This window comes from Erpetoichthys calabaricus, chromosome 1 (assembly GCF_900747795.2).
Source record: "Erpetoichthys calabaricus chromosome 1, fErpCal1.3, whole genome shotgun sequence".
NCBI classification, from domain to species: Eukaryota; Metazoa; Chordata; class Cladistia; order Polypteriformes; family Polypteridae; genus Erpetoichthys; species Erpetoichthys calabaricus.
Window position 1 is genome coordinate 105,006,038 of NC_041394.2, and position 288,358 is coordinate 105,294,395.

At 37.7% G+C, this 288,358-nt stretch overlaps 2 protein-coding genes and 3 long non-coding RNA genes across 11 annotated transcripts in view; 2 read left to right on the forward strand and 3 right to left on the reverse strand.

Moving 5' to 3' along the window:
• Positions 1–41,355: 41,355 nt before the first annotated feature.
• Positions 41,356–42,876, forward strand: LOC127528916 (uncharacterized). Its single transcript, XR_007935539.1, has 2 exons — positions 41,356–41,455; positions 42,264–42,876. It is a non-coding gene; the product is annotated as an uncharacterized LOC127528916 (long non-coding RNA).
• A 12,937-nt stretch (positions 42,877–55,813) lies between these two features.
• On the forward strand, positions 55,814–163,501 carry LOC114654252 (peroxisome proliferator-activated receptor alpha-like). 5 transcript variants are annotated; one of them, XM_051930541.1, is made up of 8 exons: positions 55,814–55,960; positions 72,446–72,573; positions 124,383–124,628; positions 127,922–128,064; positions 129,075–129,213; positions 144,570–144,769; positions 150,796–151,243; positions 157,703–163,501. In XM_051930541.1, exons 3-8 carry the CDS (start codon positions 124,391–124,393, stop codon positions 157,945–157,947), a joined length of 1,413 nt encoding a protein of 470 aa, XP_051786501.1. In that variant the 5' UTR covers positions 55,814–55,960; positions 72,446–72,573; positions 124,383–124,390; the 3' UTR covers positions 157,948–163,501. The 5 variants fall into 5 exon arrangements, with proteins under 5 accessions (XP_051786501.1, XP_051786497.1, XP_028660513.2 ...); XM_028804680.2 differs by having other exon boundaries at positions 55,837–55,960; positions 72,442–72,573; XM_051930540.1 differs by having other exon boundaries at positions 55,861–55,965; positions 72,442–72,573.
• A 5,442-nt stretch (positions 163,502–168,943) lies between these two features.
• On the reverse strand, positions 168,944–173,259 carry LOC127528914 (uncharacterized). Its single transcript, XR_007935535.1, has 3 exons — positions 173,123–173,259; positions 172,990–173,013; positions 168,944–169,419 (listed from the first exon to the last, which is right to left on the reverse strand). It is a non-coding gene; the product is annotated as an uncharacterized LOC127528914 (long non-coding RNA).
• Positions 173,260–236,458: 63,199 nt separating this feature from the next.
• Positions 236,459–240,941, reverse strand: LOC114645934 (uncharacterized). The gene is made up of 6 exons (XR_007935534.1): positions 240,927–240,941; positions 240,476–240,490; positions 239,896–239,919; positions 239,560–239,574; positions 239,418–239,445; positions 236,459–236,990 (listed from the first exon to the last, which is right to left on the reverse strand). It is a non-coding gene; the product is annotated as an uncharacterized LOC114645934 (long non-coding RNA).
• A 2,469-nt stretch (positions 240,942–243,410) lies between these two features.
• Positions 243,411–288,358, reverse strand: part of LOC114647671 (glutamic acid-rich protein-like) — a 792,149-nt gene continuing 747,201 nt past the window's right edge. Inside the window, exons 2-9 of one of the 3 annotated variants that reach the window (XM_051919342.1) lie at positions 254,677–254,743; positions 252,020–252,082; positions 249,477–249,527; positions 248,196–248,273; positions 246,288–246,344; positions 245,358–245,414; positions 244,805–244,819; positions 243,411–243,485 (exon numbers count right to left, since the gene is read on the reverse strand). In XM_051919342.1, the coding sequence (XP_051775302.1) occupies positions 243,445–243,485; positions 244,805–244,819; positions 245,358–245,414; positions 246,288–246,344; positions 248,196–248,273; positions 249,477–249,527; positions 252,020–252,082; positions 254,677–254,737 (423 nt within the window). In that variant the 5' untranslated portion in view covers positions 254,738–254,743 and the 3' untranslated portion in view covers positions 243,411–243,444. Of the gene's footprint in view, positions 243,486–244,804; positions 244,820–245,357; positions 245,415–246,287; positions 246,345–248,195; positions 248,274–249,476; positions 249,528–252,019; positions 252,083–254,676; positions 254,807–288,358 lie in introns of those variants that run through there. The other 2 variants (XM_051919337.1, XM_028796321.2) reach the window with 2 other exon arrangements.

Sequence of the window (288,358 nt, forward strand, 5' to 3'; positions counted from 1 at the left end):
CCTGTAACAATATAATAGTCCACAGAATGGTCAAACTATTCTAAATACAATTGCTGTTTTAGTGTTGTTACTCTCACTGCACCGTCTTCTTCTCAGCTGCTTCCGTTTGGGGTTGCCACAGTGGATCATCTTTTTCCATATTACTCTCACTGCACCACTCGGAGTATTTATATCACTGTATCTGAGTGTGGAATCACAGCTGTACAGCAGCTGATCAGAAAGAGAATTATTGGTATACAGCATCAAGCACACGCTGTCTCAGCCATGCTGTCTATTGAACTGCTCTCATACGGCAAGCGCTTCAGAGCCTTTCCTCGCAGTTCAGAAACAGTTTCATCTCAAGATCTATAAATGCACTCAATCAGTCCATCAAGTGCTCCTTGTAGAACTGTTTGTACTTATAAGTACGATTACCTCACTGTAAACTTGCAATACAGTTATAATATTGCACAACCTGAGCAACTTTATAAAGCACATATTTACATATGATGACTAAATCATTTTTAAGATGAAATGCAGCAAAATATGTTTATTATATTATACAGATAAAACTTTAACTTCATTTTAATAATCTATATTGTTAATAAATAAACATGTGAGGACACAGTGCCGCAGCGCTAGCAAGGAGCTGGCTCTTCGTTCATGGATTGTTCCTGCCTTGCGCTGTATTCTTACTGGGACTGGCATGACACTGGATGGATAGAATAATTTAACATGTACTACAAAGATATTTCAATGTTCCTTAAAAGTTTTGAAGAATCAGCGTTCTAAGCTTACAGATGACTTAACGTTTGTTACAGAGCTGATTGTGTGGTGATTAGGTGTTTGGAGAAAGAAAAGTAAGGACAGGAATTGGGGGTTAGTTCGTTTGAAAGAGACAGTACTGCTGCAATAAATTATTTCATTGAAGGTCACGCATGGCGCAGCAAGCATCACTGTGCCACCGTGTTCCCATGTTTAATAACATGCTTTAACTCCTATCATCATGAAAATGATATCAAGTATACATCTCAGTATTTTAATTATTCAGAGAGCTGTAATATCACAAATGTAATGGATTCTGTGTCCTGTCGGAGGAAGAGAAAGCCGGTTTAAGAAGCACGTAGTGATTCACACACATAGAGCACATAGAAGATCAAATACAAAACAAAGCATTTAGCGTGCTACTTTAGTTAAGATTGGATTTGAGAAACTATTAAATTAAATGATTTTAAGATGAAGTTTATGATGTTCTACTATAATGACAAAATAAACTACGTGATTAAAGTGGAAATTTAGAGATTAAAGTTGACATTTCGTGCTTTTTTCCCACTGTATGCCAATTTTTTTTTCTCTATACCCTAATAAACTTCATATGACACTCAGACGGGGGGCTACGACTCACCTTTTCACACCGACTTTGATATCTGACAAGTTATTTTTTAAATTCAGGCACTGTGTGACTTTGTGAGCTTGAGCTTTCGAGTTTCTCCGACACTCTATGTCACTCGATCAACTTCCGTTTGTTGTTTATACCACTGTTTAAACCAACAAATAGTATGTTTTTCTTTGACTCCACTTGGTATTTGCTGAAATTCTTCTGTTTCCCCCCCATGCCTTTGCCATTGCCTTTTCACAGAACGCTGAGCTTTAGGGCTATTTATATTGATTTGCATATTCAAAGAGACGTGATTCTGGGAGGAGTTGGGGTAGGACAGCAGGCGCGTGCACGTGCGTTACTTTTCACTCTGACCGGGATTTATGTAGCAGAAGAATATGGAAGTTAGCGTTCGCACAGATTTATGCATCTGGATTTTTTTGTGCGTATGAACATTTCCGCTTTTGTGCTTACGCCATGTTATAGTGTGAGTTCTACGCACAGCATTATACATCAGGCCCTTGGACCTTAAGAGTGCGCAGCTCTGCCATTATGGTGGTCAAGACAGTATTTAGGTCCTGCTCTTCTGTCATTCTTGAGCAAAAATCCTGCTGACTATGCCAATTGTCGTAGAATAAAAAGACTTCCATAACGGACAATTCCCGTATAATGGATAAAGTAAAGAAATAATTGAAAAAAGATTGATCAATGTACTCAAAACAGCAATTCACAAAAGGAAATACAGACATGGTGTTTTATAATGGAACAAAATGGCTGGCGGAAATGATGTGGCAGGAGATGACGTCATAACTGGAAGATGGATATGATGTCATCAAGAGGAGATCGGAATTGATGATTTTGCAGAAGTGATGTCATCTTCAGGAGACCGAATGTGCCATCATCAAGCTGGAGCCGGAAGTGACATCATCAGTGGGAGACAGGATGTGATGTCATCAGTGGGAGCTGGATGAGGCAGTGATGTTTGGTGGCCACCTTGTGAACCCGGAAGTGTGTGAGGTAATGAAACTGGATTACTTTTCTTTTGGTCTGATGAAAAAGAGAGAGAGGTGTTAGTACCATAAATCAACCCTTCATCTTGTGATGTTTCACTCACCTCAGGGCTTGTTGACTGCCTCCTATGCACACGTGTATGACAATGTTTATAGGGCTATTACTGTCTCACATGCAAAGTACAGTTAAATTCTTACTTGCATGTGCTAAACATATAACATGTCGCCACTCTGTGTTGTCATGATTTGTGAGTAGAACTACCTTAAGTCAAACATCACTCTATCTTATGTTAAATATCTAAAAACGTATTTGTAATTATTTGTACAAAGGAATTAAAATGATATTATACATTTTAGGATGTTCTCCTTCTGCAGTTTGCCTAAAGATGTACTACTACTACTACTAACAACAATTCTTTACATTATAAACATAGAGCTTTTTCTCACAACTCAAAGCATTTCAGTGATTTTGGAGCCACTTCAACCACCACTAATGTGTAGCATCCAAGTGGACATTGCGATGGCAGCCATTTTGTGCTAGCACACTCACCACACATTAGCTGTTAGGTGGTAAAGTGGTGAGAGATATAGTCAATTAGAAACAGGGGATGATTAGGGGGTCAGAATAACTTGGCCATGGTGGGCAATTTAGACTGGACATCGGGATACACCCTACTTTTTATGAAGGAGGCCCAGGGATCTTTTATAACCACACAGAGTCAAGACCTCAGTTTTACGTCTCATCTGAAGAACAGCGCCATTTTTACAGTACAGTGTCCCTGTCACTGCACTGGGGCATTTAGATCAACATTCAGACCACAGGGTAAGTACCCCCTACTTGCCTCACCAGCACCTCTTCCAGCAGCAACCCAAGCTTTTCTTAGATGATCTCTTATCCAGATACTGGCCAGGTCCAAACATGCTTAGGTTCAGGTGGGTGACCTCTTCTGAAGTGCATGTGATATGGCTGCTGAACAGAGGAAAATGCAAGCTACAAAAGAGAAACAACATCTTTCTTATGGTCTGGAGAACCATAGAATTCCTCAGGAGTAGTTAAGGCTGTTTCTGGGAAAAGAGAAGTCTAGTTAGACCGGCACAACCTGTTATCCCAGGAACCTTCACCAGAAGAGATCATAAAAGTGATTTTATTTTGTTGATAGATCACAGAACCTAACATTAGCTTCAGTACAGTTTTATCCAAAATAGTCCTCTTTTGTGCAGCTGAGGTTTAACTTGGGGTTAATAAATTTAAACAGTGTGTCCTAAAGCTTAGGTAATAATTCATATTGCAGGCAAGGATAGCATAAAGTTAAATGCAAACTCTAGTTCAAGTTTATTTTTAGATAGAAAAAAATCCAAGTTGGAAAAAAAAATGAAACCAATAAAACAGGCTATAAAAAAGTCAAGACCTCTGTAATTGTTACCAGCTGATCGACCATTACATGATTTCATATTTAGTGCTTTCCATGTGTCACAACAAATATTTTAAATAAAGGAATCAAAAAATTAAATTTCTCTGGCATCATGAAATATTAAAAAAAACATTTAATGACCCCCTTATCAAGATCGTACTATTGCAAACTAATAAACAAGAGTCATTACTTCCTAAATCCAGACATATCTGCCAAATTTAATTCAATTTATGTCTTTGTTAACTGCATGTGGTGTTTCTCATTGAAAAAAAACCCAATTCCCTAGCTTTTGGAAAAGGGGGTTGTGTGCTGCCCATATTCTCCGACTTCCAGATGTACCCACTTATCTGCTTTTGGGAGTGGAGCCCTGAGAGTTTATGAAATTAACAGGCATCCTTATTTTTAATTTATTGGTAAACTTCTGCATCAAAGAAATATAAAGATTTTTATGAATGTAATATGTTATTTTAGTTCATAGCATGACATACTGTATTTACAAAAGTACCTGCATTTCCTGTTTGTATATTCACAATAAACTGTGCAGATAAATAGTTAATGTGCTTTGCCGTGAAAAAAAAAAAAACAAAAAAACAAAATCAGTGTGTTTCTTTAGCACTATGCAGGCTCCAGGGAATCTTCACAAGCCAAATCTAGTCTTATTTTCAGCTTTGCAGGCAGTCCTAGATTCATAGATTTGGCTTCAACGACACTGTTGATATATTCACAACCGAGCCTGAGGTACAAAGTCAACACTCTTAAGTGTTGCAGCAGATGCCGGTCTGGAAGAGTGGTTTTTAGTGGAACTACACATATTTGAACAATAAAGCAGGAAATATCCTTAGGGAATCTTGTGACTTAGCCAGCATTGTATCCAGAATGCTTAATAAAAGGAAGAACAACAGGGCTGCTCCAAGAAGTTCATTAGTCATCATTATTACAGACTTATTCACAGTGCCTAATATGCAGGCAAGGGCTCCATCTAGAGCATCATATGTGTAGCACATCTGCATCTCAGAGATGTTCGATAGGACATACAGTATGATGCAGTTTCAACAGTCTTATAGGTAAGTGTATGCTGGAAATGAGCATTGGCTACTACATGTGTTGAAAAATGTTACCAATGCAACATAATACACTATAAATGACTGAAATATTTAATATATTTTATCAGTGTATATTTATAAGTGTATATTTATGTTGAATGAAAATGATCTGTGTATGCTAACAATATCAAAATAGAACATTAGAACAATATAGATGAGAACAGGCCATTCAACCCATCAAAGCTCACCAGTCCTATTCACTTAATTCTTCTTAAAAAACATTAAGTCTAGCTTTGAAAGTTCCTAAAGTCTTACTGTCTACCACACTACTTGGTAGCTTATTCCAAGTGACTAAGGTTCTCTGTGTAAAAAAAAAAACTTCTAATGTTTGTGTGAAATTTACCCTTAACAAGTTTGAACTCATTTTAAAGTAACAGTCTCAATCCACTGTATGAATTCCCTTCATAATTTTAAACACTCCAATCATGTCACCTCTTAATCTTCTTTTGCTTAAACTGTATAGGCTCAGCTCTTTTAATCTTTCTTCATAATTCATCCCCTGTAGCCCTGAAATGAGCCTAGTCTTTCTTCTCTGGACCTTTTCTAGCTCTGCTATGTCCCTTTTTTAGATGAGACCTCACCAGTGCATTATAAAGGTTGAGCATAACCTTCTTGGACTTGTACTCCACACATCGTGCTATATAATTCTGAACACTGTCGGGAAGTCGATAGCGTAGAGTCCATTATGACCCCTAAATCCTTCTCATAATGTGTACTTTCGATTTTCAGACATCCCATTGTGTATTCAAACCTGATATTTTTACATCCTATGTGTAATACTTTACACTTACTGACATTACATTTCATCTGTCACAAATCTGCCCAAGCCTGTATACTGTTCAAGTACTTCTATAATGATTTAACAGTTTCTAAATTATCTACCAATTCACCTAACTTGGAATCATCTGCAAACTTAACTAGCTTGTTACTTATATTCCTATCTAAATCATATATATATATATTGTAGCAGATAGAGGCTTTGTCCACCTCTTGAACCCTCAGGTACCACTCTGAACACCAGGTAAAAGTATAAATAGTATTTATTTTACTATTATATTGTGCACAAAGCACTCTCCACACCACACTCATAAACACAATAAAAATCTCTCTCACTAACCAATCCTCCTCGCCCAGACACTTTGCCACCCTACCTCCCAGCTCAGCTCCGTGTCTGGGCTTTGCCATAGTCCTTTTATATCCCCTGACCCGGAAGTGGTTCCTGGCCAAACCCACAAGTCCGTTTTCCTCCCGGGTCAGGGTAAACAGTCCTTTTATTCATCCCGGGAGCACGTTGCTCCTTCTGGTCACGTGATGCTGATGCACTCCCGGGTTATAGGGCACACAAGAGCCCACTAGCCCCCCTACAGCGACTCCCGGTGGCCCCCAAGGTATCCAGCAGGGCTGTGTATATAAACTACAAAGTCCATGAGGCCCTGCTGGAACTCGGGGCACCATCATGCTGTCCGGAGGGGCTCCTCCTAGCGGCCTGGGGGTGGCGACCGGAGTCTGTAGCCGGTCGTCCATCACAATATATATTATATATATATATATATATATATAATATATATATATATATATATATATATATATATATATATATTAAAAATAGCAGAGGCCCTAGCACTGACCCCTGTGGAACACCACTCTTAACATCGGCCAGTTCTGATGAGGTTCCTCGCACCATCACCCTCTGCTCCCTGTGTCTGAGCCAATTCTGCACCCATCTAAAAACATCACCCTGAACTCCCACTTCTTTTAGTTTGATGCCCAACCTCTCATGTGGCACCTTATCAAATGCTTTCTGAAAGTCCAGATAAATAATATCATATGCTCCACTTTGATCATATCCTTTTGTTACTTCCTCAAAGAATTCCAGTATGTTAGTAAAACACGACCTCCCTCTTCTGAAGCCATACTGAGTATTCAGAAAAACTCCTGTACTTGCCATGTGCTGCTCAATCTTATCTTTAATAATTCCTTCCATTAATTTTCCTGTGATGAACGTTAAGCGTACTGGCCTATAGCTGCCTTGATCTGTCCAGTAACAGTATAATATTTGTCATTTCCCAGTCCATCAGAATCTCCCCAGTGTGCAGTGACTTCCTAAAAATATGTGTCAAGGGTTTACATATGTACTCACTAGCCTCCTTAAGAACTTGAGGATAAATATTATCTGGTCCTGGTGATTTGTTTGATTTCAGCTTATTTAATCTGAGCAGCACTTCTCCCTCTACAATTTCCAAATCCTTCAGTACTTCCTTAGTAGTCCCATTTACTGCTGGGAGGTTATCCACTCCCTCACTGTTGAAGACTTCAGAAAAATGCAAGTTTAGAGTGTCTGCTATTTCGTTGTCTGTATCTTATTCTCCTTTACTATTTGTGATGCACTTGACCTCCTCCTTGACTGTTCCTCTCCAACTGTCTTTTAGCCTCCCTAATATCCTTCTTAATGGTTGCCTTCATTTTCTCATAAGCCCTACGAGTCACTTTGGAGTTATTAGTCTTATATGCCTTATAAAGCTATTTTTTTCCTTTGCAGCTTCTTCTTTAGCTCTTTATTAACCTACTGTGGAGTTTTTTTTTAATTTCCTATTAATTCCAAATTTAGCTATGTACCTGTCCTGCATTACATGTCAAACATTTTTAAACCTGTTCCACTGCTTCTTGACTGTCTATTCACTTAATAGCTTATCCCAGTCCAGCCTCCTTAGACTTTGCCGCATCTGCTGAAAATTTGCCCTATCAAAGTTAAATGTAACAATTTTAGTCTTTGCATCCGCACTCTTACAAACCACTGAGAACTATATAATATTATGATCACTTGACCATAATGATTCAATCACCTCCACACTCTCAATTCCATCTTGATTATTACAAAATATTAAATCCAGACAAGCTTCACCCCTCGTTGGTGCTTTAACACACTGAGTTAAAAAACATTCACTGATTACTTCTAAAAACTGCTGTTCTTGTGCTTGGGTATTTGCAAGGTTATTCCAGATAATATCTGGATAATTAAAGTCCCCCATAATTATAATATTCACCTGTAAATTTGCCTTTTTTAATATTACAAAAAAGATGTGCGTTATAATTACTGTCTGCATTGGGTGGTTTATAACAGAGGTCTCCAAGTCCAGTCCTGGAGGACCACCGTAGCTGCAGGTTTTCATTCTAACCCTTTTTTTTTAATGAGTGCCCTGATTGTGCTGCTAATTAACTTCTTGTGAATTCATTTTAATTGAATTGCTTTTTTAAGATTTGTTCCCCTGAATTTCTTCATCATTTCTCTGAATTGCTTCATTTCTTTCCTTAAACAGCACCCAAACAGAAATGAAACATGAAGTGACTGAGCCAACAGAAGACCAACTAACTCAGGGCCTCAAACTCCAACCAATTTTACTCCAACCAGTTGCTTAATCAGGTGCAGATTCTTGTCATTAATTAAACCCGTTCTTTAATTTCGTGGCTTGTTGCTGCTCTCATTATGCAATAGCAGACATTTCTGAAATTATAACACATTCCTAAAATAAGGCCTATTTCCCTAATGCTTTCCAGGCAAAGCCACATGTCCTCACTAAGATGGGGCTCATTGTCCAACTGAAGAGGACTTGTTTTTAAATTCTGCTTGACATAAACAGCAACCCCACCTTCTTTTCTGTCCTGTCTATCCTTCCTAAAAATGTGTCTCCCTCTGTATTATACTCCCCATATTTGTTATTCAGCCAGGTTTCAGTTATTGCTATAATATCATAAGTATGCTCTGCTACATACAACTCCAACTCACTTGCCTTATTTTTGAAACTTCTAGCATTAAGGCAAGCTATTTTTAATGTGTTACTCCTTCTACATTTATTATAAATATTAGTATAATACTATAATACTATTATATTAGCAAACCAATTTAATCCAATTCAGAGTTGCAAAGGGCTTGTGACTATTCTGTTAGCCTTAGTTTCAAGGAGAGGAACCAACCGTATTCGGAACACCAGTCAACCCCCAGGCACCATTCAAACATTTAGTCTATGGGGTTTAGGGACAGAAATGGAGTGCATGGAAAAAGGCCTCATAGACAGGGCTGGGAGCAGAGTGAACATGCTAATAATGACATCCTTCACTGACTTTTGTAGACAATCTAATCAACATTAGATTACTATGATCAATTAACGTTTATATTTTGTACTGAGACATTCCAGCAATGAAGGAAACAATCTCATAATTGGCTGCTTCTTTGAGATAATGTTACGTGTGTTGAAAAATAGTAACTATTATACATAAATATACTAGGGGGCAGAGCCCCCTGCTCACTTCGCTCGCCCACCCCCGTGTTTGGTTTACCAGTTATACAATTTAAAGAGATTGTTATTTTCATGGGAATTGTTACATATGCATTATTTTCACTTTTACTTTAAAAACCTTTGTAAAAACAATACTTGTCCTTTATTTCCGGCCCCATGCATGGTTACATCTCTTTCTCGCCAAACGTATAATGCTGCTCGCGTTGTTAAGGGGGGGCGGCTGAACACACGCTAAGGATATGCCATTGAATCATCTGCTGTCTTTTTGCTGCTTGCGAGCTGCCAGTTCTGCTTGTTGCATGTCGTTGTTTTAAGAGTTGGGAGCACATGATGCTTATCTGCCAAAAGCAATCTAAGAACTGCTAGGTTAGATGTCTGTGGACTTGTTTAAATGATGGCTTACTGCCTTGTCTCGCGTGCTGTTGTAAAAACAATAATTGTCCTTTATTTCTGGCCCCGGGCGTGGTTAAATCTCTTTCTTGCAGGACATATAATGCTGCTCGTATTGTGAAGGGGGGGGGGGGGGGGGGGGGGCTGCTGTCGCGCTGCCCTTTGATCATTTTAAAGCCTGTACAGCCGCTGTCCTTTTTGCCACTTCATGTCTCTGCTGCTCGCGTTGTGATCGCTTCTCCATGATCATAAATATACACCTGACTGAATTGTGTTTTCTTTGAAATTAAACTTGTCGTTGCTTTAACTGTTGCAGGACCACAGATTCTCATAGCGCAGGGGTGGGCAAAGTCATTCCTGGAGGGCCGCAGTGGCTGTGGGTTTTTGTTCCAACCCAGTTGCTTAATTAGAAAACAATCCTTCCAATAATTACATTTCATGGCTTGTTAGTGCTTTAACTCTGCTATGTCAAGTCATTCTCATATCCTAGATTTTTTTTCCATTCTAAGGATACTTTGAAGTGTAAAACGGATGGGTAATTTTCAGTCCTTCACTTTTTTCTCTTCTCTTTCCTTCCAAGTATTTAATTAAACCAAATAGTGCACGATAAATATACACAGGTGTGAAGGGTAACAAGCAAAATGGATAACTGCTGGTTTATTTTGTCATTTGCATCTTATTGCTAATAAGGAACAATTAAAAACCGAGAATGCAGCAGTTTAAGACTTAAAAAAGCAATAAGGGTTCAAAATCTTAATGAGGCAGATAACTAAAATGAAGCCGAAGTGTTTCTAGAACAATAAGTGCTTCTTATTAAGCAATTGGGTTGGAACAAAAACCTGCAGCCACTGCGGCCCTCCAGGAATGACTTTGCCCACCCCTGTCATAGCGTATGTTCCATTATTGTGTAAATCTACATTTTTTGCATTGGATGATGCAAATGCGAAAAGACTTTGTTTTCTGCTTTTTGCCTTTTATTTCTGACCTCACTTTGTCCTGCTATTTTTTCAATTACACCTGGTCCTGATGATTGATTTCCTTTTGTTTGCAATAATACAATCTTTTAGTCGTCGACATTTCATTAATAACATATTGTCTTTTATATGCACTGAGACCCCTGTATCTGTGTGTGCTGCATGCCTTTACACTACTGATTTTTTTTGCTGGCCTTGCTCTGATATTGCTTGTAAGTAGGGAGTGTCTTGCAAGAATCTCATGTTCTATATCCCCGTGAGATGCTCCGTGGCCATTCTCTTTCGTCTCGCGGGTCTTTTATTTGTCTTCCGTGATCTTAACGTGAAGATCACGTATCGTCTCCTAGTCATTCCCTCCCACAGGATTTTTTTTTTATAATAGAGAGATATGTGTGTATTCTGTATATAATACCTAACCTGCAAGTCTTTGCATAGTGGAAAGAGCACCCAGAGGAATAACATGGATAACATACAAGTTCCGCGCATGGAGCGCCCAGAATGCGAACCCTGGTCTGCTTAGTGTGAGGCACCAGCGCTAGCACTGCACCCACCTTATTAGTGACTGATACAAAGAATATTTCCAGATATGATGGCAATAGTTTAGCAGTTACTAAATAGAACTGAGACATGAGGTTAGTTTTTTTTATTTTAATAATCTATCTCATCTTTCTGTAAAAACAGCTGCAACTTAAGATGTAATAAATAAAGTTATTCATCCCACTTATTCAAAATATGAAAGGAAGCCTATCCTGGCACCTATGTTTAAGGAGGAACCCATTCTGGAAATGGTGCAATTCAACTATAATGTTCAGTTTCTCATGCAGATCACCAGAGCATGTTTGTGACTTCATAACAACATGTAAAAGTAAAAAAGATATTGGGTAACAGAGTGGCACATTTATCAACATTACTGATGCCTGTACCTGTGCCAAAGAAACTTGTTGTTTCCTACCTGAACAACTGGTCTGCCCACTTGCATTAACCTCTGTGGTGATGAAGTGTCTGGAGGAACTGGCCATGATCCATATTAACTTCATTGTTGCTGCTACCCTGGATGTACTAAAGTTTGCATACCAAAACAACAGGTCTGTGGGTGATGCCATCTCCTTAACCATGCACAATGTTCTGGGACATGTGGAATGGAAAAACACAATTGTGAGGAATCCATTCATTGTCTATAGCTCTACTTTTAACTCAGTTGCAGCTACCAGCCTGGTGCTGAAGCTCAGACACCTTGGTCTGAGCAGCTTCATCTGTTTCTGAGTGTTTGACTTCCAGACAAATAGGTCCCACTTAGTGAGGACTGGCAACAGGAACTTCTCCATCCTGTTCACTAACATTGGGGCTCTGCAAGGCTGCTGCTTCAGCCCACTGCTATACAGTCTATTCACTTATGACTGTGTTGCAAAGCAATGCCACCATCACATTTGCAGACTACATCACCACGATTGGCTTCATTAGCAACAATAATGAGGCTGCCTACAGGAGTGAGGTAAAAGACCCAAGTGTATGGTGCCATGACAGCAACCTCTTCCAGAAACTGAACAAAACAAAGGAGGTTATTGTTGACTTCAGCAAGAACACATGCTATCACACTCCACACTAGATCAATGACTTCCCCATCCAGAAAGTTAGCAGCTTCAGATTCCTGGATGTCCAGATCACCGACTACCTTTTTTTTGTGGTCTTTCAGCACCACCTGCATCCTTAAAAAGGCTAAGCAAAGGATTCTTTTCATGAAAAGGCTAAAGAGCTTTGGAGTGTTACTAATATTGATACTATTAAAAGTATATTGATCAGATGAAACATTGTGTGGCTTGGTAACCTGACTTGACAGGATTGCAAGCTCCTCCAAATGACTGTCTATACTGTTTCTAAAATCATTTGGGCTGACCTTCTACAGTTTCATGCTAAATACTACACCCAATGTCTCTGGACTTAACACCTCATCTCTGATGCCAGCCATCCAGCTCATTCTCTATTTTCTGCACTGGCTTCTGGTAAATGCTACCGGAGCCTCACCACACACTTTACTCACTTCTGGGGTAATTTCTTTCCCTATGCCAAAAGGTCACTGAAATTTCCGTAACCTGACTTTACCTGACCTGTACTGTACCCATCTGTTGGTTTATGTGTTATTTTGTTATGCTTTTTTTAACTACTGTTAAACTGTATGATGTACTGTGTATATCAGTACAGTTCTGGTTTGCACTATACACAATAGGTAATTCGTTTATCTTGACTATCTATCTCTGCTTTTAACCCCTTCCGAAATGCCACTCCTGTGCTTGGTCATGATAATTGTTTAATAAAATCTTCCATAAAAGTGCACAACATAAATACTGTAATAACCAATCTTAATGCACATAGAAAATCTAGGCAATACGGCATAAACACCAATAATTTAATTAAAGTTACTACTTTAGATGAACAATGTATTAAAACTATAAAAACATATCATAGATTAAACAAAAAATACACGCAGAGCGGCGCTAATAAAAATAACTTAATTCCTGTTCCATATATCAGTAACGCACATAGTATTCATCTCTGCTCCTCCGAAACATTGAATATGGCTCTATTAAATGTTAGAGCTTTAACTAACAAGACGTTTTTTATCAACGATCTTATTAGTGATAAAAAAATAGATTTTATTGCACTAAGTGAAACGTGGCTTAGCTCAGATGGCGCAGCTGTTTTAATCGAATCTGCGCCTCCGGATTACAGTTTTACTCGTGCTGATCGCCAAGGAAAGAGAGGTGGAGGGCTAGCAAACATTTACTCAAGCAGGTTAAAATGTAAAAATATCAGTTTTTGGTAAATTCAAGTCTTTTGAGTATCTCGCCATTATTATTCAGGGAGATTCTCACGTTCTAGTATTATCCGTGTATAGACCTCCAAAATTCAACGCGTCTTTCTTTGAGGAATTCTCTGACTTGATGTCAATCTTAATTACGAACTATGACACACTCTTAATAGTCGGCGACTTTAATTTTCATATAGATAATCAATGTGACCAGAAAGTAAAAGAATTTATGAACCTCCTGGACTCTTTTGATTTGAGACAGCTCGTTAATCAGCCTACACATAAAGCAGGTCATACGTTAGACTTAGTAATTACTAAAGGACTAAAAGTTGATATAAAGCAGGTCATTGATATTGGTCTATCAGACCATTTTCTTCTACTCTTTAATATAGAAATAATGATAGAAAACACTCATGAGAAGCATATTGTTAAAAAACGCTTCTTTGACTCATCAGCAGCTTTAAAACTTTCAAACATTCTAACCAATCAGTCCGTTTATAGTGCCAACTATAATAGCGAGGAGAATGTAAATAGTAAGGTGAAAAGATTTAATACTAAAGTGAGGGCTGCTGTTGACTTAGTTGCACCTGAAAAGACAGTTAAAAATCTTCTAGCATTGTTATACCATGGATGACCCAAAGAGTGTCTGATTTAAAGAGAACATGCCGTAGAGCTGAGCGTAAATGGAGGAAAACTAAACTAACTATTGACTATGAAATATTAAAAGTTAAAATAACAGAATACAATAACACAGTCCGTCTTGAGAGGCGCTGCTATTTCTCTAAGCTTATAAAAAACAATGCTAGTAATTCCCAGAGTCTTATTTTCGACAATTGATCATCTGTTAAACCCAGGTAACTCAAAGGAATGCCTCCTAAGTACTTCCAGTAAAACCTGTGAGGCTATCGCTGTATTTTTCAATCAAAAAAATTAATGATATTAGAAATAACATAGTATATCTCCTCAACACTAAGGATCCTCCTAAACCCCAGTACCCCATAATAAACAAATTAAAGTCTTTCACTAGGATAGATTTACCTGATTTACATAAAATAATTTCTCAAATGAAACCCTCCACCTGTGCCCTTGACCCAATACCAACAAATTTTTTCAAAGAAGTATCGGGCGTGCTTAGTGATAATGTTCTTGACATAGTAAATTCGTCATTAGATACGGGGGTCTTCCCAGACTGTCTTAAGACTGCGGTAGTTAAACCCCTACTTAAGAAAAATAATCTCGATCCTTCTGCTCTTGAAAATTATAGACCCATCTCTAACCTGCCTTTCTTAAGTAAAATTCTAGAGAAGGCAGTCATTATACAGTTAAATGAGCACCTCAATAAACATGCTATTCTTGATAAATTTCAGTCAGGTTTTTAGAACAAATCACAGCACAGAAACTGCACTCGTTAAAGTAGTAAATGACTTGCGGGTAAATGCAGACAGAGGCCATTTATCTGTTCTCATCCTCTTAGATCTGAGTGCCGCATTTGACACCATTGATCATAATATTCTTAAGAATCGCCTTAGTCAATGGGTGGGCCTCTCTGGCAGTGTCTTAAATTGGTTTGAATCCTACCTGGCAGGGAGAAAATTCTTTGTTAGTTGTGGTAATTATAACTCAAAGGACACATGATATTCTATATGGTGTTTCCACAAGGCTCTATCCTGGGTCCACTGCTCTTCTCAATCTACATGCTTCCATTAGGTCAGATTATCTCAGGCACAACGTGAGCTACCACAGCTATGCTGATGACACACAGCTGTATTTATCAATAGCACCTGATGACCCCAATTCTTTTGATTCGCTAACACAATGTCTAACTTGTATCTCAGAATGGATGAATAGTAACTTTCTCAAATTAAATAAAGAAAAAACCGAAATCTTAGTGATTGGCAATAATGGATACAATGAGGCTATTAGAAATAAACTGGATGCATTAGGATTAAAAGTCAAATCGGAGGTAAAAAGCTTAGGGGTAACCGTTGATTGTAATCTGAATTTTAAATCGCATATTAATCAGATCACTAGGACAGCATTTTTTCACCTAAGAAACATAGCAAAAGTTAGACCTCTTATATCATCGAAAGATGCAGAGAAATTAGTTCATGCGTTTGTTTTCAGTCGGCTAGATCAGGGGTAGGCAACGTCGGTCCTGGAGTGCCACAGTATGTGCAGGTTTTTGTTCCAACCCAGTTCCATAACGAGAACTCAATTATTGCTGATGAAGCACATAGTGCTTAAGTGACATTTTAATGCTTCATTTTAGTGGTCTCGCTTGTTAAGGTTCTCCAACCTTAATTGCTTATTTCAATCTTAAACTGCTGCATTCAGTGTTTTAATTGCTCCTTATTAGCAATAAGATGTAAGACAGGGGTAGGCAATGTCGGTCCTGGTGAGCCGCAGTGGCTACAGGTTTTCATTCAACCCAATTGCTTAATTAGAAACCAATCATTGCCAATCTCAGACCTTATTTAATTTTATGGCTTGTTAGTCTGTGCAATGTAAGGCTTTTATATCGTAGATTTTTTTCCTTTCCAAGGATATCATCCAAATGATTTGAAGCCTAAAACAGATCATTTTCAGTCTGTCACATTTTTCTATTAAGTGTTTTATTAAATCAAACCATGCATGATGAACATACACAGATGTAATTGGAAAAAAGCTAGCTGGAGAACTGCTGGCTGCTTTGTCTTTTACATCTTATTGCTAATAAGGAGCAATTAAACACTGAATGCAGCAGTTTAAGATTGAAATAAGCAATTAAGGTTGGAGAACCTTAACAAGCGAGACCACTAAAATGAAGCATTAAAATGTCACTTAAGCAATATGTGCTTCATCAGCAATAATTGAGTTCTCGTTAAGGAACTGGGTTGGAACAAAAACCTGCACATACTGTGGCACTCCAGGACCGACGTTGCCTACCCCTGGGCTAGATTACTGTAATGCACTCCTCTCAGGACTACCCAAAAAAGACATCAATCGTTTGCAACTAGTGCAGAATGCAGCTGCTAGAATCCTTACCAGGAAAAGAAAATCCGAACACATTTCTCCAGTTTTGATGTCACTACACTGGTTACCTGTGTCATTCAGAATTGACTTTAAAATTCTGCTTATGGTTTACAAAGCTTTAAATAATCTCGCCCTGGCTTATATATCGGAATGTCTGACACCTTATATTCCAAATCGTAACCTCAGATCCTCAACTGAGTGTCTCCTTAGAATTCCAAGAGCAAAACTTAAAAGAAGTGGTGAGGCGGCCTTCTGCTGTTATGCACCTAAAATCTGGAATAGCCTGCCAGTAGGAATTCACCAGGCTAATACAGTGGAGCACTTTAAAAAACTACTGCGAACACATTATTTTAACATGGCCTTCTCATAACTTCACTTTAATTTAATCCTGATACTCTGTATATCTAATTCATTATAATAACTATTCATTCAAAATCTGTACTAACCCCTACTCTGTCTTCTGTTTCCTTTTCCGGTGTCCTGTTGGTGGTGGCGTGCGCCACCACCATCTACCCAAAGCACCATGATGTTCCAACAATGATGGATGGATTAAAAGCCAGAAGTCTGTATGACCATCAGCATCAAGTGACTCCGTGAAAAGCCCGAACTACAAAGAGGACTATTTCATTTATGTTAGGTAGAATGCCCAAAGGGGACTGAGAGGTCTCGTGGCCTGGAACCCCTACAGATTTTATTTTTTTCTCCAGCCTTCTGGAGTTTTTTTTTGTTTTTTCTGTCCACCCTGGCCATCGGACCTTACTCCTTTCTATGTTAATTAATGTTGTCTTATTTTAATTTCTTATTTTGTCTTTTATTTTTCTTCTCTTCATTATGTAAAGCACTTTGAGCTACTTTTTGTATGAAAATGTGCTATATAAATAAATGTTGTTGTTGTTGTTGTTATTCTTCTGCTACTATTATTTATTGTACATATTTACTTTTACATCTTCTTATTGTCTTATTGACCCCAAATGCAACTGTGACACAACAATTTTATTATGCTCTTACAGTATATGTGACAATAGTGAGCTAACCTAATCTAATCTAATCTAATCTAATCTGATCTAATCTAATCACAGACCTTTGCCTGATTATGTTTGTGTCGATTTTGCTTGTTCTTTTAGTTTCTTTGTAGATTTTCTCAATGTTCTCTAGTTTGCTCTCACTTTTCAGGCATGTTTACTAGTTGGCAATCCTATATTTACCAATTTACCAAGCATACTGTATATATCAATGTGCTCTTGAATTAATTACTTGTCATTTTACTTTTACCCTGGGATAAGTTCTGGTGTCTGACACATGCGGGACACTGATGGAACAGCACTTTTTAAATCTTAATGTGTATTATTGTGACAGAATTTGCATATACAGTATGCTAGAGTATATTACTATGAACATGTGGATAATCTTAATGAAAATTACCCTTTTTTAAAAGCCATTCTTACAAACATACATTCTTAAACATGTTTATTGTAATTTCAGAGTCACAGCAGGCTACAAGAAAAGAATCATGGATCACAGGGTCTTCTTATTCAACACACACTAATAGCCCAGGTCACAAACTGAAATACCTTGCTGAAATCCCCTACCAACATAGGGAGAACAAGAACATTCCATACCAACAACATCCTACTGCAAGATTTAAACTCAGGATATTGGTCTTGGGAGACACAAGCACTATTCAGTGCACCAATTGTAGTCATCTTTAAAATGTAAATACTGTGGATGTATCTTGATTGTAACACACAGAAAACCATAGATTTACCAAATCAAAGCATAAGCATTGTTTCTTCCAGTGATATTTGAAATGTTGTTGAGTTTTGCCTGATTTAGTTATGAATTATTAGAACTGTCAAGAAGGAGGTATCTAGCTGAGGCTGATACACAAATCAATAGGCTGTTCAGCAGAGCTGAAGAGGCTCGACAAAATTTGAAGTAAAGACAAAACGAGGTCAATATCAGAATTTTTCTCACTAAAATGTATGATTTCTTCAGCACAAGCCACTTGCAAACTCTGTTATATTTTGTCTAGGACATACAAGTGCCAGATGGCAGAGAAGAAGAAAAATAAACAAGACCAGGAGGTGGATAATAATTCAAATGAGCAATCAGAAACATGAAAAAGGTCAGAGTACCAGGATGAGACTGTACAGACTCAGAATGAGACAGTGAACCTTTTATGAAGGGGATCAAGAGATCAGAACATAGTTGGGAGTTTGTGCTAGGGTTGATACCAAAGAATGCAAGGCAATCAACCGTCAAGTCCAAAATGCAAGGCAAAATCAAAGGTCTAAAGAAACAAAGCTATTCAAATACAGAGAAATCTTTTAACAGATTTGTAGATTTGTGCACCAGTACTGTTTTTATGTAAACCTCACATATGAAGGGATGAACGCATCACTTTTTTTATGGTCTTTCTGGTGACAACATGCTTCCATTCACTGGTGTTTCTGGGATATATTGTTGTGGCAGCAGCCAACTTGAATTCTCAAAAATCCTGAATTGGACACATACTAATTGAAAATCCATCAAAGAAAAGATATGAAGAATTAACAAACATTGCTAATCATAAAAGAGGCAAGTTTTACAAAACCAATACCACAATTAAAACAAAAAACAAAGCAAAATGCCTCACACTTAACTGCCCATAACTATTACCAAAAAGCATTGATTTATTTTAAAAGAAGTGAATCCAAAGAATTGCATGACATCTGTCGACATACTAAACAGGGTTTGTCCAATGATGTGGTATGTGTCAGTCATGCAACTTTACACAAAGGCTGTCATATAAACAATATGATGGTGTTCATAGCGTGACACTACAAAATGGCACTGTCCATGAAAAGAAAATGGCAATGTGAGAAATGTTGCAATAAATGTTATGTCATTTTCTAACTCGCCAAATCCAAACCAGGGGCCTCATGCATAACGCTGTACGTAGAATTCACACTTAAACATGGTGCACGGACAAAAATCGAAATGTGCGTATGCACAAAAAAATTCAGATGCAGAAAACCGTGTATAAGCCAACTTCCACGCACTGCCGCTACATAAATCCCGGTCAGTGTGAAATGTAACGCTCATGCACGCGCCTGCTACCCCGCCCAGACTCCTCCCAGAATTACACCTCTTTGAATATGCAAATCAATATAAATATTCTCTTAAATTCAGCGTTCTGTGAAAAGACAATGGCAAAAGCACAGGGAAAAAAGAAGAATATCAGCGAATGCCTAGTGGAGACAAGGAAAAAGTACTATTTGTTGGTTTAAGCAGTTGTATAAACAACAAAAGAAAGTTGATCGAAAGTTCAAGTGAAGAAAGTTGCACCGTGCCCAAAATAAAAAAGAAGTTGTCAGATATCAAAGTTGCCGTGAAAAGGCGAGTCATAGCCCACTGTCTGAATGTTATTTGGAGGCTTATTAGGGTGCAGAGAAAAGAAAAAAATACAGACACAGTGGAAAAGAAAAGCTCGAAATGTCAACTTTAATCTCAAAATTTCCACTTTAGTCACATAGTTTATTTTGTCATTAAAGTAGAACATCATAAACATCTTAAAATCTTTTATTTTACTAGTTTCTCAAATCCCATTGTAACTAAAGTAGCATGTTAAATGCTTTGTATTCTGTGTGTTCTATGTGCTCTATGTGTGTGAATCAATACTTGCTTCTTAAACAGGCTTTCTCTTATGCCGACAGGACATAGAATACATTACATTCATGATATTACAGCTCTCTGAACAATTTAAATACTAAGATGTATACTTGATATCATTCTCATCATGACATGAATTAAAACGTGTATTGAACACGGGGTCACAGTGCCGCAATGATAGCGATGAGCTGGCACCCTATCCAGAGATTGTTCCTGCCTTCTGCAAGATGTTTGCTGCATGTGCGCCATCCTCGATGAAATAATTTATTGCAGCAGTACTGTCTCTTTGAAACGTACTAATCTCCAATTCTGTCCTTCCTTTTCTTTCTCCAAGTGACCAATCGCCACACAATCAGCTCTGTAATAGATGTCTGTAAGCTTAGAGCACAGATTCTTCAAAACTTTTAAGGAACATTGAAATATATTCGTAGTACATGTTTAATTATTCCATCCATCTATCCATCCAGGGTCGTGCCAGTCTCAGCAAGCATACGCACGAGGCAGGAACAATCCCTGAATGGGGCACCAGCTCATCGCTACCGCTGTCCACCATATCCATACGTTTAATAACAGTATACATTATTTAAATTAATTTAAAAATTTATCTGTATAATGTTATATATACTTTACTGCATTTCATATGAAAAATGATATCAAGAGCTCCAAGAAGATAACTCTTGGAAATCTAAATCAACTTAGAAGTCAGTCGTCTTCATCTGTAAATACGCGCTCTTTTCTATTGAATTGAATTAAATTCCTTTATTGTTATTTAATGGTACAATGAGATTCAATATGTAAAGCCTCCATAAACTTATTTTCCTGTAAAATAACAACAAAAACAATACTACTACTACTAATAATAATACAATAAAAAATGAAAAATATACAATATGAAAGCATAAGTGGCTCTGGTTGTACAGTATTGCAACTATAATGCAAGTTTACAGTGAGGTAATTGTACTTATAAGTACAAACAGTTCTACTGGGAGCACTGATTGAGTGCATTTAGAACTCTTGGGATGAAGCTATTTCTGAACCACGAGGTCCCTACAGGAAACACTCTGAAGCGTTTTCCAAATGGGGGAAGTTCAGATAGACTGTGCGCATGGCTGAGACAGCGTGTGCTAGAAGCAGTACCCCGATAATTCTGCTGTTGACACAATCTGCGGTAGAGCTTTCCGATTAGCTTCTGTAGAGTTGCGATTCCACACCCAGATGCAGTGGGTTAAAAAACTCAGTGATGCACTGTGAGTAACAACGCTAAAGCAGTTATAGTATTTTGAATAGTTTGCCTATTACATGCACCATTGTATGGTTACAGGTTAATTACAATCAGATTCCTTAAACTAAAAAATGATATACGGTTAATGTCAGTGTATTTGATAAAGCCGCATCAGGGACGTGAATATAAAAAGTAAAGAGAAGCAACCCAGGAACAGTTAGCACTGCTTTGACGCTGAGTGCCGCCAGTTTGCAAAACTGCACAGAAAAGTTGCATACACCATGGTTTGAGCTGGCATGAAAATGTGCATGGCTTTACGCCAAGTTTAGTTTTTATATATCACGATGTGAGCGTGGAAACGGGGGTACGCAACATTTTTGTGCGTACACACTGTTTATACATGAGGCCCCAGGATTGTTGGGGAGGGGAACCTGGAACCTATCCCAGCTAGCATAAGGTGCAAGGTAGGAACGAACTCTGGACAGGACACCAGCCCATCACAGGGCAAACCCAAATGCACACTAGGGCCAATTTAGCATCGGCAATTTACCTAACCTGTGTGCCTTTTGGACAGTGGGAGGAAACCAGAGCACTTAGAGAAAACCCACACAGATACGGAGAGAACATGCAAATTACATGCCAATGCAATAAATATAAAACAATAATAGTCATATTTCAAAGATGTTCTTAAAGAAGTAAATAAAAACCAAAATAATATTAAATTCTTGCACACATGACAAACATGTTCCTTTAATTGCATATTGTTTTGTTAATAGTTAAATATGCAGTCCATCTTCTTTAACATGACTGTCATAACATCACACGTCTTGTAGCATGGTCATTTCATACTCCAAAATACAAAGCCACAGTGCACATGACAAACAATAAAAATATAAATTTTCACAAATAAAATTCATAGCACATACAGTACCAATCATTTGTGGATGTTCGAAAAGTTTTTATCCCTGATAATAACTCTAGAAACCAAGATACAGTATAGTAGTTCACATTAACACAGATATATTAGAAAAGTCTCTTTGGCCTGTCATCCACACTGAAATGACATTTCAACCAATGAAAAGAAATTGTATTGAAAACGCTCTCCAAACTGCATCATCTAAAAACACTGGATCTTGAATAGCAGTGTGGACTTTTTGAAATTGCTGACATGTGATTGTCATGAGATCAGACTTTCACTTCAGTGATCCCATCATCCATCATCTGTGCATCAACTGACAGGTACTATTCCTTGAAACATTTGGATACTTTGCTGAATGTATTTCGGCAGGACTCCTAGTCTTTATTATCCAAGGCTTTTTCCACCTTATACTTGTTTGTGACCTTTAAAAGCAATTGCACTTTACCTTCTGCCCACACAAAGAAGTCTGTTTCATTTATTCATTTCAGCCTTTTGATATACTTCTGGTTTGCTTCATAAAAACACAGCTCTCAAAGCTGATAAACCATTCATGCCGAATGTAAATGATTTATGGTTTTGGGCATTTCAGATAAACCTTTTTGAAAACAATCTGAAAACACTAGTGTGGATGGAAAACACTTAAAAAGAAGATTATGTTTTCAAATGTATCAATGTTACTGCACAATATGTAAGACTTAAAAGAGGAATAAAAATCCAAAAAAAAATTATTTTCCCAATTTATGATTTATTGTACACAGGGTGAGGGCAAAGTACGGCAAAACAGTACAAGTTGCCATATGTAAAAAATTCTAACAAACATACATTTGCACTGTAAAGAACACTGTCTACATGACATATAGTCTTATGCTCTGTTTGGATAACTGATAGGCCAAATGTAACATGCTAAAGTAATAAACAATCTCAACTGTAACAACACTCTATTTTTTATATCCCAGTCTCTTGCTTCAGTGAGGAAATTATGCAGTGACATTTACTTCTTGGTCACAGAACAACTTGAACATGCCTGCCATGAATTGTAATGAGAGAGAATAAATGGACTTTTTAAATATTTTATTGGACAAGAATGGTTTTAAAAGGAATAACATATTAACATTTGTAAATAGCTCATTTACTGCTCACATTAAATGAGAAAGCATCATTTTATAAAATAACTTCATCAAGAATGTATCTCAGTTCCAATTTCCAGCTCCAACCTGGTCTAGCTATAAGGCAGCTGTGCTAACCACTGTGTCACTGTCTTGCCCCAAATAATATTCTGAGAGCAATAAAAATAAATAGCTGTACATAATTTAATGGATATAACTCTTTAGCCATATACATCAATGTGTGATTGATAATTTCAGTAAAGTCACAGTTTTGTGCCAAAATCCAGAATTATCTTTATACAATCACTATACATCCTGTAAGTCATGTGGACAAAAAATAATGGCAACACTTTTTACCATGCTCCTGACTGGTTTGTGGAAGAATCTTGGCTGTGCAAACCTCTGTATACAAATGACTCATCTCTCTCATCAACAATTTGAAGAAAATACCGCTAAACTATTCACTTATTTATTCCACCCTGTTAACACAAACATACCTCTTGCTCCATAAATTCAGCAAATGTTAAACTGGGACACCAGGAGTCCTATTGAGCTTTCAGCTTATTTAACAAATGCTTCAAGGAACAATGTCTCCTGTTTCCCCTGTCTGACAGTCACAGTTCAGCACGTTAAAACATAGACACATGTTTGGTCAGTGAACATTTAGTGCAGAGATTCATATCTCCGTTGACTCTTTTATCAATGTATCTTATCTACTATTGTCTCTGACTGTGGACCAAATTGCTTATAAACAGTATTTAAGGAAGCAGCAGAGAAATGACTAAATAATAGACTTAAACAGATTAAATATTATATTAACAGCTGAAAAAAAGTATAATAAACCACTCAGAATACCGTGTAATATAGACATGTAATTCTCTAACCCTTCTTAAGCTAATTCAGGGCTACAGAAGGACAAAATCACAAAGTCTATCCTGACAATACCTGTACAATTCAGGAATGAGCCATGGGCAGGGCAACAACAACTCATGTCACACTCAGGCCAGCTTAGAGTCAGGGATTAATCTGACCTGCCTGTTTTAGGGGATGTAGGAGGGAATACCGCCAAACTGGAAGAAAATCCATGCAGGAATGGGGAGCACACGTATGCAAACTAAACATGTACACCATCTGAGTGTGGGATTCTAACCCAGGACGGTATACAGTATATGCAAGGCCACAGCACCACTCCGTTCACTTAGGCACTTCCCTGCACAATGTTCTGTTTCTCTAATGTGAGACACAAGTGACAGGTTAAGGACAATAATTTCACTTATCATATGTAACATGTAAAATCTAGCGATTAACTGAGTTTGTTCTCTCAGTGAGAGATTACAGAAGTTGATCAAAACTGCAATGCTTTTGATTTGATTTTATATACTCTACTTTATTAATCCTCAAGGGGAAACGGTCTTTTCGCATGACCTTTGGAAGTCAGAGTGCAGGGTCAGCCCCCCAAAGCAATTTTCAGGTTAAGGCCCTTGCTCAAGAGCCCAACGGAAAAGGTTGGAGGCGGCTTTGTTCTAGGGCCATGCAGTTTGAAGAAACACCAAACATTTTCATACATAAAATAAACAGTATTTTAGACTGCAATCTTTTCTTTTTTCTCACATTAGCCAAGTTTCCATCCAAGGAGTTTTTGCGAAAAAATATTTAGCGCTTCAAATTTTTTTACCGATATAGCTGATGGAAATGCTAATTATTGATAAAATGTTGTACACGTCGACATAATATTTTTCCGTTTAGCATAAATTCCATATCGATACTTCAGATGTCGCAAAAACTACATTGGAAACACTTATTGTCGGAAAAAAGGGCTTTAACGCAAATAAATGTGTCACATTTTCATCACGTGCAATCAAAACGAGAATGGCGGAGCGGTTCGCATGGTCTGATGAAGAGAGTTTTTTTTTTGATTAAACGTCGTTATTTTGTATTAATTCAAATTTCAGTTTTAATTAAAAACCTTAAGGGAAGCAGGTTACAGTACTAATTCAGTTGTTATCGCACTGAGAAGGGATGTTGAAAGGTAGGCTCACCTGTACAGATCCAATGCTGCAAACACAGCTGCATCATGGGCACTTCCAGGAGTGCCAAAGCAAATGTCTCGTATCATGCACCTGTCATCAACAAGGGCCTGGAGAACAATAGATGGCCACCCTTTGCGATTAATGTAATCGCGATAGCCTTCCGTCGGGGGAAGAATAGGCACATGCGTGCCATCCAGCGCACCGTAAATCTGTGGCACAATATGCACCAAGGAATTGCAGTATGCAATTTCATTGGCCTCCGCTACAGTCGGAAGTCTGATATAACGCCGCATTAATTTTTCTTTAATAGCGGTGCACACAGCATATACACATTGATGGACGGTAGTTTTACTAACCCCGAAAGTTTCTCCAACTACTCTATACTCGGCGCAGGTTGCCAGCTTGTAAAGGGCGATGGCAATCCGCTTTTGGGTTGGAACCGGTGGTCGGTGGCAACCTGTGATGGGCGCAACATCAGGACTGATGAATCCACACAACATCTCAAACGTCGGCCGTGTCATTCTAAAATGTTGCAGCCAGAGATTTTCTGTGAAGTGTCTCTCCACCACCTCCTCCCAGAAGGTCTTATTCCGTCGTCTCTCCCATACCCGTGGGTTTCGTCGCACTGGGGTACTTTCTTCGAGCTCTAGGGCTATCAGACAAGCAACTGCTTCATTCTGCTGTCATCTTCAGATATTATGTACAATTCCAATTATTTGTGAAACTGAAATAACAGTAAGCTGGCAAATTTCAAAAAACTGTCTGAATAATCTCTCCATTTCTTTGTTTCTTTGTTTAGTGGAGGGGGTGTAACGTGGAAAACAAAAGGTAGATAATTTGCGACATACACAAAATTATGTATGGAAACGGCTCAAGGGCAGATTTTTTTCGCGATACAACAAAACTTATGCGACAGTTCGTTTTGGGGGGGATGACGTCATCACGCACATCATTTTATCAATAAAAAGCCAGTTGGATGGAAACAGGCTGGAGACAGCAAATTTCGCACATTTTTTTTACGTATATTCTGTTTGTCGATAACAAAACGTTGCAAAAAACTGGATGGAAACTTAGCTAATGTTGCATTACTATATCCTTTCTTCATCTTAGAAATATAAAAATCTTACTACAAAATGTAAATCGAGTAGATCATTTACTTTAAAAAAGATATATTATAATAGAAAAGACACAAAAACACTTAAACATTTGAACATATGCGGGATGGAAAAAAATCTCGATCCCAAATTCTCATTCTTGATCCCCAGTTCAATTCAGTACTAGTATACAAAGGCTTTCCAACATGAATATAAGAAATGAATTTAACAAAGATGTCTAAGGAGCACATTGTGCAAGGGTTAGTCCTGCACTGCAATCACAGGTATGCTAACCATTCTAGGTATATAGATAGATAATTTTAGATATGAATATTGTAAAGAGGAAACAAAGCAACGTCAAAGAGTTCAGGCACCAACCTTGTTGCCCCAGTATAAATACAAAAGTTAAGCCCAAAAAAATATGCAACAAGTTGCAGATGCGTCTTTTAAGAGAGTTTAAAACAGAACTGTTTCAAAATAGCCAAGCTTCTGGTCACATGGGTTCCAGGCAGGAAGAGATGGGTGCAGGAGAGCAGACAATGGAAGTGATGTCAGTGGTGGAGCGGCCATCAATCTTCTATTCTCCAGAGGGAGGAAGAGAAAAGGCATTGGAACACAACGCCAACTCCTGGTTTAGTGGGTAATTACCATCACCAGGGCCCTTAAACTGCTTCCCATGCATACATGTGTGGCAGTATACAAGAAAATCTTTGGCATATAGCTGATGGCATTCAAATTTTAGGCAAGCACATGTTCTTAAAAAGTAAAGTAGGATGATCTAAACCAGGGGTAGGCAACGTCGGTCCTGGAGTGCCACAGTATGTGCAGGTTTTTGTTCCAACCCAGTTCCTTAACGAGAACTCAATTATTGCTGATGAAGCACATATTGCTTAAGTGACATTTTAATGCTTCATTTTAGTGGCCTCGCTTGTTAAGGTTCTCCAACCTTAATTGCTTATTTCAATCTTAAACTGCTGCATTCAGTGTTTTAATTGCTCCTTATTAGCAATAAGATGTAAAACAGGGGTAGGCAATGTCGGTCCTGGTGAGCCGCAGTGGCTACAGGTTTTCATTCAACCCAATTGCTTAATTAGAAACCAATCATTGCCAATCTCAGACCTTATTTAATTTTATGGCTTGTTAGTCTGTGCAATGTAAGCCTTTTATATCGTAGATTTTTTTCCTTTCCAAGGATATCATCCAAATGATTTGAAGCCTAAAACAGATCATTTTCAGTCTGTCACATTTTTCTATTAAGTGTTTTATTAAATCAAACCGTGCATGATGAACACACACAGATGTAATTGGAAAAAAGCTAGCTGGAGAACTGCTGGCTGCTTTGTCTTTTACATCTTATTGCTAATAAGGAGCAATTAAAACACTGAATGCAGCAGTTTAAGATTGAAATAAGCAATTAAGTTTGGAGAACCTTAACAAGCGAGGCCACTAAAATGAAGCATTAAAATGTCACTTAAGCAATATGTGCTTCATCAGCAATAATTGAGTTCTCGTTAAGGAACTGGGTTGGAACAAAAACCTGCACATACTGTGGCACTCCAGGACCGACGTTGCCTACCCCTGATCTAAACCTTAATAATGGGATATGGTCAAGGTGCTTAGACTCAAGGTCAGAGGCTACATTCCAGAGAAGCTCCAGCAAACTTTAAAGCAGTTACACAAAAGTCATTATAAAACGCCATTGTTAAATGGTAATCTTACAGCACTCTTTCAAGGATAAATTCAGGACAGCTGCATCCTTTAGAGCAACAATTGCTTATTTAAAATATTTTATAAGACCTTGAAAGGGCAACAGCGCTCTTCCAAATGGTTCATTTTCACAGTGCTGAAGGAAGAGGAGGAAACAGGTAAGTAGCTGCGCAATCTCCCCATCATGTACCGTTTAAGTCATCCCCCATAAGAGATATACAATGCTCCTGAGTGTAACAATGCACATATTTTTCTCTCTGACACTATGCCTTTTCAGTTACTGTATATCCTTAAATAATGTTCATGGAGATTTATTGTAGACATATACAAAAAAGACTAAACAGCAACTAAAACTAAACTTGTCTAATGTTGTTACAGTAGATATACTGTAGTTCTAACCAAGAGAGAGAGCGGTTGGAAGCATGTTCTGATAGAGCATTGCCACACCCACCACACAACGAACCACCTGGACTGGGACCTGAACAGTGTGAGGTTTTTTATGGTGGCTGAAGTGCCAGTCCTGCCACCAATCCCCAAGTTTTCCCTCTAAGTTGTACGTCCTGCTTGCAGGGCTGGATGCAGATTCACGTCATACTCAGGATGAAGCAATTGCAGGTTTAAGGGCCTTGCTCAAGGGCCCAACGATGTAGAGTCACTTCTGGCATTTACAGGATTCGAACCAGCAACCTTCTGATTGCCGTTGCAGATCCCTAGCCTCAGAGCTACCACTTCTAACCAAGAGGTAACATAATGTAAAGAGCATGTCTACAGTATAATTACAATAATTTAAGTCCTGTCAACTTCATACAATTTGTATTATGTCATAGCCATTTTCTCGCCATTTTCATCCAGTTTTACAGCCACAGGTTGCCTGTCTGTATTTACACAGCATTTGGCACAAAACAGGAAACACAGAGCACCAATCCATTGCAAAGCACACTCAGGCATGCTGCAAAACCAGATCAATTTAGAGTTGAGTTTCACATAATATGCACATCTTTGTGAGGCAAAAGAAAGCAAGAGTCTCCAGGGAAGAACTGCCACAGACAAAAAGGGAATGAGCGTGCTTCACCTAGAGAATAGTATTTGAACTCAGTCTTCTAAAACTGTGAGACCAGAAATACTAACGACTGTACACTAGCCAACAAATCAAATCTGGCATTTTAGGTATTAGGTATGGCTGCTAGCAGGGGAGCTGAAAAATTCGGTCCAAATTTCTACTTTATTATTATTATTTATTATTTCATCTTTCATCCAGCATATGCATCTATCATCTGAGCCCATTAGGCAGGTCAAGATCTTAGGGAGAAATGAATGTAAGGTTGAAAAAAGGCACTAGAAGGAATGCAAGACTATTGAAAATGCATGAATGTTACATCCAACCATCCATCAAATAGCAAACCTACTTAACACAGTTCGCGATCATATGGAAAATGCATGTAATAGAAAGTAAAATGTAAACAAGAGGATTCAAATACTTACACACATCTAACTGAGCTAGGCATTGAGAAAAATTACAACTATAAATGTGAAAAAAAGAATGTAAAACCTTGCCATTCAAAAAAATAAAAACATTAAAAACTAAAAAATGTCTTGAGAACAAACTCAACTATGCAGTATGAATAATATGTTATCAGCGTCTCTCATCCAATGCTTTGGTTAACTGACAGGCTTGAACTTGTTCACCTGCTATCTAACTCCGCTCATCACTGAATGCTATCTTAGGTATTTGCTGTTAAAGGAAAGGCAGTTTAAACGTCCTTTTGTATTTTTTTTGTTTCCCTGCAGTGGAATAGGACTTCATCCAGGATTACGTTCTACTACACAAAAAAGCTGCTATTATAGTCTCTGCTCCATACCATGTGAATTATGTTAAGAGGAACCAGGAAATGGATATTTTTACTTGTTTTTCTATCTGCTGTTAATTTAAAGCTTAAAACAAGGATAGCATGAGGGTTGGCAAATGACTATAGTGACTCTCAGCTTCTCCAACCATAAGGAGTATGCAAGTTCCCCCTGCATGTGTGTGAGCACTAGGTTAGATAGTTGTAATATTATACAAGCCGTATAAAATATTCACACAAAATATGAATTCGTTCAATTTGAATTTTTTAATAAAATGGACAACTCCATGTGCTGTTGATACCAATACGTAGACATGCAAAAAAATGTAAACTATACAGTGTAAATTTTATGAACTCGTTTTTATGTTACATTCTTAAATGCAGTTTTGTGGCATTTGGGTCCATTTAAACAACATACTTGTTAGCCGAATGTGGCCATTATACATGGCAGTGCCTATTATCATTTTGACATTTCCATAGGAATGAAGAATTCGAAAAGTGATCTTTTAAAAATCTTTTTGGTTACTCATAAAAAAACAATGAGATCAGAAAGATATAAAATGGAGATATTTATTTTGTCTCATGCTTCTCAGATTTTTCTCCTGAGAAAAAAAAAACCCTCACAATGTGTCCCCTCCTGAGTTTCAGCAAAGTCACACAATAGGCTCAGATTTTCCAAGTAGTGTCTTAACATTTTTTTTTTTTTGCAGTTTGAAAGTATTGGAATTTTGTGCTCAGTAATATATGATGAAATGTATGCACAGTTTTTTGTGGTAATAAAACACTTTATGATTACAAAGTGTAGTTCTTCCTTCTGAATAATATTATTAGTTGGTCGAATTTATTTTGCTGTGCTCCAATTAGATCATACTCAAGCTATAAGAAAAGCCAGACAGTGTGGCATAGTGGGTAAGACTTTAGACATCAGACCCTGAGGATATGTGGGTTCAAATCCTGCTACAAACACTGGGTGACCACGAGCAAGTCACGTCATCTACCTGTGCCCCAATTGGAAAGAACAAAAGAAATGTAACTAAAGGTGTCTCAAACACGGTAAGTCACCCAGGATAAAGGCATAAGCAAAAAAAAATATGAAGTCTGGAAAGATTAAAATAAGACCAGAAAGAGATCTCACAAAATATAACATGCTTTTCAAACCAAATTCTCAACTTTGACTCATTTCAACAATCCAGACAAGAACAGGCCATTCAGTCCAACAAAGCTCGTCAGTCCTGTCCACTTAATTTTTCTAAAATAATATCAAGTCTACTTTTGAAGGTCCCTAAACTCCTACTGTCTACCATGCTATTTGGTAGCTTATTCCAGGTGTATATGGTTCTCTGTGTAAAGAAAAACTTCCTAATGTTTGTGTGAAATTTACCCTTAACAAGTTTACAACTACAGTATGTCCCCATATTCTTGATGAACTCATTTTAAAATAACAGTCTTGATCCACTGTACTAATTCCCTTCATAATTTTAAACACTTCAATCATGTCACCTCTTTATCTTCCTTTGCTTAAACTGTAAAGGCTCAGCTCTTTTAATATTTCCTCATAATTCAACCCCTGTAGCCCTGGAATCAGCCTAGTCGCTCTTCTCTGGACCTTTTCTAGTGCTGCTATGTCCATTTTGTAGCCTGGAGACCAAAACTGCACACAGTACTCCAGATGAGGCCTCAACAGTGCATTATAAAGCTTGAGCATAATCTCCTTGGACTTGAACTCCACACATCATGCTATATAACCTAACATTCTGTTAGACTTCTTCATGGCTTCTAAACACTGTCTGGCAGTTGATAATGGGTTCTGAACACTGAACTTCTGATACAACTCCTTTTACCTCAGTTGTATCTCCTGTCTCCTTTCTGCCTAAAGCTAATTCCCTATGGATTTTTAGGAGAAACATCAGTGACAAAGTTAATCATTAAATGAAACATAATTGAGAATCTATTTTAAGTCTAATGAGCCACCAAAGGGTCAACCTCTGAGCAGTAACCATTTCTGATGGGTTAATATAAAAAGTGGCATTTTTGCTGCATACTCAAAAAGTTCAGATTTGAGAATAAAAGGTTAATATGAGTCAAAAATAATAATAATGATAAATGATTTTTACTTTTGGATATTTCTAAGCATTTATGCCTTGTTGCAAAGCAGTACCACTTGGTGGGTTTCTATCATCTGTACCAAGTAAGTATGAGTATTAGATGTTAGTGCATACTTCTTGAATTCCTGAATCTATCCCTCACAAAGACACTATTTTAATTGCATCTACATGCTGAAATCAGAAGATAAAAATTAAAATTTGTTTAAACATCTGTAAAATATATACCATATCTTGCAATATACATCAAGAAGCATATGATTGCAACTATAATTCCCAGACACAAATGAACATGTGGTACATACTTTTTAAAAAAGGAAGACATTTTTGCCTGCCCTGCCTTCTTTTAGTTCACTTTATATTTGAAATAAAGCTATGTTCCTCTTCAAGAAAGACTTATTTGCAGAACAGAAAACCTTTGAACCTTGCAGCTGAAGCACAAAGGACATAGCTGGAAAAATATTCTACAAATTTAGAAAAATCCAAAAACTGGTCATTTTCTTCCAATAGTGGTAGAGTTATTCCCCCCACCCACCCCCCCGGGGCATGCTACGCACCAGCCACTTCTCATCTCTGCCTCTCATGTTGTGAAGAGGGGGGCTGAATGCACGCTAAGAAGATGCAGTCGCTCTATGGAAACCCCCTCTTAAACGGTGATACAATGGGAAACAAATACATTTTTTTTACCTCCTCTATGCTCAATCAGTTGGCTTGCTGCTGTTGCTTGTGCTGTGCTGCATGATCTGCATGTCGCAATACGCGTCAATCATTTAAAAGCCTGTACAGCAGCTGTCCTTTTGTCTCACTTCCTTGTCTTGCGGAAGTGTCTCGGAGAAAATCACGTCTCAACCCAAGATTTTTTTATTATAATAGAGAGATATAATTATGCTGTGAAAACCAGAACCAGTGTAGTGTACAAGTGATAGGTGGGGATGGTTTCTGTGCAGAGCAAGAACGTATTCGGATTGATAACGAAACAAAATTATAGATTGTAAATTAATAATAATAATAATAATACTTTGCATTTATATAGCGCTTTTCTCACTACTCAAAGCACTCAGCAGTTGCAGGTTAAGGGCCTTGCTTAAGGGCCCAACAGAGCAGAGTCCCTTTGGGCATTTATGGGATTCAAACCTTCCGATTGCCAGTGCAGATCCCTAGCCTCAGAGCCACCACTCCGCCTATTTATTTATCTTCCTAGAAATTATTATTGCTGTAATGTTTATGTTTATTTTTGTTATTGCCTCAAAAATTTCAACTACTATGTCTGATGCGGTCACAGGAGGACAGTCTGGAAATTATTTTTGAAGCATTTATGGATTAAAATCAGAGAATTTTACTTTTTTCATTCATGAGTGATATTTTTCCAAACCCTGCTGCTTACACACGAATTATACTGAACCTTTTGGCCAATAATGCCACCCGTAGCTATGCCAATGCCTCCAGGAGACCAAGATCAGACTGTGTGGAGTCCTTGTCTGTTTGTTCTCAGCTTGTCTCCAAAGGATTTTCTTACAGGAATCCTTTTCCTCCCAAATCCCAAAAATACTAATATTAGGATAATGGGTGACTCTGAACTGGTCCTACAGATATGAGATTCATGATGAATTACCACCATAATATAGGACTGGATTTTGTCTTACTACCTTGCATCCTTGAATTGGATTATATGGGTTTGACAATAAATGGATGCATGAGTCTAGTGCACCTGTTACAGTGGCCAATGTAAAGCGGACACCTTGGGACAATCTGATTGTAACACCACTTCTTATCCGTTTTCCTGCTCTATCCTCAGACAGAAATACCATAAGGAACAGCAGTGACCTTACGGGAGCTCTGTCTCTTACCCTACCTCTTCAGCTCCCTACTCTTTAAGGCCTCACTGGCTCCTTGAAATGAAATCAGTCACAAGTGACAATTGAAGAAGGCATACCATGTTGCCCAACTCATTATTTTAAAGAATTTTAATCTTTATTTTTACAACTCTATGACTGGAATAAAATGGGGTTTACACCAAGAATGCCAGCCCTTCTCCTTTGTATTTTTGTATTTTATTTTACACAGTAGATATGACGTTATGCATTTTTGGTTTACTTATCTGCTCTGTCAAACTCAGTATAGCCCTATGTGTTGTGCTTTTCTTATTTCAATATGCTAATGTGCAGATGTTTTCTCACATATTCTACCTATGCTGCCATTTCACCCAAGTTTAAAAAATTTTGCTAGTAACATATTGCATGTGTTCATGCAGGTTTCACATAATAAACACTTTATATGGATTCATATTCCTACTATGTACAGAATGTTTTTCCTCTCTCTGCTTAGAAACTTACGACCACTCCTGTTAATGTTGTATCTTCTTGTCTTCCTCCTTGTTTAGACTCTGGCACTGTTCCCATATGCTTCAGACATGCAGCAGTCCAACCTTTGGTCAAGAGCATTCATAAGGTTTTTAATAACTCTCGTCCCATTTCTAAATGATCATTTCTTTTAGAAATAATGGAAAAAGTTGTTCATGATCAACTATTACCATTTCTAGATGCTTCTGGAGTACATCAACCATTTCAGTCTGGATAAAGCTCATTGTAGCATTGAAACAGTTTTGCTAACAGTGACAAATACTTTGTTATTCTCTGTAGATTCTGGTGCCAGTGCAGGCCCTTAACTTGCAATTGCTTCATCTTGGGTATGACGTTAATCTGCATCCAGCCCTGCAAGCACGTCCTCCAACTTACAGGGAAAACATGGGAGTTTCTGGCAGGATTGGCATTCCAGCCACCATGAAAAACCTCACACTGTTCCAAAGTGGTGCTGAGGGGTCACCAATCCAGGTGGTTCGTCGTGTGGTGGGTGCAACAATGCGCTATCAGCTCATGCTCCCAATCTAAGTGAGTTTTGCTCCTCTTTTGCTGCCTCTACCCTGTGGGGTTCCTCAAGGGTCTGTTCTAGGGCCAGTTTTTTTTTTTGTTTGAACATTCTCATTCTTGGCAGCATCTTCAGGAAATATAATATTTCTTTTTACATTTTGGTAGATGACCTATATGTTTGTTTTTGTTTCAAATCTAATGAGTCTTTTCAGATTCTTTTTGATTGTTTATAGGGTATTACAGATTGAGTTGCTAGTAACTCGCTTCAGCTTAATGAAGATAGAAACAAGATTATTATTTATCTCTTCTGAGTCCAGTAAATATGCTTTTTGAAAATTTAGGCCATCTTGCTTGTTTGGCGACTCATGCCAAAAAATTGGACATGATTTTTGACTTCACAAAGTGGTTCAGTTCAGATTCACCCTTCAGTTGCTACAGAACAATAACTTTTGAAGAAAGGATTTGTACAAATTATCTTCAAGCTGAGAAAAATCATACTTGGATATCAGTTTACTTCTTATGCATTTCAAGAAATGCAATATCTGTTTTGCATGGGGTGGAAGATGGGACGTTAGCACAAAGATAAGTTTTATGTTATCCCTTTAACAAAGTGGACTTTGTCTGAAAGCTGTTGTAACAGATTTGAGGTTTGGTCTGGCCTGTTTGTCAGACATGGATGCTTGAGGCACCTGCTATTGTGACAATCCTGTTTTTCTTTCATTTTCTATGCTTTTTCTGTGACATTCTAAAATGTAATATCTGTGGTGATGATTCTTAGGATATACAAGACACTATGTCTTCAAAAAACATAAAGAAACAAACAATTAAAGCCAAAAAAGTAACTAGTTACAGCCTTTCACAAGCGGAGGTGGACATCAGGGGAGCAAATTGAGGTTCTGACATTCCCAAGCTTCTAGTTGTAAAGCAAATCTGACTTTCTGTGCCTTCAATTTAGAAAATGGCTGTTGAGTGTGCGTTACAAGCACCTGTCTTACTGCTTTTCCATTTTTGCAAGTGGCTACATCACACCAATGGAGCACTGAGGAGAATGCCTTGAAACTGGAAGATCTGAGGGACATAATCATAAGACTAGGAGGGAATGGAGCTTAAAAATGAACCTAGAATAGGCATTGTGGAATCTAAAATGAATAAGGTTGGAAGGAATTCAATGATGAGAAATGTTTCCTAACATTTTGTACTGAATAACTGGAACAAAACACCACCATCACAATTAATAAGTTGTAGCTCTAGAAACCAAAATGATAGCAAATTTAAGGCAGTCCTGGTGTACAGGATTATGCTTGGTGCCAGAATTTAGAGAATTTTGGGTGTCTAATAGCTGGACAGAACCTCAGTAAGTTAATGTAAGAGTTCTTCACTAGATCTCTGAGAAAGGCCTTTAGAGAAAACCCAGGGACTGAAAAGCTCGCCACTTACCTGGAAAACTTTATCCTATGGCCTCCTTCATTAGCTTTATAAAGTTTCAGGACAAAGAAAATGTAATGCACAGTACTGAAGAGAAGAGAGTTCTTTGTACAGTTCAAAAGAAAGTTGTGTACTACAGCATAAAGAAGTGGCTACATGTCAGGTTTTTGTCATTGTCTGATCTATTTAGCTATGACACACTTGAAGAGCCAGAGAAGTCTTTAGAAATGCTTATGGAAAATTTATCTCAAATCTGAATATTACAGATAAGGAGAAGTAGAAATAAAGAAAAGGAAAAAAGAAATGACATTAACAGACATGTAGAAGTAAGCAGGAGACAGTCTACTTTAGAATTGCATTGAGGAAAATGGAAAGAAAGAACAGAGAAAAACTAAAGTTAAAATTCGCTTAAAATACAGCAGAATACTACCACTGTGAATGTATGGTTTGCAAGGCCCTGCTTTGAGATTCTTGTTTTGCTTTTATCTTCCTTAATCTACATTTTTTACTGTAATCTACAAATTTTCCTTGTAATTTTTATTCAGTTTTATTTTTTATCAATTAATATTAATTTGTAATTGCTATTCCTTTGGGTATCATCATCATAATTTGTATAACCCTTGTCACACACGTGGGAGTAGGAGGACATTGTATGGACCAAGCAAAGATAATTCCATGCCAGGCCAGGGTGTGGCGGGGTGCACTAAACCTGCTCCTATTATCTCTACAGACCAGCCGCGGGAAAACCTGTCTGACTCAACATTGATGACATCACCTCCTGTTTTGGGGGAACGATGTGTGTGTGTGTGCCAGGACGACGTCACTTCCGTTTCCAGCAGCCATGATGACGTCACATCTGGTTCTGCTGCCTAGACTAGCATCAGAAGAAGGTCACTTCCAGTTCCCCTATGTCACTTCCGGTTTAATCACTTAAAACCTCCATCTTTTCAAAAGCAGACTTTACAGGAACAAGCTTAAGAGAAGGACTGCCGGTTAAGAGACTTTCACACACACGAGGATACAGAGGAAAGGTGCTGAATGTAAATGATGGGCAAAAGATGGCAAATATTTTTAAACTAGCTGTGTAAGCCCATGTTGTAAAAATCATGGGATCCTAGAAACTATTGAAATCGTCAGAAGAAAAATTGAAATGTAGAGATGTCAGGTAATTGAAAGGAACTACTTTGGGCATCTCTCTCCTAGTAGGTTTTGTGTTGCCGACATGCTTGAATCGTTTGTGCATTAGTGGCTAAGCGACTGTCTTTCTTTGGAGGTTTCCTTTTGCTGACGTGCTCGTCTTGCATGTGTATTAGCGTTGGGAGGAAAAAAAAAAAGGGATACCGTTTTGCCGATGTGCTTGCCTCACTTCTGTATTAGCCGCTAAGCAAGTGTCTCTTTCTTCAGAGGTTTCGCTTTGCCGACGTGCTGGCCTCACTTGTGTATCCTCGAAGGTGAAGACCTTAGCCTAACTCCACCTCTCACTTTTGGGCCGGACAGACACACACACTTTCACACGTAGATGTTTATATATAAGATTAGTTTATTACCAGTCTTTGACAGGTAATGTGGCTAATAAAAAATAAATACAAATTGCACATCATAATCTTTAAAAAATAAATTAAATAGTGCACATAATAGAAACTAAGAAAACAAATAAACAAAAAATGCCTCGTAAAGGTATTACTGAAACTTTCAAAACTGCTACTAGTGGGCATTATAGCAAATGCAGCCACTGTACCCTTGAGGTTGAAAGACCTTCAAACATTGTGCTCTATTGAAATTAGAACTAGGAATTATTAAGGATAAGATTGAGCAACATCTGGCAAGGACAGGAATTATTAGGAACAGTCAGCATGGGTTCAGAAGAGGGAGGTCATGTTTACTAACATGCTGGAATTCTATGAGGAGGCAACAAAAGGAGCTTATGATATTATTTATCCTGGCTTTCAGAAAGCATTTGATTAAGGTGCTGCCACATAAGAGGTTGGGCATCAATCTAAATGAAGTGGGAGTTCATGGTGATGTTTTTAGATGGGTGCAGAATTGGCTCAGACACAGGAAGCAAAGGGTGATGGTGTGAGGAACCTCTTCAAAATTGGCTGATGTTAAGATTGGTGTTCCACAGGGGTCAGTGCTAGGGCCGCTGCTATTTTTAATATATATGATTTACAGTAGATAAAAATATAAGTAACAAGCTGGTTAAGTTTGCAGATGATACCAAGATAGGTGGCTTAGCAGATAATTTGGAATCCGTTATATCATTACAGAAGGACTTGGATAGCAAACAGGCTTGGGCAGATTTGTGGCAGATGAAATTTAATTTCAGTAAATATAAAGTATTACACATAGGAAGTAAAAATGTTAAGTCTGAATACACAATGGGCGGTCGGAAAATCGAGAGTTCACCTTATGAGAAAGATTTAGGAGTCATAGTGGGCTCTAAGCTATCGACTTCCTGACAGTGTTCAGCAGCCATTAAGAAGGCAAACAGAATGTTAGGTTATATAGCATGATGTGTGGAGTACAAGTCCAAGGAGGTTATGCTCAAGCTTTATAATGCACTGGTTAGACCTCATCTGAAGTATTGTGTGCAGTTTTGCTCTACAGGCTACAAAAAGGACATAGCAGCGCTAGAAAATGTCCAGAGAAGAGCGACTAGGCTGATTCCAGGGCTACAGGGGTTGAATTATGAGGAAAAATTAAAAGAGCTGAGCCTTTACAGTTTAAGCAAAAGAAGAATAAGAGGTGACATGACTGAAGTGTTTAAAATTATGAAGGGAATTAGTACAGTGGATTGAGACTGTTATTTTAAAATGAGTTCATCAAGAACATGTGGACACAGTTGGAAACTTGTTAAGGGTAAATTTCGCACAAACATTAGGAAGTTTTTCTTTACACAAAGAACGATAGACACTTGGAATAAGCTACCAAGTAGTGCGGTAGACAATAAGCCTTTAGGGACTTTCAAAACTCAACGATGTTTTTTAAGAAGAAATAAGTGGATAGGACTGGCGAGCTTTGTTGGGCTGAATGGCCTGTTCTCGTCTAGATTGTTCTAATGTTCTAAAGGACTGAAAGCCTCTTCAGGAACATGGTAGATCTCAAGTAAGATTTACTCATCTTTAACGATGAATATCTCTCAGCAGAGGCAACAGTGATAGGATGAGTAAGGACTGCCAATTGACTTAATTTTGATTTTTTAGACCTTGTCTCACTGTTTCTTGCTCACTCTGTGGTTGAATTGTTTGCTGCTGAATATTGGCTGCACACTCACTACAGTGGGGGCTGGAGAGACAAAGCTGAAATGACTGAATTGTCTAGACAAGCAAAGTCAATCCAATCTTTGCTTCCAGACATTTAATTCCTCTTCACGATGTATGAAAATAACTTTGATTAGATTTAATGCTGCTAAATAACTAACACTCATTACAAACACTCTCGCAACAGAGATAGTGGGGACTTCTGATTGTTTCATTGTAGCGTATCATTATTATGCTTTCTGTTTCCCACAGATCTGTTGTTGCAATGAGTACCTATGTAAATAGATGCCCTCAGGGACCCACTCCCAGTTTGGGTCCCCAAGCAATTGTCTGCCTTGCCTGTCTTGTCATCATGCCTCCGGCTGGTATGCTTGCTTTAAACATGTCTGAACTTTGTAGAACTCTAAAGAAAAGTCATAGAGGTGGCCCTACAGACAGTAGATTTGTTGTCACACCGCTGAGCAATTTGGTTCTTATTTGTCTTTGGCTCCTTCTTTCTTGTGTATAAGCAAGGTAATGGTTAACATAACTTAGTAGTATTTTGCTTATGAAAATTCAGGTTTTGGTTTGTGACTACAAATTTTTTGCAGTCCCTTTACATCAGTCAGTCATTTTCTAACCTGCTTAGACCTGAACAGGGTCACTTGAGTGGTGTGAGGCCGGAGCCTATCCCAGCTAGCACATGGCACAAGGCAGAATCAAATCCTGGACAGGGTGCTGGTCTGTGGCATTTATGTGTTGATTGCGATATTGTAATTACTATGTTTGAGCTTAGCCACATCTTACATTCCATCACTAAGAACCCTAAAATCTTTGACACTGTATAAAGCAATATGGTCCACAATATGGTACCATTTTCACTAGGGCAAACTATAGCAGAACAACATAAATAGTACAGTGAACAGCAGCGAAGGTGTATGACTTAAAATTCAGGCTTTAGTTAAGTAAAAGATCAATTAGATCACAGGTGGTGATAGAATGAATGATCTCAATCCAGTACTCATTGATAAGTAGTTAAGTTCTTTAAGGAAGAAGAAGAAGAACTTCAAGAAGTTAGTATTTAGATAAAGTTCAATCATTGATAATACTATCACAAAATTCCAGAGTTTTCAGTTCACATCTGTCATGAATTGGGGAGATTTGTATCCTTAGCCCTTTCTTTTGCCTGCTGTTCATTATGCAACCCTAATCTTATATCAGTTACAAGGTGGGAGGAGTAGAGGACATAAAAAGTGGCAGCTCAGATGACGACACATACATTATGTACCTTTGTGCTTCTGCAAAATCTACTATTTTTGAGCTTCCCTCTTGCTTTATGTTCTAGTATTTTGATAGGATTCTTGTGAATTTAGTGGTTTTAATTGCTTCTATCTCTAGTTTGTGACTTTAGTCCTGCAGTTTGGATATTTTTGCCTGAACTTGTCTGACTCCTGAATTACTATTTATAAATTACAGATTTCATATAAAAAATATCTTTCCACCTCTGTATCATAGCTCTTAAAACTTCAGCCTGTACACGTATGGATCTCAACTTTGGTTGCCTCAACCTGCCATGTTTTAAAGAGGAGTATGATGTGCTTTAGAGTTTGTTCTGAGTTTTTCTCCTGAAAAGTTGTTATCAACTGGCTGCACTTCAGATTCTCCATATTCATTGGATGCATTTGTTTGGCACATGACTGCCAAAATCTTTGTCAAAACAATTATGTGGAAGTTGTACCATTTCCCCCTGCATTGGACTGGCATCCTGTGCCCAAAGCTAGTTGGAAGACTGACCTTCTTCCCAATTCTGCAATGGATTCCTCCTTTTTACCTGATGTTCTCATAACATCCCAAGGATATGCATGTTTGGTTAAATACAGTGGAACCTTGGTTCACGACCATAATTCGTTCCAAAACACTGGTTGTAAACCGTTTTGGTCGTGAACGGAAGCCATAGGATTGTATGTAAATACAATTAATCCGTTCCAGACAGTACAAACTGTATGTAAATATATATATTTTTAAGCACAAATATAGTTAATTATACCACTAGAATGCATAAACTAAATGTAAAAACATTGAATAACACTGAGAAAACCTTGAACAACAGAGAAAACTAACACTGCAGTAGTTTGCGCTATAGTGCTAGGAACCGCTCGCTAAAAACACTTTTTTTTTTAAATGAGTTTTAAGCACAGGGGAAAAATGAACATTTGAAAAATCCATAATTTAATAAACCACCAAGAAAAGTAACATTGCAACAATGCAGGCTACGAACCCATCACTGTAAACAGAACTGAAAACAAAAACAAGCCTTCTCTACCTTATGCGTCCCTCCCTCCCTCTCTCTCGCTCGCTCTCTCTCTTGTGCGTGCCGCCTGTGTGTGCGTGCGTGTATCTCTCTTTTGCAAGGCTGGAGTGCCTGTGTGTGTGTCTCTCTAGCGTGCTCCTGTGTGTGTGCGTACCTCTCTCTCGCGCTGCCTGTGTGTGTGTGTCGCGCTCTCTCTCGTTCACTGCACATGAAATGCACAGGGAGAGACTGAACATGTACAAACCGAAAGGGAAGCTGGCTTGTTCGTATACCGAGTGTGTGGTCGTGAACCGAGGCAAAAGTTTGGCGAACTTTTTGGTCGTAAACCGATTTGTACGTGTACCGAGACGTTCGTGAACCGAGGTTCCACTGTATAGTAAATCCAAGGTGCACCATAAAAGTGACTGTTCCCTCAAATGAAGGCAAGATTAATATTTTTTCTTTTGCATACCAAAAGTGGCTGCGATAGGCGGCAGCCCCAGTGACGCTGAAATGGAGGAATTGGATTCAATGATGGAAATTTACTGAGACAACAATGAATGATGAGCATTGAACAGAAATTTTCATGAAAAGCCAACACACTAGATGGGCAAAATTAATGTGTTAAACTGAACTTTTCTTTAACCTTTTACTTTTTGGTATTGTTTTACTGTGGTGGATAAACCGTGAAACCTATGCTTCTAACTGAATTTACTTTTACATTTTAATTGTCTATGCAGACCCTTTTAAATAAGTATTTAAACCAAGGCACAAGTGCAGTGTATGCATTGCCCTTTGCATATGCCAAATACCTTGTCTGAGAAGATAATAGTCTTTTTTAGACTATATATTTTATAACCATTGAAAATAAAACAAATGTATGTTATTGCAAGCATAATAGTCTCAAAAACAGTTGTGTTAGTTTATTTCAGTATTGGATATAAGCTTTATGGGATATTGCTTCATGGTAACATCTGTGTTTTAATATACAGTATTGCCTAATATACATTATTTAACTCAAGCCAATTTCTGAAATTAGAAAGCTTTTCTCAAAAGTTTATATATTGTGTAAGCTAGAACTTTCAGTGTTGCAATAACAGACCCTTTTTACCTTATGATGAAATTTTTCCACCACATGGAAAAAACAGACATAATATTTCAGGATGAGAGAGCCAACATTAGTTTTAGGCTAGACAACTCAATGTGAAAAGAGCTTGCATGATTCTTTGGTTACTTTTTTGTTCTCTTCATGTTTCAGTATTTTTTTTAATTCGTAGTTCAATTTTTTCAGAGTGAACACTTCCATGAACATTTGCCTCATTATCTGCATGTGCTTGTGTACTGTCCTGCAATTCATTAGCATACAATTGGTGTCAAGAAAGACAGCAGAAGTGTCACTTCTGTCAGTTTTAAATTTTCACACTGAGAGGCTGGCCTCTAAAATGGGGCCTTTGAAACAGCAGTTTATCTAGTTGGGCTAAAGTGAACTCTAACTGCTGAAGTGGGCTAGAGGGCTTGTGATGTTTACTACAACTGTAAGGCTACTATGAAGCAGCAGTAGGCTTTCTCTTGCTCTCTCAGCCTTGCTGTCCCCTGCTACATATGCAGTACTACTGAGGATATGACACTGCCTTACCTCTGGTATAGCTTCCTGCTCACTGTCACCCTTCATGGTAGGTCAAGTTAACACAGAACTGGAGGGCTGTACTGCTTTTATGAGTTCACTTGAATCTATGGGATGATATTATTATTGTTATTATGGTAGCTCAAAGGAAGCTTTTCAACTACAGTACCTCTTTATAAATGTCATACAGCACTAGATGGTTATATCTGACTAGGGGGCTTTGCCCCCTGCTCGCTTCGCTCGCCAACCCCCGTGTTCGGTTAATTGGATATACAATTTCACATGTCTTTTTTTGTAATTGTTTCAATTTCATTATTTTCACTTTTACTTTAAAGCTTCATTAAAAACAATATTTTTTGGAGACACATTGTGACAACGCAACGTATAAGTGCCCGTGAGTGAATATATTCTCATAGCATATGGTCCATTATTGTGTAAATCCACGTTTTGTCCATTGAATGATGCGAATGCGAAAAGACTTTGTTGTCTACTCTTTTTTTCAGACCTCAATTTGTCCCGGGATTTTTTCAATTACACCTGGTTCTGATGATTAATAACCTTTTGTTTGCGGTAATGCAATCGTTTCTATCTTTTCTTTGATACTGTAGTGACTGACATGATAAAGTGTCACAAAAGGTTTACCTGAAAAATTGCCGACTTCCTAACCCCAAACACAACTTTCTAGCACCCTCTCCAACGCCCCCCCCCTTACCGCATGAAATCAATACCCCGCTATCAGTCCTCCGTGCTGTACTCCGCCTTCCCTCAATCGGACCTAACAGTCACTTAAAACCAAAAAGCCCTCAACCTGGGTGGGACGCTACAATGCTGTCGAATTTTACTGCTTTCATATTCTGTATCTTTGTCTGCATGTGTATCGCGCCATCGTTTGCTTGAGCCTTTCAAATTCCACTGCTTTCATAATCTCTTATCTGCCTTTTTTTCTCTCCAATGCCTTTGGGTCTCTATTCTCCGTATTGTCCTTATACGCTTTCTATGCGCTGAGAGCACATGATTTGTGTGTACTATGTGCTTTTACACGATTGATTGTTTTTTGATCGGTGTGCTCTTATATATTCCGTACTATCTTTGTGGACCTTTGCGGACCCTGTAGTGTCTTGACTCTGTGGTGCAGTGCAGAATCCTCTTTTCTGTGTGACTGTGTCGTTAATCGTTAGCCATGGGCGCGTTGTTTATCCAGGCGGGCTCGTGTTTGTATATCCGTCAGTCGAGCTCGTTCGTTTTGAACCCGTGCCTGCTTTGCTTCCGCTGTTTCAGACGCATGTCATAGGCGCCTGCGTTCATTGATCTTATCCAGGTGGGCTCGTGTGTGTATCGTTGAGCTGTATTGTATTTGAATTTGGTGTAAAGCGTTCTGCGGTTTGTACAATCCCAAGCAGGACATTATTCCTAACTTCACTCCGCAGTAGTGCCACTCACAATATGGCGGTTGTTTTATTTGCTATTTCCGTTAGCTGAGCTGTACGCGCCTGCGCAGTACGTCTCATGGTCCCATCGCCATGTCCCTGCGTCCATGCCATCCGGTTTACCATTCTCGGTTAGTAATATGGATTATTTCTAACATTAAAATAACTGGCTCCATAACTATACCTTTCTACAATGCAATCAGCATTTTAGCTTAGTATAAATTTTCTTCAGTTATAGATTGTGTATCTAATACATAGAGTTCATGTGAATCACGTACTCGAGGACATTAGTGGAAATTAAGGGGAACTGAAGCCAGGAAGCACTTCTTTACACAACAAGTTGTGGGACTCTGAAACAAACTACAGAAACATGTAGTTGAAGCAGAAACCTGGACGACCTTTAAGAAAAATGTGGATGTGATACTGGGGCAGCTTATTAGTGAAACAAATGGGCTTGATCTCGCCGTGTTTGTCAAATTTCTTACGTTCTTTTGTTCTTATTAGATGAAACTAGCAAAAGAGTAATGGCCCGGTGCTAGCCCATGCTCACCACTTTCATTTGGCCCACATACCACCGTGGAATGACAGCGATGAACTAATCCATATCTGTCTTCTAGAACACAGCCACAAATCAATCATTACTTTACCATGTCTCAGTTATGCTACAGGCCGGAACTGGGCCACAGCACAGCCACAGTTGAGATTTGTTAAGCACAACTGGCCTAGAACACAGCTAGATATAGCTCAACCATAATAAAAACATAAATGAAGCAGGATTTGGGCCAGAGCATAACCACACCTCAACCTTCATGGAGTTGGAGTACAGGCAAAACAAAATGTCCTGAAGAAACTCTGGACCAAATTTTCAGAAAGAAGACTAGATGCAACCATCCGTTAAAAAATGGTGTTAATCTTAACATTCAGATCCTACACCATAGCAAAATATCACTGGTGCTCATCCTGTACCAGGAAAGTTCTGGGTACACATCCAGCAGACAGGTGTTTCTATAGTGTGCTTTCCAAGCTCTTCTGCAGAAGCACAGATGGGAAGTCAAGAAGCACAGTAGTCAGCCATGTAGTGTGGCAGATGATCAATACCGGCCTTTAAAATCAGAAGATGTCCAGTACCGCTACATACAATATATTACATGTTCTTGGTCGCCTATGGGTCGCATTTGGCCTAGTATGCAAATAGCATTAACATTCCTAAATGTAGCTGGTTGCAGGTGGATCATAATTGACTCATAACATTTGGCTTACAATCCATATACCATGAAAATCATTTATTGTGGCTTGTTACATGTGGGACACAGTACATTTGCCATTGCCAAAACCGAACTGTAAGTGTCTAAATTCAACTGCATTTGACCCAGAATAGTTTGCCATCTGGATTTAATCCTCTCCTCATGAAAAACGTGCTTCTTGCTCTGTAATTATGGAACACAGATCTTTTGAACAATTTAGGAAGGTGTTTCTTTGGTATGAACAAACCTATTTTATTGATTTTTCTCTTATGTGTTCAAAATATTCTTATTTATTTGTATATTCTGTACAAAATTGAGATGCATGCAGCTTATTCCTAGTTTTTCCACTACCACCAATTGTGATTCAGTGGGGGTATTTCCATGTAGGTAGCTCCAGAAACTTTGTGGGACAAGAATCTAATTTTAAAAACTGTTGTGTGATGCAGAAAAGTGAAATTGTTGTAGTAAGAGCAGACCACAATTTGTAAGACTCAAGGACTGAGTTTCTGATATGAATGAGAATTATACTGGCGCACTACAAGGAACAATTCTGCCCCCTTTTCTCTTCACTCTATACACCTCAGACTATAAATATAACAAAAGGTGATGTCACTTGATTCATCATGTCAGATGACAGTGGGTGTATTGATAAAAGGGGATGAGTCAGAGTAAAGGAGTCAGGTAAAGACGTTTTTTTCTTGATTGAAAGAGAAATGTCTGTAACTAAACATAAGCAAACCAAAGAACTGGTTAGTGACTTTCAGAGCCTTTATGTCCGGTCACTATTCAAGCAGTGGATGTAGGGGTGGTCTACTCCTACAAGTGCTTGGTGGTCCACATTAATGACAGGTTCTACTAGTCTCAGAACACAGAGGAATTTTATAAAAAAGGGCAGACCAGGCTGTTAATGTGGGAAGTGACATCATTCACATCTTCTGTAACTCTGTGATGGCCAGTGCAATTTTATTCTCTGTGGTGTGCTGGACTGATAACATCACATCAAGAGAGACCCACCGAACCAACAGGCTAATTGAAAGGGCAAGCTCAGTTATGGGATGTACTCTGGACCTCCTGGAGATAGCAGCAAAGGAGAGAATTAAAACAAAACTGAGCACAGTGTGTGTGAGTATATATAATTATTTATCTATTTATGTATTTATTCATTTAAAGGGCTTCTGTAAAAAGTAAAATTTTCCCATTGAGTCAAGTAAATTCTATCTATCTATTGGGGCCTTTACGGGGTGTTGCAGCACCCTAAACCCCATGACACAGCTTCACAACAGAGTCCTGGGTTAAATAAAAATCATTTATTTAATAGTGTGTTCAGAAGGTTTATGTTTTCCTTACTTTAATATATTCAACTAGCTGTGTAAGCCCATGCTGTAAAAAGCCCAGGCTCCAAGAAACCATGGATTCTGGCATTTCAATCAATCAATTGCATCAGTTGTGCATTAGTGGCTAAGCGAGGTTCTCTTTCCCCAGCAGTTTTCTTTTTGCTGACATGCTCGCCTCCATTGTCTATCAGCAGCTAAGGGGGTTTCTTTCTCCTCGGAGGTTTCGTTTTCCCGATGTGCTCACCTCGCTTGTGTATCATCGGCTAAGCAAGTCTCTTTTTTTATAGGCAGTTTCACTTTGGTGACAGAGTTGCTTTCTTTGACCATCATGCTGTAGCCATGCACTTCCAGGATGCCTCTCACTTCCGGGCTGGACAGACAGACACACACACTTTCACACATAGTTGTTTATATATAAGATAGGCATTAAGTTTCTTCTCTTTCATCTCTCATGAAGTCTCATTCACTTCCTCCCGATTCTGACCCCAAGCCAAGTGGAGGCCTTGGTTTTAACTCCAGACCTGGGAGTACTTCCGGTGCTCAATCTATTAACCCAGGAATCACATACAGGTCTGGAAGGACCCCAATGGTCCTTGTACCATCAGTATTCCACAGCTCCACCTGGCAGGCCCCACAGGACACAGTAGGACAGACCCTGGGGACCACAAATTCCATGCTGTCCTGCGGGTATCCATACTGGGGTCCCCAGAACAGGATGCTGCCACCCCGTGTAAAGGGGTACGTACTGCCCACAGTAGTCTGTTGCCCACTGTGCTGTCCTTCCCTGTTCCACAATCTATCCCAGGTGTTGCTAGAATGCCAACCCCAGAGTGGCTGCTGCTACAGTCTCTTCCTGAAGCCTTGTTTTAGCACAACAGGAGAATATCACTGATCCCCAGCTGTGCTTCATATCCCCTGACCTCTGGACTGGGTAAGGGAGCAGGGCACATCCTAGCAGGGACACCCGTTGGTCTTTGACACTATCTAAACCAAAGGAAAACAAAGAGATCACATGAGGAGTAATGAGCCCCTACAAAAAAAGACATAGCAGGTTTGCTTGAGAAGATATTTGTTTTATTACTAATATTTAGAATATCCAGTTTCAACAGACATTGAAAATGTAAAAATGTTAGCCAGTATGCCAGAGGAAGGAAGAAAGGTTTCAAATAAGTGAAAGGTATGAATTTTTTTTTTGATTTAGAGATATAGATAATTCCAGTGACCTTGATTGAATATATACAGTAATGTGAATGTGAAAAATGAAGAGGAAAAAGGATGTAAGGAGATCTTGAATTATGTTTCCTTGAATATCTTTTGTTCATGTTTTATGACTGTGACACTGTGGGGGATATCCACTTTACCACAATATTTTCAAATGATATCCTTCTAAACCTGGTGATCTGAGCTTTGATAATGTATTACTATTCATCAGATTAATAAACCAACAGGGATTCAACCTTGGGATGACCAGAGAGTGCTTGTTGTAGATCTCATTGCTTGTAACTTCATTATTTTGATTTCATAGCAAATGCCAACCCTTCTGACAAATGGGTTGATAGAATGTGATTTCCAACAAATGAATAGGGGATTACCAGAAATTAAATTAAGGCTTTGCATGAGGGACTAGTGCCAGGGCAAATAAATTTTCTCCAGTTTCTAAGTAAACACAGACATTTATCATTATATATTGTCGAAGTCAAACAGCTAAGCTGCACTGCTAGCCTTTCAAATCCAGCACAAGTTTTAAACGTAATGTGGAGCCTGGATCACTAAATGACATTCTGCTGAGACAAAACAACACGTTGAATTTTAAAATTGTCATTAAGGGTGCCTCATCAGTTAAACCCTGAATTATGTAATTATGTAATTATTCTGCTGTTCCATTCCACTTAGATTTCACCCCAGCTCACTGCCAAGTTACCCTGGTTAGGCAAAGGCATTTATGCAACATCTTGGAGTAAAAATCCAATAGCTAGCTTTTTATCAGTTCAGTGAAAACTAGTATGGCCAGATCATAGCGGGAGGAAAAGGAGATCAAATAAAGTGTTTGACTCTGCTTTTAAAGGACAAGTGGACAAGTCATCGCTCTAATTTAGCTAAGATTTAACTTAATAGTATAGTTAGGTAAAGTGGGGCAGATTTTTTGGAATGTATTTAATCCCTGTAATCCCTCCTTTGTGTACCCTGCTATTTAGTGCCAGTTAGATCAGCATTCTAGATTTGCACCTGCATAAATGGAAGCAAGAAAATACAGCATGAAGGATCATTCAGGAGAATGTGTATCACCATCTTAACTGTTTGTCTAGTTTTATCTTTATTCACAACATTTTCTCCAACTAATTGTACCAATGGATCAAACATAAATATAAATTTAGTAAAGATATTGATATAACTTCCATAATATTATGCAGCCTCTATCCTAAATTTCCTCTTCTCAAATTCTTTCTACAGATCTTTGGATCTGCCACAAGCTGTAGACATCATTCTGGCCAACTTGTTACTGCCACCTTTGCACTTCCCCACTAAAACTAAAATTAGAACTGGCCCAGAAATAACAAGAAAACCAATCGGAGTCCCCTTAGATTACTCCCTTCTCGCCCAGTCTCTCCAATTTACCCACTGTGATGGAACAGGTTTGTCCATGTACACAAATTTAAATTATACTGTGCTTAATCTTTTGTGTAATTGTATACTTGGCTGAATACAATACTGTTAATTTAAACAATCACATTATTCTTTATATACTACTTGAATGAACTTTAAATCCTTCCGCAGTCCAAACCAAATGATGGCAAATCAAGAAATCTTTTGGGAAACCATGAAACCAGCATGACCAGTTCTTACTCAAATGGTTTCACATCCTTTTCCGCTTATTTAATCTGACACTCCATTACACGTCTGACAAGCACAAGTGGAAGCCAGCTAGAAGTTGGATTAACTACCACTCCCTATCCGCCTTACCTTACCTTACAGTCACAACACCCCAGCTTCCTGACTATTTCTCTCCATTTCCCTTATTTCTATTACTTTTTTCCTTCCCATGGTGGCATATAGAAAAAAATACATTCAGCCCACTGTCAATACTGTCTGTTTCTCCAAACTCTGTGTGTACTTTGTCCTCTGGCTGAAGGTTTATTGCAACTTCCCAGATTGACTGTTACATTAAATGCTGCTGTAATGAAAAGGTTGAAATAAAAAAAGAAAAACACAAACAGGGTGACCTTTCCATTTATTGTACCATAGTGACCTCTTTTTAAAATTCTTTACCCTCTTCTAAGTGTGCATTTTTCAATATAAAAAGTCATCTGCCATTAATTTGCATGAATGACAGAACACCACCTCCAGTTTAACCTCTTTCAAACTGAATGTATATGCCAGCCAAACCTTCTGTCCTGTGACTTTGTTATCTTCTTAAGTAGAACTACAGTAAAGATATCAAAGACCATTAAAACACAAAGTGATATCTTTGATAATAATCTCTCCTTTACTGAAACAATGACTCGATCCTGCCGACTATTCCTCTATGAATCCATATATTCATTTTATGACAAACTTAATCAAAATGAGTGGAATATGCATGTGCACCTAAATACATTTTGACCCATCTATATAAACTTCATATAAGACTGTGATATCACACCACTTATGATCCACCATACCCTCCTTTTCCACACACTCTCTCACCGGAACTCTAGCTGCATTATCACCCTGCTAGTCGAGTTTTTTGATGGGGAATTCCCTAATAATACTGTACATGGTTGACTATCCCAGACAGCAATTTAACATCATGGGCATGCTGAGCAGCTGCCTGGGGGCCCCACAAGCATAGGGGCCCCATGCTAATCTATGTATGTTGTGACTTGCTGTCAATAAATAAATATTACTAAGCAACCCGTGGCGTAGCATACGCCGCATAATTATGTATTGATGGGTGAACACTTCCTGAAAGACACAGTTGTCCAAATGGGGTGGGTTTGAGGATACGACTGTAGGTGAATGAAAAGATGGAGCTCTGGAGAGGGCAACATACAATTGTCCGTGACTAACAATTGGAGGACCGCCGTCGCACGCTCATTCAGCGATTCACATCCGTGACAAACATGCTTCTTCTTAGATGGTCCTGCCGCGTCCACCCTCGTTCTCGAAGCATGCACACTGCCTGGTCATGTGCCTGCTCACAAGAGCAACTCACAGAGACCCGCCCACCAGCTCTAAGACCATGGGATACCCCTTGCAAACTGTTTTACACGCTACATACAGCGATTCACATCCGGGACAAACAAACTGTTTTACACGCTGTATACAGCAATTCACATCCGCGACAAACATGCCTCTTCTTAGATGGTCCTGCCGCGTCCACCCTCGTTCTCGAAGCATACACACCACCTGGTCATGTGCCCACTCACAACAGCAACTCACGGAGACCCGCCCACCAACTCTAAGACCATGGCGTGTAAAACAGTTTGCGATGATGGACGCGGTCGTGCATCGTAACTGAAAAGAATAATGAAAAGTCAACGTGGCTCAGAGGTGCATGTGGAGTGTAGCAGAGATGAATGCGAATGACGACCCGGTTTTGTGAGTTGCTGCATCCAAGTTGGTGGGCGTGGCTCTGCGAGTTGTCTTCGTATCCAATGACGCCGTGTTTTGTGAGTTGCTGCATCCGAGTTGGTGGGCATGGTTCTGCGAGTTGTCGTCGTATCCAATGACGCTGTGTTTTGTGACTTGCTGCATCTGAGTTGGTGGGCGAGGCTCTGCGAAATGTCGTCGTATCCAATGGTCTTAGAGTTGATGGGCGTGGCTCTGTCCTGCGTGCTCCATGGGTGTCTTGCTCGCTGGCGGCTTAGTGAATTATATATATAGATACTATACTAAACTATAAATACTTGTTATTGTGTTACAAGTGGACATTGGCATTTGCCTCTGATTTAGTATCACGGTCACCTCTGCAACCTCACTTGCATGTATGTGTACGGATCTCACACACTACATAATGTAAAAGTGAATATATTAACGTCACTTCAACTCAATTCTCTGCAAAGGAATTTTGGAAATGTTTTTGTTGAACGCTTGATTAATGATAAATAACTCAAAGTAATTTCATACTATGCCATCTCTGTCTGTATGGTTTACCAATTGAGTATCATTTATATGTTGAAATGTTTGTTTTTTTCAAGGCTCATGTTATATTGTTCAAACGTTTGTGTTGATTAATGCTCTACAGCATGTTTTGTAATGTTTAAACACTGATTTTGTTGTGAGTACCATTACAATAACTATATGTTTCATTTTATCGACCATTTACATTTTAATTCCTGTGAGTGGTTGTGTAGGTAGGGGCCCCAGTGCACTGCTTTGCTCTTAAGACGGTCCTGCATCCTGGGACTTGAAAAGTCCACCATAAGAGTTTGGGCACATCTTTTAAGGTGGTCTGGCAGGTCATATTCATTGTTGTGCTTCTGCCCTAGCCACGTATGTGTATTTTAACCCCTTAAATGTGGGCAACCTAACACAATGCATGAAACTACTGAATAAAATAACAATTACTATGTCTGTACTAGGAACATAAAGATTTACTTTAATGAAGCCATAATATAAGGGAATTGTAAAAAAAATATTGCTTAATTATTTAAATGATACAAAGCAAAGAAAATATGTTATTGCATCTACTTTCACTTCATGGGTTTTCCTGAGATATTCAGATATTCATCCACATCTCAAAGACATGCATGTTAGATTCCTCTGTCACATTAAAGTACCTTAGTGTAAGTGAGAGTTGGTGTGTTATCTCACTGTACCTTATTATGGACTAGTTATTCCTTTCTTGCAACCTTTACTTCAGGGGTATAGGAGCCAAATAACTATGATGCTGTATTGTAAAAAGTGAGTTTATAAAATGTATGATACATAAAAAGTCTCTGCATGTCTTACTGATATCTCAAACTGGATGAAGGACCACCATCTACAGCTCAACCTGGCAAAAACGTAGCTTCTTCTGATCCCAGCCAGCCAGTCTGTTCAACTCTTCATCTCTGTACATCTTGGCTCATTGTTGCTAACACCTGCCAAATCAGTACATCACCTTGGGGTGATGATTGATGATCAGCTATCTTTTTCTGGCCATATTTATACTGTTTCTTGTTTATGTAGGGTCACACTGCACAACATCCGCAAGCTCAGACCTTATCTGACAGAGTATGCAGCACGATTTCTGGACCAGGCTTTGGTCTTGTCACTTCTGGATTACAGCAACTCGATTTTGGCTGCTATCAAACCGCTGCGGTTGGTCCAGAATGCAGTGGCTGGTCTTGTATTTAACCAGCCAAGACAGGCATATGTCACTCCTCTCTTCAGGTCTCTACATTGGCTCCCTGTAGCAGCACACATTAAGTTCAAATTGATGATGCTTGTCTACAAAACAGTGCCTGGTGATGTTGCCTCTGTGTGGTATCAAGTCTCAATCCAAACTTTTTTCCTGTGTAGTTCCTAGTCAGTGGAATGAGCAGCCCACATTCATCTGAACTGCTGACTCCATCAATGTATTTAAGAAGCAATTGAAAACCCATCTGTTAATTGAATATCTGTCTAATTCAATGAAAAAAAAAACTTTGCTCTGTTATCTTTCATATTGTTGGTTGATTTATTGTTACATTAAGTTTAATTGCTTTATCAATTGTTAATCTGTGATTGTAAATGTATTAGTTATTACATCTTTTCACTTGTGGCAATCAACATTTTGGAACATTAGAACACTCTAGACGAGAACAGGCCATTCGGCCCAAGAAAGCTCGCCAGTCCACCTATCACACTACACTTGCTGAACAAACAGGCCCTAACCTAATGTTACTTGATTATGTCTACCTCTTTTGTAAGTTGCTTTGCAAAAAAGCATCTTCCAAGCAAATAAATGTAAATGCAAATGTAAGTGTAAATGTAAAAAAAACAACAACAAAAAAAAAACCAAACAAACAATTTTGTGCATTGGTTATGGTATAAGACCTGATACAGACATATATGACTTTGGCCTGTTTGAAATTTACATTATTCTGTTTCACTGTTTAAGTGACCTCTGGCATAACTCTGCTTTAGAAATGAACCTGGAATACACTGCAGTACTGATGCCGTGTACCAGTGGAAAGAAAGTGAGATGGCAATTATGTCCAGATCGGTATGCGTTAAAAAATAGAGCATCTCATCCTAGGGACTTTGTCATAAGTAACCAAAAGTCATTATTGACTTCTTGAAATCGTTAACCACACCGTCCACATTTCGCTCCTACCATCTTTCGCTTGCGTACAGAAAAGGGAGTGGTTTCATGCAAAACAATGGTTGTGTTTTATTATTATTATTGTTATTATTATTATATATTTTTCTTCTTTGCCATTACGAGCCGAGGAATTCACAGTCTTAAAACCATGTGAAATAACGCAGCAGCCTGCTAGTATTCATGCCTGTCTGTTAAGTCGCAGTTGCCTGATGTATTCGTTTTATTTAAATTTGCGCACGCAGGACTCAATTCAGGATAGTAATCTGTTCACATTCATATCGAATTTGAAATGTTTGAATCAATTTTTGAACAGTCAAACGCAGAATTAGCCCAAAAATCGGAAATAAGACAGTTTTACCTGTTTGTGAACGTAGCATACGAGTGTGCCCTGTGATGGTCTAGCATCCAAGGTTCCAGTTTGCTCGTGATGCTACTAGGATAAGGAAATTTCAGACTGCAAAGCGAATTCCGTTCCTTTTATAGTTCTTTACCAGCACCCAGCACTGCCAAGTTGGGGGCACTAACTACATTTTGAAACGAACTTCCCTATCCAAATGTGACATCTGTGCAAAATCTGACAGATATGTTCAGCCCTGTGGATTTACATACCAGACACACGCACACACAAATTCAGCTTTATATATTAGACAAAAATTCAACTCTATTAAAACAATTACATTAGTTTTTTTTTATTTGCTCGATACGTTCGAAATCCTGTAAGGCTACTATCTTCCTGAAATTGATTTAGTATCGTAAATAATTCAGAAAAAACAAATATCGGCACAGTGAGCCGTGCTCTGTAAAAGTATTTATTTTCATGTAACTTGAAACTTTTAAATACGAGGTGCTAACGAGCCCGATGCCCCATATTTTAAAAGAAACGAATTCACATTCTTCACACTTTTCCCCTCTCTCGGTAAGTGTTACGGGTCAGATTGAGTAGGAGAGGACGAAGTGGGCGTTTCTGCTGGGCACGGAGAACTGTCATTTGCTGAAGCCATAGGTGTGTCAGGAGGTGTGTGTAATCGCCTACCTGTCAGTCACAACGTCATTTCCGGAACTGCTATGGTGAGGGGCGGGGGGATCGAAAGTCGCGCTGTGTGTTTTCTGATTCTGATTACAGCTGTTCGGACTGGCAAGGACGTGCGGACTAAGTCGTATTGCCAGCTTTCAATAGCAGCGTAGTCGTTTGATACAAGAATAGCAGAGGTGAGGTAACTTGTCTCCTCTTTTTCCATGCGGTGTCATGCTCTCCTTTTCTCGGAGTTTGTCGCAACTTGTTTCTGTGTGTCACAAACGTCAAGTAATGTCTCGACCAATGTCACGTTGTGCTATATCGTCAACTTCTACTTGGTCCAGCACTTGTGTACTTAAGCTTGTTAATCGGTAGGAACACTTTGTTGCCCAGATATGCATTTGAGAGTCTACTATGTGAGATGTTCGTTTGTGTACTAGCTCAACTTTGTCCCATGACGTTTACTGATCCAGCGGTGGTATCTTTTGAGGTGTTCGCTAGAAACTGTTGCAGCTGACCTGGGGGCCTTTCTCCGTGGGCTGGTTTCTTTCGAGGCTCTGCATAAAAAAAAAAAAAAAAGAAAAAGTTTTTTCTTTTAGATCGTAATGTTTTTGTTTATTTATTATTGTTTGTTTTGTAAAGAGAAGATTTTGGCGCTTTCATTTTTTCATAACTTCATTTAGCCAAAGTCAGCAGTGTGCAGATTATTTTAGTTAACCGACTCGTTTTGTTTTGCGGATTAATTGGTTTGTAAGAGTGCATTTTTTTTCTATTATATAATCGTGGTATGCAAGTGCACGCATAAATAACATGCAGGATTTGGTTTTAGTTTGCTGCTTCCTTAAAGTCTTTCAACACGATTCGCCTAATTTACCTAAGTATTTTATCTTGCATTTAAGAAATCAGTAGGGAAGTAATTTTTGGATGAGAACGGCACAAGCAATTGTTTTATTGAAGTGTATGCATTTTGTCACGAATTTGTGATACTTAAATTTGCAGCTCCTTTGTCTTTATGACAAGACTATCAACAGAGCTTTTGCTGCACGCCAAGAGTAAATAAAATAGTATATCTTGGGGCTGTCAAAATCGGATTCTGGGGGTCAGGTGGCTTCAGGTTTTTGTTCCAACCGTTGTATTAATTTGTAACCAGTTACTGCTGATAATGGAACATATTTTTTTCTGCCTCAGTTTTAATTGATTTGTTTTTAAAGCTTTTTTTCCCCACTCAGCCAACATTTTACCAATAATGAGACACAAAAGCTCACAACCTGATCCCATTTGCACATTTGTGTTCATCGTACAAGTTAAGGGTCTGAGAAATACTGACACTTTGTACTTCACAGCATATTTTGATGAGGCTTTCGTGAAAGACAAAATCAGTCGTTTTATAATTGCCTGCTTTGACAGAAAGACAGCAGCAGAAATCCAGAGAATTAAGGGCAAGGCCTGGCTTCAAATTAACAGGATGGTTGGGGTGAAAATGGCGATCTTCCAGTTTTAGAGCTGGAGAACCTTGTGTTATCTGGGTAATTACTGGCTTTGCATCTCATATTTTGGCTGCTGATTACAAAAAAAAAAAAAGATTCTGAATCTTGAAGCAAGTCCATTCAAATTTAGACAAAGACGTATATGCCTTTAGCAGCAGGAAGTGGTTTCTGATTAAGAAAGTGGATAGAATGAAAACGTGCACCCATCATAATCCTCCAGGATGTGTTTGGCACCCCTAGTATGTCACATTTGAAGTCCATCAGGAATAAAGTGCTTCCCAGTCTCCAACAGTCATTCTTAGGGATCCCTACAGCTCCTGCAAAGCTTGCAGGTTTTTGATTTAGCATAGTTTTATATTTTTTTCCTAATTTATAATGTTTTTGAGTTGGTTAATTACCTTCATCTATTTTTGCATTATACAGTAGCATAAAAATTTAATGATTCAATAAAATTAGCTTTTGTAGAAAACATTTGTGCATCTTTGCATAATTTTGTGGCATGATTTGGATAATCTGACTCTTTGGCCTTTTCACTTTGTTGCTGATTACTGTAATGTGTTATAAATAATAGTGCAAATGTGCTTCAGAGAAAAATACACTGCTCTTCACAATCATATTGTTTTCACATCATAATTTATTTTAGAACAGAAATGAGTAGAAGTCTGGAACCCAAGACACACAACACATCTCTGATATGATTAAATTACTACAGAAATATACATTGTAATTAATATGCCGTAGGACTAAACTAAAACTGTCAGCTATTGTGAATGGAGAAACACCTCAACAGAAAGGTTAATTAGGAAAGCATTTTGTTTACAGGTATGGCTTAACAGTGGCGCAGTGGGTAGTGCTGCTGCCTCACAGTTAGGAGAACTGGGTTCGCTTCCCGTGCCCTCCCTGCGTGGAGTTTGCATGTTCTCCCCGTATCTGCGTGAGTTTCCTCTGGGTACAGTCCAATTGTAAATTCTAAATTGGCCCTAGTGTGTGCTTGGTGTGTGGGGGTGTGTGTGTACGTGCGTGCGTGCCCTGCAGTGGGCTGGCGCCCTGCCCGGGTATTTTTTCCTGCCTTGCACCCTGTGTTGGCTGGGATTGGCTCCAGCAGACCCCCGTGACCCTGTAGTTAGGATATAGCGAGTTGGATAATGGATGGATGGTATGGCTTAACCACAAATTATGAATTAGGAAAAATGAAAAGTAGCGGCCTTTTAGGTCTGAGCTTGTGCATTTTTGGTTTTAGTTTGGTTTTTGTTCTCATTCAGAAGCAGTGATGTATGTGATAAACTCTTGTTAAAAAAGAATTAGAATTTTGAAAACCATTTCCCAGCTTACTGACAGAGGTGACCAGCCGCACTTGACACATTTCACACACTTTATTAATTTTCCTTTCAATTTAAGAATGTATTTCCTTGTTCAATTTGTCCTTGAAATTACTTAAAATGTTACTTTTAAAACTGGGATACAGCAGGTAGAACTAATATATGACAAAACATCCTGAACAGGAGCTGGTCATTCAATTCTGCTGATGGGACTGCTCTTATCCTAAAGCAGCTAGTTTACCACCACTACTACTAGTATATATTTGGAAGAAAATGTTGGACCAAAATGTTAGGCTCAGAAAAAATACACAAATACAGTGTGTTTTGTTAGTTTTACAAGCACAAAGCTCTTGGGATGTGCCTGGATTAACCTATTATATGTACACACCAATATAGCAGGATGCATTACGGTGCAGTTGGAGTCCAGTTACAACCAGGACTTTGCCCCTGATTATCAAATTAGTTGTAGGAAAAAAATGGTAGGTGCTGCGTTATACCAGGATCAAGTTTGTAAAGACCTGTAATAATACTCAGTGTGCTATACTGAAAGATTTATTATTCAGTGAAAAACTGCATTGTTTAGATTTTTTGTAAAATTGTGCCTCGGCCATTTGGTTACCTCTCCTATTTCACATTTTTTTATTTTCATGCTGTGACCTTGTTCTTGAGTTGTTAGAATTGTGAAATACCATTTGTCTAAATAGCTTGGCTTCACCTGTCTGTTGGACTTTGTCTTTTTTACTACAGAAAGCACTTCAGGCAAAACATATTGCATGCAGAATAAATGGTCTCTCTTTCAAAAACATTAACTGGCATTATCTACTCTAAATCTGACTTTATGTATCAGGAGAAATCCTTTCTTGGACTGATAATAGAATGAATAATTTATAGTTTGATCTATATCTGCTAATTATTCCTTTTTTGGCACATGTTTTATAGTTCTACCTTGTATTTACATCAATATGTTCAGAATTTTCATTCATATATTGAAAGACATGGCTTGCTTGTAAAATATAGGAAAAAAGAGATCAAATGAAAGAAATGTTGCATGCATTTTTCATACCTACTAATATAACTTGTACAAAAAGCTGTCAGTTCTGACATTATGGCTTTCATGCAGTTCTCATTGCTTTGTGAAGCTAGTTTAATATCTAGTCATTACATTCACTAATTTTTAATAGAACCCTTTTGTCAAATGGTCTTTATTTTTAATAAACGTTTCTTGTAATGCTAGTTTTTGGGGTGTGATAAAATAGTTCAAATTAATCAAGAATTTGTGCTGCAGTGAAAATTGGATTCAGTTATTTACTTTCAGAGCCAAAGCTGGTAAGTCCCTCACTGTACAGAGGTAAATGATTTGAAGAAGGTGGAGTTGGAGAAGATTCTATGTTAGCAAGAAAATGACTCTAGGATTTCATGGAGATTAAAGGGAAAAATTCTTGAATGATACGTTTGATGTGGCTGAGATTAGCATAGGGTTAAAAAAAATTAGTTTCAGTTTATGGTGTAATAAGAGTGCCATTCATTATAATACTTTGCATATTTGCTAAGTGCTTCAAATGGGCGAAAAAACATTGTGCAACTGACAAGCAAGTGTAGAACCTGTTCATCAAGTTTTAAAGCAGTTTGACCTACAGTATGTCTAGTCTACTTTTAGATTAAATTGTTTTTTTGTTTTTTTTTTTGCTAACAATTTGAAGTTATGCATAGGTTAAATTCAAGTTAGGTTGGCATTGTAAAGCTATGCTTAGTCCTGCTGCATCACATCTCCAGTAGACTTGGTTGGAATCTCTGCCTAGCCACTCTCTGTGTGAACTTTACAACATCATCTCTGTGTCTTTTCTGTTTTCTCTGAGCATTGCAGCGTTCATTCCACATGCCAAAGCTTGGTTTGTTAGGTGAAGGGATGACTCTAAGTTTCCCAGTGTTAGTAGGTGTGCCCTGTGATAAGCTGGTGCCCCGTCCAGTGCTGGTTCTTACATTGCACTTGATGTATTTAGATTAGACTTTGGGTTCTCATCTTTAAACATGAATTTTGTGAGTTTGGTAAATAGTTGGACATATTAATAAAATTAAAGGTTTAGGTAATACTATGTGCTGTCCTTTTGGAACAAACTCAGCTTATTTCAAAGAAACTGAAAGAAAACAATCTTTTTTTTCTTTTCTTGGCACCCTGTATTAGGGTGGTTTGCTGCTGTTATTGCACTGTGTAAGAGTTGATTTACACTTGAGTTATATTTCTAGTGTTTGTCATTTTTTCCAAGTGTCTTCTGTTTTTGTTTGAGGTGTTTTTTAAGCATTTTTTAGCATTTTCAAAGAAGTGTTAGATGATGTGCTATATTTCCATTCCGTAGGTTGTGAGGTGTTGTCGTGTTGTGAGGTGATTGTTGTGCCTTCACAATGTCTGCTATGACTTTAGTGCTTTTAATCATGGCAATCACAGTACTGAAGTGGAGGTGTCGTCAGCGTCTTGATTGCACTTTTTGAGTTCACACTGTTCTGCAGCAAAGGGAGTTGAGAGGACAATTCTGGACACTATATGAAACAAGCAGTATCATGAAATATTCCAGGGTTACACACTAGAGTTGATAAGCATGTAAGTAGTCATTTGTTGGGAGAAACAAAATTTGCATTATTTCGAAACAAACTGGTTAACTGGTTGTCCAGTAACAGCTGGAGAGGAAGAGATTATCGTGCGCAGTGGTAATCAATTCAAAAGAATTGAAGATGCATTTAATTCATGCACATTTAACACTAGAATCCCTGAACCCTATGAAAAGAGTCATAATGCCAGGCCACCTTAAATTCCTTCGCACCTCATCATCACCGTTTTTGTTTCGCAAATGTGTCAAGCAGCAAGCAGCCTGCTATCCTGTCCCTCACTGATGCAGCCGAAGTTCTCCCTGCTCAAGTCTGTTTATCAAGGTGTGAGGTTTCTGGAATTGTATAAGGTAAATTCTGTTTGGAATACATGCATTATTGAATACAGTACACCCCCAAAATTCATGGGGGTTATGTTCCTAGAGCACCCGGGAATTGTGAAAAATCGCAAATTTTGGATGTGGTTAAAAAAAATGCCTATTTTTATAGTTTAAACCCTAAATATGCCCCCAAAACACTTTAATTTAATTTCAAACTCAGCTTAATACATTACCTAAAAAAAGAATGTAAAGTAAACCAGTATACTGTACTGCTATATCTCCCGCAGTGCTAGAATGTAAAACTATTGCTATATATACTGTAATTCATGCAAGCGTGTTTTCATTGCCAGAAGCCTTAGAAGGTGCAGGGTGTTTCGGCGGCATCTTGTGGCTTTAACCCTTAAACTGCCACATACTTGGGGGTTAATAGATCCCTGGACGCCAAATACTTTTTTGCTGCACTTTAAGTAAATGTCATAATTCACAAAGAAAAAGTGAAATTTTAATGGAACACATTTTTTTTTCATGCAAAGAGCATCACAATTACTGCAACACTGATCATTTTACACACTGCTAATGAACTATAAAAACTATTTAAAAAAAACTACTGGAATATGTACAAGGTGCAACTGACGGTTGTGGCAGTTTAAGAGTTAAGAGGAACAAAACGGAAAACACAAGAACACTCAGCTGGAGATGCATCACAGTCGATCAGCAGCAAGGAGAAATGAATAACGCTGTAGCGGTCCGGTGCTGCTAAGATTCATACCGTTGAGAAGACGAAGATTTATTTATTTTTATGGTGGAGATTCCAGTGACACACCCAACCTTGGCCCGACCCACACGCACTCACAAACAGAGACAAAAACAAAGCAAACCGATAATCAAACAGAAAATAAAGAATGTAATGAAAACAAATGAAATAAATGAAAACAATAATACCAACCCTGTTCCCTTTATGGCGATTACACATTAAATACAACAAAGCACAAACAAAACACACACAGTCATGAAAAATGGCAACGGATGAAATGTAATGATGAAAATAGTACAGAGATCCACACGTTGAATGGGAATGTAAAGATAGTCCTACCACTAGTTCCTGCAATGGTGAAGACGGGTGGACGGGTTCAGGAGCGCTCCTTTCTTTGCAGGATGGCCATGAATCCACTTACAGTCCTCATATACACAGGCAGACGGCAGACAATCCAGACGCCAACCACGAAATGATCCAGGAGAAAACGAATAAGTACAGGTAACCTAACAGTAGGCAGACAGACAGGAACTTGAAACACAAATTACAAAAACCTTTTTTTTGCTTTTGGTCACCAGCCCCCTTTTTAAAAGCCATGTTGACATCCTTTGACCCCAACAGCCCCAACACCCTCAGCAGAAGACCAATCAGAGCAACTGCAGGGACTGCTGGGAGTTGCTGTTTCAAATTCTATTGGCTACTTTCACCATCCCAAGCCGCGTTTTCCTCTACAGTTGCTTCTTGTTCTCTCTACAGTACAGTATTGCCATGAAAAAAAACATAAAATTGCGGAGGATATTTGCAGTTTCCTCTAACAATTATTAGATAGGTTCTAAGGAAAAATCCGCAAATGACTAAGGCCGCAAACTCTGAACCACAACTTCAAGGGGGTCTACTGTACTATTCAAAATAGGGAAAGCCTGGACTCGAACCTGCAACCTTTTGCTTACGAGGCAGCAGCTCTTACCTCTGCACCAGCAAGGAAGACATGTCAACTTTCTGTCAATTGATATTTGGGCTTGGGTTTTTACTCATTGACAGCAACATGTAAATTGAATGATTTCTTTTTCTTTGGTTGTATTCTTGAAGAAAAGCACACTTGTTTTGTTATACCTTTTTGTGAAAGTGTTTATTTGATATTTGGACATCAATCTTCACATATTCACATATTATACATTTCACGTCAGCATTTTGTCATTTATTACTATAAAATGAAAAAAGTTTCTGTTTTAGTTATGTGTTTATTGCCTCACATTTCCTGCCATCCTATAGTTACATAGATCATTGTAGACACGGAACACACATAAAATGTATATATTCCAAATAACAATATATTATTTACCCTGTACAATTTCAGACACCTCACACCCAAACGTACTTGAGCTGGGAGAACTTCAGCTGCGTTGGTGGGGGATGGGATAGCAGGCTGTCTGCTGCCAATGCTGATTGAAACAATGGCAAAACAAAGATGCTGATGATGAGGTGCGAAGGAATTTAAGGTGGCCCGGCACTATGACTTTTTTCATAGGCTTCAGGGATTCTAGTGTTAGTCCTGCATGTGCTGAATGGTAAATTCAATCAGCCTAGTTTAGGATCACTGAAGGCCAGCACTTGGGTGTAAGGTAAGAGGCACATGTGGTGCATGGTGTGCCAATCATTTTCAGGGCTCAGTTGGATAGCCAAGCAGAGACGATTGTACTATTTGCAATCCAGTCACAGTTACATATTAATAAAGTATCTGTTTAGTTTTAATCCTGTTATTTTCTAATGATATTTTGAAGATAATGTGATTTGGTGGCACAGCTGGTAATGTTCACCTGTGGGCTCAGATTGGGAATAGATGTTACTTACTTCATGAAGGACTAAACATATTTTTTTAATTAAGACATGTCACTAGCACATTTTAAGTATTTGGTGTTAAAACAGGTAATAATTCTCAGTTCAACATTCTCAATAATACTGATCAGTCCAGAAATGCGTGACAGGTACATGCAAATCCCATGAGGAAGAGCTCTGCACTACCACTCTGCCTGTTTGTAAAAACATTTGTACTAAAATGTAACCTGAATAAAACTAAATGTGTACCCTATAAGTTTTCTTAATTTCTTGTCGCTTGATCGCAAGTTGCGTACCTTGATCTGTGTCTCAATAGCTGTCACTAGAAGAATGATGCACGCTCGTGCGCAAAATTTTTCTTTTGTAGTTTCAATAAGCTGCTTCATCAAGGAAGAAGCATTGACTCCCTGAAGCAAAAAAAAAAGCTGTTTTGTTTTCTTATACCAGCGTTTTATGAGTGTTACCATTAATTTCAATGGAAGAAGCATTTGGCCAAAAATGATCCAACTGCTGCATGTTGAAGTTTTCTAAACCGTTGGCTTCTAAAATGCTTAGGTGTTTCATTGAATATGGTGGGAAGTAACATTTCAAGCGGAGTGTCAAGGAGCATTCCGGTGTAGTCCTAAAATGCTAAAAAAAAATGCTTAGGTATGAATGGGCCCCAAGAGTTGACTAATCTACTGCTTATGTTTAACGTGAGACTTATTTCTGTATTTTATAGCATTTAGAGATCATTCAGTATTGCTTCTGTATATTGTCTTGTGCTGAACGTGAACATTAAAAATCTGATGGTTGTAACAGAGCAAGATGCAGAAGGCAGGATGATATGGAAGAAAATGATCTGCTGTGGCAACCCCTAACAGGAGCAGCTGAAAAAAAAAGAAGAAGGTTTAGGACAAAACTAAATGAATGGGGACATTACAGATTCTCTGTTTTCTGCCATGGACTAGAGATAGGAAAAATACCCTATTTTGTTTATTTTTCAAATTAAATTCTGAGTAAAAATTAGACAAAATGCCTGCAATGAGCTGTAATGTCATGCATACTTAGTAGTGTTTTTGTACACGTTTTTTTTTTTTTGTTACTGTCTGTCTGATTTCTCATTGTAATACTACATAGACTGAATGGTTGCTTTAGAAACTTCCTGATATGCCAGAATATAAAAAACAAATTCATGCATTGCAGACTACTAAGGAGAAGGTTGTTTAAATTGGTCATGTGCTGATTCCAGTAGGACCTTGAAAAGTACACTGGAGGTCAAAATCTCACTGTTCGCCTGGCTTTACTTTATTGACTGTTCAGTTGAAAGTGCTGAAAGGGACTGCAATAATCTTGGGAAATAATTGAATATATATATTATTATTATTATTTTTTTTTTTTTAATTTGGAAGGAACTATAATGCAGGCTTTAATATTGTATGATATGGCCAGTTTTTAGTGTTTGTTGGAAAACAATGTACAACTTTAACCCTTTTAAACAATTGTTTGGACTGTTACCTGACCATGTACACATTAAAGAGACAATGCCAATAAAATTATTGGAAGTCCTGTTTAAGTTGTTAAAATTTCTAATATGCAGTGGTATTTGTGGATGATCTTTTGGGTTGTGTCTCTAACACTGTCTGTTCATTTGTCACGAAAGCAGTTGGTGCTTTATGCCTTCTATAGCAGCCTGAGTGCTTTTTTAATATTACTACTGCTTGTCAGAAACATTTTTGTCTTCGGTTCAAATAATTTCAGTGTGTATCTTGATTACTGTTTCTTAACTGTGGCAGTAGTTATATCAAAATCGTTTATAGTCCACAATGTCTGATTTAGGTGGCAACAAACACCTTCATTTGAACTGTTCAAAATAATGTTTAATAATGATATTAAAAAAATATGAAATTTTAATTTTTTTTTCTGAATTTCAGGATATAACCTCTCATTGCTCAAGGTTAAAACATACAATATACCTTTTTGTTTTGTGATTCTTTTAGGACCAAATAATATGGTATATTTCAATATGTCATTAAAATGTTTTAATGGTGCCATTGGTGCATTTTAATAAAATTAATAAGAATAGACAGACTGATATTTGCTTATTTTAGCCTTGTCATCTTCATAATATAATTACTGGATAGATTTCATTTAGTGTTCTTTGTTGTATATTAAGCCATAGTTAAGAGCACATCTCATTATATCCATGTATCTTTTGCTTTTGCAACACATTCTTGCATTACTTTCTGTAAATAAGTAACATGTACTCAGTTTGCATAGCATTCAGACATGTGGCCTGACTTTGTGATAACATTGCAAAACTTTGGCTCTTCTTTGATCCATTTATTTACAGTAAGGCAAATGAAAATATGCATGTGTGTTGTGTGAAGTAATCAGATGAGGGTCAAATCATTACTAAATTTAGTTTAAAACATATTAATCTATACATGAAATGCCTAATTCCTTAAAACATGCAAGTAATCTGAACATTCTGAAGTGTTACTATTCTCTTCATGGAGACATGATGGTGTCAGTTTCTTTTATTACTTTAGTCTAATCTAAGTTCACAAGGTTTTAGTGTGTAAAATGTTTTCTCCTCTTTCTTCTTGCAAGCCAAATTGCAAGTACAGTAGATAAATCAGTGTTATTGGCCACCTGTGTTTAAACACCCTTTGCTGATTAGGAAAACTGTTTAAACATTGGCCAGATATCAGTGCTCTATGCCAATTTTTTATCTTACATTTTAAGATAAAAAGTTGATGGTCTCTGTTATTGTATTACATGGGCATTGAGAGGAATAAATGCTTTAAATTGGGGACAGGCACAGGGAGTGAACAGAATGAAAAATACTTTTTTTTTTTCCATTTATCATTTTATTTAATGACAAGTGCAGATTTTATATTTTCATAACTGACTTTATAAAACCTTGCCTTGTAATAGGCTTTCATAATACTTTAATGATGTATCTCAAATGTATATATGAATATTTTATTATTTTTCTCTCTTTGAGGTGAATTGTAATCATAAGCCAGGGTTGGGCATGCATTGGTCAGGCCAACCTGTATGTTCTAATTATCAAAACATGTGGACCTTAATTTTGAGCAGTTACTTTGATCCAGAGGTTTAATCATTAACCAAAGACAGTGTCTTGTGTCATTTCATCATTAATTTTAACTCTTGCTCGTTTATGGTATCACAATTAAGAATGGTAGACTAGTAATAAAGATACCTATTTTTTGTGTATATGTACCCTTTAGAGTATTTCATACAGTTAAATCAGTGGCTTCTTGCTATAGGTACCATTGTAGTAAGAGAAGAATGACTGGGAAGAAGTAAGGCTGCAGTGTACAGTATGTTTTCTTGGTAGTAGTAATAGTATAGTCACATGTGCAGGGTACAATGAAATTCTTACATGTCCAACCATTCTACTTGTTCAGTGGATCCAGATGTTGCACCCTCCAGCCATAAATATTATAGACAGCCAAGTGCCAACTTGGCACACCAAAGCAAATATATTTATATATCCTCACTAGCGCTTAAAGATACTTAGTTCAGCATGAATGTTTATTGTTGGTCATCTGGTCAAACAAGTAAGTCACAGTGTATTATTTTGCTCTAGATAAAGTGTATTCATTTCAAAATATAAAACTAGAAGTGTCTGGTATTGACTTGGTGCATTTTAAAATTACATTTTAATCAGGGAAGTTATACACAAGTATATAAAAACGATGTAGTAAATTTTGTTAATAGTAACAAGTATTCTTGTCAATTTGTTGATTAAGCAGATTATGGAATGTTATAGATAGATAGAAAATTTTACTTATTTGAGTGAAGGTGCACAATAAGAGTATATCAAAAAGAAGACATGCAGCGTTGTTCCTAACAGTGCTCAGTTTAGTCTTCATTCTTTACCCTGCTTCAGCATTTCAGGAGTGTATCCCATATCTGAGCCTGCCTTCTTACATCAGCTTATTGATTCAGTAGGTCTATCTTGAAGTGATGAAACTGGCCCAGCACACCAAAATATATCACACTGGCCATCATAGAGTTATAGTTTTATTCATCATTCATTGTACACCCTTTAGAGATTGATTGTCACCTGATTTTAATGCTCTTGTTTCTTCTCATTCAGAAGACTTGACCTTTAGTAATCCATGGTGGTTTGGAAAACTACGCACTGTTTTTGTAGTCATAATAGTGTTGATGCAAAAGTTAGTATAGTCTCTGATGCAGTGACTGAGTCTCTCAGTATTGTTCCTATGTGACTTGCACATCATTTTCCAGTCTGTCTTTTGGAAGCAGTCATTAGGAACCAATTCAGTCTTCAGGTTCCACTTCCTTACTATCTTGGAGGCAACAGGCTGCCATCTTATAACAAGCTTGTATCTGAGAGTAAGATGAATTAGATTATGGTCAGATAAGCTTGGTGGTGCCAGAAGATTACATGTAAAGGCATCTTTAACATTTGGAAAGAGCAGGTCCAGCTTGTTTGTTCCCTCAGGTGGAACAACAAAACTACTGATTAAAGTTTGTGTTAGTTCCTTTAATACTCATATGGTCGAAGACCCTACATATTATAATTGTAGTATCAGAATGGTTTATCATTAGAGTGTTGGTAAGTGAGTGAAACATATCTATTGCTCAGTCCCTATTTGCAGAGGGAAGAATATAAACATTACTAAGAATGGTGTAATTTGTCTCCCTCAGTAGGTAATGGTGGATAATTCTAACAACCACTCTTTCTATGTCTTGATTACAAATTTTACAAATTTTAATTTTAACATATGCCTGCTTTTACATCATTCCTCATTCGCATAGATAACCAGAGCCACCATCCTGTCTTTTTTTCAGTACAGCACTGGGCCTCTTTCTGCAAAAACAAGATGAAATCTGTCTAGCATTAAAATAACGTCAGGTATATCTGGTTTCAGCCAGCTTTCCTAATACACAAAATGCCACAGTCATTGTATGTGTTGTAACCAGTTACAGTGCATCCGGAAAGTATTCACAGCGCATCACTTTTTGCACCTTTTGTTATGTTACAGCCTTATTCCAAAATGGATTAAATTCATTTTTTTCCTCAGAATTCTACACACAACACCCCATAATGACAACGTGAAAAACGTTTACTTGAGGTTTTTGCAAATTTATTAAAAATAAAAAAACTGAGAAATCACATGTACATAAGTATTCACAGCCTTTGCTCAATACTTTGTTGATGCACCTTTGGCAGCAATTACAGCCTCAAGTCTTTTTGAATATGATGCCACAAGCTTGGCACACCGATCCTTGGCCAGTTTCGCCCATTCCTCTTTGCAGCACCTCTCAAGCTCTATCAGATTGGATAGGAAGCGTCGGTGCACAGCCATTTTAAGATCTCTCCAGAGATGTTCAATCGGATTCAAGTCTGGGCTCTGGCTGGGCCACTCAAGAACATTCACAGAGTTGTCCTGAAGCCACTCCTTTGATATCTTGGCTGTGTGCTTAGGGTCGCTGTCCTGCTGAAAGATGAACTGTCGCCCCAGTCTGAGGTCAAGAGCGCTCTGGAGAAGGTTTTCATCCAGGATGTCTCTATACATTGCTGCAGTCATCTTTCCCTTTATCCCGACTAGTCTCCCAGTCCCTGCCGCTGAAAAACATCCCCACAGCATGATGCTTCCACCACCATACTTCACTGTAGGGATGGTGCCAGGTTTCCTCCAAACGTGATGCCTGGCATTCACACCAAAGAGTTCAATCTTTGTCTCATCAGACCAGAGAATTTTCTTTCTCATGGTCTGAGAGTCCTTCAGGTGCCTTTTGGCAAACTCCAGGCGGGCTGCCATGTGCCTTTTACTAAAGAGTGGCTTCCGTCTGGCCACTCTACCATACAGGCCTGATTGGTGGATTGCTGCAGAGATGGTTGTCCTTCTGGAAGGTTCTCCTCTCTCCACAGAGGACCTCTGGAGCTCTGACAGAGTGACCATCGGGTTCTTGGTCAGCTCCCTGACTAAGGCCCTTCTCCCCCGATCGCTCAGTTTAGATGGCTGGCCAGCTCTAGGAAGAGTCCTGGTGGTTTCAAACTTCTTCCACTTACGGATGATGGAGGCCACTGTGCTCATTGGGACCTTCAAAGCAGCAGAAATTTTTCTGTAACCTTCCCCAGATTTGTGCCTCGAGACAATCCTGTCTCTGAGGTCTACAGACAATTCCTTTGACTTCATGCTTGGTTTGTGCTCTGACATGAACTGTCAACTGTGGGACCTTATATAGACAGGTGTGTGCCTTTCCAAATCATGTCCAATCAACTGAATTTACCACAGGTGGACTCCAATTAAGCTGCAGAAACATCTCAAGGATCATCAGGGGAAACAGGATGCACCTGAGCTCAATTTTTAGCTTCATGGCAAAGGCTGTTAATACTTATGTACATGTGCTTTCTCAATTTTTTTATTTTTAATAAATTTGCAAAAATCTCAAGTAAACGTTTTTCACGTTGTCATTATGTGGTGTTGTGTGTAGAATTCTAAGGAAAAAAAATGAATTTAATCCATTTTGGAATAAGGCTGTAACATAACAAAATGTGGAAAAAGTGATGCGCTGTGAATACTTTCCGGATGCACTGTATAAGAGCAGAGAGTTCATCTATGAACATTGCTCATTATGATGCACATCTTCTAAAAGATGATTAGTAGCTTTTGGTAAAAATAATTAGTTTAGGTAGTGTTCAGATGTTGGTGGCTGTCCCAGTGACTTCTCCCAAATTCACAGTTTGTCCAAAAGGCAGCTGAGATAAGCCAGTACTCAGGGTTGCGATGACAGTGGCAGATCATTATTAAATTTAAAATCCATTTATCTAATCTCTAGTGGATACTATTAGTGACAAGGCAGATGCCATATCAAATCTAATCTTAGCATCAATCAAAACTAGTAACTAGTAAAAAAAGTTCGAACTACAGGGAAAAGTTAATTATTTATCACGTTAAACTGCAAAACTACAAAAAAATAATTTGTAAACATCACTGATGCTTTACAGCTATTGAAAACTTTGTTGAAACTCATGTTGTGTCACTAGCAAGTGTGTTGTTTGCATGTGTCCCAAATGTCTACATAGTTTTTCACCAGATAGTATAGTTTTCTGTTAAATACAGTATGTGTCTTCACATAAGGAGTATTGTTATAAGAATCTGCTAGTATTTTGCCCTTTGAAGGCATTAGTAAACAAATAGCATAATTTCTGGTTCTGATTATTATATGTGCTGATGACGACTGAAGCGACTGAACCAATTACAACCCTCATCATTTATAGTATGGAAGGTGCTGGAGATTCTACCCGCTGTATAAATTGAGAAATTCTTTATTCAAGGGGAGAATTTGGAGTAAACATTCAGTGGTGTGTTGTCATAGAGAGGGAAAAGCACATCAGAATTGAGAAAGACAATGTTAAGAATTTGAATGGTGGGAAAGTAAATGAGGAGTTCAGAACCAGCTTTGGTAAACCCACAGTGAGAGCACAATGCTTGTTTTCATTTTTTATTTATTTTGTCTTACTTTTGCTGATCTCTCTCGTGTGTTTTTTATTTTTTTGATGTTTTGTTCCTCTTTGACATCATTCTGGATGAATAGAACCCCATGATGGGGTCACTGTCCTCTTAAGAATAGAATCTTCTAGCAGATTTGTCAGCACTTTATTTTTTTTCTTCTTCAGTACTGGTGCCACCCTTATTAATGATAAAAGCACAATACTTTTAATTAACAGATATTTGGGTCATAATACGACATTTTGCACTGTTGCATTTTGTTTCTTAATATTTTGTAGTATACTGTATTAAATATTGTGACTTGATTCTGTGAGCTGTTTAAGTTCATTCCCTGTTTTGACTGAAAATCTTATACCTATCATCAAAAGTGTCAAACTGTTAATTTGAGAACCCTCAGCCAATTCCGTCACACTTTTTTTTCATAGTGAAAAGGGATTTCAAGTGTCTCGGCCTTCTCCATGTTAAGACTCATAACGTTTATTTATATTTCATAGTACATAAGACACATTAGTAAATAATAAGACGTTTGCGCTTGGTGAGTGTTTGCAGTAGAGATGTTAACCAATAAATGAGATCAAAATGGTTCTGATTTATTTAAAAAATTGTTTAAATATATGTAAAAGCAAGTTTAAAATTGTTTGGGTTACATTCATGAATGTTGCCATGAGTTACACATAGACATTCTTGCTGTTTTCTCCAAAAAAGTATTAAACTTTCAGATGCAAACAAATGGGACAGTATTTAGCTCTCAAAAATAATATTTTATTTAATTAATGAGGGGGGGGGGCGTGGTAAGTACTGTGATCCTTCACTTCCACTTATTTTAATGATATTATCCTCCTTTTCTTTTCCTGCTCAGACAGACGTGAAGTTTGGGCAGTCAGGGTGAGAGCATGCAAAAATCTGGAGGACTGAAAACCCAGGCAGATATGAAGAGCAGTTTCGGCTGATGCTTCATGGTTGTCAGCTTTCTCTTACACTGCATCAGTTGGTCAGTATTAAATTCATTATAAAGCAGCCTTTGAGCACTTCTGTCAGCTGAAGTTGAAGAAATAGACCTAGCTTACTGGATTACTTTATTTTTATCATGATGTTTCTTGCAATTGCATGTTTCATATTAAGCTCTTTTGTCAGTGTGAAAACCTTAATTGACCCAATAGACCCAATAGACTTAGCCATTAGGACAGCGTAAAAAAATATTGATTTTCTAATTAATTGTTATTTTTCGTTTAGTGATTCAAAATTGATTCTTAAAGTCTCAAGATCGATTTTGTGAATCTCTATCCTGCTGAAATACTACATATGTAGAGTTTTGCTTTTCTTCATTTTTATCCTCTGATCCAATAGATGATGATAATGTGCCTGTTAAGGCTTTCTATGGAATAAAGAACTTTACTGCCTCTCATAAAATGGTGTTTCCATTTTAACTGAAATTGGCGTCTCTCGACACTTAAATCAGATGAGTGGACAGCTGAACATACAGGGCAGCAGATTCCTATGTGACAGTCGCACATTAAAAACAACGGCGCACCTTTGGCGGATGTATTGCAGACGAACACAGTGCATGCCAGTCACACTGGGAGAAATCTCGTTACCTATAGACCGGGCTACTGAGATGATTTCCTGTTGTTCCAAAAACCTTTCTAGCATTTTCAATGTACTGTTCCATTGCATGACCACATAAATCCCAAGTTTGTGTATTGCCAAGTCCAATAAACATTGCTTCTCTTTAAGCATGTGGCTATTTGTACTGCTACTATGGAAAAAGCAAGCGGGCAATTGTTGTAATTTTCATTGCAGCATGCAATACAAAAGTGAGCATGTGTTCAAAGCAGCCAACTTGAAGTAGCTTTGTAATAGCTATGTTATCAGTTTTGATGGCTAGTTCTTCTTCTTTTATGTTCCGTTTATTCAATGCTGCTGTCAACAAGCATCAGCTCTAGATTCTCATTTTAAAATGCTTGCTATTTGTCAGAGGATTGTGAGGACACATTTTTGAGACTGTTTAACAAGACTGCTACAAGTGAGCAACTGAAGAATTGCAGACAGACATGAGTCTTCCAGCCTCTCTGTAATTTCGACTAATGCAAGTTTATTTTAAATGTCCAATATGGGAATAAATTTGGCAAAGAGTTTAGTTGAAGGGTGTCTACATGGAGATTCAGAACACACAAATGCATTATTTAACAACATTTATTATTTAAGCAATTATGAAAGATCAGACTCGACCCAGACAGACATGGAGTCCAAATGTCCAAAACACACACAGTTTGTTTTTCTAACAACACACACAGTGCACAAATTGCCACAGTACAGCTCTGTCCTTTCGTCCTCCTTCCTTCAGCCGCCTCCACTCCTCTCTTGCAAGCTCCATCTACTGCCACCCGTCTCTGGCTCCCCAAATAGAGTGAGGCGGCCCCTTTTATCCCGCTCCAGATGGGCTCCATTACTCTTCCGGCAGCACTTCCTAGTGTGGTGGAAGTGCTGTTGTCTTTGGACCTCCATAGGGCTGAGCTTTCCAGCTCCGTATCTGTGGTCCTGATGGAATCCAGGGGGGCTGCCCTCTTTTGTCCAGGGGAATATATTGCCCCTCTCCCGGACCTTCCCTGTTCCAGGCTTCCCGGTGGGCAAGGTCCCTGGTCGTCTGCCACACAATATGATTATTTTATAATAATATTATGCACAAGATGATATAGATGTTTTATAAAGTAGATGCCATTGCATTGTATTAAAACAAGGAGCCCCCTTATAATATGTGTGGATTCTGATGTGGTGATACACATGTTAGTTAAATTAAGGTGAATTTTGAAGGAGTGCGTGTTGTGATGTGAAATTTTGCATACAAGTTGATAAATATTTTGTACGTCTTTATTTGTAACTTAGACAAAGCAGTGCAATATTAGGGTTACATTATTGATAATAACAGCAATGGTTTGATGGTAAGAACCCCTTCCCCAATTTTAGGGTAATTTTACGACATAGTGCCTCAAACAAGTTTGGTAAGTGTTTCTCTGCTAAAGTCTCCATCATCCCCCACAGGAAAGCCAGACTGCCTAACTGCCAAGCTTTACCTTAACATATGGTTTTGTGGGCAGGTGTGAAGGTATTCTGTGCCCCATTGGTTTGAAGTATGGATGTTTGGAATTGGCTTGTATCAGAAGCCTTTAAGTACCACGACACCCTATTGGCTCTTGGGGTTGGACTGAAAATCTAAAAATTTGCTTGCTTTACCTCACCCTCTGTCTCTTACGAAACTGATGAAAGACCATCTCACACCATGAACTGAAAAGAACTACACAAAGAAGAGCACAGCTCGGCAGCCATATTGAGACTGAAGAAAGCTGACCACAAAATGATGCCTTAACTAGAGACATTTTAAGTAACTAACAAGTCTATGTGCTGCCTGAAACTAGACATCACCATTTATCATGTTTTATGTTTGCCAATATTCAAGTGTACTTTGCATATTGTTATTATTTATGAATATTATCAATAATACATTGTTTAAATTTTAACTTAACTCCTGCTTGTCTTTTACTATGCCTATTTGCCTGAGATTATACAGTAGATGTAGAAGGTGGGGAGAAGTTATATGGTACAATACCTTACCTTACAATACCTTATAAACAGTGGTAAGTCTGTGAGATTTGAGGCATTCTGACAAAGGCTACATATTAATAATACAAAAGGGGAAAGTAGAGTAAAATATTAGTCTACCAAGACAAAACAGTGCGGTGCTGTGAAAAAGTTTTATTTTTTTAAATATATTTATGGTATTTTGCTCCACTTCTTGTAAATATTAAGTATTTCTTCTTAAATGTCATTCCATGCTCCTGCATATGTTATGAAGTCACTATGTAGACACACTTCAAATGAAGTGCTATTGAAAATTGTCACATTATATTAATGTTCTCTATGCATGGTTAAGTAATTTCTAAAAAAAAAAAAAAAAAAAAAGCCACCTCTATGGCTAATTGTGAAAATTGGAACATTGTGAATCAGAATCAAATTGAATCAGGACATCAGTGCTGATACCCAGCCCTATTAGCCATAGACAAAGCATTTGGGTCCCAGCTGCATTTTAGTCCACACAATCTAGTGGATCATCTGTTCTGTAGTCAAAAATATGGAAAAAAAAAACTTAACAGATCTCAGTGTTCTTTTCAGGTTGTCGCTTTTGTGCTATGCGTCAGTCAAGTGAACGTTCTCAGATAGTAATCTTGGGCTCAAAATGTCTGATAGGCACTTATGAAACCTTTTACTATTTTTGTATGTGCTTATAATTCACTTTATTTATTGTTTCAAAATAAAACAAAAGGTCATTGATAGATATTGTGATACTTGTTTATATAGATATACTTTATTATGCTTTGTAAAGTGGTGTATATTAAAATTAGCATGTTAAAGTAAAATACAGGCGGCGATGCAAGTCAAGTGTAAATACCCATGTTTTGAAATAAAAGTATTTACTATTCTGATGTTTAATTGCTCTGTAGTTCTGTTTTTTTTCATTTGTGATTTGATTGTGTATGAATACCTTATTCATTTCATATTTTGGAAGCATTGGCTGAGTAATATTTTTGAAACCTTAATATTTTTAAAAAGTAAATGCACTGTATTTTGGATTCCTACATTTTCCTGTGTTTAATTGGCTTAAGTGGCTCTTCAGTTATTTATTGATTTTTTTTTTTGCCTAGAACTCTTCATAACCAGTCTTTGTATCTAAATCAGCATTGGATTATTGTATTGGGAATGTACTTTCAAAAGCTACCTCAATTTTAACCTTTTCTACACTGCTTCTGGGGGCTTCATTTTGTTCTTTATGTGGTCTGTCTCTCTTGGCATGTCAGAGGAAAAAGGGGCCTCATGAATAACGCCGTGCCTAGAACTCACACTATAACATGGCATAAGCAAAAAAGCGGAAATGTTCATACACACAAAAAAATCCAGATGCATAAATCTGTGTGAACGTCAACTTCCACATACTTTTCACCCTGACCAGGATTTATGTAGTGGAAGAAACGCATGTGCACGCGCCTGCTATTATGCCTCTTTGAATATGCAAATCAATATAAAAAGCCCTTAAGCTCAGCATTCTGTGAAAAGGCAATGGCAAAAGCATGGGGGGAAATAGAATAATTTCAGCGAATACCAAGTGGAGGCAATGAAAAACGTCCTATTTGTTGGTTTAAAAGGTGGTATAAACAACTAAAGGAAGATGATCGAGTCACATAGAGTGTCGGAGAAACTCGAAAGCTCAAGTTCACAAAGTCGCACAGTGCCTGAAATAAAAAAAGAAGCGGAGAGGATATCAAAGTCGCTGTGAAAAGGCGGTCATAGTCCACCGCCTGAGTTTCATATGAAAGCTTATTAGGGTACACAGAATAGGCACACAGTGGGGGAAAAAAGCACGAAATGTCAACTTTAATCTCGAAATTTCCACTTTAATCACAAAGTTTATTTTGTCATTAAAATAGAACATCATAAACTTCATCTTAAAATCGTTTAATTTACTAGTTTTTCAAATCCCATTGTAACTAAAGTAGCACGTTAAATGCTTTTTTTTGTATTTGATCTTCTGTGTGCTCTATGTGTGTGAATCACTACATGTTTCTTAAACCGGCTTTCTCTTTCTCCAACAGGACACAGAATCCATTACATTCGTGATATTACAGCTCTCTGAATAATTAAAATACTGAGATGTATACTTTATCATTTTCATGATGATAGGAGTTAAAGCATGTTATTAAACATGGGAACACGGTGGCACAGGGATTGTTCATGCCTCACACAGGATGCTTGCTGCGCCATGCGCGACCTTCGATGAAATAATTTATTGTAGCAGTACTGTCTCTTTCAAACGTACTAACCCCCTATTCCTGTCCTTATTTTTCTTTCTCCAAATACCCAATCGCCACACAATCAGCTCTGTAATAGATGTTAAGCCATCAATAAGCTTAGAACGCCAATTCTTCAAAACTTTTAAGAAACGTTGAAATATCTTCGTAGTACGTGTTTTAATTATTCTATCCATCTATCCTTCCAGTGTCGCGCCAGCACTAGAAAGAATACAGCGCGAGGCAGGAACAATCCGTAAATGGAGCGCTAGATCCTTGCTAGCGCAGTGACACCGTGTCCTCACATGTTTAATTATTAACAATATAGATTATTTAAATGAAGTTAAAGTTTTATCTATATAATATAATAAACATATTTTGCTGCATTTCATCTTAAAAATTATATTGTCATCATATGTAAATACGTGCTTTATAAAGTGGCTCAGGTTGTGCAATATTATAACTGTATCGCAAGTTTACATTGAGATAATTGTACTTATAAGTCCAAATAGCTCTACAGGGAGCACTTGATGGACTGATTGAGTGCATTTATAGTTCTTGGGATGAAACTGTTTCTGAACTGCGAGGTCCGTACAGGAAAGGCTTTGAAGCATTTGCCGTGTGAGAGCAGTTCAAATAGGTAGCATGGCTGAGGCAGCATGTGCTTGATGCTGTATACCGATAATTCTCTGCTGTAGATCTGTGACTCCCCACTCGGATATAGTGATATAAATACTCTGAGTGGTGCAGTGAGAGTAATATGGAAAAAGATGATCCGCTGTAGCAACCCCTAATGGGAGCAGCTGTAAGAAGAAAAAGAAGGTGCCGTGAAAGTAACAACGCTAAAGCAGCTGTGGTATTTGGAATACTTTGGCTATTCCCTGGAATATTATATTGTTACAGGTTAATTACAATCAGATGCATTAAACTAATTAACAATATGCAGTTAGTTTCGGTGTATATGATAAAACAGCGTCAGGAATGTGGATGTAAAAAAGAAAGTATAACCACACAGGAACAGTAGCACTGCTTTGACGCTGGGTGTCGCCAGTCTGCAAAACTGAGAGAAGAACTTGCGTACGCCAGGGTTGGAGCTACTGTGGAAATGTGCGTGGCTTTACGCCAAGTTTAGGTTTTATGCATCGCGATTTGAGCGTGGAAACGTTCGTATGTTACATTTTTGTGCATACGCACTGTTTATACATGAGGCCCCAGGACTTAACAAATCTTTTTTTTTTTTTTTTTTACACGAAATTAGATTCAATCATAACCTCATTTATTTATAATTCGAAACATCCAAACATCTAAAGGGCAATTCTTCAACAACCTAAAGCAGAAGGGGACATGGTTCTACCTAACTTTCAATTTTATTACTGGGTGGCAAATATACAGGCCATAAAGACTTCGACACAAATTGATGAAAATATACACGCCTGGTCTAAAATAGAATTAAAATCTTGCAGTACTTCTTTATATTACCTGCTGTGTACTCCAGTTAATGCAAACTATTATACATTATATATACATTAATAACCCAATTGCCTTTCATTTACTCAGAATATGTAACCAATGTAGGAAGCACTTTAACACTAGAATTACCAAAGCCTACAAAAAAACTTGTAAATCCGGCCCACCTTAAATCCCTTCACACCTCTCTGTCAGCGTCTTTTGTCTTGTAAATGTGCAGATCAAGACAAGCAGCAAGCAGTCTACTTTTCCATCTCCCCGCCGCCACAGAACGGGCACAAAGTTCTCCCAGTTCCAGCCTTGATTATATGGGAATGAAGTGCTGGAGTTTTAGAATGGAAATAGATCATTATTTGGAACACATGTATCTCATGTGTGTTCTGTTTCTACAGTAATCTGTGTAAACACATCATTAAAACAGAAACTTTTTTCATATTTTAGTAATAAATGACAATAAATGACATTAACACTAGAATTACCAGAGTCTACGAAAAAACTCGTAGATCCAGCCCACCTTAAAACTGTTCTCAGCTCTCTTTTGTCTTCTAAATGTTCCGATTAACACGAGCAGCAAGCAGCCGGCTATTCCATCCCCCACCGCCGCAGAACGTTCACTAACTTTTCCCAGCTCATGCCTTGTCTGATTATCTGGGAGTGACTGAAGTGCTGGAGTTTTAGAGTGGAAATAATAGATCGCTATTTGGAACACATGCAGTTCATGTGTGTTCCGTTTCTACAGTAATCTGTGACGATGCGGGTTCTGCTCCATGCTCCCATCGGCTGTTAGGGAGCCCTTGAACCCAACACTGTCGATAATGTCACCGATGAGCTAGACAGTGAGGCAATAACATTTGAGCAAGGGGATGGTTCAAAAGTGCAAAGTGCTTTTATTACAAATCCAAATAACAAAAGTGTTCAAATCAAGTGCAGTGCATTCAAAGTTCCAATAAATAAATAAATAATCCATAAAAAGAAACGTGGAGGTTAAAATACCATAGAAAAAGTGTTCAGATAAAGTGCAGCAGTGTAATGTTCAATAAATAATCCGTAAAAGAAACGTGTGGAGGTTAAAATCATTAAATAGAAAAATTCTCTAAAAACCACGAGGTAAAATGTCACAGGAAGCAATATGTTAAAACCAAAAAGCCCGGTGTCTTCTGTTACCATGGCGGCTCCCCTGCTACACCCATCTGGGCTGCTCTACAGGAGAGTCGCCTACCTGCAGGAACAGCTGCCCTTCAATCAGGTCCGGTAGCCCTCCGATCCTTGGCTTCGTCAGGCTCCCAACCGGACCAAGACTTTGGTCCATTCCCCAGCGGCCAAGGCGCTCACACTGAGGCTAAACCAGTCCAAAGCCTCATCGACTCCCACTGCCTTCTACGGTCAGTCGACTCCTCCACTGGTCACTCCAGCTCCTAAATCGCCCAGCTGGAGTGACTACTTTCTCAGCCCCACTGAGTGTCTGCCAAACACTCCCATCATGGGCTCTCCTCCCAGCTGCCTGTTTTCTCCAACTCGCTCATTCTCCTTCCTCACACCGGCTCTCTCCACCTGCTTCCTGTCTTCTCTCTACCTCCCGTTGTCTCTTTTTTACTTTTACTCCCCTCATGGCAGGTGTGATGAGCTGTGGACCTGGGGCCTCATGTATAATGCCGTGCGTAGAACTCACACTATAACATGGCGTAAGCACAAAAGTGGGAATGTGCTTACGCACAGAAAAATCCAGATGCAGGAATCTGTGCGCACGTAAACTTTCATGTTCTTCCGCTACATAAATCCCGATCAGCGTGAAAAGTAACGCATGTGCACGCGCTTGCTGCCCCACCCCAACTCCTCCCAGAATTACGTCTCTTTGAATATGCAAATCAATATAAATAGCCCCTTACCTTCAGTGCTTCAGGAAGACAATGACGAAAGCATGGGGGGAAAAAAAAAAAAAAAACTTCAGCGAATGCGAAATGGAGGTCCTGCTAAGTGAAGTAAAGGCCAGGAAAAATGTTTTATTTGGTAGCTTAGGAAGTGGAATTAGTAACAAAAGGAAATTGATGGAGTGGCATAGCGTGGTGGATGCACTTAAAAGTGCTGGAGCAGAAAGTCGCACTGTGACCAAAATAAAAAAGAAGTGGTCTGACATCAAAGTTGCCATGAAAAGGAGAGTTGCAGCTCATCGTCTGCATGTCAGCACGACTGGAGGAGGTAGTGAACTCCCGGAGCTCACACGATTTGAGCAGCGAGTTGCTGCAATTATTGGCGAAACACTCATTGCCGGCATTGTACCAGCTGGGGAGGGTGATTCTGACATCACCGCAGGTGATGGTGAGTTACCATTTCTTTTTTGATTACTATTATCCATACTCGTGTAAATAATTTGTATGTGAAATAAGACAATCAGGCTGCAGATGCTGCATTAATTACTACTAAATTAATTCCAGACAACAGTACAAAAGCTGACCCCAATGCTGAGGACGTGGCTCCAGGCAATGATGGTGCTGTGTCTGTGCTGACCACATCTTTGGGCGCTGGCTGCTCACACACCCCTGCCTCGGAAACCACTGTTCGATCATCTGGCCGTGTGCTGACTGATGCAGTTCTGGAATCTCAAAATGCATTGGTGGTTGCGGTGAGAGATGTAGTCAATGCACAACGGAATGTAGCCAATGAACTACGAAATATAAAGGCAGTATTGTGTGATATTAATCAAAAATTAAATGACTTTGTGAATAAATAAATGATGCATCTGCTTACCTGTTTTTACATTCTGTTAATTACATTCATTCGACACTGTAATGCTGTCCGGTGTGGCTGCTCATTTGGTGGACCAGGGTCCAGTTCATCATACCGCATCTCTTCAGGTACGGGCAAGCTATGAATGAGTGCCATATTATGTAGAATGCTACATACTTGCACGATGCGACACACTTTCTGTGGACTATAGAGCAGCACTCCACCAGTCTTATCCAGGCAGTGCCAACGGCCCTTAAGCTGCCCTATAGTACGTTCTACCACCGCCCGAGCTCGAGAGTGGAGGTCATTATAACGTCGCTCTTGTTCAGTCAGTGGGTTGGCGAGAGGGTGAGGAGCCACGTCTTTAGCGGGTACCCACTGTCACCTAAGTAATCGTGTTATATGGTTACATTGTACAGATAACGTACGACTGTGATTAAAAGGTAATAAAAGTCTTATCTTACCGAGGAGCCAGCCATCACGCACCGCACCATTTTCAAGTTTGTTCCCCACACTACTATTTCTCAGGATGAATGAAACATGAGTTGAGCCAGGCCATCTCGCAACAACATTAGTGAGGCGCATTTTCGCATCACTGATGATTTGCACATTAATAGAGTGAAAATGCTTTCTATTTACATAAACAAATTCATTCTGTGAAGGTGCCTTTATAGCAATGTGTGCAGTCGACCGCTCCGATGACATTTTGGAAAACCGGACATTTCTGGAAATTGCGCTTTGATGTTTGCCTGTTCAACCGGAGTGTATGGAAATCTGATATATCTGCTTGACAAGCGGATAATACCATCCCATACAGCTAGCATGGCACGACTCAGTGATGACTGAGAAATAGCGGATTGGTCAGCCAATTCATGCTGAAAAGCTCCTGTGGCTAAAAATCCGAGAGTGGACAGAACTTACAAAGGAGCAGGTAGAGCACAATTCCTGAAAGTCTGCCTTTGTAAAGCAGGTGCCACTTCAGCACACAGCTCCAAGAGGATCGCTCTTGGAAATCTAAACCAACTTAGTAGCCAGTCATCATCATGTGCCAAGAAATCCGTATGATCTCTGAATACGCGTTCTCTTCTAATCCTTCCATTTGCGATGTCCTCTAACAACGCTAAAGCAGCCATGGCAGTGGAATAGTTTGGCCATTCTGTGCACAATTATATTGTTACAAATTGATTACAATCAGGTGCCTTAAATTTATCAACGATATGCAGTTAGTTTCAGTGTATATGATACAGCCGCATCAGGGATGTCGATCTAAAAATGAAAGGAAACCACACAGGAACAGTAGCACTGCTTTGACGCTGGGTGCTGCCAGTCTGCAAAACCAAACGGAGAACTTGCGTACGCCGGGGTTTGAGTTACCGAGGAAATGTGCGTGGCTTTACACCAAGTTTAGGTTTTATACATCGCAATTTGAGCGTGGAAACGTTCGTAAGCAACATTTCTGTGCGTATGCACCGTTTATACATGAGACCCCTGGTCTCCAGTTGCATTGGGTTGGTAGTGGTGTGGAGCCTTCCCATGCAACTGGAGTCTTATGGAGGGTGGAATGTGGTGTTAAGGTGATCCACAGCTCCTTTAACAAAGGCCAGTTTGTTTAAAATAAATAATCACCGCGCTCGCGGCATAGCGAGGGGGCGTGGTGGCTGTAGCAAGCCGCAGGGCAATCTGTGGTGTGGGCGTTTCTCACCTAAGTGCACAGGTGAGAGACTGCCCACATCCGTGATTGTTCCTGTGGCTAATGGGCTGCAGCTGCTATGTCCTCTCTGCATATATAGAGAAGCCCTAGACGGTTAGAAGGAAGAGAAGAAAAAGAGAACGAGGTGAAAGAAGGAAAGAAAGACGGAGGTTACGGGAGGAAGCAAGCAAGAGAGAGAGAGAGCGTGCGCCGGTATGAGTGAGTGAGCGAGCGAGCGAAAGCAGGCTCGCGGCAGCTGAGCAGACAGCCTGGGGTTAGGCTGACACCCAGGCCGTAGTAGTTGTTGTCGCTCCCGCAGTTTGTTTCAGGAAGGACGGGAGTGACCAGAGGTGGATGATTCTCTGCATGATTCCGCAGATGGCAGCGGGAGTCTGGACATGGGATATGGTGTCCTCCACGTGAGAGCCTTGGCCGTGGGAGGAAGTCCCATGTCATTGTATGGAGGAGCCGACCGGAGCCAAGGATTGGTGAGGCAAGTCTGACAACTCTAGCAGGAGGAGTAGGCAGAAGGTCAGCTGAAATGAGAGCGTCTCGCCTGTTGAGTAGCCCAGACGGGAGTAGCAGGGGAGCCGCCAGAGTAACAAAGGACACTGGGCTTAGTGGTTTTAACAGATTGCTTCCTGTGACATTTTACCTCGTTGTTTTTAGAGGATTTTTCTATTTAATTATTTTAACCTCCACACGTTTCTTTTATGGATTATTTATTGAACATTGCACTGCTGCACTTTATCTGAACACTTAGCTTTTGTTATTTGGATTTGTAATAAAAGCACTTTTGCACTTTTGAACCATCCCCTTGCTCAAATGTTATTGCCTCACTGTCTAGCTCATCAGTGACATTACCAACGGTGTTGGGTTCAAGGGCTCCCTAACAGCTGATGGGAGCACGGAGCGGAACCCGCATCATCACAGGGTGTGTTAGTGCCCATGGCATGGAAACTTGCACATCTGTGAAGGCACCATTAATGCTGAATGGTACATACAGGTTTTGGAGCAACATATGCTGCCATCTAAGAGATGTCTTTTTCAGGGATGTCCCTGCCTATTTCAGCAGGACAATGCGAAGCCACATTCTGCATGTGTTACAACAGCGTGGCTTCGTAGTAAAAGAGTGTGGGTACTAGACTGGCCTGCCTGCAGTCCAGACCTGTCTCCCATTGAAAATGTGTAGTGTATTATGAAGCGCAAAATACGACAACAGAGACCCCGGACTGTTAAGCGACTGAAGTTGTACATCAAGCAAGAATGGGAAAGAATTCCACCTACACAGCTTCAACAATTAGTGTCCTCAGTTCCCAAACGCTTATTGAGTGATGTTAAAAGGAAAGGTGATATAACACAGTGGTAAACATGCCCCTGTCCCAGCTTTTTTGGAACGCGTTGCAGGCATCAAATTTAAAATGAGTGAAGATTTGCAAAACAACAATAAAGTTTATCAGTTTGAACATTGGATATCTTGTCTTTGTAGTGTATACAATTGAATATACTGTAGGTTGAAAAGGATTTGCAAATCATTGTATTCTGTTTTTATTTACGTTTTACACAACATCCCAACTTCATTGAAATGGGGGTTGTACATGACTTTGAAAGGAAACTGAAGCACGCCGAGTAAACCCACCAGAAAAACATGCAAATTCAAAGCAAGGAACAACCAGGACCCATTGCTGCTAGGCAGCAGTGCAACCTCCACGCCACTGTGCCCCCACATGATTAATACATGCTTTAATGCATTTCATCGTGAAAATTATATCAAGTATTTATCTTAGAATTGTAAATGTTCAGGGGGCAGGAATATCATGAAATTAATGTATTCTGTGTGCTGCTTGCGCCTCCTCTTAGTGCAAGAGGAAGTCAGTTTAAGAAGCATTAGCGATTAACATGGCTCTGGGAACACTTAACACAAAGCATTTAATGTGCTACATAACTTATGACGGGGTTTGAGAAAATCTAGTAAATTCATTCATTCATTTTAACATGAAGTTTAGTTTACGATGCTCTACTTTAATAACGAATTGCGAGAATAAAGTCAACATGTCGAGAATAAAGTCAACATGATGACTTTATTCTTGTCATAAGCGTCGAGATTAAAGTGGAAATGTCGAGAATAAAGTCAACATGTCATCACACTATTACACAGTACCCAGGTACATTACACAGTATTGAAAAAAAATAAAACAAGTACAACTTGGCTTGCAGTATTATCCAGTAGTATAGAAACAGTATTCACATATTTGAACATAATGGTCAACATCCGACCTTTTAAATCCAAAGTATCTCCAGACCACAGACGTGACTCCTTTTTCCAGCAAAAGTTCTTCTGTGTCATCATTTTCAACTTTATTGTCTGCTACAGCTTCAGTTTCGGAATGTTCTCTGTCCATTTTCACAGCGCAATACTTCTACTATCGCATGTCGTCCGTTGCATGCCTGTTTAGCGGTGTAGCAGTGAAAAAGAGCCCCCGCGCAACACCAGTGTAGCAGTGAAATAAGTCCCCCTTAAACAGTTTCCCGCAGCGCCTCATTCCGAACGTTGTTTAGACAAATTAAACCGGTGTTGTGGTATAAGAAAAATCCATATCATAACAAAAATAAAAAATGGTTTTCAGTATGAATCAGTATACCGCCCAGCACTAGTGGAAACTATTAACATTTGAATTTGATGATTGCATATAGCGTGAAACTGACCTCTCTGTACTATTCTTTCCTCTGCATGTCCAGGAGTACAAAAGAAACACCACCATGCAACAACATGTGGAGACTGGGCAAGATCAAAAAAAAAAAACACGCAGGCACTGATTACAACCGCAAGATGGTATGCGAATGAATATGAATAATGTTGCATCTGTGCCACAATGTTTTCCAAAATGTACTATACAGGTCATAAAATGAATAATTCCAAATATTATATATACCTATCTCTCAGTTTTTTGTCAGTGCGGCTTTGACATCATGGACCATAAGGCGCATACTAATTCAGCGTAAGCGGGAACACTGAATAAAATTGAATAAAAAAAATCAAGAGACAATGAGATAGGAAGAAGGCAGATTCACCAGCGTTTGTGTGTCAGCTTATATCCATCCAGATCAGAGAATTTCCAGTTTGATTGTCTCAAAACACCACTCACATCTACAGTTATTCCCAGTTTCAATAAAAACTAACAGCGTCAGATCCCTTAGGGAGTTGGGTAGTATGAATCGTGATCGTGACTGAGAGAATGAAAGTAAAAAAAAAAGAAAAAAACGCTAACTTTTACGAGTACTATAAATTTATACTGGCTGTTACAGACGCAAATCAAATGATCAAATTTGATCTTTGGACTTCAGGCTTCACATATTACATAGTTAATGTCTACATTTTGTCATTTATTACTAAAATGTGAAAATCGTTTCTGTTTTAACAATGTGTTTACACAGATTATTGTAGACACAGAACACATGCGATGCATATGTTCCAAATTACGATCTATTTCCATTCTAAAACTCCAGCACTTCACTCCCAGATAATCAAGGCTGGAACTGGGAGAGCTTTGTGCCCGTTCTGCGGTGGTGGGGGGATGGAATAGTAGGCTGCTTGCTGCTTGTCTTGATTGGCACATTTATAAGACAAAAGACACTGACGGAGAGGTGCGAAGGGATTTAAGGTGGGGCGGTTTTTCGTAGGCTTTGGTAATTCTAGTGTTAAGACCCATTTCCTTCTCCTTTCTCTAATCTTTTTTTTTTTTTTTTTTTTAAACACTTTTGCTGGCTTTCCAGCCCACTTGCTGTTTTTTTTCCCGTATGTGTACCACCAACCTGGAAAACACCCATTTGCGAGAGTTACACCTCCCGCAGTCCAGCCTCAACTAACCAACTTTGCATCTTGGTGTTTACTGGGTTGCGATTTTATATATGGCCTTATACCTGTCAGTTTGATATTTGATGGACTTCCTCGTATGAAGCTGTCTGCTCAGTATTAAGCAGATCTTTGGGACTGCTGGTCCTGGTATGTGGAGTTCGTTCCATTGGACCAAGGCCTGTTCAAAGTATTGTAGAGTTTCCAGGAGTTGTGCTAAATAAAGACGTTCCTACTCTCCATTAAGTAAGGAAAAGGTAGCTGTCTAGGTTGTCAGATAGGGAAATCAATGCCAGTACTGGCCAGTTTCAGATTCCTTCAGATGACCAATCATATAGCTCTTTAAAAAGGAACTGGCCAATCATGGATCACTATGAATAGCTTATGCAAATGAGGTGTTGCCTTTGGTGAATATTTAAAACCCATTTCTTTCTCTTGTCTTTCTTGTTCGTGCCTCGCACACAATGCTTGCTGGGATGGGCGCAACCCTGAATGGTTGGCATAATTAAACATACATAATGAAGATTTTTTTAAAGTTGTGAACACTCCGTGGTCTAAGTTTATACCTAGTGTTAATTTCATGAAGACGTTTATCATGTGGCGATTGGTTATGTGGAGAAAGAAAAAGGAAGGATAGGAACTGGGGGTTTGGTAGATGTCAAAGAGACAGCACGCATGCAATAAAGTCCACTCAGAAGAACATCCATTGAATTATGTGTTAATGTCACTGACCACCAGATCACGAACTCAACATTTACACAATATTTCAGTTAAACCTGTGTGATACCCATTCATACATCCAGTTTTTTTGGAGCCTCGTCACACCTGCCATAAACTTCTCTACACTGAATGTACACCTGGGGACCCCTTACTGCGAGGGAGCAGCACTACCACCACACTACCGTGCATGTTTAATACCTGTTTAAATGCATTTCATCATGAAAATATCAAGTATTTATCTCATGAAGTGAATGTATTCTGTGTGGCGATAGCTGCCTGCTCCTCCTCTTAGTGCAGAGGAAGTCAATTTAAGAAGCGCTGTACTACTTCGAAAATGTGCATAACATCCTTGCCAATTCACTTCACATTCTGCTGTTGTTTGCTCATAAATGGATTAGAAAGACATAGAAGGTAAAGATATAATTTAATTATGCTGTATGTATATGATTTTTCTATTACGTATAAATAAGTACAGTATTGCATAAATTGTATATGTTATTGGGACACCAAAAGACTGAAGTGGTGACATCCAATTTCCAGTAAATTTGCTGCATTTCAGTTATGTATGATGTCACAATGAATAAGTCAACTTTAAAATGTTGAGTTTATTGTTTTGTGATTTTCTCTACTCACGTTTCACGCATGCAACCGTATGTGCTCTCTCTTTCTATGGTTTTGTTCAGTCAAACAGTTACATTCTCATGCAAGAAAATGATTAGCATGAAACTAAGACAAAGCATATAAGCCTACATTAAATAGCTTTTGCTTTCATTAGCAGTTTTTCAATATTTGTTTTGAGTTCATTTGCAATTTTACTCCTTCTGTTGAACGAGGTTCTGACTGGTAGAACCAAATACTTTTCTGCATTAGATTTTGAGTGTCTTCTCTAACAGTATTTTGGATGTTTTTGGATGAAACTCCGCCTCCATGAAGAAGTTATTGAGGTGAAAAATGCTCACTGGGTTCACACCAGTCTATCACTAATTTGCTGGTGGCTACCCTTTTCATGCTGTAGTTTATTTACATATAAATTTGAGATCAGTTAATGAAGTGTTTTCTAAAATATCTGAAGTCAGGATTAAACTGAATAACAGAATGTTTTCTGCAAACATCCTTGCATGTCAATTTTTATTAGTTTTCTTTAACTGTTTTGCAATAGTTCATATACTTAGAAATTGTAATTATACAGTTATTCGCAGATCTAGTTAAACTATAGGTTTCATTGGATGATTATTGCCGCCTGTACAGAGTACAGTAAAATTTTTACTTTTATGTGCTAATCAACATGTCGTATGCTGCCAGTCTCCTGCACTATGATTAGTAATTATACCAACCTTATCTAAAAACTTTTGACTTACTTAAGCTGAAAAGTCTCAGTGTAAATCACTGTCTACCCATAGGAAACATAATAAGTTTCATTCAAATGCTAAAAACACTAAACTTTATGTTATTAGCATTATCTGATCAATTTATTTTCTTAACATGCTTATCCAGGGCAGGGTCATGGAAAAGCTACATTCAGTAAATCTCAACTGATTTTTGATTCAAATACCTGTTTTTTTTTACTGTATATTAAATGAATAAACTCTGCCACCTTTTGAAAAAACTGAAAACTGCATTTTTTTTTATTAGCATGAAATGCCATTTTAAAAAGCCTACCAAGTGCTGTGTGGTTAGTATATTTAAAAAAAAAAAAAAAGAAAAAAAAGTTATTTATGAACTTTGGGACTCACGTGCAAAATGTACAGTACTGTTTAGAGAACCCAACCATTTGTGCTGCCCGAGTTATTATTATTTAAAGACGGCAAGATGAACTTAAATCACATTTGCGAGCTGGGATTGGACGGAAGAAGGTTATGCAGTCATTTAAATATGTCTGAATTAACCCCAAGTTCTAGTAGCCTCACAGAAGGCAGATGTTGCTGTTATCAAACTATAAAATGAGACAAGGAGAGAGTTGGGGCATGTTTGTGATGAACCCTATTTAACTGAGGGCAAAAAACAAATGGTAAATACGAAAGAAATTCAGAGATTTCAGACAGCCAGATGATGCAATTGCTCAAGCGTGCTGCTCTCACAAAGTATGGGAGATGGGGGAATTAACCTCACTTGGCTTCTGAGTACAGTAATCCCTCACTATATCGCGCTTCGACTTTCGTGGCTTCACTCTATCGCAGATTTTATATGTAAGCATATTTAAATATATATCATGGATTTTTCGCTGATTCGTGGGTTTCAGTGGACAATGGGTCTTTTAATTTCTGGTACATGCTTCCTCAGTTGGTTTGCCCAGTTGATTTCATACAAGGGACGCTATTGGCAGATGGCTGAGAAGCTACCCAACCAGAGCGCGTATTACGTATTAAATAAAACTCCTCAAATATATTGTGAGCATGGGGGCTGTTCGCACCCCTAGAGGATACGCCTGCTCCTCAAAAAACGCTGAAAGATTACCTTCACATTGCTCTCTTCCTTGCTGGGCTTACATATGGCTTTGTCAAGCGATATGCTTCCCGCACTGTGCCTTGCATACTTAAAAGATCAAACAGCACGTATTGATTTTTGATTGTTTGCTTTTCTCTCTCTCTCTTGCTCTGACATTCTCTGCTCCTGACGGAGGGGGTGTGAGCAGGGGGGCTGTTCACACCCCTAGACGATACGGAAGCTCGTCTAAAAATGCTGAAAGATTACCTTCACGTTGCTCCCTTCTGTGCAGCTGTTTTGTCAAGCGACATGCTTCCCGCACGGTTCTTCGCATACTTAAAAGCTCGAAGGGCACGTATTGATTTTTTGATTGTTTGTTTTTCTCTGTCTGTCTCTCTCTCTCTCTCTCTCTCTGACATTCTCTGCTCCTGGCGGAGGGGGTGTGAGCAGAGGGGCTGTTCACACACTGGCCTAGAGGAAACGGACGCTCCTCTAAAAAATGCTGAAAGACTACCTTTACATTGTACATCCTTGCAGCTGCTTTGTCTGGCGGTGCTTCGCATACTTAAAAGCCAAACAGCCCTATTGATTTTTGTTTGCTTTTTTCTCTCTCTCTGACATTCTCTGCTCCTGACGTGCACTCCTTTGAAGAGGAAGATATGTTCGCATTCTTTTAATTGTGAGACGGAACTGTCATCTCTGTCTTGAAATGGAGCACGTTTAAACTTTTGAAAAAGAGACAAATGTTTGTTTGCAGTGTTTGAATAAACTTCCTGTCTCTCTACAACCTCCTGTGTTTCTGTGCAAATCTGTGACCCAAGCATGACAATATAAAAATAACCATATAAACGTATGGTTTTTACTTTGCGGATTTTCACCTTTCACGGGGGGTTCTGGAACGCAACCCCCGCAATAGAGGAGGGAATCACTGTATTCTTTGGAATATGGAGGAAATAGAGAAGGCATTAGCAATCATGTCCCCTCTTGGCATGGAGTGGTAGTGCTTATCTTAATAAAACCCTGAAGGTGTTCCCTACACGAGTAGTTTTTAGAATTTGTTTCAAATTTTGTTTAGCATATGTAACAGGACAGTCTCGGCACTGCTTGCTGCTCTGTAGGTGTGCTTGTTTAGGTCTAAGAGGAGTGTTATTTCTGGACAAGGTGTTTTAATTAGAACTACTCAAAAATGATACTCAGATTTGAGCAACTTGACAAAGGCCATTGATTTCCTATGGTCAATTTTTACTGGGCTATTGGACAATCATTGAGTTTTTTTTAAAATTTAGGTCTACTTCATTATTTATTGACAATTGCAACAGCTTTAGGAAAGGGTGTTTTAACTAATTCATTTACACTCCTGTCTGGATTTTTTCTTCTATACTATTAGGTAAAAGAAACTTATATTCCAGTCTATGCAACAGTCTTAGTATCTATTACAGTTCTTAAATATTTTAAGACAGCAGTAGGCAAACTTTTTTTTAATGATGCATTGAGTCATCAATGATGACCTGTACAATAGGTCACATAAAATGTGGGTGTACCTGTGAAGCCAGGCAATCAAGCATGTGTTAATGACAGACATTAACTTAAAAAATTGTTGCTTCATGAAACGTTTACTTATAAAATTTTTAGTAAATGCTATTAAGAGTAATGGCCAAACACAAATGAGAGTAATTTTAAAGTACACTAATTTCATTATGACATTGTTCTAGCCTTAACATGAAACTAGCTTCTGCACAAACTATTAATATAAACTGAGATGCTAGTTGTCACAACAATTAATTTATTGCAAAGATTTATATCTGTTAGCATGCTTTTATACTTGACTTTAATATTTTTCATTTAAGTACAGTTGTGGTACTAAAAAAACGATGCACGAGAGAGAGAGAGGTTAGGAGCACGCACTGATACAGTGCATTGCGTCACCCACCACACAACAAACCAACTCAGGATCCCAGATTAGGCAGCCATGCAATGGGTTATACCTCAGCACCACACTAGTTCAGATGGAGTAGAACAGTGTGAGGTTTTTTATGGTGGCTGGAGTGGGCTTACAAAACCTTGGAAACAAGTCCTAAGTCACAGAATGCACAGTCTATTGAAATTAGGAAAGAAAATCTTTATTAACCTCCTTGGTGTTAACCCCCGAGCGTGACTTTGGCTCGGAATTCTATGCAATTATGGTTAAACCCAAGTCAGGCTAGGGGTAAGGTTTAATAATACACTTTATGGTGTTAAAGTACAATAATTCTCAGGATTAGGGATGTCACAATACCATAATTTTTGTATTCGATACAAATACCAGTGAAAATTTACAATACTCTATACCTTTTTGATACCATGGCAAAACAGAAATCAAATTCAGTGGCTTTTTATTCAAGTACCTCCATTTATTGAAGTGAATAATAGTTTTTCTACAATGGCGTATAACATATATAGATACTGATAGTAACAAAAGCTTTAAATATTGGTAAATCCATCAAGTAGTTACCCAGTTATGGTTTAAATAAGTATTAACATTCATAAATATCAAAATACAATGCAGGATCAGAATTTTAATGTGTGGCAGAGTTGGGGAACTCAGTGTCACAAGAAATGGGGAGTTTATAAAGAAAATGTCATTAACTATTTGATTTATCTTTTAATGTGAAAATTCTAAATTTATGTTTTGACATTTTCTGTCCAGTGACTGAAATATTTTGCATAAAATCCATACTAAATGTAAAAATTCAAATAGTAAATTCCAAGGTAATTCCAACTCTTTAAGCTGTTTTTATAACAGCATGTTTTTAAAGTCCAGTTTTTCAGTGAATCAATCAGTTTGATTTTTAAAATTTCCCATTGTAAGACATATTTGAATAATTAGCTGGTTAAAAAAATATTACTGAAGAGTAATATTTAACAGATTAGTCAATTTGATTCAAATTTCTAATGCCTGAAAATTTAGATGTTTTAATTTTCCATATCTATCTCTTCATTTTTTAACTTTTGTCCCAATTTTAAAGGTTCCTGTGTAAAATCAAACTTGTCAATTTTTCATTATTCCTTTATTTCAGAACTCATGTTAAACCACTTTTATTTTGGTGTTTTCAAGGTGACTTTGAGTGAGTGATCTGATTCTATTATTTCTTATGCTGGTGAACACATCCAGAATTAGAAAATTACTTGGACTGTCATTACCTGTATGAAATAAATGTATGACTGTGACGCAGTATTACATTCTTCAAAGCACCATTCAAATATATGACATATGCTTTCACTTACAGGTTATACTAATGAATGGTAGTTTGCCTTCTAAAGTCAAATGAATTACATAAATTTGGAGTTTGCAGATTTATATTTAGCAGTGAAGAGCACTGTTTTGCTTGCCATGCAAACTGCACTGTCACTGTTAACATAGTACATGTCATATTAATAGGCCAATTTGCCTTGTCCTTTGAAGCATTGAAACACTAAATACATTTTTCTTTAGTATTAACAGATGGAGCAACTCATGTCATTGCCAGTATAGAGTTGCAAAATAGCCATTTTGTTTGAATCTTACGTCAATGTTTACTTGCCTCAACTGTTTGTGCTTCCAGTCCTCCCACATCCCACAGTCCTATATGCCTAGCTGAGGATGCGTGTAAGTCACTCCCCATCTTGATCCTAAACTATTCACTGCTTAGAAAATTGAAAGTTATTTGGACTGATGGACCTCAGTAAAAGTCCTAAGTGCAACCAGAGAAGGAATGCAAAACCTCTGTTCAATTATTAGGGCTGTTTATGACAAAATTTAAAGCGATTAATCTTGTCATTTTTTTCATCTTCTCTTACAAATGCATAACAATACTGTAGAAGTTAAATGACTCATTTGACTGGTGTCATTTGTTTTGCCCTCAAAAGCATGTGCATATCTGTTTCTGAATTAATTCCATAATGGGGTAAACGTGGCAGTAACTTAAGCCTGTTTTAATGTGCCCTCCAGAGTAAGTCTGTCTAGTTATTGTCATGCATGAGTGTAGTACCAACTTTCACAGTTCTACTGGTACTGTAAAAAAGCTGGTATTGTTGTGTTTTCAAAACGACGTATAGTACCGAATTAGTACTGAAGAATCGTTTTTTTGTAACATTCCTACTCGGGATGGTATTCGGATGCCATCTGGTGAATGAAATAACTTTATGCTTTTAAGAATTGTGAATATTTCTATGCCTTCTGCCATTTTATGGTCACTCTATGGAAATGGCAAATGAAAGCCATAAGCACAGTTTTAGCACAAACTGAAACTGAACCATTGCTCGAATTGATAGTGATGATGACATGGATTAGTCATCAGATGTTGACATGGAAAGTGAAACTGATGTGTAATACAGCACTGTACGACCAAACTGCCTTGATATGCCTGATGAATTCAGTTGCATGAAGTATCACCATGGTACAACAGCAGCTTCATGACAAAAAGGCAAAATAATTGTGATCAAGTGCAAGGACAAGCAAGTTCCCAAGTTCACAATGCTGCAAATATCTATGTTCATGTCAAGGGAAATGTGGAAGTCACTAATCGTTGTGCTGTGGTAGCCTTCAATAACATAATGGGTGTGTCGATTATGTAGGTCGGACACTGAAATTTCTGCCCTCATTTGCAAGCAACAAAAAAAATAAAAATAAAAATGTGTGCAAAGAAACATGCTGTTACTGTCTTGATTGCAACGTCGGGCTGTACATTGGGGACTATTTCAAAACTTATCACATAAAGGATGTGTACTAAATCTGCATCAGTACAGCAGTAGACATTAGAAATACCATTCCTACTACACTTATGTTGATGTTTTGGTATTATATTTCTATTACATGTAATAACATTTTTTCTTGTTGACTATTTTTCCCTGGTGTAAATTTAACTCTAAGTATGTTAAACTTCTCTTTAGATTGAATGTTGAGCTGTACTTCAATTACTTCCAGTTTCAACATTCTAAAAAAAAAAAAAAAAAAAAAAAAGCAAAATCTGTCTCAAGGCACCTGAAGTTCTAAAAGCAACATTCACATTCTTGACAAAAGATGTCAGTCTAAACTGCATAATGAACAAGAAGCTATACACTATGAGCACAATGAAACGTATAGCTTCACTTTTAAGAAATAATAAAATGATCATTTTAATAATAATTATTACAGTTAGCAGTAACTTGTAAATGCGTTTTAATATTTAGCCAACTAACTCCAATGGAAGCAAATGTCTTTAAAAAAACACTGCAGCCTAACTGTAATTCTTGCCATCTGAACATGAATATCTATGGTCACTTAATTAATCTTACAAATGTTAAAAACAGACTCTGTTTTTTATATACAAGAAAACTAACACATTTCAGCTCTATCAAAGTTCATTGTTTCTTTACTTATTTATAACTCTTGCATTACAGCTGCATTAAAACTGTTCAATATCCAAACTGGTATATAGTGCTATCAGAAGCTATTCTGCAAATATACCCAAGGAAGTGAATCAGACTATATTGCTTGCCTAGTAATGGAAAATACTATCTGGTCCTTGATAGGTATGTCTGCACTTCAAGTTTAAATTGCTTACCTTGTACATAGTAGAACAGGGAGGAGTGGTGGTTTTGAGGAGGATCTACACTGGTAATGGGAAGGTTGCCGGTTTAAATCCCGTAAATGCCAGAAGTGACTGTACTCCGTTTTTATTAAGGTGTTTTTTGGTACTGTATTATCAATATTTTTTTTCTTTTCTTTGGTCACGTCACGGTGCTTTTGACTCATACATTTTTGCTTAAAAGACAGGTGAAAACTCCCTTAACAAAAGTGACACTTGAACACAAGCCCTTCTCAAAAATAGAAATCTCTGCATAAACAAAATCAATCAACCTAAGAGAAAGTGCTGTGACAATTTACCCTGCTTTATTATCTTGTCCCGTTGTCAGAAATTGTTAGATTTATCCTGACAAAAAGGATTTCTTTTTTGTTGTGAATAAATGTCATGCACAGACATTGAGAGCAGGCCGTTTTGCAAGTAGGTTATTTTATGGCCTACTTTAGCAAAAGGGTTATAGAGATTTCTTAAAAATAATCTTTAACCACCAATTTCAATTAATCCTTTGTTTGCCCATCCTAATGAGGGTGAAACACTATTATTTAACAATTTGTTGTTATTTAGGTTTTCAAAAGCAGTTGAAACAGGATTGTCAATATATTAGAATACTATATGTACAGGTTTGGATTTCAGATTGATTTATTCTTCTTAATCCATTGTGATGCACAAACCAGCACCCCAGTTGCGATGAACCCTGTTCCTTTATCTGGCCAATAAAAGGTCAGCAAAGGAGCTGTGTTATTTCCCTTCCATGACAGGACATGGACACAGAAGGCTACTGCAGCAGCAATTACACCGGGGCTGGTATTCCAGCAGCCCTGGAGGGATATCCAGGTTGGGCCTGGGAAACTAGAAAGACAGGACAGTGGGTGATTGCCTGCTATGAGCAGAACATCTGAGACGCTGAGTGGCAGCATCCTGTCTGGCAAGCCCCAGTATGGATACCCTGTGGGTATCAAGTATGGGGGCTGAGGTCCCATGAGTCTGCGCTGGGAGGATCTGTGGGGGCCGCCAGGGAATGCTGTCATATATTAACTGCAACAAAGCAAGTGTGGTCTTGCCCACCCCAGAAGTGCTTCCCGGAGGCAATTTGTTTGAGTGTCGGCAGTACTCCTGGGTTGGATGTTAAACAAAAGTCCTACTTTTGGCCAGGAAGTCAGAGTCAGAAGAAGAGTTGGAAAACACTTGTCAGGGATGAGTGGAGGAGAAAAGAAAAGGATTGGCTTGGATTGGATTGAATTGAATTGTGTGCTACTGAGGAAATGAAACCTGTGAGAGATACGGTTTTTGAAAATCAAAATAACCTTTGGTTGAACCTTGGACTGTCCTTGTGTATTTGTATCTAGGGATTGGGAATCAGTGGCACATCCCTACTGCCCACACTGTATACTTCCATGCACTGCCAAAGTTAATGCAATTTTTAAAAAAAGTGAGATTATCAGTTGCAAATATTTTAAAGTTTCTGATTTCCCTGACTGTGCAGCATTGTTGTAGTAGTTGTGAAACACTTTTGATGTGAACTTAAAACCGTTTGCAGAAAACTCTGTGCATGTTATCCATGAAAGTGAAATTTTAACTAAGAGTGAAACACTTCTATCTCATGTTGATGTACTCATGTCATATAATAAATATAGCTCTTTAAACCTCAAAGTACATAAATACAAAGAATTTCAAAATGTTATCAGAAATGTGAGTGTTTCTAACAAATATGTTTTTAGTAGGGCTTTTCATAGTGCTCATAGTGTGTAGCTTATAGTTCATTTTTAACACGTGTAAAGTCACACACAAAATTCTGTCCATTTGAAGTATGAGTGCTGTGCAGTGCTTTATCTCCAAGGGCTGTCCTTCAAATGCTGGCCCTAGAGCTTTCTCAGTAGTGTCTGCACATTCTGTACATTTTTTAGCCAAACTGAAGTATTCTGCCAACTTCAAAAGAAAACTGACACACTTCTTAAGTTTTTATTAATTTTGAATAGAGTTACTTGCAATGTGGAGTTGCTTTGGGAGAAAGTTTTAACAACCACTGTCTTATTAACTTTCTCTGCATTAAATTCTGAGTATAGGCTCAAACGGATGGATTTACTGTACTACTTCAGCTGAAAGTGTGCTTTATGCTTTTCTGTATATCTTGTAGTACTAGGGTGTTGTACCGTGTTTGCCATTATGAATGTAGTTGAAGAAGGGGCCTGAGTTGCCTTGAAAGCTTGCATATTGAAATCTTTTTAGTTAGCCAATAAAATGTGTCATTTTGCTTGGCTTTTCTCTGTATATCTTGTAAAGTTTGGGCCACAGTTTCTAAAGAATTCGGTTTATGTATACAGTAAAGAAAAGATATCTATAGTACCTTTCAAAGAAGTAATTTGCAACAAGTGTAATGTAGTCTATACCATTTCCTATAGTACTATTACACAGTGTTGTAGCTGTTAGTGGTGTAGCTTTATGACTTGAGAAATTTTTCAATGGATTTTCTGTATTCTACTGTTGCACAAGTGGGATTTTGCTGGGTTTTCTGTTTTTATCCACATGCCACAGATGTGTGTTTTGGTTTCCTATGAGCCCTGGAGTTTACCTTAATAAGCATGAGTGTGTGAGGTGATGTTATCATTGTGTATCAATATGCCATGTTCACTGTGAGAATTTCATTAATGACCACTAAATTAAGGAAGTATACTAATATTTCATTCCTGAAAAAATCAGTTTTACAGGTAAAGTCAGTCAGTCAAACTCCCTTCTACCAGTAGATTTGCATAAATATGTACACACTAAAAAGTTGGGACAAAAAATATCAAGTTCAAATTCAAGGCTAGTGAGTGTAAAACTAACACTCGATTTTTGTCAGCTTTTAATCAAAAAGTTAATTTGAGAACTACAGTAATTTTAACAGATGGAAGTGAATAGGCTTCAGGTCCTCCACAATCCTAAATAGGATTCAGTAAGTTTCATAATTGTTAGAGATGTTCCACTCAGGTTTTCTAAGGTTGATACGGAGCACTGATTTCATGTTACCTGGTCGTCTGATTCCGGTACCAGTTCTGTTTTTTTTTTTTTCTTTCTTTGTCCCTTTAAAAACTCTTTACACAAATCTCCTGTATAACCAGACAAATAATATATATAATATATAATTAATATATACACCACAGGTGTAATTTTTTATTAACAAAATAAAATTTTAACAGAGGTGTTTTTTTTTTCTTCAGTGTATCAGCTAGACATTTGTAATTCTTGAGGTGTAATTATAAAATATGCGTTAACATTTTAATTATGTAGTACTTGTTTCTTACTAAACCTTACACTGTATAACACACAGCCACAAATAATAAACAAAGTACAGATCTTTTAAAAAGCCTATTGTTTATTAAGCAGCAATTTCAAATCTGAGGTAAGTAAGTAAATAAATCCATAAATATACACACACAATTTTGGTCTAAACACACACCAGAATCACTATAAACACTCAAACTCTAAAATTTGCTTTGGATAAAGACATCTCATAAATAGGATGAAATTTTTAAAGACCATTACAATCAACATTTGCTACATTCATGTGTTTCATTTATAAAATATGTATAGTGCCGCACTGTAAAAGAGTTTTATTGAGATATCATGTCTTCTGGCCTCTAGGAGCAAAAAGAAGCATAGTTAGAAAGAATTAAAAAAATTAATAATGGCATTTAACTTGTCTGGCTTTCTTATATGCATTACAGCCACAAAGAGGCAATGCATTATGTGCATTATTTGTCTTTCATCGTGTGAAGGAGTATTTCAGTTTTGTGAAGAGCTTTGCTTTCATATATCACATTCATTAAAGCTGTGGTTTTCACCTGCATCATTTAAGTAACAATGGCTAACAAGTCAAACTTTTTTTAAAGAAGCATCAGAAGCAAAAAATATAGAAAAAAAGTATTTAAAAAGCATGTACAGTACAAACATGCATGTAACACAGAATTTTCAACCCATGTTTATTTTTAATATGAAGATTTAAATCTTAATTTTTGGCTATGACGCCCTGAAGTGTTAGATTTGTCTTTTAGATATAAAAGATGACATTGAACACAGTGTTGTATATGTATGGATGAGTAATTATTTGTCAAGTGAAGTGATTTTTGTTTGAAGTACCAATCTCAAAGAATGAAAATCACCAGTGGTACTGGAAAGAGAATAGGAGTCGGTTCCCTCCCATCGCCAAAGCAACACCCAAATTCCTGTCAGCCCAGTGCACCAGTGTAGACTGTAATACAGTAATCCCTCGCTATATCGCGCTTCGACTTTCGCGGCTTCACTGTATTGCGGATTTTATATGTAAGCATATTTAAATATATATCGCGGATTTTTTGCTGGTTCGTGGATTTCTGCGGACAATGGGTCTTTTAATTTCTGGTACATGCTTCCTCAGTTGGTTTGCCCAGTTGATTTCATACAAGGGACGCTATTGGCAGATGGCTGAGAAGCTACCCAACCAGAGCGCGTATTACGTATTAAATAAAACTCCTCAAACATATTGTGAGCATAGGGGCTGTTCGCACCCTAGAGGATACAGCCGCTCCTCAAAAAACGCTGAAAGATTACCTTCACATTGCTCTCTTCCTTGCTGGGCTTACATATGGCTACTTTGTCAAGCGATATGCTTCCCGCACTGTGCTTTGCATACTTAAAGGATCAAACAGCACGTATTGATTTTTGATTGTTTGCTTTTCTCTCTCTCTCTCTTGCTCTGACATTCTCTGCTCCTGACGGAGGGGGTGTGAGCAGGGGAGCTGTTCGCACCCCTAGACGATATGGACGCTTGTCTAAAAATGCTGAAAGATTACCTTCACGTTGCTCCCTTCTGTGCAGCTGCTTTGTCAAGCAACATGCTTCCCCCACGGTACTTCGCATACTTAAAACCTCGAAGGGCACGTATTGATTTTTGATTGTTTGTTTTTCTCTGTCTGTCTCTCTCTCTCTCTCTCTGACATTCTCTGCTCCTGGCAGAGGGGGTTTGAGCAGAGGGGCTGTTCACACACTGGCCTAGAGGATACGGACGCTCCTCTAAAAAATGCTGAAAGACTACCTTTACATTGTACATCCTTGCAGCTGCTTTGTCCGGCGGTGCTTCGCATACTTAATAGCCAAACAGCCCTATTGATTTTTGTTTGCTTTTTTCTCTCTCTCTCTGACATTCTCTGCTCCTGACGCGCACTCCTTTGAAGAGGAAGATATGTTTGCATTCTTTTAATTGTGAGACGGAACTGTCATCTCTGTCTTGTCATGGAGCACAATTTAAACTTTTGAAAAAGAGACAAATGTTTGTTTGCAGTGTTTAAATAAAGTTCCTGTCTCTCTACAACCTCCTGTGTTTCTGTGCAAATCTGTAAACCCAAGCATGACAATATAAAAATAACCATATAAACATATGGTTTCTACTTCGCGGATTTTCACCTTTCGTGGGGGGGTCTGGAACGCAACCCCCACGACAGAGGAGGGATTACTGTAGATGTTTTTTAGTTGGGCTTCTAATGTGGTCAATGAAAACAGAAACAATTTCCTGTGACAAGGCAAAGATGCTGTTGCTCCATAAAAAAGAAAAACTGCCTGTCCCGAGTATAAGTTACTAGCAAAATACCCGCGCTTCGCAGTGGAGAAGTAGTGTGTTAAAGAGGTTATGAAAAAAAAAGGAAACATTTTAAAAATAACGTAACATGATTGTCAATGTAATTGTGTTGTCATTGTTATGAGTGTTGCTGTGTTTTATATATATATAAAATACACACACACACATATAAACATATATATACATATACATATACACATATATATACATATCTACATATATATATATATATATATATATATATATATATATATATATATATATATATATATATATATATATACATATACACATCCACATATCAACATATATATATACACATATATACACACACACGCTTTATGGGTGATGATTGTTTTACTCTTTTTAGCTTTATTTTATTTTATTGTAGAATCAACTCCTATCTGCGCACAGCAGGGCAGCCGTGGGCGGATGCGTATGGTGTATTCACTCCATGTTATCGTGCATTGCGCTGTCAGTGTTATTTTGATAAAAGAATTTGAACAACATATAAGAAGCGTATAAATTATTAAACAGTAAAACATTAACATTTAAGAAGTAAAGTTACATTAAGTACTACTGCAGTGCCTTCGGGTATACCTCATTTTTTGTTTGCCCATTACATGCTTAAATGTATACATTTTTTGGTGCACCTACCCGAGAATACGCGACATATAACCGAGCGTGGGAGAAGCATGGATTTTAAACACGCGTTCAGTTCATCTGCTGGTCTCCCTCGTGGAATAACTGTTAATGTTTGACTAAAATCTACAGCGAGTAAAACGACATTACCTCCTATTTTTTTTTTTTACGATCTCTGAGATCTTGCTTTTTTCGGTTCAAGGCTTCATAAGCTCTTTTATGTTGTATGGTGTACTTATCCCAAACCATCATCTTTGAATGTTGCAAGACTTTCGCCTTGTATGTAGATCGGGGTAATTACATTCATTGCATTCCTAGTCTGAATCACAATCTGATTGTATGGGTGGTTACCTGGCACTGTAGGGTTGCCACCCGTCCTTTAAAATACGGAATCGTGCCGCGTTTGAGAATGAAATTGCGCGTCCCGTTTTGAATCAATACTGGACGGGATTTATCCCGTATTTTTTTTATCATTTTTTTTTTAAAGCAGCGTCTCATGCAAATCATCCCACACGCATTTTATGAAGATGCCTCCTTTCCTACTTTTGATTGGGTAATACTTGATGTCATTGTTAGTTTGATTGGTGTTTTTAACTGTCCAGTGAGGAGGGCGTGTGTTTTAAGTAGAGTCTGCAAAGTGTTGGCACTGAGATGTGGCGTCAGCGCCATAGTTGAAGCCCCTAACGTTGCGGTCAGCAAGTCGGCTAACATCCGCCATGTGCCGTCTTTCAGTTGCGAGAAGCAGATCATAGAATGGTTGAAACTGTTGCCCCTAACGTTGCGCCACGGCGTGTGGTTCGTTTATACGTCGTGTCTTCTCATTAAACTTTTATCTCGCGAATATGTTATTGCAATCCGCAGCGGGAGCGTTTCTATAAACTTAATTTAAACTTACGTTTTACACCGTGCTTTGTTTCCCTTATGAACATGCTTGTATGCTTAACTCGCTCCGTTCTCAATTGTTTAATTAATTTTTTGCTCTTCGCTGTTTGCGGCTCTTCCTCCATTTCCCCCTACTTCATTCTTTTATCTCGCGAATATGTTATTGCAATCCTTAACGGGAGCGTTTCAATAAACTGATTGAAAATAGTTTTGCATTTACCTTTTTAGTAAAAGGCGAGCTTTTAAGCCTGAGAAATCACCCCGTAAATGCACACGTTTAATTGGACATGTGTTAATATGTATGGTTACACAGTATTAAAAGACAGTGAACAACGTCAGTTACCTTTGTTCCCGCGTTTGATAAAAGGTGAGCTTTTAAGCCTGAGAAATCACCCCGTAAATGCACACGTTTAATTGGACATGTGTTAATATGTATGGTTACACAGTATTAAAAGACAGTGAACAACGTCAGTTACCTTTGTTCCCGCGTTTGATAAAAGGTGAGCTTTTAAGCCTGAGAAATCACCCCGTAAATGCACACGTTTAATTGCACATGTGTTAATATGTATGCTTACACAGTATTAAAAGACAGTCAAACATTAACGTCATTTACCTTCGTTCCCGCGTGTGACTCGTGCTGTAAATGTCTTCCTTGTTTTTAGTTCACGTGATTACGTAGGAGGCGTGATGACGCGATACGTGACTCCGCCTCCTCCATTACAGTGTATGGACAAAAAATATGTTCCAGTTATGACCATTATGCTTTGAATTTCGAAATGAAACCTGCCTAACTTTTGTAAGTAAGCTGTAAGGAATGAGCCTGCCAAATTTCAGCCTTCCACCTACACGGGAAGTTGGAGAATTAGTGATGAGTGAGTCAGTCAGTCAGTGAGTCAGTCAGTCAGTCAGTGAGGGCTTTGCCTTTTATTATTATAGATTATTATTATTATTATTATTATTATTAGGTGCTATTTTTTGTTTCATTATCAAAGTATTGCTTTAATCTTTTTCAGTTTTCATTATTTCAATTACCATTACATTTTTTACAGTCAAAGAGAAAGTGAAAGTGTTACACGGTGTTTAGGACTACAGCCTTCAAAACCATTCCCTTTTAAAGATCATGTCACCAGCCAAATGTGTTTCAGCAGATACACATATAGCAGAAATAGCAGATAAAATAGCAGATTTTAATAGTTGTGCATTCTCTGCAAATGTGAACTGTTATACAGATAAAAGGTTATTTGTACTGTAGTTCTCATCCAGAGAAGTCTAGAACCATTTTTATATGTGTCTCTGTAAATGTTTTATTCAACATAGGTAGATAGGTAACTAGAAATTATTTGATATAGGCAAAGGTGCATAATTTCATATTGGTTTATTCACCTCCTTGCCATTAACCCAGAGTGTGACTAAGACTTAGGGTGACATGTAATAATTGGCTGTATAATGTTAAGCCCAAATAACTTTTGCCATCAAGTGGATGAAATACCATAATTCTGCAAAACATCTCTTTATCATAACTCAAAGGTAACTCCTAAGTATTCATGAGTGGGGAAGAGCCGTAAAGGCTGTTTTAGCATGAACTGAAAGTGAACCACTGCTTGAATCGAATAATGCTGAGGATGGTGTGAATTGGTCATCAGATATAGACACAGATAGTGAAACTGATGCATACAGTACTGCACAACCAAACCGCTGTGATATGCCTGGTGAAGTTGGTCCCATGAAGCTTCACTGTGGTGCGACAGCAACTGCATGACAAAAATGCTACATATTTGCAATTAAGTACAAGGACGAGAAAGACGTTAGTCCCCCTAAGCACTGTTCATAATGTAGCAGCTTTTGTGCATGTCAAGGAAAATTTAGAAGTCACTAACTAAGCCTTGTGATGTGGTAGCCTACAATTACACAAAGGGTGTGTTGTGTGATTCAGACACTGACATTCTATTCTTTCATGCTAATGTTACAGAAAATTATAAGAAAAGTGTGGAAAGAAACACACTGCTACTGTTCTGATTGCAGTATTGGGCTGTACATTGCTGAAGTTTGGGAACATGCACACGAGTACTGCAGTGAACACTAGACATACCTTTTCTACTGTATTTGTTAAAATTTTGGTATTTACTAGGGATGCTCCAATCAGGTTTGTTAAGGCCAATACCAATCACTAATTTCATGTTACTTGATTGGCTGATTCTTATACTGATTTTTTTCTTTTTTGTTTTAATCCCTTTAAAAAACTTTTTACACTAAGGTCCTGTATAACCAGACTCCCAGAAGCCTTATATTCTATATTAAAGTGTTACCTTTAATATTTATTTTTATAGTGTTATCTTTAATAAGATCTTTAATAATAATTTTAATAATAATAATAGTTTTAATAATTTAACTATAGACCACAGGTGTTAACTGTTTATTTTTTATTAACAAAATGAAATACTTTAGGTTTACTGTTCAGTGACCATATAATTACTAAACTTTCCTTAAAATGCATGATTTAACTAATAGAATATGTACAAAAATATGTTTGCATAGTACATATGGCATAAAAGAAAATAAAATCCATTTTATAATTACACGCTGTCATACTGTTTATTTTTTTGTGTAATGTACCTATCTGAAACAAGGCTTAATTAAAAAGTAGTTTTCACTATTTCTCTAACACACAAAAAAATATATACCAGCCACCATGACACAACCTCTGAGGCTTTGCTGAGGTCCAGGGTTCGATTCCCCGCATGGGGGAGCAAAAGTGCATACACCTGATGAGCCCCAAATAGGGCAAAACACGTGTTGTGTACCCTTTGAATTATTTGACAGGTACTACTGTATATAACATGTCTATGATCTGCTTCTTGCAACTGAGAGGATATGGCAGATGTCTGCCAGCAGGCCAACTAACTACATGCGTTATATATAGTCACAGTCTTGCACCCGAGAGAGGACACTGAGTCCACAGGCTTCAAGAAAACCAACTTTATTCCAATCAAAACAAGAACATTCAGGGTATTTATTCAAATGGGATGTACCATTTCAATACACACTGATGCAGCAAGCTAGCAGTAATGGGGCCAGGTCAGTGGTCAGGTTAGAATGTTCCCTGCATCAACCATCACAACATAATCAATTAATATTGGCAATTAAACACTGCTTAAATGTAAATATTCATGTACTTACAGGTTTTAATAATTTTTAATCATTAATTACACTCCAGATTTTTTGTTGTTAAAATATACATTTGCTATATTTATTAAGGTGTGTGGTTTTTTTCCTTCAGTGTATCAGCTAGACATTCGTAATTCTTGAGTTGTAATTATAAAATTTAGATTACCATTTTAATTATGTAGTACTTGTCTTCTTTTGCTTTTTCTAATTAAATATGTAAGCTGGTGTACTTAAAGCAATCTCATTGTCCAAACTGAAACGTTGTCCCTATGGGACAAAAATAAGGACAAAATAAAAAGTTTATTACTCCACATTCTTTAACAAGAAGGCTAATCTCTCTGATAAGACAAGCCAACAAGCCTTGACCTCACTTTCTTTACACTGCTTGTAGTTTGCTGCAAAAAAAGAGAGACACCGGCTGGCACAACTACTGTAATACCTTGTGTAAAGGACCACTGCAACCAAATTACTGTAAAGCTCAGAAAAGCAGGAGCTAAAAAGACAATTTACCATCACAAAGTCTTTTTTAGTGAAAATCATCTGATTTAGATCAGTGGCCAATTGATTGGAGCATCCTTAGTTTCTGTTACACGTAATAACATTTTTTCTTGTTGAGAAAAATTCAGTGGTTTTGGCTTGTTTTTCCTGTAATAAACATGATGCTATGGAGGCTACAATAATGTAAAGATACATTTGCCAGGTAAGGTTTTATTTGTGCATTGTGCTTGTAAGAACTTAGTTTAATGTTAATGAAAATCACAAAATAAAATATCAAGCAGTCAAGGTTATAGAGCAGTGATGGATATTGAGAGATGCTAGAGAAAACAACAGGTAAAAGCTGGCAAAATACAATTTGCTTTCATGCCTGGGTATGAAATAACAAAATTGATCTTTGTTGTCAGTGTTTTAGTCATACTCTTGAAATTACAATCATTAACGAATTTAATGTGCATCTCAATTGTGGTAAGTGGCTACCTAAACCTGCTCGAAATATTTCTGAAAGACTAGAAAGTGGCAGAAGGTCCAAATTCAAAATTTTTATTCATAAAGAAACAAGAATGTCAAAATAACAGTTAACAAGAAGTTAACTAATGCCAGTGTGCAGCATGCTGTGAAGCATGTTGGTAGCTCTGTTAGGTTTAGGGGGTGCATTTTAGCCAGCAGTTTAGCAGATCTGATAAAAACTGACACAGTACTAAGATAAATAAGGGTGTACTCACACTAGGCATGTTTGTTCCGTACCATGCCCAAGAGCAATTGTCCTCCCTCCCTACTCCCCCATTGGCCTGCACTCACACTGCACTTAACGTTCTGGGCCCGGGCATGCTTTCGTCATGACTATGCGACTTTGTGTAAAGGCAGAACAAGATCCAAACATGGAGTGACAGCATGCATGTCAAAATGATTTTACTTATTTTGTGGTTGTTTTGGAGTTGTGTATGGCAGGATAACGCTCTACCCTCTTTCAGATTTATTGAGTGTAGAGCGCAGCATTTTGCTGTTAATCGTGCTGCATGTACAAGAAGATTTTTACGGTGACAAATGATGTTCAGGGAGGAATTTGCAGCTTTTCTTGCCAACTAAAATTCATGTTCATGTGTAAGGTAAGGATAAAAACCTGTTTGTAACTCAAATGAAATTGAATAAAATGAGAATTGCACTATCTGACTTGTCGCATCATTGACATCATGTCTGTTTTTCATGCTTGGGCACATTTAGAGATCACACTGTTCCCAAATGCTATTGAACAGTGCTAGGGCCCACCTTTTCCAAGTTCTTTTTCATTTGATTAGTGGAATGCCAGCTCATATTGCTGCTGACAAAATGATGAAATCATCCTCAGCTGAGAGGTCAGGTGTCTGGTACCACAGCAGTGATGTTGAGCACATCAGAGGTGTTAATGCTGCACTTATGGGTGGTAATCAGAGTCAGACCATTACATGTGGACAGGAGAACCTACTTGTGAAGAGCTGTAGAGGTAGTGTTCTCTTGGCTGTTTTCTTTTGCTGCCTCCATGGCTGATTGTTGCTAATGTTACTAAGTAGGTCAGTATCTGTGATATTAATACAAATTATAAAAAGTAATTGCTCTGCTACAGATCCTTACTGAACTCCGCTGATGATCTCATCCTATGTGGAATATCCTTCTGTCATCTGAGCACTTCATCTTATTAACCAGCTTGAAGTACAATTTTAATAAGTTATCTTCACTGGTGTCTAGTCATAAAATTACAATTTGGTGGAGTAAGGTACCAAAGGCTTTTTAAAATTCTTGTAAGTCATGTTATATCATTTTGGTTTATGGCACAATATTAAGAAATTTTAATGTTTACGTGTTAATCCCTTTTTTAGAGATATACAACAATATTTTGACATTTTAAAATTTTAATTTAAAACGTCTGTCATTACATTTTCCTAGTTAGAATTTAACTTGCGGATATAGTAATTTTGTTTTGAATGGTGGAAAGTGACCGTCTTAAATGCAAGCTATTATAACATTTAAAGCCTTACTGCAAGGTGTTATAACATTGCATTTTCCATAATCAGACTTTAAATTTTAAATATGTATAATATATGTGTGACTTTAAGATACTGATGATATCTACATTTTAGTATTTCATAATCAGAATGTTATTTAGAGGTTTGGTTTACTTCATAATTATTTCCTTTTAATTTGTATAGAGCTTTCATTTGAAGATATTTGTAATTATATTTCATGTCATCAAAATTCTGTTGCAGATAAAGTGCACACAGAATGTATTTAGACCTTTTCACTTTTTTACATTTTATGTTGTAGCTTTATGCTGAAATCATTTAAATTCATTTTCCCTTCTCTCAAGCAACACTCAATGTCCCCTGACATAGCAAAAACAGGATTTTAGTGATTTTTGCAAATTAATTTAAAAAAAAAAAACAAAAAAAAACTGAAATGTCATACTGACATAAGTATTCAAACACTTTCCTATGATGCTTGAAATCTGGTTCAGGTGCATCCCATTCTATTGAACTTTGTTAAGATGTTTCTGTGCTTTTTTGGCATCTAACTGTGGTAAATTGAATTGGTTAGACATGATTAGGAAAAGCACACATTTGTCTATACAACTCTTACAGCTGGCAGCGTGTGTTAGAGCAAAAACCGAGCCCAAGCCATGATGTCAAAGGAACTGCCTGCAGAGCTTAGAGACAGGATTGTGTCAAAGCATACATCTGGGGAAGAAAGGCTAAACAATTCCTGCCACCCTGAAGATTCATGATTGGCCTTAATAATTTTAAAATGGAAAAAAGTTTGAAACAACCACAACTCTTTATAGAACAAATGAGGGAGTAGGGCCTTGATAAGAGAGATAGTCAAGAACCCCATGGTCACACTTGTTGTGTTCCAGAGAACTTGTGTGAAATGGAGAAAATTCCAGAAGGACAAACATCACTACAACACTCTGCTGAACAGGACTTTATAGCTAAATGGTGTGATGGAAGCCTCTGCTAAAGAAAAGCCTCTGCTCAGTAAAAGATTGAAATTTATAGCCTCGAATTCTAAGCATCATATCTGAAGGAAACCACACACTGCTCATTACCTGCACAGTACCATTTCATCTGTGAAGCATGTTGATGGGAGCACCATTCTATCAGGCTGATTTTCAATACCAGGTTCTGGGAGACTAGACAGGGTTGAGGGAAAGCTGATTGGAGTAAAGTATAGAATTATCCTTAAATAAACCTTGCCTCGGAATGCTCTTGACCTCAGATTGGGGCAAAGGTTGAACTTCCAGAGCTTGAGAGGATCTGCAGAGAAGAATGGCAGAAAATCGGCCAATCTAGGTGAGCAATGCTTGTTAAATCATACCCAAGAATACTCCAGGCTGTAATCACTGCTTATGATGCGTCAACACAATACTGCATAAAGGGTCTAAATACTTGTGTCTGCATAATATTTCATTTTTTTGTTTTTAATAAATTTACAAAGATATTTAAAATCCTGTTTTTGCTTTATCAGTCTAAGATATTAAGTGTTGCTTGATGAGGGAAAAATTAATTTAAATGATTTGAGCATAAGGCTACAACATGAGAAAAAAACTGAATGAGTCTGAATACTTTATGAATCTGCTGTGTCTATAACATATTTTTATTAGTTAAAATTAGAATTCAAACCTTAACTTAAAAATGTTCTCGAGATAGATAGATAGATAGTTACATAGATAGATAGATATATAGATAGATAGATATTTTATTAATCCCCAAGGGGAAATTCACATACTGTACTCACGCATCAGCATACTGATAAAAACAAAATTAAAGAGTGATAAAAACACAGTGCAAGTTAAAAAGTGCAAGGTGGAGAGTGCGAGGCAGATATAACAGTCAATAACATTGTATAATGTTGCTGTTTAATCCACCCTCCCGTTGGAATTGAAGAGTCGCATAGTGTGGGGGAGGAACGATCTCCTCAGTCTGTCAGTGGAGCAGGACAGTGACAGCAGTCTGTTGCTGAAGCTACTCCTCTGTCTGGAGATGGTACTGTTAAGTGGATGCAGTGGATTCTCCATGATTGACCGGAGCCTGCTAAGCGCCCATCACTCTTCCACAGATGTCAAACTGTCCAGCTCCGCGCCTACAATAGAACCTGCCTTCCTCATCAGTTTGCACAGGCATGAGGCACCCCTCTTCTTTATACTGCCTCCCCAGCACACCACCGCGTAGAAGAGGGTGCTCGCCACAACCGTCTGATAGAACATCTGTAGCATCTTATTGCAGATGTTGAAGGATGCCAGCCTCCTAAAGAAGTATAGTCGGTTTTGTCCTCTCTTGCACAGAACATCAGTATTGGCAGTCCAGTCCAGTTTATCATCCAGCTGCACTCCCAGGTATTTATAGGTCTGTACCATCTGCACACAGTCACCTCTGATAATCACGGGGTCCGTGAGGAGCCTGGGCCTCCTAAAATCCACCACCAGCTCTTGTGTTCAGTTGTACATGGTTTGAGTCGCACCATTTAACAAAGTCCTTGATTAGGTTCCTACACTACTCCTCCTGCCCACTCCTGATGCAGCCCACGATAGCAGTGTAGTCAGCGAATTTTTGCACATGGCAGGACTCTGAGTTGTATTGGAATTCTGATGTATATAGGCTGAACAGGACCGGAGAAAGCACAGTCCCCTGCGGCGCTCCTGTGCTGCTGACCACAATGTCAGACCTGCAGTTCCCGAGACGCACATACTGAGGTCTGTTTGTAAGATAGTTCACGATCCATGTCACCAGGTATGAATCTTCTCCCATCTCTGTTAGCTTGTCCCTAAGGAGCAGAGGTTGGATGGTGTTGAAGGCGCTAGAGAAGTCCAGAAACATAATTCTTACTGCACCACTGCCTCTGACCAAGTGGGAGAGGGATAGGTGTAGCATGTAGATAGATAGATAGATAGATAGATGATGGCATCCTCTGCTCCCAACTTCTCCTGGTATGCGAACTGCAGAGGATCTAGGGCGTGGTGGACCTGTGGCCTCAGGTGGTGAAGCAGCAGCCGCTCCATGGTCTTCATCACATGTGACATCAGGGCGACAGGCCTGAAGTCATTCAGCTCACTAGGATGTGATACCTTTGGGACTGGGGTGATGCAAGATGTTTTCCAAAGCCTTGGGACTCTCCCCTGTTCCAGGCTCAGGTTGAAGATGCGCTGTAGAGGACTTCCCAGCTCCAACGCACAGACCTTCAACAGTCGTGGCGATACTCCATCTGGACCCACTGCTTTGCTGGCACAAAGTCTCCTCAGCTCTCTGTTTACCTGGGCTGCTGTAAGCCCTTTTCTTCTGTGTTATTCTGCAACTTTTGCTCCAGTTTTCTTCTGTACTGCTCCTTCGCCGCCCTGACCTGGACTTGGAGTTCCTTCTGCACGCACTTGAGCTCATGCTGATCACCGCCTTTAAAAGCCCTTTTGTTCTGGTTCAAAAGGTCCTTGATGTCACTTGTAATCCATGGCTTGTTGTTAGCATAGCAGCGTACTGTTCTTACTGGAACTGCAATGTCCATACAGAAGTTGAAGTAGTCAGTAGTCCAGTCAACAACTTACTGGAACTGCAGTGTCCATACAGAAGTTGATGTAGTCAGTAGTGCAGTCAACAACCTCCTCAATGTTCTCACTATGTGACCCCAGCAGGATATTCCAGTCCGTAGTTCCAAAGCAGTCTCTCAGAGCCTGCTTTGCCTCAGGGGACCACTTCCTGAATTAGTGTGTGGTTGTAGGTAGCTCCCTCACTCTTGGTTTGTATTGAGGCTGAAGAAGAACCAGGTTATGATCTGCTTTCCCAAGCGCAGGCAGTGGGGTGGCGCTATATGCGCCCTTAACGTTTGCGTACAATAGGTCAATAATCTTATTTCCCTGGGCGTTACAATCCACATACTGGGAGAAGGCAGGTAATGTTTTGTCCAGCGTCACATGGTTAAAATCTCCAGAGATTAGCACAAGTGCCTCGGGGTGCTGTGTTTGTAGTAGTAGCAACAGCGGAGTGGATGATGTCGCCCGCTATCTCCACGTCTGCGCGAGGAGGGATGTAAACAACAATAACAACAATGATGTGTCCAAACTCTCTGGGCAAGTAATAGGGACGCAGACGGCCAGCAGTTCGATGTCCCTGCAGCAAGTGGAGATTTTGACGTTTACTAGTCCAGGGTTGCACCACCTTGTATTCACATAGAGAGCGAGTCCTCCTCCTTTCAGCTTCCCGCAAGTATTTGCGTCTCTGTCCACTCTAACTGTGCTAAACCCGGGTAGCTCCATGTTAGCATCTGGGATGCTTATTGTTAGCCATGTTTCACAAAAACACAACAAACTGCATTCTCTGTAGTTCTTAACATTTTTCACCAGTGCAGCCAGTTCATCGATCTTTTTTGGTAGTGAGTTCACATTTCCTAGGATCACAGAAGGCACCGAAGGCTTGTATCGCCATTTCCTCGCTAGCCGCTTAGCCTTTAACTTAGTGCTGGCTCTGCTGCCACGATACGACCTTCTTACCTCGTCAGGTAAATGGGGAACCACACCGGCACAGGCCTTTGTTCTCTATTAAATATTAAAATGGTTTCCCATATTTTCTGATTGACTATAATTGTGTTTGGTTTACTACTCCAGATACCTCCTATCTCACATCAGTGTTCGCTGTCATTTAGAATACTACTTTACTACCAGTTTATTTTGAATATAGTTTATTCTGTCTTATACTGCATATACATAAAGCCTATTTGTCTGCTGGGCTCTTGTAAAATTTAGTCATACTGGCAAATCTTCAGAAATTATATTCTTCATCAACCTGAAATAAATGATGGATTATGCTTAATGAAAGTTTATAAGTAACTTATTTTATTTCTCTCTGTATTACTGGCAAACTTCTGTCAGGCCTAGCTGTTTCATTCAGTGCACCTAATGCCTGAAATAAATATACTCTTCTCTTTTAAAATCTATAAGCAAGGAGCCTTTTTAAACGTCTGCCTGCAGCATTCCTTTTAACTCTTTTATAAGTATGTAATTGAAATGTTTGCTCTCTGTATTAGAAAACAGAGTTTTAGGCTGAATGCTCCTTTTGCAAATCACATAAATGGATTCCTAATATGTATCCAGCATCTTGAGGAGCCATGCTCCTCTGAGAGCAAAGTAGAAGTGTCATGTACACATTTAATTTATTTTTATTCAGACTGAGCATGATCTCCTATTTCATACTTGTGTAGGTGCCTGAATAGAACTATCTGGCCAAATCGGTATTAGTATTCTCTCATTGTGAAATGTACCATTAAAATCACTGCTTGCTTGTTCTTTGTTTCTTTCTGGTTCAAAATTTTGGATGATATCCAGACACTAAAAATCATTTAAGATACTGCATGTAAAATAATTCCTTCTTGCAAAGGCACTAGGTGAGTGGTGGTCAGGTGTTTTTTTCTGCCAGAAGCATTACCTAAATCAGTCATTTTTCTCCCCTGGGATAAACAAGGACATTAATAGCAAATGTAGTGTGTGATTGGTAATAAAAGTCATTCAGGTTATGCAATAATTGTTAAAGTGAATAAAATATAAAATTATGAACCTGTATTCCTTCAAGTGAATTTGCCTTACAAAAATATTCAGTCCTTTGACTAATTCTTTCATTTTTACTCTATCCCGGTATTTTATATTTTGTGGTATTTCCATTTTAAAGCACTTAAAACAGTTTTTTTTATTTTTTGTAACACTTTTATGTTAGAAATATAACTTTTTTCTTAACTATTAACTCCCTGTGTTATGTAAACTTAGAGCTTCTACAGGTGACAGCTACCTAACAGGCGTAAAATTCAGGTTGTGAATATGAAGTACTGTTGTGAAAATGTGAATTACAAATGCAAGTTTCTAGGTTTTGGTATGCCCCAGTGGTCATTGTCAGTTCAGTTATCAGGAAATGATGACTTAATTAAACCATCCAGATGCTGCATAGTAAAGGCATTCTTCAAAACATACATACATACATACATACATACATAAGGAGACTTATGAGAGAAGCAATGGGCAGTCCAATAATCACTTTGAAGGACCTACAGAGTTTTGTATTTGAGACCAGAGTAAAGATGCTCCAATCAACCATATCAGGAGCTCAACATAACACTGGCCTGTATCGGAGCGTGACATAAAAGAAGCCATCGCTTAAAAAGAACCATGTCAAAACACATCTTCAGCTTGCCAGAAAGCACGAGTGACCCCCCAATGTGATGTGGGAAAAGGTTTTGTGATCAGATGAGGCTAAAGTTTGGCTTTGTGGTGCAAATGTAGCACATCTTCATCTCAAAAATTATTACTCCTACAGTGAAGCTATGATGGTGGTAGATTTTTTGTGCGGCTGGTTTTCATCAACAGGTACTGGGCATTTTTATTTAAAATGGAAACATGGATGGTAGAAGATGCAATCAAATACTGCTGTAGAATCTATTTTAGTCTGTTAAAAAAGCTGAAGCTTACATGTTAAGTTCATATTTCAGCAGGTCTGTGATCACAAGGACAAGGCCAAAATAAACTTGGAGTACATAAAGGACAACAAGATAAATACCTTATAATAGCCCAATCAAAGCTATGATTGCAGTTTAATTAAGAAAATTTGTCATTATTTGCAAATTGCAGTGCAAAAGCATTATCCGTCTAATCTGAGCAACCAGGAGCAAATCTGCCTGGAAGAATGAGCCAAACTAATTCTGGAACACCATATAAAGCAGTTTTTTCATATAAAGCAGAACCTCTGCGTTTTTCCAGTTGATTCTGGGGTTCGTCAGGGGTGTGTTCTTGTTTCTACTCTGTTCAGTGTTTACATTGACTGGGTGTTGGGCAAGGTCGTGGGTTCCAACGGGAGTGGGGCATCTATTGGTGAATAAAGATTCACTTATCTTGACTTTGCAGACAATGCTGTGATCTTCGCTGAGTCAATGGAGGCTCTGATCGGCACTCTCAAGAGACTGAGCGAGGAGTCTGAGCATCTGAGCTTGTGAGTGTTCTGCATAAAAACCAAGATACAGGCCTTTAATGACCTCTTAGGCACAGTCATCAGCAGTGTGTCTGTCTGCGAAGAGAGTGTCAACCTTGTCGAGAGGTTTACTTCCCTTGGCAGTGGCATTTATGTCTCTGATGACTCTTCTTATGAAGTCATTAGACGGATTGGGAAAGCATGGGGGGTCATGAGGTTGCTAGAAGGGGGTGTGAGGCACTCATAATATCTTTGCAAAAGGATGAAGGTCCAAGTCTTTAGAGTCCTGGTGCTTCCTGTCTTGCTATATGGTTTGCGAGATGTGAATGCTATCCAGTGACCTGAGACGAAGATTGGACACCACAGTACTGTGTCTCTTTGGAGAATCCTTTGGTACCGCTGGTTTGACATTTTGTCAAATGAGCGGTTGCTCACGGAGTTCAGAATGAGGCACATCACCTGCATTGTGAGGAGGCGTCAGCATGTGGTGTGATTCCCTGAGTGTGAGGGAGGAGCCCAAGTAGCTTGACCAGGCCAAGGGGATGTCCATGTAACACCTGACTGTGGCAGATACTGTAGATGGTCATTTCCAGGGGATGGGACTGGATTTTGTGTTTGTTTGGGGGGGTGGAAACCAGGATCCCAAGCTGTTTCATAGTGTGGTGGGTGCGGCAGTTCTCTGTACCAGTGCATGCTCCCCAACCTAACCTGACTTGACCTGATATTAAGCTGGTATATACCAAGCTCAAAAGATATAAAGCTGTTACTGTTGCGAATGGTGGCTATGCCCAATGTTAAAGTAAGGGGCTTGAATTCTTCTGAAACTGAACTTTTTTTTTTAAACTAATATAAAACTATGTTGCTTTTAAAATCTAATTTTGAGTACTTTGAAATAGATATATTATAGAGAACAGAACTTCAGTGTAGAATTTTGATATGCAAAAAAATCAGAGAATTGGCCAAGGAACTTAGTACTTTTGCAAAGCACTAGTTAAAGCCTCAGATTGCATCATTTTAATTTGCATACATAAACATGAAATTAATATTTGCAGTGAAAATCACTATTTACAGTACTATTACATTTTAACCTTTTGGAGAAATTTCATTTGAGTCTTGAAAACTTTAGGCTTAAATATGGTAGTATTCTTCATCTTCCTCTGTTAATGTGGTATGTTGACACCTTTTCACTGCGCTTTAGCATATACTTCTAAAATATTTCTGTATCTATATTAATGTACATCTTAAGGTGTCAGGGAGTTTCAGCCTATCCCATTATCCTGTTCAATTTCTGTGCCACATTTCTGCTGTTTATACTTATAACCATAGTAGTTGTATTCCAGGCTGTGCCTGTTCTGAGGGACAGGAGCTTTAGTATATGTTACTCACTCCAGGCCAAGGCATTCTATAAATGAGTTTACCTTATTTTTTACTTGTGATGTCATTTCAAACTGTTAAGATATTAGAATACTGTGCACACAGTGTAAAGAATGATAAAAAAAGCTTAGGTGCACCATCTATTTTTATGGTGTAATATTACCATATATCAAAATAGGTCTCTGCGATGGGCCGGCGCCCTGCCCGGGGTTTGTTTCCTGCCTTGCGCCCTGTGTTGGCTGGGGTTGGCTCAAGCAGTCCCCTGTGACCCTGTAGTTGGGATATAGCGGGTTGGATAATGGATGGATGGAAAATAGGTCTTCAAATAAAAATATTGATCAGCAGTGCTCAAAAACATGTGCTTATATGGAGTTCAATGCCTCGCAAACAGGCTCATTTAAATAAATTAGTAATAGAACAGTTTATTACAAATACAGAAGCCATATTGTGTCAAGCAGCCTGGGTTATCTTTCTAGTGCTATTTAGATAAGATTAGATTTTTTTACAAATCATAACTATCAAAATAAGAGATTCAATGAATTAAGTAATCAAAAAGTTAAAAAAATTATATGTCTACAATCTTCAATGCAGAAAGTAAATAAGATGAGATTTGGAAGCCTGACTGATAGCAGTCATAGCTACCATCAGCAATTATTCTGTAAAATAAAAAACAAAGATTTTTTGTATGCTTTAGTAAGCGTTAACAATTAGTAAGCTTTTTTTCTTTTCTGTTCTTTTTTTTTTTGGCTGATTAAACCTAATTTAACACTGGAAAGTTAGCTATCAGTAAAAAATATGATAATTATAAGTAATTTTAAATTTGTTAGTATACAAGTTAATACTCTGAAATTAAAAATGGACTTTAACAGGTATTCGGTGTCAGATTTTTGATTGTTTGGTGAGATTCGCCCATTTAACTAAATGGAGTTTTTAGTGTGCTAGATAGAATTTATTTTGGATTTTATAAATACGGTATATACAGTGCATCCGGAAAGTATTCACAGCACATCACTTTTTCCACATTTTGTTATGTTACAGCCTTATTCCAAAAATGGATTAAATTCATTTTTTCCCTCAGAATTCTATACACAACACCCCATAATGACAACGTGAAAAAAGTTTACTTGAGGTTTTTGCAAATTTATTAAAAATAAAAAAATTGAGAAAGCACATGTACGTAAGTATTCACAGCCTTTGCCATGAAGCTCAAAATTGAGCTCGAGTGCATCCTGTTTCCCCTGATCATCCTTGAGATGTTTCTGCAGCTGAATTGGAGTCCACCTGTGGTAAATTCAGTTGATTGAACATGATTTGTAAAGGCTCACACCTGTCTATATAAGGTCCCACAGTTGACAGTTCATGTCAGAGCACAAACCAAGCATGAAGTCAAAGAAATTGTCTGTAGACCTCTGAGACAGGATTGTCTCGAGGCACAAATCTGGGGAAGGTTACAGAAAAATTACTGCTGCTTTGAAGGTTCCAATGAGCACAGTGGCCTCCATCATCAAGTGGAAGAAGTTCGAAACCACCAGGACTCTTCCTAGAGCTGGCCGGCCATCTAAAGTGAGCGATCGGGGGAGAAGGGCCTTAGTCAGGGAGGTGACCAAGAACCCGATGGTCACTCTGTCAGAGCTCCAGAGGTCCTATGTGGAGAGAGGAGAACCTTCCAGAAGGACAACCATCTCTGCAGCAATCTACCAATCACTCCTCTCCTTAGTAAAAGGCACATGGCAGCCCGCCTGGAGTTTGCCAAAAGGCACCTGAAGGACTCAGACCGTGAGAAAGAAAATTCTCTGGTCTGATGAGACAAAGATTGAACTCTTTGGTTTGAATGCCAGGCGTCACAATTGGGGAAAACCTGGCACCATCCCTACAGTGAAGCATGGTGGTGGCAGCATCATGCTGTGGGGATGTTTTTCAGTGGCAGGAACTGGGAGACTAGTCAGGATAAAGGGAAAGATGACTGCAGCAATGTACAGAGACATCCTGGATGAAAACCTGCTCCAGAGCGCTCTTGACCTCAGACTGGGGCGACGGTTCATCTTTCAGCAGGACAACGACCCTAAACACACAGCCAAGATATCAAAGGAGTGGCTTCAGGACAACTCTGTGAATGTCCTTGAGTGGCCCAGCCAGAGCCGAGACTTGAATCAAATTGAACATCTCTGGAGAGATCTTAAAATGGCTGTGCACCGACACTTCCCATCCAACCTGATGGAGCTTGAGAGGTGCTGCAAAGAGGAATGGGCGAAACTGGCCAAGGATAGGTGTGCCAAGCTTGTGGCATCATATTCAAAAAGACTTGAGGCTGTAATTGCTGCCAAAGGTGCATTATTGAGCAAAGGCTGTGAATACTTATGTACACGTGATTTCTCAGTTTTTTTATTTTTAATAAATTTGCAAAAACCTCAAGTAAACTTTTTTCATGTTGTCATTATAGGGTGTTGTGTGTAGAATTCTGAAGAAAAAAATGAATTTAATTCATTTTGGAATAAGGCTGTAACATAACAAACATAACAAAAGGTGGAAAAAGTGATGCGCTGTGAATACTTTCCAGATGCACTGTATTGCACATCAAATTAACATGTATTAAGTGTCACTGCTGATGTCTCATTTTACCTGTTTACTCCACTTTCTTATGTGTTCACTGGTTAAGACTGCCTTTGTTAAATTTCTCAATGGAAGATGGATCCATTATTTTAGCATTCCTTTAAAACAGTCTTTGTTTTCTTGTTTTCAATATATCCTGTATAAATCATAAGATGTTCTTGTTTATGTCTGTATACTCATCTAGAATTATTAATTGGATGAGACTTAATTACATTCAGGACATTTTAATGATTACATTAGTGAACACTCCTTTGGGCGGCACGGTGGTAACGCTGCTGCCTCGTAGTAAGGAGACCTGGGTTTGCTTCCCGGGTCCTCCCTGCGTGGAGTTTGCATGTTCTCCCCGTGTCTGCGTGGGTTTCCTCCAGGTGCTCCAGTTTCGTCCCACAGTCTAAAGACATGGTTAGGTGCATTGGCGATCCTAAATTGTTCCTAGTGTATGCTTAGTGTGTGTGTCCTGCAGTGGGCTGGCACCCTGCCTGGGGTTTGTTCCTGCCTTGCGTCCTGTGCTGGCTGGGATTGGCTTCAGCAGACCCCCGTGACCCTGTGTTAGGATATAGCAGGTTGGACAATGACTGTCTGACTGACACTCCTTTGGCTTGACCATCTTGATTTTATTACGGTAATTTATTCTCTATTTTGAAGAGGCAGGTATGACAAACAAAAAATATTCAAGTAGTGAGTGGCGTTCTGTGGGCAAGAATTACCTGTTAATAATAGTGGAGAATAGACAAATGAGAGAATAGCCAGACTCATTTAAGCTAACAGGAAGGCCACAAATATTCAAATAATCACTCTTTACAAGAATAGTGTGCAGAAAGACATCTCCAAATGCACAGAATGTTGGACCTTGAAGGAGATGGTCTATAGCAAAAGAAGACTTTGCCAGGTTCCATTCTAGTCCGCTAAAAAGAGGAGGATAAGTGATTCACTATGCATCTGATCACTAAAACTGGATGACTAAAGATTGGAAAAAAATGTGTGCTCTGCCAAATTTTTATGTTTTACTGAGACTTGTGGGTTGTTGGACTGGAATTTCCTATAAATAGCATGAATAAATACATGTAAATGTAGGGCAGTGCGACAAGCTGATGATGGTGGTAATGTGATAGTGTTGAGCATGGTCATATCAACCATAAAGGTAACTTGGGTGCACAACCAGGGGCCCTGCTTGCAAAAGGGCCTTCGAATGTATGAGAGAAAAAAGCTTAAGTTTTCACCTATAGTACAGCCACTCGCAACAATCTGCTGTTCGGCTCTCACCCCTACCCATTTCAATCTTCATGATTATAAACCTATTATATGGATGGGACATGATCAGAGTAGGTGTCTAATAGATCACTTTTATGAAATCAAACATTTAATGTGTTACAGTGTCGCAAAAAAGAAAAAGTCTACATGGATGGTAATCCATATTACTAACCGAGAATAAACCGGATATGGACGCAGGTACACGGCGATGGGACCATGAGACATACTGCGCAAACGAAGTTTTATCCACCGCGAACGAAGGAGTCACGGCCCAAAAACAAAAGAGCTCAACTAACGTGAATGAGAAATGAAGCAACAACGCGCCCATAGCTAACGACTAACGACACAGCCACACAAAAAAGAGGATTCTGCGCTGCACCCCAGAGTCAAACGGAAGAGGCTACGGAGGCCCCACAGGTCCACAAAGATAGTACGGAAGGCGTGGGAAAGTACGAAAGGCGCAGGATAGCTAACGACTAACGACACAGCCACACAGAAAAGAGGATTCTGCACTGCACCCCAGAGTCACACGTAAGACACTACGGCGTCCGCAAAGGTCCACAAAGATAGTATAGAAGGCGCGAGAAAGTACGAAAGGCCCAGGCGCCTACCACGCGCTTCTGAACTAAACGTCCACACTACACAGCATGGTCCGGGTAATGAGAATAAACGAACTCTCCGTATTAAACGTACGGCATCCTCACACGTCCAAACCATATAGCATATGTGAATCACATTACAGTGATGCATTATTAACGGTACAACCACAGAAAACGCTCCGTATTAACAGTAAGGGCAATTATCCATATTACTAACGGTAGACAACGGTCACGGCTCCAAAACGATCCAGCTCAACTAACGGAGCTACAAAAGCGAGCCTGCATGGATAAAAACAATAGACATAGGTGCCTACAACGCGCGTCTGAAACCGCGGAAGCAAAACTGTCTCGGCTCCAAAACCAAACAGCTCCGCATGAACAAATACAATGTACATAGATGCCTACAACAAGCGTCAGAAACTGCGGAAGCAAAGCAGGCACGGGTTCAAAACGAAAGACCACAACTGATGGAGATACAAACACGAGCCCGCCTGGATATAATCAATGAACGCAGGCGCCTACAGCGCGCGTCTGAAATGCCGCAAGCAAAGCAGGCACATATTGCATACATTCATCAATGTATTTCGGGTTACCCAACACCGGGGGTAGGCGAGCGAAGCGAGCAGGGGGCGGAGCCCCCTTGTTTATAATAACAGCCTAGTGGTACAGTGAAAAGAAAATTTAAAAAGACACAAACAAAAGATGCTGTTTTGCTGAAAACTGTACCTTACATTTAATAAAAATAAACCAAAATGATTTTATGAAAAAGCACTTTAAACAAAAAGAAAATACTGCAGTTGAAACTAATGAGAGTGGTTTACAGATATTCAGGAGGAGGCTTAATATCACCCCATGTTACAGCTCTAGTAGCAATGTGCAGATCAGTTCTGCAGAATCCCATAACACCAACATACAGTAGACGGGAACAAGAATGTGGTAGACAGCAAGGCCAATTAAGATGCAACTAACAACTCTAAATCCGAACAAAGGATCCTCTTTTTGTCTTTTATTTAGTGCAAATATGCCACCCCAAAAAAGTTCAGTTACATATTACCTTTCGACACAAACTGTTATAGGCTTTTTAAAAATGTTTACTTTATGTCTGTTAACTGTGCTATAAGAAGAAACTTGATGTCCTGTAGGTGTACTGTTAACCCTAATGATACTGAAACACTAGTAAGCAAAAGATAAATAAATAAACTACAGTTTATCCAATATAAAATTTTTATTTTTTTTTCTACTTTAGCCTCTGTGCCTGTTATTTTTGACATAGTGTGATGTTCATAATGTGTAAGTGTACGAATGTGCCTGTTGGGTGTGGTAAGGTGACATGAGAGGGACCTTTTGAGGTTCAACACCCTTGAGACCGGTGATCAAAACCCATCCTTAGTGTTGGGATTGTTTTCTTGACAACATTAAGTTTCTTAATACTACTTTAGCATTGTTTGAATATCATGACATAGTGTTCCTGCACATCATGGCTGACCATGTGCATGGTCAATGTTGGTCCAGGTTCCATAAATATTTTAGAACCTTTTTGAAACCATTCTTAAAGTAATTTAGGCTTTCTGTAGGTAAAGGAGAACACTACCTGGTAGTAGATAGGTGTACCTTATAATGTGGTCACAGATTGTAAAATTAAAATTTACATACAAAGAGATACAGTAGTGTTGGATTAATACTAAAATTTTGACTTTGGTAGCAATCTTGACTTTAGCAGCGCGTTCTATTACCAAAACAATACGAAAGTAAATAACAGATAAAGCTCTAAACCACTGTTCTCTCCACGCCTATGCTTGGTCCACATAGCCTGCACATACGCTTGCCGTCCAGCTCTGTCATTCTAAGGTTGCCTGGATTAAGGCTCATAATTGCTTAATCAGGATTGCCCTCTCAGATTTTTAAGATCACAGATTTACACATATATGGGGGATATTTGGGGTTGGGGGGGTGTCACATTTAGAGTTTTGCACATGTGAATAAATACATACTCTTTTGAAGAGTGAAGGGGTTAGCAAAGCACAAGGTGCCAATACTAAATGTAACATGATGCTGGTATAGATAGATAGATAGATAGATAGATAGATACTAGTACCATTTTAAAAATTGGGTAGTTCGGCACTTGTATTGATATACTGCATGACACTAGTATACAGTTTATGTGCATTTTATTAATTTATTCACTCTGTGTATGTGTATAATGCATACATATTTAATATTTATTATGGTGCACATTATACTTCTATGTCATGCCACACTGTAGGCAAATGCTTGAGGGCTACTTGGTTGTCAGTCATTTTCCAACCTGCTATATCCTGACACAGGGTCACGGGGGTCTGCTGGAGCCAATCCCAGCCAGCACAGGGCGCAAGGTAGGAACAAATCCCGGGCAGGGTGCCAGCCCACCGCAGGACACACAGACACACACACCAAGCACACACTAGGGACAATTTAGGATTGCCAATGCACCTAACCTGCATGTCTTTGTACTGTGATGAGTTATCAAATAAATGTGTATATTTTCTTCTTATAACTTCTTCAGCAAGTCTTTTCCACAATCTGCTTCATGTTTACTTCTGAATAGTGGAAGATGAATATAAACTTATTTCAGGAAATATGTTACCCAACTGGCCAATCAGTCATAGGAGTCTGTGTCGATGCAACACATAGCCACATTTTTCAGGAGGTGCATGTCAGGCTACACTATAGTCTTCATGTAGAAGTATAAATCAGCATTTAAGCTTTAATGATGCAAGGTGGATAGGCCCATTTTGCTGTCCACCCACTTGAGCCAATGACATCACACCAGGTAATTTAACATGTTCTGGGGCTTGCTCTTCATATTCATTTTAATGAAAGGCCTACTCTTTATCCTATTTAGTTTTTTCTTTGTATTATTTAATTTTCCTTTTGTCTTATTTATCTACAGTCTCATGAATGATCACCGCTGTGTTTTTGTCCACCACCATGGTAGACACACAAAATCAGTATTGTCCACTGTCTCCCTTAGAAGACACAAACATTGGCAGTCCACTTTGTGGGGAATTCATCCAGAATATTGAAGACATCAATGACATCTCCCAGTCAATTGAAGATGATAGCTTGGGTACCTTTGATATTTCTGGATACCCGTCTTCTGGAGTTGGATCAGGTTCTGAAGGATCAACAGGCCTAGGTATAGATTTTATGTATTTTTAATAATAAATGAAGTCGTTTTTGTAAGATTTTTTTTGTCTTTTGGTTTACAATGCAATGTCTTGCAGTAATTGTTCTTCTCCCCCACCCATTGATAATATAGAGTGGTATGGCAAATGCAGAAATGTGGAAAGACTGAACAAATTTATTAATATTCTGTGGATAAGTAAACTGCTAATTGAGAAAAAAAATCACGTGCAGCATGTTGTGATCGGGGTTGTGGTCGTCATACTCACTCACACGCATTTTGAGGTTTAGGGTTTACCTGAATATACGTTTTGCTCACTCTTGACAAAATTGAAAACAAAAAATGCACAATAAGCACTTTTGCTTTGAGTCTAAATATGTCATTATTTCTAAAGATAAAGAATTAGTGAAGATGAAGATAAAGATGACCTGATCATTTTACAGCCTTACATTTTTTTCTTCTGGTATGCTCTTAACATTTGAAGTCTTCTAGCTTTTGTTTTCCTCCTCATAGTGAAAAATCACCCAAATGTTATAATCTAATAATGTAACATAAAATTGTTTTACTGGGTTCTGCAAAGCACCAAGGCGCATATTCTCATTTTAACCCCACTCTAATGCAACATTGTTTTTTTATTAAACTCGGGAGTGTGTTTCAATGAGAACAAGTGTTTGAAATGAAATATGTGTATTTACCTGTTTATATTACATTTTTTGATTATGGCCATTTTTATGACTTAATGTAGAAAACATAGTTAACACAGTTAAGCTAAGGGAATTCAGCTTCTTTAGTCTTAAACAAAGATGGCTATGTGGGAACCTAATCTAATTCTTCTAAATTCATAAATGTATTATTGAATCTGACCCATTAGAATTTCTTCAGTTATATAGTGAATCGCATACTTGGACACTGTTGTAAAGCAAAGAAAAAGAACATTTAATGGAGAATTCAGAAAACACTTCTTTCATGGGGTTGTGAGGATTTGGAGCAAAAATACAATGTTTAGACAGAATCTTTGGCAATTTCTTTAAGAGGCTGGATGAAATGTTGGCATGGCTTGGCAAATAGCTGACCAAATGAGTCATTGATAAAATAGTCTCCTCTCTATTGTCAGACTACTTATGATCTTAATTAAACTATCCAATAAACATACAGAACTGTAATACAAATTATACTTGCACAAAGGTTTCAATCTTGCTATGCACATTCTTACATATAAAGCTTAAAGTGTGTATTGTTTTTGTATACAATTTCACACCCCTAGTCCAATCACTATAAACTTTTGCACACATACCTCACTTTGTCAGGAACAGACCATTTTGGGTTGTGGGGGGGATTTTTCTTTTTACTATGGTGTGTTTTAGGGACAGTGACATGTGTTGGATCAGAGCAAGTAAAACACCAGAACAAACTGAAGCCAGGCTAACAGACAGAAAGACTAGAACTTAAAATTAACTACCTGGACAACACTTGGGTCTACTGCTAGTTCCAACTATATTACACTAAAAAAAGAAACAAAAAGCACAATACTGAGCTCCAGCAAATGTGACAAAGGTTGAGCGTAACAAGGTCACTAGAGAGTGTCTTGTACTTTAAATTTTAATGGAAACCCTAACACTGGAAGTGATTCTAGGGCTTGACCTTAAGTGACCTTGGGATGGGTTTTAAACCTGTCTCATGGCCTGAAACCTGATGAACCTAGAGTGAAGTTGGGGCAAGGGCAAGACTAGTAGAACTTAACTACAGGACTTGTGTGGGTGGGTGTGTGTGGGAGAGAGAGGGCAGTATTTGTTGTGTGGAGTTTTGAGATGGAAAATAATTCTTCTTTGGTTTATCTTTGACCTCTCTTTACCTATCTTACTAATCCACAGTTAATTTATGCACGGCGGACGCACCGAGGCGCATGCGCACTGCGGCCTTGGTGCCCGCCCCAGAGTCAAACGCAGCGGCTTCCCAGAGTCAGTAGGTGGCGCCCAAATGACACAACGTGCTGCGCCGTGGCGCCCGCCCCAGAGTCAAACGCAGCGTCTTCCCAAAACGCGGCGGCTTCCCAGAGTCAGTAGGTGGCACCCAAAAGACACAACCTGTGAGCGCCCAAACAACACAACCTGTACAGTCATGGATACAAACAGTGAACGAAGGCGCCCACACAAAGAAACCGCTTTAGTTCAAATAGGGTTATTGAATTAAATGGAAACTTTTACCATGCCTACGACCTGTGAACTACACCTCAGGTGAAGCGTGCACGCCAGGTTGTACAGCCGCCCGGAAGCGACCGCCCACACCACCGCATATACCCTCCATGATATTTCATCACGCAGCGGCTTCCCACCGAGGCGCATATTGTGCCATTGCGCACGCCCCACAGTCAAACGTAGTGGCTTCCCAGAAGTCAGTAGGTGGCGCCCAAACAACACAACCTGTTCACTACACTTGCTCTAGTCCAAAGTGCCAGTAATATAGATCACATAACGGTCACAGACTCAAATCCAGCAGCTTCCCCGACTCAGTGGCTGGCACACGAACACCACAACCTGTAAACTACACTTGCTGTGCTCCACTCTGCCAGCAGTCGGTGTCAGCAAAGGCAACAGAATCACATCTCCACAAAACGAAACCGCTTTAGTAAAGATATGCTTATTGAATTAAATGACACTTCCTCAGACGCACCCACCATCCATGATATGTCATCCATCCAAATATCGGACGGACAATGTTCCACTCTGCCAGCAGTCGGTGTCAGCAAAGGCAACAGAATCACGTCTCCACAAAACGAAACCGCTTTAGTACAGATATGCTTATTGAATTAAATGACACTTCCCCAGACGCACCCACCCTCCATGATATGTCATCCATCCAAATATCGGACGGAACAGAAACTGATTGCCATTCTTGGATTTGCGATTCACTAGCGAATCGCGGGCTTACTAGTTTTACATATTCTTCTCTCCCCTTATTTTGTACTCCTCCCATTGTTTATTTTCTTAACAAACAGACCATTTCATGGCCTCCTTCCCTTCAAACAGGACTAGGGGAGTTGCTTTAAAACTACTGCCATCCTGTTACAGCATTCATTTCCATGCACTTAAAAGAAAAACTATTTTTCTGAATTGTATCTCATTTAAAAAATTGCCAGATTAAATTCAAGTAAGTTAATCAAGATTCCTTTTAATGAATCACCTATAAATGACTTTTGTTGCACTGTGAGAAAATTCTAAATCAGTTTGTGATATTCTTGTATTCATTGTTAAAATAGGATTTGTCTTATGCTTTTGGAGACTTTCTGATTATTATTTTTTTATTAGATAACCTCACACCAGCATCCAGTCCATCTTCTATATTCTCTGGATCTGCAGGACATGAAGTATCACTAAGTCTTGAATGCAGGGTTTGTGGAGATAAAGCATCTGGCTACCACTATGGAGTTCATGCATGTGAAGGCTGCAAGGTAAAAGAAATTGTGCTATAACTGCATTGCGGCATTCAGTCTTGAAGTGAATTGAATTCATTTCTGATGACTGTGTGAACATTTTGTTGTGGGCATACTGCAGCCAAGTGTGCTATAGTGTCCTTGTTTATATTCTGATGCACTTTACATTGAATGGTTGCCAAAATCACTGTCACATCGCGATAGATGGAAACTCAAAAGAATCTTATAATTATTCACTCACTGTGATTCACTTGCTGTGACAGCTCCAGTGATTTTTGAGTAACTAGATTCAGGAACTGTGGTCTTAAAATGTGGCATACCTTCTGTGTAAAATGTTTTGTGAGTTCTTTCGAAATGTAGTGTATATCTTACAGAGTGTTTAGGTAATAAAATGGTTTCTCTGCCCAGAAAGTAAATGAATTCCTGCAACTCGCATCTTCCGTCAATGATTTAACTTGTACAGTGGTATGACCTCCTTCTTCTTATAACAAGTTATATTCAGTTAAAAATAAGTATGCATTTTATGAATGTGACTTAATTTAACATTTATTATGTATTTGTTTTTTGCTATAAAACTCTTCTTTGTACCGTATTATGTAATTATTTATTGCCAATTAATTTAATTATTTATTAGTGCCACCTCTCTAAGAAGGGAAACCACCAAAAGGTCAGCAACCAGTGGCACCCACTAATAACAATTTGATAGGGGAACCACTGATAAGTATCTATGATGCACTGTTCTACAGTTATTAATACTGTAAAAGAGGCAGCTACAGTAACAAAACTAACATATCAAAGTCGGCAAAGAGCTGTTTAGTATGTTGAATTATACGAAGTCCTTGTTTATCAACTGGAAGAAAAGACTTTCTGAATCAATTTATCATTTTCATCATTAAATTATTAAAAGTTAAGTAACTAGTAGATTATGTCTAGATGATTGTTACTTTTGCAGCATTATATATAGTTTATTTTTTACTTCTTAAATTAATTTATTTTATTTGTTCATTTTTGTTAATTGTCAAACTTAGGGATTCTTCAGAAGAACAATACGTCTAAAGTTGGAATATGAAAAGTGTGGACACAGGTGCAAAATTCAGAAGAAAAACCGTAATAAGTGCCAGTATTGTCGCTTTCAGAAGTGCCTTTCAGTAGGAATGTCACACAATGGTAAGTAAAATAAGATGTACAGTGTTTCAGAAACAGTACAAAAGCATACTTGATTTAATGTCATCTGAAAGCAGTGACATCAATCATGGAACAGTTTATATGTGTTAATACCATTCACATATCTATTTATAATACTGTTATTTCTTTGTTTCATGTGCTCTTAGTAGCCATATATCCACACAAGAAGAGTAATCTTAAATACCAATTGTAAATTATTGCAACTTTGCAGATGAACACATATTTAGTAAATAATGATAACATGACTACATAAAGTTTAATTATATAATGCTTACTTTCATTTAACTGTTGCTGTTTTGTTTCAGGGAGCATATAGAATTTTTTTTAACTCCTTTACATAGTCTACTAGTAAATATTTATTTTTAAAATTTTTCTGATTGAATACTTTGTGCATCTGTGATTAATAGTATATTTTAAACATTACTTAAAAGTGCATTTTTTGATAAAGCTTGTTTTTTAAGATGAGGCATCATAATATTACAGTGTGTCTGCAAGACAGCATTCCTGTAGAATGTAAACTTCTGGTGTTCACATTTTGTTACAGGCAAGAAGGTAACATGTGTGTTGAACCAGCTGGCAGTCCTCATCCTTAGTTATTCTATATGAGGGAACAGGAGGTTAGAAAATTACCAGAGACAACAAGTGCCACACTGGGATACTGAGAGGAGAAACAAAATATGATCAGTAGCAATTCATAGTAACTGTCGGGCCTGTATTATTGAACAAAAAAAAAACATATTTGTAATATGAATGACCTACCTTGAAACTCTAATTTAAGCAACATGTTTATTCCTGTGTAAAACGCTCTTGAATAACTGTGCTAAGTTTCTAGAATTTACAGTCCTTAATTTGGAAACCGAACAACTACGAGTTGCAGCCTAACAGTTTAGTTCTTTCCCACCCACGGCTGTGCATTTGAGCAAGTAAGGGTGAGCGGACTGTCATGTTTCAGTATGTTTCAAAAGTGAAATGCTAAATGCAAAAGCTTGTATAAGAAACTCCATAGAAACTTTAAATGAGATAAGAACAGCCAGTTTGTAATATGTTGGTCTGTCCTGTGTCCTGACTCTTATGTAAATATTTGAGCAATTCCTTTACTTCTAATCCTTGTTTATATTAATCACTAGGGGGCTCTTCCCCCTGCTCATTTCGCTTGCCAACCTCCGGTTTTGGTTAACCCGAAATACATTTTAAAGGGATTTTTTTTCTTGGTAATTGTTACATAGATAGATAGATACTTTACTTTAAAATAAAATGTACTTTACATAAGCATTATGTTCACTTTTACTTTAAAACTTCAGTAAAAACAATATTTGGAATGAACTTTTCTTCAAGATTGCATTGAATTTTGATTCCTTGTTTGGTCTTATATCGTGATAATGCAACGTATAACTGGTCGTAAGTGAATATTGTTTCTTTCTCTCTTATAAATAAACCAACTTTTTCAAATGTTTGTCCTTGGGATTTTTTAATTGTCATTGCAAAAGCTTCTTTATGAAGTTCTACTTTGTCTTTTACTCTTTGTCTTTTATTTCTGACTCCTATTGGACCTGCAAGTTTTTCTGTTCCACTTGTTCCGGGCTGATTATTACTTTCCTTATATTCTGAATTTGAACATAGATTCTTATTGTTCTTTTTTTCCTTCTTTTTAGCATTATTTTTCTCTCCAATGCTTTTGTGTCTGTTTTTCGCCGCGCAGCTCTTTCTTCTTTTCTTAGTCATTTATGAAGCTGTACTTTGCCTTTTACTCTTAGTCTTTTATTTCTGACCCCGTTTGCTTGCTCTTCTTCGCTTATTCGTTTTTGTAGTTCTACTTTGTTTTTTTCTCTTTGTCTTTTAGTTCTGACCTGGACTCCTCTTTTTTATTTGCTTAGTCGTTTATGAAGTTTAACTTTCTCTTTTAATAATTGTCTTTTATTTGTGACACCGTTTGGTCCGGACTGATTATTACTTTCCTTATTTTCCAAATTTGCACATAGATTATTATTTTTCTTTATTGCTTTTTTTGTGCATTTTTTTCTCTCCATCTCTTTTTGGTGTCTTTTCGATGAACAGATCTTTCTTCTTTGCTAAGTCTTTGCTTACATTTCTTTTTTTCAGAATTGGCATTCTTTTCTCTCTATCGCTTTTGTGTTTCTTTTCGTTGTGCCACTCTTTCTGCTTCGCTTAGTCGTGGACGTGTCATCTTTAACTTATCATTTTTTTTAAGCTGCTCTTTGTTCTGTGTCGTGGGACATGAAAGTGTCTCTCTGAAGTGTCTCTCTGTCTCACTTCAAATGTCTCTCTGTCTCTCTTCAATGTCTCTCTGTCCCTCTTCAAATCTGTCTGACGTGGATGTCAGTATGACATGACTTGACCGTGTCGTGGGACATGAAAGTGTGACGTGACTCGACTGTGTCGTGTGTGTCGCGGGAAGTGAGTGTCTTTCTGAAGTGTGTTGTCGCAGGACGTGAAAGTGTCTTTCTGAAGTGTCTCTCTGTCTCTCTTCAAAAGATCACGTCTCGTCGCCCAAAAGGTCTAATAGATGTGTATTATTTTATTTTTTTAAAATAAGTACTGTTCAGTTGTGATATATATAAAAGTCTAAAACCAGAAAACCCTCTTTTCAGAAAATCAGGGAAAAGTAAAATGGGGCCTTCCAGGTAGTGAAAGGTTTTAATAAGAATGAACTAAACCATGCAAGAACAACACTTCAAGTACTGTATGCATTAAAGAATAGTGTTGTCCATGTTGTCAAAGCTGCAGTTAAATCTTAACTATCGTGTTTCCTCCACTGGGAGGTTTTAGAATTTCATTGACAGCATGAGATAATGCTATTTCTGACTAAAGTTAAAAACAGACTTATACTTTTCTAATAGATTGTATTGCGTAAAGTATAACTTGCAGATTTCTAGTTTTTCCAAGTTCTTTATAAGCTAAAGTTATATTTAAAATGAGTACATACTGATTAAATGTATACTTCAGTCTGGATATCACTTCTTCAATAAGAGTCTAATAATAGTCACTTTAAGTGTGACAATAGTTATGTGTGTCATTAAAACCTGTTAATAACCTCAAAATGGGTACTATGAGTACAATAATAAGGGGTGGGGGCAGTTTCATTTTAGAAATAGAAGTTAGAATTACTAGTTCTGTTGGGATTAATTTTCTAAGAGAGTGCACACAAAGAAAGATAGTTTTACCCTGAAATTCATAGTCATAGTCAATTCAAAGTCATAGATGATCCGCTGTGGCAACCCCTAACAGGAGCAGCCGAAAGAAGAAGAAGTCAATTCAAAGTCTTATTTTGGCTAATTATGTCATACTGCATAAGTAAAAATGTTTATAACATTGGTTCCACATTCTAAGCTTGTGATGCACAACAAGATTGCTAATAAATTAAAAATAGATATTGATGACTAGGCAGCATAGTAGATAATGTAGAAAGAACCTTTCCAAGGCCAACCAAGAAAGTGCAGTTCCTTCTAATTTGTTTCATCGTCTCAGAAAGTATGAATATTCCAAACCCAGTATTAAAACTACAATAAATTGTTAGGTAATGCTACCATCTGCTTTAGGTCTTTGCATCAGCATCTTTTTAATATGTGATATTTTTAAATTGAAGATAAAATTGCATTTGAATCTAGCATTTTCAAATAGGATTTATTCATGCATATGGGGACACAATTTTGAAATAATATGCAATTTTACAATTCTAATGTTCCTGGCTAGATAGATGGAGGCTTGATTACCTGTCAACATAGTTTAATGCTTTTCATTATATAATGAATATAGTATATGAATATAATATATATAATCTTTCAGTTTTTGTGACTGTAATTCCAAAAAGGTTAACAAAAAAGCTCAAATTTAATATGATGTGCAAGTGAATTGACTGAAAAACCACACTTTTAGTCAAATTTAATTTGAACTCAAATATCTTTTTGAAAAAAACCAATCAATATATATAGTGTATTTGGCAATGAGTTTAGATCAATAAAAAAAAATAACCAGGGGGTGGCACAGTGGAGCAGTGGTAGCGCTGCTGCCTCACTGTTAGGAGACCCGGGTATGCTTCCCGGGTCCTCCCTGCATGGAGTTTGCATGTTCTCCCTGTGTCTGCATGGGTTTCCTCTGGGTACTCTGGTTTCCTCCCACAGTCCAAAGACATGCAGGTTAGGTGCATTGGCAATTCTAAATTGTCCCTGGTGTGTGGATGTGGATGCGTGTGTGCCCTGTGGTAGGCTGACCTCATGAAGTTGTATGCTTTGGCATTATGCTAAGTTAAAGCCACTTTGAGGGAAAATATTTTCCTGTTTGTTAGATACTGTTGGATTTATTTCTGATTCTAAGTCACTGGAAGGATTTTTATAACATTAAACTTGTTGTGATCTTAAACACTAAGTTAATTACCTGTATGTTGACTTATTTGACTTAATTGAAAGAATCTTATCCCACTCTTTATTACCTAGTGAATAGTGGGGCGGAGTGGTGGCTCTGAGGCTAAGGATCTGTGCTGGTATCCAGAAGGTTGCCGGTTCGAATCCCCGTCACTGCCAAAATAAATCCCACTCTGCTGGGCCCTTTAGCAAGATCCTTAACCTGTAATTGCTCCAGGGGCGCTGTACAATGGCTGACCCTGCGCTCTGACCCCAAGGGGTATCCAAAAACTAACAAATTCCTAATACAAGAAATTGTATAAGGCAAAATAAAGAACAAAAAAAAAAAAAAGCAATATAACATTTTTAATATTAAAACTCACAAGAGTCCAATGTTCTTTATGAGAAACGGTGCAAAGCTTTATTAGAATTACACAAGAATTTCTTAATGTTGATGGGCCTCGGCCTCCTACTTTTACTGTGTCTTCTTTTTGTTTTTGGTATATGTGAAAAAACTATTATAAGAACTATTGTATAATGGGCCTTAGATTCACATAGCTCTCCAAATGGGGTGAGTTGGAACTTAAATGTTGAGTATAATTTTAATGCATGTTAACTCTATTTAGATGTTTTATTAATTATACTGTATTTTAATAGAATGTGTTTTATGTGTTATACATGTTCTTTAAGCTCTTAAGATCTTTAATCTTAAATTTGTTTAAAAAGGTGATAAAAACAATGCTGCTTACATTAAGCAGGAGTTTACATGGCACTTCACATTTCCTGTTTTTCAAACTAGCCAATGTTCTAAACACAATGTAAGGGCTATTTATTTTAGCAAGCCAAATAATGATCTTTTATTTTAAATAATTCTGTAATTGAATTTTATTCATCTACACTATAGATTTCAGCATTAGTACTGTGTTTTCCAAGATACTTAGCTATACCTTTTCCATTAAAAACATCCGTTTTATTCATGGGGCTCTCTGGATTTTCTCCTGCCATTAGCCATAGAAATATTTAATGGGAAAATGCTATCTAAGTTGATATTTTGCAAAATAAGTGTTTTTATTTGGAGTTCAGAAAATTGATAGCCAGTTCTATAAATTAGCCTTTAAGATGGTATGTGGTACCAGCATTTACTAACGAATAAAAAATGCAATTAGTTTCAAATAACTCTCCACCAACTGTTTAGACTAATTAGGCAACTATGTAAAAAGAAAATACACAATCTATTTTTCTTTATCAAGGCAGGATCAGTGTTTTGAACATTAGGTCAAACTGTGCTGCAAATTTACTCTTCTTTCTAATATTGGTGTCTTGTAGCTTGCTTCTTTGCTTCATAACAAATTGTCAGAAGGAACATGGTGTAAGTATCATTAAATTTAATCCCAAAACAATTTTATATAAATATGTGACAAAAAACATACACTGATACAAATATCAAATATTAATTTTTTTAGAAACAAGTAAATTAAAATTGCCTTTATGTTTCTTTTCAAGTCTGAATAATGTGTAAATTTATAAAAAGAAAAAGAAATGCTACTATCCAATGGTATTGAAAGTAAAGTTGGGAATTTGCTGTGCCTCTTGGAATTGTTGAGTACTTGTAGAAAGATGAAAATACACTATTGTGCAGAAGTAGTTCTCAGTGAGACTGTTGGAGTATTCTACAGTAAGATGTGTCTTTAGTTGGTACATTAAATGAAGATGACAAGCATTTTCATATGCTGTATTCACTTTATGCCGCATATATACTGCATGGTTATTAGTTCAATTGTTTTATTGCCCACAAAGACAACAGAATTTTTTTGTATGACATTGGATTGGCTGTTGCTTTCTTGTATTTTGTTATTGTTTGCATACATTAGATTTCAATTGAAAATTTTGTATAAAACTTTTTAGGGTTTGTAAAAATCACGCAATAATTGTATAAATTAATTTTATCTTGTTTAACAATTAAAAAGTAAACCTACTATAAATCCATAGGCAGTTAAACAGTTTCACTATTTGAGATTTCAAATTTTGCTTAGTAGTTATTTTTATCTCTTTAAACTGTATATGAGAAAGTTTAAGTAAAAGTACATTGTAAAGGAGTACCTATTCGATACTGGAACTACAGTCTGTAGCATGCTATTCAGGACAGGATGAGGGCCGTAAGGCAACCCAACAGAGAGCTGATAACACTTGTACCTTGTTAATGTAAATAGGCTGCCACTAACAGGGTGCACTAGGTCCCATAATCATGTTGGCTGCTCCATAAATGTTACTGAAATTAAGTGAGTTGTACTTGTGTACAACATTAAATGGAAAGGTGGATGGACTCTCAAGATGCCAGGGAACACTCAACCCAGTATTTAACAGGGTTGGTTGTCACTCTGTTAGTGTTTGATGTATCATCTGGAGATGAAAGTGAGAAGCTTGGAATTGTGTACTCCTGCAGCAGTCAGAAGTAAAGGATGTGAGGGAAACTAGTAAAGCAGAGTTCCCCAGTATATAAAATGGCAGCAGGTAGGCCCTGTCCTATATTAATGTTTTACCGATGCACATAAGAATGGGCAGGCATTTTTGGGGTTTCTTGACCCTATAAGTGTAATCCAGGATCCAGGATTTCAGGGACATAAGGTGCTACAAGGTAGAGTGTAATGAAGGTGGTCCCATTGGCTTCAAATGCTAGTCTTGATCCTTGAGTATTCTCAGGGCACACCCACAAGTAGTGCTAGCTAAGTCATAAAAGTTCCTTCCAGCCATGTCAGGGGTGAGCTTGGAGTCAGGAGGGCAGCAGGTGGCAAGCACTAAACTGGCAGGAGAAAGAGACACAGAGGTAAAGGTAAAGATACAGGAGGTGTGTAAGATAAAACTGCTTTGTGTGGTACCTTTTTGTGGAAAGGTGCATAAGACACCTAACCCGTGAGACAAGGCTACAGGTACTTTTAGGGATTACCAGAGGAGCAATAGGGTATTTGTTTTCTTTTGGTCTTTTTGTCTTACATTCTTTTCTCTTTTTATTATTCTTTTATACTTTCTAGCTTTTATGATAATTATCCATGGGATTTTTTTATTGTGCAACAAGAAATAATTTTGTGTGAAATGGAAAGGAAGGGTCCAAATTATAATAATATTAAAGTAATAATTATAAGATTAAAGTTTATATATCTTTAAAATTAATCAGAGTAAAATACCTGTTATTTTTAACTTTTGTTTTTAATTGGGTAAGTACAGATCCTGAAATCAGCTAAGGGAGTGAGATACTAGACAGTATATGTTAAACAGTGTTTTTATTTGGCATTAGTCTGCATTGGGCATGTACAGCAATGTACGTAGGTGAGTGGTGTCTATAACTCCATCAACCATTACTTACGTGTGGCGGGTAATGTTTGTATAGCATTAGTTAATGAGTACATTGTAATCATGCCTAAAGTAGCTGAGCACTTTCCCGTCAGGTGATGGAGTGCATGAAGGTCATTTTAACAAATGTTATGTGAACTTAGAGACCTGAATGCTGGAAACAAGCTTAAAGATATCTGTTGTTAAATTGTCATGGTAAAACATACTACCTAAATAAGTATATATATTTTAGGAAAGGCCCTGCTCATATGATCAGTGAAACAGTTGAGGAACTACTGTATATGATAAAAAAAAAAAAATCTGACAATACTGTACTAGTGCCAAAGCTGGCTACCAAATATGCAAGCTGCTGCAGCTGTTTCATGTTGCCAACTGCATTCTGCCTAAGTAAGACTTTTGTAATATTAAACATTAAAATGCCAGATGAAGGTTATTTTTTTAGTACTATAAATTAACCAGTTTAAAAATTTAAGGTTTTCATGTTTAATGCTATTTGGAAATTGCAACACATCACTAGTGTTGTTTTTTCTTTTGTGAATATTTCACTTAACCTTTGGTCTTATTATTTAACTTATTTTGGTGAAGTTGTCTGCCTTTTTTCAGCCCCATATATAAAGTTTGGTAGTTAGTTTATTCAATCACTAACTTTAGTTAAGGAGCTTAACTAAATACACCTTGCCATATCTATTTTATGGAAGGTAACATTTGGATAACAGTCTGTTTTCAGTATGTTATATAGAGTCAATAGTCTACTTTCTGTATAAAATGCAGTTTGTACCATGTAACAAATCAGACCGTGAAATTAGCTGTCTTAAGATTATTTGATCATCAGAGATATTTAAATATTTCTGCACCTTTATGTAGCACTCAACAAATTGTTTATATATTCAGTGTGGCTAGTAAATTTTGTGAAAGGATGAGCCAAACACATTTAGTAAGTGCTGAACACCACTGATTTTTCAGATTGTTGCAATGAAGCATTACAATATTCATAAGTTAATTAAATTAAATTTCTCCCCTAACATAAAATCCAAATTGGTTAACAGAATGCTGCTGTCAGATCTACAAGGTAGCTTGTCTGGGATGCCCTCCTACAGTTTGTAATATTAAATCTTTATTTAAATTCTGTTTCGGATTTATAGAGCTGTTTGCCGTAACACTTCAGAAAACTTCTTTATGTTTCTCACAAAATGTAATTCAAAAAAGGAGGTTATATTCTGACATTAGATGCTTAAGTGACCTAAGATACCACAAGATGTTTGGCAAGTGCTCATTATGCTTTGTCGATGCTTCTGCTTTTCTCTGAAACTCTTTTTAGATCTATTTCTGACATTCCTTCAGGCTTGATATTCAATGCCAGACTGAAGTTCTTTCAGGCTATTTAATAACTGCTCATTTTCTCTAGGTTAGTAATATAAAAGCTCCACACAAAATAAATTAGGCTTTTCTGTTCTCCAACTTTCTTTTATTTTTGCTACCCATCTTCCATATTGTAACTGCATTTGATTTATAAAACTTGATGTTTTGCTGGTACGGAATCTGGTATCGGTCTGTAATGCATTGTATCACAGTTTTTGTTTTTTTTTTTTTAAATAATTGAAGCTGTTAATTTTTTGCCTGTAATAGAACATGCTGTTGATGATGCTATATAAAGGAAGGAGTGATAATTACTAATGATTTTTAGTATTTTAAGTAGTAACTAGTGAGTCTCAAAATAATTCATGTAAAAATAAAAAAAAAAATAGTGAATAAGTATGTAATAGGATCTAGTAGCTCAATGGTACAGTATTTAGTGCCGCCGTCTCACTGCTCCAAGGTAGTAAGTTTGAGTCCTGACCTGATTGCTGCATGCAGACAGTTTGCTTCTTTTCCATTTTTCTGCTAGAGTTTTTCTTTGAACGCTTTGTTTTTTCATTATACATTCCAAAGATGATTGTGTTAGGTTAATGGGCAGCTCTATATTGGCCTGGTGTGAGTGAGTCTGGGTGTGTATGTGCATGTGTTCAGCAATGGACTGGCTCTCAGTTTAATTCTTGCCTTGTGCAGGATGGTGCTGTTTCTCTTGGTGATCCTATAATAGGATTATGTGGGATTAATTCATGGATGAGTATGGTGTTAAATATGTTAGAATGAAGAATGTGCTTACCACCACTACCTTGAACATGCAGGAGATTTGATTAGATTTTCGATCCATGACTTTGTGAGTTTTATCTTAGGTTTCTTTTGATTTCTTACCCATATCCCATGTTAGCTTAGCTCATAAACGTAAATTTACCTTGTGTGATTGTGCTTGGGTAAGTGTTTTGTGTGTGCCCTGTGATGAACTAGCATCCTATTCAAGGTTTTCTCCTGCTGACTCTTGCAAGGCCAGACATGATTCTAAAATGAGAATACACATCTGAGGAAACCCATTAAAAAGTTTGTAGTGAATAGTGGCAAAATCCTGCGCTGCAAAGGCTATACCCATGGAGATTTTTCTTAAAACACTTGCCCTCTACAACAACAACAACAACAACATTTATTTATATAGCACATTTTCATACAAAAAGTAGCTCAAAGTGCTTTACATAATGAAGAAATGAAAAATAAAAGACAAAATAAGAAATTAAAGTAAGACAACATTAGTTAACATAGAAAAGGAGTAAGGTCCGATGGCCAGGGTGGATAGAAAAAACAAAAAAAAAACTCCAGAAAGCTGGAGAAAAAAAATAAAATCTGTAGGGGTTCCAGGCCACAAGACCGCCCAGTCCCCTCTGGGCATTCTACCTAACATAAATGAAATAGTCCTCTTTGTAGTTAGGGTTCTCACGGAGTCACTTGATGCTGATGGTCATACAGACTTCTGGCTTTTAATCCATCCATCATTTTTGGAACATCATGGTACTTAGAGTAGATGGTAGTGGCGCAAGCCACCACCAAAAGGACACCGTAAAGGGAAACAGAAGAGAGAGTAGGGGTTAGTACAGATTTTAGAGCCACCATGAATAGTTATTATAATGAATTGGATATACAGAGTATCAGGATTAAATTACAGTGAAGTTATGAGAAGGCAATGTTAAAGTAATGTGTTTTCAGCAGTTTTGTAAAGTGCTCCACTGTATTAGTCTGGTGAATTCCTACTGGCAGGCTATTCCAGATTTTGGGTGCATAACAGCAGAAGGCCACCTCACCACTTCTTTTTAAGTTTTGCTCTAGGAATTCTAAGGAGACACTCAGTTGAGGATCTGAGGTTGCAATTTGGAATATAAGACTTCAGACATTCCGATATATAGGATGGGGCGAGATTATTTAAGGCTTTATAAACCATAAGCAAAATTTTAAAGTCAATCCTGAATGACACAGGTAACCAGTGTAGTGACATCAAAACTGGAGAGATGTGCTCGGATTTTCTTTTCCTGGTAAGGATTCTAGCAGCTGCATTCAGCACTAGTTGCAAACGATTTATGTCTTTTTTGGGTAGTCCTGAGAGGAGTGCGTTACAGTAATCTAGTCCAGCGGTTCTCAAACTGTGGTCCGTAGGGGATCCGCAGAAAGGGTGAAAATTGCTTACAATTAATAACTTCTTCGCTAAACGCCATTTTATCCAATCGGATAATGCGAATAATAATCAACTCGCCCCTCACTACTGTTTATATTCTATATATAGTATATATATGTCTATTACAAACTATTCTATGATGACGTCATTATAGACGCAGCCTGTAATCGTGCACATCCATCCATTATCCAACCCGCTATATCCTAACCACAGGGTCACAGGGGTCTGCTGGAGCCAATCCCAGCCAACACAGGGCGCAAGGCAGGAAACAAACCCCAGGCAGGGCACAGTTTATGATTAATTACTAAGTTATACAGTGGTAATTCTTGCTTGTTAAATTGTTTTTCGTACGCCCAACTAACGTATGGATAAATATTTGAAGCGTAAGCGGATATCTGAAGAAGAGCACGGGGGTAATGGAAATAGTGGCGATGAACTGAGACGTGATGCCGAAAGAGAGTCCGCACCGCGTAAGGCAAAATTACGTAAATATGATCCTGAATATTTACAATTCGGATTTATACCGTACAAAGACAACAGTGATCAGCCACAATGTGTCATTTGTTTAAACGTGTTATCGAACGAAAGTTTGAAACCTGCTAAACTGAAGCACCATCTTGTAACAAAGCATAATGAACTAAAAGACAAACCCGTTGATTTCTTCAAACGTCGAGCAGAAGTGTATGCAAATCAGCAGAAAATTATTAGCACTGCGACAACAGTGAATGAAAAAGCTCTTAAGGCTTCGTATATTATGGCAATGCGAATAGCTAAGAGCAAAAAAGCACACACGGTTGCGGAGAGTTTGATTATGCCAGCGGCTTTAGAAATATGCGAGATAATGTTAGGAAAAGAAAGCAGCCGAAAATTACTGTCTATACCAGTATCAAACGATACCATCAGAAGGCGAATTTGTGACATGTCCAATGACATCCAATTACAATTGGTTGAGCGCCTACAAAGCAGTACATTTGCCATACAGTTGGACGAAAGTACCGATATTGCAGGCCAAGCGCAGTTACTGGTCTACGTTAGATATTGCTTTGACAATGATGTGGTCGAGGACTTTCTGTTCTGCAAACCTGTGCCACTTAGAACGACAGGTGAAGATTTATTTGCAATGCTAAATGATTTTTTCATTGCTAACAAGCTTGAGTGGTCCAGCTGTATTGGAATTTGTACGGACGGAGCTGCAGCAATGACAGGTCATAAAAGTGGGGTTGTTGCATGCGTACGAACTGTTTCTCCGAATATTATTTCCACACATTGCGTGATTCTTCGCGAAGCTCTTGCTAGCAAGAATTTAAACGAATCCTTCGGTGAAGTGCTAAATACATGCATTAAACTAGTTAATTGGATAAAGTGCAGACCGTTGAATGGACGACTGTTTGCTGCACTGTGCGAAGAAAGCGGCTCAGATCATCGACATTTGCTGCTACACACAGAGGTTCGCTGGTTGTCACGCGGAAAGGTACTTCAACGTGTCTTCGAGCTTCGCAGTGAACTGGCATTATTTTTGATGGACAAAAACTCAGAGCTGGTGAAGTTTGTTTCAGATAATGTATGGCTTGCAAAATTGGCTTACCTGGCTGATATCTTTTGTCAACTTAATGCACTTAACACATCACTGCAAGGCAGAGATTCAAGCGTGTTGAAAACAACAGACAAGATAACTGCCTTCAAGAAAAAGTTGAGAATATGGAAGACACGAGTACAAAATAAAAGCTGTGATATGTTTGAACTGTTAACTGAATTTCTGAATGAAAACAATATGGCCATTGATAACTTGGCAACAGATATCTTTGACCATTTGTCGGCGATGGAAGAATACTTTGACAGGTACTTTCCAACAGATAACATTGCAGATTATGACTGGATCAGAAATCCATTCAGTTGTCAGCTTACCAACTTGACCGGGAAGGAAGAAGAACAGTTGGCTGAATTGTCTAGTGACAGAAGTCTCAAACTTAAATTTCAAGAACAAACATTGACCGCGTTTTGGTGCAACGTTAGGAACGAATATACGCTTTTAGCTGAGAGAGCATTGACTGTGCTGGTCCCCTTTGCAACTACCTACCAGTGCGAAGCATCGTTCTCAGCATTAGCTGTGATAAAATCTAAGTTTAGATCACGTCTCCAGGTGGAAGATGACATTCGAGTGTGTCTATCAAAAATCTCACCAAGGATAGACCTTCTCTGCCGACAAAAGCAAGCCCACACATCTCATTAGTTTCTATGAGTATTAGAGTCTAATGTAATTGTATTTGTAATACATTTGAACGTATTAAATAATTAAAACGTTTACCACTGGTAGGGAGCCGTAAAATTAATAGTCTTACTCTTTATTATTAAATGAACAATGTTGTATTGTAGTTATGCAGTATGAGTATTAAGCATTAAATATTGTAGTTGTAGTTGTTTTGCATTTTTTGTTTTTGCTAAGTAGGCTTTAGTCCTGTGACTGTCGTATGACACTGTATCATTGACTGTCAATAGTTAGTGTTGTTATGATATGACTACAAAGAATGATTTATTTTATAAAGTCGACTTCAGATAAAAGAAGTTTACACTTTATGCCTGTGGCTATGCTATTATAATTTGGGTTGACAAATCAGGCCGCATCAGGGGTCCGCGAATATTGTATGGCTTGTAAAGGGGTCCCAGGACTGAAAAAGTTTGAGAACCCCTGATCTAGTCGACTGAAAACAAACGCATGAACTAATTTCTCAGCATCTTTCAATGATATAAGAGGTCTAACTTTTGCTATGTTTCTTAAGTGAAAAAATGCTGTCCTAGTGATCTGATTAATATGCGATTTAAAATTTAGATTACAGTCAACAGTTTTGACTTTAAATAATAATGCTTCCTCTATTGCTCCAGTCCGTGCATTTTAAACTATCGTCAGAAAGAGAGCAAAGTATATATATATATATATATATATATATATATATATATATAAAGACTTCACACTGAAAAGAAGCTAAAATTGCTGTCATCAACTCAGGAGCCTAGTAGCAGAAGGTAACTGAAACTTAATGATTAATGTGTACATTTTAATGAAAGCTGCAGCAGAAGAGAGCTACTTGGTTGCATGCATTTGAGATGTGCTTCTGTCTGCTATGATATCTTTCTGTTATTTTGACTATTACATCACTATATTTCATAACAGCGAACAGATTCTAGATAAGCATCGTGGTCTATGGATATATACTATGTGTTAAAATGCTGTGGCTGTTTTCTGGCAAGGCATGTTTGCATTTTCAGTTAGACAGTAATGTTAACTCATTTTAGTTTAGCCTCAGTTGCAGTCAAAAGGTAGATGCTGTGCAGCTTCAGTGTTCTGCTGGTGTCGTTGGCAGATTTGACTCAGATGTTTTGAGTACTGAATTCTGCATCACCTGGGGGTCTGTGTTATCAGTTCTGTTAATAGCAGTCCTTTGACGGGGTTTGACAAATTATTTCCTTCAAATCCATACTGTATGTTGAAGTTCATATTTTCACGGACATAAAGTAGCTGCAAATTCTTTCAAGCTTACATCAACTCCTACACTATTGTTGTAGCACTGAACAAAAGAGAGCACACATAGCACCTGCGGCAACATATCATTCACATTCACTTGTCCATTGTCTTTGAATGCCAATGTATAATCTGAGTGGATAGAGAGGTGTTTCACTTGCAACATGAGGAATATGTTCATTTTTAATGTGCACTTGCAACACATACTGTATATTTGTAATGGGAGTCTTTTTAAGGGAAGTTTTTAGCTGTACAGTTTATCATAATCATAAGCTTGCTATCTGTCAGACCACGTTAATGAGAGCACTGTTCTTTCCAGTTCAAAATCTCCACCCCTACTTTGAGCACCACCGTCATGAAGTGTTGGCTTGGTTTATAAATGTAACACCTGGTGAGCCATCTAGTCATTCCCACCTTGTTTTAAGCACAATTCACTCATAGTCCAGACGTGTATAGTGTACATCTGGCTTCTGTGAGATTAGCTCCTGCCATGTTACTGATGTGATCAAGATTGATCCTGGTTTCCCAGTTTTTAAGTTTTCCTCAATAACATTTAATGTTTTTATTTTCCCTACAGCAATTCGTTTTGGGCGTATGCCACAGTCTGAGAAGCTTAAGTTAAAAGCTGAAATTTTAACCTGTGAGAGAGAAGTAGAAAATTGTCAGGTGTCTGATCAGAAAACCCTTGCTAAGCAGATTTATGAAGCATATCTGAAAAACTTCAAAATGAACAAATCTAAAGCACGAACTATATTAACAGGCAAAGCAAATACCCCGGTAAGTTGTTTTAAAATACTTCAGGTAGATGGGTATGGAATGTAGTTATGTAGTTACAGACCTTATAACATGTACTTCTAATCCTACAGATGTATGAGTAATTTAAACTTTAAAAGTAATTGAGTGTGGCTGTTTTTGTTTGTATTATTGAGGTAATGCTATGAGCAGCAATGTAAAGATGACATATTGATGTATTATTACTATTATAATGTGTGTGTGTGCATATGTATATATGTATGTATGTATACAACATCGTGTTTAACAGATTTTGTTTTATTAAAATGTAAATTTCAGTATAACAAACATTTTTTCAATTAGAAATGGCCACCAAAGATGATAATATAATGCAAAAAATACTTAATGCTGTGCCTACACTTTTTGTCAAGTCTTGGGAACTCTTCAAGACTAAAAAAAAGTGACAGTCTTGTGAAATTTACAATCTTGGGCAGTCTCCGCAAAAGTCTAGAAAGACTTCATACCAGCCCTCTCAGTGTATAGACTTGTATGACCCCCACCTTAAACACACATACACACACACACACACACATTCTCTCACTCAACATGCATTAAGTATCTCTAAAGGGGATGTATGTCAGCTCTTCAAAGGAAAGCACACTAAGAAAGCAAAGGGTCTGGATAGGGTCTCACCCTCCTGCTTAAAAATCTGTGCTGATCAACTGGCCTGTCTTTACTTGTACTTTGAACAAATCATTAGTGTTGTATGAAGCTCCCTTATGCTTCAAACAAGCCCCAATCGTACAAGTCCTCAGAAAATCCAGTATAACAGGACTGAATGACTACAGTCCTGTTGCTCTGACATCTCTGGTCATGAAGACCTTTGAGAGACTAGTGTTAGCTCACTTGAAGGACATCACAGCTCCCTTGTTAGACCCCCATGAGTTTGCTTACCAAGAGAACTGGTCAGTGGGTGATGCAATCAACATGGGCCTGCACAACATCCTACAACATCTTGACCACCCAGGGACATATGCAAGGATTTTGTTTGTGGACTTCAGCTCTGCATTCAACACAATAATCCCGGAGCTCTTCCAGTCAAAACTCACCCAACTTTCCATCCCTAACTCCACCTGTCAATGGATCACCAATTTCCTGACCAGGAAACAGCAGGTGAAGCTGGAGAAACTCCCATCTAGCTATCATGCGATCTGCACAAGTGCATCCCCCCAAGGAAACGTGCTATCCCAAATTCTCTTCTCCCTCTACAGTAATGATTGCACCTCTGTCAAACTTGCCAAATATGCGGACGACACAATCATCATTGGGCTCATCTGGAATGGTGGCGAGTCTGCATAGAGGCAGTAGGTTGAGCAGCTGGCCCTTTGGTGTAGTGAGGTAAACACTCTCAAAACTGTGGAGATGACAGTAGATATTAGGAAAGATACCACAATAATACCTCAACCCCCCCACTTTCCTTGCTTAATACTGCTGTGGATGTTGTGGAAACCTTCACGTTTCTAGGATTTATAATCTCCCAGGACTTGAAATGGGAGACCAATGTATGATCCACCATAAAAAGGGTGCAACAGTGAATGTACTTCCTGTGACAACTGAGAAAGTTCAACCTTCCACAGGAGCTGTTGATTCAGTTTTACACAGCAGTAACTGAGTCTGTTCTCAGCTCATCCATAACCATGTGGTTCGGATCCGTGACTAAACATGAAAAGAAATGCCACATCGAACAGTCAGGTCTGCTGAAAACATCTTTGGTGTCAGTCTGCCCTCCTTCATGACCTGTATTATTCCAGAGTCATGAAATGGGCTAGGAAAATCATTACCGATGCCTCACATCTAGGCCACAGCCTTTTTGAACTACTTCCATTGGCCAGGTGTTATAGATTAATATATTGGAAAACAAACAGATATAAGAACAGGTTTTTTTTCCCCACAAGCTATCATGCTCACTAATGATTATATGGTTACATTCTCTGGATTTTTTTTGTCTGAAGTGTGTGATTAACTGCTGTATGTCAATTATGTAAGTCATAATTAGAGAGTCACCAAAAAATGGAGTTAAATTCCTTGTATTGGGTGCATACTTGGCCAATAAATTTGATTCTGATTCTGATACTAATAGCTGAATTCCGAGTCAGTGCTCCAAAGAACGTCCGTATAGGTAGTTGTGTCGTGTGCTGTATTCATTCCTTTATTTATATAAAAAAAGAGTTACATCCAACATCTCATTTTCAAATAAAATAAAATACAGGTACTTTATTATGGTACAGAGAAGGCAGGTACAGTCTCAAGATTTCATTCAAAATAGGAGCTTTTACTTCAGCACTCAAGATAAGAGCCATCACACAGGCAGTTGTCCTGCTTTAGCCCCCATCTTCAGATTAGAAGAACACCAGAAGAAGTGGCTTGGAATCACCACTGTGGCAGACCAGGAGAGTGCAAAGAAGAGCATGTCAAAGTCCATTGTTAAATGCTCTAAACATCATGTAACAAGCATATTATTCGGTAAGCCTTGGTTAACTGTTTACCAGATGTAGCAGAGCAGCTATGGAGCTGTGTTTGAGTGGCTACAGCTTAGAGATGGTGAATCACTAGTGATCATGGTCACAATGGTATACGTTTTCCCCATATCTGAAATTTCCATTGTAATGAAATATTTTTATGGTTCCATGAATTTCAATACTACAGGATTCCACCTGTGTGTGTGTGTGTGTGTGTGTGTGCGCGTGTGTGTGTGTGTGTGTGTGTGCATGTGTGCGTGCGTGTGTGTGTATAGGGAGTAGCAGCACCCAAGGCCCCCAGACACAACACAGTCCTATTTTGAAACACCAAATCTTCTTTAATATGACACCTCAACTGAATTCCAAATTCTCTTATGCAATAATTTCCCTCAAAGCCTCATCCACATCCCTCCCAGCTCTGATTGCCCACGTAGGAACTCTGCTTCTTTTATGCCAGACCCAGGAGTACTTCCAGTGCCAAAGCATTGCACACTAGAAGCACTTCTGGGTCAGGTGGAAACTCTTTAAAGATGTTATAATGAATCCCCTACAGCTCCCCATGGCAGCACACAAGAATCCCAAGAGGGTGGTCCTATACAACTGCAATTTATCTTGTCTGTGCAACTTCTTCATGTTGCTTTCGCTGGCTAATAGACTACTGCACCGCAACACAACTCTGCTTGGCACCATAAATAAAGTGGAACAGGAAATTCTACTTGCAGCTAATGTCTGTACGTGAGCAATTCTCCCATTTAGTGTTTAAATCTGGCAGTGCCATGCTGACCGTGTATGCACCCAAGAAGAAGTAGTCTGTCTGCTTTCTCAGTACCATGCACCATAACATGGAGATTGGGCAAGATCTTTAAAAAAAAAAAAAAAGTTCAAATGACATAGCATTTTCAAATAATGACGTTTTCATGCATGGATGTGTGTGTGCATGCACGAGAGAGGCAAAGACAGATTTGATGTCATTCAAGTGGTTACTGGAATATAAAATAAACACTTTCACAAAGGTATAACAAAACAATTGTGCTTTTATTCAAGAATGAAACTGAGTAAAAAGAAAATTCAAGTAACAACAAGACACCAAGAAGACATGATTCACCAGCATTTGTGTGTCTGCTTATATCCCTTCAGTGATATCTTGTTTACAACTAGCAAAAATTTAAACTGGCTGTTACAGACTCAAATCAAATATATGTTTTTATTTATATAATAGTAATAATAATTGCAGCTCACTGCTCAAAATGGTAAATGCAGGAAAGACCCAGGATCGAACCTGCAACCTCTTGATTATGAGGCAGCAGTTCTTACCAGCCAAGCAGACATGTCTGTTTCGTATTGACTGATATTTGGGCTTCAGTTTGTAACACATTGACCGTAACACGTAAATTGAACAATTTCGTTTTCTTCAGATATATTCTTAAATAAAAGTGCACTTGTTTTGTTATACCTTTTGTGAAAGTGTTTGATATTTGGACTTCAGTCTTGACACATTATACACTTCATGTCAACATTTTGTCATTATTACTATAACATGAAAAAAGTTTTTGTTTTAGTTATGTGTTCAGCATTTCTTTCCTCCCATTTCCTGTCATCCTACATTTACTTATATCGTTGTAGGCATGGAACACACATGAAATGTATGTATTCTAAATAACAATATATTATTTACCCTGTACAATTCCAGACACCTAACTCCCAGATAAAGAGACTTCAGCTGTGAGAATTTTGTGTCTGACTTCGACTGCCTTGGTGGGAGGGATGAGTGAGCAGTCTGCCTGCTGCCAGTGCTAATTGACACATTTGCAAAATAAAGATGCTGATGAGGAGATGCGAGGGAATTTAAGGTGGCACAGGATTTAAGAATATTATCGTAAGCTTCAGGGATTCTACTGTTAAATGTAAAATTGAATTCTATAGATACTAGATTGGCCACTATAATGTAATAATCTTAAATTATTATAAATACAAACACAACCACAACATAATAATGCATTAGGCACTGTAGACTCTCTTAAGGCATACTTGCCAAAAATTTCACTTAGATTAAATGGTAGGAAGATATATATTTTTTCAAATATATACACATTCTGTCTATATTTTTTATGAAAAGTTTATACAGTAGTTTGAAGTCCACATTAATAGGTTGAATTCATCATCTACATGCTACACCGATCCCTCTCCCATTTGGACAGAGACAGTGGTGCTGTAAGAATTATGTTTCTGGACTTCTCTAGCGCCTTCAACACCATTCAACCTCTGCCCCTTAGGGACAAGCTGACAGAGATGGGAATAGATTCATACCTGGTGGCATGGATCGTGGACTATCTTATAGACAGACCTCAGTATGTGCGTCTCGGGAACTGCAGGTCTGACATTGTGGCTAGCAACACATAGGAGCACCACAGGGGACTGTACTTTCTCCGGTCCTATTCAGCCTATGTACATCGGACTTCCAATACAACTCAGAGTCCTGCCACGTGCAAAAGTTCACTGACGACACTGCTATCATGGGCTGCATCAGGAGTGGACAGGAGGAGGAGTATAGGAACCTAATCAAGGACTTTGTTAAAATGGTGCGACTCAAACCACGTACACCTGAACACAAGCAAAACCAAGAAGTTGGTGGTGGATTTTAGGAGACCCAGGCCCCTCATGGACTCTGTGATCATCAGAGGAGACTGTGTGCAGAGGGTGCAGACCTATAAATACCTGGGAGTGCAGCTGGATGATAAATTGGACTGGACTGCCAATACTGATGCTCTGTGCAAGAGAGGACAGAGCCGACTATACTTCCTTAGAAGACTGGCGTCCTTCAACATCTGCAATAAGATGCTGCAGATGTTCTATCAGACGGTTAGGGCACTTGGACTGGACTGCCAATACTGATGCTCTGTGCAAGAGAGGACAGAGCCGACTATACTTCCTTAGAAGACTGGCGTCCTTCAACATCTGCAATAAGATGCTGCAGATGTTCTATCAGACGGTTGTGGCGAGTGCCCTCTTCTACGCAGTGGTGTGCTGGGGAGGTGGCATGAAGAAGAAAGACGCATCATGCCTGGACAAACTGGTGAGGAAGGCAGGCTCTATTTTAGGCATGGATTTGGACAGTTTGACATCTGTGGCAGAGTGACGGGCACTGAGCAGGCTCTTGTCAAACATGGAGAATCCACTGCATCCACTAAACAGTATCATCTCCAGACAGAGGAGCAGCTTCAGCGAAAGACTGCTGTCAATGTCCTGCTCCACTGACAGACTGAGGAGATCGTTCCTCCCCCACACTATGTACTCTTCAATTCCACCCCGTATAAACGTTAACATTATACAAAGTTATTGTCTGTTTTACCTGCATTTTTATCACTCTTTAATATTGTTTTTTGTATCAGTATGCTGCTGCTGGAGTATGTGAATTTCCCCTTGGGATTAATAAAGTATCTATCTATGAATTTGATACTCCTAGTGTCTGTAGTTCCAATTAGTCCTTTGTTTTCTGTTTTGTCTAATTTATACACTATCAATTTAATTAATTCAACTCTACATTATTTGCAGCCCTTTGTCATTCATGACATGGATACATTGCGCCTTGCTGAGAAGACACTAGTAGCAAAAATGGTTGCTAATGGAATACAGAACAAAGAGGCAGAGGTTCGGATTTTCCATTGTTGTCAGTGCGTTTCTGTAGAGACTGTTACTGAGCTGACAGAATTTGCAAAGTCAATTCCAGGCTTCGGGAATCTTGATCTGAACGACCAAGTTACTTTGTTGAAATATGGAGTATATGAGGCAATGTTTGCAATGCTATCTTCCAGTATGAACAAGGATGGCTTGCTTGTTGCATATGGCAATGGTTTCATTACTCGGGAATTTCTAAAAAGCCTTAGAAAACCCCTCAGTGAAATGATGGAGCCAAAGTTTGAATTTGCAATGAAGTTTAATGCTCTTGGTCTGGACGACAGTGACCTTTCCCTGTTTGTTGCTGCTATAATTTGTTGTGGAGGTAAGTTAATATAATATTATTTGTTTTATGTTCTATAATGTCTGTTATTGCAAAATTATTAGCTTAGTGTCTGTCATTAAGCAAAAACTTGCCACTGTAATATACCTTACATAATCAAGTATTTCTAAAACATCTTTTCGATATGGCCCCATTTTTCTCATAGTAACAATGCAGTATGTCAAATATTTCATTTCTGGCAATGTTTTGTTTCCTGTGTTTATTTTAAAAATCCTCTAATATGTGATTAGTATTGTCACTTACAATTAAACATTAGCTTTCTCAAAAACAGGGGGGCCTGCTAGATAGCAGTTAAAACATAAATAGGCATATTCAGTCAGTCAGTCATTTTCCAACCCGCTATATCCTAACACAGGGTCACGGGGGTCTGCTTGAGCCAATCCCAGCCAGTGCAGGTTGTAATGCAGGAACAAATCCCGGATGGGGCACCAGCCCACTGCAGGACACACACACACACACACACACCAAGCACAATTTAGGATCCCCAATGCACCTAACCTGCATGTTTTTGGTCTGTGGGAGGAAACCGACACAGACACAGGGAGAACATGTAAACTCCATGCAGGGAGGACCCGGGAAGCAAACCAGGTCTCCTTACTGCAAGGTTAGCTTAAAATTTCCTTCGTAACCTGCATCCAGCTTAATGATTACTTGATGTACTTCATATCATAAAGAAATGAGGCATAAAGTAGGATAACTTGAGTCAAACTTATTCACTTAGCTCTTGAACAGGAAATCCTTCAGCAGCCTGGGAAAGAAATTTAAGACATGGAACGACAGTTATTAAATAACTTGCTGTATGAATTTAATTATTTACATTTTATGTGTTTCTAAAAACAAATTGCATAAACTGAAAGCCAGCAAAACAAACAGAATAATAATACGTTAAACTTCTATTACTGTGTCTTTAACAAAAAAAAAAAAAGGAAAATCTGAAAGTCTTAATTTACACATTTCTACTCCGTTGGGCCCTTGAGCAAGGCCCTTAACCTGCAATTGCTCCGTCCAGAGTATGATGTTAATCTGCATCCAGCCCTGCAAGCAGGTCGTCCAGCTTGCAGGGAAAACTCGGGGATTGGTGGCAAAATTGGCAATCCAGTCAGTGTTAAAAAAAATAAATAAATAAAAAAACCCACACTTTTCTATTCCATTCAAGCTAGTGTGGTGCTAAGGTGTCACCTGTCGCACGGCTGCGCTCGTGTCTTAATTTGGGTTTCTGATGTGGTTTTGTCGTGTGGTGGGTGCAGCAATGCCCTGTCAGTGCATGTTCCCAACCTCCTTCATCTCTCTCTCTCCTTTTTAACATTTTCATACTCTTCACTTTGTACCAGACTGTGCAAATGGTCTTTTAAATAGTGTAGGTTTTATACACCTGAAATTTCACCTGTTAACACTAGATGGTAGTGTTTCAATAAGTAAGTATATTTTTTTCAGTTACTGTAACTGCTGTGTGCAAGCCAGGAGACAACACCATAAAATGGCCTTTTTCTAATCTATACAGGATACATACTACACTTTGTTTTCCTTCTTCATTTTATAAAGTGTATTTGCTTGATGGGGTGCAGGATTTTCTTTCACAAAACAGGTGCCTAGAAGATATATTAAAGGAAACTATATACATTTTCAGTTAACAGAGCTGTAATTTCTTAAATTTAATAAATGACCATGAGCAAACCTCTTAGACATAGTGGGTAAATTGTCTTCCTATCTCTTCAGTTCCTTTTTATACTCTTTTGCAGCCATGTGTGTTGAAGGGGCCAGTGTTCTATTTGTTCTTGTTGACCTTTCTGCTGCTTGGCACATCTGATGTTCCTCTTTTGTGTGTTCTGTCCATGCAGTTCTCGTTTCTTCTTGCAAAGAAAAAACAACAGGCATTGAGGTTTTTGGAATTTTCAATCCCCTTTCCAGTGGCTTTCCCTGTTTTTTCAGTTCACACTGAACTGAAATGAACTTTGCCATTACATTTATATGACAGTTTATAAACATAGGAAATTCAGTATGTAAATACATACTGGACATCCTGATTAGATTTTTAAGCAGATTTTAAATCATATTAGTTCTTTTTTTCAATTGTTGTATTCAGTCTCTCTACTACCTACCTTTAAAAAAAAAAAACCTAAATCTTCAGAAAATGAGCAAAAGGAAGCATGCACCAGCATTAGAATTTAAATGTAAAATGTAAAAATGTAATAAAGAAATGTAACTTCAGTAAGTGTAAGGTTACAGAGCCCCTGAGCTACATGTTTATTCTTGAAATATTATGTCATAAGTTCTGTACAAGATTGAGATAAACCTTACTTTTTTAACTGAGCAGTTCAGGGTTTCTTTATAAAAGTTTATTAAACCAAACAAGTTGCCTTGTGCTCTTGTACCTGTCATTAATCTAGGAATTATAGATATCACTTATTGTTATCTGCACAGGTCGGAAAGACATAAACACTAAGGGACAAATCTTGTATTGTCCAATTTTGATGAGTCTGTGCAAATTGTAGCCTTAGTTGTCCGTTCTTAGCTGATAGGAGTGGCACCCGCTATATTCTCCTGCTGCAGTAAGCCCATCTGCTTCAAAGTTTGACGTGTGCGTTCATAGATGTTCTTCTGCTTACCTTGGTTGTAATGACTGGTTATTTGAATTACTCTTGCCTTTCTGTCAGCTCGAACCAGTCTGGCCATTCTACTTTGACCTCTGGAATCGACAAGGCATTTACATCTAGAGAACTGCCACTCACTGGATATTTTCCCTTTTTTCTGACCATTCTCTGTAAACCTTAGATATGGTTCTGTGTAAAATTTCCAGTGGATCAGCAGTTTCTGAAATACTCAGACCAGTCTGTCTGGCACCAACAACCATGCCATGTTCAAAGTCACTTAAATGACCTTTCTTCCCCATTCTAATGCTCGGTTTGAACTTCAGCAGGTTGTATTGATAATGTCTACATACCTAAATGCCTTGAATTGCTCTCATGTGATTAGATAGATTGATAGATAGGTACTTTATTAATCCCAAGGGGAAATTCACATACTCCAGCAGCAGTATACTGATACAAAAAAACAATATTAAATTAAAGAGTAATAAAAATGTACGTAAAAACAGACAATAACTTTGAATAATGTTAATGTTTACCCCTAAACCCCAAATCCCAACCCGGGTGGAATTGAAGAGTTGCATAGTTTGGGGGAGGAATGATCTCCTCAGTCTGTCAGTGGAGCAGGACAGTGACAGCAGTCTGTCACTGAAGCTGCTCCACTGTCTGGAGATGACACTGTTTAGTGGATGCAGTGGATTCTCCATAATTGATAGGAGCCTGCTGAGCGCGCATCGCTCTGCCACGGATGTCACACTATCTAGCTCCATGCCTACAATAGAGCCTGCCTTCCTCACCAGTTTGTTTGATTGGCTGATTAGATAGTTGCATTAACAAGCAGTTGAACATGTGTACGTAATACAGTGGCCAGTGAGAGAGTCTGTATATGGTTGTGTGTGTTTATTTATTTGAAGAGCTTCTTCAAATAATCTGCACATCTTTTGGATTGTGAGAGAAAACCCAAATGAGCATTGGGACAACCTGGAAACTCCAGGAATTCTGGGTTTTTGTTGCAAGACAACGGGGCTGCCTTTGTGCTACCCCTTTGTTTAGTGCAAGCAAGAAAGAATTTCATTAGTCTCTATACACAGGACACAAAACATATTGGTTACTACGTACCTTTGCTGCAGTTTCAACTGTCATGCAAAAGTTAGCTACTTAAGAAAAATTACATTGTGCTAAAAGTCCTTAAGATGCTAAGTATTTCAACATGTTGCCATTTTAATTTTTCAATTAAAATGAAGATTTTCCTGCAATTTTTTTTTGATAGCCCACTTGCTGACTGACATTGATAACTAATTTTAATTAGTAATGTCCTTGAGATGTTTGATTATTTTCTTCTAATCTGCAGTCGAACTGCCCTGTAGCCCTGCTTTGCTGCTTGTTACACTCTGTGATTTTTAGATGTCCATGACCTGACATATTATATTTATGGCCCTCCATTTTCAGGGACTGACTTCGGCTCTACAGTGGATTTGTTCTTTTGCAATTTCAGCACTAAAATGCATAATGTTATGACAAATGAGCTTAGCACAACAGTTTCAATGTTATTTTTGCTTTTTAAAATAGTCCAAAAAACACATTTATTTTTTTCAGGATAAGACTCAAAAACTGCAACCCATGAAAGCCCATTTTTCCCCACGGGAACTAATCAAAGTATCAATTGGCGCAAAAAACTGCTCCTAGCATCATAGAGATACTCAAATGCTAAGTCATTGTACTGGGGGGAAAAAAAAAACATGAACAATCAATCAGTCGGCAACGATCTTGCAGTATGCATGCGTGAAAGTTCTGTAAATGGCTGCTAAAGCTCTGAAGTCATGCTGGCCTTGCAAAACATTATAAGGCATCAGGAGAAAATGTCTACTTAAGCCAGCATGAAGGTGAATTTGCAGGAAAATATTTGCTGAACAAGGTCGCTTCATGAACACAGTATATTTGCAGCAAAAAATGCCTTGGTGGAAAAAATATCATGTAAAGATTAGTAGTATAAGTGAGCTTTTTTATTATCAAAGTGTACTATACACTTCAGTTAATTAAGCACTTTGTACAGTACATGGCCCATTAGAAACCAGCCCTTCACATTTCCCACATGTACACTTATTTATACTGTCTGTACCATGTGACTCTTGACTTGTGATTTGCACAAAGCATGTTAAGACAGCTGTTAGAATAGCAGAATAAACGCAAACAGGATTCTAATTCTTTGATCATTTAAAATGTGTACAGTTTTTGAATATATATCAACAGTACCTTTAAAGTATAGTTTTTTTCCCCTCAAACTGTTTTAAAATAAAAGCCCATTAACTTGTCATCAGTTACTATAATGTGGGCTTTGGTTTCAGAGTACACTGAGCCCACAGTCGAAAGAGAATCTCCTTAAGAGTTGCACCCTTGACCCTGTGTTAGGATATAGCGGGTTGGACAATGACTGACTGACATCACTCTGTATAACTGCTTCTGTCTATCTCTGCAGAGATACTGCCAAATGATCAAAGCAAGACTTGATATAACAGACCTGCAGAAAAGGGTCATTGTTGCTGTGACATTCTGACTTACTTTATTTGCTTCTGAAAGAATAGCTTCAGGTGAACACTTTTGACAACACAGAATAATATCTGTGTATAGATATTCTCCATCTCGAAAAAATTTATAGTATAAGTGGTCTTTTGCTTCATTTAAAGATCTTAACTAGTTTTTGTTTTATTAACATTTAGTTTCCTTCATTAAAGGGACACAATTGTATGTAGTGTGATTGCCTTGTTCCTAAATACAGACTCATCGTAATTTCCAATGAGCTCTAGAAGAATGGTGTTATAAGTGAACTTGATCATTCTTAATGCATTCTGCATTTGATGATGTACAACAAGTAAAGAACAGAGATAAGACACAACTTGTGCTGAGCATGAGGGGCTTAGTGGTGGTATCCTTCAGCTTCACCGCCTTTTCTGCAAATAGCAAATAAGACTAATGGAAATATCCATCACTCACAGGAATTTTATTTTAAGCGATAATTTTGTTAAAAGCAGGCTTGTAGTTGATAGAGAGTATTTGAACATGTGTGCTTGGTGATTCAACATGTTGAACAATATTATCAAACCTCAGCAGATTTATTTATTCTGTAGGAAAATTTGTAGAGCTCTAAATGCAGATTAGACATGCACTTTGTGTAACCAAAGAAGCTTTCATTGCCACAGGTTTGACGTCATTGAGGTAACAAACAGTGAATGATATTTAGAACAAGTGTTGTTGTGGCTCACAATAGCTGTTTTAAATGTTTGCTTGCTTATTTGAAATATTAAAAATGTCAAGGCAGTAGCATTCTGACTGGCATATGAACTATGTATGCTTAATGAAAGGACAACAGGTCCAAGTGGTTTTCTCTAGTTGTGTGGTATAAAGCGATGTTGTACATCATGCTCTGGAAAGCTAAAGGCTGGCAGAAGACTTGGTTCTTTATGTTTAGGACAGTTATTTTTTAATCCATTTTTTTCCAATCATACTTACAGCAGAGTTCATTTTGTTTGTCTAAAGTGAGATGTTTTCAGCAGACACAGTACCCTCATAAAACTGTTTTAAAAGATCTTTGTTGTCTAATTTATGGTGACTATTAGGATTTTTTCATTTTGTAACAGATCCTTGAGAAATTTATGGAGTTTGAGTTTTTCAGAATTGAATTTTAAAATGACAGTTCCATTTTGTCATGCCTGGCTGAACATTCTGTGATCTTTTCTTGTGTTCATAGAGCATTTGTGCCTTTTACCATACAGTTTCCTCTGTGAAGATCATTGTAACCTAAAGCAAATAAGCTTTTATTTTTTATTTTTTTTCTTCATATTTATTTTTTACTTTTCAGATCGTCCTGGCCTAGTAAATGTAGGCCAAATTGAAGAGATGCAAGAGAGCATAGTTCAGGTTTTAAACCTCCATCTGCAAGCAAATCATCCTGATGCTGCCTATCTTTTTCCCAAATTACTCCAAAAACTTGCCGACCTAAGGCAGCTTGTTACGGAGCATGCACAGCTTGTACAGGAAATTAAGAAAACAGAAGATACATCTTTGCACCCATTGCTGCAGGAGATTTACCGGGATATGTACTAAAGTGTATTGTAGGAGACGTGTGTTGCTCATTTTCTAGCAATTTTACGTGTCCAGAAGTTTTCTTAAAATCTAGGACTGCATTGTCATCATGTAGAACTGTCAACTGACTAAGACCAAAAAGTAAAACAAAAAGCTTTATTTAGATTTAAATGTTTGTTATCTACAAATAAAATCTTGAGATTGGAAGAAAGCTCAAGAATATATACTCAGTACACAATTTTAATGTCAATTTAAAGTCATTGGCAATTGTCTCATTGTTAATAGTAGTACTGAGATTTTGAAACTTTTTGAATATTTGTTTAAAAAACAATTTACGAGGATTTATGACTGGGCCTTAAAAATAATATATATATATACCTTGTGTGTATATTGTTAAAGTTAGCTTAAAGGTTTATATTTTTAGAAACTTTGCACATTATAATCTTCTCAGATGTTTTGGACTGTGCCTTCTCATTTTGACAGCACTAACATTTTCTTGGGTTTATGACATTTTTATTGTCTGCTTTTGGATGTATGCGGTATACTGTATGTGCAAATGCATGGTTGTGAATTTAATGTCTGCATCTGTGCCTATACAGTATTTTTCATGCCATGCGACAGAGAATATATAGATATCCGAATTCAAAATACATGTAAACCTTTACTACACAGGACAATTTCTGACAAGTACACTGTGAATCATGTGTGCCAAATGGTTATTTCATGACTTTGCCCTTTGTTGCATTAAGATATATTTTTGTACTGAATGTCAAAGTATATCTTGCCTTAAGAATACCTCAATTTCATGTTGTGTCTTTAAAATATTTTCATTTTAAAACCAGGTAAGACTTTCCAAAAAATTGTAGCATATATTTGAATTAGAGCGGCACAGTGGGTAGCGCTGCTGCCTCGCAGTTAGGAGACCTGGGTTCGCTTCCTGGGTCCTCCCTGCATGGAGTTTGCATGTTCTCCCCGTGTCTGCATGGGTTTCCACCGGGTGCTCCGGTTTCCTCCCACAGTCCAAAGACATGCAGTTAGGTGCATTGGCGATCCTAAATTGTCCCTAGTGTGTGTGTGTGTGTGTGTGTGTGTGTGTGTGCGTGCCCTGCGGTGGGCTGGCACCCTGCCCGGGGTTTGTTTCCTGCCTTACGCCCTGTGTTGGCTGGGATTGGGTCCAGCAGACCCCCCGTGACCCTGTAGTTAGGATATACTGGGTTGGATGATGGATGGATGGACAGATATTTGAATTGGTTTAGTATTTTAGCATGAGCCTTTTTTGTTTATGTCTTGGTTTTTCTATGTTGTGAAACGCATTATGTACATATTTTATAAAGATTCTTTGTAGCAATATCAAAGAAAAATATAATCATACAATGTCAAATATATTACCAGAGAGGATTATTTTGTATGGAGCAAAAATAGGGTTTATTGAAGGATGGAATTAGAGATTTTTTTAATATGGTCAAATCAGTATTAATTTGGAAATAGTTTTGTAGTTTATTAACATATTCAAAATAATGCTTTCATCAATAATGGTAAAATATCTACAGTGATAATAGCTGTGATAGCAGCTATTCAGTTACCTATACTTTTTTTTTTACTGAACGTATGATTTGATTTAAAAGTCTCACTAATTGAATTTTGGTTTTTTTGTGTAATGACCAAATGTTTTATATGCACTGTAACTTTCAAAGTCTGACATAGGCACGTTTATAAGGATTACTTTTTTCCTAGTACTTTTGAGCTCTCAGGTCTTAGGTAAAGTTTTTACAAGCAAATGGATTGGTATTGAATTTGCAAAATTCTCTTGTGCAGTAATATATGCTTTTCCTTTAATCCACTTTCCAATAAATATACAGTTTAATGAATGCAGCAAAAAGTGCACATTTAAATCAAAGCTGCATTGTAGTAGACTGTTCTGTCCAAGTTTAGTGTTGCCTTGTTGTACACTGCCTGCCACACAAAGCTTCAAAATGCTGCAATACTACATTCAAATAAATGCTTTAAAGAAAATCAATTAGATCGAAGTGTTTGAAGAATATTAATGTGTGTTTGTGCGCACACTTTTCTGGTTAACAGGCAAGTCTATATGTGAGTGGCTGCCTAGTTCCAGAAATATTTCTGACTATGCATTTTTGATAACTGTCCATTAGTGTTTTTTTTTTTTTTTAAACATAATGCTTAATACATCTTCCAAGTTTATTTTATATTCCCTTAAAGTATTAGACAGATGTTTTGTTTAATTCATATGAGACATGTATGTACCATTAGAAGGTACAAGGACCTTTATTTGTTGGCAGGTGGCAGATACCTTTTCTTAGCGTTATTCTAGTCTATCTGCATATTATGTAGTGCACACTCACATCCACATATCTACAGTATCTGTCTGTATATCTGTCATAGAGATAGATAGATAGACAGAAAGGTGAAATATACATTTTGTGACAAGGTGCATTTTGCTGATCAAGTGTTGTAGCTTTCTATTTTTAAGCGTTTGCTTATTTCCTTTCACTCACTCTTTCATACTTTTTTTGTTCTTGTTAATGTGTAAGCTTTCCTGCTTAACAGCTGCTTACTCATGTTTACTTGCAAAACTTTATCCCAGTACCTGTAGTGATCTTATTATTATCACATACATTGGAAGAAACCAGTTAATTTCACTGGCCTCATTTATACTCTTCTCTCAACTCCTGAATTACATAATTCAGATTTGTAGATCTCTGAGAAACTGCTGTGCATACGTCTATGTATATATATGCCAGATTTTTAGTATTATGACACCTAACCTTTTTTGGTTTAAAATAGCCACAGAGGACAGTCAGTTATTAGATTTCAGAGGGCACAGTGCGCAGACCTGATTTAAAAAAAACACATTTTTAAAGGTAGAGAGTGGAGTGGTTTGCATAATACAAGTATAATATTGTATGGATTACACTGTTTTAGTGCCGTTCTAATGAATTAAGCACCATGTTGAGTATATGTTTACATACATATATACCATACACTTAAGCACAAAATGGATATCATACTACACCCTCAGCTTTCCTGAATTAAAGGCATTTTCTTTTCCCCTTAGGATGCTCTTTATTCTTTTTCATTTAAACATTAAAGGTGAAAAATGTCTGAAATGAAATGCTGTGATTTTAGCCTTTGCAACAAATACATCTATATGCACAATGAATAAAAATTTTGTGTCTGTAAAATATACAATATTCCTCAGAGATTCATTAGTTTATTTTAATTAAATTATCGATGTCTATGAAAGATGGGTTACACACTTAGAGCAGTTACTTATATTTGTAATTTATATTTTGATTATCACCTTTTCTTTTTGAGTACTGCTCAAAAAAATCATTGTATATAGTACTTAGTGTTGTTTACAATTTTTTAAGCGAATCAGCTGTTTAGTAATTTATTTGAACCCTAATTATAATTCTTGGTTTTATGGCAGGCTAAAGATTCCCTTGTAAGAAAAGATCACTTGATTTGCAGATTAATAAACTGATTATATCTGGCTATACAAGTATACAGCATGAATTAGAAGGTATGGAAAAAAGTGTTAAATACTTTTAATTAGACATCTGTTATATAGTATTTAGGCCACACAACTTCCTGATTTTTAAAGATATAAATAGTTTTGGTTATTGAAAGTACCTGTAATATGCTATTGATAACTATTACTGTCCTGCTATAAATTTATATTGAAAGTAATTTGACATTATTAAGACAATGCCTTAAGTGCAGTTAATCTTTCAATTTTAAGGTAGGAAATGAGTAAACAGTTGATGAGAACGAAGTGTTGGTAACGGTTGTTCTTTCTGGCTTTTTTGTGGCCTGCCATCTCTCAAAAAATAATGTACAGCTGGGAAATGTTCTCTTTGTACTGTATGCACTGGTCTCTAAATAACTATGTAACATAACATCCTCAAACCCATTTGTAAGCCATTATTTTAGAAATATTCAGTTTGCCATTGACAAGATTGCATTGTTCCGACGTAAAAGGTCAGCTTGCTAGATTTTAAATAGAGCCTGTGAAAATTGTAAATTTAACTTAAACTTGGTAAAACCAGGAAATGGTTTCTTTGTCTGCCTTGTGAATCCAAGTGCTTTATGAAAACTGAAGGCTAAGTGAGAGCAGAAGCATGTTTGAGTTGGTCGTTGTTTACTGAAACTCAGCAATCTGTAAGAGAAGGTTAACTGAAAGACTACAATAAGAGGTTGGTTCCTCAGTTTTTCCTTTCTTTATTAACAGAATTCTGTTGTTAAACAAGCTATACCTATTAAATATAGCTTTTGCTAGTTTGCTAATATTTTATCTAATACTGTTGTAAATCCTGCTGGTTCTTAATTTGTTTTAATTTTAAAACTGTTCAAGGTTCCTTGAATGTTTTACTATAATTAATGAATGTATCATTGAAATTTTTATATCTAATAAGTGCACTGTTTATAGTAAAACCACCCAAATAATTTTCCAATGTGAAATTGTAATCCTTCAAATAACTGACGTGTTAAAGGTGCTGTCACGCCATGTAAAAACACAAAGTGTGTTCATGAAAATGCACGATGAGAACTGACAGCGTTGTCTGTATGCACTGTTCTGTTTGTGAGGCGTCATTCAGTTCCGCAGGGTATTTGGCTGAACAGCAAGGAACAACTGATACTCTTACAACAGAAGGGGTTTTTTAATCTATTGACGGAGTAAGTTCTAAATTATGAATGCTTTTTATTTAACATGTTTGAATGCCATCTTTAGGTAAAAAATTGTGCCCAAATTGTAGAGTATGTGTTTTAATACACATTTAGTCGTTTTTTTGTTAAAGCCATGTCTAAAATATGACTTGCCATTAGTAAAAAAAACCATTTAGACACTGAAATGTGTTATATTTGGTGGATTCACTGTGATTTTTATATGCACCCTATCTGCGTCTGTGCATGAAATGACCATTTTCTGTGTATCTCCAAACGTGAGAGGGGCGCTGTATGCAATCAGTATCTAAAGTTTGCTTTTTCCATCTACTTTTTGATCAGACTATATTTTGATTATTGAGATGTGATTAATGTATTCCTTTAGCAACATTAGTTTACAGTATCAAATGTGAGGTTTGCTGTACACTGGGAGGTATTTAATTCTGCTAGCCAATGTTCATTATTTTTGTGGCCATTGCATGTATGAAAAATAAAGGGATGTATGTATGTATCAGGGAATAATTGAATTTTACTTGTTTCTGATTTTTGGCACATTTTGTTTTTGAGTGATTTAACACTTTTTAGGTGTTGTTTTTCTCTTCAAATGTAGGGCATCTAATTTTTTTTTCTCTTGCACTTTAAAAAAAAAAGCCATGAGATACTGTAAAAAATAACCCCTGGTGTCAAACTGTATCCTATTTGTTTCTTTTCTAGTTGGTCAGACATTAAACTTGTTCTTATTGCCACTTGTAAATTACTACATTCTGTAATTGTGTTTTTGCAGATCTATTGATTGAATAGGTTTGTGAATTGAAAAATGAATGTATCTTTACACAGTTTTGATGACATGCAATTAAATGTGTTTATAATAAACTTTTTGCTTTTCTTATTGGAGTTAACTTTTTTCATTTTAACTTAACCCTGGGATTCTAGACACAGAGCAGTGCCCCTTTTGTTCAACTTTTGCATCTGTGTTATTGATGAAGAATTAAGGTATGCAAAGATATCTAATAGTAAATATGACTAAGCAAACAATAGTTGTTGATAGAGTTGAAAAATATTATCACTTCATCAGGGAGCTGAATAAAATGAGTTACCGATAAAAAACCAGTTCATGCCCATGTAATTCATAGCTTTATACACAAGCAATCATGCATGTACAATACTTTCTATAGAGAAAATGTAGGTTGATCTTGACAGATGTGTGTGTGTGTGTGTGTATAATGTATGTCATAATAATATATGTGTAATCATGTTACATACAGTTTACATACAACTGCTCCACAGTTTAAAATTACAAATCCAACAATTCTGATGTGCACATTGCAGACTTTAATGTCAGAGCACTATAATATTTGGGACAATTAGCGTCACGGATATTTGTGTTTTATTGTTTCATTAGTGCAGACATAAGATACCTAAGCTTGTTCTCAGGTTCACTCCAAGGGGAGAATCAAGAGCTGTGCCAATGAAAGTCAAAGAAACCATTATGAAGCTGAAAAACAAGAATAAAACTATTAGAGATTACCTAAATCAACCATCTGGAAAGTATTAAGAACAAAAAACACTGGTGAGCAAAACAATTGGTAGGTCAAGGGAGACCTCTACTGCTGATGACAGAAGAATCCTCACTATGGTAAAGAAAAATCCCCAGACACCTGTCTGACAGATCAGAAACAGTCTTTAGGAGCCAGATGTGGAAGTGTCAGAGACTACCATCCACAGAAGACTTCATGAACAGAAATACAGAGGCCACAGTGCAAGATGCAAACCACTAGTTAGCCACAAAAACAGGATGGCCAGATTACAGTTTGTGAAAAAGTACTTAAGAGTCTTCAGAATTCTAGAAAAAGATCTTGTGGACAGACGAGGCAAAAATGAGCCTGTATCAGAGTGGTGGTGGTAGTATTATGGCTGGGGCATGTATGGCTACCACAGATACTGGCACACTTCAGTGATCATTGAGCAACTGCTGTTAGCAGTTACAACACGTCTGAGGTACCCAAAAAAACATCTGCTCAAGTTCTAGTAAATTTCTCCAAACTCATTGGGCGCAGCTTCATCCTACAATAAGATAATGAACCCGAACATACTGCTAACATAAGAGTTTTTCTATTCTAAAAAATGGAAAATTCTTGAATGACCAAGCCAGTCACCTGATTTAAATCCAATTGAGCATACATTCCATATGCTGAATAGAAAACTTAAGGGCACACCCCCCCCCCCCCCCCCCAAAACAAGGAGTAGTTAAAGATGGTTTGGTAGAGCATCACCAGAGAAGATACTCAGCATCTGGTGATGTCTATGAATCGCAGACTTCAAGCAGTCATTGCATGCCAGGGATATGCAGAAAGTTCCTAAATATGACAGCTTTAATAGACCTGCCATTGCTGTGTCCCAAACATTATAGTGTCCTGAAATGGGGGGACCATGTAAAAAAAGTGTTGTCATTTCTACTTGGTGTGACCAAAATGTATGCAAATACCCTTAAATTAAAATCTACAATGTGCACTTTCAGATCAACCAATCAAAAAATGTGTCGTACTTTTATGTAGATTTTCCTGTTCCTGACTTTTGTTTCTTACTTCAATTGTTTGCTTATGAAAATTAGTCTAGTCAGGTGTAACAACACAACACATTGACAATACGCTTGCACCTTTGCACAACTCTGCGCCAAATGCAGTCTTCCAAGAGTGAGCTGTGTTCACTTTGTGGAGCTTGGCCCGGACACAGACAGGCAGACATCGTTGGTTTAAGTCCACACACGTTTATTTACAATATTTACTATTTACAAAGGTGCACACAACCCCAAAACTCCCCCAAAGTTCAGGCCTCTCACACAATCCCTTCCTCCACTCCTCTCCACCAAGCTCTGTCCTTCTCCTCTCCCGACTCCAGCCATCGAACGGAGGGAGACGGCCCCTTTTATAATCACCCGGATGTGCTCCAGGTGCCTCCCGATAATCTTCCGCCGGCACTCCCCAGTGTGGCGGAACTACCGGCTGCGCACCCGGAATCACTCCGAGTGTCCCTAGTCGTCTTCCCCCCAGCACTTCCGGGTGTGGCGGAAGTGCTGAGGACCAGGGCTCTCCAGGCATCGGGGTGCCCCCTGGCAGTGACCATGGGCACCTATAGGGTTGAGCTTCCAAGCTCAGTTCCCGTGGTCCCCAAAGCCACCAGGGCGGTTGCCCTCCACGTGGTCTGGAGGAGGCGTAAGCCCTCCTCCGGTCCTCCTGGGCGTCCAGGCTGGGTACCACCCCCAGCCACACGCCACAACTTGTACAAGTTAATAATTTGGTGTTTTCCAACCTGTGGGCCTCGGCCGACCCCAGATGAAACCTTGCAATTCTTGTCACTGCTCCAACGATCATTCTTGATTCGCAGCAGCAGCATCACAGAAGGATCGTGGCCGATCCTGGACCACCACATCAACCTTCACTCTGATGATCAAGCTCGATTCACCAAGGAGGAGAACAATTGACGATTGTGCTTGGTTCATCTAATGCACTGAAGCGCTGGTAATTGTGCGGTAATTCCCACTTACCACCTCTATGACAATCGCACTAAGTTCTGGCAGAGGGACACCCAAACCTCATCTGGGTTGCAAACGCACTGATATGCAAAAAGGTTAGGTAGTGTTATCGATTGAATTCTTTAAAGTTGTTCAGTGTTCCATTCATTGCAATGAAATTAATAAAATAAAAAAGCTGCAGATACATGTCTTTTTCAGATTACAATTACTGGTTAATTAGTGAATTATTTTAAAATTTTATTTAGTGACTTTTTTTTTTTTTTAAATATTTGACTGAGTGAAATGCTTAGTACAGGGGTACATTAGACAGCTTTAGGCTGACTATACATCCCATTTTTCTCATGGGTTGTGCCCTGTTCATTGCATTCCATCACAGAATGTAATAAAGTGTCCTATTTTTTGTTGTCTGAAACTTATAAACCCCCAATGATTTAATTTACATTTACCACACGCGCTGTAATAAAGATCCCAGTTTTGGAACATTGAAAAGCTGTCCAGAATACACAACTTACAAAAACAAACCAACTTTGTAAAAAATGATTTAAGCCCTCTTGTAATAGCAGTGTTGAATCTCTCAAAGGCCCTACTCCTTCCACCTTAATCAAAGGATAAGTGTCCGTGTATCTGTGGGTCCGTCCAGTTGCTATGTCTCTGTCATTCCAACTGATGGCACATCACAAGCATCTGTGGTAATAAAAAAATGAGCACCATCTGGTGGAATGACAAGTGCAGTGCAATTTATTTCTGCAAATGTTTGTGATGCGTCATCTGTTGGAATGACAAATGCAATGCATTTTATTACTGCACCTTACACCTTATTTATATTTTTCCAGACCATGCAGACTTAGCTTAATTCAGCTTTGTTCGTTTGTTGCCGCTCAATAATGTACTGTCTTCTAATTGCTTAATTGCTTAGACCTTGTATTAAACTTTTCTGTATACTGCTTCTGTCCTCACAAAATGTAGGTGTATGTTGTTATCCTGCCACCTTTAAAAGCCCAGTGACTCACACAGTAACCTGATGCTGAAATGACAGTAAATAAGTAAAGATTTTAATTTTCTGGTGCTAGGCAATGATAACTCATCTGTGGTATTTTGATTTGTCGTAATTGCCATTATAGAATATTGTAATATCTATTTATAAAGATTTAACAGGTAATTTATGTGCAGAACATTATTGACTTAAACTGCAAGTAATACAGTTGGTGTTTCAAGGAGCTTGGTAGATTTTAGTCCAGAGACATGCAAGTTAAGTGAATTGGCAATGAGTGTCTGTGTTTGCCTAGAAATAGACTGGCACCTTGTCCAGGTGGTGATCTTGCCTTGTGCCCGATGATTACTGGGATAGCCTCCAGTTGCCCCTGAACTCTGCCCTGGATATCTGTGTTAAGAAAATGGATGCATGGATGGATATACATTTAAAAAATTGTTTTACTTATTGAAGATAATACAATGATTTCTTTATTTTGTCCCCAGTATCATGATGATGTGATGTGTTGTGGAGTGTGTTACCCCTGTGGCAATGGGATTCCAGGGGCATGTGTGGTGGTAGAAAGTAACAGAACAGAGAATAGGTGGCACCCTGGCATTAAATCTGTAATATTCCCCTACAACACCAGAGGACAGGCAACCGAGCTAAAGTCTTTTATGTCTGACATAATTGCCTGAGTAAATTAGAAGAGTCCAGGGGAATAGTTGGGGACCCCCAGGACGCTTGGTGGCGGCGTCCCTGGCTGACGATGGTGCCTCAGTTTCCCGCAGGGTTTCCTGGGAGATGGAGTTCTCCACAACCCTGTGAGGATCTGGGATGGCCGCCAGTGGGTGCTGCATGGATTCCGGAGCCCACCTGGACATCTCCACAGCCCCGCCCAGAGGTGCAATTAGCCACAGGTGATTAAGCACCTGGAGCACTTCTGGGTGGGCTATAAAAGGGCCAGCATCCACCACTAATTAGCCAGAATCGGGAGGAAGAGGTTGCCTGAGAGGAGTGGTGGTGCCAGCGGAAGGATTGCTGTGTTGATAGTTAGGTGCTTTGGGACTGTGTTATACCTGTGGGGTTCACGGGGAAGACGTGCCCCACAGGGGAAGAGTGTTTGGGCTGTGTTTAAGTGCTTGGGACTGTGTATTGCCTGTGGGGTTCACGGGGAAGACGTGCCCAACAGGTGAAGAAAAATAAAAGATTTCTGTTCCATTTACACATGCCTCAGTGTGAATCTGTGCCGGGTCAGGCGCTTATATAGCGCCTTATTCACAATGTGAAGACTTTACCGGTGCATTTAAAGGTTTTGTTCATTTGGTAGTTCCCCTCTCTATGTGTTTAGGTCATAAGAATTTTATTTGTGACATATTAAGACTTTTTTTTTAAGTTATAGGCCAGTATCACAACACTTTCATTTTGTGAACTGTGATTTTCTGTATTTGAAGTATCCATCATAGTTCTTAGTCATAATTTTGTTTTCCTCTGTATGCTGAGCCAAGGACTACAGTGTTATCTTACTTATTAACCACCTTTTTGTCCTTTTTTATGTTTTGTTCACTTGGGATATAACTCCAAGACATCACTAACAATTTTATACACATCAAAATGTGTGGAGCTAAAACTAACTCTTCTAGCATTAATTTAACCCTCAAAGGTGTGTTATATGGAAGGAGTGTTTCAGTCTTTAGATTCAAGACCTTGAATTGAAAAAATGTGGATGGCTGTTTGTCCTTTTACTCAAACATAATAAAATGCAAAAAGCATTGATTACATTGGAATGCATGACAGGTAAAAAAAAAAAAGTCAAGAGAACAATAGCATTAGATGCTAATATGTTATTTATTTTTTCACATTTAACCACAGTTTTTTTTTCTTTTCATTCAGCAGAAGCAATTTCACAAAACACAAATGGACCCTATATACACTGAAATTAACATTAAATTATGTGCGGAGATGGAAAACATTTCAACTGTTTTGAACAGTCTGTATCAGTAAGCATCATTTAATCCCACTAAAAGTTAAGACTAAACTTACATTGTGCAACATGCGTGCTCAATTATTAAGGAAGAGCATATTTAAAATATTTTTAAAAGCACATTTATAAATATTTAAATTTTAATTCCATTTTATACTTGAGCAGTGGAAAAGCCGTTGTGTTTGAAGACGCCAAATTCTGTGTAACGATAAGGACTGAAGCCCCTCATGCTCTGCACACACTGCCTCGTGACGCATTAAATGTATCTCCAGTATGTAGAGTAGTAGCATCTTCTGCAGCGGTAGTATCTATAATAGCCATCTACAAGATAATTTGTTAGATCACAGGTTATTAAGCCAGTTTATTCTTAAAATCAGTGTCTGCTTCTTCAACCTGCTCTAGAATCTTATAACGTCGTTCAGTTCGGTTTACTTATTGTATAGTGCTCTCACATGAGCACAGGCTTAGAACTCTTGTACATTTACAGCTATAAAGCATGAAAAGCTAATTGATAAAATATTTGCACACATTATGTAAATAGATACATTACATTAAACAGACAATTTTGATGATTAACATAAAAAATGAGTATCATTATAGCACATTAGAGCAGAGGGAAAAAATTAAACAAAGCAAACAAAACTAGTTAATCAGTTACATATAAAAGCTAAGCTGTAATGAAAAAAAGTGCAGCATAGACACCCCAAGCCATACATCAGATAGCAGCTCTGTGATAACATTAAGAAAACAGTACTTGATAGCTTCAGTTGTATTCTACTGCTCACCTTTAATTTTATTTTGTATAGGGTGGTCCAGATCTAATTATGCAATGTTCATTATACTATAACTTATTAAGTTTATTACATAGAGAGTTCACAGCACCTGCCCTGCACATAGAGATTTCACTTAAAATTCTTTTTGTTGCCAATAGATGGCAGCACGTGCCCTGCATACCAAAATGGCGGGGAGACGGTTGTCAGTAGAACAGTTGCATAGATCTGGACCACCCTCTACATATGAATTAATAATATATAAATCACACATGACTCAGGAAATGGCACAATCAAGTTCGCAAACAGAGATCATCATCTTTTACTAGAGTATAAATTCTGTTCACCAAATTCTTGGGAACTAAAAGCACTTCTAAAACATTCAGCTATTTTACTTAAGTGCACATTTTCTTGCACAAATAATACAAAAATAAATCTTCATGTTAACGCTGGCAATTTTAACTTCCCTTCACTTTAGTTTCTATCTCATTTTATTGGTGATGGTCATGGTGGCAATGTGTCAAGCTGGTCTGACTAGGCCTAGTCTCGCTGAAGCCAGACGTATAATAAATACATCTGGAGACATCCTCAAGGGAATTTTACTTAAAATTAGATGGGAACAATTAGATGGCTCACTGAGTATCACATTTCTAAACAAACTGAACGTCTTGTGAAGGTGATGCTCAAGTCATTAACTTGGTCCAACAGAGAGCAAGCTCCTTAAATGACCCCCATTAAATATACAGTATATGTGTTGCGTGTGCAGAGAGTATGTTGTGTGCATTTAAAATATACATATTCCTCATGTTGCAAGGGGAAAAACTTTCTGTCCACACAGATTATGCATTGGCATTCGAAGTCAACAATGGACGAGTGGTAAATATGAATGATATGTGCTGTGTGTGCTCTCTGTTGTTCAGTTATGACGATAGTATATGAGTCGATGAAAGAATTGGCAGCCATACTCTTGAAAAAATGAACTGCAAAATATGCCTTTGAAGTAAACAGTGTGTCGCAGTCCATCAAAAGGACTGCCGTTAAGAGAGCTGATAACGAAGAACCACAGGAGATGCAGATTTCAGAGCTCAACACACGCGTATTAACAAATCTGCCTAACTACACCAGTAGATGCAGAGATGAGGCTGCACAACATCCACCTTCTGATTGCACGTATAAACCAATAACTAAAGAAATTTAACATTACAGTTTAAGTGGAAATGCAAACACACCATGATAAATTATAGCTGCAGTGTTTTAACACATTGTATATCCATAGCCCACAACGCTTATCTAAAGTCTGTTTGCTGTTATGATGTCATATAATGATGCAATAGTCAAAATGATGGTAAGACATTGTAGCAAATAAAAGCACTTCTCAAGCGTGTGTTGCCTAGCAGCTGTGGTGGTCTATGTGTGTCTGTGTGTCTCCACTGTCTCAGTGCTCACTATTACGTGCAAAGTCATTTTTAAGCTTTAGTTACCTTGTGCTACTAAGCTACTGAATGGATAACAGCAATTTTAGCTTTTTATTTTGTCTCAGCGTCAAGTCTATTGTTTGGTATCTTTTGCTCTCTCTCTCTCATATCCCAGCAGCAGTTTCAAATGCACAGACTGGAGGAATTGGGGACAGGGGTTTTAGGAAGAAGCCCTGTTTGTGTAGCCTTTGCAGCACATGATTTCACCGCTATCTGTTATATACTTTTTTCATTTGTCCCCAGTGTTTATTGCACTCTGGCCCTGCAAGACTAGACTAGGCCCTCCTATCCTATCTATTCTGACTCTTCCTAGGAGACTTCCAGTTGTTCCTATGCCAGCTGAGAGATACAATTCCATTTGTGTGTCTTAGGCGTGTGCTCTGGATCTTCTCCTAATGAGACATGACTGGTACTCCACCCAGAGGAGACGCACAGGGTACATCCTAACTACAGTATACAACTATCATCTGCCTGTCACTGAGAGTAAGCCTAAGAGCGTCACTTGGCTACTTGTATTGTCAACCTCATTGTCTCGGTCACTATCCAGAACTTGTGACCTTAGCTGTAGATGGGAATGTAGACTGACTGGTAAATCAACCACCTTGTCCAAATATTTAGCTCCTGTCCCACTAGCACAGTCAGAGGCAACACACAGAAAACTGCCACTGTGATGTTGTGGTCAGAGTTCCTTTCCTGTTTTATATGCTTATGTTCCTTTTCTTTGTTTTTTTTTTCATTCATTTTTCAGTTTGAATCATTTAGTATGGTTATAGCTGTGAATATTGTTCTGTTCATTTATCATTTAGTTAATGTTTAATGAATTACTGTTTTTGTTATGTTTAAAATATTTAAGCACTGTTTCTTTAAAATGTCTTTATATCCCCCGTGTTTCCCTATGGCAGATCCACCTGTTCATCACCATTGAGGGCTTCTCCCTCCTCTATTAAGACTGATGGGTAAAGCAGTCCCATGTTGTTCATTGAATGTGCTTGGTAAGTTCTCATTTTGATTATTTTACTTTTAATAGATAATTTGTAGACTTCTGCTACTATTTTAATGATTCTGATTTCTGTTGCTTGTTTTGGAACTTGTTTGTTGAGGATTACCTTTTAAGTCTTGTTCTTGATATTTTTTTAAGATTTTCTTAGTTTTGTCATTTTTGTTAATAAATCCTCATTTATAACAGTTCTGGTGGGTCTTGTCTCTTTACAAGCAGGATTTGCATGGTACTCCCCCTTGTGAGGCATATGTTTTGAGATATTTGAGATTGTCTTTGCATTTTGAACTTCAAAAGCCTGTTCTTCATTTTGGGGCCTAGACAGACCTAAAGCCTCCCAGTTTGCTTTGGTCATGCTCCTCTAGAGAGAGACCTACTGTATGTTAGATTTCTGGCCTGTTTTCTGCAAGCCATTTTTGAAGGCCCCACTTGTTTTTGCTGTTTTGTAGTTTCAGAATCACAACAGCTGCCATTGTACAGTACAGATCTGTTGATCAGTCTCACAATCACCCCAAAACACTTGTGAATAATAGCCGAGGAACATGACATCCTTCACCTGGGGCAGCTGTTCACTCTTTACCTACTTTCTAATGGAAGATAATTAATTAGAAAACATTTAAGATGAGACTAGAACTTTAGAGATACTCACAATAGCGGCAGTATCTTCTCCTCACTATTAAGTAAAAAAAAAAAGTACAAAATTAGAAATTAAATGACTGTATTTATTATTATTCAAACCCTATATTTGCAGAAAATTTTATTAACATAAATATATAACTCACCACAAATTTTCCTCCCTGGAAAAATAAACAAAATATAAAATGTAAAAATTCAACTGAACTTATTTTGATAAGGTTGTCTATCTAGTGCACTCCTGTAGCTACAAGTAAAGTGACTAACATATAAAAATGCTGTTCTATTAATCATAAATGTATAAAAATTTGTAAATAATAGATAACATAATTCCAGCCCACATTTCAATGTTAGATCTTACATTACAGATCATTACATTTCAGAATTTAGAGGAAAATTAAAACATTCTGTTCAGTCCCCTCTAAGGTGAAACATTCATTACACTAATTAAATAATCTGTAAATATTGAAGAATCAGTTTTGTAAATTTACAGATATCCAGAAGTAATACTTACTAATCAAACAGCGTCTGTAGTAACCTGAGGGGGAAAATAATTATTAAGAGAATTTAATTTTATTTAATGCATACATTGTCTTTCTTTTAGCCTTTACTGTAATATGTAAAATCAACATAATACACGCATTATATATATATATTCCTGTGATGTCATTAACTGATGCAGAGATTTCAAAGAAAAATGCCCAGTCCTTTGAATCTTTAATTTCTAAATAATGTTTCTGGGATATCATAGGAAATGATTATGAATAGGAGCAGAACCACCAGGATATCCATGTGGCTGCTACTGAGCCTATTTATTCACTAGACAATTGTGGTAATGGAATGGCTATGATAAAATTGGAGATTTTAACATATTGTATTTTAAAGATTTAATCTTTTCTTGATCCACAGGTCAGATGCAACATACATTGAGGCTCCAATGTCCTCCTTATCTCTCCAAACCTGTACTATGGACCTTCAGAGTACTGTGCTCTGGTATTACTTCTTGTTAATCATTATAGCCAGGTTTTAGCCTCTGTGCACATAATAAACAGAACAGGAAAAAGGTAAAGAAATATTACTCACGGTAGTAGCAGCCAGCTATAAACAAAAAGGAGAAATATATTAGAAGCAGCAAGCAGTTGGGGAAATCATATTGTTTCATTATAATGAAAGCTAATTAATCATTAGAAAATAAAACTTTGATTGGGAAAGCTCTGCTGTCTCCGTAATATAGGACTTGTGTGGTGTAACAAATCTTTAAAGTTCCAGTGCTATAAAAATTGTTTTATATGCAGCATTCAGAAAAATAAAGGAAAAAGTCCCATCAATAGCCAAACATTTAGGAGTATTTTGAGTAAGCTGATTTGTGTTTTCTACTAAATAAAATGGAGTATGAATTTTAATGCATTCAACACTCTCATGGCACCAGAGAATGTGACACGTTGCCTGGTCAGATGCAAAAGTAAGAATTTCACATTACTCTGTACACGTAACATTACTACAGTTGCTATATGCTAAAATGGCATTATTATTCATTATCATCCTTCTTCACTTTTTGTCATTTCTTTGTCTAAATTTCAGTATTTTGAACAATATATTCATGCAGGCCCTTCTTCATTTCCTTCTCAATTGTTTTGCAAAGGACATGAAATATTTTGTTTTTTATAAAGATTTTGTTTCACCAAATACCCATCATTTATTTACTGTGTTAAAAGAGGAGTACTTACCATAACTGCATCTCCTGTAAGGACCTGCATTAATGTAAAAATATTGGAAAAAGAGTTATGGTATTTATTGAAATAAATGTTCTGTTATTTTAAGTTTCTTATAAATATCGGGGAACTGGAACAGCAAAGAATAGGGCAGAGAGATAGAACTGCTCAAAGAACAAGACCTGCTATACAGCATGCAGATATTAACATTTTGCTTCAATTTTCATTATCAAGTAAGAAGAATTATGTAAGCAGCTTCTTAATCCTCTCACAGTTTAAGAAAAAGGGTAATTCCAACTGTACTTACGGATTTTGCAATACAGAACTGTCAAAAAGAAGAACAGAATAAACAACCGTCAACAAAGTTAATGCATAAGACCATTTTAAAATTTGTATGTTATTCATACAATAGATATTCAAACTTTTATTTGTTGTGAAAACAAATTATTATCCTATTTAATTCTTTTGAATGATAATCATGTTTTTCTACAGAGAAATTCCAATGTTGGTCCTTTCCAACTTTTTGTTAATTTCATGGCAATATTTTCAAAGCCATCTAAAATTGCTTTGTAGTATTTTGGTACGAAAGTTAAACTGGATTATTCCTCTGCCTAAAATCCATAGGAAATTTTTAGTAGGGTATATGCAACGCAGATTCCATCATTTGGAGATCTTTTCAATTTCCACAGATGATTACTTGATGCACTTCACATCATAAAGAAACGATGAGGCATAAAGTAGGACAACTTAAGTCAAACTTATTCACTTACCTCGTGAACAGTAAATCCTGTGGGAACCTGGATAAGAAATTGAAGACATGGAGCGACAGTTATAAAATAACTTATGAGTTTAATTATTTACATTTTATATATTTCTAACAACAATTTAAAACCAGCAAAACAAACAGGATAATAATATGTTAAACTTCTATTACTGTGTCTTTACTAAAAAAAAAAAAGGTAAATCTGAAAGTCTTAATTTACACATTTCTACTCCATTGGACCCTTGACCAAGGCCCTTAACCTACAATTGTTCCATCCTGAGTATGACGTTAATCTGCATCCAGCACTGCAAGCAGATCCACCAACTTGCAGAGGAAACTTGGGGGTTGGTGGCAGGATTGGGACTCCTGCCCCTGTGGAAAAAAACTCAGTCTTCAGTGTGGTGTTGAGGTGTCACCCATTGCACGGCTGCACTCGGATCTCAATCCGGGTGGTTCATCGTGTAGTGGGTGCGACAACATGCTGTAATCAGCCCCTGCTCCTAACCTCTCTTCTTTCTCTCCTCTAATGCACATGGTCAGCACCTATATACTGTATATAGTGAAACTTGTGAGATCCTACGCTTCTTCTTGCCTACTTAAGTCTGCTGATGAATGGCATCCAGTGATGCCACCTCTTCCATGTGTAGCTCTTGGCTGGTAGAATGAACTCCCCAACTCCATCAGAAATGCTGACTCAGTGTGTTTAGGAAACACTTGAAGATTCTCTTATTCAGTGAATTTTTGACTCATTGGTAATGGCTTTGTTAGGTTCTTGTAACCAAGGAATTATAACTCATTCGCATTTTATCACGAACTCTTCACTTTTGTAACCCTGTCCTGTAACACCTGATCCCAAGCAGTGCCCCAGACTGATGTTTATTCAATTATGATGACCTCATTTGTAAGGATTCATGGAGAAAATTATGTGCCAAATAAATAAATGTAAATGTAATGAATCGGAAAATAATGACAGTAATAAGAATAAATACTATTATAGTGATATATATTTTTGCAAGGTAGAACTTCTTGGGGATAGGGTTAGTTCATCTAATCTAATCTTTAAGAATTTATTTACAGCCTTAAATATTAGGCTGCCTGTCTAGTTTTCCAGTTTCATCAAGATCAGCTTTTTACCACTGCTTTCTTTAATAATTTTTGCTTATTTCTAAAAAAATTGATAAACAAGGATGAACTTTTTTTATTTTAAAATGTCCATTGTTATTTGCCCTGGGAAATCTTCAACCTTCTTAGAACTATACAAGAAAATTATAACTTGTAAACTGTAGAAACTAAATATAGCACTGCATAATAAACCTGCAAAGACCAAATAATAACATTTCCAACAGGTTTATAGAAAAGCACCTTATTCCATTAATATATTTGTTGCTTTTTAACTTATTTTCCTTTGGATGCGAATTACAGAACTACATGGAATTTTTTCCTGCACTGGATCACATGCTTCTGCTTTTCTCATTTATTTTAATCTTCTTTTTCTTTGTAAGTTTTCCCCTTATAGTTTAAACATATCCATCACGTTAAACAGAAAGATCAGTTCAAGGCAGGAGTCACTGTTGATTTTGAAGTCCCCTGCTTTAATATTTTCATTACTCCCATATCCAAAATTAAGTTTCCCGTGGCACTAATTCCACTATGAAATTGGAGAACCTCAGTCTTTTGCGGTAAATCATTCAAAAGTACTTTAAAGAAGAAAAGTCAATTTACTACAAAAACTGGAGAACTGGAGTTACTAAAACAATCAGTAAATGAATGTAACAGTAGTAATTCAGGCACACATAAGAAAACAAGACTGAGAGTGAGCTCAGCCTGACGTTACTCACACAGAAGTTATCCCAATCATAGGGCGAGTGCTGGTCAAAGCCCATGTGGAGACCTAATCAAGTTTCACCTCTGACCCCTATCCCATCAAAAAATAAACAATACAGTATGCCAACTGACAATTAACAAAACTTAAGGGCTAACTTAATATTGAGAACTTCTCTCTTCGCTTTTTTATCTTCCTGGACCTCCTTGCTCTAAATCTTTAAGAATTGCATCTGAAATGGAAGTGCTAAAAATATACCTAAGTAGTAGCCCTACATATTCCCCATTGACTTAATATGGCCATGGAGTGCGTGCAGTTTTTAGTTAATCTTTCCTCATATTCATTTTTCAGTATTGAGCGCCTGATGGCTTTTACCTTTTCATGTTGAAACACTCCTCTACATGTCCTCGTCCTTTTGTCACCACTTCACTTGCAATGTATTCTTTTGGTGAGAGTGTTTGGAGGAGTGGGTAATACCCAACTAACCTAACAGTGGCCTTGACACCCTTCCTGTCAAGCCACATCACATAGCTATTCTGTGACAGTGCCACAGAAGGTGCACATTTTAAGGGTGTGAGGGACATGTAGTCCAAGATAAAGTGAAATTGGCTTGATAAATTCCCACAGGCAATTTAGCTCCTGAAGTTCCAGAAGGGCTACCTGTGTCACCTCATGTGGTGCCTGGTACTGCATAGGGTAATGGGAGCTGTCCTATTGCCATTCTAATTAATTGTAGTTATAACTCTAGATAAGAAATTCAGTACTTACCAAAGTAGCATCCATCTAGAAGGAAAATAAAACAAATATGTTTTATGAGCATCCTATACAAAATAAAATGAGATATCAACACTATGACAAGTTTGTGCAGCTCTAATATTCATACTCTGAAAATCTGATTAATGCACTTGTCCTGTTCATCCCTGTCAAGGCTGCTATAGCCAGATGATTATTCTGTACTTCACAATGCATGGAATGTTCACTTTTGATCTGGATAACACACTTCTGCCTATCTATTTTATTTTAAGCTTGTTTTTCTTGCTTCTTCTCCATTTAATATAGTTTAAATAGATCCATCATCCATCCTTATTTAACCCAATAAGAATGATCTAGGATCATGGGGAGCCTGACTTTATCTTTGCAGTATTAGCACGCTCACACAAACTACCCAGAAAAGTCTAGAGTTAATATAATGTACATGTCTTTGCAAATCCTTTAGTAAACCTACAGGAAAACACGAAACACATCTAGTGACTGGGTCTTGGAATTGTGATGAAACAGTATCAACCAGTGTGTGGCTATGTATATTTAAGAATAGCTAAATTAAATACAACCCTGGTAAACATAACAATCTAAATTTTAAAAAGGGCTGGGTAAACATTTTTCTTTTATCATAGGGTTCAAATTTAAAATAGTAATATTCGGGTGAACTGAACAAAAGCTCAAGACCTATAGTGTACAGAAAGCTTATGTTCGATTGTAAATGGCAAAACTTTCCCTGCATTACAATTCATTATCGCGTCTTAACAGTACATTCTAAATAATTTTTTCCCTTATGATGAATAAGTTTATTAACAATTTCAAAGAATTCTCCATAAAAGAACAGTACCACAATTTACAAAACTGCATGTTTATCATTGTGTAATAAATGTCAGTCTAAAATACAAAACATTAAACAAAAAGATTTTAGAGTTCATACACTTACACCAGCGTTTTGTATTGGTGTCAGTGTTCCCCTTTTCTAATTCTGCAGCCTTCTCACCTAGAATAAGAAAAAACGTTTATGCAAATATCCACTTTGTTCTAAAGCTTAACCGTTTTGTTTTTGAACACAAATGTAATACTTATAGCAATTTAAGGAGGATGAGCATATTGGATCTCTCATTTCAAATTTGTGTATAAGTACAATTAAAGCAGCAGTACAGACTGTCAACATTAAATAAAGGTTTACTTCAACCATAAAGCTACAGAAACATGTTCCTGCATACAAAAAATGCATACATTGTTTGGATTGTTTTTTCTAATATTGTGATAAGGGAGATGATGAAGCCTATCTCGGCATCCAGTAATGTTAATGTGCCCTTTGAAAGACAGATGAACATTCACTGAGCCAATTTAGAGCCATAATGTAACCATAAACATCTATGGAATGTGGAGAACCTGAAGAAAAACCCACACAGACATGGGAACAATGTGCAAACTGTACAAAGCCAATGAGTCAGGGTTTAATTTTACATTAACATCTTAATTGTCTTATTCCTTTAAGTAGAATGAAGATGTATCCGTTTCTTAAGTGCACATAGTTGGCAAAATATCAGTCTTGCTACTACGTACCTAACTCTCTCTGACTAAGTGAGTCATCTTCGTTTAGTTTTTCATCATCTTCTTCATAGTCTAGGAATAAAATGAGTATAATAATTTACCAATCTAATGAATGAACTTAACACACCAATGTCAGAAACAAAATATGATACTTAGTTGGAATTCATTGCTTCAACTATTGTTTTGTTTTAAACATTTAAAGAAGGGTCAGAAAAAGATTTTAAAATAGTAATACATTATATAGAAATGTGTTAAAGAAAAGATTAACCCTTATAATATTAAAACTCTTTACTTTCTTTTGTAAAGACCTACTCATTATTAAAGTTGTTTAAGAAACAGTTTTCTTCCATGTTATCTCTTTGTTATAACAAATACATCAACATTTTCATTATTTCAGCATAACATTTTACAGTTGCACATGATATTACTTTGTAACCATGTTGTAATACTACTTCCTTATATTTTTATAGCAATGCATATCCTACAACATACTGTGTGTGTGTGTGTATATATATATTATATAAAAAAATCTTGGATCGAGACGTGATCATCTCAGAGAGACACTTTGAAGTCACTTCTTGCACGTCCGCCTCTTCTTAGCATGCATTCAGTCCCCCCCCCCAAGTTCACAACGCAAACGGCAGAGACTCGAAGTGGCTAGCGTGAAGTGCGCCCATGGGGGTGGGGGTTATGGAGTGGGCGAGCGACTGGGACTGGCATCCCGACTGACCGAATTGGATGATGCTGCCATACCCGGCAAGGAGGCACTTTTGGATGAACAGAATGGATAAATGTTAATCCCGGCCAGCATGGTTCCTCTTCTCTTTCCAAGGGAAGGAGGTTGATTTCATGGAGTGATGTAAATGATTGCCTCCCAGAGCCATGTGTTCCACCAGTCCACTGCATAGCAATATTAGTCTGGCTTTGCTCCTACTTGAACACCCGCAGGGATGCATGGGAGATGTAGTTTTGAAGCGCAGCCCTGGTGGGGGCATTGTGGACCTCTAAGGTGTACTGTTGGGCAGAGACTCTCCTGTGAGGTTTAAGTTGTGAAAGACCCATATTGCTTCCTGTGTACAATATGGTGGCACATGGTTTCAGCATAAAGGAAGCTGCTCCATCAGGAGTGGAGAAGGACAAAGTCCCTCTGGAGAGGAGTGGAGGAGGAAGAGAGAGAATTGTAGGGTGGATTGAACTGTAGAAGAAGCTAAGCTGAATATATATATACTGTATATATATATATATATATACAGTATATATATATTCAGATATATATCTATATTCAGATATATATCACATTAGAATCCTGCATGGGAATGTTTTTTAAACACCATCCCCACCTTATCTTGTCAGCAGAACAACAAGTTGTATTCCTCTCTTGCCCACACTACATGTAAAATCCTGCTCCTTTATACATAAAACAAATAGGTTTTAGTAGATTGATTAAGGGATATTTTTATGTTAACCCGCTAACCTGAGGGTACCAATACTTTTGCATCCATCAGTAGATAAGCAAAGTTGAACACACTTTCCGTCATTGCTGAAGTGAAGGCAATTAAAAGAGTTAAGTTTAATATGCACCCAGTGCTGGGCAACATCTTGTGAACCTTCACATGACAGCAACTATTTATGGACCTCAGTTCATGATGAAAATGATTTTATTGCCTAGAACCTAAGTATGATTTCGAAAATGTGTTCAATTTCTTAAGCAGTATAAGACATATAGGTGTCACTTATCTTTAAGGTGCTGGACTCAAGTGCTACTGAAAAATGCTTATAATAGCCTTTGGTGCAGTGAATAGTTGCAGAGAAGTGCAGGTATCAGTTCTCACAGCACACTGGTATTTCTCTGTAATGATGAGATTTTATTCACAACTGCATTTCCCATGTTCTGTGTCTTCTCACTCACAAATTGTTCAAGGATGTAGCAATATTGTTCTGATACTGCATTTTCCAGTTTCTAACTGTAATGATAACCAGGTGCTTAGGAAACTTATTAAAGCCTTCGTCAGATATTGTACTATGTGATTCAATTTCCTGATAAATAAAATAAAAACTTTTTGATTTTTTAGACTATTTATCTCTTATATGAATATCAACTTAATTTGTTCTTTGACAACAGTGAATGACTTATGCCACCCAAGGTACTTGACTACTATGTATTAAAACTTTGAAACAAGTATCACAACCAGCAAAGTGTCTTCTTTCTTGCAAATTACTACAATAGTTTGCTTCTCATTTGGTTATTTAATGGCTTTAAAAGTGTCCTTTTAAAAAGTCCTTCTTCCAACATTGTAGGCATTATTGTAGCTTTCTTGGTTAACGCAGCCCAAGCAAAACTTACAGCGAGACAGGAGTGGTTCCCACTATCTGTATCTGTGTGCTAACTGGATGATATTTTTGGCACTCATCTCCCAGTCTAAAACAATGAAGTGTATCTTAAATCTGCAGTATTGGTCACTTCTTTTACATTTATACAAAAACTGAATGTTTTGAAAGAACCGTTTTTTTACTGATTTATTTTGATTCATTGAGCAAAGAATAAACTACTGTGGAATAGAACATGTATACCATGAGCAAGAAGTGCAGTGATTAATATTTTACTATACAACAATGGAAAGTAAGAAGAAGAAGTGGTCCAAGATCAGAGAGATGGAATTTGTATGAACACGTACTGCAACAGCAGACAGGGGCAAAAAGTCACTCTGAGGGGCAAGAAGTAAGGTAGGAAATATAGAATGTAGAAAGTTTTGAAAATATGCACTACAAAAGGCAGAGTTCAACAAATCTGAATTGAGAAGTGGTGTGCAAGGGAAATGGTGTAAAGGCATCAGTGGACTCAAATCTGGAGTCTAATTGGAAAGCTGATAAGAGAAACTTAAGGAAACAAAGGAGAGTTACTGTAGATAAAGTGTCTATTTGTAAGTAGCAAATTTTAAAAAAACATTAAATAATAAATTATTAAAATGGAAAAAATGTATATCTTTTGGCTTTAAAAAAACTTTTGTCATGGAAACAGACTTCTAGTTCATGATTTGCAGATGGTCACAAGAGATTTCTTATTTTTAATTTTAGCTTTGTGTCCTAAAACTGAAACTTAATTACACTACTAGGTCTCTGAGACACCTAAAGGGAAAGAGAGTGAAAATAATACTGTACAAAATGTGTAATAATTTGATTTCAGGGAGCCCAATTATGAATGTATGAACCACATAAATCACACTTTATTAAAAAGTATGCAAATAGAAATACTCTGTGCAAAAATGGACATCATGGTTAAATGGCTCTAGCACTGGACTTCATACCCTAAGGCTGCCAGTTCAATTCTATCTCTCTCACTCTCTAGTGATTCACAATGTCATGATTAAACAGATTAGGTAATCTATATTTAATCCATCTGTAATAATTATAGTTACAGGAGGATGGTACAGCAGTACGTCATATAAATTCCTTTAAACATTTGCAACATATGTCAAGTTAACTTTGAAACATCTGCTAAATATATAATAATAATAATAATAATAATAATAGCAAAATCCAGCTCACCTATAGGCTTAATGAGACAACCTCATTTTACTGCTTTTACTTTAGGCAAGGATGCTGGCCAAACACCTTCTGAGAAGTTTATTACAACAATTGTCACTAGTTGTTCTTGACTTTTTTATCACTGTTATTAGAATATAACGTTATTAGCAGTCTTTGCCAAATCTCATCAATTTATTCCTTTGTTTTGTTTAGAATTGTCTGCTTTAGAAGTCTTTGTTGAATATGTGTTTGTGATTTTTAAACAGACCTTTACCCTTCAGGTCCCCAGACAGTGTAACTGTAAATTAGTAATGTACTCAGAAACTGAAGACAAATAGGAGAGCCATCAAACCATTATTGGGTTAGGGAATTTTCTAAAGCCCTTGACCCTACTATTGAATACAGCATTCTGAGATCATTAATTCATTTGGCCTGTAGCCTGTAGCTCTCCTCTGTGAAGTGCTAGTATGTCACATCTAGCATGATGTAATTTTGACATTTACATGCACAGTAACTAAATGTTCAGAACATCAGAGCTTCACTAAAATTTGTTTTGCCTGTGACTCTGACAATTGTTAAATACTAAACTCACTAAAATGAGTTCTTTTATATTTTTAAAGTGTTTTTGTAGTGGAAATCAAGACATATTGCTCCCTGAAGTTATTCATCAGCTGAATCCACTGTCTCCTTCCTCAGCTGCTGTCAAACACTTCCCAGATTTTCCACGCCTCTTTAAATGTGGCTCCATGGGCTGTCATCTGCCTTGTGCACAGTGTGCCTGCATATTCACACTGCCGGTTCTGCCTCATACTGCTTATTTTGGACCATAGATAACACTATCTGTGCTCACTTTCCCTACCTCTAAAATCCAGTTCAAGCCAGGATCCTTCCTTAGGCTTCCTGGTATCCATGCCAATGATTTTAGCAGTGGAAGAACACCACCAAAGTGCTTCAAGGTAAATGTTGTCGTGCCATGCCCCACTCTTACCATGATCAGCCCCAGCATAAATGTTCTGACACTTTTCAACATGGAGATTAAGGTTGAAGATGAGATGAAAATATATGTGTTAATGGTGTGAATTATGTTTATGGATAAACACTATTTGTTTTATAATTATTTTGGAATCATAAAACTAAATTTCACTATGAATTCAATTTTAGGGAAATCATTTCACTCCTCCCAGCAACCATTGGCAGAACTGCTTGATAATTAAGATAAATCATTAGAACATCCTGGCCTTTTCTGGATTATTATTGCTCTCCCATTAGTTTCCAGCTTCTGAATGAAGTACAGTATATTCTTGCTTATCATAGTGCTGGAGGTGCCAACATGTTGCATGTTGATCAAATATGCAAGTATAAATATTACTACATCTTCATGACCATACTTACTATAAGGCGATTCTCTACCTTACACAATAGTCATTATCATTAAAGTGTCGAACATTGTAGACCGTATCCAGTGTTTCCCTGTTCCCCAGGGCACCTCTTTGGTTGAAATTGCAAAGACACTATTGAAGAGGAGGACTCACCAAATTCTCTTTTCTGCTGCTGATCATCTTCTTGCCCTTCTATCTGATTGGATTCATCTTGAAATTCATTTTCATCTGGAGAAAGCAAGAAAAAGACAAATAGTCTACCAGCAAGTAAATGCTTACCCTGCTACAACCCATAAAAAAGAATGTACCGAGGTGGATCCATAAATGAAAACATAATACTGCATAATGTCTGGTGTAAATGTATTTCATGTTTTTTGACCAATATAAGTACCACATATGCAGATTGAAAATAGCAGTATCTTTAAGTTGCTGTGCTAAGTAACTCACTGTAAAATACTGTATGTGTCTGCACATTTCTGTCAAAATTAACTTGTTCACACTAAATGCATTACATATGTCTGGTTATTGGCACAGATTATTGGTGTATATTTTAATTTTGGTATCTTAGAGACAATCACTGATGACTGAAGAAAAGCAGCAACGTGAATTACAATATACTGTATACTTCACATCAGCCTGGTTGTGGCCAAGATTTTCACTATACACTATTGCGAAAAAGTAAGTGTTTGTTCTTCAACATATATGCATGTATGGATATTTAATCTTCCTTTCATCAATATTGACATATAAAGGGTAATATAATTCAAAAAATAACAATGAAAAGTATACTTTGCAATCATATAAATAACAAAAAAAATCAGAAATGCAATTAAGTGCAATGGAAAAGTACAGTACACTCCTAACTTTAATAACTCTGTGCAAATGATTCTTATAAATTATCTAAGTTGTCTAACAGTCTCTAATATCCTAGAGAAGTTTTTGCCCACTTCTCACAAAACTCCTACTTATTTTTTCTTCACAGTGTAAAAGAACACCAAACCTTATTCTATTAACAGGTAATTTCAGCAGTGAATAGACACTACATGATTACTACATTAGCATCTTTCTTTGTATTGTTTTAATTTATGCATGGTATTATTAATTCAGGGTGGCACAGTGGGTAGCGGGAGACCTGGGGACCTGGGTTCGCTTCCCGGGGTCCTCCCTGCGTGGAGTTTGCATGTTCTCCCCGTGTCTCCGTGGGTTTCCTCCGGGCGCTCCGGTTTCCTCCCACAGTCCAAAGACATGCAGGTTAGGTGGATTGGCGATTCTAAATTGGCCCTAGTGTGTGCTTGGTGTGTGGGTGTGTCCTGTGGTGGGTTGGCACCCTGCCAGGGATTGGTTCCTGCCTTGTGCCCTGTGTTGGCTGGGGTTGGCTCCAGCAGACCCCCGTGACCCTGTGTTCGGATTCAGCGGGTTGGAAAATGGATGGATGGATTATTAATTCATTTAAGTTTTTGCTTGTATCAGGCATCATGGGACACTGCATACAATATTGAACAATTTCAAGGTTCTTTTTAAGCTACATTACCTGTGTTAGCAAATAATCATCAATTTAGTACACAGTAATAAACTGAATAAAAAACAGGAGATAAGTTCACTTACCAATCTCTCCTTCTTGAACATTCTGTGCCTCATCCTCTACATTTTCAGTTTCTGTAAACAGAATCAAATATAAAAAGGCATTTAAAATTTTCAAACTGTAATTTTAGTTTAAAATATCCTAATTTAATTGCAATTAACAAGCAGTTGCTGGGGTTCATTCCAGCTTGATAAAATTCAGCAAACTCTAATCCACAGTAATCCATAATTATAAAATTATAGTTGTAATTGTACAGCCAGTTTTATTGCTGTGGCTGTTTTATTTGTTGTTCATTAATTATTTGTAATTATTTTTACATAATTTTGCATATTATGCTATTCATTTTGTTTTTTCTTTGTATTATAATTTTTATTTTATGTTCATGCTAACTATGTACTTAGTGTTTTTTGTTATCTGCCCTGCCTCCAGTTTGTGAAGCCTAAAGAGGTGGGGCCACCAAAGTATGCAACTAGGTAACACCCCAGTCATTTTTTAAGAAGAAGCCTAAGCTCTCACTTTAGCTTTGGGCATTGTTTTTTGGTGATTTCTGTTTTCTACGTGTGATTCTTATGTTTTTTGGGTTTACTGGCTTTGACTACCTGCTTTGTCTTAAGGTACAGTTATTGGCTTTTGTTTTTGGATTTGTTGGCTTGTTTCCAAATGCCTTAGTATTAAATTCTCCCTCTATGTAATATATTGAGTGTAGTATATGTACATCATGTTTGTGTCTATTTATTTATTTTTTTACATGCACATATTTTTTTTTTCCTCCAAAACCTCAAATACTCTTGATTTGTTTTAAACCAGTTGATGGCTTATTGGCTACCCTGAATGACTGCTTTTGCATGAGCATGCCTTTTAATAAAATGATGTCAAATTTCTGGAATTGCTTTCTGCCTTGCTGCTAATATTGCAGCAATAGACTCTGGCCACTGTAGATGTTGGATAGAGACTCTATATTCCTTAGGAATAGTAAACAATCAAGACTTCTTTTAATATCATGCCTACAGAATGAACTTTATTTTCTCCAGATTTTTTCAATAACTGATATGCTCCAAATAGGTGGATATTAATAATTTTCATATTTCAAAACAATAACAAACTAATTACATTTTTTATGAAAGCAGTATTGTGGTAATGGTATATTGCCACAAGCACTGTGATATATTGGTCCTCTTTACGTTTAATTTGTAATATGGTTGACCTAGGTCGTTTGGAATCTAAATAAAATACCACCCTATAGGTACCTTTATATAGAGTACTGTGTAAAGTCTTAGGCCATGCCAGCATTATTACCTTTAACACGTTACTACGACTGTTTGCTAGCAGAAAAATGTCTATTTCTTAAGGAAAACGCTGTAGAACAGTAGAAAAAACACAAAAAACATCGATCGTCCTAATAATAAGAATGCGTCATGTTTATTACGATAAGTCAGAATGTTCCCTAAGAATACAAAACTGAAGCAGTTCACTTTGATACACTGCTTTACCATTTTTAAAAAACCTTGTGGTGCCTCCTTTCACCTTTCTTGCAGAATTTACCATAGCTCTGTTTTTCACGTAAGCTGTTTTTGTTCTTTTTCCTGTCCAAGTGATTCCTTACACATTCAGTTGCTGTTGCCATTGGATTCTGAGACAATGTCACACCCTGGGATCCTCACCTTAGGCTCTAGTAGCAACTCCGGAACATTAAGTATCATGACAGAGAGTCAAAAGGATAACATGGGCGGCAGACACAGTAGGTGCAACAGGTATTAATTAATATGTATTTGTTGCAGAAAACATTGTGTGTAATAGAAGCAATATCAAAAATGCAAAGAGCAAATACTGCAGCAAGTAAAAAGGATGAAAAAATGTATAATAAAAACTCAAAAGAAAATTCCACCATATGGCACACACTCAAAACAGAAAAAAAGAAACATCCAATAAAAATCCATCTATTTTAATGGGCTCCAAGGAGTCAGCTCTTAAGTTAAAAAATAATAATTCTTTGCCTGCTTTCTCTCCATATCAACAAGTTCAGAGTGTAAGGTGGCTTGTCCTGGCAAAACCGGAATAACGGTTCATTTCCCCTCTGTAAATGACTTCGCAGCCCCTTTAATCCTGCCCGAACCAAATCGAACTAAACTGACCCCGTTGGCCTACGAATAAACCGGCACTTATCCCGGGTCAACCATCACCTGACGCGAGTCTAACCCCTGTCGCCCTGGTCACGCGCCCCAGCTTTGAAGATGTCTACGTCTGTCACGCGCCCTCGCTCACACAAAGATGAGTCTCGGCTTCACCCCATCACCTTAGTTCTGTTCACGCCAGTCGCTTCCTTTACAGCAGCGCATTACCCAAGCAAGACGGTCGCACTAGAAAAACACCGGGATGAAGCACGACGGACAGCAGACACAAGACCCCGCTCGATTGCCAGTCCACTCCAAGCCCAGTAACACGCGGCGGCTTCCAGGCCAGTGTGCAACTGGAGAATAAACCGGTAAGTAAACAAGTGCCTTTTTTGTTGTTATTATAACGACAGTGCCGACAAGGAGCTACGTAAATACAAACGGAGCAAAGTGCATTTAAAGTGTCACACTGTTGTGTTGGTGTTTCATCTGTACATTTCTTTAAGTAGGTCTTACTAGTGTTTGCAGTGAGTTTGGGGTCTTTATGAAAGATTTTGGTTTTGCCAATAGTAATTTTTCTGAATGTACAGCCTGCTCATCAGTTTATATTTCTTAGCAGCTATTATTGTTAGATATCTATAAAGTCGGACATATAAAGGGAATTTAAAAGATGAACTTGATAAATTTCATGTTTATGACACTTGGAGGCATGTGACAAAATTCATAATGAAATTAAATAATTCATTCCATGTTTCCCGCTTTATAAATACAATGCTAGAATTTAAGTGTGGGCTTACAGACATTATGCCAATGATTTAGAAGTCCCACGTGATTTAGCTTTATAAAGTAAAAAATCGGGCTGTTCCCCCTTAAGGCATGAAAGGAAATTTCATTGTTGCTGCATTTATCCCATTCTGAATTAGTTCCAAGATAAAAATGCATGATTTGTGTTTGCTTTGAGTCTGTGATGATCTGAGTTTTGACAAATAAGCAATGATTGGTAATCAGTTTAACTTGCATCCTAGATGTGAATGAATGACGCAGCGATGGCAAAATCCATCACTTTGTATACTCACTACACATAGACTTTGTATTCATCTGAAAGGAATGAACATGGTTACACTTGTCCTTTCACCTAAACTTCCATTTTCTAATTTGCATACCGGAAGCTGAGGTTCTTTCTACAAAAGTAATGAAATGAGCTGCTCTGTATGTAAATTCCAAAATAAAATTTATTTATGCAATATTTCAAAACATTCATAAATTCATGTGACTCGGCTCATAATACTTTGAAGTACGAGGCAGACCAGTCTACTGAAACGTATTTGATTAGTATGAGAGAGAACAGGATTCTGTCCCCAGTGAGCAGTAATTATGGCATTTTTTTGTCAGTCCAATTCAGTTGATAATTCTCAATTAGTCCACAAGCTAAGCAATAACGAAGTCTGATCACTTAATGTGCAACACTTTGAAAACAACAAAACAAAGGCTGTTTTATAGGAATTCTGAAATAATGCATTAATCTTCACTTGATATTTTTGATTTCATAGAAGTAGACTTAAAGTTGGAACAAGTGTAAAAGAAGAAGGCAGAGATTTGAAGCATTACAGCAGCAGACATTTTTAACATTTGAAACCTGAATTAACTTGAGGTGTTCACTATATATTACCATTCAGTAATTTTTATTATCCAACTAAAGCTTTCCTCATATACTGATAAATCTCAAAACAGCACAAGTGTCAAAAACCTAACAAACATGATTTGGAAAATGTGTTGTTACAATTTGTGTAAATGAAAATATCCTAAAAAATTTTGGTATTCACAAATTTATGTATAACACTGATATTATAATTTATATTATTTTATATATATATGTACTGTGTATATATATATATATATATATATATATATATTTATACATATACTGTATATATACTGTATGTGTGTATATATATACATAAATACAGTTTAAGTAGGATAATAATATACTGGATTTGATGTGTACAAGTATTATCTGTTACTCTAAACCCTGATGGGGAATTTAAACTCATATTATGTGTCAAAGTGGGGTATATATAATAGTAATTACTCACCAAGCTCTCTTTTCTGATCAGTCAGGCCACTTAGCCCTTGAACAAGGTCATCAACATTCAAACCTGAAACTAGGAAACAGAAGTGCAGAATGTATAATACTATAGTATTAAGGGATCTTTGCCTTTAGTAATGTATATTTTCTTAACATTTACAGATAAAATACACAGAGTAATCCTTATTCTTTCCATTTTGAGCTTCAAACATTGTTTTGGTATATTTTAGAGCACAGATGATGTTTGGGGTTTTCTATGTCAGAATTATTTCATACAATATTTGCCATATAACTATTTTTTATTATATAATGTTTACATTATCAGAGAATACTTATGAGTCTGGAAAAGAAATCCGTTGTCAGCAGAAGCAAATCATCCAATATTTTAATAACAAACCAAGGGTAACATAACTGGACAAGTGTGCAGGATACAACTGTTAACCTCGTGATAGATTTCTTTCACTGTAGCAGGGTCTGTGGCAGGTGGGGGTCTGTGGGTAGTGTTTTCCAGGTAAGGCTCTGAAGAGGCAAAGCTGAACATTTTTGAGATATCAGAAGATCAGGGCCCATGTTTATCAAGTACCTCAGTGTAGGAAAACAGACCCAACTGGCTCAAAATTCATTCTAAGAATACCACAATTTTGGTCCTACTTCACAATTTTGGTCCTACTTTTAGAAGTAGGAGTAAAAGCATTTTATCAGTTTTTCTAAGTTAGGAAACTACTACTAACATCACAGTGATTTAGGAGAACTTGTGAGCTGGCCTACCTCGCTAGGAGCTGCCAGAAGATGGCATTCAAGCAGAGATCAGCACGTTCAGTACATCCTGGGAAAGGCAGAATGTGTAGGAAATGCTGGACAACAATGAACTCGTAAAAAAATATCGATTTGAAACCTTGTACATTATATATTTGCTCCATCTATGCAGGGAAGCCAAGTGCGCTCAGCCAAAATGAATGTGTAATTTTACATGTAAAATGCAGCTTTGCAATATTGATTGTTTAGCTATGTCACAACCAAGCATTTCTCGAATTTTGCACCAAACTTTAAACACTCTTACAACACAAGAGGTAATAATACAGACTTATACATTTACCTAGCACTTCCTGTGAGGTAATGTTAAAATAAGCTGCATTCATGCAAATCAGCATGCACATAAAAATCATTGCCCCAAATGTGCATAAGCACACATATATGAATCACAAGCAATGTTACTGTATCAACACACAGGTGCTCATGGATGAAACTTGTACTGTAGTTGACAGCATATTACCATGAAGATTAGCAAGGGTGGGAAAAAAGTCATCTGGAAAGTTCTGGGGCACAGGATAAATAAAGCCTCACAGAAAATGTAGGGGTGTTAAATTGGAAGACGATTGGGACACTGAAGAGTGAACGTGACTTCAGAAGCCGCACAAAAATATCTGTGACTAGCTTCAGTAAAACTGTTACTTTATGAGGTGTTTTCTGTTGGCATAACAGCGCTAAGGTGATCCAGCTAAAGGTAAGGCTTTGGATTATCCATCCATCTATCCAGCCATCCACCCATCCATTGTCTAAAATTGCTTTATCTTGAGCCGGGTCAAGAGGAAGGTGCCACCTATTACAGCAAACTTAGGGTGCAAGGCAGGAACAATCCCTGGAGTATTCATTGTTAAATACATGTGCCCATTATCACAATTTATATATGTGTTTTGGTCTTTTCATCTCAGTGTTCGTTACTATATAATTCATTTAAAGTGGCAACAATTACTTGTTGCTTAGTACAATATCTTCCCTTATGACATTTTCCTTCATCTTAATAATAATAATAATAATAATAATAATTATTATTATTATTATTATCACCATCATCTTTGTGGTGAAGCATCAGCGTTAGTAGCAGAGAAATACAATACATGCTCGTAAGGGTAATTTTGCAGCAATTGGTGTCTTAAAATCGCAATGGCATTCATTCTCAGATGTGAATTCCTACTCTTAGCTGGGACTGGGACTGCAGTATGGTGGTCCATAAATATGTTTATGAAGAGGAATTTTTGCACTTTACATAGTGGATACAACTTCTCAAGTAACACGATACAAAAAAAAAACAGATTTTATATGTATAAATGCAGTTTCGGTGAGAAGTAATATATTAGATTTGACATGTGCAAGTAGTATCTCATTGTAAACTCTGATGCTTAGTGAAGTACATTTTATTTAGAAAGAAAGCTTTTTGCATATTCAGATTCTTTGTGAAATAGTTCTCATTTCAAGAAAAATTAAAAATGTCATTCTTAGTGACATTTTTATATATCTAATACATCTCTTCATCCATTTGTCCTTTATTAACAATACTTGGTTCACTAGTTCAGTTCAGAGTTACCCGGGTGTTTAAGGCCAGTGCATACCTTAGCAACTTTCAATGGCAGAAGACAGCCAACACTCAATGAAACGCCAGTCCATCGCAGGGCATATGCATACTTGCACAGCCAAATTATGGTAAACAATTAGTCTGACATACATCTGTTTGGGAGATGTGTGGGAAAAGCCAGAGTATTCAGAGAAAAACCCATTCAGACACAGTAAGACCATGTAAAGTCCACACAATCACTGCCCAGACCCAGGATTTAAGCCCAGCACTCTGAACCTATATGACAGCTATTGGAGAATGCTTTTTATGTTAAAATTCATAGTTTTCCTTAGTACTGTATAGGAATGCAAATTTGGTAAGGCTTTCACCCATGTCATTTCACAAATTACTTGAAATGATAGCATTAAAAATCTTTTGTAAATTATATATACCAGGCCTTAAGAATTCAACTCTAGTCTAAGTTGGTCAGCTTTAAACACAGGGGGTATATATCAATTATAAAGACATGATCACTGCTTTCTTCTTGGGTGGTGGTAGATCTAAACATATATTATTCATCAAATGGGATATTTAAAGTAGTAATTACTCACCAAGCTCTCTTTTCTCACCAGTCAGATCATTCAGCCCTTTCACAAGGTCCTTAACATTGAAGCCTGAAGCTAGGAAACAAAAGTGCAGCATGTGTGATACTATGGTATTAAGTGATCTTTGCCTGTAGTACTGTATATTTTCTTAAGATTTGCAGACAAAATAGACACATGGTAATTATTATTGATTCCATTTTAGAAAGAGCATCAAGCATTTATAACTTCTTTTGGTATATTTCATAGCATAGATGATGTTTGATTTTTTCTACATCAGAATTATTTCTTAGAAGTAGGAGTAAAACATTTTATCAGTTTTTCTATGGTAAGAAACTGCTCCTAACTTCACCAGCTAGCCTAACTCGCTAGGTGCTGCCTGAAGATGGCTTTCAGACAGAGATCTGCACACACACCCTGGGAAAGGTGGATTGTGTTGGAAATGCTGGAAAACAATGAGCTTGTAAAAAGATATCGATCTGACAGAAATGGAACAATATTCATAACAAATCTTGTGTACAATGTGAGTGCTCCATCTACGTGGTGAAGCCAAGCATTCTCGGATGAAATGAAAGTGTAATGTTGGGTGTAAAGTGCAGCTTTGCAATATTGATGATATGGGTTTATCAACAACCAAGCATTTCTCTGCCAAACTTAAAACGCACTTAAAACGCAAGAAGTAATAAAGTAGATTTATACATTTACCTAGTACTCCACATGAGGTAATGTTAAAACAAGCTGCATTCATGCAAATGAGCATGCTAATAAAATATATTATCCCAACTTTGGATGAACATATCACAGTATTAACACAAAGGAGGTTATGGATGTATAATAAACTGTACCGTAGTAGCCAGCATATTTCCATGAAGATAAGTGGGTCTGGAAACAAGGCGCAATGCAGTAAAAATTCTCTGAGCATAGACTGATAAATAAATATGCTCTTTATTGGACTTTACTCTTATTCAATATGTGTGTGTTGGTGTTTGTTACAATATTATTTATGATGTTGCAAAGTGGCAAAAATTACATGCAACTTAGCACAGTAATCTACCTTATTATGTTTTCCTTCTTCTTCATCATTATTATTAATATCATTATTATCATTTTTGTGGTGAAGCCTCTGTGTTAGTATCAGAAAACTACAAAATGTCCTCATCATAATGGTTAATGTTCAGGAAGTGGTGCTGTAAAATCACATGTCATTCATTCTCCGATATCAATTCCTACAGTTAGCTGGGATTAAATTGCTTATTAAATATTTTTTCTGTACTACTCTGATGTAGGACACATTGTTATCCTAGAGTGACTTTTAGTGTAATTCCTAGGAGAAATGTGGTTAAATGCCAGTTTTAAGCAAATATTAAAGATATAAAATAAAGGAAAGTATTCAGAGATTCTATCTAGAAAGTAAGAAATAAAGAAAGACCTATGATATGCTCTTAGCCTCCCTGCAGTAATTTTAAGTCATTATCCTCGTTTAGGCTCATACTGATTAGATTTATCACCCTTCACCCTCTAAATATGCTATTTGTCTTGACTGACCTGCTGCCTGGCTTGGAAGTGCCAGTGAAAGGAAGATGGCCAACAGCACGAACGTCTTCATGATGCTATTATCAAATAGCGTCACAGGTCTGTGTGAATTTGAGCTCAGCTACCAATTTTATAGTCGAGAATTTGCAAAGATAAGCTGGTGTTCAGTTACAGGATTTACATATTCTAAGAAGTGATGCTGGGACCTTAGATTACAATCTTACTGACAACTTAGAACAAGTGGTAATACATTTGGGTCTTTCGGTTTTTTTTTCTTTCCCCAGAGTACTTACAGTATAATTAAATTTTTTAATTGGTAACAGCTATCAACTAGTTGTTCTCACATTATTTATTACTATGAGGTATGAGGTCAAAGAAATCAAAATAGATCCTGAGTGAATTACACATCCATTTCTTAACAAAACTGTCACATTATTCCATCATAAATTGTTTCTAAATTATCCAAAACATTGGACACAGGATACAGAACAATGTACACCTCCATCTTAAGCATGATTGACTTGACATGGTGTCACACACAACAAAGAGCCACAACCATAAAACATGCACAAAATGGCTTAGTGGAAAAACAGTAAATAATGATAAAATGTCAACAGTAATCAAGGCATTATGAATTTTAAAAATAAGATATTGAAAGTATTTCATTCATAACATCTCTAAATTTGTTTAATTATGAGTAAGTATGGGTATGAGCTAAAGTGTGCTCAACATTAGCTTGCCAACCCCCGGGTCTGGTCCTGTGGAAATACAATTTAAAATGTTTTTTTTTTTTTTTCATGGGAATTGTTACATATGCATTATGTTCACTTTTTATTTTAAAACTTCAGTTAGAACAATATTTGGAATGAACTTTTCTTCAAGATCGCATTGAATTTTGATTCCTTGTTTGGTCTTACAGCGCGATAATACAATGTATAACTGGCCGTGAGTGAATATCGTTTCTTTGTCTTTTATAAATAAATTACTTTTTCAAATGTCTGTCCTTGTGATTTGTCAATTGTCATTGCAAAAGCTATCCTCACGGGAAACTGTAAACCGTTTAATACGAATGGCATATCAAGATCTCCCTTTTGCCTGAACACTGTTTCGAGTTCATTCATTAAAAATAAGACTTTCTGATAAAACAATCTACAAACGAAAATGGGAATATCCAGAGCCAATGTAGCCCGTGGCATTGTTCTCAAGAAACTGCGGATTTCTGGCCATTGTGGATTGCACATCATTGTAAGAAATAAGTCTGGCCGACCAATAGTTCTGGATATTGCCATTGCATCATGAAATACAGTAACTGTTGCAATGCTCTTGGATCACCTTAATATGATGATGGTAATATTGCTGCTTTACCTATATTTTGAATTTGTCTGAACTATTGATATTTGAATTTTGAACGTGATCAATGAGCCCTTGCATATGTTCCACTCTACGTTTTGCTTGATTCGATTTAATAAAGAAGAGACGATTAGCTGCGACTTTTACATACGTATTAATAATGTAATGTTGCGATAGATGTTGAGATGATAGAAGTGGGTTAAATACATGGGAACGTACTGCTAATTTTGACCCGAAATATTGTGTGGGTGTTATTCCTTTTTCTGAATGCGTTTGTTTCATATTGTACGACCATCCTGTTTCGCCATCTGGGAAAAGCAAAGGAAAGCTTAAAGGGTCGGCATGTGGCGATGTATTTGCATAAATGACGAATCATGCTTTGCCTTTGGATATACACGAATATCTACTCTGCCTTTGATATCTACATCTTTCGAAATTATTATCGCTGACAATTTGTCATGTTTGGGTTTATTATAAATGCGACTGTGATCTTTCGGATTCATATAGAAATCCAAGAAAATTTCTTTGTCTGTGTTTTGTCTGTGTTTTGCTGATAAATTTCGTGTAAAGTGCAATACTTTTCGACGCATGGATTTGTATCCATTATTGGCTGTATAATTTCTATTATATCGGATTGTTTAACTCTTTCAATTCTATGTTACTTTGCTTCTCCGTGATCATAAATATATACCTGACCAAATTGTGTTTTTTTCTAAATTATACTTGTCATAGCTGTAGTACTAGGGTGTTGTACCGTGTTAGCCATTATGAATGTAGAGAAAAGCCAAGCAAAATGACACCTTTTATTGGCTAACTAAAAAGATTACAATATGCAAGATTTCGAGGCAACTCAGGCCCCTTCTTCAGGTTGTGATAAAATGTCCTGTGATAAAATGACATGAAATATGTGAAGTAAGTTGACTCTAAATGGGACTCTAGTCCATTTTGGGATATGCTTATTCAATCACTCGCATACACTAACACTGGGATGATTTAATGACTCGTGTTAGTAGCAGTAGTACTAGTAGCAATAGTGGTAATCACAGTCAGTGATGTCACTGTGTTCAGTGGTAGTGTCAGGTGTACTCACATGTCCAACATACAATACGTCCACACAAGTCTGGAAGAACTTCCTCTGGGAGGAAACCAGAGCACCTGGAGGAAAACCACATAGACATGGGGAGAACATGCAAACTCCACGCAGGGAGGTCCCAGGAAGCGAACCCAGGTCTCCTAACCGCGAGGCAGCAGCACTACCACTGTGCCACCATGCTGCCCAACATGTAGATATAACTTGAAAACATTATGCAGAAAGCAACCAGTCTGAAGTTCAACACAGTGTCACACACGTGAAATTAGGAGGCAGCTAAAGGGCTTAAGTAACGGTAATACTATGTCAGACCAGGTGCTGACTGTGTCTCTCAGTCTCTTGGAGACCATTCTCGGGAAATCCCATCGGGTTCCTTCACCATTGATGATGGCACTTCTGGTTCTGGCGCCACTGGTGTCACTTCCGGTTTCAGCCTGGATGACCTCATTTCCTCTCCCTACCTTTTAAAACCGCCATCTTACCTCCACTTGATCAGTTCTGTTTTGGACTCTGTTTTGTAAACATCTCAGCCTTTTTTCAAACCTTTTGCAGCCAGGAACATATTATACGGGTGGCTGCCCGAAACTTTTGTGACTGTCTGGATTTTTTTACAACAGATTCAAATATCGTTTTTGCCATTGCTGTGTACTGAAATAGTATTGCATCAGTTACTGTATCCATCCATCCATCCATTTTCCAACCCGCTGAATCCAAATACAGGGTCACGGGGGTCTGCTGGAGCCAATCCCAGCCAACACAGGGCACAAGGCAGGAAACAATCCTGGGCAGGGTGCCAACCCACCGCAGCAGTTACTGTATGTAGTTCTTAATTTTGGTGGGGTCCTGTGGGGTGTTTTGGGAATGCAGGGGACCCTGAGTTAATGGGAGTCTTATACTTTCTACCTGACTTGGTCACTACCAGTTCCCTTTGGTCATATGAAATGAGAAGGAACTGATGGCTGCATAAAAAATAACCTGCCAGTCAGTTGCCTAAACCTAATTCCATTAAATAAATTTACACATCAACAATTACTTCACATTAAAGAACTTAATGACCTTCTTGTCTTCACAGAATTTGTTTAGATAACATTCATGCTGCACATATTAATAATTTGTGATTTCTTTATAACTTTGCATAACTTTATAACTATAACTTTGCATAACTTTATAACTTTGCATAGATGATCTTCTATATGCAGTAGATTAAATGTAAAAAGTAAAATGAGTTTTGCAGTGTCAGCAGAGTAGTGCAGAGTTAGTGCTGATGCAGATCTAATATGTTGAGTTCAGGGTTTAAACTGCACACCCATTGTCCTTGTGGAGTCTCACATTTTCCTTGTATCTCCTTAAAACCCCATTTACAAAGGTTTTTGTGTCAAGCTTATGTGCAACTCTAAACTGACTTTGTGTGGACGTGGCACCCTTGCCTTGCACCCACCATAGCCAGGAAAGGCTGTGCTCCCTGGAATAATCAGTGTGTGTAGCATCTTTTCTCCAATTGTTCCATGTGCCTGATTATTTATGGCCTGATTGCATGTTCTCCCCGTGTCTGCGTGGGTTTCCTCCGGGCGCTCCGGTTTCCTCCCACAGTCCAAAGACATGCAGGTTAGGTGGATTGGTGATTCTAAATTGACCCTAGTGTGTGCCTGGTGTGTGGGTGTGTTTGTGTGTGTCCTGCGGTGGGTTGGCACCCTGCCCAGGATTGGTTCCCTGCCTTGTGCCCTGTGTTGGCTGGGATTGGCTCCAGCAGACCCCCGTGACCCTGTATTTGGATTCAGCGGGTTGGAAAATGGATGGATGGATGTTCTAAACCTGGCTATAGATTGTCATAATTGTGCCTTCAAAATGGCTTCACTTGGTTTAAATTATTAAAGAGTTATTGTAATGGTATTGTATTCATGTGTATCCAAACAATACAGTAATAACATTTTGAAAGAGTGCTAATACAGTGTATCCGGAAAGTATTCACAGCGCATCACTTTTTCCACATTTTGTTATGTTACAGCCTTATTCCAAAATGGATTAAATTCATTTCTTTCCTCAGAATTCTACATACAACACCCCATAATGACAACGTGAGAAAAGTTTACTTGAGGTTTTTGCAAATTTATTAAAAATAAAAAAACTGAGAAATCACATGTACATTAGTATTCACGGCCTTTGCTCAATACTTTGTCAATGCACCTTTGGCAGCAATTACAGCCTCAAGTCTTTTTGAATATGATGCCATAATCTTGGCGCACCTATCCTTGGCCAGTTTCACACATTCCTCTTTGCAGCACCACTCAAGCTCCATCAGGTTGGATGGGAAGCATCGGTGCACAGCCATTTTAAGATCTCTCCAGAGATGTTCAATCGGATTCGAGTCTGGGCTCTGGCTGGGCCACTCAAGGACATTCACAGAGTTGTCCTGAAGCCACTCCTTTGATATCTTGACTGTGTGCTTAGGGCCGTTGTCCTGCTGAAAGATGAACCGTCGCCCCAGTCTGAGGTCAAGAGCGCTCTGGAGCAGGTTTTCATCCAGGATGTCTCTGTACATTGCTGCAGTCATCTTTCCCTTTATCCTGACTAGTCTCCCAGTCCCTGCCGCTGAAAAACATCCCCACAGCATGATGCTGCCACCACCATGCTTCACTCTAGGGATGGTAGTGGCCTGGTGATGAGCGGTGCCTGGTTTCCTCCAAACGTGATGCCAGGCATTCACACCAAAGAGTTCAATCTTTGTCTCATCAGACCAGAGAATTTTCTTTCTCGTGGTCTGAGTGTCCTTCAAGTGCCTTTTTGCAAACTCCAGGCGGGCTGCCATGTGCCTTTTACTAAGGAGTGGCTTCCGTCTGGCCACTCTACCATACAGGCCTGATTGGTGGATTGCTGCAGAGATGGTTGTCCTTCTGGAAGGTTCTCCTCTCTCCACAGAGGACCATCGGGTTCTTGGTCACCTCCTTGACTAAGGCCCTTCTCCCCTGATCGCTCAGTTTAGATGGCCAGCCAGCTCTAGGAAGAGTCCTGGTGGTTTCGAACTTTGGTGGTTTCGAACTTCTTCCACTTACGGATGATGGAGGCCACTGTGCTCATTGAGACCTTCAAAGCAGCAGATTTGTGCCTCGAGACAATCCTGTCTGTGAGGTCTACAGACAATTCCTTTGACTTCATGCTTGGTTTGTGCTCTGACATGAACTGTTAACTGTGGGACCGTATATAGACAGGTGTGTGCCTTTACAAATCATGTCCAATCAACTGAATTTACCACAGGTGGACTTCAATTAAGCTGCAGAAACATCTCAAGGATGATCAGGGGAAACAGGATGCACCTGAGCTCAATTTTGAGCTTCATGGCAAAGGCTGTGAATACTTATGTACATGTGCTTTCTCAATTTTTTTATTTTTAATAAATTTGCAAAAACCTCAAGTAAACTTTTTTCACGTTGTCATTATGGGGTGTTGTGTGTAGAATTCTGAGGAAAAAAATGAATTTAATCCATTTTGGAATAAGGCTGTAACATAACAAAATGTGGAAAAAGTGATGCGCTGTGAATACTTTCCGGAAGCACTGTATATGTTTTATCCATTTTTAGGTGTGCTCACATATAATGCGCAAAGCATGTCTGTCAGTCAGTCCAAGTGAAACAACTCATTCTAGAGGTAGACCAGTTTTGTTGAAATATGGCACACTTATTCATCAATGAAATGTGTCTAGACAGTTTTAGTGGACATGTCATGAACAGACTGTGCTGTAAACAGTTTTAAAATTTTTAAATTTCCCATTGAAAAGCTTTGGCAAATTTATAAACTCGTCTGTCTTAAAAAGAAACATTCTGTGTGACTTCAACTATGAATTAGTTTACTGTTTCAATTGTACCTTGACTGTGATTACATCAGCTTGTATATTTTGTATATTTTTTGTTTTTCACCTACGATAGTCACTACTGATGATGAACATATCCTTACTGTAAGTTAATTACTGCAAATGTAATGTTGGACTACATGTTGAGTGTTTTCCAGTATGGCACCAAAACTAGGTAGTATGTGTCATAATCCCCATTTGGGGATGGGCCAAAATTTAGAATTTTGGAAAAAGTACAAATGTTGAGATTCAAAATATATGTTTTCCTTATTAAGCAGATGTTAATCTATAACAATAAAGCGAAAATATTCGGGAAAAAAATTTGGCAGTTAATAGGTTAAACACCAGTAAACTGCATACGTCATGAAGTCGCTGTCACTGGCTGCTGGAGCGTGCCCAGGACTTCAGTCCTCTTATCAGCATGCAGAAACCACTGCTTGCATCTTCCTCCTCCCTAAGGGCCCATTCACACTTGAGTGTTGCAAATTTCCAGCATTTTTTTGCATTTTTTCAAGCTTTGTAATGTCTTTTTGCAAGCATTTTTCAGGCATTAACAAGATGCTGTTTCCAGTGTTTCCAGAATGTCTTCTATGACGATAGTGCTTTTAATTCTGGGTACCTCAGTACTGAAGAGCAGTGTCTTCCTCATCTTGTGCCCACATAATGGGTTATTCCTTGTTTGCAGGGAGTTCAGAGAGCTGTTGTGGACTGCCTATGAAGCAACCTGAAAAATTCCAAGATTACACATGGGTGTTGATAAGCACAGAAGTACTGGAATGTGTGTGTGTGTGTTGGGGGGGGTCATTGAATTATTTTGCAAAAAAAATTGGTACCAGCTGTTGGTTCAATATCATGCAAGAGAGTAAACTGCTTAATAACAGCTGGTGAGGAAGGGATTATTGTACACAGTAGCAGTCAACTCAACAGAATTGAACATATGTTGCATTCATATACATTTAATCCTGTTTGTGCTGAGGTGTAAAAAATTTTCTGCCCAGTTTAGGGTCACTGATAGACAGTGATTATTGCGGCAGCACTATGATTTGTTTAGTTTCGGTATAGTTATTGGCGAAAAATATTTTGGAACAGTATGATCTGGAGACGCAGTGGTCAGTGTTCACCCAAACACCTGCTTGGAACAGAAATAGAAAAAGGGAATCTATGTTATTTATTTCACTTGAATTTGAACTAAATTGCTAGGCAACATACTGTAGTTTCTAGGAATTTCTCTTGGTGTTACATGTATACACATAACAAAGTACATAGAATTAAACAACACAATATAAAACACATGACACCATCACAACATTATAAACAGTAAATACAAATATATAAATCACTGTAGTTAAGTGGAATTGCACTCCTTCCCAGTAATATATTGGTAAGTCCTGAATAAAGTAAACATAATCTGAATTGAATGGGGAGCAACAGAAATCAGAAAGAGATAGTTGAATCTGAGACTGTTAAACCATAGTGGCTAAAATAGAAAAGAAACTGTTTCTATGTCTTGTAGTTCACAAAGGACTAAACACATTTTCTTAATTAAGAATGACTGACCCATTTTAAGTATTCAGTGTTAAAACAGGTAATAATAATGAGTTCAACACGCTCAGTATAATTCCGATCAATCCAGAAATGCACAAAAACATACAAATTCTATTCAGTTGCCGCTGCAAGGCAGGAATGAGCTCTGCGCCACCACTCTTCTTATTTTTTAAAACATCTGTACTAAACTTTAACTTGATTAAACATTAATGATTAAAACTAAATACCTATAATTTTTGTCAAATTCTTGTGACTTGATCGCTACCTACTTACCTTAATCTGTATTAATCTTAATATGTATATGTCATTATATATATATATATATATATATATATATATATATATATATATATATATATATATAATATAGTTTTACTGTCAAATCATGCAAAGAGTACACGACACGTGTTTCGCCCTAATTCTGGGCTCATCAGGCGTACACACTCACTGCATCCCCTATATATATATATAGTGGCTTCCAGTAACAATGCTTTAAAAACTCCCTTTTTTAACCAGCTTTTTATAAACGTTAGTTAATTTTAATGGAGTAAGAATTTGGTTGAAAACAATCAAAAACTGCTGCATGCAGGAGTTTTATAAACTGCTCGCTGCTAAAATGCTTACGAGTGAATAGTGAAATTCAAAAAAAATGGCAAATAACTTTACAAGCAGTTCAGGAGTGTTCTGATCTAGCACTGCTAGAAAATTGTTTAGGTGTGAATGGGACCTAAAAGTATAAAATGCAAGCAAGGAAAACAAAGGGGTTAGTCAGTACAACACTCTTTACCTTATATTAAACCAAGCTTGCAGTGTCGTTATCTGCATGTTATGACGATTCACTAGTTCAATGTTCACTATAATTTACTAGGGTGGCCAGATGTCCAGGGACATAGTTTAGTTTCACTATATCAGACTATGCATCCCAATAAATAACTGAAGACCATCAAAATGTTTTAACAGGCTTCTCATCTAATAAAACATTGCTCCAACAAAACAAACATACATCCACATAATATATTTAGAACAGCACGTAAGAAACTGCTTGGGGAACCTCTATACTCCAGATCCCAGTTAGATGTAATATAAATATAACTGAATAGTAAAATCTCTGATAGACAGACTTGCTGCCATTTATTTGTTTTCACTTCAAGTAATGTGTGGAATAATATGTGCTCATTTGTGAAAGTGTTTTTTTTTTTTTGTTTTTTTTTGCCCGTGTCCGTAACCTTCGCTATTGATGATGAGATAAAGCGGGCATTACATGAGGATGGTCTTTGTACGTGGCCATACATACTACGCAAGTGTTCTGATTTGGGAACACTTTTTTTTCTTTGTGGTCACCATATAATTTAACATCATAGTGCCTCATTCACCTGCTATCCATAATGGTCACTCAGTGTAATAAAGTTTGCCTTTCACTTTTGTTATATCCTAATGTTTGACCTAATATGACTACCTTGGCAAGTCCCATTTCATGAAAATTATACTGACTAGACATGCTCAAGCAAATAGGGAATAATTGCAAAGGTTTTTATTTTTTTCGTTTTTTTATTTAAGTTAATTGCCCAACCCAGCCACAGGGGATGCACAAACCAGTGTGTTTCTAAGTATAAATGGTGAGGGTTACATCAGTAAGGGCTTCCGGTGTAAACTTTTGTCAGATCAATATGCTGACAACAATACAAATTTCCATACTGGATCGGTCATGACCCAGGTTAACAAGGGCAGCCACCAGTACTGTTAGTTAACAGGGTGCAGGTGGAAATTGGGCTACTGTTGGCCGAAGAAGGAGAAGAAGAGGGGGGAGATGTGTCCAGAGGCAGGAGAAGAGGAGGAAGGTAAAGAGAGCGGAACTGAGGATAGGAACTTTGAATGACTGGTAAGGGGAGAGAGTTAGTTGATATGATGCAGAGAAGGAAGGTTGATGTATTGTGTGTGCAAAAGACTAAATGGAAGGTGAGTAAGGCCAGGTGGATCGGAGGTGGATTCAAATTGTTCTATCATGGTGTGGATAGGAGGAGAAATGGGGTAGGGGTTATTCTGAAGGAACAGTATGTCAAGAGTGTATTGGAGGTGAAAAGAGTGTCAAACAGAGTAATGATTATGAAGCTGGAAATTGAAGGTGTGATGATGAATGTTGTTAGTGCATATGCCCCGCAAGTTGGGTATGTGATTAATGAGAAAGAAGACTTCTGGAATGAGTTGGATGAAGTGATGGACAGTGTACCCAAGGGACAGAGAGTGGTGATTGGAGCATATTTCAATGGACATGTTGGTGAAGGGAACAGAGGGAATGAGGAGGTGATAGGTAGGTATGGTGTAAAGGAGTGGAATGAAGAAGGTCAGATGATAGTAGATTTTATGAAAAGGATGGACATGGCTGTGGTGAATACATCTTTTAAGAAAAGGGAGGGACATAGAGTTACGTACAAGAGTGTAGGAGGATGCACACAGGTAGATTATATCCTATGCAGGAGGGTCAATCTGAAGGAGATTGAAGACTGCAAAATGGTGGCACGGGAAAGTGTAGTTAGGCAGCATAGAATGGTGATCTGTAGGATGACATTAGAGATCAAGAAGAGGAATAGAGTGGGGGCAGAGCCAAGGATAAAATGGTAAAAAAGGAAGACTGCAAGGTTGAGTTCAGGGAGGAGATTAGACAGGCACTGGGTGGCAGTGAAGAGTTACCAGGCAGCTGGGCAACTATAGCAGAAGTAGTAAGGGTGACAGCAAGAAGGGTGCTTGGCGTGACATCTGGACAGAGGAAGGAGGAAAAGGAAATCTGGTGGTGGAATGGGGAAGTACAGGAGAGTATACAGAGGAAGAAGTTGGCGAAGAAGAAGTGGGATAGTCAGAGAGATGCAGAAAGTAGACAGGAGTACAAGGAGACAAGGCATAAGGTGAAGAGAGAGGTGGCAAAGGCTAATGAAAAGGCATGTGATGAGTTGTATGAGAGGTTGGACACTAAGGAGGGAGAAAAAGACCTGTACCGATTGGCTGGACAAGGGGACAGACCTGGGAAATGATGTGCAGCCGGTTAGGGTGATAAAGGATAAAGATGGAAACATACTCACAAGTGAGGAGAGGGTGTTGAGTAGATGGAAAGAGTACTTTGATAGTCTGATGAATGAAGAGAATGAGAGAGAGAGAGAAGGTTGGATGATGTGATGATAGTGAATCAGGAAGTACAATGGATTAGCAAGGAGGAAGTAAGGACAGCTATGAAGAGGATGAAGAATGGAAAGGCCCAGATGACATACCTGTGGAAGCATGGAGGTGTTTAGGGGAGATGGCAATGGATTTATTAACCAGATTGTTTAACGGAATCTTGGAAAGTGAGAGATGCCTGAGGAGTGGAGAAGAAGTGTACTGGTACTGATTTTTGAGAATAAAGGGGATGTGCAGAGCTGTAGTAACTACAGGGGGATAAAATTGATGAGCCACAGCATGAAGTTGTGGGAAAGAGTAGTGGAAGCTAGGTTAAGAAGGGAAGTGATGATTAGTGAGCAGCAGTATGGTTTGATGGCAGGAACGAACACCACAGATAACGATATTTGCTCTGAGGGTGTTGATGGAAAAGTATAGAGAAGGCCAGAAGGAGTTGCATTGTGTCTTTGTGGACCTGGAGAAAGCATATGACAGGGTGCCTAGAGGGGAGCTGTGGTATTGTATGAGGAAGTCATGAGTAGCAGAGAAGTATGCCCTTTCTTATTTGCAATAGTGATGGACAGGTTGAGAGAGGAGATTAGACTGGAGTCCCCATGGACTGTTATGTTTGCTGATGACATTGATCTGTCACGAGAGCAGGTTGAGGTGACCCTAGAGAGGTGGAGATATGCTGTGGAGAGGAGAGGAATGAAGGTCAGTAGGAACAAGACAGAATACATGTGTGTAAATGAGAGGGTGGTCAGTGGAATGGTGAGGATGCAGGGAGTAGAGTTGGCGAAGGTGGATGAGTTTAAATACTTGGCATCATCAATACAGAGTAACAGGGTTTGTGGAAGAGAGGTGAAAAAGAGCGTGCAGGCATAATTTGCAGAAGTCATTTGTGACAGATGGGTGTCAGCAAGAGTGAAAGGAAAGGTCTACAGGACAGTAGTGAGACCAGCTATGTTATATGAGTTGGAGATGGTGGCACCGACCAAAAAAACAGAAGACAGAGCTGGAGGTGGCAGAGTTAAAGATGCTAAGATTTGCATTGGGTGTGAAGTGTGATGGATAGGATTAGGAACAAGCGCATTAGAGGGTCAGCTCTGGTTGGACAGTTTGGAGACAAAGCCAGAGAGGTGAGATTGCATTGGTTTAGACATGTGCAGAGAAGAGTGTGACAATCTGGGTTCCACTCCATGCTTCCATCCAGCTTCTGGGAGCTCTTGAACCCGACACCATCGGTAATGTCACCAATGAGCTGGACAGTGAGGCACAACAATGAAGCAAGGGGATGGTGCAAAAAAGTGTAAAGTGCTTTTATTAAAAAAATCAACAATATCAAAAACAAAGTGTCCAAATAAATAAGTGCAGTGTCTCTCAAATTTTAAAATAAATAATCCAATAAAAACAGGTGAAAGGGTGAAAGTTAAAAACACAATAGAAAAATGCTTTTAAAACGAGGTTAAAAACAATAGCTGGAGGCAGTCTTTCTTTAAACTAAAGCCAGGTACGTTCTTCTACAGTGGAGTCACCCTACCAGCAAATGCAGCTCCATCATTTCTGGTCTGGTAGCCCTCCAATCCCCGGCCACGTCGGGCTCCAGCTGGACCGAGACTTGGCTTCCTTCCCCAGTGGCCAGGGCACTCACACTGGGGCTCAACACACCCAAAGCCTCCACGACTCTTCTTCCTTCAGCAGCCAGTCTACTCCACTACCGGTCACTCCAGCTCCTCCAAACTGCTCAGCTGGAGCGACCGCTTCAATCTGCCCCCTTCCGAGAGTCGGCCAAACACTCCTCTGGGGCTCTCCTACCAGCTGCATTACCATCCAAACTGCTCTCGTTCTCACGCACCACCTTTCTCCTTCCTGCCGCCTTCTTCCCCATTAACCTCCATTCCTTCTCTCCCTCTTTTCTCCTCTTTCATCCGCCTCATGCTTCTATTAAATATTATTGGGACGTGGATCAGGTGTGGCAATCAGCAGCTCCCGGCAACAATTATGGATGTGGATGACTCCTCACCTATGCACTTAAGCGAGGACCGTCCGCATCACGAATCACTCAGGAACTTCTCCGGCAACACTACCATGCCCCCTCTCTAAGCCGTGTGGACACTTTTTGTGACTGAAGACAGAGAAGAAAATTAAAATTAGTCAAAACCTTTTATTAATACATACCAGGCAAGGGTAAAATGTCAGAGAAACACAGTCCTAGGACACCGCGCTTCATCTGCCTCGAGCGCAGATGTCCTTGTTCTTTTATACCTTTCTAATCTCCTGATCGTTGACCACGTAAGCAAAAAATAGCGTCCTGACTCATTGTACTTTTCCAATTTTGTAAAGTCATTACCCTAAAGGTATATTTTCTTGTCACACACATCATCAAAAGAAAACTTCCAGAAAGTATACATGCTTCTTGTCACGTACGCAAAACACAAACAAGTTTCATCATTCTGTCCTATTTTCTGTACACACATACATTTTGTTCAATTACATCTTTTTATGTTTTCACACTCCTCCCTTTTTGAACAAAATGATGTGGGCAATATAATTCTATCTTGAAATGGTTGATGAAGGGGAAGGGGGGAAGAAAGTGGAAGAAGCTATACGAGACATGCGCTCCTCATGTAGCATATATGCCCTTTCCATAGAGGCGGTAGCGAAACAAAGGGATAATACAACAACCAACCAGGAGGAGGAGACAAAATGTCACAACCAAAGAAATGAAAACAGATGTTATCCATTGTCCCCAGGATCCGAAGGAGGATGCAAACCACTGATCCCAGTCAGACCCGGTCCACTGGGCTTGTCGACCAGTCCCACAGTTGATAATAGAGCAGAAATCAAACTGCACTGATGTGGTAATTCCTAACGGGAAAGTCAAGGTGACCAGGGCAGTAGACAAGGGAAAAGAAAAGCATAGTAGCACAGCAATCAAGGGTGCCATCTCTTGCAATGTGAGGCGTGAATCCAGGCAGGCAGTCCTTCAACTTTCACGGCGTGTGGTGTGGATAGAAGAATTTGGAATGGTCCTCTCCACCTAGGCTGATGCCAGTGTTTCCTCCGAGTATCTCGAACCAGGATCCAGGTGCCCAAAGGAATTGGTAAATCCTTGGAAAGGGGGCTGGTCCTCCAGGCTTGATTAACCTGCTGGTGGATTTCCTTCAACGAGGTTCGCAAACCTGCAAGACTAGAGAGAAGATCATTGTCCACAGTATGCAAATTCACATTACAACCATGCCAACGGGCATGGGACGTCCGGTCAGAATCTCAAACGGCGATAGTCCCAGTTGTCGGTGTGTCCGTCCCCTTAGTCCCATTAAAGCTAAGGGTAGTGCATCCGGCCATGATAAATTAGTTTGTTCACAAATTTTTGCGAGTTTAGCTTTTAAAATGCCATTGCATCGTTCTACGATGCCTCCGCTTTGGGGATGGTATTCACAATAGCCAGGTGGTTAATTCATTTATAATGGAGTTCACAAAATGAGTGCCATTATCTGTTTGTAACTTTTGAGGGATACCCCATCTTGGAATAATCTCTTTAATTAGTGCTTTAGCTACTGTTTTGGCATCGCTGTGTTTTGAAGGGAAAGCCTCTATTTATCGGGAGAACACATCGACAATCACAAGACAATATCGGTACCCTTTAGACGGGGTTAGTTCAATGGAATCCATTTGAAGGTGTTCAAACGGACCCATTGGATTAGGGGTAACGGCGGGACTTACCTGGGTACCCTTTCCCACATTAAACTTTTGACATATTGCACAGCATCTGCAAAATTGCTCTGCATATGTAGAGAAACCTACAGCTTCCCAATGTTTTTCAACATCTTGAACCATGGCATCTCTTCCTGCGTGATCGAGGCCATGGGCGATTTTTGCCATTCCTGGGAAAGAGGCTTTTGGGAGAAAAGGTTTGTTAGTGTGTTTATGAGTCCAGACTCCATCAGAGAGGGACCCTTCTTTGGACCATTTTCTCCTTTCGATATCCGTGGCTGCACTCTGTAAAGAAATAATTTGATTATCAGGGTCCTGGTCATTTCTCTGTTGGAATAAAGAAATTGGTGTGTTATTATATGCAGCCTCTTTAGCAAAGTGGTCAGCTAATTCATTCCCTTTGCTAACAGGATCCTGTTTTCCTGTGTGAGCTTGACATTTAACAATCGCTAGCTCCGATGGTTTGGTTATAACTTCTAAAAGGGATTCGATCAATTTCTGATGTTGAATGGGTTTGCCAGTACTGGTCTTAAATCCCCTTAGTTTTCCATAGTGCTCCATGAACATGGCAGACTCCAAAAACATACCTGGAATCTGTATAAATTGTTACGATCTTCCCCTCGAACAGCTGACATGCTCGAGTGAGTGCTACTAGTTCAGCTGCTTGTGCACTTAAGCTTGATGAAATTCGATTTGCTTCCAGCAGGCGGTCCCCTTGGACCACTGCGTAACTGGTTGAGGGTGCTCCATTTTTCAATCGCAAGGAACATCCATCCACAAAAATCATTTCTCCAGTTTCTAAAGGTGTTTCCTGTAGATCTACTCTAGGTTTTACAACCTTTGCTATTTCATCATGGCAATTATGTGGTTCTCCTTCGTTATCAATTGGGAGAAGAGTGGCTGGATTTAAAGTGGAGCATCTTTCAATTGTAACATTTGACAAAGTACAGAGTACATTCTGATACTCATAGGGATCCCTTTAATACACTCTATAACACACAAAATCACCCAAACCATTTTCAACACACTTCACTCCAGTATTATTCTATATTTACACTATATTTGGAAACAATGCAGCAAAGGAAAACAGAAACAAATGGACTCTGAAGAAAAGCAAGTTCCACTCTTCAGGACAAACAAACATAAAACAGCCTCTCATGATGTTAGCTGGTGTTAACACAATCCTGCTCAGCTAAACGGCGCCGGTTTCCAGATCAAGGAGACTCCGTTGGCGAACTGAGTCAGCGACAACAAGGAAAAAACTTCCGTGGCGATCCAATCCTGCGACAACAAGGACAAATCCAACTATCGAGAAACCACACGGTACGATACCACAGCAAGACCGCATTCCCAGAAAAAGGCTACAGTCACAGAGAATATTAACTCAATGCACAACTTTAAATACACACGTCACAAGAAAAAAGAAAAGGACAGAAGAAATTTCATGAGAACTACATCCGTGCTTGCTAATACAGCTTCTGTTGTTGCAGCCACAGCACGAAGACACGGAGGAAGTGCTGCGGCCACTGGATCCAGTTTTTTTAGAAAAAATAAGTCACCGGTCTTTGTTTATCTCCATGTTGTTGCGTCAGTACTGCATTCATAAATCCCTGCTTTTCGTCCACGAACAAAGTGTATGGACGAGAATGATCAGGCAAACCTAGCGCGGGCGCAGATAGAAGAGCAGCTTTGAGGTTACAGAGAGCCTTCTCAGCCAGTTGTTGCAACGGCTGTGCTCTTTCAGTAAAATTTAGAACCCACTGTCTGTAGTAGCTGTAATGCGATCGCTAGAGAGAGCTCTTTTTCCATACGTAATGTCATGACCTAGATATTTTACAGTTGTTTTGATTAGCTGCAGCTTAACTTTAGAAACTTTATGGCCATTTTTCCTCAGAAACAGCAACAATTTCTGAGTATCTATTGTACAATTTTCTTCCATAGCGCTACATATCATTTCCATCTACATACTGTATCAATGTACTACTTCCGGCCAAACGCCGTCTAAATTTACTGTATCAATTTACTACCTATTTCCGGCCAAACGCCGTCTAAATTTTGGGCAAGAGCTTGTCCACAAACACAAAGGGCTTCTCTGTATCCCTGAGGCATGACGGTCCATGTCCATCGGCGGTACCGCGTTTGACGAGATCGGGATGTACGGCGGAGATGCCAGCCTCTGCTTCGGGAGACAAAGGATATTGGGCACGGTGCGAGCGGAAGGAGGATTTCGGGTGGATCACCAGAGGCTCACAATGGGCTATCCTTTGAAACACTACTTTAGTTATTAAATGGTCAGGAGTATCAAAAATACCTGGAGTAACTTGTAACCAGTCTGTTCTTTCAAGGCATTTTTCCACCCATGGTCCTATTTCCCCCCATTTAACAGTGTGTGATTTAGCTAAGGAAAAATATGAGGCACTATTTTGCCAAGATAATATATGTGCTGTGAGCATGTAAAATGAACAGAAGCAGCTGCCTTTGTGGATGAAATAAAAACACAGTAGATATGAAGGGTTTCGGGGCAAATACCAGAAGTAAGGAAAGATTCTAGCCAGGTGGTGTCTACCTCTATAGGGAAGTATTGGGCAGTACAGTGTAAAATGTCAGGGGCCTGTAAATTGAGAAAAAGACAAGGGGAAAAAGAAATGTAGGGCTTTGAGGAGAATGGTGTGTGGGGAAATATCTAAAGTCCATGCTGCAAAAGAGGGTTTGGGGTAAGGGGTAATTTGACACAACAACTTGGGGGTTGAACAAGGTATGTCCGCCAGGACGTGACTGGACTTGAAGAGGTTTTGATACTTGAAGAAGGTGAGGTTGTCCAGAAGCAGTAAGCACAGTAACAGTTTCGTTCGAGGTAGGGACCTTTGCCAGCGAGCGAGTGGCACCAGTGTCGATTAAGAAAATAGTCTCAGTGCCATCAACGAACAATGTCAGTAAAGGATCAGTCTCTGAATTATGGGTGAGCAAAGGTAGTTGAAAAGAGTGGCTGGAGGTCCCAGCGTTTTCCTATGGCCAGTATTGTTAGTCAGGGGTGTCAGAGAAAACAGGTGGAATAAGGGGAGGTGGGGGCTGTTGCTGTCTGTGAGGGCACTCCCGACGAAAATGTCCAGTTTCACCACAAGCGTAGCAAGAGTAGGAATTAACATTGGGATTAAAGGGAGAGGGAATAAAAGGATTCTTAGTGTGGTCAACAGGAGGAGCTCTAAAACCACCTCGTCCTCTTCCTCGTCCTCGTCCCCTTCCTCTAAAGCCATATCCTCGACCTTGGTCAGGAGCATTCCTGGTATAATAGTTCATCTGTGCTGCCAATAATTTGGCATGAGAGTTCGATTCGGCATGTTCAGCATGTCGTTTGACTTCATCAAACGTGGCACTTTCCCACTCAATACAGGAAGTGCGGACCTTGTTTTGTATATCAAAGCGCAAACCAGAAACAAAAGGTGGAACTGCAGCTCGGGTGCGGTCATCAGCATTTCCCAAGCCCGAGTGATTAGCCATAAGGTCTTGAATCCTATGTGCCCATTCATCAACCGTTTCGTCTCTCTTTTGTTTTGCAGCAGAAATAAGGGACCAGTCCGTTCCTTTTTTATATTTTTCTGTAATATTTTGTCTCAACGCCTCCCATTGTGGGTTAAATTCGCCTTCTCCACCTATCCCCTGTCCTCGAGTTAAAGCTGGGTTCCATACCCATGGGACGTCATTGCGGACACCCCTGCTAACAGTGGCCCATGTGGTCCCAAGCTTTCGACGAAGTACCTGGGTCCATTCAGCAGCATTAGGCTTATACATGCTATCTAACTGATCAAGTTGTTCAACAAATTTTAGTCCTCCTACTTCCTTTGGATCTGGAAGTGCATTCACGACATCTTTTAGTTCTTGGATGTCCCAATTCCGATTTATCATAACTGTTGTGGGATTTTGTGGTCCAGCTGGATGGGCAGGGTTATAATGGGGATTGGGAACTTCTATTAAAGGGCAAGTAAGTGAAGGTGAAGGATCAGAAGAGAAAAAAGTTGGAGCTGGTTTGTGAGTGGAGGTTTGACTTCGAGTGCATTTGGAGACGGGGGTTTGTCTAGTACAGGGTGGGTCATCACGATGGGTTGAGGGGTCATAGTGATCTGTGCCTGGGGAATCATCAGGGGAAACTTCTGCTAGTTGTAGTGCAGGGGGGGGCAGTCGGAATGGGGAATAGAGGAGGGGATAATAGAGGTGCCTGAGGTTGGTTCTGAGGAGGGGAAAAAAATAATAGGATAAAGGGAGGGGAAAAAAATAATAGGATAAAGGGGGTACTGCTTCTAAATTTCTATCGATCATATCCATTCGATACGGTCCACTATTATAACAACCCTGCTTATTCCTACACAGGATCTTCCTAGTTTCCTGTATTTCACTTACATCTCCTGTCCCCTCTATCGGCCAACGCCCACCACTCTGTCTATTCCATTTCTTACATGCCTTCTTGAAATCTAAACCTGTCTTCTTTTCTATAAATTTTTTAGGAGACCCATTTTTACGGGGCGTCTGTTGATCCTCCGAAAATAATTCTTCCAGCATTAATGATTTTGATCCCCCTGTGCGGCGATTAACAGGCTTACTGTTATAAGTTCCCATTATGTTCCCTTGCCCTCCCGGGTCCTGTATTTAATTTTCCAACTATATACTGATTCGCCTAATCCCTTGTACGTATGAATCAGCGAGGCATTAAGTGTGCCACTCACTAAACCTTAACTGTTCCCTTCTTTAGTTCCAAGGGGAGACACCTACTATCGGTACTGATCCAGTTCCCAGGAGAACACGGTATTGTTGCTTATTCCGTATGTAGATTTATTTATTCCGTTCCTAACAGCAATCCTGCAATCTATGCTCTTTTCGGTTTATATTTCCATACCACCCCGTTACTCGTCCCGTTAGCCTGTCCGCTCACATCCCCGGATTCCAGCTCAGGTGACTTCGTGTCCGATTCGGTTCAAGTCTCCATCACCTTAAGCAACCCGTTGAGATATGAGTATGACTAGACGGTCAACAGGAAACTCGCCCTCCCGTTCTTTAGAAAATAAAAAATGTTCGGAAATCCCCCGGTGCTTACCCCAGCCTGGAAGTGTGCAAGCTCTGTCTGGAAATCCGTTCAGTCACCGTGGATGTAGCAAAGAGGAGACCAGGGACTCCTCACGCAAGAACTGTTTCAGGACAGGGCAGTCCTAACTTTTGCCGGAGCTGCATGCTCTGCTGCCGGAGCGCTCAAGTTGACGGCAGTCCGCTGGTAAGACGGATCACTGAAATGGTCTCGCTGGAGGAGTCGACCGGCCGTCTCTTGCCCCACGTCCGGGCGCCAAAAACTGTGGACACTTTTTGTGACTGAAGACAGAGAAGAAAATTAAAATTAGTCAAAACCTTTTATTAATACATACCAGGCAAGGGTAAAATGTCAGAGAAACACAGTCCTAGGACACCGCGCTTCATCTGCCTCGAGCGCAGATGTCCTTGTTCTTTTATACCTTTCTAATCTCCTGATCGTTGACCACGTAAGCAAAAAATAGCGTCCTGACTCATTGTACTTTTCCAATTTTGTAAAGTCATTACCCTAAAGGTATATTTTCTTGTCACACACATCATCAAAAGAAAACTTCCAGAAAGTATACATGCTTCTTGTCACGTACGCAAAACACAAACAAGTTTCATCATTCTGTCCTATTTTCTGTACACACATACATTTTGTTCAATTACATCTTTTTATGTTTTCACAGCCGCGAGTGTGGCGACTATTTATTTAAAAAGTGGACTTTTTGACTTGAGCTGTGGACCTGCTACACCACATTCCTCCCCCCATAAGCCCCAGTTGCACAGGAAGACTCCACGCCACTGCCAACCCTGTGCAACTGGTGGCCCATGTCCACAGCTCGGCCACACTACCACTGCACTATAAATAATAAAAGCACTAAAACAATCCCACAATAAAATCAACCCAAGCTCCCCTTGTAAAAACAAGACATAAAAGAATAAGAACTTTTAAAATGACAATAAAAGCATTCAATAAATAAATGTCCATTAAAAAGCTCCGTCCTTTAAAATGTCCTCCTCTAGCTTGGGTCCGTGGGTTCTTTTTAAAAAAGTCTGGCACCAATCCCGCTTGTTGCTCTGTCTCCTGCTCTTCGGTCCCCACTGCCAGCTCATCCCACTGCTGGGATGTGAAGATGCAGGTTCTGCTCCATGCTCCCATCCAGCTTCTGGGAACTCTCGAACCTGCATTGTCACATTTGTTTTTAATAAAAGCACTTAGCACTTTTTGCACCATCCCCTTGCTTTGTTGTGTTTCACTGTCCAGCTCATCAGTGACATTACCAATGGTGTCGGGTTCGAGAGCTCCCAGAAGCTGGATGGGAGCATAGAGCAGAACCTGCATCGTCACAAAGAGGTGATGAGTATATTGGGAAAAGGATGTTAAGGATAGAGCTGTTAGGCAAGAGTAAAAGAGGAAGGTCTAAGAGAAGGTTTTTGGATGTGGTGAGATAGGACATGCAGGTGATGGGTGTAACAGAGCAAGATGCAGAGGACAGGAAAATATGGAAAAAGATGATCCGCTGTGGCAACCACTAATGGGAGCAGCCAAAAGAAGAAGAAGAAGAAAAAGAAAAACAAGATTTATGTTAATTGCCCACTGCAGATTATCACTTTGTGTGACTATAGGGTGTTTATGTGTGTGTGAGTGAGAGTGAGACTAGAGTTCTATCCAGGCCTGTCTTCAGCATGTCACCCAATCCTGGTGAGATAACCTTTGGGTCCTGCAACCCTAAATTGGACCGAGAAGGTTGTAAAACCTATGCACTGAACTCAGTCCATTGAAGGCTATAGTGCCTAAACAACCCTTGAATGTTATGCCATACATTCATTTTCTGTCTTGTTATATATGCTGATGAGCCAAACTGTTGTGTGTTCCAGTGGTTCCCAAGTTTACTTCTGAGTTGACCCCCGTGTCTCCAGGTTTTATTCCAAACAATTTCACAATCATTATTTTATGCTAAAGAGGAGTAATTACTCCAGTGTCATATTTATTTCCCTACTCATTTGTAAGAAATGTTTAAACATTCTCTTCACCCTGTACACCTGTGACTGCACCTCCATACACTCCAACAACAGCATAATCAAATTTGCGGATGACAACATTGTGGTGGGGCTCATCTCTGGGGGGGAATGAGTCTGCTTATTGGGACGAAGTGGAATGGTTATCTGGGTGGTGCAGAGACAACAATTTAGTTCTTAACACCTCCAAAACCAAGGAGTTGATCTTCAACTTTAGGAAGAAGAAAACAAATCTTCAGCTCCTTTTTATTGTTGGGGATTGTGTGGAGAGGGTTTCGAACTTCTGGTTCCTGGGTGTACACATAGAGGAGGACCTGAATCGGAGTGCTAACACCACAGAGCTGGTAAGGAAGGCACAGCACTGACTTTTTTTTCCTGAGGATTCTCAGGAAGAACCATTTCACCTAAAAACTGCTCATGTGCTTCCACTGTTGCTCCATCGAGAGCATATTGACTTATTGCTTCTGCGTGTGGTTTACCAACTGCAGTGCATCAGAGAGCAAAGCCATCATCACTGCCCTGAAGATCATCGGATATCCTCTCCCATCCTTGGAAGATCTTTGTAGTTCCCACTGCCTGAAAAAGGCCTGGAGCATAATTAAAGATCCATCCCACCCCTGTCACTCTCTGTTTGAACTGCTGCCTTCGGGCAGACACTTCAAGATAATAAAAACATGGACAAATAAAGTAAAAAATAGTTTTCACCCAAAGGCTGTGACAGCACTCAATGATGCTCACATGGTGATACTTTAAAGGGAAAAAACTGCAATAAACACCATCATAATGTGAAAAATGTCTTATTGTGTAATATGATGTTTGTTTTGCTTTTCTACTTTTAAAGTCTCTTTTATAAATCTTAATATTTATATGTTTTTGTAGTGTTATAATTTGTTGCTGTTTTGCACTGATAGGATGGCATCCAATTTCGTTGTACTTGTGCAATGACAATAAATATATTCAATTAATGAGCAGACAAATGAAAACCAACATGCAGCACCTCTCCTGTATCATGATTCATAAGTATAAATGCCATACATCTGTCTTACCTTAAAAATCTTTGAACATATTTGTCATAGAAATATATTTATTTTAATAATGAGGGTACCATAACTATTAGAGTTGGGGAAAGATCTACACAGTATTACTTTAATTATTAAATTCTAAATATAAAAAGGAACAATTCCAAAATTTTAAATTAGAAAAAAATGCAATAAGCTAAATACAAAACACAAAAATTCTAAAGTCAAATAAGAGAATTAAAAAAAAACATTAAATATTACAAAACACTGAAATTTAAAAAATAACTACCCATATAATTAAAAATAAATCCAAAATCTGACTCTGTAAACACACAGGCATCCAAAATTGACTACATCAATTCACAATAATTTCCAAATACTTAATCAAACACAGATGTTATAGATTTTAAAACTACTGTATAGACTTTGCTGTTAAGTAAAGCCACCAATAAATTGTTAATATACTGGAAACAGTCCCCATTGTAAATGTTTGTGTGTATCATGTAAACCTGTGGATTTAACTGTTCATTTTGATGCAGTTTTTGCATCGCTCTCTCCCAGAAGCAGTAGTTCCTAGTCTCTTCTTGGGTCTTTCAGTCTATGTGCAATTTTGGCTTACTATATGTATGCAGTGGATAAACGTTTCTTCGTTGGATGCAAGTGATTCTGATGAAATTTTCTTGTTATTTTAATTCCAGATAAAGAGAATACCAGTTGCAGCACTGGCAGCAAAAGACAGAGAGGTATAATATTTGTGAATTTTATGGCAAGAGACAGAGACTAAACACTTATCATTTAAAATGTAAAGATTAGCTTTATGTAATACATGTTTAACAAAGAGTAGTTTTTTAGTGATTTGACTATGAAATTGCCTCACTGATTTAGAATTTGATATTGTATCAGAATTTACATGACCCAGGTGAAACCTTAGGTTGCTTAACCATTCCAGTTTAACTTTCATATGAGAAAAAGATATGAAAAGCAGCTAGAATTAATCAGACTCTTTTGGTTAGTCAGGGTACGAACCACTCAGCAGGTATTATCTTCTTTCCCTTTGAAACTAAGTGCTTGATAAATCGTGACTACAACTTTTCTCCTAAAACAAATATTACAGCAAGAAATATTTTCAGTATTTGAGATATAGGTTCTAAAAATATGTCTTAGATATTTAAGGTAAGTTGGACATAGGTTTTAGGGTAAGGTTACCCTACATAATAATCATGTTGGCTGAGAGTGGTAATATGTTGTGTATGCAAAAAGGTACTGTGCTGTGTACAATAATGGCACAATAGGTACTGACTTACATTAAACATTGCAGAGGCAAAAACATTAGAGGTTACAATATTGGTAATAATCAAACCATAGCACCCACAACATCAATAATAATAAAAATAATAATAATGATAATCATCCTCAAACTGGCACAGCATATGAGATACAGATGTGGTCAAATAAAATTAAATGATGAATACTGTAACAGAACTTCAGCTCGATGCTTTGAAGGCATTGCTAAGGGCTGATTTAATTCAAAGTACAAGCATTTCACTAAAAGGCTGTAATAAGAAGGTTATTGGTGCCAATTTAATTTGTGAACATTATTTCACAAAGCCATACAATTCAGCTGAGAGAGAGATGGCCAGAGATGGACAAATGACAGCTGTGAGTCATGTTAGATTGGCAGAGGGTGTATTTGAGGGGCACACAAGTGGGTTATCTTAATAAAGGGCTGATGTCTGTGTGACCACTATGGTTGAACAAACCCAGAGTCTGTGATAAATGATGAGAACAGTTGAAGGTATTTATAACCAGACAATACTCTGGCAGTTACTCATATCTGACATGAATGTGAGCGATTAAAATAATGAGGATCCAGCACCACGTCAGAAGTGAATTAGGTTGATGACATTCATCGCTGGATGAATATGTACCATATTTCTCTCATGTAATTATTATTAGGAGAGGGTATTGGTTCTAGTCAATTCTACTTTAAGAAACACATCCCAGGGGAGTAAGAGCGCCCCCTGCTGGATACATTTGGCAATGAGGATGGGATGCAGATTTATACTGGACCCGCTTGCTTTCATTTTTGGTGGGACCAACCTTATTACAGATGAAATTCGTGGCTGCGTGACAATTCTGACATCCTAGCAACACTTGGAGAGGGAACTGGTTTCCCCGCCAGTGTAAGTTGGCGGGCTTAAGCTGGTATAAATTGTCAGGCATACTGCTTGTATGTGCATTGGACTGAGGGGACTAATGGATAAGGAAAGTGGAGAAGTCTTCTAGTCTGGCATGTGACATCCATCATCTTAATACAACAAAGTACTGCTGGTAAAGTTAATCTGAACTGGGATCTTCACTGTGAATGGTAGAGGAAGGCAGTTGCAGAAAAAGAAACCACTGCCTTACAGATGTCCAAAGCTTGCATTGTTAGAAAATAATGCTTTGAAAAACCACTTTTTATAAAGAGTCAGTGCATGCACACATGTGGAACGTACAAGCAGGCATGCGCTATGTTACCTTGTTGTCAGACGAGTCACTTGTGCAGCAGGGGCTGGCAGTCAGTTACTTAAAACTGAACAGCCTCAGTGTCGATGAAGCCTATAAAGTCTCAATCACACTCACTAAAATATTTGTACTTTATTGGCATAATAGCGGCCCTATATAATCCAAAATATGTGACTCGTCTACCCGTTAAAAAAGTAGATTATGAGCTGTGCAGCTGTTACACTATGTCATCCCTGTAGCAGTTCGGAGCTTTAAAGGAAAAAAGGTTAACACAATACATACATATATCCCCCATACCATCCTCCACACCATACCACCAACACTGATTTGTGCCATGAAACGTGTGTTAAAATGTTAATATGCCACCCTCAAGGAAATCAAACAAAAACTAAGAAGCTATTGAAGTTACCTGGTAAGTATTGCTTAAATTAGAAGCTTGTATTAACACTGTCTTTATAAGCAATTCTTAAAAAAAGGAAACAGCAGATTGTGAACACAAATAACGCTAAAATATAAAGAGCTCTGATTTAAATTGGAAAAAGAACAAATAATAATAATTAGTTTTAACTTGCACTGAGAAGCATGTCTCTAAGTTACCTTTCTATAAGTACTGCCCATACTTTAGGAAGGTATCCATTTGCTAAGTCTAAATTTAAAACGAAAACATCTTCACTTGCATTTAAACAATGATTGTAAACATGCAAAACATCTTTCCTTTAAAACCCTGATTAAGTTTAAGGAAAAATGTCCTTTTAATAATGATAAAAGACAATGGAGACAACTTATTGAAATAAATCAGAATGTGCCCGATTTGTGTGTGTGGAGGTTGTGTATTTTGGGAACTATTACGGCAGAGTGTATGGTGGCGCAGTGATCAGGGCTCTTGCCCTGCGATGGGAAGTAAAGGTTCAAGCTTATATGTTTTCCTTGTCGAGTCAGTATATTCTTTGTCATTGCGTAGCTTTTTCTATGAATGCTTTTTTGTTGTGGGATTGTACCCCATGGTTTCCCGATGGTTGGATTCAATCTTTATTGCTACTGAATCGAATCGCCATGGAAGTTTTTTCCTTATTGTTCCTGACACGGTTCTCCGCGGAGATCTGGAGACCAGTGCTGTATGAAGCTGAGGTGGATCTCCCAATTTGACAAAGGTAACACCAGCTTGTGTCCTGAGAGGCTGTTTGCTTTTCCTGATAATTAAATATAAGCCTGAACTGCAAGGAGTGTGAACTGTGGAAACATAAAAAAACACACACACACAACCTTGAGTGAGTTTATAGTATATTGAAAGAGATCCCTGTGAATGAAATGCAATTGTAAAAAAAGTTTAGATGAGTATGAGAATATATGATGATGTTTGAAAGAATGAAGCAATTGTTAAGTGTGTTTGTTTGAATTTAAAGATGAGAGGCCGCTGTTATAGAGAGACAGTGGAGGCTGTCGTTTGTGAAAAGTTGCTTTCTTCAGTGTTGAATGTTTCTTGTTTTAATGAAATAAACTACTTCTACCTTAGCCAAGTAAGCTACTTGGGAATGAAGCGGGATAAAATCTAGTTAGAAATGAATGAAGCGTATTTTGGTTGATAGACAAAGGGGTCAGAAGAAGACTAAAGAAACTTGTTCAGGGTCTGGGGTAGCAGATGTCCTCATATGTCATTATTTGTAAGTCTGTGTCTATTAAAAGTATGTGCTTCTTTGTGTGTCAGCTGACTAATTAGTAATGTGAAGGAGATCCAAAGGGTGGGGGACACCCCACATAGTAATAGAGGATCATATCCAAATTTTAGACATAGTAATACATCTGAATTTTTTAGAAATTATATAGCAAGAAAATTAAAACTGATAAAAATAATAATATTAATACGGATTGGTAATTCATCCTGTATGCTAGCCAGTGGGCCTGCAATGTCATTGATGAAGCTTAGATAAAGATGGAGTGTTAAATAAGGCAGTGCCCTACTGAGTTTTAGTGAAGCCAATGTGACCAATGGATGAAACACACAGGGTATTCAATATACAAGCTGCAAGAAACAAGTTTAACAGCAAGTTTGGGCAAAGAAATTAGATGTAATCTGACCAGTGGGTGGTGAATGTTTGCTTATTAATGAATTAATAATTAATTATTGGAATTATTTCGTTGTGTGCTGATTGTGCAAGTATTAAAGGTTTGACATCCTGTATAATAATATATTTAATCGATAAAAATAATTGTGAGGTGCAAACAGGCTCTGAATGTTGCCATATTACATTAGACTAATTTCTTACTCAAGTCTTCGCATACAATACAGTAAGAGAAAAGGTTTACATATTTTAATGTATAGAAAATGATTATTATTGACACTTAAGCAATAATGAAATGTATTGTAGAACTAAAATACATGCATTATTTTGTAACTGTTAGTGGTTAATTTTATGAAGCTTTCTTGATGCATGTTGTGGCAGACGACCAGGGACCTTGCCCCACCGGGACACCTGGGACAAGGAAGGACTGGGAAAGGGGCAATATATTCCCCTCGACGTAAGAGGGCAGCCTCCTTAGATTCCATCAGGGGGTGCCTGGATGGTTCCTGAGCCATGTACTGCAGCACTTCCGCCAGACCAGGAAGTGCTGAACGAACAGGAACCAGATACGCCTAGAGTGCTTCCGGGTGCAAGGGCAGCACTTCCGCCACACCAAGTAGTGCTGCTGGAAGATCATCAGGGAACGCCTGGAGCACATCCGGGTGTGCCATAAAAGGGGCCGTGTCACTCCATTCAGGGAGCTGAAGTCGGGTGGAAGAGGATGGAACTTGTGATGGGAGGAGTAGAGGTGGTAGAAGAAAAGGAAGTCTAAAGGATTGTGAGCTTTATTGGGCTGAGTATTGTGTTGTGTTGTGTGCCCAGGAATAAAATGTGTGTGCTTTTCGACATCTAGAGTCTGTGTCTGTCTGTGTCGAGGCTGATCTTCCACAATGTGTATACACTGTATATTGTAAGGTTAGTGCTCAGTGATAATGCACTAAGATGGATAGATTGTTAAGTCAGTTGTACATCAGGAAAAATATGTGCTATGTGGGAATGATTCAGATGTTTGATATTGGACTATAGAAACTATACTTGTGTAATAATTTAAGAGATTTGTATCATGATAAGATAAGCTACAGTTTGTTATAAGGTTTTGCTTGATAGATAAAAATGAATACACCCATAAGTTAATTGAAACTGATAGCACAAAGAGGAATGGAATACAGAATGTAACATCCTGCTATAGTTTAAGACATATGTGATGGATAACTGATATGATGTGTATTTTTTAGTGCATTATTATTACTGAAGAAACATTTTCACTAATGTGGTTAAAATGTAACAACTTGCAATATTAGTTTTCTAGTTGTCATTCATGATGTATGATATGAGACTGGGAACTGAGAGTCTAGGATTTCCATTAATGGTGCTCTGTATTGTATTATACATATATTTGATGAAACATTGTTTTATGTTATGTATGTGCTCTACCCTGTCACTCTTTTTAATTAGTATAGCAGGTATTTTAGTTTGGCCACTCAATTTAGTGATTGTCCAAACCTGTCCAACTCAGTGGTGGTGCTTGATCAAAGAAGAAAAGGTGGTGTCCAATGAAGATTCAAAGTACTGTACCATTGACTCTTGGTCTGCTGCACATACCTGATAATAGCAGGTGAAGAAATGACTTGCTTATCCAGAGTGGGAGAATTTCAGAATCAAACAAAGATTGTAAGTCCAGTTAAGTAAACCTTATGGCATGATATGGTTGTGCAGACATTCATTGCAGAAGCAAAGTATTTATGGATTTTAACACAGACTGTGAAATACCACTGAAGTAATGAAATGAGATGACAGCTGTTGGATGTAAAGACTCTCATGTTTGACTGCTATATCAAGTGCAGGACGTGAAGTGTTCCTCTTCTGAATGGAAAAATCACCATATGTGCATCTCATTTACTCAGTAATGGCAATCAAACTGTTTTCTGTTCCAGTAATAGCAAAGACTGTTTAGTTCCTGTTCCAGCCACACATTTGTTCGGAGGGGTCTACTAAGTCACCAAGCAAAAGACTCAATCTATAAACCACTGGGTTGGACAAAGCATGTATAGTAAGTTTAGGAAAAAATATTTGAAAATATTATGAGAGGGGCACAAGGGTATGAGGACATGCATAATTGACAACCAATGATATTGTAAACCAAAAGGGAATAGAGCATTCTATAGTGACGTTAGGAAGGTTAAAGATAGTAGAATGTTTTTTCTATAAACATTATACAATAATACTAAAAAAGACCAATTATAATAATTATAGCCATAGATTTGGAATACTCCAATAGCACCTGGTTTGTATTATAATGGTTATAACTCTTAAAAAGGGATCAGACATGAAAGGGTGGGCACATACATCCACATACTTTAGTTAAAAAGGTTATAAGTGCCAAATAACGACAAAGTCCACTAAAGTGCTTTGTGATAGTAGTATATGGTACCGACTGCAAGGACCCAGCAATATCTGGTGGCAACAATAACTATGTTAGTAATCTAAGACACAACATTAGAAAGAACATATTCACCTCTTTAGCAGAAATTAATGAGATCTCCACATACACCACTGGTGAGAGTTTTCACTAAGTGATCACCATCCACTTAGACAGTTCTATTTAACATATTCTATCTAGTTATGTTTGTCATTTGTAGCTGTAATGTGTCAACAAATTATGTACACTTGCTAAAAGAAACATAACTAGGTACACTCCGTTTTCCTAGGAATACTTGACAAGATTTTTGAGAATATTTACAAATTACATTGTCAAAGTTTGGACTGTAATAAGAAGGTTATTTGTGCCAATTTAATTTGTGAAAAATATTTACTGCACAGCCCTGATAATACAAGTGGAGCAGGTGGAATTATGAGCTAACTTGGTGTGGTTGAGGAGGGGGATAGGTTTATATTATATATAAGTGGCGTGCCGTCAGGGCCTGCAAGGCCTTCTCTGCTGACCTAAAAAAATATCTGAATCACAAACTGATGTTAATTATATTTTGTCCATGAATACTTGTTAAATAATTCCAAATAGTCTGTCCGCTTCCTTTCATAGCTTTTCCGATGGCTGTGCTGCTTCCAGACATGAATTTTCGTATTAAAGCATTTAACCAATCACATTTCTGCCATCATTTGTTGCCAGGCAGGGTCAAAGTCAAAGAAGTCTGCCCGGGAGGCCTTCACAATCCGTTCTGCAGGCCCTCTAACACAAAATAAATGTCGATTAAACTGTTGCTTCAACCAATCAGATTTTGAGTTGGTTTCACTAGGGCCCTCTAGAAGGCGTACAGCAACGTCACCGTATTCAGACCCGTTGATTGGATAGGATGGTGTAATATAAAAATCTGAATAAGAGCATCATGGGGCAGCTGTACACATTGGAATGTTTGGCGGTGAGCATTCCCGTGTCCACTGCTTCTGTCGAGCGGACATTTTCAGCCCTAAAGCGAATTAAAACTTATGCCAGAAATACGACAGGGCAGGTTTGACTTTCAGCATTAGCTTCGATGGCGATAGGGACTTCGTGATGGAACTGAAGCGCACGGATAATCTGTACAACAGAGTAATTGAACTGTTTTTGAGGAAAGAGAGGAGGATGGATTTTGTTTACAAATAATCCGAATTTTTGGTGAGTAAAATGTTGCGATTTTCCTAAATAATATTGCAAGTTTATGAGTTATTATTGATGTTTTTTATGTGTGTCGCGGGCTGTAGCTGCAGTAGAAAGGAACTTGTTCACCCCTGGTTTGTGTATTCAATAAAGGCATTTATTGTGGCTATAGGAGTTATCTATCTGTGATGCAATGGCTCTTTATACTGTATTTCTGCATATTAAGATGGTTTTTATAACCATAAATTAGTTTTTGAGGGGCGGGTTGATTCAGACGGAACACTACTGAAGGCCTAGGTGTGAAATGCACAGTCCGCCACTGGTTTATAAGGAGGCACGTGAATTGAATGACCAACATAACCACTCCTCATTGGTTGCATCAGGAAGTAATAGAAGCAACACCTGCATCACATACAGTAAACAGAGTGGGGAAACCAAAAGAGGAGTTCAGTTTTTTAGAGATCAGTTTTTGGGATGTCAGTTATGAAGTCATTTTGAGGCAGTATGTGGTTTCCTTTGGCGTGATGAAGTGTCGATCCTGTAATGGGATTGAAGAGTCGGGGGAGACCGATGAACCAGTTTGTGGGTACCAATTCAGAGGTAGCAGAGAGGGCTCCCTGCCTCTCGTCTAGCCATACCAGTGAAAGAGCTTTGAGGTGTGGCCGAGCCTGGAAGAATGGGTGTCAGTGCTGCTGAGTTAGAGCAGCGGAGACAGGTAAATTCACTGGGTGATGAGCTATGGTCTGCCTGGCCATTGAAGATCTAGCACTCTGACGGATTAAGCGGGGCAAACCAGGCATCACTTTGTTGGGAAGGTGGCAAATGAAGTGAGGCGGTCACCACTTGTGAACTGAGTGTAGGGTTATGCATTTTTGGAGGCTGGAGATGCAAAGGGAACTTTTTTAGAGATACTGCAGAAGGAACTTGAGTGGATTTTAACTGTTTATGACATTCCTTTTAATGCACCATGTGTTTATGAATATTTATGTGTTGAATATTAACTGCACCTTGGACACTTTTTGATTTAAATAAATATGCACCTTGCACTGTGGGTAATTTGAACTGGTTGTTGTCTCTCTTTCACTGTTGGTCCATCCTCAGTTATGAACTAATAAATAGGGGGTCAAGAAGACAATTTGGTGTGCAGTACGCTTCCCAGACTGTGACCCCAACATGTATTTATATATATATATATATATATATATATATATATATGACGTAATATATCACATTTTTGGTACATCACCTTGGATACAAGAATCTGCCTAATGAGAAATGGCACTATTCATTTTCATCTATAAGGCCACATACTATACCCTAAATTAATTTAGGTTTTTACAATTGAGTAAACTCATTTTATTAAAGTTTGGGCTTACGTTTTAGCCGTGGTTCCTCTTTAAAAATTAAGCTTGTGTTTATTGTTACTTTGTTTGCCTGTGAGAGCAACTCATGAACATTTTCTCCCACCCAAGACAAGACAAAACTTTTATCATGTTAAGTATCACTGTTCACACCCCTGAACAGTGTTTTTGTTGCTCAGTTTGTAAGTACAATTTGATCTAGGCAGCGTCTGCATAGCATGGTGCACCTTACTTAATGATTTTATAAACTATTCGAAAGTGATATGTAGTGAATTTGTACCTTTAAATCCATTCAGGAGTTCCTTCACTACTAGCTTCATGGTTTATAGCTTTATATATTCATTATTGTCACATGTAAAGAGTACAGTGAAATTTTACTTGCCTGTGCTAAATCAACATGAAACATGTCACTATTATCCTGCTACATGATTAGTGGCTGACTCATTATGTAAAATTCCCTTTCTGTCCAAAGAATATCACATTCATCCATTCTTTATGGAATCCTCTTGATCTAGTTTAGGGAGACTTAGTTATACCCCTTATACCCTTAGAGTGTCAATTAACATGAGGATCCTTGGGACGCGGTAGGAAAATAAGAGAAGTGAGGGAGAAACCCACGCTGACATAGGGAGAAGAGGTGAACAACAGAGACAAGGACTGGGATTTCAGTCATTTGAATTGAGGTCTGTGAGGCAGAAGAGATATTATTGTTGCCCATGGATACAGTAATATTATGACTTGTGTGGGTAATTTAGTGCCCCTAAATGAATTTAGTTTTTTATGAATTCTTTGAACCTTCACATCAACAATGTATTGTATCTCTTGACTCGGGTCTGTGAAATTCAGGTTTCTTATTGAACCATTTTTGATACGTTATAGATGGTTTTATGAAAGAAAAGCAAAACATAATCACAAGACTTCTGTATATCTGTTTCATTTACTGATCCAATGCAATAAAGGTATAAGGCCTCATAAGTGATTTTTTTTTTACCCATTCAAAATTGAAATTTTATTTTTGCTGTTGACAACCTTGTGATGGTGAATATTATTAATAGTGCAATATTAAATAGGGATTGATTCTCTAAAAGACTGGCATGAATACAGTATGCTTTCGTTCCACTTGATGGATGCAGAAGTTATAACTTATTACATGATTTAATATAAATTGGCTATTCAGTTTACATTTAAAAAAAACATATCAAGATATTCATCCATTTTTATTATTAAAATACAGGGAGATAGAGCCCATCCCAGGAACATTAGTCACGCACAGTAAGAATTGTACAAATCATATAGTTTGTAACTATGTTTAAAGCTGAAAATTAGAATATTTCGGGCAATTAAGTTGAAATGTCTTTAGCTATAGTATAACATTGTAGAGTAGGAGTGAAAGCTGAAATTTAAATGTCCCAAGTTGTTAGCTGAGAATAGAAGGTCTGAAGGAAATCTTTCATTACAAGCCTTTTGGACTAGTTAATGTCAAAAGAAGAAAAGTGAAATATTAACAACTGTATTGGCAGAAGATGTCACCAAATCAAAAGGTATGAATTTGTTGGAAACTGTCTTACACAAAGCTGTTGGACCAAATATTTACATGAAGAGTGCAGTCTGTAATGTTACTAGAATATCAAAACTAAATAAAACAGAACATTTCCAGATACAGTTTTAACATTAGTTAATATTCTAATAGAGCCTTGCATTTAGTGACATTTTTAACCAGCAGAACTTTTAAATTATCAATGTTAAAGCTACTCCTTTCAATGAAGGACTAGTTGAGTTTTTGGGAAGGCTTATTTGTCTTTGCTTTGACTTACATAAGTGCTGCACTTATGTTTGTAGGGGCTGTCTTTTTTTATACTTTAGAGCCACAAGAGGAACCAGACAATAACATACAATGCACAGATTCAAAAGACTCCTTTTCACTCCTTTAAGGACAAAATCTTCCTCAAACAATGAGAAAATACAGGTAGAAGTCCAACCTGGAAATAAAATCTGCCTCTAAATATTGTTATGTAATGATGTTGGAGCCTAAATGTTCATAAATCTATAGAAATAATATTCAGCCTAATTGCAATTGTAATTTAAGAACCATCCTAATTACATATGGATATGTATGGCAAATGATTACAAAAAATATAATTACAGTATTACTGATAATACTGTATAACTTCCTTTAATAATTTTGTACAATATGATATGCATGTTCATGTTTTTCCACTTGTTTATTTGAGTTGACAATAAACATCACTATCACTTAACATTGCAACACTGATTTTTTGTTATTATCAGCAAAATGTTTTGATTAATAAACAAAAACGACTTGTCTAGTTTTAACATTTTTTAGGGTTTATTTTAGACCAAAATGAGGACGAGCTGATTTAAAGTCCAGGAAATCTGTATCCCATTCTCAGAACGAGCTAATTTAAAGGCCAGGAAATCCGTATCCCATCCAACAACAAGATTACCTAATGGCCTCATGTAACATCTTATACCATAAGCATCCACCCAAATCAGAGTTTGTATAGCTAGTGCCAAACAGAATTGCCATACCCATAAATTCCAGCCTTTTAATAGTGTGCCTTAAAAGAATTGTACTTGTTGAATTAGTACTTCATCTTTAACATAATTTGGCAATATTGGCAATGTTTATTGCATACTTAGACTTTCAAGGTGATCCTCGTTTTTAAAGAAGTAGTTTGCGTATTTTTCACTTTTAGAACACAAATGTACTGAGGGATTCAGACATAGTTGCTCAAATTGCCTTCTTACGAATTTGTCAATGGGTCAGTGAGTTGTAAGTGTTAATTCTAAACAATTGTATCAAACAGATATATACAGCATTTTTCCAACAAAGTGAACGTGTTTATTAAAGTCATTAGACTGATGTAATTGTTACAACTTTCACTGATGATTCAGTTTCTTTGCTGAGAGAACTAATGCATTTAGCAAGATACTGCATGTAGCTGACTGAAATGGGATATGCCACTCAAACTTTCTAGCTACAAAGATCGGCAAACAGCCTAGTCATTCTTCATGTAAGTGCAATAACACTTTCAATAGATTATTTTAAGTTATTTTGAATACATTTATCAATTTACTGAGCCTTTATGACCAATTAGAACATCTTTCCATTAAAAAGAAAACATTTTTTCCTGAATGGCAGAGGTTGAAAATTCAAACCAAAAACTGAAACCTAAGAAAGTTGGAAGTTAATTTAGTAGACAAACATTTTGTAATGTAAATAAATGGAGTCATGAGCAATTAATAAGGAACTTGAAATTATTATATAAAAATTTGTGTATGTTGTAGCAGAACAAACTCTTTCTTTTATTTTTTGGAAACATTCCAATGCAGAGCCTCCACAGCCCCTTCTATAAAATAATGTTTAAAACATCTACCAATGGATCAAATGCAATGCTGTAACAGGAATGAATCCCCAAAAACCAGTGTAGCATTAAAACAGAATGATACCATTAATAAAGGAACAAAAAACAACATAAACAAGTAAAATCACATTTGAATAAAATAATATAATTATAATAACCAGTTGGATACAAAAAAATTAAAGTACCAAGGTTCCTAAAAACCTATATATACCAATGTGGATTAAAAAATAACAGGTGTCCCAGACAGCTGGGGACCCTACCCAGCTGGGATGCCTGGACGGTCCCCGAGATGGACAATACCTCCCCTGGGCCACAAGAGTGTAGCCGCCCGGGTCTGTTTGTGGGCCACTGGATCGGAGCTGGGACGCTCATCCCTACCGGAGGACGTGGCCACCGCCAGGGGGCGCCCAGACAGTTATGAAATCCTGGATGGCAGCACTTCCGCCTCACCAGGAAGTGCTACTGGAAGAAATCCCAGGGGCACCCAGAGTGCTTCCAGGTGCTCTACTGACACTTCCGCCACACCAGGAAGTGTCGTCAGGGGGAGCACCTGGAGCTCATCTGGGTCAGTATAAAAGGGGCTGCCTCCCACCAGTAGACGTGCCGGAGTTGGGAGGAAGGAGACGGAGCTTGTGAGGAGGGGAGTGGAGGTAAAAAGAAAGAAAAAGAGAAGGAGAAAGAAGAAAGAGTTGGTGGAGGAAGGCATTGTGGTGCTGAAAGAAAAATAAAGAAGTGTGTTTTGGACATTCTGGTGTCTGTCTGTGTCCGGGGGTATGCTTTCCACACAGGTCTAATGTTCATAGCATATGATTTTAGAATGAAAAGCAAGTCCATCACAAGACTTCATCACGTACTCCTGTACTCAGATTAGAACATCAAGAGAATACACACATGAGCATGAGACAGTAACAAGGGCAGAATTCAAACCTTAGTCCTAGGATTTTTTTAATTGCATTCTTTGCAGTAATTTGGCAAAAACTAAACCTAGTTGAAAAGCCTTCTTTCAGATCACACAGAAGATTAAATTGGCAACACATCAGAACAGTGACTATTATTGTGGATTTTATTATGGACTTATTGCATTATTGCCATTTGAAACTTAATATCTTAGGACCAAAATATAGCTTATGGTATGTGTATGGGGTATTGAGGAGTAACTTACTAAGAGTAATATGGGGAAAAATAACTAAATGTTTTTGAACAAATATATCACTAACTCAACTGCATTTTTAGAGTGTACTCACAATAGGCACATTTGTACCATGCCAAGCTCAAGAGCGATTGTCCACCCTCCCTACTCCCCTACTGGCCTGCAGTCACACTGCACTTAACGTTCTGGGACCAGGCACACTTTCATCATGACCATGTGACTTTGTGTAAAGCCAAAACAAGATACGAACACGGAGTGACAGCATGCATGTCAAAATGATTTTACTTATTTTGTGGTTGTTTTGGAGTTGTGTAGAGTGGGATAACGCTCTACCCTCTTACAGATTTATTGAGTGTGGGAGCTCAGCGTTTTGCTGTTAATCATGATGTACGTACAAGAAGATTTTTATGGTGACAAATGATGTTAAGGGAGGAATTTACAGCTTTTCTTGCTAACTACAATTCATGTTCATGTGTTAAGGTAAGAATAAAAACCTGTATTTAACTCAAATGGTATTGAATGAAATGGGAATTGCATCTGACTTGTCATATCATTGACATCATGTTAGTTTTCTGTGCTTGGGCACATTTAGCAATCACACTGATCCTGAATCCTACTGAACTGTGCTCGGGCGTACCTCTTCCAAGGTGGCCAGGGCACAGAACGGTTGGCCCAGCACAGAGTAAGCACACTAGTCAAGCAAACTAGACTTTGTAGGGTTACATGTGGTCAAATGTGCTCAGACACGAAACAAACTGCTAGTGTGAGTACACCTTTAGTTTATGTGTTGATTGTTGATCAATGGATATCAAAAACTACTAAGAGTGAAGAAGCCATCATATTTCCTGAATTACATTTGATTTGCTCTGTTTGTTGAATCATACAAAGACTGCAGTTTTAAGGATCTACAGGTACATAAGAACAAGCAAAGAATGACTTATAAGAGGAGTGTCAATCATTCCTCATTAGCTAATAGCTTAATGGTCTAATATCTGATCCGGATACTTTTTCAACACTGTCCATGTTTCTGCTTCAACTCCATGATTGGGAATGTGTTCCAGACTGCAGAGTTCCTTTAAAAGAAGAATTGCTGCCCAGTTCCTGTGTTGAATGCAACCTCACTTAATTTGCACCAGTGTCCTTGAATGTGTATGGTGCACTATTTAAAGGAAAGTGATTATGCTAGATAAACTTTATTGATGCCTTTGAGAATATGAAGACCTGCATTAGGTCTCCATACACCCAGGCTCTACCCTAAAGAGAAGGCAGATTTCTATTTTTAGAGGGGTTGGAAGACAAAATGTAATCAAGAGCCAAGCCTAACTCAAGTACCAAAAATATCTGTCCTATCTTTCTTCAAAACACAAATCATACCTCAGAATCGTACCTCAGAATCATTATCATAATAACTGTTGCCAAAGTTCAAAATAAAACAATAATTCACTATGAATTACACAATATTAAACAGTCTTTTGTTTTTAATCAATTGATGGATAATCAAGAGGTCCTGGGGAACGATCTTTATGCAGTCCCATCAATGGCATAACATGTTCTGCTGCCTGAACTTGTTACAATAATGGTCAGCACAATAAATTGGGGTGCCCAAAAAAAACAAATGGAGTCAAGAAAGACTTGAAAAATGGTTAATGTCTTGAAATATGAATCAAAATAAATTATAAAATAGATATGCATTTAATACATTTCAAAAAACTGTTATAAAGGTTAAAAAAAGTGAAAACATATTCAGAAATACCATTGAAAAATTTTTACAAAGACAGCAACCAGTGTAGGGCATGCCCATTACCCATGGGATGTACTTGGTTGCTCTTCTCTGCTTAGCTTCTACTGCTTTTATGCGTTTTTACATGAATGGTATGCAGTCGGGATTTATAAAACACTAAGTTTCCAGGAAATTGGGTTAAAGTTATGGCAAGCTTCAAACATCCGTCCTATGGAAACTTTTTTTGGTGTTGGCATTTTAGTGACACAAGGCAGAATGTACATAATATCCCACAGTTCTGAATATACAGCCTATGTCAATTCATGCTGCTGGTGGAGGTCTGGGAACTGCATTATGGCGCATTGCTATTGCTCTCCCCACTTAGCAGACCCCACTCTTGTTTATTTTCTTTTATTTATGACTCCCATGGAGAGACCAGCAAATAGAATGTTTTTGCAGTTCTCCACTTAAATCAGTAATATCTCCAGTTCATATGCACATCAGTTTCATTTTCTACCCAATTTTCCTTCTGTTCTTCCATAATTTGCATTACGAAAATTTATATGATGAATAGAGCATGAATATTTACTGATGTGAACGAGCACATACTTTTACATTGATTTGGAATTTATAAAGGAAGCAGGGGTGGCACATGGCATATGTATTATTTTATAAATCCAATCATTTTTGTGTATACTCCGCCTTTTGCCTTTTAAGTATGCAGAATTTTGGTATGAAAGCTAATCAAGGTTTTTACATGACTTTAATGCTGTTTCACTAGTAGAATTGGTATTACAATATGATTTACATTCAACATTTTTTACAATATAATCTAATATTTTGCCTATTATCTAGAATATTAGGATGTTGTGTCAACATAAACCCCTAAATCCTTTTATACTTTGCTTCCTATGGGATAGCGTCACCTATCTTGTGTTTGTAACTGATGTTTCTTTTGCCAGTCTACAGCATATCTGTGTAAGCTGCTTTTTTCCATGTGTGCTCAGTTATAAAGATTGTCAAGATATTTTTATTGTTTTATTATGAACATGTCCTTTCTTCATTTTAATTTTTATTTCCCATTCTTTTATTTCATATTGGTCCAAGACAGTATTATCAGTTTCTCAATAATAACAAATATCAGATTACGGTGTGAGACCATTTCAAGGCTTTTAGTATACTGGCCTGGGATTCTACCAGCTGATTTTATATGTTTGGTCATTTCAAAGAATTACAGAATCTTGTAAAACTTTCTTTACAAACTCTGTGCATTCTAATAAACCATTCCACATTCCTATGTACCTGTTCTTTATTGGGTTTACTGTAACTCTCCAACAATGCACTTTTACATAATTCTAGTATGTCACAAATCCAAAAGTAGGCTGGCATATTTGTTCCCGGTTGTGTCAATATCACACCGATAAAACTGGAGGTGATGGCATACTTGTGTGCCCAATGTATGATTGTAAAAATGATAATCTTTTACTGTATTTAGGCTGACTCTTACTGACTCAGTTTGACAGAGGTTATTTCATGTGATTTGAACTAACATCACCCTTAACCATTGTGGTTGACAGCTGTGAGAACATTTTTAATTTAGTTAACTTAGAGTTTGTTTATTCTCCCCTAGTTTTCTTAGTATTTCCTCGGAGTACTCTGGTGTTCCTTCTATATACCAAAGAGTTTAGGTTAACTGGAGGTTCTAAACTGAACTCATTTGGATGTGTGCATAAGTGGGCCCACTGGACACCACCCTTTTCATGGCTGGTTCTTGGCTTGTGCAGGATGTGGCCTGGATACCGTTTGGCATGATATGACCCAGAAATTAAATAAAGAGTGTTGTACTAGGGTGCTGTACCGTGTTAGCCATTATGAATGTAGAGAAAAGCCAAGCAAAATGACACCTTTTATTGGCTAACTAGAAAGATTACAATATGCAAGCTTTCGAGGCAACTCAGGCCCCTTCTTCAGGCAAGATGTAATCATTGATTACATCTTGCCTGAAGAAGGGGCCTGAGTTGCCTCGAAAGCTTGCATATTGTAATCTTTCTAGTTAGCCAATAAAAGGTGTCATTTTGCTTGGCTTTTCTCTACAATAAAGAGTGTTAAAAGTTATGTTACAAATATTTCTTAGCCAGCTTTTTTGATATAGACTATGCTAAAGCAAAGTCATTTTACTGATGTCAGTCTCTTCCATTAGATAAGGTTGTGACAATGCGGGTGTGTGGTGTTATTTTTTTTATGAAGAATTTTTGGAAGCACTGAACTTGTTTATTTGGACACTGTATTCTGTAGTTTTAAATAAAAGCACTTGACACTTTTGTACCATCCCCTTGCTATGTTGTTGCCTCACTGCTTAGCTCATCGGTAACATTACCGATGGTGTCGGGTTAAGGGCTCCCGGGCAGCAGACGGGAGCATGCAGCAAACCCGCATCGTCACAAAGGTTTTTGTTGAAACCCTTAATTGACTTGTGATTGATATTATGTCACTCCATTCAGTCACTTGTCAACATGGACTCAGAGAACAAATTTTTACCCCATATAAATATGACATTAAAAACAATTAAATTGTCAGACCATGTTTTGTGTCCTTTTTATTACTGCTTCTCTCTATATATTCATGCAGAAATATGGTCAGCATGCCAGTAGCACATTTGTAACAGCAGCTCTGGCTTGTCCTTGAGAACTTAAAGTGGTGATTGGTGGTAGTGGTGACCATGTAATGTCAGTTGGCAGTGTAGATAGATAGATAGATAGATACTTTATTAATCCCAAAGGGAAATTCACACACTGTAGTGTTCAACTTTAGTGACTGAAGACCTATAATGAAACATCTGGACTTTTTCATTGTCCATTGTCCAGTTAGAGCTGACTATTTTTGAGATGTGTCATTCATTACTTTGGCCTGATAAATTAATGTTGAAAAATCTTGTTCAGCGATTATTACTTTTTGTAGTTTTCCCTGCTTACAGATACTATCCACATGTACAGCACATTGTAAAACAATACTGTAGTAAAATTTACAAAATAAACTTGTTCTGATATCCAGTCTTCTGAGAACCATAAGCTTGTTGTTCATCATGAATCACACCATTTTAATTGGCTGATAAAATTTCAAACACATTACTAAATAATGGATACAAAAATATATGATGCTAGTGTGGCTTTTTATTTTTATTTTTTTCACTTTTAAACAAAAGCTTTTTCATTCAGTAGTGGCAACTTCACAACAGCATAGAGGGATAGTTACATACATTAAAAGACAACTTTGCTATTAACTTTAAACAGTGCATTTTGCTTGAAAAAAAAACTCATTTTAACAATTGCCTTAAAAAATAATTATACCATAAGAAATGAAGACTGAGCTCTGATTAATTTAAACATATTTGCATTTTTAAGTAAGGGCATGTTTTCGCTGACTCAAAAAATAAGGCCCATGGAAGTAAATATTTCCACTATTATTTGTGTATACAGGTGTTACTTGTGCTTCTGAAAAATACTCTGTTATGGTAATGGCAATGGTGAGTTCCATTCAGTTCAGCAAGAAAATTGATGGAAAGATGAAATCTTCTTCAAAGATAGGGTTGCAGGGGATGAAACTTCTCATGTGCTGCACATACTGCCTCATGACACCTTAAATATATTTCTTGTATGTACTGTAGTAGCATTTTTTGCAGTATCTATCTGCAAGGAAAATAAATGTGTGTTTGCATTAAACACAAATTACTGAAACAGCCTTTTTAATTAATTGTTACATTGTTAGATTACGTTAAACAAATTGTAGTAAAGTGTTCAAATAGTACAGAAAGAAATCTTAACCCACACAGTTGAAAACAGTTTAAAAAACTGATTTGCTGATGAGGAATAGATGCCAGTAGCCGCGTTCAGTTCAATGTATTGTTATTAAGAACATTTCCACCTATTGACCTGCTATACAATAGCTACAAATGTAGTATGAAAAAAGAAGTGCAATATAAATGAAAAATATATCGCTAATATATTTTTAAAGATGTGCCATGTATTTAGTGTGATTGTACTGAATGTAATAAGATTAGATGAAATAGCCAACAAATATATTTTTACATAATTTTATAACTGCAGTCATTGGCCTTTTGAGTTATGCCTTGCAACAAATGCTGATGGAACAGACTAAGAATTCACACAATCTTGATCTATGCAATTTCAGCTAATTAGCATGATCTCAACGCCTCTCATTTTCTTTTGAGGGTCGTGGTTGAAAACAGTTCAAAACAATATACTGTACTGCAAATGTTGAAAAGTTAATTAATTTGATTAAAAATTTTGTTTTAATGTCTTTTGCTTTTAGTTAAAAATAGCAGATACTTTTAAAGCTATCAAGAGCCCTAGTGTATTCAGTCAGTCAGTCAGGCATCTTCCAACTCATGTTTGGCCAAAGTTATGTGACTTACTGCTGAAACTAAATGAGAAAATTCAGCTTCACAAGATTAGTGCTTGAGAGTGCTTAGCAGAAAGAGGTTGCCTGTGGCTAGAGCACAACAGGGCAGGAAAGAGCAGGGTAAAATTCCACAGGTAGAACAGAGAGAAAGACCAATAGCTTATGAAGTGATCTTAGTCATGCCAATGTAGAGAAGCAGCAGCTGGGTGTGTCTGGGAAGGGCAATTGACAAGGGCATAGCTGAGAAAGAAAGCTCTGACCTGGATACCAGCAAGGCATGTTGTCATAAGTCACTGAAGGCAAGTAATCCAGCAGTTGCTTTGGATTCCTGACACTCTGTCCAGACAGAGTAAGGACAGGCAGATCCCCCTAGTCAACAGGTGGTGAACACCTAGCACAAGCTAGGTAACCTGGGGTCAGGCTGCCCATTTAAGGGTGAACTCAGCCTAGACTGACAGTAGGCCATCAAACTGCTAAAGCCAATGTCACATTATGTGACTTTTAGACGTGGGGTATGTCATTTTTTCCTACCTCAGTTACTGATTGCATCGCTGGACCATGTCAGTTTTAATGACTGAAAATCACTGGACATGTCTACTTCACTGACTGGGTACCAACCTTTCAATGCATTTCTGCTCACTCTTCTGTGACATCCAATGGCTGCCTGATGGAGCTGGTGCTGTGCAAAGGGTTAGCAGCTATGGGGAGGTCAGCCCTTTTTGCTAAGATTATGTAAATGAAGGCTACAACTGAAAATTACTGGAAAATTTGTGTAATGTGACATGGCCTTAAACTGCATGGTTATTGACTAGGCAGGTGAGAGGTGGCCTTGGGGGGAAAAAAGGCAAATTAAAGGCAACTGACGTTCATGGGTGCAGGGACACTGGTAGACACCAAAAGGAGCTCTATCTTGGTCCCTTTGATGCCAAAGTAGAGTGGAAGTGAATCTGTGGTTGTCACAAGTGACCCCAGAACAATGTATAAAACTACCTCTTGGGCAGAGACAGTTTAAGGTCCAGGGCTGAGAGGCGAGTTGTAATTTGGCTCAAGTGGCAGGAAAAAGACAGCACAGAGTGTGGAGAGAGACTGTGAGAACGGTTGTGTTTTTGAGTACTTCTGGGTTGGATAAATGGGTGAGTTACCTCATCAAGAAGACATTGTTTGACACCTGTATAGTCAGGTCCAGAACTGTGTGGTGTGACACGTGTTGTACTGTCATTTTGATAATTTGGTTTATGTGTTTTCCCTGAGTTGGTGCCTTTCGTATATTTATTTTATTAACAGAGGTGCTGATTTTGTACTTTTTGGCCTCCTTGGAATTGTACTTTTTTGATTATTATATGTCTTTCAGTTTCCAAACCACTTTTTCACTTTCTAATTTCCCTGCATGATTTCAGTTTTCTGAGGTTCCTGCACTGTGTCTGCTTCTAACATTAAAGCCACACTAATGATTTTTTGATTGCACAACTATCTAAGATACCTTCATCTAAAGAATCATTCAGCTAACCTCTTCAGTTTGCTAAAACTAAACTTTTTGTATACATAATCCAAAGGTAAAATACTTCTATTTGAGAATAAAACAGATTAAAAATATATCTCTTTCTATCTCTCTACCGCTGTCTCTTTTAATTTCATTATAGTAATTAACTAAAAATAATCCATTTAGGTAAATGAAGAACTTCTGTGATACTTACAAATGTGGCAGTATTTTCTTCTCACTGTGTAATTAGAATAGATAAAAATAAATTACAGAAAAAGACAATTAAATCAACAAGTTAATTATGATAAAAAATACACATATGTAAATTAAAAAAAATAAATGTATAACTCACCACAAGATTTTCTCTCTGAAAAAAAAATAAGTTCAAGAATCAAATAGGTTTTAATTTTAAATAATTGCATATTGTCATATTTGTCTGTGTTGTGGATCATTCTACCCCTGTTTCTGGAAATAAAAAAGCTAGAAAACCAGTATCTTCACAGATTTCAATGTCAGTTTGATTTGCTTCTCCACTGATCTTCAACTTGTTTTTCATTTTTAGGAAGACCTTTTCATTATTTAAATCAGTCTCATATGAAAGTGTAATTGCACTGATTTACATATTTTATGAATATTTTAGAGTAAGTTAAGTTACATTTAAAAAGAGCCACAAAGGGGTAATACTTACGAATCACACAAACTTTGTGGAAACCTGAGAAGGAAAAATAATAGTTATGAATGATAAAAATAAACATTTTTTATTACTGTATATTTATTGCTGACTGCATTCAACATAATATGCAAAACGAAAGTATATTATTCTTATCATTGTGTCTGTGAAGTACCATTGAATACAGAAGAACTATCAAGGGTAAAGTCTTACTCTGTGAATAATTAGCCTAATAAAGGATTTGGCAATCAGAATGGGCACGGCATAGCATTAACCTTTAGTTATAACTGAATGGGTAGGGTGAGAACAGGGGATGATAGCATAGTGGCTCCTTTTTAGCACATATGTAATTTTATTGCATTTTCAGTTTGCAAAAAGCAATTTGGAATAGAAGTCATAATCCACAGAGCCCAATCCACAAGATCAGATCCTACATATCGGAACCTAAGTATCTTCCTATTTTCTATAAACTTTTTATGGCTCTTCCAAGTACCAGGTGAATACCATAAAGTATGCTGGGTAATTATTACAGCCTTTCTTTAGTCTCCACACATATTAAAAATAAAGAATTAGAAGTCTTCACAATGAAAATACTCACGGTGGACACATGAATCTATAGATAAAAAAGAAAAGTATTAGAAATAAAAAGAATTAGACATGTTTGTTAAATTGAGAATATTTCTCTTATATATTTTAATAATGAAAATTCATTATTCATAAGTAAGTGAACTGTTCACCAGTCTCAGAAACTAGTATATGGTTACAGATTTTCAGAGATACCATGGTACAGAAAAAATGTTTTAGGCATAAAAATTAATTTTAAAAAATCAGTATTGATATTGTTTGTTACTCAAAAATTTGCCTTTAATTTTAGTAGGTCGGTTTTCTTGTCTCTTTTACTCCCCCCAGTATTAAATTTTGAATGATTCATGCTTATGCCCTATGCAAATCCTTTTGCATGTTACTTTTAGTTAGCATAGAATATTAATTTTTATTTCTACTGAATTACCCATATTTATGCATTTTAAAGCAAAAATGTGACTACTTACTAGAAGTGCATCGCTTAAAATGGCCTGCATAAATATGAAGGAAAAAATCAGAAATGAGTATGAGTAATAGGAGTTATTAAATCATTTTTTTTTTACAGTTTTCAGACTTATTGGCTTATTAATGGTGATATTAAATTGTTACTTTTTGCAGAGATCAAATACCTAAAACAGTATATGACACAGCTTCAAAATAAGACCAAACACACTGCTTACTCTAATTGCTTCTTTTAGAAGCAATAAGGAGACAATTGCAGCTGAGGGATTAGGAGCTCTAAATTCCTTAAAAAATGTTAATCTCTGTACTGAGGAGGGGACTGGAAATCCAGAGATTAAATCACACATCAGAGGAGTTAATGACAGTCCATGGATAATAAACCCCCACAGAAGGACACCAAAAGGGATAGGAACTCTACCTAAGAAATTGTTTCTGCTGGGTCTGTGTTATCTATGATGGTATCACAATTTCTTGAGAAGGAAGAAAATTGTTTTTTACTTACGTCTTTTGCAGTAGAGAACTGGCAAAAAGAATGAAAAAGATAATGTTTATAATGCTGCGTATTATTTCTACAAATAATTTTTCTTTCATTTCAAAGCGATGCAAAAATGAGTTTAATATTTCATTATTTTAATGCAAAACTTTTATTTTCCTTTTTCTTAGTTCTGGTCCTTTTCTATCGTGTTTGAATTACACAACTCAAAAGTTTCCTTTCCTTCTAGATCATGGGGTCTCCAACTCCAGTGGCTATCATGACTTCAAGGTTTTTCTTCTTGATACTTTATTAATCAGTGACCAATTTCTGCTGTTAATTGACTTCTTTTCCCTTCATTTTACTTACCTTTTTTAAGATTTGGTCTTCTGAATTTATTATTTTTCCTTAAATGGCAGCAAAATAAATATGAGATGTGAAGTAAGCCAACAGATGACCCACTAAGTCAGAGCTTCAAACTCCAACTAATTTCACTCCAAACGGTTTCTTAAATAATAGTCAATTCTTGTTGTGAATTAAACATGTTATTTAACTCTATGGCTTGTTGGTGCTCTGATTCTTCTACAGAAGACATGGTGGCTCTGAGGCTAGGGATCTGCACTGGCAATCAGAAGGTTGCAGGTTTGAATCCCATAAATGCCAAAAGAGACTCTGCTCTGTTGGGCCCTTGAGCAAGGCCCTTAACCTACAATTGATGAGTGCTTTGAGTAGTGAGAAAAGCGCTATATAAATGCAAAGAATTATTTATTATTATTTCCAAAACGGTTGATTTTCCTTTTTCTAAGAGCACCATAAAAATGTTTTGTGGATGTGAGCAAATCAACATTACTAACGACTTCACCTTTGTTTGTTTTCAGATACTGTATAATGGATACAGGTTAGATGGTCATCTGTTGGCTCAGTTTGTATCTCATTATTGTTTGATTGCTGATTAAGAAAGAGCCAATTAAAGGTTCTGAGTCTTAGAAAACAAGTCAATTACAATTAAAGCAAAAGAAGCTTTTTAGCAGCAAAACTGATCACTAATTAAGAAAGTAGTTAGAAGGATCGAAGTTGGACACCCCTGTTCTGGATCATTTTTAGCACAATGTGGTGCTTTGCTAAATTCATATTTTCATACAAACTAAAAATATAATTCATACTTTGACTTTAACTTGATTCTCCCTTAATATAAGATCATACAGGACTTTTTTTTATAAATTGGAAGCTAGATGCATTATATATCATTTTGAGTTGTTGTTTTTTTATTTTTTTATCTGTACCCACAATTTGTTACTTAAGATCATGAAGAGAAAAAAAATAACCCAGCAAACAACTATCTTAATGAGAATGTTACCTATTGGTTCCCTTTTAGTTATAGTATAACCTAATACAAATTTTAAAAGAATAGAGCACTTAAAAAATATACAATATATTTCAAGTACAATACTAAAACATACTTTTTATTTTATTAATAAAGCAAGCATTTTAACAAGTATTATTGTCATTTATGTTGTAAATAATGGAATTGCCATATTTGGAATCCTGAAGTTTTTTTTTTTTGGAAATACCCTGCAATAACTACAGAATATATTACAACAATTAGCTCTTTAATCATTAAATAAATCTTTCCACTAGACGAATAAACTTGAAGTTGAATTTTAAAAAGTAAAGCATTTTTGTGTTTAGTATTTGAGTATAACAGGACTTTCATTAAAAAAAAACATAATAATTCTCTACCTCCGCCCTCTCTAACATGAATACACACCTCACCCTTTATAGATTGATATAAAACACAAGCCATAATCCCAGAAAACTGGCAGCCAGGAGCCCCTAAAACTGCATGTGCCGTGTTCTTTAATGGTTCCCAAAAGGTTATTTTCTAAAGTTCTGGGAACCAATACAAAGCTTCCCATATTAACTTTACGGTAACGTTTCTGAGTAACATTCTGGGAAACAATACATAACCTATCCGGTAACAATGCAGTAACTTTAACTTTGTTTGCTGGAATTACTGTAAGCAGGGAAACATGTCTCAATCTCAAACCTATTTATATCCACTTACCTCGTTTACATACAAACCATCGGTGACCTGTTAACACATAAACAAGATTGTTTTTAAATATTATGTGACTTTAATTCTTTGTTTTTTGTATTTTTTAAAAGACCATTACATAATTTGAAAATCATAAAAATGAATAGTACACTATAGAGTAAAATGGTGACTATTTTCTTTTGTTGTGTATTCTTAGGTTATTACTTCTCATGTATTTGAAAATAAAAATTAAGAAGAAGACTATTTGTTTATAATCTCAGCTTGAAATCTACAAATGTGCAAGATCTTATAGTTTAGAGGCTTCTTGGAGGCCACATTGCCCACTGTTTTAATTCCAACTAAGTTTATTTCTCAGGTTTTAGTTACTGCTACATGCTCCCAGCCTCTCTCTCTTTCTTTAATTTAGCTGCTTAGTTGGTTTTCTATTTTCTGAAAGTCTAGAAAGGCATGTATTAATTTTGCTTTCACTTGTTTATATTTAAGTATTCATTTCACTTAATCTTTCTAGCAATAAAAAGTACTTATTGAATTTCACAAATTTTAGAATGGATTTTTATCTGTACTTTGACATTTTGTACTTCATTACAGCTATGCATTGTAGAAAGACAGAGAAAATAGAACAGAATCATAATTTATTCACTGTACTGTTGCTAAAGTTTATATTAAGGTGTTGAACATTTAAGAACAATTGATATAGAAAAGACACACGTTCTTACTTTAATTATAAGGTCCTCTATTTTTCTAATTTCTAATGTCCATATACAAAGTTAAGTCTCGCAATAGTACTGATCCTATGCAGAAACATTTTTTGTCTTTCATATTTTATGGTAAATGTACTTCAAAAATACTTTAGTGTAGAATACGTTTTTTACAGAAATACATGTTAATCAAAGAGCAGGAAGGTTAAGCAGGGTAGTTGCTGAGTTGTTGGTTTGAATTTACGAAACATAAATAGATGGATAAATAATTACTGCCAGACTGATTAAAAACAATGCAGTAGTATACTAATGAAAAAGTAGACAGCCATAAGAAGAATATAAATGGCTGCATATGAAAACTTGTAATTTTAATTACACTAATTATTTGATTGGATTTTTATAAGCTATTTCACTGGTATTTTTAGTTGCAGAATAAATGATCAAATACAGGTCTGCCTTACACACAAAGCACAGAGACAGATAAATGAAAATCACTATAGGGTTCATATGAAAGTTAGAAACCACTACTAATGTATATATTTCATTTGTCATTTAATGAAATCAAAGTGTCAGCAACATTAACAATAAAACTCCAAAGTAAACATTCAGATAATAGTTTAAAAATTGATAAAAAAATTAAGCGTGAACATTACTTACTATATCTGCATCCATCTAGAAGGAGAGTAACAAAGACAACTTGTGAACATCTTAGGCTAAATACATTAGGTTACAAACACTCTCTTTCCTGTATCGCCTTAGCTGCTATGACTATCTGAATCAGAGATATTACTCATCTTGTTTAGAACCAAGGGACAGACAGCTTCAGTAAAAAGTGAGATGACAATATTATCAAAGGTTTTTCATGTAGTATTGTTACATTTTCATTCTAAACACAATTATCAAAGATTTTTCAGGTAGCATAGTTACATTTTTGTCCCAGTCACTGGAGGCAGTAAATCAGAAAATTACTGAAAAGGTTTTTGTGAACAGTAAGTTTGCCTCCTGTTAGGGTATTTTGTTGTAAATGGTAAAATATTACAGTTTTGAAAATTCAGTACTGAACCTTCACTCACAAAGCAACATTAGCCCAACATCTAATGGAATCAAACTAGTTCATTTCAGAACCTGAGTTTTCTTTTTTATTTATGTTTGTTTGATATTAAAATATAAGATAGTGGCTTTTATTTGAGTTAAGATATTGCATACTTACACCAGCGCTTGCTGTTGGCTTCAGTATTCTCATTTTGTAAATCCACAGACTTCTCACCTAGCACAATAAATAAACTGTTTAATTCATGACATATTGACATTACTACATCATTATTAATCTTAAATTTTTAGACTTAATTTTTAAGCAAATGTAATACTCCTAGCCATTTACTAGAAGAAATAACAGTTTAAGAATTATTTTTAGATTACTACAACAGCAACTGTAATTTAGCTCTCACGTTTTTCTTGTAAATTAAATATGAACTGGAATCCTTCAGACTCAATCATACTTATTACTATATCCTTATAGAAATAATTAATTTCATGATCTTACTTATTCCATTACTATGTATGATGTAGACAGGAAACAAAAGCTAATTTAAGGTGAACAGTTTACCTGATATGCATGTCTTTGGGATACAAGAGAAAAATCCACACAGACATGGGGAGAGCATGAGAACAGAATGTGAGCTAGTTGGAAGCTAAGAGGTAGTAGTTGTAAGCACTGCTCTATCCTTGTGCATCACTTATATACCGTATTACTACTTTTTTATATTTTGGTTGGGGAAGCCACAGAGCTACATAACATACTAACCCTTTGTGACTTGAACTGATAAAACTGCAGCCTTTGCTTATGTGTGTAGTGTGGGACACGTGGTCTAAGTCAAAAAGCCATGTGGCATTGAGGCCACAGCTTATCTATAGTGATATTGCAATTTAAACAATAGTAAAAGGAGTCTGTAGCATTTTTATACGGGTTATGAGATAAACACTTGCATGTGTGCTGTTCACATCTAGTGGGATGCAGAGCAGCATCCATACTCTTTGAGGACAAATATCATAATTTTATTGCTACTTTACTCCTAGGAACAATATATGTGTTTTTTCTTTGAATTGCAAACGGATAAATATCAGTCCTATTACCACTTACCCAACTCTCTCTGACTAAGCAAGTCCTCTTCATCTTCATTTTCATTCTCTTCAAAATCTGACAATAAAAAATGTATAGAAAATTATTCAACTATTTAGTGAAACAGCACACAAGTGACACTGATAACTTAGAAAATGTTTTCTAAAAATTATAATTCTAAGACAATAAATACTATTATATACAGTCATGCAGTTACTGAAAAAATAGAATTTTTTAGTGTCTCATATATATATTTGCAAAGTAAACTCGGTCATTAACAAAAGTAATATATAAGCAGCCAAAAGAAAACAAAAAATGAAACCACTATTAAATGTAATAAATTGTAAATATATTTAATAGTAATGAAAAAACTGACAAAGTCAGTTAACAACTAACAGCAGTGTAGGCCTGAGTCATTGCTCAGTTTTAAAACAGGCATAGGCCACGTCACCTACTCTACACCAGAAAAAAAGAAAACAAGTATTAAAGAACTATTGTCTGGCCTAGCTTATTTACCCGTGGACCCTCTCATGGAACTCTCTCCTATCGATACTCTTGTGAATCGCTCATGACAAGAATGATACAACTGTCAACTCCAAGCAAATCCTATGCAAAAACTTTTGCAAAACTCTAGTGACTGTTGACTGTAGCTTCTCTGTGAATATAGTCTTTGAAATCTTCCTGCACGATGTTCTCAGGAACTGTAGCTGACACGCTACCCCTTTTATATACTCCTTTCCCTCAACCCAGAAGCACATACTGTATTCCAGGGGACGTGAGGTGGTTAAGTTTTTTTTTTTTGTTCTTTATTTCGCCTTATACGATTTCTCGTATTAGGAATTTGTTAGTTTTCGCATACCCCTTGGGGTCAGAGTGCAGGGTCAACCATTGTACAGCACCCCTGGAGCAATTACAGGTTAAGGGTCTTGTTCAAGGGCCCAGCAGAGTAGGATCTCTTTTGGCAGTGATGGAGATTCGAGCCGGTAACCTTCGGGATACCAGCGCAGATCCTTAGCCTCACAGCCACCACTCCACCCCTATGCCCCATTTCTACAGTGTTATTATTTTGCTTAATAAATTCTCCAATACCTTTATGTGTACTTTTCTGCAGAGTGAGAAACTGACATTAACAAATGCATGCTCCCGAAAAACGATTAAGAGGTAATTGTAATTATTTTTGGAAATTAAGCCCATTCTAAATGTATGATTATACTATAGCAGATATCATCTTCAACCTTGCCAAATGTAAACATGTTTCATTTTAGTAACAAATGGGAAGAAGATATCAGAAAAAAATCTAGAGACTAAACTTAAAAAGATATTTTGTAGTTTATGCTCAATGAAATTGTTTACTAGCATAAAAGGGTTTGTGGAGCATTAATCACAAAATAACATCAGACATTACTTAAACTATGTTTAATTTAATGACTTCCATATCACTTTCCTTAGCAGCTAACATGCTTGAAGTAAATTTTGTCTAAGTTTATACTTCTGTTGTGTATATTACCATATTTTTTCAGAGCTGGTTGTTTTTGAAGTAGCTCAAAAGTCGTTGGAGCAGGTCTTCAGCTCCTCTGACAAACATATTCCATTTAAATTTGGAGTTTTAAGTGCAAGATCTACAAATCCTATCCTCCCATAACTGTAAATAAGCAAAATGCTTAATTGGTATAAGAGTCCATAAACTTCTAATAAAAAAAGAGTGCATTCAACTTATTATGGCTATATCACTTTATTCTGTAATCCACCCTTTCATCATCATTGAGCTTATTCCTAAAGACATCAGTTGGCATAATAATAAATGTTAAAGTGTTGACAATTAATAAGTTGAATCCTGCCAAGCTTCATAGTCACTTAGGTACCTCGTGTGTTTAAAATTGTATCTTACAATAGTACATCTCCCATATATCACTGAAGTGAAGAACTTACCAAGCTCTCTCTTTTGCTGTTGATCATCTCCTTGCCCTTCTAACTGACTGGAGTCATCCTGCAATTCAGTTTCATCTGCTGCAAACAAGACAAGAGAAAAGTGTATACCAGGAAGTGAATACTTGGACCAGTTCTGCCAAAAGAAAGTGCGTCTCATAAAATTAAAATGTAATATAGCGTAAAGCTTGTTCTTGTGGCTTCCAGACTAAGAATAGTGTTAGGTGTCAAAAAGTGTTTTGTCTTAATTATAATAGTTTCTTTGTAGTGGATGTATCATATAGACAAAGCTGGCTGTATCTTCTTGTAAAGACACATGCTAAGAAAGCTGGAGAAACCACAAGAAAACAGACTGAGAACTTAGGATGCCTCAAAGCCAGTACTCCTCCCGTTTCAGGAGAGAATCAAAAGTAAATCACAGGACACACTCTTCAGAAGGAAGGCCAGACATGCATGGGAGCTAACTCAATCCAGGAAAATCATGAGGAGAAGCAAAAGCATTGTCCATTCTAGTCAAATGGTGCACGGAGACTCAGAAGGAATCTTAAAGAATGATAAGTGATAAATGTAGTCTTGGTTTTACAAATAAAACATGTGGTCATGAGTCTTAGATAGCCAAAAGCCCCCTTGATTGTAACATTAAAAATTGAATATATATACATACATTGCATGTATATGTATGTATGTATGTATGGTGTCCTTTAGTGCACCTCAAGGGTGTCAAACACAGCTCCTGGACTGCCACTTTGGCTGTAGCCCTCTTCTTAACTAACAATCAATTGCTGCTACTAATCAAGCATACTTCTTCCTTAATTTGAATTAACTTGCTTTTTAAGATACACAACTCTTGATTGAGAAAAAAAAATAATGAGATGCAAAGTGAGCCAACAGATGGCCATCTAATTTAACCATCTCAAACCCTTTTCTTGCTGGGCCACAATTTTCACTCCAGACATATGAAACATGTTTCCTTGATTCTCGTTAGTGTTCTCTCATGCCAGATATAGCCAAAGCTGTTCATTTTCTTTTTTTTTTATAAGAACACCATCAGAATGTTTTGTGAACCATGTCAGATCAAAATTTCTCAGACCTTCACTTTTTTTCATCTTGGAGGAAAAGCAGAGTACTCAGAGAAGAACCTATGTAGAAAACAGCACTGGACTGGGGAGTATGTAATGCAAATCACTGTTGCCACTATGCTGCCCTAAATATATATGTGAAAAAACAGAAGTTACTTCAGTAAGCTGCCAGGTAATTAACATAAAAACAGAGGTATGCACTTACCCATCTCTCCCTCTTGCATGTCCTGTGATTCATCCTCAACATTTCCCATCTCTGTAAATATAATACATTCATACATTTCCATTCCTCTTAATCCAATCTAATAGTGCATTAAATATATACAGTGAATGCCTTTACCCTGGGAAATTGACAAGATCAGTTGTTTTCATGTTTGTTTCACAATTAGAGTTCAGGTATGGGCTGCAATAAGATACTTTCTTAGAGAAGAGGGTATTATCTGGCACTGTCCTGGCTTATGTCCAATCCTCTAAATATTCTTACTTTATCTCTGACTGATTACTTTTTTTTAAACCATTCCCTTTCCATGTTCTCTACTGGTGAATAGAAAATAGGGCATTTGATCTGAATTAATGTAATATTGTTTTACTGATATATTATTGGTGAATTATAATTTGATTCAATTTTAATGAAAGTGAAAGTCGTTATAATTATTGTAAATAATAGTAGCAATAACAGTCGCATTTGTAATTGCTTAACTTCTTCTTCTTTCTTCTTCTTTGTTTGTTGTTTATCATGGCACGAGAGATGCAATCTTTTTTATGTTGGATGGACATATAATTATTTCATTGCACTCTGTACATGTGGCAATGCACCTATTACTATCACTGCTTTACCACACAAATTTACTTCAAAAATTTTAATAATCCTGACTGTTTAAGACAAACACATTATAATGAATTCCAGTAGCCTAAGTTCAGATTCAGAATTAAAGAAATATTTTTTAATATTATTATGTTGGCAGATTGTCATTTTAATTTCTCTAAATTTTCTCTATAACCAAATTGATATATCAGAAATGTGGTAACCTATTTTATATGACAAAATGAAATTATTCATTTTTGTATATTTATTAAGGAGCTGTGAAATGCACCAAAATAATGATGTATTATAATTGTGCTTGTGATCAATGATCTCGGAAGTCTGATAACTTTTTCCCCCTTATGTTTAGTCTCCTTGCATTTTAAATCGTGTTTATTAACTGGGAGTGTTTCACTCTGAATAATGGCTTGTCGAAAATACTACAAAAAAGGAAACTATTATATACACTACTGAAATACAACTCAGTGAGTGGTAATGAAACAAATTTTGTATGCTTAAATACTGTTTGTAACCATGTTACTTTAAAAGTCTATATCCTGATGCTTAGTGAACTGATTTAATAGTAGGCTATCTCTGATTGAAATGTATTTACAAATGCAGTTTTTAGAATGTTTGCAGTTTTAGTGAGGTACATTTTATGTTACAGGACAAAATGTTATATGTTATCATTAATAACAATGTATATCAAATGCAAACATATTTTAAACTATCTGTGTACAATGCATTTTCTATGTATTACTTGATGAATAATGAATAATGAAGGATTTAGTGATTGAAAGTACTTTGATGTTTATCTCCAGTCACTTGAAAGTGAGACATTCCAGCAACACTTTTCTTTCACTACCTCCAAATTAGAAACTTTGCTAAACGAAACCTGCCCAATTTTCCTCACCTCCCACATATTTCGCTCTTCACAAAGCATACACTTATTCAACTTAAAATCATCTATTGAGCACATCTGTTTCATTTAAATTTGTCCAAAATGTTTCCAGGGCAAGATCCGACCTGTGAACATTACAGTCAGGTTCCAGTCTCATTGAGCCATATGTTTTGAGCATGCACCAAATTAACATCATTCTGGACCAAAATCTTTAAAACGCGTTTCAGACAGCCTTGGTGTCACAATCTCTCCTAATCCACTAACAGCTGTGTTCGGTGTACTTCCAGATATGCTTAAGGTGAAGAAGGACAAACAAACTGTAATTGCCTTTACTTCACTATTGGCACACAGACTTATTTTACTCAACTGGTAGAATCCTAACTCTCCCCTTTTAAGGGTAACTGATATTTTATATTATTTGAAATTGGAAAAAATCAAATTCTCTCTTAGAGGATCTATGCAAAACTTTTTAAAAACTTGGCAGGATCTAATCAATAACATTTATTGATTAGAAACATTTATTTTAATTATTTTTATTTATATATTTATATATTTATTTACTTATTTTTCCTGCTATTAAAGCTTTACTCTGTTGGCCTAGCTCTCTTTCTCATGGGTGGGGGTTGATTTGATGTGAGCTTAGTTTTGTAAATTTTGACTTGCTTGTATGGAATGTTATTTGCTTTTAATAAATTCAATAAAATGCTTAAAACAAAAGAAAGTGAGATATTAAATATCCAAATATTTGTTAATACAGCTGCTTTACATTTTGTCTTTTTACTACTCATCAATTGAACACATTCTTTTAAACTTATGGATGGCAAATTACACTGTCTTTCAAATTCATATCCTTTATGAACCACCCAAATTGTATACATGACTAGAATTATACATTTACAATATCCAGCTGCATTGCAGTTTGACCAGATAGGAGTGATGAATGCTCATTTATTGCATACTCTATACATGTATGTAATTCAGTCACCTGGGGAAGAAATATATGTTTTTCTATCAGACTTGGGTATGTAAAAAAGTAATTACTCACCAAGTTCTCTTTTGTTATCAGCCAGATCATTCAGCCCTTGAACAATATCTTCAAGGTTCAAACCTGAAACTGTATAACAGAAATGCAGTATGTATGACACCATTGTATACAGTGATTTTAACATATAGTAATATGCATGTCAAGTTCCATTAGGACAAACTCCATTTTAATGAAACCCTCATTTTAACAAATTAAATTTTTGGTCCAGGCCAATTTCCTATAGAACTAATGGTTAAAGAATCAGTGAAGTCTGTTTCATCTGTAAAATTAATTACAAGCACATAATATATACATAATTCGATATTTGGCTCAAAAATCACAATTCAGGAGCTCCACTGAACAGCCAATTAGATTTCATGTTTACATGATTTGCATTACTTGATAGCTGCAATGAAGCAGAGTTCGAGAAGGGTTACTGCAGACCGGAAGCTTTGTGGGCATATACTGTGTAGGGTGGTACAACTGTCGGTCAATCCATTAGGCAACGTCACCTGAGGGGCACCATTTATGAAAGTTAACGATGATGTTACAGTCATCGAGTGGTGCTGTTTATGTAACTCAAGCGCTGTGTGCTCCAGACATGGAGGGGGACCCCTGACCCCCACAAGGAGATCTAAGTCTGATAATACTAACTGTGCATTATTGACTGAAAAAATTGGAACTTCTCACTGCCATTGATGCTAGCAAGAAGTAAATAGATGTTGCCATCGAGTTTGGCATTCCACAGTCAGTTTTGTCAACTGTACATGCCGAAAGACCTCATTATGTTCCAATTCCATTGTAACAAAATACATAAAAAAATAATAAAGAAGTAATTTTTTCAGTACCGAGCACTTCATTCTAACAGAATTTGACCTGTATACCATTTTTTAAAAATTAATTAAAAATAGTGGAAAACAGTGTTTTTCATTCTATTTAATAATGATTATATTGTGATTTTCTAATAAATACATTTGCGATGTATTTAGTACTATATACAGTGCTGTGCTCTTTTTCAGTATCAGAGTTAGGGTTGCATGGAATGCTAGTGCTGGTGAAGTACTGATGAACCCAAAATTTAAAACTTACAGTACCAGCATTTTGGGATTTTTGGTTTTGGAAGGAAGTGTTGTATTTCTCCCCTCCTAACACTCACTGTTGTAGTTAATGAAAACTACAACTTTGACACGATCAGTACTTCATAGGGGCCCCCCCCCCCCCCTTATTAATTTGATGCCCTTCATATTCTAATTGCTTTGACCCAGTTGGGACTTCACAGCTATCAAGTGGGAAGCATGCAATGGTGTAGCATACCAGGTAGGCTAACAATTGTGCAGAGGGAGGCTACAGTAAGACTGGGGTTTTCAAGTTATCTGTTATTTGCTTCAGAATCATTTTGGTACTGGTGCTGAAGTCCAAAAATTATAAATTATTATAAATGTCTGTTTACATTTCTACTCCATTCTCTCCTTAATTTTAATTCTTTAATTTTCTGCTTCTTTCCCTGTTGTACTTCTCTAGAGAACTACATCTCCCAGAATATGAAATATAAAATCAAAGGCTACAGAACTTGTAGGTCCAGAGTTTATTCCAGACCAAAGTAGTAAGACCATTCATTCTATAAGAATTTCATTCATTTGGTTACTGTGTTTAGTATCCTTTGGTACTATTTACTTGGAGAAACAAGCCAGAAGACTTTATAAAAATTAAACGTTTGGATTAGATAGATAGATAGATAGATAGATAGATAGATAGATAGATAGATAGATAGATAGATAGATAGATAGATAGATAGATAGATAGATAGATAGATAGATAGATAGATAGATAGATAGATAGATAGATAGATAGATAGATACTTTATTAATCCCAATGGGAAATTCACACTAAAAACTGAACTTTAAAGAAAGAGAAGCCTAAAAGACTTAAAGGGCTGAATGAAAATAAAAAATGGAAGGAAAACTAACTTAAAGAAGAGAAAAACAAGAATGGAAAAACTAAAATAGGTTGTTAACACAACTAATGCTACCCTGCATCTTTATACAGTAATTATAAAACATTATCTGCTTTTGGGCTCTGTTGAGCATATTCCCAAATTCTCGTTTCTCATTTCATCTCCCATCTGATTTTCCTGTTGAAGGCGACGGTGGCAGCAGGTTAAGCAGTTCAGCCCAGACTATTGTGCCTCACCTACATATTCCAGCTCTTCCTGGGGAATTCGTAGGCATTCCCAAGCCAGCTGAGAGATATATTCCCTCCAGTGTGTCCTGAGTTTGCAGCAGGGTCCCCACCCAGTGGGAGGTGCCCAGAGTAGCTCTGGGGGGAGCCACTTAGGGTCCTCCTTGCGACATGCCCAAACCAGCCTCAACTGGCTCCACTCAATCCAGAGGAGCAGAAACTCTACTCTGAGGCTATCCCAAATCTCTGAGCTTCTCACCCTATCATGGAGTGTCAGCCCAGCCACCCTGAGACAAACTTAATTTCTGCTACTTGTACTTACAAACTCATTCTTTTGGTCATGTCCCACAGCTCATGACGATAGATGAGAACAGGGATATAGATTGACTGGTAAACTGAGAGCTTTGTTTTTAGATTCATCTCCTGCTTCACCACCACAGACTGGTACAGCACCCAATCTCACATTCCCTTTTTCTGTCTGTCTGTCTGTTTTGACTTACCTGCTGCCTGGCTTGAGAGTGCCAGTGAAAGAAGGATAGCTAGCAGCATGAAGGTCTTCATGATGATCTCACCAAGCACCGTCACCTTTCTATGCTTGATACTGAGGACAGCCATCAGTTTTATAGTGCAGAGAAGAGGAATTGTTCTGGTACAAGATCACCATCCTGATTTCCTTATTCTAAGAATTATCTGCTACCGTGACCACACATTACAGTATTATATGTTCTGAACAGTGACAAATGATACTATGTTAATGAAAGGTTTTATTAAGTATAAAGTAATTTTAAGATTATTAACAGATATGAAATAGTGGTTATCAAATTATTCAGTGTTAATAAGATCAGTTAATAAAGAAAATTTCCCAGTGTTGCATGATGGTGCAAATATTTAGCACTGTTATCTTCTGAGTCATGGAAATTAATTTGAATTCCTATCTGAGGTTGCTCTCAGTACATAGCTTGCATGGTCTAATTAGAACATTAGAACACTCTAGACGAGAACAGGCCATTCAGCCCAACAAAGCTTGCCAGTCCTATCCACTTATTTCTTCCAAAAAAACATCAAGTTGAGTTTTGAAAGTCCCCAATGTCTTACTGTCTACCACACTACTTGGTAGCTTATTCCAAGTGTCTATCGTTCTTTGAGTAAAGAAAAACTTCCTAATGTTTGTGCGAAGTTTACCCTTAAAAAGTTTCCAACTGTGTCCCCGTGTTCTTGATGAACTCATTTTAAAATAACAGTCTCGATCCACTGTACTAATTCCCTTCATAATTTTAAACACTTCAATCATGTCACCTCTTAATCTTCTTTTGCTTAAACTGTAAAGGCTCAGCTCTTTTAATCCATCCATCCATCCATTTTCCAACCCGCTGAATCCGAACACAGGGTCACGGGGGTCTGCTGGAGCCAATCCCAGCCAACACAGGGCACAAGGCAGGAAACAATCCTGGGCAGGGTGCCAACCCACCGCAGGACACACACAAACACACCCACACACCAAGCACACACTAGGGCCAATTTAGAATCGCCAATCCACCTAACCTGCATGTCTTTGGACTGTGGGAGGAAACCGGAGCGCCCGGAGGAAACCCACGCAGACACGGGGAGAACATGCAAACTCCACGCAGGGAGGACCCGGGAATCGAACCCAGGTCCCCAGGTGTCCCAACTGCGAGGCAGCAGCTCTTTTAATCTTTCCTCATAATTCAACCCCTGTAGCCCTGGAATCAGCCTAGTCACTCTTCTCTGGGCCTTTTTTTAGTGCTGCTATGGTCCTTTTTGTAACCTTGGTAACCAAAACTGCACACAGTACTCAAGATGAGGCCTCACCAGTGCATTATTAAGGTTGAGCATAACCTCCTTGGACTTGTACTCCACACATTGTGCTATATAACATAACATTCTGTTAGCCTTCTTAATGGCTTCTGAACACTGTCGGGAAGTCAATAGCTTAGAGTCCACTATGACTCCTAAATCCTTCTCATAAGATGTACTCTTGATTTTCTGACCGCCCATTGTGTATTTAAACCTAACATTTTTACTTCCTATGTGTAATACTTTACATTTACTGACATTAAATTTCATCTGCCACAAAATGATATAACGGATTCCAAATTATCTGTTAATCCACCTATCTTGGTATCATCTGCAAACTTAACCAGCTTGTTTCTTATATTTCTATCTAAATCATTTATATATATTAAAAATAGCAGCGGCCTTAGCACTGACCCCTGTGGACCACCATTCTTAACATCGGCCAGTTCTGATGAGGTTCCTCGCACCATCACTCTCTGCTTCCTGTGTCTGGGCCAATTCTGCACCCATCTAAAAACATCACCCTGAACTTCCACTTCTTTTAATTTGATGCCCAACCTCTCATGTGGCACCTTATCAGATGCTTTCTGAAAGTCCATATAAATAATATCATATGCTCCACTTTGATCGTATCCTTTTGTTGCCTCCTCATAGAATTCCAGCATGTTAGTAAAACACATGAACCCATGCTCACTGTTCCTAATAACTCCTGTCCTTGTCAGGTGTTGCTCAATCTTTTCCTTAATAATTCCTTCCATTAATTTTCCTGTGATGCATGTTAAGCTTACTGGCCTATAGTTGCTTGGATGTGCCCTGTCACCCTTTTTGTATAATGGGATAATATTTGCCATTTTCCAGTCTTTCGGAATCTCTCCAGTGTGCAGTGACTTCCTAAAAATATGTGTGAAAGGTTTATATACAGTATGTACTCGCTAGCCTCCTTAAGTACTCAAGGGTAAATATTATCTGGTCCTGGTGATTTGTTTGATTTCAGCTTATTTAATCTGAGCAGCACTTCTCCCTCTAAAATTTCCAAATCCCTCAGTACCTCTTTAGTAGTCCCTGTTACCTCTGGGAGGTTATCCACTTGCTCAGTTGTAAACACCTCAGAAAATGTAAGTTTAGGGCATCCGCTATTTCATTGTCTGTATCTTTTAATTCCCCTTTACTATTTCTGATGCATTCACCTCCTCCTTGACTGTTCTTTTACTACTAAAATACTGAAAGAATCTCTTAGGGTTGTCTTTCGCCTTATCTGCTATATTCCTCTCCAACTGTCTTTTAGCCACCCTGATATTCTTCTTAATGGTTGCCCTCATGTTCTCATATGCTCTACGAGGAATACAGTCTATCAGTTTTTTTTTTTTTTTTTTTTTTTATTTTGGATGATCCTATTCCCTTTCACATCACAAAGATGGAAGTTTAGGTTTAGTCAGGTTTTAAAAGTTGCATCCAGTCCAAGGTTGGTTTGTGCTCAATAATAATTGGCTTTGACTCCCAAGAAAGTTTGGGAAAGGGAAGGACATACTTGGACATTACAGACTGTAGACAGACTAGATTTGAGTGCTACCAGCAGACATATCACTAAAACAGCTTTTCAAAATATCATAGGTTATAAATACACAGTCAAAAAATGTTTAGTTTATATAACGTATGATGTAATGTGAGAGCATTCATATGAGACTTCAAGTTTGGAGTATTCCATGTCTATGTATTTTCCACCCACTTAATCCAGTTCAGAGTTGAAGCCTGTCTCGGCAGCATCAAGCTATGAACAGAGCTGTGGAATATTATTATTCAAAACTAATTTAATGTAGTGTAAAATTAGCAGTCGATTCTTTATAAGCGGGAAAGGATATGTAGGCAACAATAATATCAAATCATGGCACAAATAAAGATAGTAATATCTCTTTTTAAACATAGTTCAGAATAAGTGCTCATTGTCACATAATGTGAAGTAACTGCACAGAAGAGAGATTATATGGCTACAGTGTATTTTTACAACTTGTTTGCGGAACATATGCAGCTAGAGAACTTAAATTCTGAAAAAAAGTATTATAAATCAACGGAGGAGGTTTTGACTTTTCTTTTCCATTTTAGCAGTTACTGTTTTCTTTAATTTTTTTTAAGAATTTAGTAGCAGCAGCATTGTAACTTTTACAGTAAAATTCTTAATTGCATATCAGACCAACACAAAACAAGTATAGTAATTTGCTTGGAGTACTGCAGTTTACTACAGTAACGTATGTATTGAACTACAAATAAAATTCCATTACAACGAACTGCAAGGAACCTAAAAATTATTTCGTTGTAATGAAAATTTCGTTGTAATGAGATTTTGTATTTGTTGCTATTGTGTTTTCTTTAACTTGCTTTCAGGCATTTGCAATCATTTCAATAGCTTCTTTCACGTTAATTTTAATCTTCTCTTCTCCTGTCTACAAGTTATGATGACAAGAATTTTTCTCAGCATTTCCTTGCAATACTACCTTTCAGGGTGCGAATGATACCCAAACCCAATAGCTGAAGCACTGCTGTGCAATTAGGTGGGAGGAATTCAACCCGAACATTATCTAAATGCGGAAGCCTGTTGTGGGCAGCACAGTTATCAATCAGAAGCCGAATCATTCTTTTCTTCTTCTTCATATTGTGAGGTTTCTGATCTTTTTTAGGATCCCCCACCACCTAATGGGAGCGTCACGCTGAAGTGCGTCCCGAAGCACGATTGCCGCATCTGTGGAAGATTGTTTGTCCGTTGCCAGGGCAGGGAAACCGCAGGCTCACAATGCTGCAGTGAGGTGCCACAGAAGCGACTCCTAAAAGATTGTGGGTGCACTATAAGTCCCTGTCTTGCACCCCAAAACATGAGGCTTACTCTCAGTATTTTAGCAAAATCAGCTTTATTCAGCTTGAAACAGGAACAGCATGGTTATTTATTGTAGCAGGATCTGTCACTCTCCTATACTCAAGACACAGCAGTCAGGCAGGGTCGTGCCCAGGTTAGTGGCCAAGTAATACTGTTCCCTGCATCACCCATCGAGATCTTTTCTGTTTGCTTTGGTGAAGAGCCGCCCTAGCGCTGTGAGCCTGCTGTTGCCATGGCAACAGATAAACAGTCTTCCACAGATGTGGTGATCGCACTTCAGGACGCTCTTCGGTGTTTTCCAGTTGGAGGAGGTCCCAAGAGAGTTTAGAAACCTCATATTTTCTTGAATGAATGCCACATTAATAGGAATGTTTCTTGAACGAGCATCACTGAACCACATAAAAACGGCTTATTCGGCATCTTCAAATGCAGCAGTTCGCATACATTTGCAACCCGAGATTTTTCTTCTTTTTTTGCTCAGTCTTTCAAGAAAGTTGACAGTGTCAATGGCGAAATTCCGAATTCACTGGCAACGTCTTTTTCTTTTTGCCGCAATCGAGAGCTGCTAAAATGTAAAGTTTTTTTTCTAATATGAACTGTTATCGTTTTTTCGTGTCTGCCATTTCTATAGAAGGGTGACAATGAGTTCAGTTCCAATGGATGTTTTTCAAATGTTGACGAGCAATAAGCAAAAGGTATCACTGAAAACCACTGAAAATAAAAACAGCAAAAAAAAAAACAGTACGAGGAAAGTCTGAAGAAAGAAAAAAAAAATTACAATGTTTCTGTTTGTGGATCGTTGTGCACAACTGAGCTGTGACCACAGAACTAACTACTCTGTGGATGATTCATTCAAGCATTTCAAGGTCACTTCATTGTAATGAAAGTATCTGCTGAATGCACTTCGTAGTAATGAGATTTCAATAGACTCATGTCATATGGGGAAACTGTTGGGACCATAAAAATACTTTGTTGTAATGAAATTTTCGTTGTAAAGATATTCGTTGTAACGGAATTTTACCTGTATAACTGATTCACATGTTTTCATCTCAGTTTTCATTAGCTGAAGAAACACTGTAGTATTTGTTTCTTTTTGCAATTGCATTCAACACTTAAGTACCAAGTTTAAAACAATGTCTAAAAACTGCATGCATACAGTAATTGCAGAATCCTAAATATGTACAGTGCATTTTTTTTATTTGACTGTTGCTTTATTGTCACTGTTCTGAGGAGACATGCAAGTAGAAATTTCATTGTACTATCTATGTACCCATGACAACTTCACACTGAACTAGGAACAGAGCTGATGCCATGTCCAAACTACAATATATACAAATACCTTCACAGATTTCCTATTTACTGTATTTTTCAATACTTTCAGACCATGTAATAAAATTATTTATAAAGCTACTCTGGACAGTAAGTGTTTGTTTGCTTGTTAACATTACAATGAGTAGAAGTAAGCACTGATGCAATAAATAGCAATATGAATGTTTTTTTGTTTTTTTTTAAACAAGCCCGTAATTTAGGTCGCCTCTCTGTGGTAAAATGTTCCAAGCTTCTTCCAGGGGTTGCCATAATTCTTCTGACTTCTTGCTTTTTTGTTCTTTTTCTGTCCACATGAACTCATGCAGCTTCAATTATGTTGAAGTAGTGGCTTTGAGGTGGCCCATAGAATACTATAAGGGCCGGATTATACTTCACATTCAGAATGGTTATGTGCACGCATCATGGCTGCCACGTGTTCCCAGTATTCTTTTGACCCGTCCTCAGAGCATGTTGTCAGAAATTAATGAGACGCATGCGTGAGGTGCAGTACCAGCAAAAATTTGGTTGGCATGTGTGTTCAAGTTTTGGTACATAACGTCAGCATCATTGTTTACTATCAAAATGTGACTACAAGTCGCAGTGCAACTCCAGAAGGATCATTCTTCGTGCTTCAAGATTGCTCTTCTTAATCCGTTTTTTGCATTGGCAATACAAGTGTCACATATTCCCCATTGTAATGACACAATACATTTAAAGTTCTCACATACCATCCTCTGTGTCACTGGTTTTTTTTTTTTGCACCTTTGCAACAGCATCAGAATGCAAAGAATTTCTTCTCTCAACTCACAATGCAGTGAAACCGGATGTTGTTTTGTCACTGTGATGATTTCTCACACTGCCACCTGGTGGAATCCTCCAGATTTACATAAACTACATATGCAAGTATAGTCGATTTGACTGCTTGCGTAGCAGCAGTGTCCACAACTGCAGATGTCATATAGCATTAAATATATCCCCAGCCTTAGTGTTCCATCTGTTTACTTCCACTCCATGTAGGTCCTAGCAGTGTTTGTGGTTCTTATTGTACTGAAAGATATAATTTTCCAAAAGGCATGATGAATAAAACCTTAATATTTCACAGCAGTTATCAATCAATGAATTTTAACCAACTCTCCTCCACACCTGGCTGAAAAGCACTCCAGTCACACAATGGCAGAGCCACCTCCATGCCTAAAAAAGTTGCAGACAGGTATCAAAGTACTGATGTCTTTTTGAGTCAAATAATTCAAAAAGTATTTAAACCCTGTATTTTGGTGCCAGATACTAAAGAAACACTTCACTAGAAACATTTGAACACTTTATATCAGATGCAGATAGCTTTTCAGGTCTTCCATTGTGTTTTCTGTTTTTAGCTTGCCCAGTTTCTTATAATTTCTTTATGACAGCTTCAATACCACTTCCAGAAAATGTGTTTCAGTGTGCTATTGTTTTCTGACTAAGGTTTTGTTGCCACAAAGCTGTTATTTTATGTCAAAGTATGTTAGCTTTGCCATTTCCGATCCTTTGCTCAAGAAACCCCAACATTTGGTAATCATCCAACATACCAGTTTATTTCTTAAACTGTACCAGTGGCACACCTGGTTCAGCTGACCCCAGCCTCATCAATTTGAATCAGCTGTACTGATGGTGGAATTTAACGAATAAATGGAATGGCAGGGGTGCCTCCAACAGAGATCTGGGGCACAAACCTGTGCTGTTGAAAGCTATCTCAAGTTCTTAAAAACGTTTTCTTATTTTTTATTTAATCAGTGTTCATTTATATTTACTCTAATGTTTTATTGTAGTTTCACATATTAATATATACTAGCCAGATAGTAACTTTAAAAATAATTGCCTTGGCTGACCTTTACACTTTAGCATGAAACTGATTTTTAAACATCAATGTTGAAAATGTGAGGGACCCTAAACATGATTGTTTTGTTCTGTAGTCTTTCATCGGTTATTGAGCACACACATTAGATTACTTCCAAAAAGTGCAGTACATCACACATTAACAGGTTTACACTCAAGATTTGAACAGTCTCTTTGAAACTGAAATCTCAGAATTTCTCACAATCAAAAACATGACTATATTTTTCTTCTGTTCATCCGTCTTTGGTTATTAGTCTTTCACACTTGAAACCAAGATACATTATATGTAAAAAACTCTGCTTGTCCAACATACTACAAGATCTAGAGTGATTAATGTTTTTGAATATTTACAATTTCAAATTAGGGTGACTCCAACTAGGTTCTGAGTAAATCCAAAAGGTTAAGAATAATTACAACTTACTTCATATTACAGGACAATATGAGTAAATAACTAAGTCCTGGCTGAAAACAGACCATTTTTTTGCAATTCTCAGATGAGAATCTGGCTCAAAATCAGGTCAAATATCCTTTCATGTGTGTTTATAATTAGCACCAACTGATAAAACTTAAAGATCCACAGTTAATGGAATGGTAATCTCTTAACACACTTTCAGAAACACCCATAAACTAATTTACTGTCACTGGTCAACCTAATGGTAGGTCTTTGGATTGTTTAAGAGAAGCCAGGTCTCCTGAGCACATCTGTGCATTGGAAAATTGGCATAATCCATTTCAAAGGCAGACAAGCCAAAAACTTAACTGGGGCATATGGGAGCCTCTAACATTTTCAATTGACTTGTCATTATTTCCATTACATGCAAATTGTATTCACATATTGCTTCACATGGTCACTAATACACAGGAAAGTTTCAGACCACTTGAATTTTTTTTTTGTTAAGACAGTTTAAGTAGTGTTTCTCATGAACATACTGTATAATATTAGAATATGCAGAAATAAATATTGAAACAATAAAAAGTAGCAGGAATATCTTGTTTTAAAACAAGTCAGTACTTTATTTGAGGCTTAGAATTCTGTGAACAGTTTTTTCCAAGCTTCTTGCAGAATTTGTCATAACTCTTCTTCTGACTTTGGCTTTTTTGTTCTTTTTTGGGCCAAGTGATCCCATGCAGTTTAAGTTATGCTGAGGTCAGTTCTCTGAGGTACCACCATGTTAGTGTTCCATGTGTCTGCTCATCCATGGAAAAACATGCATAATCCATATAGAAGGCTGTCAAGCCAGAAACTGAACTGGGGCACATGAGAGCCTCTAGCCTTTTCATTTGACTTGTCATTATTTCTGTAAATTTAAAGGAGGTGTTGATAATCCGTAGGGTGTCTGGGCTTTCCCTTAAAGATAGGGTGAGAAGCTCAGTCATCCGGGAGGGGCTCAGAGTAGAGCCGCTGCTCCTCTGCATCGAGAGGAGTCAGATGAGGTGGCTCGGGCATCTGATCAGGATGCCTCCTGGACACTTCCCTGGTGAGGTGTTCCGGGCACGTCCAACCAGGAGGAGGCCCCAGGGAAGACCCAGGACACGCTGGAGGGACTATGTCTCTCGGCTGGCCTGGGAACGCCTCGGGATTCCTCCGGAAGAGCTAGAAGAAGTGGCCGGGGAGAGGGAAATCTGGATATCTCTGCTCAAGTTGCTGCCCCCGCGACCCGACCTCGGATAAGTGGAAGAGAATGGATGGATGGATGGATGGATGGATGGTGTTGATAATTACTGCTAATTATGTTCAGTCATTGCTAAAAGTTGGTCATTGCTTCATCAGTGTTATACTGTATCAATTTATCATTGCTGAATGAAGCTTAAGTCTTTAGTCAGGTTCACACATTGGCACTCAATTCATCAGTCATAATTAGCTAGTAATGTTGTTTTATCGTAAACTGATCTGAGGAAATAAAAAGGAAATCCACAGATAAGTATGTCTACAATACTGCAAGTGTGGTCTGCTAGTCTGAACAGTAATTTTGAATGTTCTAACCAACGTTTCTGCATTTTATATGTTCTGTTGTGCCAAACAGTTGTGTATTCAGTACTGTATAACTACCTATTCTGTAAAATGTACCCCTTTTGACTACAATGTTTTTGCATCTTCCTACAACATCATTTTAAATTCTATAAGTCTACCATTTTTATGCCTTGTTATTAGCTATATCTTTGTTGTTGACGTGGAGTGACATCCAAAATGACACTATGCAAGACTCCAGGTTATGGGTTTGTGAACACAAACAAAAAACAAATGTGTGTGTACAAAAGTTCTTTGAGTTACGGATAGGTTCAGTATTTTGACTTTGTAGTGTTTTGCTTTGTCTTTGATGTTAAGTTTTGAATTCATGATAACAACCTTTAGTTTTGTTTTTGACATTTGTCTATCTCCCAGTCCCTCTTTTTCTGCCCATGTGGTGGGCCTTTCAATATTTTTGCATAAAAAAAGATGTAAAAGTCTATATCAATATAATGTTTGTTGTGCTAAAGTGTTAAACAAATTCAAGAGATACAGTATTTAGTATTAATAATTTATCAAAATTCTCCACCAATTATTATTATTACAAAGCATTTACTATTTTTAAGAAGAAAAATCTTGGGAATACAGTACATTTTGTATATCCCATTCCTTGACTTTAATTGTATGTTATCTGATACAAAAAGAATTCAAAGACATCTTGATCCACTCAACTAGGACACCCAAAAACTGTCTAACAAGGTGGGCAACACTTAGATTTAGTAAAATATAGTGTAATACAGTTTTTGTATAATAGAGAGAGTCTATAAATACACAATAGATCCAAACAGAGCCTAAATGTTTGTATCAGGATCTGGACAAAATGGCTACAAGAAGTGTTTTAAAAAATCATGTTGTAATTTATTGGGATAGTTTTATTTTGTTTTGTCAAGACAATTATCTACACACAAGCAATACTATTTTATTATAAGGTAATACATACTGTATCTGGATAAGTCTAGTTCCAAAACATTTGGTTGGTCTCAGATGGCAATTGAATGCAGATCAGGCAATAGTGTAAACAAAATGTTTTTGACTGATTAGAAAAACTTGATCCAGCTCTAACACTGGATACTTTAAACGCACATACAGTACATTTTTAATGCAGCCTGTTTTTGCATTGGTAATGATGTGAAAGGGCTAAAGTGGGAGTCTAAAACATGAGATAGGGGGATATGGTGGTGGCCCACGTCAAAGAGCAATAACAATCAGAAATCTTTTATATCCATCAGGTAATCACAGTCCCAAGAACCTCATTATCTGAGACCCATGACGGATATGATTCTTCCCATTTTCTGATTACACATCATCTTTCCTCGTTGGTTTATGCTTACTGTGTCTTCTTAAATTACTTGTATTTGTACTTACTATAGTGTGCTTTGCTATAACTTGACTTGGACTCATCCCGTGGATCCTCCTTTAATCCGTATTTGGTGTTTTCCTAAACTTGCCTGATTTACTCTTCTGTTTAAAATAATTCTTTAGCCTCCTGCTCTGTACCTTTCCAAGGTAAGTCACAGTTTAAGTAATAATGGTGTCTGCCTTGTGCCATCACTCATGCATTTAGTTCTGCTTGCCTGTAGTACACTTAGTGAGCTCTATCACTTTTGTGCTTTGTCCCTTGGTGAAATTATGAAATTATCATTAAGAATGTTTTATGCGGGTTGGAATTTAGTTTTGCTGTTGACCATTCAAATTTATTTGCATTTAATTTATAATTTACAGGTAACAAATGTTGGGTTACCACCCCAGTAACCCCGTTAACCCCGTTTAAATGAAGCTTAAATGCTCAAAAATAAAGAAAAAAAGTTGTATTCAGGTTCTGATCGGTTCTGAGATGTTACCTTTGTGGATGTTGCTTTTTATAACAAAATGACTGGAAGGGGCAGGGCTTGTTCTGGATGTCATGACCAGATACATGTGCCCTCATTGGGAGTCTTTTCTCGGCTGTGGAAAAAGGAGAGGATAACGTTAACAACAGCATCCCCTCTTGCTTCAGGGTGGTAGTGCTTACTTTAATTGAGTTTCTAAGGCCGGGTTTATACTTCGTGGGACTCAACGCCTTTTCCAGCTGATACTATGTTGGACTGTGTGGTGGATTGCCGGCTTCTTACTCCGGCCCTCACCCCCAGGCCGCCAGGAGGAGCTCTCCGGACAGCGTGGACGTGCCTCGAGTTTCAGCAGGGCCTCATGGACTATGTAGTTTTTATACGCAGCCCTGCTGGATACCTTGGGGGCCACCAGGCGTCGCTGTAGGGGGGCTCGTTGGCTCTTATGTGCCCTATAACCCAGGAGTACGTCAGGGTCATGTGACAGGAAGAAACAACGTGCTCCCGGGTTGAAGAAAAGGACTGTTTACCCTGACCCGGAAGGAATAAGGAACTGTGGACTGTTGGACAGGAACACCTCCGGGTCAGGGTGTATAAAAGGACTGTGGGAAAGCTCAGACACTGAGCTGAGCTGGGAGGTAGGAGGGCGAAGTGTCTGGGCGAGGAGGAGAGTATTGTATTATTGAGAATTTATATGAGTAGTGTGGAGTGGAGGGTGCTTGGTGCACTGTGTAATAACAAAATAAATAATTGTTATACTTTCATCTGGTGTTCGGAGTGGTACCTGAGGATCCGAGAGGTGGACAAAGACCTTATCTGCTACAACTGTTTATACTTGCTTGCACACATACTTTACGTAAATCTGGAAGATTCCACCAGGTGGCAGTGCGAGATATCATCATGGTGAAAAAACATTCGGTTTCCCTGTGTTGTGAATTGCCTGAAACATTCATTAAATTCAGGGGACACCTTGCCACAATATCTCTAAAAAGGATATTTAATGATTACATTCATCAATCCAGGGATGTGCCCATTCCAGCAAGCATAGGGCGCGAGGTAGAAACAGTCTTTGGATGGGGCATCAGTTCATCTCAAGGTGAATACAAGCACACACATACACTAATGTCAATGTCAATTTTAATCTCAAAATTTCCACTTTAATCATGTAGTTTATTTTGTCGTTAAAGTAGAACATCATAAACTTCACCTTAAAATCATTTAATTTACTAGTTTCTCAATCCCATCATAAAGTACCATGTTAAATGCTTCGTATTTTATGTACTCTAATCACTACGTTCTTCTTAAGCTGGCTTTCAGTTACGTTGACAGGACCCAGAATACATTACATTCATGATATTACAGCTCTCTGAACAATATAAATACCTATCTAAATCGACTTAGGCCAGGTTTATACTTCACACGATGAGTGCTCCAGCAGATGCCACTACTACACAAGCTTTGTATAGGGTGGTCCAGATCTAACTATGCAACTTTTAATGCAATGCAATAATTGCATAATTAGATCTGGACCACCCTGTACTGTTCATACTTGCATGCATACTTTACGTAAATCTGTAAGATTCCACCAGGTGGCAGTGCAAGATATCATCACTGTGAGAACAGGTTTGGCTTTGCAGTGTTGTGAATTGCCGGAAACACCAATTAAATTCCGAGAACACCTTGCCGCAGTATCTCTGAAAAGTATGTTTAATGATTAAATCCATCAATCCAGGGATGTGCCCATTCCTGCAAGCATCGGCACGAGACAGAAACAATCCCTGGACGGGGCATCAGTTCATCGCAAGGTGAACACAAGCACACACATACACTAGTGTCATTTTAGCATCACCAAATCCCCAAACCTTCATGACCTTGGAAAGAAACTGGACCACATACCACCAGGAAAACAGGCAAACTCCAGGTAGGGAACACTAGAGACGTGATTCCCTACTGCGAGGCAGCAGTGCTACTGCTCTGCCATCGTGCCGCCCCCACATGTGTAATTATTAATTGTATTCATTATTTAAATGAAGTTAACGATTTATTTGTAAAATGTAATATACATACTTTAATTTATTTCATCATGAAAGTGATAACAAGTATAAATCTAAGGATTCTAAATGTGCAGAGAGGTGGCATATCATAAATTAAATGTGTTCTTTATGGCAATTGCTGCTTGCCGCTGCTGTCAGTTCAGGAGGAAGCCCCAGAAGCACATAGCGATTAACAATTGTGTCGGTTTTAGGATGCCATTTACGACGGTCTACTTTAATGATAAAATAAACTACGAAATTAAAGTGGACATTTCGAGATTAAAGCCGAAATTTCCACTTTAATCACAAAATAAACCTTTTCACTGTGTCCTTAATTTTTTTGTCTGTGGCTCAAATATGCTGCCGTACATTCTGATGCTGTTGTGAAGGTGCAAAAAAAAAAAAAACAAGCCACAGAAGATGATATGTGAGACTTTTAAAATGTTTCGTGTCATTACGGGAATATGCGACACTTGAATATAAAAGTACCATGAATGCATTTGTATGTCAGCATTTTGCTTCACCGTATCGAACCATTCATCAAACATTGAAGCACACACATCAATCCTGTAGGCTCCCAAAGCAGCTTTCTGTTACATGTATAGATAGTAAACAGAGACTGACTTCACATTCCAACTTGATCACACTGTGCCCCCCGACTTTTGCTGGTACTGCAACTTCACGCACACGTCGTGTTAATTTCTGAGGACATGCTCAGGGCATGCGTCAAATGAACGCTGGGAACGTGTGGCACCCATGATGCATACGTGTTCTGAGCATGAAGTGTAAACCTGCTCTAAGTATATCCTAAGTATTTATGCGTAGCAGCTGGCTTCAAAAAAGACTACACGTTTGGTCAAATAACATTATAATACATGAACTTTGATGGAATTATAATAAAAGAGTAATGACAGTAACCACTCTGCCAACATTCAACCCCCACAGCAAAAGTGCTCCTAGAAATAGTAGGACAGCTCTACTCTTTCTGCTGGAGTTTATCGTAAAAGTTTGCTAGAAAAAAAAGTGATGTCCAATTAAAAAGGAGAGAATACTGTAGCAGATACATATTGTTTACTAATTTTAAGTATGCAGCAGTTATAGTAAGTTCAGTGCAAATGGGGAAAACAACAATGGACTCATTGAAATATAAATTAAGGGATGATCTTAGAAAATATGGAATTTATAATGCTTCCAATAATAAGCCTGTTGTATTTAAGATTCCCATATTCCTGTAAATGAGTCTCTAAAATAATGTACTGTAAAGAAAGACAAAATTAAAAGGTGGAAACAACAGGTCAATTAGATAAAGGAAATTTCAAAGTAAGAGTTTGAAGGGGTATGGAAGATGATCGTTAAAAAATAATTTCAAAGCAGACTGGCAGTTTGTGTGGGAAACTGTTCATGACATCCTCAATTCAAATAAAAATCTGTTAAAAACTGAAACTGCAAAATATGTCATGATTCACAAGAATGGCATAGCAAAATCAGATCACATAACAGTATACTCTCCTGAATCAAGCTGTTGTCAAGCATGCACAAATAGGAGACATCTTTAGGGCTCTGGATAGGTAAACAATACCATTCTGGGACAAGAGGGGCACTCTTGGTAACATTCTTAACACAACATTATAATATAACATTCTTTTCCATTTGAAGTATAGAGAAAGACATCAGCCAGAAGATGAGTAAAAGCACTTCTAGTTCTTCATAGCCATAGTCCTTCCTTTTCCAGTTAACCAGCCCTTTAATTCCACCCGATCATGGAAGGAGTGAGACTCAGTGCAACTGAGGTAATCGCGCAGGATCTCTTTTTTGTATCTGTTTTAGCACTTGTTATTTTGACTTTTTTTTATCTGACTTCATTAATCAACCAACTGGTTTGGTTCCCCAACACCTTCTATGGCTTCTTGAACTCTTTATTCCTTTACACGGCAGTATGTAAAGAAGTACTGTGATATGGGAAGCTTTAAGAGTTTAGAACTGAAAAGGAGAGAAAAGCCAAGCAAAATGACACCTTTTATTGGCTAACTAAAAAGATAACAATATGCAAGCTTTCGCGGCAACTCAGGCCCCTTCTTCAGGCAAGATGTAATCACTAACTGGAAAGGAGTAAACCAATATTGCATACAAACAAATATTATTAAAGATGAATATTTAAGGCAACATATTTTATGACATACACTTCAGGTTTGTATGTCTATTGTATATTTGGATGTTTTAAAAAAAGGACAAAAAGGTTTACAAATGCTTTTGAGGTCTTTTTAAAAAGTTGTAGTGATTTAAAGTTTTTAAATTGGTTAGCCTCATTTGTTTATGTAATTATACACAAAGGATACAGAGAAGCACAACAGAATAAACCTAATAGCTTTTATTTATTACTTTTATAATTGTAATTGTAAAAATAAACTAGATAGATAGATAGATAGATAGATAGATAGATAGATAGATAGATAGATAGATAGATAGATAGATAGATAGATAGATAGGAAAATTCACATACTCCAGCAGCATTAGAACTACAATTAGAATAAAATTTTACATCATAAATGTAATCATTTTACAATATGTGAATATACTGAAATGAAACCCCTTAGAGCAAAATGCTGATGGACTGTTTGAACTGTTGGTATCTTTGCTTTATAATACATACATAGAGCACATACATACATTCTCAAACCTATATAATTCAAACTTGCAGCGGACAATATCTCTATATTCCTGGCAATGGTTAAAAGCAGTATGAGGACCATGCAAGCTCACCATATTAAAAGCCTACAAATCATGATCATCAAATTTCTGCACATCACAGAAAATATCAAACAAGGGTCCTTCGAGACTCCAGTCTTTTTATACAATAAGGCACGGGTGCCTGTTTGTATCTCTTTGTGCAGTTTTCTACAAGTTTTCTATGGAGATTCTTGCCATCTGCATAGATTATGCCAGCATCACATTATACAACATCCAGTTGGAGGTGATGTTAAACATTTACTAAGTGCAATTGCTGATCTTGTTTCCTGAGAATGTCAAATTTAAACACTCAGAATTGTGGGGCATGACAAATTACCAATTGAATACATTCAAAGAGCCATAATTGATGACCTCAGAGAAGACAGTTTCAATGAATGCTCTGAGGATGGAGGGTCTAACATTTAATAATCTGTACAATCTTTTTTTTCAGTCTCATTCATTTCATGACAGATATATGTCTGCAAGGCTTTTGAAAGCATTTAAAGCACAAATCACAATGACGTATTGATTAGTGCTTACTACAGTATCTTAACTACCTTTTCATATCAAGAAAAACACAAATCATACTTCTTTAAAAGTTCTCTTTCTCTTCAAAAATCAATAAAACAAAAAAATATAAACCTCAAAGTATTTAAGTGTAATACAGTTTTAGTGTACACCTTTCTTTAAATAATTCTGCCTAATCTCCAGTTTACCAGGAAATCATAATATAATATGTAATCCGTATTATTTTTTCTTATCATGTCAATAAATTGTGGTCTTACATTTTTTTCATTCATTCTTTTTTAATAGTTAAATCATTTTAGCTATTAAAGGTCCTATATACACTTTCCATTTAATTAAAGCCTGTAGTAATCCCTAAAAATAAATACCAGTCACCCACTTTATCCTCTTGTATTTTCCATTTGAAGTCATGATTCATATATTTTAATTTGTTTATTAATTCAAAAAGTGACAAAAGGTCTTTTGTTACCTTTAAACACTTCTTGTTTAAAATGTAAATATTAGTCTTGCGTAATGAATGTTTGATTAAGATTAGGTTCATCAGTAATTTGACTATCAAATTGCCTCCTTCATTCATTCAGCATTTATCATCATATCAGAATTTCCATGGTACTATTGAAATATTATAGGCTGACAAATGATTCCACTTCAGCATTCATATCAGGAAGATATGAAAAAATAGGTCGAATTAATCAGAAACTCACAAGCAAATTTGCCAGATAGCCATGCAATTTAATTCAGCATGAACTGCAAACATTTGAAGAGGCAGGTCAGTAGTGGGATAATACCCAGGAAGAACACAAGAAATAGAATGAATGATAAAAGGAACAATGACTGATACAAAGTACCTTCAGGTGCCACTGTGGGTAGGCATTGGATGCAGTGGGTGGTATGCTTTGTCATTCTGAATGTTAACCCAGAAGCAAATTCTCTAAAGGCACCAAGTAAGAGAGGAACAATGAGGCAGTGCCTGGTGTAATGTGTGCAGTTGTTGTCACAAGGCCACAGAAAGGCATACCGGCCCTTGAAGCTGTGCACAAAGTGTACCCTGGGACTAAAAGGCATGTCCTGTTGTGACAGGCTAAGAGAATGAGCAAAGCAGGCTGCATGGAGCCTAATCCAGGTCTTCAGAATTCTTAAAGGCATTAATAAAGCTGATTTAGCACCATTACTTTACACACTTTAAGGAAACTGGTGAAAATTAAGTAGAAGTGCATTTAAGAGAGCAGGAAACATTTCTTCACACAAAGTTGTGTGGCTGTATTAACAAATTTAACTTTTTAAGGTACTAGAAGAAAATAAAAAACAAAAATAAAATTATAAATAAGTTTATAGTACCTGTAGATACCCACAGTTTAATGCATGCTATACGTAAATATGAAACCTAATTATGAAATGTGAAAGAATTTATTTTTCACTCATATTGGAAATGATTGTCAACAACCAAAATAACCTGCAAGTACAGGACATTGGTGAAAGCAGACTTAAAATAAGAAGATGAAGGATGATGATAAATCAAGACCATTAAGTAGATGGAAGAGTTGTAAAACCAAATGAAATCCTGAAGATAGGATAAATGCAATCAACTGTGGCAAAGTCTGGACAATCTGATTCTAGGTGTAATAGCACCAGAAGGATTGGTGACTCTAAAGTTTTTTCTTTTTTTTAAATTACTGTACATAATCAGGTCTTGTCTTTCATTTTAAGCATATCCATTCTACTTGAAAGTTGTTTCTTTTCTAATCATAGTTTCTTTTTTCTGGTCTCTGAATTTTCTCAAGCATTGGAAATTCTGTTTTAAACTACATCATTTGGCAATTTTGGCAGTCTTTATGTAGGAGATAGTAGTTTGAGTTTGATGCACTGTTTTCAAACAGTAATAATAATAATAATTCATTACATTTATATAGCGCTTTTCTCAGTACTCAAAGCGATATCCACACAGTGTGATCACAAGTAAAACTCTCACACTTTCTAGAGCAGAACACTAACAGTTTTCATGCAATGAAATTTAAATGCCACAGAATAATGGTAAATCATTCAGAGAGAATCCTCCTGCATCATCACATCGATGAAAACAACAAATGGAAGAGCAAGAGCGAGAGTAAAGTGTATGGCTTAGTTGGACTGTGAAAGTGTTCAGTCTGTTTCTGTAGGTTACCTTCATAAATCTTTCAGCACTACTCTTTCAGCCTCTTTCAAGCTATATAACTTATCCACCAAAGTACTTTAGAACTTTTCACAGAACTTGAATTTTGGCAATCCACAATGTTGGTTAGAAGCTGTCAGATGGATGTATGCTTCAGAAATATCATTGAGGACCTGGTAGAAACCCAAGAGAGTTCTTTCAGACCATTATGTATCAGCAGTGGGCTCGATTTATAAAAAGGTGGGGCTCCACTGCATGCAGTAAAGAGCAGGTAGTACTTCAAGGATTCAAGGTTTCTTTATTTAATCATGTTTATACATGAAATTTGTCTTCTCAGTTGCATCTAATAACAAAACAGAAAGAAATAAAACAAAACAAACAGAGACAAGACAGGTGAAGGTAAGGCAGTTTAATAATACATATTTACACAAAAATGGTTACCGGATACATATCAAATTATTCAATATTCCTTATTAAAAAGTTGTATGGCACTAGGAAGAAAGGAATTTCTGGAGCGATTTGTGTGGGTCTTCAAAGCAACTATCCTTCCTGAAGTTAAGGTCTGCATGTAATGGATGTCTGTCATCAGTTGAGGTGATTTCCATTGTCTTTATTATAGTCCTCTGACCAGGGGTGTAGCTCGAGTTCGTGCCGCTCAGGGCGGTGCTTCAATTTGCCGCCCACCAATTTATCTGAATATGTTAACCTATTTAAATAGAAAATTAAAATTACGTATCGAGAAAAACATACATTTTCCATAGATGTATTCATTTATAGAGAAACAGCAATAATTTTTCACATATAATTATTTATAAGCATCAACTAGACGAGAATATAGTATAGACGCACTGATAAGCCGTGTTCTAATTATTAGTTAAATATAATTACGCTGCGAAAACAAGAAGGAGTGTGGTGTACAAATGATAGTTGGGGATGTTTTCTGCACAGAGCAATTGATAATGAAACAAAATTATAAATTGTAAATTAGTTGTTTATCTTCCTAGAAATTATTGATTGGTGTAATGTTTGTTTATTTTGTTATTGCCTCATAAATTTCAACTGCTGTGTCTGATGCCATCACAGAAGGACAGTCTGAAAATTATTTTTGAAGCATTTGTGAATAAAAATCAGAGAATTTTGCTTTATTCATTCATGAGTGATATTTTTCCAAATCCTCCTCCTTACACACGAATTGTACTGAGCCTTTTGGCCAATAATGCCGCACCCAAAAATGTGCCGCCCGGGGCGGACCACCCCCTCTGCCCGCCCCTAGCTATTGCCACTGCCTCTGACACACACTTGCCAGATCATCTACATCAGTCACAAAACATTTTTCTGCATGCTGGAGCTTTTTTAAGTTTTGGTTGGTTGCAGTACTAAACCAGGCAATAAAACTTAAAGTGATAACAGACTGGATCATACTGCGATAAAAGGACAACATGAGGTCCTTCTCTACTTTAAATACTGTAGTTTGAGTTTAGAAGCACTGATTGCATTTAGAGACTATTTTTTTTTTGTATTTTTATTGCAGTTAAGATTGTTATCTAAGTTAGTTCCTAAGTATTTATATTCATTCACTATTTGTACTTCCTCCCACAGAGCAACAATGGGTGAACATACAGATTTCTGTCTCTTAAAGTCAAATATCATTTCTTTGGTCTTTTTTACATTCAGAGTGAGACAGTTTTTATTACACCAGTTTACCATACAGTCCACTTGACTTAGATAGTGGCTTTCATCCTCCCCAGACATGTGTCATATAAGCATGGTGTCATCAGCATATTTGACAATGGAGCAGTGGTCTGTGTTCTGTCTCAGGTCACTTGTGTACAGAGTAAATAGTAATGGTGATAAGACACACTCCTGTGAACTTCCTGTGTTTGAATTAATGACTTTTGAAAAAAGCATCCTGTACTTTGACTGTCTATGAACAATTTAAAAGAAAGTCCTGAATCCATAATGTGATAAATGGGTTTACATTTATAGTATTCAGTTTCCCAATCAGTATGTGAGACTGTATGGTATTGAACATTGAAGCAAAATCCAAAAATAGTGCTCTGAGATATGAACCAGGCTGATCAAGAAAAGTGTAGATTTGATGTAAGATAACAAGCAGAGCATTGTCAACATTTCTGTTTGCACAGTAAGCAAATTGGTGGTTATCTTGAAAAGACTTTGTCTCTGTCATTAGAAAGTTTTTCATCAAAAGTTCAAAACATTTCATTGGAATAGAGGTGAGTGCCACTGGTCTATAGTCATTCAGATAGCTTGGCCTGGAAACTTTAGAAATAGGGGTAATGATTAAGAGCTTAGGTATAATACCACAGGTCAGAGACAAGTTAAAAAGCAAATGAAAAACTGGACAAAGCTGCTTAAAGCAGGACTTTAAGAGTAAGCCGACCTGATATGCCGTCTGGCCCCACTGCCCTGTTTCTTTTAGCCCGCTGCAAGCCTTTCTCCACTTCAGAAAAACTGAACCCTATCACAGCAGACTTCCCAGGGCCTCATGCATAATGCCATGCATAGAATTCACACTAAGACATGGAGTACGGACAAAAACGGAAATGTTTGTACACACAAAAAAATCCAGATGCATAAATCTGTGCAAACGACAACTTCCACGTTCTTCCGCTACATAAATCCCTGTCAGCGTAAAAAGTAATGCATGTGCCTGCTGCCACTCCCCAACTCCTCCCAGAATTATGCCTCTTTGAATATGCAAATCAATATAAATAGCCCTTAAGGTCAGCGTTCCTTGAAAAGACAATGGCAAAAGCACACGGGAAAATAGAAGAATTTCAGTGAATACCAAGTGGAGGCAAAGAAAAATGTACTATTTGTTGGTTTAAACAGTGGTATAAACAACAAAAGGAAGTTGATCGAGTGCCATAGAGTGTCGGAGAAACTCGAAAGCTCAAGTTCACAAAGTCGCACAGTGCCCGAAATAAAAAAGAAGTTCTCAGGTATCAAAGTTGCCTTTTCAAGGCAAGTTGTAGCCCACCGTCTGAGTGTCATATGAAGGCTTATTAGGGTACAGATAAAAGAAAAAAAAAATAGGGACACAATGAGAAAAAACCTTGAAATGTCAACTTTAATCTCGAAATTTTCACTTTAATCACGTAGTTTATTTTGTCTTTAAAGTAGAACATCATAAACTTCATCTTAAAATCATTTCATTTACTAGTTTCTCAAATCCCTTCATAACTAAAGTAGCACGTTAAATGCTTTGTTTTGTATGTGTTCTTCTATGTGTGTGAATCACTACGTGCTTCTTAAACGGGCTTTCTCTTCCTCCGACAGGACACAGAATCCATTAAATTCGTGATATTACAGTTCTCTGAATAATTGAAATAGTGATATGTATACTTGATATCATTTCAGTATTCATATCATATCATTTAAAGCATATATTAAACATGGGAATGCGGTGGCGCAGTGAAAGTGACGAATTGGGGCCCCGTCCAGAGATTGTTCCTGCCTCCCGCAAGATGCTTGCTGCACTGTGTGCGGCCTTCGAAGAAATAATTTATTACAGCAGTACAGTCTCTTTCAAATGTACTAACCCCCAATTCCTGTCCTTCCTTTTCTTTCTCCAAGTACCCAATCGCCACACAATCAGCTCAGTAAGAGACGTTAAGCCATCTGTAAGCTTAGAATGCAGATTCTCCAAAACTTTTAAGGAACATTGAAATATCTTCATAGTACATGTTTAATTATTCTATCAATCTATCCTTCCAGTGTTGCGCCAGCCCCAGCAAGAATACAATGTGAGGCAGGAACAACAGGGCGCCAGCTCCTTGCTAGCTCTGCGACACCGTGTCCTCACATGTTTAATTATTAACAATATAGATTATTTAAATGATGTTAACATTTTATCTGTATAATGTAATGTATCTTAAAAATGATATCATCATATGTAAATATGTGCTTTATAAAGTGGCGCAGGTTGTGCAATATTATAACTGTATCGCAAGTTTACAGTGAGGTAATTGTACTTGTACAAGGAGCACTTGATGGACTGATTGATTGTGTTTATAGTTCTTGGGATGAAATTGTTTCTGAACTATGAGGTCAGTACAGGAAAGGCTCTGAAGCGTTTGCCATATGGGAGCAGTTCAAATAGGCAGCGTGTGTGAAATGCTGTATACCAATAATTCTCTTTCCGATCAGCTGCTGTAGAGCTGTGATTCCATACTCAGATACAGTGATATGAATACTTCAAGTGGTGCAGTGAGAGTAATATGAAAAAAGATGATCCGCTGTGGCAATCCCTAACGGGAGCAGCTGAAAGAAGAAGAAGAAGGTGCCGTGAGAGTAACAATGCTAGAGCAGCTATGGTATTTGGAATAGTTTGGCCATTCTGTGGACCATTATATTGTTACAGGTTACTTACAATCAGATGTCTTAAACTAATAAACAACATGTGGTTAATTTCAGTGTATATGATAGAGCCGCGTCAGGGATGTGAATCTAAAAAAAAAGAAAGGGAAACCATACTGGAACAAAAGCACTGCTTTGATGCTGGGTGCCGCTAGTTTGCAAAACCGAGCGGAGAACTTGCGTACGCCAGGATTTGAGCTAGCATGAAAATGTGCGTGGCTTTATGCCAAGTTTAGGTTTTATACATCGCGATCTGAGCATGGAAACGGGAGTATGCAATATTTTTGTGTGTACACGCTGTTTATAAAAACACCAGGGGCCTCATGTATAAAGCATTTCCTTTACTTCTGCATTTTGGGTGCTGAAATTGCTTATTTCATATCTGGTAAAAATGTTATTAAGTTCATCTGCTAATAGCTTCTGGTCTATGACAACTGGAAAGTTCACATTCTTTGTTTTTCTTCTATCTTATTTTTTTGATGAGCCTGTTGTTTTTTTATTTTATTTTTTTTAAAATTGTATTTATTAATTTTATTGTAATCATTCCATACAAATAGATCAATTTATACAAAAAAGAATTGAAGACAAATCAAACCCCACCCTTGAGAAGGAGAGCATGGCCAAAGGAGAATTGCTTAGGGCTTTTTAATAGGGCAAAAATAAACAAAAGAATGGCAAAAAAAAAAAAATATATATATATATATATATATATACAGTAATCCCTCCTCCATCGCGGGGGTTGCGTTCCAGAGCCACCCGCGAAATAAGAAAATCCGCGAAGTAGAAACCATATGTTTATATGGTTATTTTTATATTGTCATGCTTGGGTCACAGATTTGCGCAGAAACACAGGAGGTTGTAGAGAGACAGGAACGTTATTCAAACACTGCAAACAAACATTTGTCTCTTTTTCAAAAGTTTAAACTGTGCTCCATGACAAGACAGAGATGACAGTTCCGTCTCACAATTAAAAGAATGCAAACATATCTTCCTCTTCAAAGGAGTCAGGAGCAGAGACTGTCATAAAGGCAGAGGAAAATCAATAGGGCTGTTTGGCTTTTAAGTATGCGAAGCACCGCGGCACAAAGCTGTTGAAGGCGGCAGCTCACACCCCCTCCGTCAGGAGCAGAGAGAGAGAGAGAGATAGAGAGAGACAGAGTTTGTTTTTCAATCAAAAATCAATACATGCCCTTCGAGCTTTTAAGTATGCGAAGCACCGTGCAGCATGTCGCTTCAGGAAGCAGCTGCACAGAAGGTAGCAACATGAAGATAATCTTTCAGCATTTTTAGACGAGCGTCCGTATCGTCTAGGTGTGCAAACAGCCCCCCTGCTCAATCCCCCTACGTCAGGATCAGAGAAAGTCAGCGCAAGAGAGAGAGAAAAGTAAGTTGGGTAGCTTCTCAGCCATCTGCCAATAGCATCCCTTGTATGAAATCAACTGGGCAAACCAACTGAGGAAGCATGTACCAGAAATTAAAAGACCCATTGTCCGCAGAAATCCGCGAACCAGCAAAAAATCCGCGATATATATTTAAATATGCTTACATATAAAATCTGCGATGGAGTGAAGCCGCGAAAGGAGAAGCGTGATATAGCGAGGGATTACTGTATAAATAAAAAATGGAGAAGGGAAAGAAATGCGGAAATAATTATTTCTTCTTATTCTAAAATATTATTTATTAGATCCTGCCAGGTTTTGAAAAAATTCTGTACAGATCCTCTAACTGACAATTTGATTTTTTCCAATTTCAAATACTATAAAACATCGGTTTCCCACTGACTTACCAGAGGAGAGTTAGGATTCTTCCAATTTAACAAAATAAGTCTGCGTGCCAAAAGTGTAGTGAATGCAATCACCGTTTGCTTGTCCTTCTCCACTTCAAGTCTGTCTGGAAGAACACCGAACACAGCTGTTAATGGGTTAGGAAGGATTGTGATACCAAGGCTGTCTGAAAGGCACTTAAAAATTTTGGTCCAAAATGATGTTAATTTGGTGCATGCCCAAAACATGTGACCCATTGAGTCAGGAGCTTGGTTGCAGCATCTGCAGGTTGGATCTTGCCCTGGAAACATTTTGGACAGTTTTAAGCGAGACAGATGAGCTCGATATATCATTTTTAGTTGGGTATCCTTCAATAAGGGCGCGCACAAAAAGGCGAGCTTCAAAAGGGCGACCTCAATTGAGTGCAGCGAATAAAGGCGTTCGTAGATAATTTAGATAATAATAGATAGATAATAATAGTAGATAATAATAAAATATCTACGTGGCATTGCACATAATCTACAGCTTCAAATGTAACACAACAATTAGTAAGAGCAGAAAACAACTAAATATAGAGAGCTTTAGAAATAGTTTGTTAGAAGTTCATGCATTAATTAATTGGATGTTTTAATATTCTTGCTTTCGCCTTTTTATACGTTCAATCATTGCCTTTATCTAATAAATTTTCTGTAATAATTTTGTTGCGTTTGCCTTTATTCCAATTGAGGTCGCCCTTTTGAAGCTCGCTTTTTTGTGCGCACCCTTATTGAATAGAACCTTTTAGTTGAATAATTCTATGCTTTGCGCATATGGAGCTCTAGTGAAGCTTTGCTACCTTCCACTCCTTTTCTGATATATTTATTAAGAGATCTTTTTTCCATTGTCCTCTTGGATCTTTGAAAGGAAGGGACTCTAATAAAATTTTATATAATGCGGAAATGGTGTCTAATTCCTCAAAATTGAGCAGTATTTTTTCCAGCATGGTGGAGGGTACGAGATGAGGAAAATCGGGCAGTTTCCGTTTAACAAAGTTTCTAATTTGAAGATAGTGAAAGAAATGTGTAGCTGGGAGGGTGAATTTGGAACGTAATTGTTCAAAGGGTGCAAAGATATTGTCTATATAAAGATTTCTGAGCAATTTAATCCCAAATCTTTTCCAGGTATTAAAAACTGGATATGTTTGCGAGGGTTGAAAGAGGTGGTTCTCCTGCAGGTGTGCCACAGATAAAAGATTTTCCATCTTAAATTACTTTCGAAATGGGTTCCATATTCTGAGTGAGTAAAGCACAATTGGGTTATTAGTATATTTGCGATAACTTGCATTTATTGGAGCGCAGAGCAGGGAGTATAAAGAAGTACTACAGGATTTTACTTCTATTGCGAGCCAAGCCTGTGTATGCTCATTTATTTGTGTCCAGGTTTTTATAGTTATAGCTTGTATGTTTGCTGCCTAGTAATAAAACTGAAAATTAGGTAAAGCCATGCCACCTTCTGCCTGAAGTCTTTGTAGGGTCGCTCTTCGGATACGTGAGTGTTTTGAGTTCCAAATAAATGAGGTTATAGTTGAATCTAATTGCTTAAAAAATTATTTATTGATATATATATTGGAATGTTTTGAAATAAAAAAAGTTTAGGAACGATATTCATCTTAACAACGTTAATTCTTCCGGCTAGAGTGAGATGAAGGGTTGACCATCTATGCAAGTCTTGCTTAATTTTTTCCATACAGACGGTAACATTTTGTTGATAAAGAGCTTTATGTTTACTTGTGATATTTACCCCTAGGTATTTAAACTGATCTGCTATGGTAAAAGGTAGGGTGTAAAATTTAATATTATATGCTTGTGAATTCACTGGAAAGAGTATACTTTTATTCAGATTAATTCTGTGACCAGATATCTTTTGAAATTCTGTAAGTGCTGTTAAAACAGCAGGCACAGTGTTTTCTGGGTCTGATATATATAAAACCGTATCATCTGCATATAGAGAAATTTTCTGTTCTAGTCCTTCTCTGATAATCCCCTTTATCTGATAAGAATTTCGACAGTGAACCGCCAGTGGTTCAATGGCGATTGCAAACAGCAGTGGTGACAAAGGGCATCCTTGTCTGGTGCCACGTTCTAGCTTAAAGTAGACTGAACAAATGTTGTTAATACAAACTGAAGCTTCTGGATTGGTACAGCAATCCCTCGCTATATCGCGCTTCGCCTTTCGCGGCTTCACTCCATCGCGGATTTTATATGTAAGCATATTTAAATATATATCGCGGATTTTTTGCTGCTTCGCGGGTTTCTGCGGACAATGGGTCTTTTAATTTCTGGTACATGCTTCCTCAGTTGGTTTGCCCACTTGATTTCATACAAGGGACGCTATTGGCAGAAGGCTGAGAAGCTACCCAGCTTACTTTTATCTTTCTCTTGTGCTGACTTTCTCTGATCCTGACGTAGGGGGATTGAGCAGGGGGGCTGTTCGCACACCTAGACGATACGGACGCTCGTCTAAAAATGCTGAAAGATTATCTTCACGTTGCTATCTTTTGTGCAGCTGCTTCCTGAAACGACATGCTGCACGGTGCTTCGCATACTTAAAAGCTCGAAGGGCACGTATTGATTTTTGTTTGTCTCTCTCTCTCTCTCTCTCCCTGCTCCTGACGGAGGGGGTGTGAGCTGCCGCCTTCAACAGCTTTGTGCCGCGGTGCTTCGCATAATTAAAAGCCAAACAGCCCAATTGATTTGTTTGCTCTTTTCTCTATCTCTGTGACAGTCACTGCTCCTGACACGCACTCCTTTGAAGAGGAAGATATGTTTGCATTCTTTTAATTGTGAGACGGAACTGTCATCTCTGTCTTGTCATGGAGCAAAGTTTAAACTTTTGAAAAAGAGACAAATGTTTGTTTGCAGTGTTTGAATAACGCTCCTGTCTCTCTACAACCTCCTGTGTTTCTGCGCAAATCTGTGACCCAAGCATGACAATATAAAAATAACCATATAAACATATGGTTTCTACTTCGCGGATTTTCTTATTTCGCGGGTGGCTCTGGAATGCAACCCCCGCGATGGAGGAGGGATTACTGTATATAGTAGTTTGATCCATGCACAATGCAATGAAAAGGTATCTCCAATGCAGTGAAAAGGTAGTTCCATTCAATCATATCAAATGCTTTTTCTGCATCTAGTGATAATAATATCTCTGGGGTGTTTGACTTTGCTGGTGAATATATTACATTAAACAGGTGTCGGAGATTGGAAGATAAGTGTCAGCCTTTAATAAATCCAGTTTGATCCTGTGATATTACCAAGGGCATTACTTTCTCCATCCTTCTAGCTATAATTTTTGAGAGTATCTCAACATCATTATTCAGGTGTGAAATTGGTTTGTATGATGCACATTGTAACAAGTAATTATTTTGTTTAGGAAAGACGGTGATTATTGCTTGACGAAAAGTTTGAGGTAGAATTTGATTGTCTCTGGCTTCTGTAAATGTTGCCAATAAGAGGGGAGCTAGCTGAGTGGAGAATTTCTTATAAAATTCTACGGGGTAACCATCAGGGCCTGCTGATTTCCCGCTTTGAAGTGACTTTAGCATCTAGTAATTCTGATAGGGTCAGAGGTTTATCCAGTTCCTCAGCACTTAAAGCATCTATTTGTGGTGTCTGTAATGTATCCAGAAATGCATTAGATTGTGTGTTGTCTTCTTTGAACTCAGCAGAATATAAGATTTTATAATAATCTCTAAATGTGTGCATTATATTTTTATGGTCGATGATTTCTTCTCCATTTGTGTTGGTGTTTACTGGGATTGCATTGCGAACTTCTTGCTTGTGGATTTGTTGAGCTAAAAGCTTATTAGCTTTCTCTCTGTGTTCATAGTAATGATGTCTTGACTTATAAATAAGTTGTTCAGTTTCTTTAGTTGTCAAGATGTTGAGTTCTGTATGCAGAGCCTGCCTTTTCCTATGAAGAGCTTCACTTGGACGCCTGGCTTGTTCTTCATCTATTCTAGTAATTTGGCTTCTTAGCTCTGACACTTTCTTGGTTTCTAATTTATTTCTGTGGGAAAGATATGAAATAATCTGTCCTCTTAAGAAGGCCTTTAGGGTTTCCCAGAGTGTTCCTGCAGAAACCTCTGAGGGTGTGTTTGTCTCTATGAAGAAGCTGATTTGTTTGCATATAAATTCTGTGCAGTTCTTGTCTGCTAATAGAAGAGGGTTAAGACGCCATCTGCGAGGTGAGTGTGAGGGGCTTAATGATTTTAGCTCCAAGACTAGAGGGGCATGGTCGGAGATAACAATTGTGTCGTATTTGCACGATTTAATTGTAGGCAGGAAATTATTATCTATAAAAAAATAATCAATTCATGAGTAGCTATGATGCACTGGTGAGTAGAATGAATTTGTGTCCAGGTTTTTATAGTTATAGCTTGTATGTTTGTTGCCCAGTAATAAAACTGAAAATTAGGTAAAGCCATGCCACCTACAGGGTCGAGCTTCCCAGCTCTGTACCCGCGGCCCCCAGGGCGGTCGCCCCCTCGAGGTATGGAGGAGGCATGAGCCCTCCTCCGATCTTCTCGGGTGTCCCGGCTGGGTACCACCCCCATCTGGGTACCACAATCTGTAGGTCACCTTCATTAAAGGCAAAAAAATTACTATTAATTTTCTGAAGTGATTGTTAATATTACTGTATATTATTGTGTATTTGTAGTTTAGCTTCCTTTTTTTAAATTGGTTATATTTTTATTGTGAAAGGTTTCACATTACAATTGATTTTCTCTTTAGTTTACTGGGTATTAGCCAACATGTTGCAATTTTCTTCAATATTTGAGTCTATTTTCAGAACTGGTTCCTCCTTAGAATTGATGTTACTTTTCTTTGCCATACAGAGCAACCTTTGAATCATGGACATTTTGCCACATCCACAACAATACAATTTTTTACTTTTCAACTGATACTGGTGATGATTTTCTTTGTTACTCATCTGCATAATTTTGAAGTAAAACCTAATGTAGGCAGTGTCCAGATAATTTGGTGCACCTTCCATTGCTTAATTATTGTGTAAACTGTCTTCAAAAGTTATATTAATAGACTGAATTTGTCCGTGTAACCACCAAGGAAAATAAGTTACATCATCAGGGTTAATGGTTATTAACTCAGCAACAGAAATTATTGACTCTGTTGCCAACACTCTAATGATAAAGCATTATAGCCCTAGAATGCTGATGACTTCAATCAAATGAACCCTGGAATAAACAAACTTATATTAGAATATTCCATTTGTGGACACTATAAGCTGGACCTGCTCTATTCAGATGTTATTGCCTTTAACTGTAAACCTGTGGTACAACTGGGCAGATCTTACTGCCACCTATATGCCTATTACTGAAAGCAGCAGTTTTGTTTTAATCTTAGCAAGAAATTCTTGTTTGTGTTTGGGGGATTGTGGTTTGTTAGGGTTTGGGTTATATTTATTTGTAGGGTTATATTTTTCTTGAGCTTCTGTAATGTTTTAATTCACTCTAGGGTGAAAATAAAGTATTAACTTATTTAACATCTACGGTGCCTTTGTGGTTTGAGACACTGCTTGTGCTCCCTGATCTGCCCAAAGAACATCACAGAGACTGGAAAATTTAGTATGAAAATATCCATCCAATATAGGCTGCAGTTTACAGTACCTTTCCATGGTTTATGCTATTGACAGTGCTGTATAAAACAAAGATTGATTCTGCAGGTGAAGTTCACAAGCATAACATCATATTGCACTATATGATATTACCATAGAAATTAAGTTATTATGTTAGATAAAATATTGCTTGCACATAGGGAACAAGTTAAGGACTCTAGTAATGGTAATACCTACCGTTCCAGGGGTTGGTGATGTGTTCTAATGCCTTTTCTCTTCCTCCCTATACAGACCGGAAGATTGACAGCTTTACCAGCATTAACGTCTCTTCCAGTGTCTGTCCACCTGGATCTGCCACTTCATGCTGGAGGTCCTCAAAGCCAGAAGATCCGCAATCTCAGGGCAGTCACAACTAAACTCTACAAAAGTGTTAACATTTGCTAAATGTGTCTTTTTTTATTTCTTTTCAAAACAATAATACAAGGTTAGCCATTTGTTGCCCGAAACCTTTATGATACTATCGACACCAAGGAAAAAAAATAGCAGAAACTTCAATGGGGAAAGGTTAGTGAGGTAGCCACCTGCACGTCTTTGTTTTCCTTCTTTCTTCAGACTGTCCATAGGCTTTGGATTGCCAATTTTTGGAGGGTGAGATCTGTGACCTTTTTTTTTTTTTATAGTTTCGGGATAGTGCCATCATCTATCTTTCCTCGATCCTTCACAATCTAACTGCCCTCGTCGCACTGTTCTCCTTCCAATGGACAATATAATAACTCTTCGTACTGAATTCATGAAGTATATAAATGGTTTTATATATATAATGGAATGGCCAAGAGTGCAGATTATTGGACTATGCCTGGGACATTTAGCCTTCTTCCAGCCTAGAAGTAGCCAGAAGTATTCATCCAGCCTAGAAGAAGCAAGCATAGAAGTATTCCAGCAGCATCATACATAAGGCAAAAAGCTATCATAATAAGATATGTAGGGCATTGTATAATATTTCTGCTTTTTAATTGTTTTTAGAGTTTTGAATTATCTGAATATTTTAGATATTGAAAATGTAATTTCAATTTTAAAGTAGCAGTGCATGTTGAAATCTAAAGAAGCCAATTTGATTGTTTAAGAATAAACAATCAGTTGTGAATCTTATATTAAATCCCTTCAGACTACTGTGGCTACCACAAAGAGAGTGGGTAAGGCTGAAAAATGAAATCTCAATATTTGTATTTACCAGGAGAGGTCACCAAAGCAGCATGAACTCACAGGTTTACTCTACCTTACCACTTAAATAAATTGTGTTCAAGTTGCCAGAATATCAAAATAAAATAGAATGAAAATAATAAAAGAAACTCAGTTTCAATTAGAATGATTTGTTTAGGTACATTTCTTCAGCACTATTTGTGATCTAAACAAGTGGAAATCATCCTAACCCTGCCCTGAAATCATGCAGTTATCTAACTTTCAGTTCTGAAAAACAACTTTGAATTTTTGAATTTCTGTGTTATTTTTTTTTCTCTTTTTTCCTTGATATACCTGAGTACTGTACAATGGCACTTTTTTTTCTTAATGTTCCTTGAGCTACTTCAGAAGCCAGAACATAACCTGCATTGTGTAAATTCAAAATTTTCTCTTCAATCAAGGCTAATAATAAGCTCATGAGGAATACACCAACAGCAATCAAAACCTGGACCCATGTGTTCTGAGGTTTTGATCTTAACCACTGTTCTGATTTTCTTACTCTATGTCATAAACAATTGCTGGTGTTCACTTCAACATAGTTACAATTTAAAGATTCATTTAGTTGTTAAGAACAAATAATTACAAAAATTAAATTTTTACTGATTTTGTAATTACCTTTAACAAATATGGACAGCATGCATGGCTATTACACATCCATATTTTTCTCAGTTTTTTATGTAGTATATAGGTATCATTGTTAATCAACAGGATGACAAACATTTTTTTGCTTTGTCGGAACATTTTGATCTATGAACAAAAGTAGTTTGATATTTTTTTGGGTCCTTTAATGGCGATTTAATGGTAGACTATCAGTGAGAGGTTTTAAAAGCCAGGTAAGCTATTTTTCATCCAACAGCAAGAGTCAAAGTGAATCCCCCCTTACTTGACATTCAGCAAACATCCACACAAATCAGAGTTCATGTCTGTATGTGTCCATTAGTTTAGAGTTTAGTGTGTCTATCCATTTTATAATATGTAAGTTTGCCTTTGAGGCATAGCACAACATGACAATGGGTTGAGATATAAGAGAGCTGGGGCCTCAAGCATAACGCTGTGCGTAGAATTCACACTAAAACATGGTGTAAGGACAAAAGCGGAAATGTGCGTACGCACAAAAAAATCCTGATGCATAAATCTGTGCGAATGCCAATTTCCATGTTCTTCCACTCCATAAAACCTGGTCAGCGTAAAAAGTATTGCACGTGCACGCATCTGTCTCCACTCCCAAACTCCTCCCAGAATTATGCCTCTGAATATGCAAATCAGTATAAATAGCCCTTAAGCTCAGCGTTCTGTGAAAAGGCAATGGCAAAAGCACGGTGGAAAATAGAAGAATTTCAGCAAATACCAAGTGAAGGCATGGAAAAACGTACTATTTGTTGGTTTAAACAGTGGTATAAACAACAAAAGGAAGTTGATCGAGTGACATAGAGTGTCAGAGAAACTCAAAAGCTCAAGTTCACAAAGTTGCACAGTGCCCGAAATAAAAATGAAAGCTTATTAGGGTACAGAGGAAAGAAAAAAATAGGGACACAATGAAAGAAAAGCTCGAAATGTCAACTTTAATCTCGAAATTTCCACTTTAATCACATAGTTTATCTTGTCATTAAAGTAGAACATCATAAACTTCATCTTTAAATCATTTAATTTACTAGTTTCTCAAATACCATCATAACTAAAGTAGCACGTTAAATGCTTTGTTTTTATATATGTTCTTCTATGTGCTCTGTGTGTGTGAATCACTATGTGCTTCTTAAATGGGCTTTCTCTTCCTCCAACAGGACACAGAATCCATTACATTCATGATATTACAGCTCTCTGAATAATTTAAATACTGAGATGTATACTTCATATCATTTTCATGATGATAGGAGTTAAAGCATGTCATTAAACATGGGAACACGGTGGCGCAGTGATAGTGATGAGCTGGCGCCCCAGAGATTGTTCCTGCCTCCCGCAAGATGCTTGCTGTTCCATGCGCGACCTTCGATGAAATAATTTATTGCAGAAGTACTGTCTCTTTCAAATATACTAATCTCCAATTCCTGTCCTTCC

Coding starts and splice junctions, on each gene's coding strand:
- LOC114654252 (XM_051930541.1), top strand. CDS start 124,391: ATGATCACCGCTGTGTTTTTGTCCACCACCATGGTAGACACACAAAAT. Junction 128,065..129,074: donor ATGCATGTGAAGGCTGCAAG/GTAAAAGAAATT, acceptor TGTCAAACTTAG/GGATTCTTCAGAAGAACAAT. Junction 151,244..157,702: donor TGCTATAATTTGTTGTGGAG/GTAAGTTAATAT, acceptor TTTACTTTTCAG/ATCGTCCTGGCCTAGTAAAT.